This window comes from Nomascus leucogenys, chromosome 4 (assembly GCF_006542625.1).
Source record: "Nomascus leucogenys isolate Asia chromosome 4, Asia_NLE_v1, whole genome shotgun sequence".
Classification (NCBI taxonomy): domain Eukaryota; kingdom Metazoa; phylum Chordata; class Mammalia; order Primates; family Hylobatidae; genus Nomascus; species Nomascus leucogenys.
The window spans coordinates 120,521,987-120,810,344 of NC_044384.1; the positions used below are offsets into that span (position 1 = coordinate 120,521,987).

At 39.0% G+C, this 288,358-nt stretch overlaps 2 protein-coding genes across 3 annotated transcripts in view; one reads left to right on the top strand and one right to left on the bottom strand.

The window, feature by feature from the left end:
- Positions 1 to 21,522: 21,522 nt before the first annotated feature.
- On the top strand, positions 21,523 to 191,284 carry GADL1 (glutamate decarboxylase like 1). Its single transcript, XM_003256803.2, has 15 exons — positions 21,523 to 21,600; positions 54,541 to 54,713; positions 59,124 to 59,250; positions 61,486 to 61,576; positions 65,523 to 65,629; positions 66,355 to 66,470; positions 71,907 to 71,986; positions 72,109 to 72,163; positions 77,269 to 77,385; positions 82,095 to 82,159; positions 82,443 to 82,524; positions 114,994 to 115,193; positions 129,316 to 129,367; positions 137,541 to 137,630; positions 189,095 to 191,284. The coding sequence occupies exons 1-15, from the start codon at positions 21,564 to 21,566 to the stop codon at positions 189,266 to 189,268; spliced, it is 1,566 nt and encodes a 521-aa protein (XP_003256851.1). The 5' UTR covers positions 21,523 to 21,563; the 3' UTR covers positions 189,269 to 191,284.
- Positions 191,285 to 206,776: 15,492 nt separating this feature from the next.
- Positions 206,777 to 288,358, bottom strand: part of TGFBR2 (transforming growth factor beta receptor 2) — an 87,310-nt gene continuing 5,728 nt past the window's right edge. Inside the window, exons 2-8 of one of the 2 annotated variants that reach the window (XM_003256802.4) lie at positions 277,395 to 277,469; positions 255,782 to 255,950; positions 250,256 to 250,446; positions 228,323 to 229,122; positions 226,504 to 226,645; positions 212,357 to 212,484; positions 206,777 to 209,455 (exon numbers count right to left, since the gene is read on the bottom strand). In XM_003256802.4, coding sequence (XP_003256850.1) covers positions 209,276 to 209,455; positions 212,357 to 212,484; positions 226,504 to 226,645; positions 228,323 to 229,122; positions 250,256 to 250,446; positions 255,782 to 255,950; positions 277,395 to 277,469 — 1,685 coding nt within the window. In that variant the 3' untranslated portion in view covers positions 206,777 to 209,275. The remainder of the gene's footprint in view (positions 209,456 to 212,356; positions 212,485 to 226,503; positions 226,646 to 228,322; positions 229,123 to 250,255; positions 250,447 to 255,781; positions 255,951 to 277,394; positions 277,470 to 288,358) is intronic. The other variant, XM_003256801.4, reaches the window with a different exon arrangement.

Consider the following 288,358-nt stretch of genomic DNA (forward strand, 5'->3'; position numbering starts at 1 on the left):
TTAGTTCACTTAGCAGTTCTCAATGTCTTTCTGTGTATAGAATTCAATTAATAGGATGGAAAAGTAATTTGACTGCAAGATATAACAATTCAACAGCCAATTAAGAAGGCAGCCTTACACAGTGGGGTCAGTGGCACTCTAGTTTATCTGCTCTTGTGGAAGCTGGTCTCCAAAGATAGTCCCTGAAATGAAGCAGGCCTCTCATATCCTCGCCTTGGTGTCATCACTTCCCAGTGAATCTGGGCTGACCCTCTGATTCACTTTTGGCTGCAGATGTGGGGCAAGGTCAAAATTCTTGCAGCTTCCACCAGGATCTCTTGAAATGCTCACTGTGAGGGAAGCCAGACAACATCTAAGACCTGTCTCAAGTGCTCCTTGTAGATGCACATGACTGTAAGATAGTATGTTTACAAAATGTTAGATGAAAAGAACTGTTTTTGTTATACTGTGGTTATCTATTGATGGATAATGAGCCACTTCAAAACTCTGTAGTTTAAAACAATGTATTTTTCTTTGATGGGTCCATTTGTTGACTAGCCTTAGCTGGGCAGATCTTGGAGACGCTTATGTGGTCACGGTCAAATGAAAGCTAAGGCTAGAGTCATCTGAAAGTTCCGCTGCATAAGATGTCCAAGAAGGCTTCCTTGCTCGCATGCCTGGCACCTCAGCCAGGATGACTGAAAGAACTAGAGGCTGGCCAGGCATCTCTCTCTCTCCATGCTGCCTTCAGGTAGCTAGTTTGGGCTTCTTCACAGTATGGCCCTTTCAGGGGAGTGGAAGCAAGACTGAGTGTTTCAAGGATCCCCATGGAAGCTGCAGGACTCCTTTTGACCTAGTCTCAGAAGTTATGTAGTGTTAATTTTGCCCCATTCAAAAAAATTATTTTGAATGATGGGTACATACTAGGTATATATATTTATGGGGTACATGTGATAATTTGATACAAACATTGTCTAATGGATCACATCAGGGTAATTGATGTATCCATCATGTAAGCATTTATCATTTCTTTGTGTTAGCAACATTCTAATTCTACCCTTTTCGTTATTTTAAAACATACAATAGATTATTGTTAATTATAGTCACCCTATTGTGCTACCAAATACTAGATCTTATTCATTCTGACTATTTTTGTACCCATTAATGAACTCCACTTTATCCTCCTATTCCTCCTACTCTCCCCAGCCTCCGGTAACCATCATTCTATTCTACCTGCATGAGTTCAATTTGCTTAATTTTCAGCCCCCACATATGAGAATATGCAAAATTTGTCTTTCTATTTCTGCCTTAGTTCGCTTAACATTTCTCTGCCACATTCTACAGTCAAAAGTGAATTACAGGGCCAGCCCAGAGTCACCGGGAGGTGATGACAGGAAGACATGGATATGGGAGGCCTGCTTCACTGGGGGCTGTGTTTGGAGACAAGCTGCGTAAATTAGAGTGTCATTGTTCTGTATTATCTTATTCTTTTGTTTCCAGCAGTCCCCCCAGGTTCCCTTTAAGTAGCAAGTTCAGATCATAACAAGATGAAGCTTTCCTCAGGACTTGCAGTGTGCCAGGCACTGCTCTAAGGATTTTCTTTCTCACAAGTATTTTATACATCACAGTAACCAATAAATATGAGTTTCTACATATTTATTCCCATTTTTCAGATGAGGAATCAGCCTCAGAAAATATCTTGCCTAAGGGCATGTGGTTAGTCTGTGGCAGGCCTATGTGTAGTACACAGCATAATCACCTTCCAGCTGCTTAAATTCAGAGCACCTAGATAAACATGTTCAAATCTAGCCTGCTATAATGCTTTTGTATAAAACATATGAGAAGCCAAGGCAGCCTGGAGGCAAATGCCATAAAGCAAATCACCATTGGAGCAAGAAAGGAGGTTGTTGGAAGTCACCACTAAAAACAAAAGAATCAAGACAAAACAAATGATTCTCTTTGAGCATCCCTTAGGAAGGCACACAACTCTCTGTGATGAGCCATGCTTATACCCCTCCCTTGGCTTGTCTCTTGTCTCCGCATTTGCCCTTCATTCTGCTTTAGGCCAGCAATTCTCAAAACTGGCTGCACATTCAAATCACCTGGGGCTGGGCATGGTGGTTTATGCCTCTAATCTCAGCACTTTGGGAAGCCGAGGTGGGAGGATCACTTGAGGCCAGTAGTTTGATACCAGCCTGGGCAACAAAATGGGACCTCGTCTTTATGAAAAAATAAAAAAGTTAGCTGGGCGAGGTAGCATGTGCCTGTGGTCCCAGCTACTCAGGATGCTGAGGCAGGAGGATTGCTTGAGAGCCTGGGAGGTCAAGGCTGCAGCAAGCCATGTTCACATCACTGTGCTCCAGCCTCAGCAACAAAGTGAGACCCTATCTCAAAAAACAAACAAAAAAAAGAATCACCTGCAAGTTTTTAAAAAAAAATCCCAATTTTTGGCCGGGCACGGTGGCTCACGCCTGTAATCCCAGCATTTTTGGAGGCCAAGGCGGGCAGATCATGAGGTCAGGAGATCAAGACCATTCTGGCTAACACAGTGAAACCCCGTCTCTACTAAAAATAGAAAAAATTAGCCGGGCGTGGTAGCGGGCGCCTGTGGTCCCAGCTACTCAGGAGGCTGAGGCAGGAGAATGGCGTGAACCTGGGAGGCGGAGCTTGCAGTGAGCCGAGATCACGCCACTGCACTCCAGCCTGGGCAAGCGAGACTCCCTCTCAAAAATAAATAAATAAATAAATAAATAAAATAAATAAAATAAAAATCCCAATTTTTAAAAACTCACCCCAGACCAATTAAACCAGAATATCTGAGGTAGAACTGAGTCATCTGTATTTAGTCATTCTCTCTAGTCCCAGGGGAATCAAATGTGTCGCTAAATGGAATAACCAGTGCTCTAGTCATCAAGAAAAATTCGTATTTCACCAAAAACACCAAGATATCTAATATTACCGTCTTTTGCATTTCCTTAGCAAATTTAACTTTATATCGCCCTTCTTCAAGGACACACAGCACTCCCAATGCTTGTCATACCTCCGTTGTAGCAGCGTTCAAAACAGTATTTCTCTAGCTTACTTAACTGGTCATTTCCTGCCATCGCCCGTCATCACCATGAATTGTAATCCCCTTGAGAGCAGGGAATGTATTTTACTTAATTCCTACCACAGTGCCTGGGACCTAGTACAGTCTCTACAACTGTTTGTTGCCTGATAAATGAATGAATAAATAAATGAATAGATGGATGGAAGAATGAATACATGAATGGATTTTAAAAGCTGCCACTTGCAGTGGTATTTCTAGAGCTGGGAATAGGGGCATACTCTTGCTCTGTGAGCCTGTATGAAGAATGTTAGAACTGCTCATATGCGTATATTAGTACTTCTTCCTATCCTTAAAGAAAAAAACAATCCTGGTCAATTTCTTCACTCCTATTTATGTAAATTGTTGGGTAAATTGTCTGAATAATAACCCCCACAGATGTTCATGTCAGAATCCCTGGAACTTGTGAATATTTCCTTATTTGGCAAAAGGGACTTTGCAGATGTGATCATCCTAAAATCTTAAAATGGGAAAATTATGCTAGATCATCTGGATGTACCCTCAATGTAATCACAGTGACCTTATAAGGAGGCAGCAGTGGGAGATGTGACTGCAGAGACAGATGAAGGCAATCTGAGGACTGAAGCAAGGTGCTAAACTGCTAGCTTTGAAGATAGAGGGAGGGGCTATCAGACAAAGAATTCAGGGATGCAGCTTTAGAAGTTGGAAATAGATTCTCCTCTAGCTCCTCTGGAGGGAGCACAGCCCTGCTGATACTTGATTTTGGCCCAGTGAAACTCATTTTAAATTTCTGACCTCCAGAAGCTGTGAGACAATAAATGTGTATTAAGTTGCCAAGTTTGTAGCAATTTTTACAGCAGTCATAGGAAACTACTACAGAGGTTGCCATGGAAAGTTTGTGCCATAAGAAGTCTAGCATATGGCCACTGGAAACCTCCTCAAAACTTTGGTGGGTGCATTTTTCTAATGTCTCTAATCCAAGCCATTATACTAGAGCAGGGGAAAGAGAGGTATCTTTGGGCAGCTAGTCACCTGCCCCAGGATATCCTGAAGTGAAGCATTACCTTAAAATGAAAGTTGCTCGTGTAATGGGGTGGAAGTTCCTTCTGTTTTAAGAACAAACATCACTGTCAGTTAGCACTTACTAAAGGCTTACTATATGTGAGACCATGTTCTATGCTCTTCATGGGTATTGTCTTAAGATTCACAGTAAGCCCAGTGGGTGCTTTTTTAAGCTTTTAAGCATGAGGATATTGAGATATAAAGAGGTCACATTAGTTTTAAGTTCTAGCGGAGCATTTCACAAAGAAATGTCTGTGTTTAAGACAGATGCTTCATAGAATCGTTTAAGTGTAGAAGATGAGACTCCAAGATATAGGGCATGGAAGATTGTAGCAGGACCAACAGATGGTTACAGTACTCTGTTTAAGAAGTAGAAGGAATTTGGGAGTAAAGAGGTGATTCCAGGAGGTAGCTTATCAACAAAGGTGGCCAGTCAGAAATCCCCCATGCCTTGGTGTGAAAGAAATTTCTTTCATCTTTTACTTTCAGTAAAAGCTGCAACTTTTAAATACTTTGCATAAGAGACTGGCAGGAAAATCAAGAGTTAGGAGACATTGACCACCCCTGGGTCAGTGTGAAACCCAACGTGGAGAAGAGTTACAGAAGGTGAGAAGAGAGAGAGAAAGAAGTGACCAGAGGAAGAGAGGCATACGACTTCTTTCTTAGTGGGGATCTAAGGTTGGAGAGAATTTTATATACATCTCAAAGGACCAGTGGCCTCGGCTGACATCTATGGTACACAGAATCCCTTTTCTACCTGGGAAAAGGGTTACAAATCATGTTCACATGTGGAACATGCCATGGGGTATAGCTCAAAGAAGGTGGCTACAAGGTATGTGCCAAGCATAAGCTCTAACCCTCCATTTCACTCTTATTCAATAAAGCCCATGGGTTGCAAGAGAGGGAGAGACAGAACAGTTCTAATTTACTATTTCAAAAAGATGTTAATAACATATTATATTTAACCCAGTATATTCAACAGCATAAATATATATGTAATTCAATATGTAATCAATATTTAGATTATCAATGATATATTTTGCATATTTTTCATAGATACCCTGAAATCCAGTGTGCATTCTATACTTCCAGCACATCTCAATTGGGACCAGCCACAATTTAACTGCTCAATAGCAACACATGGCCCACGGCCACCATAGTGGGCTACAACTCTACTCCTTCACTAACGAATTCATTGTCTCCTCCTATATACACCTTCCCTTCACTTTCAATTATGTAGAATTTTTGCTTATATTTGAAAACCTGAATATGTGAGCTCCATGGTTGGGGGCATAGGGCAGGACCGGAGCATGCTCTTAGCCCAAGGCATTATGGGAAGCACATATTTGGAGGCATTTTTCTTATTCCTTCATGGTAAGACAGACAAAAGTTCATGTGGAGTAACATTATTCCTTTTCAAAATTTCACCTTCGATAACATTAAATATTTTGATTAACACATTACTCAATCTACTAATACAACTGAGTAAGCATTGCTTAGCATATAATAGGATCAAACTCAAGAATTTACTAATAAGGACATGGCACAGAAGATTTTGAAGGCCCTGTTCTTAAACACAAGCAGGGTATAAGTGGTAAACTTATCTACCATATAATATCCTTTATCAATCAGAGTTCTGGCAGGAAACCCGTGCCTGGGTTGAAACCATTGAGAGTTTAATAAAAGGATTGCTCTCAAAGGTGCCAGTGGGCTTTAGGAAAGTCACTGAAGATGGTGTGGTCTCCTTGGTCTGGCAACAGTGGGCATCCTTTGCCATTCCTGGAGCTGCCTGAAGGAGAAGAGGGTGGAGAGCAATGACTGGAACTGAGAGAACACAGCTGATTCGAGAGAGCTGCCTGACAGGAACCCTGGGTCATCGGTAGGGAGACACATCCAGGCTGCCGCAGGCCAGCACTGCAATAAACACACAACCTGACCTTTTCTCCTGTCTCTCATCTCCCACCAAGCCTCTCATGGGCTGAATCTAGCTGAACACCCAAGGGCTGGGAAGCCAGGCAGAGCCCACACAAGCTAGCCTCTGGGGACCCCAGGCAGGTGGAAGGACGGAGAGTGGATCTGGGAATACTGGTGGAAAATACCCAGTGTAGTAAGATGCGGCAATCCTGGTGACAAATAGAGTGCCACTCCACTGGGGTCTCACACAACTGCCGCCACATGATGGTTCCTACTCAGTATTTTTCAGGAGCACAATCTTGTCTTGAACTTTTTATGTATTAATACTTCCTCTTAAACACATGCCAGATTATCTGGGGGTTTCTAAGCATTCTTACTACTCAAAACCACAGGACAAGAGATAGAGAATAAAAGAAAGGAAAAATCCCAAAGCTGCAAACTTAACCTACAAAGCTTAACAAAGACAGTGTTTTGAGTCTATAAAGCATTACAGCCTTGTCCCCTCACTTTTTTGCCCCTCAGCAAATTAGTCCTGGTTCTCTTCAGATTTTAAATTCCTTGGGGCCAGCTCTTTTTAGCAGGAAGGTGCTAAAGGCCCTCAAACTCCTCTGCTTTTTAGAAACGTTGGTATCTACTCTTTTTGGTATTTACTTTTAAAATTTGTGAGATTTAGCAAGGGTCACAAATGCAAATGCATGTAAACTATGTGCCTGCCAGGAATTTAAATCAATTGGGCTGGGTGGAGACTGTGGCACTTATTAAATGCTGGGCATTAAGTGTTTTACCTACATCAACTTCCTTGCTTACCACAATAACTATGAAAGAGGCATAACTACTATCCCCATTTTTCAGATGAAGAAACTGAGGCACAGAGAGGATAACACAGAAAATACATTTCCTATATAAAGGGAGCAGCTGCTACTGGGCTCCAGCTCATTTCAATCATGCAAGAATATAGGTCACGGCATGATATTTTCTAAGAGCTCGAAACCTGAATTTAATGTGAATTCTCCCAATTAGGAGAAAAATCCTGGCAACTATTTTGATATTTTTAAAACACTGTGCAGGCCAAAAAGAAAACCTATGTAAGGCTTCAGACAGGCCATTTGCAATCTCGAGTCAATGGGTCTAAAAGCCTTGTAAGCAGCAAAGCTCTAATTTTTTTAAATAAAAAATACAGAAAACCCCGATAAATTACTATGAATCTGCTTTGGGTTAGAGAACAGAAGTTAACCCTGTTGGCCACTGCTTTTCATCAGCAAGAGGACCCAGGACATCTTCACATCACCTGCAAACAACAGCCTTACCCAACTTAAAGCCAGTACTCACAGTACTTTAACTAAATGTTGGGGGGAAAAAAAGCCAGTGAGGCTCATTCTCATTGCACACAGGAGGCCAGACACCTGTCTTCTCCTTTACAATTATCATTCTTTACATACAGTTGCCAGGAGGAATCTAATTTCACCTCCACTCACTCTTTCCATTATTTTTATTTATGTAAATAATGATCCCTTGTGCTGAATACTCAAGTTAAAATTTTAGAACTATTACCCAATTGGAAGAAAACGTTTGGTTTGCTGAGCTCGTTTACATTTTAAGTTTTATTGTTCTTGTGTTTTGTAATGTTAAATTTGAAACCAGCGCACATAGTAATGGCTGTGCTATAAATACACCAGAAAAATTGCCTCATGTCTCTGAAAGTTCCTACATGTACACATGTATCTCTTTTCAAATTGCTTTCCCCCCAAAGAAAACACCAGTAGCAATAAAGGCTGACAAATGACTAATTTGGGTAAAAATACTTTCAGAGTCATTAGGTTTTTAAAACCAAAAGTTGTTTTAAAAATCTTCATAATTAGGCTGGGCGCGGTGGCTCACGCCTGTAATCCCAGCACTTTGGGAGGGCGAGGCGGGTGGATCACGAGGTCAGGAGATCCAGACCATCTTGGCTAACACGGTGAAACTCCATCTCTACTAAAAATACAAAAAATTAGCTGGGCGGGGTGGCGGGCGCCTGTAGTCCCAACTACTAGGGAGACTGAGGCAGGAGAATGGCGTGAACCTGGGAGGCGGAGCTTGCAGTGAGCCGAGATTGTGCCACTGCACTCCAGCCTGGGCGACAGAGCAAGACTCTGTCTCAAAAAAAAAAAAAAGTCTTCATAATTAGTTCTAATTGACAGTCCTTTCTCTTCTCACTGTCCAGTGAGGGCCTTGAGAGGCGTCAGGGCTATCTTGACCTTCCTGCAAGTAGGCAAAGCTGAGAGCAGGGGCACAACTAGCCCAGTGGGCACAATCCTGCAGAACAATGATTCTGGAAGTGTGGTCCTGTGCCCACTTACACTGAAATTATGGGGGCTGGGGAGAGGTTGGAGAAAATGGACTTGTTTAAAACACAGATTTTAGAGCCCCATCTCAGACCAATTTCATTAGGTTCTCTGGAATTTCAACAGCAAAATTTGGAGTTTTCATGCATTTCCCCAAGTGATCCGTGCTCATACTGTAAACTGAGAATCATTATGACAGAAAATGTGAAATAAAAGCCATGTGTCCACATTTCTTGTGTATTTACTATGTGCCAAACACTGTTGTGAGTACTTTCCATACACTCATTCATCTACTCCTCACCAATACCCATTTGAGGTAGTTCCCATCATGCCCATTTTTCAAGAGGAAACTGGGGCACAGAAAGATTTAGTAAATTTCCCAATATCATATATTTGGTTATTGGCAGAGATGAAAGTTGAACCCAGGCAACTTGGCTTCAGAGGGGGCATAATTACTCTATCATTTCTCACATGGTGGCTTTCTGGGGTGCTGGTTTAAAATGCAGGTCCTGGGGCCCTCCTCCCAGTGATTCTGATTTGGCGGCTCCTGGGAGGGGCCCCATGAGTCAGCTGGGGGTTCTCAAGTTCCTGGGGGAGGGCTTTCCTGCTCCCCACGGCCAAACCTTAAGAAATGCTAGGATTTTCATGAGACATTCCCTCAAGTCAATTTCCCTCCCATTACTCCTAAAAGCAGGGCTTGTGATCCTCCCCTCATTCCCAGACATTCCCAAAGTCCTCACTTGGAACATGCCCTGGAGCCCTCTGTCTCTAGGAATTTTCAGTCTTTCTCTTTTCACTGGGCCTTTCCCTCTCATTACAAAATAAGCTCAAGACATCCCCAGCAATTAAGGCTGACAAATGGGGATGAAATACCACAAATGTAGCCTGCTTCCAGCCTCTAGCCTGTTGGGTTAGCTTTAATATCAAATTTACGAATTAGTAGTCCGCCTTACTGTCAGAGGCATTTGAACCAGAGCGACTCCATCTTGACTAGGGGCTGGGTAAAATGAGGCTGAGACCTCCTGGGCTGCATTCCCAGGAGATTAGGCATTTGTTACAGGATAAGACAGGAGATAGGCCCAAGATACATGTCACAAAGACCTTGCTGATAAAATAGGATGTGATAAGGAAGCCAGCATCCTAAAAACCATCAAAACCAAGATGGCAATGAAAGTGACCTCTGGTCGTCCTCAGTGCTCATTATACACTAATTATAATGGATTAGCATGCTAAAAGACTCTCCCACCAGTGCCATGACAGCTTACAGATGTCATGGCAAATCAGGAAGTTACCCTATATAGTCTAAAAAGGGGACGAACCCTCAGTTCTGGGAATTGTTCACCCCTTTCCCAGAAAACTCATGAATAATCCATTCCTAGTTTAGCATACAATCAAGAAATAACCATAAAAATAGCCAAGCAGCAGCCTTCAGGGCTGCTCTGCCTATGGAGTAGGCAGAATAAATTCGTTTTCATTTTACTCTATGGACTCACCCTGAATTATTTCTTGTGCGAGGTCCAAGAACCCTCTCTTGGTGTATCAGGGCCGCTTTCCGGTAGCATTACCATCTCCACTTCCACAAACCCTGAGTTCATGCCTCAGTCCACTACATTCTAGCTTCTGGCCATTCCCCTTCCTTTGATGTGGCTCCAGCTAAGGTCTCTAGTGGCCCCCTAATCGCAAAATCCTATGTATATTTTTCTGCATGTCCCCTGCCGGACACTAGGGTTGACTGCTTCTTGAAACCTCCCTTCACTGGTTTCTATCACTGTAGTCTTCATGTTCCCAGTTCTCTGTCTTTTCTTTCCCTTATTGTAGTACTCTCTCTCGTGTTTGTCCCTTAAATTGAAGGTTCCCTAAGATTCTGTTCTGGATCTTCTTTTTCTCTTTCTGGCACTTTCAGCCACTCATGTGGCTTCATCAATCGTTTATGATATCTCTAGTATCTTTCTTACTCTTTGAAACTCTAGTACCCTATTTTTCAGCACGTTTGGATAAGTCTATTTGAAGATCCCACAGTTGTTTCAAACTTGTCCTAAACAACTCACTCTCTACCATATCTCCTCAAACATGCTCTTTATTTTTTTCATTTCTGTTAAGAGTTTCATCAACCATCTAGTCCCCCCAAGTCAGAAAGCACCTTCGTCTCTTCCACCTCCTCATTTAATGCAAGTCTTGAAATTTCTAGAGAATGTCTCACTACTGTCACTCCCTTAGTTCAGGTTTGCAAACAGCTTCAGAGCTGGACTGTCTGCCTCCAGTTTTTCTTGCCCAGTCTATCTTTAATATGCCATCAGATTTCATCTCTAAAGAAACAAAGTTGATAAGATCACATAATTGTTGAATTTTCATGCAACCAACAAGCTCAAGTAACCTTGATGTGAGGACATGACCTGACCTGATCTCAGCCCTTTCTCGGGTGCCTACCACTCTGTTTACTCACACTCTCTTCTTGCCATACTAAATTGCTGCTCATTTCAGTCAGCCTCCAACCTTCTTTATTTACACAGGCTGATTCCTTTGGCTACGATGCTTTATTTTTTTTTCTTTATCTAATAAACCCACCTAATCTTCAAAGCCCAGCTGAGATGGCATCTCCTCCAGGAAGCCCCAAGTTGTCCGAGCAGAGATTATGTTACTCATGCTTTGGCTGCTTCAGGGTTTGGATCATCCTCTGAAATAGCATTCACTCAGTGTGTCCTGATTCTCTTTTTACACAGCTGAATTCATCCCTGGGTGACAGCATCATAGGGTGAGGAGCACTGATTTGTCTCATCTGTCTTTGGAACCTCAAAGCCCGCACATAGTAAATACCCACCACTAAGTGTTTTCCTAACAGATGACAGTTTCTCCTCGGCACTCAGAGGGCAATCAAGTTCACTGTTACTTATTTTCCTAAGATCCATTAAGTTTAGTTTGAGTGCTCACTTGACAGATTGGTTAAACATTCTCTAGCAATCAAATTTGGGATACCCCTTAAATCTTACAAGAGCAAATAATTAGTGATGGGAGAAGATCCTGCACACCAGCTAGTGAGGGACATTGCTGCCAAGACCAAGACAGACAAGTCTCACGGCTCAATTAATACAGTCAGTAAGATCAGGCTCAGGCAATCTTTCCTATCTGTAGAGGTGCCCATATTGCTAGTCCCATCTGAAGCAGACCTACCTCCAAGACCCAGGACCTAAATTACCTAGCAACTGCAAGCACCTGAGCCTTTGACCGGCCCTTCCCAGATTTGGACAGACCCTGGTTCTACCACGTTTTATCCTCAAAGTCCAAATCCTCTGTCACCTCTATTTCTCCAGATGTCTAGATGAAATGCTCTGTTGACCTTGCCCAGGAATTGCCAACTCACATGGTTACATGGATCAGGAAGTGAGCTGTCAGGAGATAGCAGAAGAGGGCTGAGGATGGCGGCTGCTTTTCAGCTCCAATGATTGACATTGTGAGATAAGCTAGGCCCAGTGTTGCCAAAAGGCTCTGATCTTTCAAGAGAAGCTGGCAATCACGATTTTTATGAGAAGTAGTTTTGTAATTAATTTTTAAAAAGTCAATATGAGAGGCAAATAAAACCTGTCTGTAGACTAAATTTAACCTGTGGTTAGGTAGTGTGTGACCTGTTACCTAGGGCTTTCTCTCATACAAAGGTTTTGAGGGTTTACTTCTAGGTTCTTTCCCCACCTTCCCCTCCAGCAAATTTTCATCTGACCTGGGAAAGAAAAAAAGAGCTACTTACTCTCACTGGAGAATGGATAACCTAGTGCTGGCTGCTGCTTCCTTTGTAGTGATATGAGAATGTTAGAGACTTTTCCATGATGGATTACAGAAATAAAACCATTAAAAACAAAGTCTAGTTAATTTCCTCAAAGTCATCTTGTAATGTTGACTGTGGCAGGGGGATGATAGATAGTCCAAGGTTGTACCTCTTCTTCTAAGGATCACTTCTGTATTTTACAGTGACTTTCCCTCAGTGTGTTTTAAGCTATATATTGGGAAGGGTATTTAAAAAACTCTGTATGAATTAAAAGCAAAATATAATAATGAATTACTAGAAAATGAAATTAAAACACTCAAACGATCCAATTTTATTTTCATATTATTGGAGTCATAGGTACAAAATTACTCTATTAAATTGTTATAAAGCAATGGTTCTCATCTGGGATATTTTATCTTGTGGGGACATTTGCCAATGTCTAGAGACATTTTTGGTTGCCAAAACTGGGAGGAGAGTGCTACTAGCATCTAGTGAGAAGACACCAGAGATGATGCTAAACATCCTTCAATGCACAGGACAGCTTCCACCACAATCATCAGGTTCTGGAGGTCAACAGTACTGAGGATGTTTCTATTGTAGTGTCTAAATGACTCACCTCAATTTTTGCTCTTACCTTTCATGGGCCAGTTATGAGCATGTCCCAGATCAGCACTGGTCTGCAGAACACACTCTAAGAGGTGACATTCTAGAAGAGGTTTTCCTACTGCCTTTCTCATTAGCCCAAGGATGAGATCCCAATGTGGGGGAATTTTAGAAGAATTTGTATATTACCCAAGGGTAATAAAAACAGATGGAAATCGTGTAACTTATAATATAGACACTTTCTTAAAACGACATAACTAACCCTACTATAAGTGCTCTCGGATATGAATAGGAGTGCCCATAAACATCTCTAAACAGCACTGAAGAATGAATGCACAATCCCAGACTGAATCATGACACCTCATTGACATAACCAGCACCCTTGTCCTTTTTGACCACTAATATTTTAATCAGTTTAGCAGGATTTACCAAATGAATCATTAGTTTCTTACCACTAATCAATAGTTCTTTTTAAAAATAGAGATTTCGAGGTTGATCAAAAGATGGAGGAGCTAGGTTGGGGGATTGCTGGGAATCTGTATATTTAGTAACTACCCTGGGTGAGTCCAATAATTGAGAAGTCTGGAAAATACTGAGAGAAAAGATACCCCCACCAGGTATTCTCCCACCATTTCTGTATCCACTCACAACACAAGTCTTGTTGATGCATTTATTCAACAACCCCTTATGCATTGCCTCATGCCACTCTGGGTTTGGGGCTTCAGCAGCCGAAAAGGCAAGAAGTCCCGGTGCACTCACAACTCTGGCACGCCCCTTGTATGCTACCTCCTGTCGGTCCCTTCCTCTCAGTTTTTACCGTCCCTGCCTTGCTGGCAGCACTTGCCATCTCTCACCTGGATTATTACACAGAATAGTCCCCTCTCCTGGCTTCACCTCGTCCCCACCCCTGACCTCTGAGCATGTTCCATAATGATCCTATCTCTCTCCATCTGTTCCAGATTAAAACTCTTCCCTGGGTCTCCATTGCCTAAAGGAGAAAGTCTAAGCTTCTAAATATGGCCTACAAGTCCTTCAGGACCTGGCCCTGTTCCCTTCCCCACCCTCATCTCTAAACACCCTTTTCTCCCCACTTTAACACCTCCAGAAAGTACTGGCTCTATTGGTGCTGGGTCACAGGTCATTACTTGGCCTATACTTGCCCCTCTGAATGGAAAGCCAGTATTCTACCTTATTAACACCATCCACATGGAAAACTTGTACTCATTTTTCAAAATTCAGCTAAAATATTAGCTTTTTATGCTGATTGTTAACATTTAAGAATGTACTATGTATGATAGGCACTGCGCTAAATGTTTGTTTCATTTATTCTCTACAAGAACCCCATGAGGTAGTACCCTTTTTGTTCTACATTTACTATTGAGGAAATGGAAGTGGCAGTTAGCTAATTTAGGTAACTTTCCAATAGTTATACAATAGTAAGTGGTAGAAACTGGATTCAAACCCAGGATGAACCCAGATCCCACCTTCCACCAGACCACTTCACATTTCTTCTCTCTGGGAAAGCCTTTCTTGTTGCTCCTCTCTCCCAGATGGCTCATGTGGTGGACTATATTCTTGTTTATAAACACTCACTGCCCCTCCCTGGGAGAAGATCAACATTATTATTTCCTGTCCTATTGGTGTCAATTTTGGCCATGTGACTTGCTTTATCCCATGAACTATAGGCAGAAATATGGGTATTCTTCCTGGATAGACAGTGTGGGAGCCAGGGCATGGTTTGCTTACTCTTGTCTCTCTTAAGTGAGCCTGTCCAGAGAGAGGTTACTTCAGCATCCTTGGTCCTGGCAGGGCAATTAAGTACAGAAGATGCACAGTGAACATTTAGCAGGAGTGGGAAATAAATCTTAGTTGATATGGGGACTTACTTGTTACTGAGCACAACCCAAGTGTTTCTGACAAAACTTCCAGGAAAGTTACTTAAAGGGGTCCAAGTAGCTGCCTGCTCAGCACTGCTTCTGTACATTTTTCTGTGCATACTTCTATTTTTGCACTTAACACAACATATTGTGATTTAACTGTCCACATATCAATCTCTCCTGCCATTTCTCTAAGGAACCATGACTTATTCATGTGCCACGTTTAGCTCAGTGCCTTTCACATCAAAGCTCAATAAGAATTTGAATGAGTGCCTGATCATTGGAAAAATAATGATCAAGTGTCCGCATTGTCTGCTAGCTAAAAGAACAATGCTCCATGTCAAATGGCCTTGAATATTGCATTGTCATCCCCTCAAATCCCTTGACTTAGTCCCAGCGAGGCAGATTTTTAAAAATATGTCAAATCCAGATAAAATAAAACATGGAAGTAGGGTCAGACATTGCAAAACAGAAGAGCTCTTGAAATCCACGAACCTAAGTTTGAGTCCCAGATCTGTTGCTTACTAGTGATGGGTCCTTAGATAAATGCCTAATTTTTAATTTATAGAATGGTAGTTACAATTATTGCTTCCCAGGATCATGGTGAATATTACATGTCAGGTGCTCAACACAGCTTGGCTCATTAAGACACTGTGATTGGTATTTGTCTCTCTTTTTTTGTTTCTTTGGCTGTCCTGCATCTAACCCTCCTTCCTACATGTGTCAGAGTCCCTCTTTGAGGATGATAATGGTGGGGCCACTGTACTGCCCAGGGAAGCCAAAGGGAGGAGATTCAGCCTATCTCTATCCTTGGATCCAGGCATGACATGGGTAATCAGGCACATACACCTGATTGATTTGATCAAGTGATACAAAGATAAGAAACTGGATTCACCCATTGACCCATCCTCCAAGCAAGCCACCATGGCATATGTTTACCTATGTAACAAACCTGCACATTCTGCACATGTATCCCAGAACTTAAATTAGAAAAATAAAATTAAAAAATAAACTGGATTATCTCTGAGTACTAGAGATAGGATCTGATGGTAGCAACGGGGCTTTCTTGCAGGAGTGGGACGAAGTGGGTATCCTTGATCAGACTCATCCCTATAAAAAATTACTTGTTGTGCTTCCTGGTTTTTGAACTTCCAGAGCTTGTTTCTTGCTTAACTGCCAAGTCTGATTTTCCATCTTTACAACCTTTAGTCAAGTCTGTATGGCCTTGATATCCTCCCAAATGATTGCTGTAAAGCCAGTCTCAAGATAGGCAGATGTGATTTAGGTTGTTTGCAAGCAATAAATGTTAGATCCCTTTCTCATTTTTTCTCTTCCACCTTCCCACTTTTGTTTCTATGAATTGCTGAGCTCTTTCTTTCTCTTGGCCTAGAGTTCTTCTGTGAAGTAACTAAACTGTGTTCCTATTCAGGTTTTTAGCACCAAAGTATGCAAAAGATTGTAACCTAAATGATGTTTCCTGGCAGTTTTGAGCTCAGCTTGAAACATAAAATTAACGAGTGTTCTTCCTCTTTCATGAGAAGTAACTATCTGATCAAAACTCTTTCTCATACTCAGCCTCGACACACACACACACACACACACACACACACACACTTACACTAGTTCTATTATCATTTGTCAGGAATCTTTTTTATTTTCTAACATACCGATTTTTTTTTCTGAGTATTTACTTTGTGGCACTGGGTCAAATCTGTAACTATAGCGGATATTGCTGGCTGTCTACCCAATCTCCATTCTCCTTTTCCTCGATAGCAGAACCCCTAAAGTGCCCATAGTCACAGACACACACACACACACACACACACACACACACACACGCTTCCCAGCCTCTCTTGAGAGGAAGTGTCTATATTAAATAGATGTTGTTGAACAAAGCCACTGGGAAAGTTATTTAAAGGGTCTGAATCAACTGCCAGATGCCACTTTCTCCCCTTTCCTTTTCTTTCCTGTTTGGAAGACTAACAGGAGTCCTCCAGAGTTCTGGCAGCCATTACAAGACCATGAGAAAGTTCTGAGGCTGGAAGGCTGCATTAAAGATGCTACAGAAGAAAATTAAAACATGCTTGATTAAAATATAGAACTGTAGTAACAATCCTAGACTATGTCTACCTCCACACTTTGTGCTAAATGATGAAAAAAAAACAACCTAATGTACTTAAATCATTGCTAATTTAGATCTCTGCCATTAGCAACTGAATGCACTTCTTTACCAATACAGAGATATCACACAAAAGTTCCTTAAAGTTTATACTATTAATCCCACTTTACACAGATGTGAAGTCTTAGGTTGGTTTTATCACTTGCTCAAGTTATTCATTCATTGGATAGTATTGGACTGACCCCACATTGAGCACCATTGATTGGACTGGTCAGCATCTGAATGTAGTGTTTATTTGACACCAAAGACTGGATTCTTAATCACTGCGTTTTGCTGCCTCTCTGTTGAGTATGCTTCCAGATTTTCAGACCCACACAATTTGGGGGGCCTCTTGGATAGATGTGACTGGTAGAGATTTTCTCATCCAAATAGAAGCTTGGGATCTTCTTTGTTCTCTTTCACTTCCTATTCGACAAAAGGCACATTTCTCAACTTTAAATAAATTGGCCTACTGGCCAACTCTGCATGGAGTAACGCTTCTTTTTTCTTTCTTTTCATGTACATATCTAATTCCTCGGAGCATTCCTATGAAAATCTGTTGTTGGGATGAGGTCAGCTTCCATAAAAAGTATGTGCAATGCAGTAGGTGCCCAGCAAATGTTGAACAAATTTATAAATTAATGAATGCTATTTCCACAGCAGTCCTGCCTGGGATATTGATTTTCAAGTTTTGTTTAAAACAGAGTCTCACTCTGCCACCAGGCTCAGGTGGAGTGGCGTGATCTCAGCTCATTGCAACCTCCACCTCCCAGGTTCAAGCGAGTCTCCTGCCTCAGTCTCCTGAGTAGCTGTGACTACAGGTGCCGGCCACCACACCCAGCTAATTTTTGTATTTTTAGTAGAAATGGGGTTTCACCATGTTGGCCAGGATGGTCTCAATCTCTCAATCTCATGATCCACCCGCCTTGGCCTCCCAAAGTGCTGGGATTACAGGCATGAGCCACCGTGCCTGGCCTTCCAAGTTCTTTTTAGAGAGCTATTCGTGTGTTCTATCTTGTCATGACAAGTAGAGATTCCTCTGTGAGGGAAATGTGACTGCCTAGGTGCAGTCCAGTTTCCTGTAACACCAAGTGGCATATCTTTTTACTCACAAATGAAAGGTTTATGTGAAAAGTTTTACACTACAAAGATTTTAGAAAGTATCTTTGCTAATCAATGCAGTCCACTGTAGAGATAGGAAACAGGCTTTATAATAAGAGACAGCTGCCTTCCGATTATGATTCTGAAACTCTTCACCTCTGGGTTCTTAGGCAAGTTACTTAATCTGAACCTCAGGTTTGTCCATTTGCAAAATGGGACAATAATTCCTATTTTTGTAAGGGTTATAAAAGGGAATGTATAAAAAGCATTTGGCGGAGTACCTAGTTCATAGTACATGACAAAAACTATCATTAGTGAATTTTTCCAAGTATTTCAAAATTGTCACTTCTGGTTGGAGACTTTTTCTAATCCCCCTATTAAAGTTAACCATCCCCTCAGTGGTGGCTCCTCAATGCCCCTTATCTTTCACTGAAAATAAAACATCTAAGAAAGGTTAGCTGGTTTTAAGCATCCCTCTCTCAATTATACTAAACTATTCTGAATGCAGGATTTTTCTTTAAATCCTTGGTGTCTGGCACAGGGAAAAAGTCTAGTAATTGAAGAATATAATGCAATGCCTTTGTTACAGGAATAAATGTGAGTTGAAATAAATCAGTAAGGGGTGTGCTATAGGGCAGTTTCTGGTTTTCAATCTAAGAAATTTTGAAAGGCATATTCCCTTTTTGGGGGTCTTGGTCCAGGTCTGTAAAATGACTGTGGCCCCTGCAGGCCTTGGTTTGTCACACAGAGAAATATGAAATTTAGCAGCAGCTGCCGCGGGTCACTATCCTGAACTGGAGTGGAGGGGATTTTCTTATTAAAATGCTAAGAAAAAACTGAAAAACTTGCTGGAGTGTATACGGTCATGCACTGCATACTAATGTTTTAGTCAACTATGGACCACATGTATGTTGGTGGTTCCATAAGAATATAAGGTAGCTGAAAAGTTTCTGTCACATAGTGAATTTGTAGCCATTGCGGTGTTGTTAGTACAATGCATTACTCCTATGTTTGTGGTGATGCTGGTGTAAACAAACCTACTGTGCTGTCAGTCCTATAAAAGTTCAACACATACAATTATGTATAATACATAGTACTTGATAATGATAATAAACAACTATGTTACTGGGTTTATGTATTTACCTTACTATACTAATTATATAGTAAGTTATTTTATAGTGCACTCCTCATACATGTATGTATTTGAAAAGTTAACAGTAAAACAGCCTTAGGCAGGTCCTTCAGGCGGTGTTCCAGATGAAGGCATCATTATCATAGGAGATGACAGCCCTATGTGTGTTATTGCCCCTGAAGAAGTTCCAGCGAGACAAGATGTTGAGGTGGAAGACAGTGATATTGATGATCTGTATAAGCCCAGGTGAATATGTATGTTTGTGTCTTAGTTTTTAACCAAAAAGCTTATAAAAGAAAAAGAAGAAAAAAAGCTTGTAGAATAAGGACACAAAGAATAGTTTTGTACAGCTGTACAATGTGTTTTAAGCTGTGTTATGACAAAGTCAAAAAGTTTACCAAATTAAAAAACTTATAGAAGATTCGTTTGTTTTAGATGGAGTCTCGCTGTTACCCAGGCTGGAGTGCAGTGGTGTGATCTCCACTCACTGCAACCTCCGCCTCCTGGGTTCACGCCATTCTCCTGCCTCAGCCTCCCAAGTAGCTGGGACTACAGGCGCCCACCACCATGCCTGGCTAATTTTGGTTTGTATTTTTAGTAGAGATGGGGTTTCACCGTGTTAGCCAGGATGGTCTGGATCTCCTGACTTCGTGATCCACCCGCCTCGACCTTCCAAAGTGCTGGGATTACAGGCGTAAGCCACTGTGCCTGGCCTATAGAAACGTTTTATAAGTTTTTAAATTTGTTACAATAAGCTAGGACTAATTTATTATTAAATAAAGGGAAATATTTTAATACATTTAGTATGGCCTAAAGGTACAGTGTTTATAAAGTCTACAGTAGTGTACAGTAATTTCCTAGGGCTTTCATTCTCACTTAATACTCACTGACTGCCTTACTCAGAGCAATTCCAATCCTACAAGCTCCAATCACGGTAAGTGCCCTATGCAGATGTAACATGTTATTTTATCTTTTATGCCATGTTTTTGCTGTATCTTTTCTATGTTCAGATACATAGTTATTTACCATTGTCTTACAGTTGCCTACACTATTCAGTGCAGTGACATGCTGTACAGGTTTGTAGTCTGGGAGCAATAGACTATACCATGTAGCCTAAGTGTGTTGTAGAATTTACCGTCTAGGTTTGTGTAAATACACTCTAGGATGTTTGCATGATGGATCGCCTCGATATGCATTCTCAGAACGTATCCCCATCATTAATCAACACAGGACTGCACTTCTTTCGGTATATTTTAATAGTTACAGAAGATTAACTCCTAAAGTTATTTATGTTTTCATCACTAGATCTCAGTGATATTTCTGCTGAGACTGGATACAAAAGAGTATGTGGGGTTCTCAGAAATTTACACAGTCTTTATGAAATTTATCTGCAGGGTCTTGACTTTAGTAACTCTGGTTGTTGGTATATTAGAAATAATCTATTCTTAGTTGGAAGAAAGGTCTGCACTGTCTTCACTGATGTGAACTACAATTATGCTTGCCAGATGAAAAAAAAATCATCTGCTAAGAAGTGACACTAGGCGTTTGCAAATGTAAAGCGAGATTTTTTTTTTTTAGTCCACTGAGAGATCTGGATTACAAATGCAGCTCCGTAAATGTAGTTGTCATAAATGTGCTTTGAAATGGCAGTAACTGATTGTTTCTATCACATCGACAGCCTCAGTTAAAAGCTCCTAAGGGAATTTAACTTTAAACAAAGCCTGTTGGAGGAATGACAAAAATGCTGCACTCACTAATTAAATTTAAATTTACAATAGGAACACGACTGAAACTAAAATTCCAAGGGCTTGCTGGAGCAAATACAGTGAGAAAATTTTACTCTAAAGACTAGACAAATATTGAGCCTTTTACAATATTTCACCTATTACCACCTCCTTTTGCTCATTGCTATAAGGTAACAACATGCCCACTACCCCCTACCATTTCCCTTTTCCAAACTTAAAATTTTGCAGAGGCACACACACACACAAAGCTGAAAGTGGACTGGGAAAAGGGATTCACTTACAGAACTCTTAAATGTCAGGGCAGAGCTGAATGAATGAGTAGTGGATCCTGTTCTCCACAGCTGCCCTAAAATAGGTTCCTTCAGCTGATGACCTGGCGCAGGCATCATATTTAGCCTGGGGCTCCTCCGGTGGATGAGGCTCTGCGAAGTGGTTACTCCAAAGAACTGGACACTGGAAAGGTCACCAGGCCAAGAGCCACTTATCTGCCTTGCCCAGCCTGTATCCTAGGAGGGCTGGTAGGGTGTCCCCTGCCTTTTCCGACCCAAATTACCCACGCCCCTACACACTTCCCCACCCCTTCCGCGCAAAGGCGGAGAGACCCTGGCCCTGGGTCAAGCCTGCGGCAAAGCAGCCAGCAGCGCTCCAAATATTAACAGAGAGCCGCGGGCTGCAAAAGTCTGGCACTGGAGCCTTGGATAGCAAAGTGAAAGGACCACGGAGCGCGTGCGTCCTCGTGCCTGGTGCACCTGCTGGTCCCCCGGGGGGCGCTGCCTCAGCAACCACCGTCGCCGCCCAGACTGCGGGAGCCGCGCCCGGGGCAGCCTGGAGTGGGGGAGCAGAGATGAGCAGCAACTCGGACCGCCAGTGTCCTGTGGACGGTAACGACTCAGCGCGGCTGCGGTTTTTGTCCTTAACCTCCCTCGTCTGGGTTTTAATCTCCTTACTTTTTGACCTGGGGACTAGAAGTTTGCTTATTTCCTTGTAAAGCGGCTGGGGTGGGTAGAAAGTCCCAATCTTCATGGATTTTTTGCTCCATTTTCTGTGCCTGAAAGGTTATTATTATTATTATTTAGAATCAAATGAGTTAACTTTTATAAAGCGCAAAGAACCGCGCCTAAGACATAATGGGGGTTTGTTAAATAAATGCGTATTGAGATTTTACTGCTTGGCGAACTGCCGCACGTTTCCCTGGTTAGACTGGAAGTACCTGCCCTGTAAAAAAGATGATTTTGCTTCTTTTTCGGGGACAAGGACAGCATCATCTCAGTCCTTTCACCTGCAGCCAGCTATTCTATAAACAGGGGTTAAAAGCGGCTATCTTCATCTCAGAGTAGGTGATGCCCTTAATGTTCTTTGGATCAGAGCTGCGGATTGAGAACGGGGACCTTAGTTGTTTAAAGATCGTGTACAGCAGAATTCCTCCAAGCTGTCTTTATAACTCAGGTGCCACTTAGTTCTATTTCTGTAAAATAATAGTTACTCCTTCTTTGAAAGGTTATCATTATTGTTATTCAGGTATTCTCACTAACTAGTTGTTGTACCTGGAGTGATCCTCCAGGAATAACTCCTCTTTGTATCAATAACTTTTTTGAATTGTGCTGAACACAGCTTAATGAAGTCTCAAAGTTGAAGCTCTCTGGGGGCATCTGCTCAACAGGTAGGTCAGGTAACTCAGCTAGGGTTCCCTGCGGATCAGTCATTTTCAGGGCTGGGAATTTTGCACAGTAGTTGGTGAAGCAGAAACCATTTGGCTGAAAGAAACATTTCACCTTTTATTGTCCCAGGGAGAGTTTCCAGCATAACTGTCCTGAAGCTCTTTTAAAAAAAACTTTAAAAGTTGTGTTATCGTTATTATTTTTATATATGGCATAAAACCTGGCACTTAGAATAGTGGTTACCAGAGGCTGGGGAGCAGAGAGGGCTGTAGAAAGGTAGGTCAATGGATATAAAGCTGCAGTTAGGAAGAATAAATTCCAGTGTTGTATTGCACAGTAGGGTGAATATAGTTAATGATAATGTATATTCCAAAAAAGCTAGAAGAGGATTTCAATGTTCTCATCACAAAGTAATGACAGGTGTATGGTAATTATCCTGATTTAGTTATTAAACAATGTATATATGTGTTGAAGCATCACATTGTATCCCATAAATAGGTACAATTATGATGTCTCAATTAAAAACAAAATAAAACTTAAAAAGAAGAAAAACAACTCACACTGAAAACTTCTAAGGCCTTTTGTCAGACTCTTATGTTTCTAGGGTCAGCACATACTTATTTAAATATTTGGCTAGGCTGGGCATGATGGCTCACGCCTATAATCCCAGCATTTTGGGAGGCCGGGGTGGGCAGATCATTTGAGGTCAGGAGTTTGAGACCAGCCTGGCCAACATGGTGAAACCCCACCTCTACTAAAAATACAAAAAATTAGCCGGGTGTGGTGGTGGGTGCCTGTAATCCAGTACTCCAGAGGCTGAGGCAGGAGAATCGCTTGAACCTCGGAGGCGGAGCCTGCAGTGAGCCAAGATTCGTGCCACTGTACTCCAGCCTAGGTGACAGAGCAAGACTCTGTCTCAAAAAATAAATAAAATAAAATAAATATATGGCTATTTGAGAATGGATTGAAAAGTATAGATTATTTAGGAATCCTAATAATACAGGAGACTTCTTTATGTGAAGGAAGGATGGTTAGAATAATTTTATCTGGCCTTAACCCTACTCTTGTTTTGTTTTTAACCTTAATTCTTGTTTTAAAGCCATATAGCATAGCCTTCAGAAATATGATAGAAACTTTTTTTAAAAAACAACAAAAAAAACCAAGGTATCTACTTTTCTTAGATTAAGCATGTACCTTGTAACAAAGCATGTCTGTAGCTTGTGGTGACTTTGGTAGCTGAATATATGATTTATAAATGATAAAGTTTGAAGTTTGCCTTAAATCTGAATTTCTGAAAACACCACAATTCTTGGGTTGCTCTCTGGTTATTCTTGAGCAGGTGATAAGGCAGCAACACACCTAATTATGCCAAATGCTTGCTATGGCATCTTAAAAGAGTACAAGAGAACTATCTGTCAGACTTAGTAATCCTCCAAGTATGTATGATGAGATCCTGAAGGTAACATTGGATTAGTATGTTAAATGATATCTTGTCTTAAATTCTCTTGTTGAATATCTGTTACAGACCTATACATTATGGAAGAATACCATAGGGAATCCTGTTGCAGATAAAGAATTCTTATTCTGCTCTTTATGCTTTGATATCATTTATGATCTTGCTGTAGTACATGCAAGAGAGGTTTAAGCAATTAGTTACATCATATTCAAATGTTCGTTATATTAAAAATGAATGATTCTTCAGACTCAAATAATGTTTTTTTCCTCTATCACTTGAAATAATAGCACAACTTTCCATTCTTCCTGAATAGCTTTGATTCTTGTTAAAACATGTTTAAAAGAGAAGCAAAATTCTAGTTTTCATGGTGGGTCAAAAATTTGTTGTTGAAATGCTGGCTTTTATACCATTATAAGACTGGCATGTTGTAATAACATTGAAATCATGACATTTGGGACCAAAATTTCTGTATTTTTTTTTTTTTTGCCCCTCTCTTGATTTTCTCTTTTTCTCTGCGAAGTTTTCATTTTTTATTTACTTCTTATCATTTCAATGAAACCCCCAACAGGCAAAATTCATCACTGGGTGCATGGTCCCTACTATTGCTGTGCTGAACTACAAATACTATCTTATCTAACCTTCATTAACAAGTCAATAGGGATACTATTATGGTCTGCTTTTTATTTTATTTTATTTTTTATTTTAAGGAAACCAAGGCTTGGAGAGGGTAAAGATCAGCTCTGGGCATTAAACCCAGGGCTCTAACTCCAGAGTCCCACACCCCTACACTCCTAACACCCAATCCCTGGCCCTGGCCTATGTTACAGAATATGGGCCAGTGACCTGGAACAGCCTCCTTTGCCTGCCTCTGCTGGGACCACAGGAAGAATGCTGGAAAAGACCCTGAGATGTGTGTGGCTTTAAGTTCCTTGAAATGACAGTAGCATTCTTTCCTCTTTGAGTGGGAAGGATGGGGAGAAAATCTGTCAGTTTTGGAAGGTTTGCACTCATGGTAGGGCTGGATGTGGCAGTCCTGAGGAGGCAGCTCACTGCCCCTCTCAGGGGCATGTATATATGCTCTGCTGTTTGGTTGCTAAGGATCAAAGCAGCTTGGCTCTGAGGGAAAAGGGCAGCACCCCATGGGATGAACTCTCTATAACAGCCCTTCTCTTGGGGTAGGTTTACTGATTCTGTTCCTCTCAGATCATGACAGATGAATCCATTTTATAAGGCAGTACCCTGGGAGCAGGCAGACTCACCACAGCTGTTCTCTTGTTGGTAACCGCAGGAAGGAATGAAGGAGAAGAATGCAAAGTAAATACTCTAGCCGACAGCCTGTTCAGATTGGGTCTCTGGATAAGCGATTTAACCTCTGTGAGCCTCAGTTTCTTAATTTGTAAGGTAGGGATAAAAATATCTACTGTTTAGGATTATCATGAAGATTAGGGATAATATGCACAATGCATGGCAGGTAGTAGGTTATAAATAGACTTATTATGTTCAGAAAATTGTATGTGAAAGTTAATGAGGTTATTGAAATGTGTTAGCACCATGTGATTTTATAGGAAGAGCCCATGGTGATGTTCACTGAACTCCACAATGCTACCAAGAACAATCTCATATTCACCTATTGATGAAGAATGTCCACCAGCTGCATGATTACCCCATACTCTATACATTTGGTCTGCTGCTGAGTCTTTGTAATTTGGGCTTTCAGTTTTAGGAAAGAATGAGTAGTTAATTTGCATATAAAAACAGGAGAATGAATTAAGAGTCCAGGTGATTCACAGGGAGGTGATTTTCAGAAAGCATTTTGGTTACTGGCGTAATGGAGTTTCTACCACAGATGCTTCAAGATTTTTATCTCTGTTCACTGGTTTTTCTAATGTATTTGACAAAGGCTGTATCGCCCATATCATCATTCTTTTTTACATGCTTGTAATTCTATATATCTATTTCTTGCCTGATGTCTATGAGGGTGTGGAACACATCTGTCTATTTACTGCATCCCCAGCATCTAGCAAAGTGCCTGGCACATAGTAGGTACATATATTTAACATGTGTTTGTTCAGTAAACTTATAATGAATGATTTAGAGAGTGACAAGAATAATGACAATGCATAATTCCTGAAATCTTAAGTTCTTTTCACCTTTGCATTTAAATCTGAAGTTCATATTCACTTTTGCCTCCTTGAAGCTGTTAGTAATAGTAAAAATTAGTAACCATTTACATATCAAACAAAGAGGCATTGTTTGGAACATCTAAATATCTAATAGCTGGATGGCTAAAATAAATTATGGTAGAGTATAGAATACTATGTGAATGCATTTCATGTGTGGACAATGACTACACATTGCAAGAGGTTCTCGGTGGCTAGACAGCAAAGAATAGGGTTTGTCTCTAGGTAGATGGGATTGTGAATATTCCTTAAATTCTTTTGATTATATTTCTGATTCTTATGTAAGGAATTTGCATTGCTTTTACAAGGAGGGAACACAGTATAAGAAGTATAAACTATGTATATTATAGATCACTTATACTGTACCACCTGTCACTAGGCACTTAAGGTTGTCTTCTCAGCTAATTTTCTAAATTTGCCCTCCTCTAACTCTTTTTGAACGTTTCAGTAGTTTCCAACCTCTCAGCATTCCAAAATTGCATAATTGAGTTAAAAGAGATGCGTCATTTAAAAAGAAACTCAAAGTAGGAAAAAAAAAAAGTTAACTCGAATCCAGTGAGTAAGAATATTAATTTTTCAGCATGTTGCCACGTTAAATACATTGCTTTGCTGTAAATCATAGTTAACTTTTGGTTTCATTTCTGCTTTTGGCTTTTCCTTTGTTATGTAAACATTTTCTGACAGTTCATGAATACCTCCTTTGTAAGTGTTCCCTAATTGTTTCACATGTGTGCTTGAGGTGTTTGCAAGGTGGCCACCATTGAATATCATTTCTTTATCTGCAAAGGCAGCTCCAGGAATGAGAAACTTTGTAAAGTAAGATGGCTTCTGATATGGTTTGGCTGTGTTGCCACCCAAATCTCATCTTGAATTGTAGTTCTGATAATCAAGACATGTCATGGGAGTGACCCAGTGTTTTTATAAAGGGCAGTTCCACTGCACACGCTCTCTTGCCCACCACCATGTAAAACATGCCTTTGCTCTTCCTTTGCCTCCCACCATGATTGTGAGACTTTCCCCAGCCATATGGAACTGTGAGTACATTAATCCTCTTTTTCTTTATAGATTACCCAGTCTTGGGTATTTCTTCATAGCAGTAAGAAAATGGACTAGTACAGCTTTTCACTCTTTTTTTAAATTAACATTTGGGAATAGAGGTATGAATGAGTAAACTTTTAATATTATACATTTATATATATTGCAAAAATTTTACTGTTGGTTCTACACTGTTTCTGGGAGCATATGATATTGTTTTCTAACATCTGGTTGCTTCTTTGGTTTTCTGACAGAAGTGGAATTCAGGGTCCCTTTTTCCAGGATCCACCAGCCACATTACTTTTCCTTTCATGTAGGGAACTCTTTTTCACTCTTAAAGGAAAGCCCTACTTCATTTTTAATATTTTCCCTCATAGGCACTCTGATAAACTTGTTGAGTGCTCTTGAGACTGTCTCCTTGTTGTTATGCAGCCCTAATATATACTCCTCCTCTTGAAGAAAGAATAAGAAGTCCTAATGAGAAGTCCTAATCTCTTGATTTGAAGGCAATACCCCTATTGGATCCCACTTGGGGATAATAGGTATGGAATGGGAAAAATCCTGAAAAAAAAAAAATCTCAAAAATAGAATCTGTCCCCACTAAATCTGCTGCTGACACTCAGGGGTTTTAGAACACCCCTCTTCTCTCTCCTCCCCACTTGGCTTTCACCATGAGCTTCTGAGAATTCCTGAGGGTCTCTGCAACTCCATAATGGTGATTCTGTTTTCTGTTTATTAAACTTTTTTGAATTATGAGGGATGCATACATACAACACCTAAATATTATTTTGTACGCTTGTAACCACCACCCAGATGAGGAAATATAATTTTGCCATTGTCTAAGAAGACTCTTCTATGTGCCCCATTCCCAGAGCTCTTTTCTCCCCTATAAGTAACCAGCATCCCGATTTTGATAGTACAGTTGGCCCTTCCTAGCTGCAGTTTCTGCATCTGCATATTTAACAAACTGCAGAAGGAAAATATTTTAAAAAAAAATAGAAATAAAAAACACAATAAAAATAACAAAAATAAAAACAATACAGTATAACGACTTACATAACATTTATGTAGTATTAGCTATTATAAATAATCGAGATGATTTACAATATACAGGAGGATGTGCGTAGGTTATATGCAAATATTATACCCTTTCACATAAGGGACTTGAGCAGCCTCGGGTTTTGGTACCCATAGGGGACCTGAAACCAATCCCCTGTGAACACCAAGCATTGACTGACATTACTTTCTTGCATTTTTAAAATAGTTTTACCATTCATATATGCATTGCTAGTTATAACAATTTAGTTTTACCATTTAAAAACTATGAGATGTCTTTTTAATGTATAGATTCTCTCTCGTTCTTTTCTATTCTTAAAACTTACCCATTGAAGAACCTGCGCCATTCAGCTTATAAAACTGACAATCTGGATTTCACTACTTTTGTGCTCACGGTTCAACATTTTTCCTAAAGACTGCCTCTTAGTCTCTTTTCTGTTGCTTATAACAAAATTCCCTAAACTGGATAATTCATAAAAAATAGGAACTTATTTCTTACAGTTCTAGAGGCTGGGAAGTCCAAGGTCCAGTAGGTGCATCTAGTGAGAACTTTCTTGCTTGTGGGGATTCTTTTCACTATCCCAAGGTGGTGCAGGGCATTACAAGGCAAAGGGGCTGAGAGTGCTAATGCACAATCTTAGGTCTCTTTTCCTCTTCTTATAAAGCTACCAGTTCCCTTCCTATGATCACCCATTAATTCATTAACTCAATACTCTATAAATGCTTTCTCAAAGATCCAGAGACTTCACAATCCAATCACCTTTTAAAGGCCCCACCTCTTAGTACTGCCACATTGGGAATTCAGTCTCAACATGAGTTTTGGAGGGGACATTCAAACCACAGCACCTTCTTTTTAACTCCAGTTTGTACCACCCTAGCGTGTCCTCCTTCTCAGTCCTTGACTGCATATGCTAAGTACTCTATTAAGTAACAGCTATAATGAGGTGAGGTGACACACCATATTGGAGTCCAGGCTCTACCAGTTACTGAAGTGTAGGCACTGTGGGCACTGAACTATGTCCTTGGGCATGCTGCCCAAATTCTGAGGTCCAGCTTCCTTATCTGTAACTAGTAACAGAGCCTGCCTTACAGAGTAGTGGTGAGGATGACACGAGATGATACCTGTAAACACTTAGCACTGCCTCATGCTGTATGTGCTCTCTCTATATTAGCTGCTGTTATTATGATTATCATTGTTAAGTAGAAAGAAGTGGCAGACTACATTTGTGACTGAAGCTCCAATGTATTCTATCAACTCCATTGTCCCTGGTTTTGTCCACTGTCTATCTTATGCTTCCTGCCAGGAGCTCTAGGCTGTGAGCTTGCACACAATAATATTGATTGGGACCCAGAAGCTCCATTCAGGCTGGATGCAGCAAAGCAATCAGAATTGTCTAGTCTTCTCTGTATAACACAGTTGTGGTGAGCAAACAGTTACAACATGAATTATTAGCATAAAGCTAACCCCATGCTGAGAAGTTTGCATTCTACCTCAACAGGCTCCAACAGCACTGTTTAGGTCAGAGTCCCCTCCTTCAATGAAGCCCCTTTGTCAGACATTGCTATCCCACCCCACTCCCCCATCCCTTGGCCTTGCCCTGTCCTCTTCTCACCAGCCCAAGTTTGCTCTTGTTGTGTCCATAGTTTGTTTTTTATAATGCAAAACTGCATAGTTACTCCTGGGGGAGGGTCTTGCTTACTTCTGCAGAAACTATGGATACTGTAAAAATTAGCGGTGAGAAATCAACACCTTGTCTTTTGGTGTGCAGAAATGGCTCCGTATTGCTTCTTCTTTTGGATATATCTAGTCCTCTTGACTACAGTACATTCCTTAATCTAATCCTTAAATTCCAGAAAAAAGTATGAAGTCATTTTATGTATTGGGCTTCTTATTAGGTGATCAAGTATTTTATTGAGCTCTTCACATTCAACTCTTCAGTTCTTGTATTGGTTTCATGAACCATTATAATGATTGGTAAAAAAATGATGTTCTCATTTACCAACTAGTTCAAATATTAGTAATTTTCATTGTGATGCATTATGGGGCAGTTTTACACACTTTTATATTTTAAGCCTTTTGTTGATGTGTATTTAGAATTTTTCAAATTTATTGCTAGTCTGTTTTTGATCTCTTTATTAATTTTCTGGCAATTATTTCTTTTCTCTGCCAATAGTAAAATATTCACATTCATTAAATTGCTTAGAAATAAATACTAGTTTAAAAACATAGGCTGGGCAGGGTGGCTCATGCCTATAGTTCTAGTACTTTGGGAGGACAAAGTAGGAGGATCACTTGAGGTCAGTAGTTAGAAACCAGCCTGGGCAGCATGGTGAGATCTCACCCCTATTAAAAGTAGATATATAAAATTTAATTTTATAAAAAATGTATGAAATGAAATTTAAAATAAAAATGTAAATGCTGTCTTATTTATAGTAGATTGAAAGATAGTTTATATAGAAGTCTATTTTGTTGAAAAATAATCATCTGTTTATACATATGAAACTGGAATTGAAAATATTTACACCTAGGAATTAAAAGTAGTTGTGGATGATTGGGTGGATAATGGAATTTTTCTTAGATCCATTCACTTGTCTGTATTTTCTGTAATTAGTTTGTATTGTTTCTGTCAAAAAGAAAAAAAAAACTTGGTGTGGATGGAGCTTTTGTTTTGCTTAAATGCTTTTCTCACTTACTTTAGGCCAGGCTTTTTAGCTTTATCCATCTGGTTTGGTTTTCATCATCTTATACAGGCATGAATGTCATTCTATTGTTTAAAAAATTCTTACATTGGAATCTAAAATGTTTTCTAATTAATCCCCTATTGCTGGATACTTAAGTTATTTTAACATCTTTACATCATAGATAAGACAGAAGAAAAAAATAATTGGCTGGAAATAAAAATATAGAAGCAAAAAATGGAAGAACACTGCAATTCTGGAAAAAGATTAATAATGTTTTAAGGCAAAATGAGGAGTTAGAAATTTGCTAAGGAACACGCCAGAATTACTAATCCCTGGAAATCAGTGACTGGAAATACTTATTTTTACAAATGATCATCTTGACCAATTTATATTTGGTTAAGTTAGTATTGAACAAATACTAGGTGCTTGTCAGGAGAGCAAAGGGGAAAAACAAAGTTTGAGCATTATTCTGATATAGACTGAGGCTTGGATTCTGACTCTAATAGCAATGAGCCATCAGTTCACTCCCCCCATATGATAAAGGTGATAAGAAACAACACTGCTTACCTCCTAGGGTTTTGTGAGGGTTGATAGAGAATATATGTTAAGTACCTGGCATAATAAGTATTTTCTACCTTCCTCCCTCAATAAATATTTATCACATTGAATTATATGTATACATATGCATGAAAATCTCTGGGGAGTATGATTTTTAATAAGGATTAGTTTAAATATATCCTCCAAACCAAATAACAAATGCAGTGTATAATGAGGAAGGGACACCTTTGACTTTTATCACTCATAATATAATGTAACTGAAAAAGGGCAGTATCAAAGATTCTTTCTGCTCAGAATGGAAACAGCACAGATAGAAAATATGATAGAAAGATAAGTGTAGGAGATAAATAGATTAGGTTTTTTTGGCTACTGATGAAGTTATAGTGGTTGAGGTTGGTATCTTCCTGAAGCTGTGCTCAGATTCTCTCTCTCGTGGATTTAGGGAACTGAACTTGGTTCTGCTGCTGTTGCCACCACCTCTTTAAGGACTGTCCCTTCAACAGGTGCTGCAGACTTGCACAGGAAGGCAATCACAGAGATCACCAATATGAATTTTTGCCTGATGCTAATTTTTGAAGAGTATATCACAAAGTTCTCATGAAATGGGATTGTCCCAGGGAAGGCATTTTCCTTCTCCAGCTGGGCTTCATCTCAGGTCCCCATATGCGGTTCAGATACTCTACTTAATGTTGTCTGATCTGTGACTACTGTGGTTGTGGCTCTTCAAGTTGGAGACAGACCGTAGAAAGTGTTGTCCTCACACCCACCAAGATCATATGGAATGCATCCCTACTGTTCCCTTCCTGTTCCTTATTGGCAGTGGAATAGCAGAATTTTGTAGACTAAGACATGGAAGCATTTGGAGTTGGATGAACACATAGGATATTTAGAGTTGAAGGACTTAGACAAGTGGGATACCAGTTGTCTTTCCACAGCTCTCTCACTGCTAATCTCTTAAAAACCAAGTAATTAAAATTTTTATTTAAAAACTTAAAATATTTACAATAGCATAAAAAATAGTAACAAACCCAATGAAGGAGATTAAAGACTTATACACTAAAAACTATAAAATATTGCTAAAAGAAATTAAAGACACAAATAAATGAAGAGACATACTGTGTTCATGGATTAGAAAATTGTATTAAGATGTCCATGCTACCCAGAGCAATGTACAGATTTAACACAATGTTTATCAAAACCCAAATGGCATTATTTTTGCAGAAATATAAAAATTTATCCTTAAATTCACATGGCATTTCAAAGAATCTGAAAAGCCAAAATGATTTTTAAAAGAAAAAGAAATTTAGAGGACTCACACATTCTGATTTGAAAACACTACAAAGCTACAGGAATCAAGAATGTGGTACTAGCATACAGAGAGACGTATGGATAAATGGAATAGGATAGAGAAACCAGAAATAACCCCTCACATATACAGTCAAATGATCTATGATAAAGGCCAGAAGACCACTCTATGGAGAAAGAACAGTCTTTTCAATAAATGGTGCTGGGAAAACTGAATATCCACATGCAAAAGAATAAGGTTGGATCTTTTTATTATACTGTATATAGAAATAAACTCAAAATGGATTAAAGATGTAGTGCAAGACCCAAAAATATAAAATTTCTATCAGGAAACAAAAAGGGAAAGCCTTATGACATTGGATTTGGCAATGATTTCTTGGATATGACACCAAAGCACAGGCAACAAAAGCAAAAATAGACATCAAACATAAAACCTTTTGTGCACCAAAAGACACAATCAACAGTGAAAAGGCAATCTATGGGATGAGAGAAAATATTCTCAAATTATACATCTGATAATATTGTGAATAAAGAACTCCTACAACTCAAAAAAATTGTATCACTCAACTTAAAAATGGGCAAAGTACTTGAAAAGACTTTTCTTCAAAGATGATACACCAATAACCAACGAATGTACGCAAAGATGCTCACTGTCACTAACATTAGAGAAATACAAACTGAAACCACACTATCACCTTACATCCATTAAGATGGCTACTATAAAAAAAAACCCACCACCTGAAAATAACAAGTGCTGGAGAGTATGAGGGCAAACTGGAGCACTTGTACACTGTTAGTGACATTGTACAATGGTGTAACTGCTATGTAAAATAGCATTAAAAATGAAAAATCGAAAAAATAGAAATAGAACTACCATATCCAGCAATTCTACTTCTGAGTATCTACCTTAAAAATTGAGAACAGGGTGAAGAGAGATTTGCACACCAATGTTCATAGAAGCACTATTCACGATAGTAGAGAGGTGGAAGCTACCCAAGTGTCCATCAATGGATGAATGGATATACAAAATGTAGTGTATACATAAATGGAATATTATTAAAAAGGGAAGAAATTCTGTCAGTGCTATGATGTGGATAAACCTTCATGACATTATGCAGAGTGAAGTCAATCACAAAAAGACCAATACTATGTAATTCCATTTATGTGAGGTATTTAAAGTAGTAAAATTCACAGAAACAGAAAACAGGATGGTGATTTCCAGTAAGTTGCGAGGGGGAAGGTGGAATTATTCAGTGAGTATACAGTTTCAGTTTTAGAAGATGAAAATGTTTTGAACATCTGTTTCACAATGTGAAACATTGTTATATATGTCCAAAAAAACAGTGAATATACTTAGCACTACTGAGCTGTACACTTAAAAATGGTTAAGATGGTAAATTTTATTATTCATGTTTTACCACAATAAAAAATACCTAATTAAAAAATAAGTATTTTAAGGATAGAAAAGTGTGTAAAACTATTTAGAAACTTCCTTGTCAAACTGTCTTAGTCTATTTTGTGCTGCTGTAACAGAATACCACAGAATGGGTAATTTATAACAAACAATTTTATTGGCTTACTGTTCTGGAGCTAAGAAGTCCAAGATTGAGCAGTCAGCATCTGGCGAGCCTTCTTGCTGCATCATTCCGTGATGGAAGGTAGAGAGGCAAGACAGCAACAGGAGGCCACACTCTTGCCTTTGTAACAACTACAACCCCCACCCATGAGGCTGGAGCCCTCATGACCTAATTACTTTTTATAGTATTTGAAGGTCCCACCTTTTAATGCTGCTACGATAGCAATTAAATTTCAACATGAGTTTTTGGAGGAGACAAGCATTCAAACCATAGCAGTCCCTGAACAAATTTATCATTTTTTTGTTGTATTTTGACATTGCTAGACAGCACTGATCATAATGTAATATTTTCTAAAGAGTAGAGATGTGTCCAGTTGTTTATTTGTCCCTTCACTGAACAATCTCAGATTGCTGTTCTTGAGTTCTTATATATTTTTTTTTATACTGTTGCCATCTCCCTCATCAGGGTCTCCCAAGAAGGTCAGTGATATTTTCTTCCTTCTCTTGAATTACAGTAGCATCCTTAATCACCACTTGATGCTTTTGTGTATTGCATTTAACAAGCTTGGTCATTGTTTTATCTTCTAGTTTTTTAGCCCAAAAAGGTTGGAATTACATATAGTGTAATTTAGGTTGTCTCTGAAAATGTTAAGATCTACTATAAGAGTTTAAGTATCTGTTACTTTCACATTGTTCTAATTTTTGGCATTCTTCTGTATTCTTGCATATGTTCTAGTTATATGATTTTGTCAGATAAGAAGCTTGCATACAAAGTGTATGTAAATGAAAATATTTTTATGTAAATGTATACAAGTATAATTACAATTTATGCCCATGATTTGGAAAAGCTGATAATATTTTATTTCTCAAGAGATACACATATAAACAGAATTGTGAGGTAAGTCCCAGTTAAAAGGAATATTATAGCTTTCTATTCGCTTAACTGCACTGGGAATGTGATTGATCTCTAACCCTTAGGGAAAAGGATAATGCCTACGCTTTCTTTCCTTACTTTCTCCATTTTCACTGCTCTCATAAGCAACACCACTAAGAGTCCATAGTACAGCTCAAAAGGGGGTGGCCAATTATGTTTCACTCTTTTTTATACTGCATGTAATTTTTTAAGAGCTTTCTTGAGGTCTAATTTATATTCCACAAAATTCTTCAATTTGAGAGTACAATTCCATTTTTAACAAATTTACAGTCATTTAATCCTCACCTCCATAAAATTTTAGAGTACAGTCATCCCTCAGAATCTGCAGGGAGTTGGTTCTGGGACCTCCTGTGGATACCAAAATCCTCCACAAGATGCTCAATTCCTTTATATAAAATGGCATAGTATTTGCATATGTATTAGTCCATTCTCAAACTGCTATAAGGATATACCTGAGACTGGGTTACTTATAAAAGAAAGAGGTTTAATGGACTCACAGTTCCACATGGCTGGGGAGTCCTCACAATCATGGCAGAGGCAAAGAAGGAGCAAAGGCACATCTTACATGGCAGCAGGCAAGAGAGTGTAGGCAGGGGAACCGTCCTTTATAAAACCATCAGATCTCCTGAGACTTATTCACTATCATGAGAACAGCATGGGAAAAACCCACCCCCATGATTCAATTAATTCCCACCAGTTCCCTCCCATGACACATGGGGATTATGGGAACAACAGTTCAAGATAGGATTTGGGTGGGGACATAGCCAAACCATATCAGCATATAACCTGTGCACATCCTCCTGTATATGTAAATCATCTCTAGATTACTTATAATACTTAATGCAATGTAAATGATATGTAAAGTTATACTATATTTTAAAAATTGTATTTTTTATTGCACTGTCGTTGTTGGTTTTTAAAAATATTTAATATCTTAAAATATTTATTGAATCCATAGATGTAGAACTCAGAGGCAGAGGACTGTGATTTCATGAATGTATTTAAAAAATTACTGTGCTTTTCTTCTGCTGCCTTTGTGAATATCTCTTCCTTTATGCCAGCAGTGTCTGGCTGTGAAATATTCTGATCTTTGTAAGTAGAATGCAAAGAGACAGGCAGTTACTGTTTAGATTCAGGCAGTCAAAATAGGAGTTTCACAGCAAAACAATAATTTTATCACTCCGGCTATTGCCTTGGGCTTTCTACATTCTTTTATTTTCCCTTTAACTTAACCAATTTGCCTAGAGAATCAAATTACAGAGTTTTTTTCCTGGTGCAGAAAAGATATTTTTGTGCACCTTCAACGGCTATCCATGAGGTTAGCGTCAAGAAAAAGTAATATTTAATGCAGGCAAAGTCACTGAAAAAATCTCCATTTCTGGCATGAAGTGAAAATGAGAAGAGAAAGAAGGATTAAGCAAGAGGGGAGAGTGCAGAAATGCACCTTCTTGACTTCTTATTACTTGGGATGGAAGCAGGGGTGGAGAGACAGTGCATGGTTATATGGTAGTTTTATGGAAATACGGTAAGCAACAACATAGGCCTTTATCAGCTTCTCTTGGAGGAGATCACCTTGCAGACTTATCAAAGCCAAAGTGATGGCTCACTAAAGTAGGATGGAGAGGGAGAGCCTGCATTGATCTTTTCAAGGGGTGGAGATGATTCAGAAAAGCCTTTCTGTCCTTCAGAGGAAGATAGATTAATTGAGTACCCTTGGTCCTCCCAATGGGCTTTCTCTGATGAGGATGAAGGCAAAAGCTATGGGATGCATTTGCTCTACTGGGGAGCCAAGGAAGGATGGGGCATAAGCCCAGAAATGTCTATACCATCACCAAAAGCTAAAGTGAGACCACCTCATTCAAGAGAACCACAGTCTCTGACTAACATGAGAGATAAGAGGCCATGAGTATGCATCCCACATGACTGCCAGGTGTGAATGCACTAAAGATGTAGACAAGTGAGATTGCCCAGGGACAAAGGTACCAGTCAGTGCACACTGCAGTGATCCAAGGACTCCACCACTCTTCCTCCACTCTGAGGTTGAGTGAGACATTCTTTTCTCCCCACATACCTACAAGTCATCAAGAAAAGTATTAGGAGAAGTGGAAATCTGAGATATCAAACATGTTTACACAGTTAAACAGAACATTGCCTAAACGAACTGTTCAACTTATTATATATCATGTTTTAACCAAATTGGACTAAATAAAATCAGTGTTGTTACCTTTTTTTCAGCAATGTGGGCTCATGTGGAAGATTAATTAAAGAACATAATAAGGATACTATATTTTTTTCTATATACCCTAGTGTCATAAAAATAATAGCACCACAACAGGCTTAAAACAAATGGAATTGACTGCTTCAGCTAGTGCCATTGCCACTGGCACTGTCTTTGGAGAAGTGCAGTTGCCAAAGGTAAATATGTGCAAAGCTGGGCCTCAGGCCTCTGAGTGGAGAGTCCTGTGATAAGTAAGTCTCAGTATATAAGTTATGCATTTTGTAAAGAGGGAAAAGAGATGGGTATCAAATGTCTATCAGTCATATTATAATTTAAGCCAAAGTATTCATGCATTCATTCCAGCCTACAAACTCTTTGTTTAAGGAAAATAATTTACAGAGATATTTGAGATAAAATTGCATTTATATACCTAAAGTTGGCCTCATGGGCCTAAAGACTACCTGCTCATGTACTCCATCACTTCCTTCCCTGAGCTATTTCCATGAAGGTCCTGGACGATTTTAGAAATTTATGGTTCTGAAGAGCACTAATAAGGACCACTTTTAGAAATGGTAGAATGTGATCTTTGTTAGTTACGTAAATAAGAACTTAATTTTAAAATTAGGCTTTAGCCATAGAATCATCGTTAGAGTGACAAGGTGTTTTGTAGAGCATTATTTAACTGAGAGTATCATTTAACCAGAAAGGTTAAAGTACTTGGAGCCACAGAGCTACTTGGGGGCCAGAGTCAGGGCTAAAACTCTCACCCCAAACTCCAGAGAGTTCCCTTTTGTGCATATCACCAGGGAAGGTAATTAAAAGTAGGAAACAAAACCTGTAAGATACTGATCAAATCATACTTGGAATTTATGTGTGTTTCTGCCAGCATCTGAGATTTTTTGGTGTAGTGCTAATAATTTCAGCATTCAGGACCTTCTTCATGTTAAATATTGTAGAGCAACTATCTAAATTACTTGATGACAAGCAAGCCACTGTTAAATATTAAAATCTATTATGGTTAAATATTAAAATCTATATGGTTAATACTACACCATTAACCATCTTAAATTTCCACACTTCAGTTTTTGCCCCTTTAACAGACAAAAGTCAAATCAAAGTCCTTCCTTTGCTGATGTTGTTAGCTGATAAGACTATTCCCATTTCAGCACTCTGTCTGTATGCTGTGTTGTTTGATCTTCTAATACTTTGTATTGACTTACAAAATCAATAGAGACTTAGTTGGTATTTTATGACATATCTGATTTTTCAGATGCTATGTGGGCTGAAAAATATACCCAAGCAACATATTTCATTCATATGCATTTTCATCATGGTATATTCTGTCGTGACACTCAGTTTTATTTCAGTACCTAATTTGTATGATGCAGTGATAGAGGATAAAGAAAATTTATGAAAAATTGGATTTCCTATTAGTCAGTAGCCTTATTTTTCAAGTTGACGGCACAAAAAAAGAGAATTCTAGAAAGTAATTGCGGAACATAAGTTTGATGACAGTTTTGCCCAAAATTGTTCAATACAATATGTCAGCTTAGCATTTAATTGTTCTTTTATTGTTTCATGTGTGTTAGTTCAATCTTTCTGGTGAGAGAGGCTGCATGGTTTAGTGGAAAGAGAAGAGATGTTACAATTGATCATAATTTGAATATCAGCTCTGCTATTTACTATATCAGCTATGTGACCTCCATAGAGTTAACTAACCTCTCTGATCCTCATTTCCGTATTTGTAGAACTGGGTATACTTGCCTTATAGGGCGCTATGAATATTTGTCCAAAAACTTGTAATATAAGTGCCTAGTACAGTGTCTTTCTGGTCCATTAGGATTCAAAAAATAGTAGGTATTTGTTAGATTTTTCAGAATCAGACTCTGAATCAAGAATTAGAGTGTGGGTAGTTACTTTGTAAGGTGATTTCAGGGAGACAGCCAATAGAGGATGCATAATAAAGTAAGGTATTTATCACTGTGGGTAACTAAAGCTTAATCCTGCTGGGTAACTCTGGGAGTTAATGAAGACAGACATTAGTGTTACCGCATGTGAAGAACAAGAAAGTTGGCTATTAATACATCAGTTTCTATCACTTATTGGTTGAAGGATGCTCAGCTATGGGTATTTATTTTCCGGAGCTTCACACTTGGCATGTAAGTGGGCAGAGCAGGTTCTGACCAAAATAGGCTGCAGGCAAAAATATGAGATGCTAACATTTGGAAATTAGAGAGCCTGTGCATGGAAGAGACACCTGAAGAAACACTCTACTCCGTTTCTGTTATTTTTTCAACTGATGAACTTTTGTTTTCTTGGCTCCCCATGCAGGGGCATGCTGAAACCACCTCATACTTGTTCATTACAAGTGTTAAATATTCAGAAATGTTGTGAGCTAGTTTTAAAATTGGCCCTGAAATTAGCCATGATCGGGGTCTTTACACCATAGAAATAGGCGAATGCTACCAATCAGAGCCTTTTCTTCAGAAACCAATTTATCAGTACATATTATTGTCCTTATCCCATCTCTTTCCATAAATGGAAAATAGGGGCTACAATCATAGGCTTGAGAATCATATAGACCTATTCGAATTTGATATCTGATACCTTCTAGCTGTGTAGCCTTGGGCAAGTTACTTAATTTCTCTCAGTTTTAATATCCTCATTTATAAAACGGGGATGTTAGTATGTAACTTGCATGGCTATTGTGAAGATTAAATACAGTAACATATGTGCAGAACATTATAGAATATGGAATATATTATAGGAATTAGACCTTACACAATTGTAATAGGAACTGAAGAAGAAAACATTCACAAGGAAGAATTGGAAATCAGAGAAAAGTCACGGATCAGCTTCCTCAGGAACTGTCAAGAATGGCCAAGTTGGAGCTTGTAGGAAAATCTGGAAATCCAGGCATGTCCAATTGCCAAAGTGTAGTAGTGAAATGGCCTGGAGAAACTTTTTCTTGTGTTTGAATGATATCCCTGGGATCAATAACGAAGTATCTAGATGAGAAGAGAAGAGAGTGAGGAGAAACTGCAGTATGCTGGCATGTCTGTATCTATCCATTACAGCATATGACCTCAGAGAGGCTGGGCCACTGCTTCACTTCTGCCAGAGTGTGGAGCCAAGGGCCACAGAGAATACTGGATTAGGAAACCACCCCAGAGGGCAAATCAGATCCTATTTAATATGTGAAGTTTGTGCCAGCGGGATTTCAGAACTGCTATGAGACAGTGATTACCCTCTGCCTCCTATTCTTTCCTGGGAGTGTCTGCAGAAATTATCCTGGCCTGCATCACTATTGTATGTTTTGTGTGACATCTGATAACTTGTGTTTTTAGTTTAGGGGGTCTCTGGACCAAGAACATAACTGAGCAGTCTTGTCTGTCTATAGACAAGACACAGACCATGATATTCTGGACTTCAAGCCTAATTCTATAAAGAGGTAAGATTTTGGAAGGTCCTTGTATGGGAATGAGGATATTTTGTGGATGAGAGGAATATGAATAATTTTGATCAGAGACTGGACTATGATAGATTGCAAAATTGGTTTCAGAATCCTTTTTTCCTAGTATGCTTACCACTTTGAAATGTGACACTGCTCTCTGTCATCAAGAGGTGAGCTTTTTTTTTCTTCTCTATATCCTTGAGTCTGGCTGCTTTTGTGACTTGCTTTGACCACTAGACAGCTGAAGTGTTATTTATGACAAATCATCTGAGATCTCAAGAGGTGCTGTAGCTTTTGCCTTCACTCTCTTCAAAGCTGGTATTACTTTGTGAGGAAGACAAGTCTTATCTCTTTGATAATAAAAGCCTACATAGAAAGACCTAGCCATCTCAATCTTCCTGGCTGAGCTGAGCTCTGAGCCAATGCACAGGTTGGATGCAGTTGTGTGAGTGAGCCCAGGCAAGACCAGCAGAATTACCCTGAAGCCATTATGTATGTTGGTGCTGCTTTAAGCTATTAAATTTTGGGTTCATTTTTCGGTACAACTATAGACAGCTGATACACCCTTCAAGTAGGTTTTTTTTATGCTTTACTTGACCAGAGTGAGTTTGGTTGTTTGTATTTTCAAAGAGTTGTTGTTTTGTATAAATGTGCTGCTGTTTACAAAGGACCTATAAAAATATGGCATAGAGTAAGCACTAAATAAATGCTAGTTATGATTATATGAAATAGGTTCTAGATGCTTACAAGAGGTGGAATGTAGATAACACTTAGTGGATCTGGTGAATCTTTAGAAGGGGTTACACAGGCTTCAAGCAATCTCTGTGTCATCAAGCCTTGGTTTTCTCTCAAATTCAACATGAGGACATTTGCTAACTGATCTGTAAGTGCTTGTAAAGCTCTAAGATCCCAAAATCTTACACATAATTGGCCAAAAACATCCTTAGCCCATATCCTATATCTCAGTGAGTTTCAGCTAAGTAATAACCCAGGCCAGTGTCACTATGATCTGTTAGGCAGTGTTCTGCAAGTACTTCACTTCTCAACATGACAGTAGCAGTGAGATGTGCGGGTATTCCCCAGGGTACCTGCATTTGCCACTCCAGTGGTACAATCTATAATGTAGTTTATGTTACTGTGGTGACTCCCAGGAAGCTACAATTTTTAGGACGTTTGCTCCAATTTTATGTAGAGGTGAAGCTGAATCTCTGTGGCATAAAGGGATGAGTTTCAGCCTCACCCTCTTCACTACTTCATTGAGCAATTCAGCTCTGGCCCCAGATTTGCAAACCCTACTCAGCAATGCATTTTTCTTGCAGGTAACAGTGTCCTCCCTCCATAGAAGGCAGTTTGGACCATCTGTTTTAACTTAAATGTACCCCTTGGAAAGGCTTTACTGCCATTCCAATGAGCTTCTCAATATGTACTTGCCAATCACATTTAGTAACTCTAAAGCAATTTGGTAAATACAGTTTTCTGTATCTGAAGGTGGCCACATGTGAATGTCACAACATGTGTATTGAGAAGCAAGAGAGCTGAGAGTAACTGACCCCTGTTCACCTGGAAAATGATTCACCAAAGCCCTAAGCAGGAGGCAGAACTCTGGGCAAAGATAATCCCCATATCAGAGTTAATCAACAGATGATGCAAATGAGGCACCCATTTATAGCATTTATTTAAATTTTCATTTAAATTGCTGGTTAAATGGAATTCATTTAAAATCCTGTAGTCAACACTTGAGCAAATTGGTTTTAAAACTATATATTAATTGTAGCACATTGCGATTTAATACATACTTCTAAGATAATTGCTTATTGCTTTAGGAGTACAAAAATGCATCCAAATAGTTTAGTGTGGTTGATAAGACACAGAAAGCAATATCTTCTTGCTTGCCTTTTTTTGGAAAAAAGTAGAATATGGTAATTATTAACATGGCATCTGGAATCAGGCTGCCTGGCTTTGAATTCTGGCTCCACCACTTACTAGCTATGACTTGGACAATTCTCTTTCTCTAACTTCAGTTTTCTTATCTATAAAATAGAGTTAATAAAGATATCTTCATCATAAGGCTGTTATGAGGATTAAATGAAATAACCTATATAAAGTGTATAGCCCAATACCTGGTCCATTGTAAGTATCCATTACATGTTAACCATTATTATTTTATAAGTGCAGTTATATTTGTTTCATTTATGCCACACTACAACTAGAAAAGCTACTAGAGAAGATAGAATTACTTAGGTGGCTTGTGTCAGTGGCCTGCATTATATTTCTTTTTGGTAGCACTGCCCTGGACTCTTTTTGCTATGACTACACTATACACACTGACCTCAAGCATCCAGAATTATATATGGGAAGAATGTTAGAGAAAAAACAGCATATTTATTGTCTGACAGTAACTGGTTGACCTCCAAGTTTTGGAAAACAGTATAAATAGATGAGAGACTCTGAAGCTCAAGAGAGTATACTTAGTAAGGTGTGTCTAGTTGGTTTTAATTTTCATCAGTTGGAAATGGCTAAAGAATCCAAGCTACTCAGAGTATTCATGATGGCTCTCTAGTTTCACGGAGTGCAGAATGACTCTTGCTCACCAAAAGGGGGAGTTTATTGAGAATATCTTAGAAAGCTTACAGAATTAGAGAAAGATAAATAATTAGGTCTTAAATAAGACAGGAACCAAGGTGACTCTGGAGATCTGGAAAACTTAGAACTTGGAGATACCCACAAAAGGGTATTTAACTGACAGTATTACCAAGACCATGTCCTAGGGGAAGGGTGGTTCTAGTTGAGATGCTAGTTAGGCCAAAAATGCCCTCAAGTGAACAAGCAAACTAAAAACAGGCCTTCTCTTTACTCAGCCCTGAATCTCAGAAAACACAGAAGTTACCATTAAAGCAATGAGTGAAACCTGGTGTTTTATTAATGTATATAGACAAGAAAAGGATGAAGAATAAGAAAGGACAAACAGCCAAGATGTCAGAGGAGGAAAATGCCAACAGAAACTGTGACTATGGGGGTGACAGTGGTCAATGAAGAGAAGAAGGAAGATACAGCTCCCGAGGAAAATACTGCTCTGTGGTGCAGTAGCTACTGCTGAGCCACATTAAGGATATGATCGAGTAAAGTGCTCCAACCTGGGACTGAAGGACAGGGATAAAATTTACTAAATGGGTATGCTAAGTCAAATTTTTTTCATGGAGCCCAATTGCATAAGTTTTTTCAAGCTGAATTTGTACCCATTATAGAAGTTCAAAAGATTTAGAAATGGGTTGGTGGGTGGAGGTGGTTTGGAGAGCTGCCTTATTAATATGACAATCTAAGATATACAATTGCAGCACATCATGCCCCTTACCAAGTAATGTTTACTCAAGCAACAGGAGTAAATGTCTCTGAAAAATCTACTCTCCTGAAAAGATTAGGTTATCTAATTCCTGGCCTTGTGCCCAATGAAAGAAAAATGTTACTGAAATTAAAATAAGCAGAGTTCATGATGTACTATGTATTTATCGGCTATTGGTAGGACACTGCCAGCTATTTTTCTGGCTGTTTCAGAGACTCCCTTCTGAGGAGCACGTTCTCTCAGAAGCTGGATGGTGTTTATGAATCTGGCTCTTTGGTTCGTGGGGGTGCCTTGGTGTTTCAGTAGAATCAGAATTATCGGACTGGTATCTGGGATTCTAACACAAGATAATCTCATAATGTAAAACTCTGGGTAATGGGAACATGTTCCCTCCCAGAAATATTACATGTTCATCTGTGCTTTGCAAGAAAGGTGCTGATGCACAAAGTGATTTTCTCCCATCTTATTCTGTCACTTTTTATCTAATGATCATTTTTAGAACATAGACTTACTAGAGGAGAGAAAAGCTGTTTATCCATTGACAGTTGTAGAACTCTTTGCAAAGATATGGGATACCTGGCTCAAATTCAGTAACAGTATTGTAGGAGACAGTATAAAACAAAATGTAAACCTACCATCCTGTCTACTATTTAGTTCATTTCCTCCCTCTCCCTGGCCTGGATTATTGCCATCATTTCTCTCTTCCTTCAATTCTTGGTTTCCCACCTAAACTTTATACCAGTCCCACTTCATCTTTCTAAGGCAGTCTTCTTATCCCATCAACAGCTTTCAGTGGCCTCCTATTGCCCACTCAGTAAATAACAACTGAACTCCTCAGTTTCTACTGAAGTCCCTGCAAGGTTGGTCTCCTTGCCTCCTTCTCAAAAGCTCCTTCCCTCATTTACAGACCCTGCCCCTTGGACAAACAGAAGTACTTGAGGTTCTTAGACACACACAAACACACACACACACACTTTTCTGCCTTAGTCCATGTTGCTTTTTCTGTCATGAATGTCCATGGCATGAATCTTGTTTCTGTGTCATCATGACCAATTCCTATGAATTTGTCAAAACGTTGATCTTCCTATGCCCCAGCCACACATTTGTCTAACTTGCTTTTCCCCAGCATTCCCCAGATCAGTATAGGGGGTTCACTAGTCACCATCTAGTGAAGGGTCTCAAACCTAAGAATTACTTTAAATTCTTTTGCTTTCTTGACCCCTACACATCCAATCTATCAGCAAGTTCTTTAAGCTTTATCACCTAAATATCTCCCAAGTTGCAGCACTTTGCTCCATCTCCTCTGCTACCGTCCAGACCAAAGTTCCCACTATCTACTGCCTGGACTTCTACAGCTGCGACCTAAGCAGTCTCCCTATTTCCACATCTGTCTTTTGACAGTTCGTTCTCTACACGGCATCCAGAGTAATCTTCCATAAATGTAAGCCAGTTCATGTTACTCCTCTGTTTAAAACCTTTAAGTGGCTTCCTGTTGATTTTACAGTAAAATAGGACCTTACCTGATCTGCTCCCGGTCCCTATTTCCAAATCTAATTTCACCCTTCCTTTCCCCTTGCCCCCACACTTGGGCCACACTTATCTCTTTCCGCTTCTTAAAGAAGCCAACTTGTTGATTGCTTGCATTTTCTGTTCCTTCTTCATGGATCATTCTGTTTCCATATCTTTCGTGTCTGGCTCCTTCTCTTTTACAACTCAATTCAGATATCTTCTGTCCAGAAACATTTTTTCCTAATTATATCTACAATAGCTCCTTGTCCTTGTTCTATGAAGTCATTCAGGTATTTCCTTTAGAACATTTATTAGAGCCTACATGATTTTAATGATTTATCTGTTTGTCTTAAGTGCATATATTATCCACCCCAACTAAATGTAAATTTTTCTTGTTCATTGCTCAACCTCGAATGCCTTACACAGAGTTCTATACATAATAGGCACTAAATATAGTATTTGCTGAATGGATGAATGGAGGTCTGTCTCAAATGCCACCTCATCCAGAAGGACTTTCTGTTTCTCACATTCAGAAGCAATACCCTTCTCTGAAATTTCAGTATGTTTTGTCTGGCTCACATATCATACTTTATGCCCTTTGGATAGGATTTCAAGTATTCATAAACATGTCTAATTTCCCTTATTGGATTTTGGGTTCACCATCTGTGTGTCTATTTGGTCTTGAAGTTTTCTATAGTGCCTGCCCTAAGGTCTTGCACATAGTAGCAATTCAAAATTTTATGAATATTTCATGAAAGTATGAATAAGAGAAGTATCTGCTCACTGTGGATTTCAGCTAAGGAGAATTTGACTCCAAGATGAGACTAAAAAAATGATTAAAATTCTCTCGTCTTGCTCTTCCTTTTCAAAAAAAATTTAGATACCCATCTCTAGATGACAAAGTTGCAAGCATAGTTTTCTGTTTACTCCTTTGAATTCATGTTTGTGGGTTGGATGTGGAAATGATCCAGTCCCTAAGCCTTCTTTATGATTCTGTCAAATCACAGGGCTAGATCCAGAGACTAAGTTGCCACATTTGTCACCATTACCCAAAGCTTCAGAGCTTCTGTTCTCACTGCTTTGTATTATTATTTCTTAATATTTATTTCCCATAGTCATCTTCTTTGTAGGTTGTTCACAGTTACCCTCTCTCATTGGCATGCCATTTTTAAGACAACTAAAATGGCTTTAAAACCAGTGTGAAATTCAAAAGTGTGGCAAACAATCTATGAGGCTGATGTACCAGGTACATCAAGTAAATTAGGCATCCATTCTTTTGAGCTTAGAAGAAATACCTGACTTAGAAAACTCCAGAACAGAAAATATATCTTCAGTTTTTTAAATCTCAATTTTCCTTTGCCCTAGTTTCCTAAATATTCTCTTTCTAGACTTTTAACAACTTGAGAACAGAGACTGTGTTGTTTACTTCTGTATCCACAGGTACTAGGCTGGGTGCTTGATACGTAGTAGGCTCTTATTAATTTATTAGTTAATACTACCCCAGCTCTTTTCTCAAACTTTGCTTCTCAGACTCTCTTGGACTGGCCTACTGAATTCTGTAAGTCCTGACCCTCCTGCCTCCCTTGGTCCCCAGTGTCTTTGCACTAACTTTCTGAAGAGCTCCTTGGCCTCCCCAACCAGATGTCTGGATTCACTTTTGATAATCATTGTTTCTCATTTATGTCCTTTGAAAGCAAACATTATTTTTCTATTGCTAATTTGCTCTGAACAATTAAAGAGACTTGGATGGGAAACTTGGCTTTTACTGGCAGACTTTCTGACAAAACCCTAAGACTGCTAATTATGACTTCTACCTGAGCCAACAGTGTAACGTGTGTGCCAAAAGGGAGTTCATATAGACTGAGCGTCATTAATAGTTATCATTTATTGAGTTCTTTACACTGTCCCTGCCACTTTGTTTAGTACCTTGCACACATTACCACATTTGACCCTTTCAGTGACTCATAGCTGTTTTCCCCATTTGCCAGATAAGAAATATGGATCACACAGAGGTTAAACAACATAGGTAAGATCACAGCAGCAGAGTTAGAATTTGGGCCAGGATTTAAAGCTCAGGCTTTGGAATCCACTATGGTGTCAATAAAAGCTTTATTAATGAAATCATGGTGACCAGAGGATGGGAAATATGAGTTCACTATGTTGAGAGTTGGTGAGATCACACCTGGAATTTTGTGAGATGCCTCACTTTATAAGATAAAAGCAAATTGGTCCAGACTACGGACCACGGACTATCAGAAACCACTGAAAAAACTGAGCAGTTTTAACTGACCAAATAAAAGCATTGATAAAAAGTCTTCACATATTTGGATTATAGTCCTGTGGAAGAAAAATTCCATGTACTTTACTCATTTAGTATAAAAGCCTATAGACATGACAGAAATGCATATTTGGAGTCACTCTCAGGAAAAGTTTTGTGACCACTGTGGAAGTGACAAGGCGGGAGGTCTGGGCACCTGTCAATGAAGTTGTTACTTCAGAAGTGATGAGGTTTTGAAAGTATGATTATTTATTAGTGCATATGTTCAAAGGGAAGGCAGGTCTTCTAATTTCAGAAATCTTCCCTGACACTTCAACTTCTCCTATAACCGCAACCCTTAATTTCAAATGTCTACATTGTTTACATTCAGAATATTTTATTGGTGTCTTCCATGTGGCACTACTTGACACTTATTATCTTCTATTGCTGTTATTCAGCACTTTGAGGCCCCCAGTTACCCAAGTACAGTAATTCGTCTTGCTGTCATTATTAACTCCCTAATGATGCCTTGCTAATGGTAGATACCCATAAAGCAGAATCTCATTGATCCTTCATAGAACTTCAGTAAATATTTAGTACTCAGTAAAAATTTACCTCAGTTTCACTACTCACTAGTTCTGTGAACTTGGGCAAGGCAATTCAACCCAATTAAACCCTCTCTGTGCCTCAGTTTTCTCATTTGAAAAACTGAGTAACTGCAGTTTCTTACAATTACATTTGTTAAATCTGTAAAACTTTTAGAACAGGGCCTGGCACATAGTAAGTACTCTTTCTCATATATATGTGTGTATAGATATGTGTATATATATATGTGTATATATGTATATATATATGTGTATATATATGTGTATATATGTATATATATATGTGTATATATATGTGTATATATGTATATATATATGTAGTACTGTAATTTTTCAGTTCTTCTCAGAGATTGATGCATATTTGTTAAGATAAATACATAATTATTAAAGGATTAGAGAGAGGAGCTAGACAACTGAATATTTGAAGTTTTGGAAGGACTTTAGAGGTCACCCACAATAGCCATTCCCACACCCACTGCATATTAGTGTATTTCAGTATTATTAATATAAATGGGAATACTTCCTGAAATTTTAGATCCTAGGCTCCACGTAGAATCGTTTTGGGTAGGAATCCAGGATTCTGAATCTTCATTAATTTTCCCAGGAGTTTTTTGGAAGCTAGCAGATCACTTTCCTCAGATGGGCTCCAATTTTTATAGATGAGAATACTGACTCACAGAGAGGTTGTATTATTTCAGGATCAGAGAACTTGGGAGTGATCAAGTGGGACTAGAAGTCAGCTCTCCTCATGTCTGGGCCACAGGTTGTGGAGGGAATTATTGGATTGTATGAAAAGGTTAGATAAGATGACTTCCAAAGTAAATATGCAGTCAGCCAGTCAGTCCTCAGAGAGCTATTGAAAGCCAGCTGCTGAACTCTGTTTCTGGAATGGTCAGTAAAATGAGACATGGCTCTTTTTTTCTGTAGGTTTATAATCTGGCATAAGAAATAAAACCTCTACACAGGTAGCCACAGTGCAAGGTAGAAAGCAACAAGGCAGAAGGTCTAGGAAGCTGCCTACCCAGTGTGGGCTGAACTACTCGGCTACCGTCTTGTGTTCTGAACATGGTGGAGGAAGCTCTGCTCTTCTCACAGAGGAACCCCCGACCACTGTGGTCCTCTCTTCCTGCCCTTCCAGAGGTGATAACTCACCAGCCACTTGGTCTAGAGTTTATTACCCTGGTCATCTGATCAATCTGAGAAGACCTCCCTTTCTATTGTCACAGCTTACCATCACATGCAAGTTTCCTTTATGCATTTATGTACCATTATTACTATTATTTTTGAGACACAGTCTCACTCTTTTGCCCAGGCTGAAGTGCAGTGGTATGATCTTGGCTCACTGCAACCTCCTCCTCCCAGGTTCAAGTGATTCTTGTGCCTTAGCCTCCCGAGTAGCTGGGACTACAGGTATGCGCCACTATGCCTGGCTAATTTTTGTATTTTTTGGTAAAGACAGGATTTCATCATGTTTACCAGGCTGGTCTGAAACTCCCGGCCACAAGTGATCTGCCTGCCTCGGCCTCCCAAAGTGCTGAGATTGCAGGTGTGAACCACCGTGCCTGGTGTCATTTATGTATTGAATAAATATTGTTGTTACTTAGTACTGTTAGCTAACTTTTACTTAGTTCCCACTATGTACCAGACACTGTTTTAAGGCATTATCTGTATTAATTCATTTAATTCTATGCCAAAGGAAGAGGCTCTCAAAATCTGAAACAATATTTGAAGCTGAATTGTTTGTTAATCAAGGGAGAACAATATATCTCTCTGAATAAAGCAAAAGTTGAGCCTATACAGAATTTTGGAAGCTATGGAGGGGAGGAAGTGGTAAAAATGCAGAAGCTGGAGTCTTCAGGAATTGACTGGCTTTCAAATTTGGAATTGTGGTTTCTGGAGTGAGCCTGTGGTCCGTGGGCTGACTTTTAGAAGTCAAATGACTACCATAAAGAAAATAAGAGCACAGAAAGAGTGGCTGCAGTAACAAGAATGGAGAGGAGAGGAAAGGGAGGGTCTTGCAGCCACAGTTTCCTTTAATAATGAAGAGAACAGAAACCCAGGTTTGCCTTGCTGACTGTTCCCGGGGTTCTTTCAGCCTGCACTGTCTCTTCTCTAGCCCATTAACTGTGTTCTATGTCTATTGTATCCCCAGCCAAAGGTTTTCCCTGCTTAATCAGGTCCAGTCTCCTTGCTGTGCTATCAGTTCAGAAAGGCATACAGACAACCTGCAATGGCATCTCAGAGGAGGAAGACATTATCACTGGTTGGTTGAAGTAACCAGGAAGAACTTCTTTCATTTAATGGTCAAAAAATGTTCATCAAACTCCTATAAACTGCCAGGCACTTTCTGGGTGCTATGGAAAAATCAGTGAAACCAACAGACAGAAACTCATGCTCTCACAGAGCTTAACCTTTATTGGAGAGACAGATGTTTAAAAAAATTATATATATATATATATATATATAAATTTACGTGGGTATTATATGTCCCATGGTAGTCACTGCTCTGGAATCAAAGCAGAGAAAGTAGTGCAGAGAGGTGGTTGCAGCTTCATATAATGTGGTCAAGGAAGGCCTCCCTGAGAAACTGATGTTTAAGGAAAGAATCAGAATGGTGAAAAGACCACAGATGATAGAGCTGTGTGAGCTTGGAGGACAGTAACAAGATGAGGTTTGAGGTCCATGAGATGATAGGGAAATGGGCATTTGAGGTTATTAGAAGGATGTTAGCTTTTAGTTTGATGAGGAGTCATTGAATGCTTTAAGCAGAGGAGTCATCATGTGATCAGATTTATCTTTTCAAGGGAACGTAGGAGGTACTGTGTCGAGAATAGTCCACAGAGAATGAGGGGAAAGGGTGGAGAAAGGTGGTTAGTTGGGAGGCTACTGCAGTAACCCTAGCATATGAAGGTGGTTTGAACTAAGGTAGTAAAAGTAGGGGTGATGAAAAGCAGTCATATCCTAGGTATAGTCTTCATGGAAGATTCCTCAAATTGAAAGACTTCATTAAGAGCCACTATAAACTCTAGCGGTTAGAATGAAAATTCTGAATATCCTTCCTCAGGAGACCACAGAGCTTGACCTATTCTAGAATCTCCAGAGGGCCTTTTCTGACCTGGGCAAATGCTGGGGGAGAAAGAGGCACATTATCACATCTGGCTATAAAAATAAAATGTGTCTATCAAAGACAAGACATAATCTAGACCCAATTCTGTAGATTTTTATAGTATTTTCTCCTAGATAATTGTGTGAATTATGTGGATTTTTTTAATTCATTGGTGTGAAGACAGTGATAATTTAAATTTCACTGCTATTCTGGTTACGAGTGGGTGTTGACATTTTTTATTTTATCATGTGTGTGTGTGTGACACACACACACACACATGGAACGGGGTGAGAGAAAGAGAAAGAGAAACATACTGAGCAGGCTATAGAGCTGCTGTTATTCCCTGGGTAATAAAAGCTTGAAATCCTACTAATGAGGTGAAAAAAAAAAAAAAACCTTAACTTTTTCTGTGTGCTTAATAATAGCACTGCCTACTCACGTAACCAGAGTTCCTGGAATAATTGCTCTCCTTCTTACTCTATTTTTAGGGCCTAAAAAATTTGGGAGGAGAGGAAAGTACCTTCAGGTGCAGAGCATTTCCATCTAAAAGCTCAATTCTAGGGCTTCAACATTTGGCCCTAAACCATGTTAAATGTTTCCTTTCATGTGAAATTGAAGGCTGGAACTGACATTCATCATTGGAGCTCTGAATGGCTTCTCTTTCAGTGAGAGGACAAAAGATTGATCCTTTGCTGCAGATTCCATCTTTCCCCAACTGGGGGATCTTCCTGTAACGTTTTTATCTGGTGCTTTCATAGACACCATTTGTGTTTGCCAATAACAGAATTAAAGTGTTTGTGAAGCCATAGAATTTTATCAGAACGTTTAACTTTGAGGAGAAGGTGGAATCTAAGGTATGATAAATGTTAATATTGTTAGAGCCCTCACTAAGAGTAGAAGTGTTTGAAATACATATATTTAGAAGGGTTTTTTGTAGACCATTGGAATATTTAAGATGGATTTAAAATAGAAGACACTGTGTGAGGTACAGTGCTGAAAAGTACTTTAAAAATTGTTTCTGTAAATTTCAACAATTAAATGAACATATACATTATAAGGTGGAGAAACATACTGATTAGAAAAAGAGAATGTGATTGAATCAAAGCTTGTGCTAGAAATTGGTTGAATATCTGGATTGAGTTGCCAGAATTATTTTTGTGGAGGGCTATTTTGGGTAGGTAGTAACCTTTCTTCTCAGATATAGATTTTCATGTTGACTTTTAACATTTAGTCAATGATTGGCATATACAGTCTTGAACATGTTCCGTCTCATCCTTTTGCCTGTGCTTAAACTGCAAGGTTGGAAAGTTTAAAGGCATTTAATACAGGCTTAACAAACCATTGTGCTGCTTTCTTTCCTCTATCACTCTCTATGTAGAAAATGGCTGAAAAATTAGGGGCTCTCAAGGACAAAGCAATATCTAATATAGAGGAACACTTAAACATAGAATTAAAACATACAATTAAGATTAGTGACATGTTTATATCGCTGCTGCTTTTTAAGGAACAATTTGTTAAAAGGGAAAATATGGTATCCCTAACAAATTATGAGAGAGAGAGAGAGAGACAGAGAGAGAGAGAGAGAGTGAGTGTGTGTGTGTGTGTGTGTGTGTGTGTGTGTGTGCATGAAACAGACGTGGGCTTATGTTTACGAAGATCTTTTGGTACATGTGTTTGAAAGGTGACTGCAAGAATGAGTAAAATGGGTTGCATTTACATTTCTTGGGCTCCTCCACACTCCCTGATGCTAAACAAGATGCTGCAAGAATGGAAAATAGAACTTTCTGTGTAAACTTTGTAATCTAGTTCATGGGAAATTGGCCAACAGCTACATACACCTAAAGGAAGAGGGGACATACATTTGGAGAAACATATTCATGTGTGCTAGTTCAAGAAGAAAGCAGCTAGCTCTTTGCCTTTGAAGATTTCAATATTCACTTTGTTGAAGGTGACCAGGTGATCCCTCTTAGATACCTCCATAATTCAGATACATCCAATACATGATGGATCTTTATAAAATTCAATTTGTTATTTCAATCTGGAAATGCATTATTTCTTCCTTGAGGAAAACAAATTGTGTAAGGACAGGTGTTATTTTCTTTATTTCTGCCCAAAGCTTCATCCTAGGGCTCAGAAATGCTAAAGGACTCAGTACAAGGAAATTAAGCTAAAAGCTTGCTACCTTAATTATAGGATTTGTCCACTCAATGCACCAGATTCTGAAAGTTAAAACAACTATTGTATTATATTGTGTTATTTATATTTTAAGGGGATACTGACAGCATAGAGGAGGTGTTAATTCTAGATAAAATCTGAAGGGCTTTTTTCTCATCCTTTTCTCCAAATGCCTAACTCCTGTTCCTCCATCTCAAACTCTCTTGTGGTAGAGTGATGGCTGTCTCTGAGGAAAGGATTAGGGAAATCACTTAATCATTCGTGCATGTGTAGAAATGCCAATGAATATTTACTCTCTCCTAGGGGTAGGTGCTTTGTGAACCAACTCTCTAATTATGGAGAACATTTTTTCCAACTTCAAACACCATCTAGCATGGGAATTGTTGTATGTGAATGGTACCTTTCCTCATCAGACCTGAAATTATACTGAATGAGAGGGTCATATACTCCATGACTAACTCAGCCCAGTACAGAGTAACATATATAATAAGGCAGATTGACTTAATCCATAAATTGTGAGCTTTGTAAAATTTTCCTTAACTCTATCATACCATTGTGTGTCATAAGAAATTGTCAGCTCAACACCTCAAATGATGCCTTCATGTATTAAAAGATGTGCCATTTGAAGCTGGGATAGTGATGCATTTTGTCGCCTGTGCTTTGTTATGTGATGTAATTAGACTATATCTCAAACACAATTTGTTTGCGTAATTCCAGGAGATACTGATCAACAAGAGATGATTCCAAGTAAGAAGAATGCTGTTCTTGTGGATGGGGTTGTGCTGAATGGTCCTACAACAGATGCAAAAGCTGGAGAAAAATTTGTTGAAGAGGCCTGTAGGCTAATAATGGAAGAGGTGGTTTTGAAAGCTACAGATGTCAATGAGAAGGTAAAAATTAAAACCTGTAAAAAATTGCAGAAATGGGAAAGATAGATGTTCCCCAAATCAGTATGGCTGAATATAAGGGAAATGGGAAGGCCAAATTGTTATTTCTTCTATGCTTTTTTCTCAAAAGGATGTCTAGATATAAAAGTATAGGCTGTCCTTCAGGCAATTCCTGCTGTCCTTGAAGGGTTGACTCCTTACTCCTTACTCTGCCAGTCATTCGTGGGAAGATTGGCTGAGACCCCAGAGTTTAATCACATAAGGACTTGAAGCACAGGGATGAAACTCCCTGCACCCTAGATAATAACGTAGATAAGTAACCTGCTAATCTGACTTATGCAACTCTCTAATGCTCTTTGCTCCCCATTTTCTAGTGCATACTCTTCATGTTGCTCGTGAAAATCAAGCAAAAGAAAAGGATGTGAAAACATTTTAAATTTATCTTAAGGTCCTTCTCAAGAGCTTGTCTAAATTTAGCCTAGAAATCTTAGGTGGTTAAGTCTGACTCCTTTCTGGTAGCAATTTCAAAATCAGGCTCAAATTCAATTCACATTGATATTAGAACCGCTGCTAATGGCATCTACTCTTAAGAGTACTTATTATGTTCTAAGGACTACTCCTTATGCATTTAATCCTTTCAAAAGCGCTAAAAGGCAGATACTATTTATTACCCCCATTTTAGAGCTGGGAAAGAAAGTCAGGCACAAAGAGGTCAAATATCTTGCCCAAGATTATACACAAGTATCAGAGCTGGGACTAAAATCCAGGCAGTCTCACTTCACAATCTGCACTCTTAACTACTCCATATGCCTCTTAAAATCACTGAATTAACCTTTATCACATTGGTTTTCGTGTTGGAGGTGGATTATCGACAAATGGATGTAAGGAAGAGATTTATATTAGTTAGAAATAAATATCATTTTTAAAAGATTTTGAAAGTGAGGTGATATTTATTCTGAATTTTTGATCACATGCCTTTGGGAAAACTAATAGGAAAATAGATTGATGCATGAATTTGGAAGGCAAAATCCTGATGGTGTTTGGTATTTGCCCAGAGAGCATATTTATAATTACATAATTTCTGGTCTTCTCTGTACTTGTGAAATACTTTGGACCTGCTTTACTTTGGAGTACACTGCTCCTTTGGCAGTCTTTTTTAATTGGCCATTTAGTCATTAAATATTAACTGAGTATTAGCTATGACTAAAGCTTTATATTCAGCCCTAGAGAATATAAAGAAAGACAATATAAAGGTCCAGCTCTGAACAGAATTTATAATCTAATTGGAAGGTTATGTTTTCATTAGAAAAGGCAGCGGGGCTCCCAGTGAGGATGTGATAAATGCTTTGAGACTGGAGCAGATTTTTGGGATTTCACTCAGGAGCGGGTACTTTGAGCTTAGATGCGGAATGTAAAGGGCAAGTGAGAGTTTTGGGGGACAGTGGCAGGGGAAGAGAATGGTTGGCGTTAGGGTACTCATTTCTGGAGGAAGAAAGCAGGAAGGTCAATAATGGAGAGAGCATTGCAAAAGGACAAGATGTATTTAACACAGCAAGGGGATAATTTTTTGCCCGGAAAAGAGGGCTTACACAGGGAACTAATAAGATGAGAAATGGAAGATCTTAAGATCCTAAGTTGTCAATTAAGGAACCACAAGTCAATTACAATGTAATAGATGTGCAGGCTACCTACGGGAAGTTGGATTGAAAGCTATGCTAGAGTTGGGGGAAGGAGGTGAAGTTTTGATACCACTAACTTAGCCTACCTTGTTTGAGATCCAACAGAGCACCATTAAAAGGCAGCCTGCAGATATATACCCAAGCTTGGTGCAATGATCACTGCTAGTTTCATTAGTAGAAAATTCTTCATCAGCCAGTTTTTAAAACTGAATTATAATTTACATTCAGTAAAATTTACCCCTTTGGAGTGTGGTTCTATGAGTTTCAGAAGTCATAACTATTACTACCATATGATGGAACTGTTCTATATCTTAATTAGAATAGTTATATGATTGTAACTATTCTGTGCACCTCTTTAATCAATTCTCACCTTTCCTCTAGCCCCTGAAACCACCGATTTTTCTTTCCCTATGATACTTGCCTTTTCTAGAATGTCATGTTGATGGAATAGTATTGTAGTAGCCTTTGAGTCTTGCTGTTTACCCTCAACAAAATGCATTTGAGATTCATCCATGTTGTTGAATGCACCAGTAGTCATTCCTTTTGTCTCAGGCATTTCCAATTTACCTCTGCCTGTCATGGTTATAGCATCAGAGTTTAATTTCATACTACTTGCACAACTTGGTATTTCCTCCTGCTTCCCCCAACCTCCCAGTCTTTTCACTCCCTGGCTATTTCCCTATCTCTTTCCTCCCCTCCACAGCCAAAATTTTTAGAGATTATCTACATTCCCTCCCTCCTTCTATTTCTTCACCTCCTACATCCTCACTTCAAAGCAATCTGGCCTCCGCCCCCACCTCTCTAAGTCAAGCTGCTCTTGCCAAGAACACCTCCTTGTTGATAAATTCCATGAGCACTTCGGTCTTTATCTAATTCAGCTTCTTAGCAGTATTTGACAGTGGTGAACATCTCCTTCCTAAAGTATTCTTTCTTCTTGGTTATGGTAGCACTAAACTCTTAGGATTCTCCCTACCTCTCTGGCATGCCCTCCACAGTACAGGCAGGCTCCTCTTCTTGTGCCCATTTGTAAGTGTTGGTGATGCCCAGAAAGATTCTGCTCCTCTCTTTTCTGCTGTAGGTTCTCTCTGAGCCACATCAACTACTGTTATATTATCATAGTGTATCCCTGGAACTCTGTCCTCAATGTTTTGTAGGAGCCTCAAATCAACTGCTATACAACTTTTGGATATTCTGAAGGTGGCTTGTCCTAAACATGCTTATACCTCATCATCCCTACCACCCCAACCAGATCCTTCTCTTGCTATCCCCATTGCTGCCATCCAATCTTGTGTCCAAGCTGGAAACCTCTGGATGATCCTTGGCTCATTCATCTCACCCTCAAAATCTAACTGATTTCCAAGTTCTAGGGATTCTGCATTTTAAATATCTCTAAAAACTACATACTTAATACGGCATTGACAGTCATCCAGATCATCACCTTCTCTTGCCTGGCTTATTACAGCAACCTCTTATTTCAAATTTTATTTGGAATCTCCACATAACTAAAGTTATTGCCCCAAACACAAATATAATCCTTTCATTCCCCTGTCCTAAACATTTAAATGGCTTCCTTAGAGCAAAGTCCAAACTCTAATATGTCACATAAAGCCCATTATGATCTGAGCCTTGTTTATCTCTGTTCATTCATTTATTCAACACATCTTTATTGAGCACTATTATGTGCAGACTCTGTGTTAGTCACTTGGGATCAGTGAGCAAAAAGACAGATCTGCTTGTACGGAGATTATGTAGGATACAATAAATAACAGTATATCAGAGGGTGATAAGTGCTTTGTAAAAAGGAATAGTAGGAAAAGTTAAAGGGGATTGATAGAGGTAGTGGGTAGATTTTAATTTTAGGTAAGGGAGTCGGGATTGCTGTTGTTGAGAAAGTGACTTCTGAGCAAAGCTTTGAAGTAAGTGAGGGATTCAGTTATGAGGATATTTTGAAAAACATTCTAGGCAGAGGGCACAGACAGTACAGACCCCAGTATGGGAACATCCGTCGTGTAGTTAAGAACAGTAAGGAGGCCAGGGTGGCAGGAGCAGAGTTAGCCAGAAGGAAAGTAGTCCCAGATGAGACTAGGGGAAAAATGAAGCCAGGAGAAACAGATCGTAAAGGATCATTTTATGTCTTTGAAATGACCTCAGGTTTTACTTTGAAAGAAATAGGGAGCCATCAGATGTATTTGAATAGAGGAATGGCCATGGCTTAAGTTTCGGAGGATCATTCTGGCTGCTGGTTTGATAGCAGACTGCATAGGGCAGGGTACTCGCAGAGAGAAAAACTGCTTCAGCATTCCTGTTTTATTTATTTCCTCTCCATTTCTCAAAAATCCATGTTCAAGCCATACAAACGTACTTGATTTTACAGATGTGCCATAGGATCCGAATTTTTTATCTTTTTTAATTTTACTTTTGATCTTTGCTACTTCTGTCACTTCCATCTAGAACCTCCCTAAACTTTGATTCACTCTACTCTTATTCTATGTTAACAACTTAGATAGCAGTATCACTAGGAAATCTCGCTTGACCTTGCAAATCTAAGATGGCACCCCTCATTGGTCCCATCAACATCTACATTACTGTCATAGTTCTTTTCGTCTGAACTATAGTTACATGTTCAAATCACGTGCTGCCTGGAAGCTTTGTAATGGTAGAGTCCACGTTTGTAACACCCTCTCAATACCTGGCTATAGTGGATACTCAATTTGTGTTGTGGTTGAATCTCCAGGTGTGTGAATGGAGGCCTCCTGAACAACTGAAACAGCTTCTTGATTTGGAGATGAGAGACTCAGGCGAGCCACTCCATAAACTATTGGAACTCTGTCGGGATGTCATTCGCTACAGCGTCAAAACTAGTAAGAACTTGAATTTACTTCCCTGATCTGTACCTCTGACAAGTTCTTATGTTTGTAAAGCATTTATTTACCTCTCAAAGCTGAGTATAGCAATGTTTATGGAACAAGAAATCTGGATCAAAAAATTAGTAGTTCTGATGTTTTTGCAATGGTCTCTTTAATCCCTAATCCAGATTCATTGCCAAGGCCAAAGATAAGTTGATAGGAAAACTGTTGGTGTTAGTGTTTGTATGTAAATATCCTCCTCTCCTTGCCAACCCCCTCCCACATACTGTTTGTAATCAAGATCATATATTATCACTGCTACTTATCATTTCTTGTGTTAGACCAAACTGGCAAATAGTATTTTGATTATATAAATTTGTTAAGGGATTTTAAATCTTGATGGCCCAGAGTATGCAAAAAAAGTGTTCAAAAGGTATCTTTAATAGAAACAGGAATAGATTTAATCTGGAAGGCACTGATTAACTCTTGGCAATTGGTAATTGCCAAACTATTTGATCAAATCTGGCTGTATCAAAAATGAATAAATAAAAGCCCTTAGATGGATATAAGACAAATGAATACATTCCAAGTTTTTGATGAGATTATTTCACAGTGATGTCATAACTACCGTGAACTTTGTACGTGCAGTGATGGGATGTCAATCTTACACTATGGCACCATTCCAGCTTACCTGTTAATATCCTGTTCATCCCGTGAACAAGTTTCAAAAATGGGAGAATAATCTTCCAAAATATTTCTCAGTGTAATGTAAAGGTAATCTAGTGCTTAAGACCATACAGACATTACTTTGTAAATTCTGGCGCTGGACTAAGTTTAGTGGAAAGAACATAGTGAAATTCTGGCTAAAAATAATTGGATTATATTCCTTTGGGAAAGTCTGGTGTAGGTATCAAAAACTCAGTTAGCATTTCAAAAGCAGAGATACGTATCTTATTATTACAGTGCATGTCAAAAGTGTAGAATGACATTTAATGCAGTAGATTTTTCAGTTTACTGGATATTTTCCATGTTACCATGGAAATCAATCATAAATTAACACAGAACTAAAAAAAACTTATTAAAATTACTTGTAGCAATGCCTTTTTTTTTTTTTTTTGCCAGATCAGAGGAAGTTTTCCATGTTTAAGCTGAAAAGACATTTTCTTTTGAGACTTGTTTTTTTATTGAACCCCTAAAGAGAAAAAAAAAAACAAACTAAAACCAGATGCTGTAAGCTGTAATGAGAGGTCACCAAATAAAATGATTCCCAAATACTCAAATGTAGAAATAGAACTCCTGCCTCTTTGTTCTGTCATGCTGAGCTTCCTGCAATTGAGAATGTCAAGCCAGTTAGCCGGGTGTATGGTGTGATTATTCACATGGTGTAAAGCCAAGAACCTTTATGAGACCTTTTACAGGAGGGGAAAAAATTTAAAATTGGAACAAGACGTTGTTTGTCTCTTAAAGGCGATTGCATTTGAAGCAAATTGAATCAGAAGTGTACGTAAGCCACATAGTGAGTCACATCTTACTCCAACTATATACTGCCAGTCGCATGGGTCCAATCTGAAAAATGAAAAGGCTGCTCAGTGCCATAGCCCGGGGTGAACTCTGTTGTGAGTGAAATGTATATGAAGTGAGAAGTTAATATTGATATTTTCAGAAAAAAGGCAGTACCCTGTGATCCTTGGACAAATAGTGTTCAAATAATTATTTAAAGGTCCTGGTTTGGGTCTGGGTTGTAAAAAAGAGGAGCAAGTAAATCAAAGCTCTTAAAAGACAATTCAGATTTTACTTAGAAGCGTTGATCAGTAGAAAGGGCTCTAAGATGGGTCTTCAACATGTTTTTCCTTGTACATGATCCTGTTTTGGATTTTTTTTTAGAATGAGGTATAATTTATATTCAGTAAGGTGCAGAAATCTTAATTGCTTGGCATGATGAATTTGTACATAGCTGTGCATATGGAACCATCACCTGGATCTAGATATAGACCAATTCTAGCACTCCAGAGGCTCTCTGAAGTCCCTTCCCAATCCATAATTCTTTCCACAAAGTACCTAGAATTCTAACCGCCATCTCTCCTTAGATAGCTTTGTTGGTTTTGAATGTCATATAAATGGAATTATGTTATATATAACTCTTTTGTGTGTGTCTGCTTTCATTTTCTGAAAGATTCATTTATGTTAATGCTGTATCAGTAGTTTTTTTTTTATTGCTGCATAGATGAATACTCCGTTTTAAATTTACAGACCACCCAAGATTTTTCAACCAATTGTATGCTGGACTTGATTATTACTCCTTGGTGGCCCGATTTATGACTGAAGCATTGAATCCAAGTGTGTAAGTGCCATGCTACAGAAATTTCACACCAAACATGGATTAGAGACTTTAAGTAGATGAAATTTTATTTCAAAAATTTCTACTTAATGGTTTCTTTTGCATAATGCCATCATAAATAATGGAATAGTTTTATGATACTTATCAGTATTCAAATAGCTATTTGATTTAAATAGTGGTACCGTGAGATGGAAGAGGCAGTCATTATTATCTCCGTTTAACAGATGAGAAAATTGATTAGGCAATTTTTTTTTATTATTATTATACTTTAGGTTTTAGGGTACATGTGCACAATGTGCAAGTTTGTTACATATGTATCCATGTGCCATGTTGTTTTGCTGCACCCTTTAACTCGTCATTTAGCATTAGGTATATCTCCTAATGCTGTCCCTCCCCCCTCCCCCCATCCCACAACAGTCCCAGGAGTGGATTAGGCAATTTTTTATTTGTTCCTGCATGAAAAGTCATTTTCTGTGCTAAGTGACGGAGAGACATATTGAACATAAATAAACCTTGACTCTGCCCTCATGGAGCATACTATCTGGTATAAAAATGCTAATCGAAGTGGTCCACAAAAATTAATGTAAAATCCAAACTCTCATCTGAAGGAAAAGTACAAAGTGTTCTAAGTATTAATATGAATGGGGCAATTTTTCCTAGTTGGAAGTTAAGGAGAGTGTGCTCTGCAAAGGTGACAGTTGACACTGAAGAATAAGTGTTATTAGGTGATAAGGTGAGGGATGAGTTCTAAATAGACAGAATGACGTGTATAAAGGCCCTGTGGCAGGACACAGCATGCCATTCTCTATGAACTGAAAGGTCAGTGTGGGTATAGCTGAGAAAGTTATAAGGACTATAGTGGAGAATAAGACTAAAGAGAGATAGAGATAGAAGCCAGACATACAGGGCCCAGGTGACCATGTTTATGAATCTTTCTAAATGTAACAAAAAGCCATTGAAGGTTTCTAAATCACTAGGTGCCATTTGCTTACTGAAAAAATCTCTAAAAATATAAATAGGTTGGAGGGGACCCATTCGGAGGGCATTGCTTTAGTCAGGTGAGAGAGGAAAGTAGCTTGGACTTGGAGAGAAGAGATAGGAATAGAGCAGGAAAGAATGAGTTCAAAAAATAAAACAGAAAGGACAGGATACACATCTTGGAAATAATGGTAAAAGGGAGAACATTTCTGGGACAATGCCTGGGTTTCTGGCTTTCATAGCTAGGTTCATGGTCATATCATTCATAGAAATAAGAAGCACTGGGAGAGGGAACTGGTTTTCAAGTATATGGTGAAGGAGGCAAGAGCAAGCATTCCATTTTCAGTTGTGGGCATTTGAGTTTGCAGTGACTTTAAAATATCCAAGAATGCATAGGAACTAAGCTGAGAAATATATGGGCCTGGAATTCTGTTGTCTATATGAAAGGTATAAACCTAAGAATTATCAGTGAAATTATGGTAATTGAAATGGTGGATGTGGATGAGATTTCCTATGTCAGTGATTCACCACCCTGACTATTCATGAGAATCACTTGAGAATTTTATAAAAATGTATTGATACCTGGGTGCCAACCCAGGCCAATTAAATCTGAATTTCTGTGGCTGTGCCCCATGCATTGATATATTTACAAAGTTCAACAAGTGATTTCAATGGGAAGCCAAGATAAAGAACCACTGCCTAGGGGACAGAGTATAGAGTGGGGAGAGAAGAAGGCTCAATACTGGGCCTTGAGGACATCTAACATTTAATGGTTAGGAGGAACAGGGTCAGCTTACAATGGCGAGAATAGAAGGTAAAAACCAAAATGCTAGCTGTGGCAGTCACGAGGAGAGCGTGCCTAGTGTCACATGTTGTTGAATATTCAACTAAGAGCCTAAACAGCATCCACTGGATTAGCTACATGGACGTCACTGGCAACTTTAGGGAGGCTTTGATGGAGTGATGACAGCAGATACCAGGTTACAATCAGTTACAGTGAGGGTAAGTCAGGAGAGACAGTAAAATTACACACCTTTTTCAATCTTTTCTTGTATATCCCAGGTTTTGTAACTCTTCATCTAAGTTCAAAAATCTCTAAATATTTCAGATTAAAGAAGTGTTAAATTGCTGCTAAGCTAAACCATCCACTCAAAATATGCCAACCCATGAGTGTGTTCTGTCTTGTCTTCTCCACCTCCAGGCTGATTCCTAGGTTTATAATTGAGCCAGTTTTCAAAGACAGGCTTAATACATTTTTTATTATGAAAGAGTATTTTATATATATTTGTAGGTTCACATAAATATATATGCTTTTTTCGTACTTTTGGTGTATGTACACTGGCTTCATAACATGGTTAAGAAACAGAATCTATCTTTTTAAATTTTTTTTTTTTTGAGACGGAATCTTGCTCTGTTGCCCAGACTGGAGTGCAGTGGCATGATCTCCACTTACTGCAACCTCTGCCTCCTAGGTTCAAGTAATTCTCTGCCTCAGTCTCCCAAGTAGCTGGAATTACAGGCCCCTACCACCATGCGTGGCTAATTTTTGTGTTTTTAATAGAGATGGGGTTTCACCATCTTGGCCAGGCTGGTTTTGAACTCCTGACCTATGATCCACCCACCTTGAACACCCAAAGTGCTGGGATTACAGGCATGAGCGAGTGCACCCAGCTGAATCTATCTTATTTTTAAGATGGCATAACATCTGTAGAGTTGACACATGTAGGTGATAAATAGTAGGTGATACATAGTAGGTGACCAACTTTTATGCCTCAATCCAAAGTTTTCCTTTCCAGATGTTAAAATAATTGCATTAAATTCTGTGACTATAAATCTAAATGTGTGTGTTTAACTTACATATTTAGAGTACACATTTATTCAGATACAATTTAATGTAATCCCTTAATTGAGAAGGAGATCATAGATATGTAGTCACCCTCAAGTTGTCTGGAGAGAGAAGATACTCAAACATTATCAAACAAGGCATGATGACTATTGCAATGTGGGTTCCCATGAATGCTGCTCTAGATGGTGTTTAGTGAGTGGGATGTTTATTAAGGAGTACCCTTGGGATCAACATGAGTGACCTGGGGAAGGAGGAGGAAGATGCAAGAAAGGGCAGGGATAGGAGTCAAATTGCCTTGGAGGCTCCATGACAAATCTTGGCTGATGATCGGAGATCTCTGGAACTACAGTGGCCCTTCATGAGGGGTCTGGAGTTGGGCCCAGACAGCTAGGCCTTTACATCTCCAGCAGCCATCAGGTGTAGACCACCACAAGAAGAGGTGTGACCCTGGAGGAGGTAGCTCCCTGCAGCCGAGGCAATCTCTAAAGGGGCTAAAACAGCAATGCTCAGACAACAGCGTTCCAGCCCGGAGCAACACATCCTTCATTGACAAGGGATTTGGGTAGTGCTTTGCAGTGAAATTATCACATAAGAGATGTCTCACAGAACACTCGTCATTCATACAGACACAGAGTATAGTAGAGGAAACCCTGGTTCAGGTGGAGTAGTGTCCACTTAGAATATCTAGAGGGGACTGTTAGCATACTCATGGCAGTAATCTGATAAAACCTGGTTACCATGACAATGGATTTTCTTTGACCATCAACAGCATCCAAGTCAGTGTTCCAAGCATCCACAGAGTGAAATGGCCACTGCTCATGGCTAATACATAGAATGCAAATGCATTGCCTTTATCTCTCCTCATGGAATTGAGGTTTTTCTCGAAAGTAAGACTGCTGCAGCAGCTTGCAGATCCCTAAGGCCACAAGCTATTGGCATTTATCTAACCATGACTAGTGCTGTCACTAATGGAGTAATTCTCTATTTTCAATGGATAAATTTCCAAAGACTGCCTGCACTTCAGCAGCCACTTGGTTTAATAGAACTCTTTGTGCATTTCTTGGGACACCAAAGGAATGTTTTGACTCTAGTCATAGAAGTGAAGTGTTTTTTATATCTATCTAGTTATACGTATGAGGTGTCCCCAGTGTTTCTGTTAGTGGAAGAAGCGGTTCTGAAGAAAATGATTGAATTTATTGGCTGGAAAGAAGGGGATGGAATATTTAACCCAGGTGAGTACAATTAGTTATTGATATCAACCTTCCAATACAACCACGTAAAAATTTATTCATGAGGAACAACTCCTTGCAGATTTATACATGACAAAAAGTTGGATATTAATAATTCTACTTGCTGAAAATCTAGCTTATGCCTTTCTCCAGAGTGATAATATTTTGTATTAATGCTAAATAAATGACATACATACTTAATGAATGAGATGCCTATAGTTTAGGATTTATATCTAACCCAAATGAATCGATTTGATGCTGGAAGTTTGGAAGGGCTATAAGTCCTCTAAATTTTAAATCAAATTTTACTTGAGAATATTTCTGAATTACATTTGTTTATCCTGTAGTCCTTTTTTGTAGCCAGAGACCAACAAATATTATTTCAATTTTATTGATTAGGTGACAAAGAATATTAACTATGGAGACCTAGGTACTGGCCCTAAGTCCAGAGCTCACAGATTGAGACTTTTGGTTTGAAAAAAAGCCTGTCATGGAAAAAACCAAAATTTATCTTCTTTCTAAGAATAAAAGTTCTAGAATTAGAGATTAGGGTATGTAATAAAATATTCAGAATAATGGGAGCAGGGAGGTCGGTGTTCATGTGCTTTTCACAGTGATTTTTCATTAGGCTAGAGCAGTCATGGCCATTCATGCTTTCCACTGTATTCAGCATTTTGCGAGCTATAACTTCATGCTATAAATATGCCATTTTAATTTTGTTTTTGCAGGTGGCTCAGTGTCCAATATGTATGCAATGAATTTAGCTAGATACAAATATTGTCCTGATATTAAGGAAAAGGGGCTGTCTGGTTCACCAAGATTAATCCTTTTCACATCTGCAGAGGTAAAAATTATTTTTGGTATTGAATATAGATTTTCTGAGAATGTATATTTAAGAGGGCTTTGTTTGAGGACTCCTAATGTGATTTTGTCCTATACCCATGTGACTAATATGCTGAAGTATAACATAGTATTTCATTCCAAAGTAAATTCTAATGAGTTTGATGTTGTAACGCCTGGTCCAATTTTGTATAATTACCTTTATTTACAATTTATAGTCTGTAACAACATTTTAAGAAAAGAATATTTAATTTGAAAGTGCTATCTCTGTGACTCTTTTTTCTGAGTGTCTAATTTGTTAGTACTTAGATGAACACTGTGGATCTCAGCTATGTCTTCTACTCACATTTCCTTGTAAAATGGTTGCTTTGATTGGCTAATATAAGGGATGTGTATCTTAGTTTTCCAGGGAAAAGATATACAGTAGCAATGAACACACACACACACACACACAGATGTTGCTGCAGTTCTCCATCTCTTGTTTTACTCTCCACTAAAGTAGGAGGTCAGACAGTGGATAAGCGCATTGGCTTTGAGTTAGGCTGCCTGGATTCAGTCCCTGCCTCTGTCACTTACTATCTGAGTAACCTTGAGTGAGTTAATTTCTTTGTGCCTCAGTTTCCTAAATTTGTAACAATAAGTTTATCACTTAGCTCTTATAACCAACAAATCACCCCAAATATACAGTTATCGTTCTATAACTGTATATTATCACTTATAAGTCTCAAGATAGCTGGGCAGATTTGCTGCTCTTGGCTGGGCCCCCTTCCACGTCTAGGGGTTGGCTGGCGGATGGCCCATCTATGAGTGGCTCAGCCGGGATGATTCCAGTGATGCCTCTCTGCTCCTTATGTCTCTCATTCTCCAGCAAGTCAGTCTAGGTGTGTCCTTATGGCAATGGTGCAGGTATAAAAGGGCATGGCAACACATCAGGCCTCTTGAGTCTTAGCCTCAGAACTGGCCATTTTTACTTCTGCCTCATTTTCTTGGCAAAATCCCATCTGTGAGCCCAGATCCAAGATGTGGGAAGAAAGACCCCACCTCATAGGGGGACTTGCTGTAAAGTCACCAGGCAAAGGATTTGAATACATGGAACAGAGAACAACTGGAACCATTAGAATAATCCAGCAACCATGCAGTAGTTGCTGACTAGTGAGTTTTGGCAAATGTTAAATGAGTAATTGCCTGTAAAGTATCATCTGGGACATAATAGATTTTTTAAAATATTAAATATAATTGTTACTAGGAGAATGATCCAGCTGCAACAAGGTGGGCAGACGTAGATGGCACAGCTTAAGTGCAGCCTTTATTGGAAAAGATTTTTTCCCTTTCCTATTCTTGTGTGATTCCAGTGGATGCCTCTGTCTATTCCACCACTGCTTCATCACCCAGGTTCTTGGCAGAATGAGTTTAGCTTCTTACCTTCTGAGATAATATCAGGTATCCTGTCACTAACACGAAGTGGACAAAATAAAAAACTGAGAGTTTGTTATTTCCAGCTAGGCTTTTCTGTATCTATCATTTTCTTCTAAATACAAAAGTTAGTTTCTTATTGCAAAAGGACAAATTGTGCACTAATTTCTCCTCAGTAGGAGAAAATATGACCACTCTCATGTTTTCCTCTCATGCTGTCTGACCTTTGCTCTGGTTCTTTCAGCACTAAGTGCAAAGTGGGAGTTGAGTGATGGGAGGCAACTGGGAGGAATCATCTAGCCTGAGATTCTTAACTCAGCCATTCGAGGCTCTTGTTCATAAGACATTCTTTCTGTACCAAGAGAAGAATATTTGGTAATGTGGACAGCTGGGAGAAAGTACTTGATTATTTGGGATTATTATGGAATAGAGTTTCCTTCTTCATGCTTCAGTCCTGGATGTTTTAATGTGAGGGACCCTAGCGGATCATAAATGCAGAGTCTCTTCTGCATTCAAACTGCTATTTCCAAGCTTGGGAAAGCTGATTAAATAGCACTCTGGTTATCAGCTCAGGTTTTTTACTTTTGCCTTTTTCATTTGTCATTTGGTTTAAAGCTTGCTGGAGTTCTTTTCTGGAATAATTACCATGGAAAGGGAAAAGATATTACATGGAAGCCTAGAATAAAGATTATGCCTGGGAAAGATCAGTAACAGGTGGGGCTTATGAATTGGGAGTGAAAAGAAATTGAAACCTTATGTAGTTGTGAAACCAGAACTAAGTGGTTTTTAAAAACTTTCCAAATAGAGGCAAAATATATGCCTTGGCTAACATGCCAGCAGAAGCTGGAGCCAGAAAAACCAAGAACTAGGTGTGAATTCCACAGAAAAATTACATCACTTCGAGCACACTGTAGCCTTGAATTTATATTTTCACTCCATTGGTTGAGACACTACTTTGCAGCTCATTTCTTTCCCTACGCTCTCAAAGAGTCAGGTTATAGCATTTGCACTATTTTAATTCATATTTTATTGACTGCCTTTACTACTTATTACAACAAATCCATCTATTTCATTAAAGAATTAAAAAAGAAGGTTGTATTTACTAAACAGTCTTAAACTCTGCATTAGTCTTTTTGCTATACCTCCCTTATTTTCTTTTGGGGGTTTGGTCCATGGCCCAGTACTGTTCTATTAGGTGGTCTTTTCCAGTTTTTGTGCTACCCCAAATTACTCCATTTCTATCTTGCACCATCAAGTGCAGAATATACGTACCCACCACTGAAGATGTTTTTGCATGTGTTAGGCTTTTATTGTAATTCTACTATTGATAAAGACCTGCAAGGTCATGACAAAGACCTTTGCACTGTCAGTATATCCAAGGTTGCCTCTCTAGTGCTAAATGGGAATCTAAGAGAAGGGGACTTTTGAAGAAATAAAAGTAATAAGTCTATGGCTTGGTTTGCACTTTGATATAAATTTCTTGGGTGTATAGAAATCCCATGTTTGTAAAGTTCCTGTATATTTCAGATCACTTCTGGAATTAGCATAAAGTAGTGATCATGATTTGCCACTAAAAAGTGAGGGTAAATGCAGAAACCCTTACCTCCCAGGCCAGTAATCAATGGGCTAACTCCTCTCTAGCATGGCTTAGGCTAGGAGAGGCAAGTGAGGTATGTAGGGTGTGTCTCATGGTCATGCCTCTAAATTTTGCACCCTAGGTGCCTCCTCCACTTCCTCCTGATCACTGGGTGAGGGTTGAGGTTGAGTTGCAATGGGATGTGATTGCAGGTCTTCTCCATGGGCAAGCAGGTGCTTCGTAGGACATCCTGCAAAACATGAGGCTGGGTTCAGTCTATCTGGCTTCTGGTTCTAGCCTCTTTGGGAATTAAACCAGCTGTGTGTTGTTAGAGACATCCCTTGGACACTCTTTTTCTTCATTCTCTAAAATGTAACATTTATATACCCCGTTCTCTCTACCAGCTAACTTGAGAATCAAATTAGTCAGCACTGGAGTCCAGGTGTCCAGGGCACAGTGTACACTGAGGAGAAAGCAGCAGTTCATTGAGAAGCTCAAGGTCATAGAAAAAAATCCTTGTGGGAGCCAGAAAGTAAAACTCCAGCTCAATGCTGTCTTTCATGTAGGCACTTGCTATTTTATCTTTATAGAAATGAACACCCGCTGAGAGTTTTTTCGTCTTCTGTAGATTTATGAAACCTATGGGGAGGTTGAGTCTTACAACTGACTTATCTTTTGCCAGTGATAGAAACAGCCACTGTTTGTTTCTAAATGCGGTTGTTACTTCTGAATTCCAGCCTTCTAGGTTTTTCCTTTCCTTGAAACTACTCAGCATGTCTGAAGCATCACCTTCTTTTGTTCCCCTTCCAGGACTCTTCCTTCTCTGAAGCTTTCAGATGTTTAAACTTCAGTTTTGCAGTTTTTTTTTTTTTTTGATCTATCTCCGATTGACATTGGGTTGTATTTTGCCCTGAGGTACTTAAAGATAGCTCCACTATTCTTATTCTGATTACAAGATTTTTATTCAGCAAATTCATTGGTTGGAGATATTTTGCTATTTCTCAGGGGCAGAGCATTGTGCTTTTCCTTATAGTTAGATGTCAGTGGGGTAGGCTAGCATTTATCATTAAGAAATCAATAGCTGTTTGGTTGCCAGAGCTCAACTCTCTGGTGAGAAATAATTCACCTGAGCTATGTCACCTTAGCTATGGTAGGCAGGTTACCGCCAACCAGCATAGGCGGTAGAGCAAGTAGAGAATTAATTACACTTTCATGTACATTATTACTCTTCAATATGCATATGGTCTTTTAACAACCCGAAATAAAAGCATCCTATAGGCATTTTGGACATGTCCTATTTGATATTTGGAAATTAATTATTTAGAACGGTTTCATTTTTCCTGATGTTACTTCTGCATTTATTTTTACAGAGTTAAAAAAAGAACTCCCAATAAAACTCTCTTGACAAAAGAAGGAAAAAAATTACCACATTTGAGGGAATATATCAAGTGAAGTGTGAAGGCATGACTACTCTTTTAATGTATTCATACCTACAAATTACTAAGATTTTTTTTGGTACAATAATGTCCTTTAGCACCTTCATTTTTCTGGCAAGAAAAAGAATTAATTGACCACCTGTCCTCACTAATGTATGAAGAGCGACATATCAAATGTTTGCATGCTAATTATTTTATGGGCTTTGTGTAGTATAGAGAAGGCCCAATAATGTAAAGCACACACTACTGTTTATCAATAAGAAATAGACCAGACTTAATTCCATATTCATCTATTAGCCTCACTCATGCCATAGCTGAGTAAAGTAGTTTGTCTATTATTACTTTTGTTCTTATGATTTTAGCCACATTCTTGTGTGTTCAGTATTAAACAAGATTGTTCAAGTGTCTGATCAGCACTTATAACTCATTGTTTGCTCTAGGAAATAATTAAATTCCTCTCTAGCCTGTGATTGCAATCTTTGAGATAGAGTCTTGCCCCTCTCCTTAGAGGGTTTTAAGTCGGCAGTGGACTAGATTCTAAGTTTCCATTAATACTAGGTCTTATGAGTAGCATCAGGAGAAACTTTACTTTTCTCAATGGGATGGAAAACAACAGCCTCCGGTGTCCTAGTTTCTTCCATGTGCCAGGCTCTGTGCTAAGCCCTCTACACATATTATTAACCCATTTTTGTCTAGCACAAGCAGATGGAGTAGGCATTATTGGCATGATCCCTTTAAAGATTAGGAAATTGAGGCTTGGAGAGTGTATATTATTTGTTCAAGATTCCATAGCTGTAACTGGAATACTTGACATTAAATCCTGGTTCCTGTGACCCCAAAGTGAATGTTCTCAACCACTATGCTAAGGAGCTCAATTAAATTACTTTTTTATGCAATAATGTCCCAAAGATTGTGCTCAGCCATACTGACTTTCATCTACCTTTGATAATAAGCAATACTTTTTTTGTTTTATGTATTCATGTCTCTCCCTTCCCCACTGTCCCTTTGAATTCAGTGTCATTACTCCATGAAGAAGGCAGCCTCTTTTCTTGGGATTGGCACTGAGAATGTTTGCTTTGTGGAAACAGATGGAAGGTAATGGGAACAGGATCCGGAAGCCTGGTGGGTGGAGGGAAAAATTTATATGGTTTATAAAGCAGTATCATTGTCTGTTAACTACTAAAGATAACTGAAAGTCTCAAATCTTTGTCCCTTAGAGGTAAAATGATACCTGAGGAACTGGAGAAGCAAGTCTGGCAAGCCAGAAAAGAGGTGAGAGGGGAGAAAGCAAGAGGGAGAGAGAACGTGTGTGTGCGCGCGCGCATGCGCGCGCCCGCGCGCTTATGAAAGAGAATAGCAAGGAGAGAACGGAAACAACCAAAACCATTTCTATGTGTGGGAGAGAGAAGAGAGCATGTTGGAATTAAAATAGGAAAACTCATTTACAGATGTTCTATTTCCGAGTGCTTGGCTTTCCATGTTCTGTGGAGTTTCCCGGATATTCTTGTTCCCAGGTGGCTGGAGCCTATGAAAACACTGAAATCACCCGTATTCAGGATTCTTGGCTAGAAGAAGCTCTAAGGATGAATCCAGCCTCTCCAGCAGATCCCCAGCCTCTCCTCTCCTTGTAATTCTTCCCTCTGAGAAATCTGCAGAACAAACCAATTTTCTCTGGGCTGTATTCCGGGTGATTTCTGATTTCTTGACCAACCTATTCTCTCAGGTTGCTTCCAACCCAAAACCCATCTATTACTATCACCCCCTGTTGGGTCTGTATCTAGTAGTTCAGTGGCAGAACGTCCTTTCTTCCTTAGCTGCTAGAATATATTAAAACTGAAATATTGGACAAGGCAAGGCATGGCTCTGGGCACCTGCTGTGCTCCAGCCAAGGCTGGCCTTAACACCTGCATTTTAAAAAGGGGTGTCATTAGGCCGGGCTTGGAGGCTCACGCCTGTAATCCCAGCACTTTGGGAGGCTGAGGCGGGCAGATTATGAGGTCGGGAGATCTAGCCCATCCTGGGTAATACAGTGAAACCCCGTCGCTACTAACAATACCAAAAAATTCACCGGGCGTTGTGGCTCATGTCTGTAATCCCAGCTACTCCGGAGACTGAGGCAGGAGAATCGCTTGAATCCAGGAGGCAGAAGTTGCAGTGAGCTGAAATCTCACCACTGCACTCCAGCCTGGGCGACAGAGTAAGACTCCATCTCAAAAAAAAAAAAAAAAAAAAAAAAAGTGTGTCATCAGCCGTTTTGCTTTTTGGACCAAAAGCCTGCTAGATTTGCTGCTTCTCTCCCATCCCACTGCTGCCTGCCGATGGAGCTTCAGACCGTTCTCCAATAACTTTCCAATAGGTAGCAACAAAGGCAGGCATGACTACTGAAAAATAAAAAGCCTGGCTCCTGAGCTGGGATACAAGTGTATCTATCCTCATAGGAGTTCATACTCTAACAAGGATGGGTTTTTAAATGTTTTTAAGTTTGAATATTATAGTTCTGTTGTATTTTTTTTTTCAACTTTTCATAAAAACCACCTAGTCCTGGGGAATGCTAGATCACAATATTTGGCTTGAACTTCTGTATTTAAAATTTCTGCCATTATTGCAAATGTATTGACTTCAGGTGTGTGTCCATCTACGTTTTTTTTTTTTTAACATTCCAATGACAAGTGAACTTGATTGTTATCTGGTGGTTTACACGATCAGATTTGACTCTGGTATTATTCTGAGTAACAACTTGTAAGTTCGTTCTCTGCTGAGAACCACAGATATTGTTTTCTAGTTTTAGTTTCATTTCTTTCTACACAAATTTCTATCAAAAGTAATTTGCATTTTGTTATTAATGCTTGTTGGTGGGGAATATTAATTGTGTCATGATTGTCTTTCTTCCCTCCCTCATTTCTCCTTTCCTTCCTCCCTTTCTCCGTTCCCTATTCCTCACTTCTTAAATTTTAAACTTCTCATTACAAAAAATTGTATGTTTCCTAAAAAACCAAAACACACAAAAACCAAGAGACTAATATCATGAGCCTTCATATACCCATTCTGTAATCAACAGTCATTAGGCTCATGCTCCTTTCTATTTAATCTGTACCACATACCCTCATACCACCACTAGATTCGTTTGAAGCAAACCCCAGACATAATACCATTTGAGCTATAAATAGTTGAGTATATTTATGAAGGATATGTACTTGCTTAAAAAACATACCATAGTTTTAAAATCTAATTTTTAATGTCAAATCTTCAGTGTATATTAAAATTTCCCCCATTGCCCTTTTAAAAAAAAATAGTTGACTTGTCTGAATTAAGGATTCAAATAAAGTTCACAAATTGCATTTGGTTGATATATCAAATGTAAATGTTTTCTGACCTATAGCTTCCTCCTCCTCCCCTTTCCCCCACTACCACTGATTTGTTGAAAAGATCAGGTCTTTTGTCCTGTATAGCTTTCCACATTATAGATTTTTGTGGATTACATCAAGAATTTGAGACCCTAAGTGCTCACCTCCTCTGCACCATCCGGTTTGTTGTTTATATTTTCTGTAATTTGGCAGTTAGATCTTGAGACTCAATGAGATTTAAGTTGTATTTTTCTTTTTTTAAAACCAGGGAGGCTTCACATGGGTCTTGCCATCAGGAGACATCCTGTGTTTCTTTTGTAATAACGTTGATCGGTGGGGTCTGGTATCGTCAGTCCATCCATCACAATACCCTCCATCAGCTTCTCACTTAATGGTTTTTGCTGCCATTGATGATCATTGTCTAGACCCATTATTTCATTAAGTGATGTCCTAATTCCTTCTCTCCTTCCTTCTTTATTGTCAGGCATTCTACTATAAAGAAAAATATTCCTCCTCATTTTGTTTCCCTAAGGAAACACTGCACAGGCAAGACAGGATGAACGTCTTATTCTTTCCCCTTATTTATCAATTTTTAAAACAGTGAGTTTGTTGCCTAGCATCCCCTAAAGATAATCCCCATTTTTTTTTTAGTGTCATTAAGAATTCATGTTTCTAGCATAGAGGGTTTTATTCCACCACAGTCATTATCATTTTCGTTGCTCAAATTTTTGTTTGTTTTGACAGTGAAAGTACATGAAACGGACATAATACTAAAGTTGAGAACTCAAAAAAGTAAGTTTTTGAAAAGTAAAAATTGCTTTAGGCACATTTAAAAGTAGGGAAATGGGGTTAGAGTTAGTATGTCTCCTCAGTTTTCTTTCAAGTCAGCTAATGCTTGAGCCTGGATTCACCAAGGACAAACCTCGCATCCATTCTGAGATAATAATACATGATGACTGGTTCATTTTTCTCAGTAGCTTCAGACCTAGTTGTTTTGTTTCAAGCTTTTAACTTACGTTGTTTCAGATATAAGGAATAGTACATCAACTATTTTTTCTGCTGGGATTCAACTCCCTGGCCTATGACAATCCATTGAAAAACTGTTGCACAGTGACCTTGTCTTGATGTCATTACATAGATGGTGAAAACCACAAAGCATCAGAGGTTCTAAAGGGCTTACTGACAAGCTCGAACTAGGATGAACATTGAATATTTAGAGACATTTTGTTAGAGTTATGAGTGTTAGAAATGACAAATTTTCTTAGGCAATACAGCTCACTGGCAGCATGCAATCAATACTGTTTCTACTGAATTTTCTCATTAACAGCATGAGATATGGGGAAGAAAATCTAGAAGGTTAAATCCAGATTGCAAAAGTTTAATTTCTGGACCTGTATTTATAGTGGGATCTTTTTTTAAAGGTGAGGAAAACTCATTAACAGACTATAATAGCTTGCAAAGGTATTTTCTCATGACTGTCAGGATGTCATATAGTTTATGAGGAAAAGCGCAACCATTAAAGACACCTTAAATGGTTTTAGTAAATAACTTTTTCTATTGCTTTTAATGATTTTAATGATTGATGTAAAGCTGGTCTTATTTCCTTTAGGTCACCGGTATGATAAAGCCATAGTTGTCAGTAGTTTGAATACAGGGAAGAATTTTCAAAAGCCTTTGGTTTCTCCAGGGCTCTGTCACCTACTGACTTGGCTCTAAAAGTTTTGGGTAGATGGAATTGATTATATTTGCCACAGCTATCTCCCAAGATGGCAAATGGATTTATTATATACCGTAACTTTGATCCGTATGCATCTCAATTTAGACATGCGAACCACATATTCTTGCTCTGCCCCACTTTCCATTGAGAAATAATATCTTTCTGTCAAAAGTCAGTTAAATTGCAAAGAGTCGGTTCAAACACAATAATCCCTGGCATTAAAGGACATAAAAATGTATTGCAATGAGCATGCATTTTATAAAACTGAGGGGAAAAAATGGCTCCATGCTAAATGGAGAAAAAAATAACTTTTAGAGGCACTAAACAACTTTTAGAGGCAGTAAACATTCTTGTCACTATTTCTCCGGTGCTCTAGAATCTTAATATTCTAGTTGCTCCCCTCACCCCTCATTTGTCTGCAAACTTCACCTATACAGCGAGCAACACATCTCTACCACCATCCTGGAGCAATCCATTTGGAAACAATCTCATGTACTCTTCATCTATCTGATTGGCATAGAGTCCTTTAATGGGGACGAAGCATGTGACTAGCTTGACCGAGATAACCATTCATCTGTTCATGTGCACCCACATTCTCCCTTTTCTTCTCTATTTCCCACCAGCACCTGTTCACGCCACAAGATGCAGTCATCAGCTCTGTGAGGAGGAATAACTATGATAGAAGTGACACAGATTTTCTTTTCCAGCACATGCCAATGGATTTCTCTGTTGCACCTATTTTGAAGAATGTATCCCAGTGAGGTTGCCTTATCTCCTCTGATGCTGAATTTGTACCTGCGAATATTCTACATTCTTTGTTTTATAACTGTACTTAACTTTACAAGGAAATGAGCAAACAGGCCTGCATGGTTTACTCCAGGAGCTGTTTGTCTTCCAATCTTTTTTTCTTTTTTGAGAAGGTGACAATGATGGCCCAATGGAGGCTAAATGTATTTTTTCAGGAAGAAATTAGGAGTCATACAAAATGTCAGTTTGCTGTTGCAGCTGAAGTTATTAAATTTCTATCTGGACAATTGATAGAACAAAACATTATAAAAAGAACACGAGAATACTGAAGATGTACTGAGTTGGGACACAAAATGCTAATGCCATAGCATTTTCTGTTTCCTTAATCTGTTTATAATGATAAGAGGCCACATATTCACAACATTTGAAAACACCCATTGAATTAATGACTACCTCCAAAAAAACCAAATAACTCTCTGGATGCATAACCCTTTATATTTTCCAGCTACTACAGGACAAATTTAGTGATGACGGTGACAATTCTCTTTGTGTGTGGATCCTTGTTACAGGGGGCAGCACCGTTTCTTGTCTGTGCCACTTCTGGTACAACTGTGTTGGGAGCTTTTGACCCTTTGGATGAAATAGCAGACATCTGTGAGAGGCACAGCCTCTGGCTTCATGTAGATGTAAGTTCATTTATGTGTACATACCTGTTTAACCTTTGGTCTTTTTGTAGCCTTGGTAGAAATTTCTCTTATTCTCAGAAACTAGATGTGGAGTCCCCAACGCTTTTATTTGTGTGTGTTTCAAATTGGGGGAAATAAGTATGCCACTTTCTGTAAAGTATAAATGAGAAGATTCCACGACTTTGTGTAAATTTTGTTTTAGTTTTCTGGATTCCATTTTGCTTCTTTTACTCCCACATGAGCCATCGTTGGTCCTCAAATCTACTGTCATTGAAGTAGCCTGGTGTAAGGGACACATTTTAGATTAGGGAGCTGAGAGACTTTGGTTTGAGATTCTCATCTGCCTCTTCTTCATTGTGATCTTAGCCTTTTGGATTTCAATTTCTTCATTTGTAAAGAGGGGGGATGGTGGATGTGGGCTGTATCTTCTAGCTCTAAAATTATGATTCCAAACAGCTGGGAAATGCAAAAAGCTACAATGCATAATTGCATGCTATAACTAAAGCAAGTTTTCTCTGGATCTATCAGATAATTATTTGAGGGGGGTTGGGATAATATACTCTTCATTGTTTTCTAACAAAGAATTGGCCTTTTAAAAAATAATTTTTGTAAGTCCTATGGTTATTCAAAATACATCTTTCCTTAAATCAAAGGTAACTTTAAAAATTCTACTTATCCTGGGTTAGAATGCTGAATTCAGCCAACTATGAACACTTGTTGAGCTTTTTAATTTTTTAAAATTAATTTTTGTGTGAAACCAGCAGTTAATCAGTTTGATTCTAACCAAAGAGACAATTTGCACATGGTGTTTTGGGAGCTTTCCTCTGGTAAGTGATAGTTTCAGATCCTCCTTGTCAGAAGAAATATTTTTTGACTTGCTGAACAAAAGGAAACAGCATTTGGGGGATATACCCACACATAATTTTGTAGTTTAGATGCTTTTATGCTTTCAAAGTGTTTATTTCAATCAAATCATATCACACAGTAGAGTGTCTGTGATATGATTCAAAGTTTAACTGAATACTAACATTTGGTAAAAGCAACAGTAGTATAAAGTTTACTGGAGTTATTGCTTCTATTAGTATGCCAATGGCAATACTTCAGGTAGATTACCTGTGACTTCTTAATGGGATTTTAGCATTGGTATCTGTTCATATTTCAACTTATTGATTTTTATAGACTTAGAAGTGTAACAATACATTATATCCTAAAAGATAATATGAAGTGAGCATTTTTGTAACTGTGGAAATAAGGGGGAAAATCAAATACATCAGCAGTTCTACCTAAATATTGTACTCTCATAAAAGAAACATCACATATGGATTTATATAGTTTATGTAGTTTGTATAAAACGGAGAAAAGTAAGTAGTTTATGTAAAACAGTAACCACAGCAGCTTTTAAATTGGGAGCGACATTAAGAGATTTATGGGGCTTAGAGAAAATTGTGATTTATGAATGAAAAGCTCTTCAGGTTTTCTAAAAATTAAAGGTTGAGTCTTTGAAGAAAACATCTTTATAAGGGAATGTAAACCACACCAAATTATCCTATTTGTGCATAGCATGCATCTGGCAAATGCCTATAGTATTAGATTAAATTTGACACAAGCCTATCTGGCCTATTAAAGACATGTTTACCCATCCTTTAGTATTGTGGGTGTCAAATCAATCAAATGTTACTACAGGAACATGTAGCTTGTCTAGAAGAAACTTCATATGCCATAGGTACTTTATTAAAGAGAACATATTAACAAATTGCAATAATTGCTTTGACCTGTTTGAAATCTTCTAAAGGGCATTTTAAAGCTTCTTTAAAATATTAAAAACTGATATTTATCTCTTTTTAAAAATGATAAGACATTTACTTGTTCTTCTGGGTTTTCAGTAAAGCCATGCTGCTCTGCATACATACCACATTTTATTAATTCTAAGATGCACTTATTTAAAAAAAATTAAGAACTCTGAAACTGATATTTTGATGTCAATTTGTATTAGTAGTACACAAAAAATGCAGATGCTTACATTTGATACCGTCTTCAATTTGGTAATATAATGCATTTTTAAACAACCAAATAAGAAAAACTAGTTTTATTAGACTCTCACTTCCAGTACTGTTCTTCCTTCATGAGGGCAATTGTTATGCTAGCTTCTGAGAACAAAACATCAAGCTGGTCTAGCTCTTCTTTAAATCAGAGGTTGTAGCTGCTGGAAAGCCTCTCATTCCCAACAAAGCTTCCTATTCTCTCACGCATTCTTCATTCCAAGTCCCATAGAAGGCAGCAAACATTTAAAATCATGGGCTTTAGAGGCTGCCAAATCTCAATTCCATTCTTGCCTTCACTTCCCTTTCAGGATTGGTTCTACTATTAATTTATTAACTAATTAAAGACAAATATATATAAAATGATATACTGTGTTGCCTCACATATAGTAATAGCTTAATAAATGACAGTCTTTATTGAGATGGAAAGCCAAACTCCATCATTTAGGTGATTGGTTTGATAATTTCACAGGTTCTGGAGTTAGGAATTAGAGTGCAGCAAATTAAAGTAGGGCATTTACATCAGGGGTGTTTTTTTTTTTTTTTTGGAATAAATTTATGGATGAGCTGTTCCTAACCCTGCCAAAGTACTTTGTAAAGTGGTGAACTAATGCCTTGAAAGAGTTCCTGTGATTTCAAAACTTAAATCCAATTCACTAGAATTGGGAGATTATTTACCTTTTTGGAGAAGGAGTGGAGGCAGAGGCTAGCTCAGGGAGCATGAATGAGTAGAAGTGTAGGGTATGAGGCAGGTGGAAAGGGTGAGCGAGCAAACAGGTGTGGCTGACTGGACTAATTAATCCTTCCTGTAGTTGTCACTGATAGGTTCTCAGAGAGGCTGGGGGATAAGAGAAGTGAGAAAAGTAGGTAATTTAGGATTTAGGATATGTAATGAAAGTCAAGAAAAATGTGATATGTAACTCATCTTAATATTTGCAAGGACTAAGTTCTCAAAATCCAGATCTGGAGATCCTCAGTTGTAGGCTGGGATAAAATTTTCCTAGATGCTGAGGGCATTTGCCTTTGTGGCTCAGCCTTAGTCACACATGGTCCATTGTGAATCCAAGTAAGGGAGGAAATGCAGCAGGAAGGGAACTTGACTGATAATGCCAAGTTACTAACTCTTTACCTGGGAATCTTTGGTATTTGAACACACAACACCCTTGAAACACATAAGAGCTCACAGGCCTCTGGGGACCCCATGGAGTTGATGGAGACTCTAGTCCATGGGACAAGGCTGGTGCTAATATGAGGCCAGTGGGGTTGGCAGGGCTCAAATTTTAAGAAGCATTCACTCTTAGGGCAAGAGTCCAGCTCTGAGACTGAGTTCCTCCTTGAATTATGCACCCTGACTCATTCACTTCACCCTAGTCTCAGCTGTCAATGAAAGTTGTTTTTAAGTGGGATTTAAGGCCACAACGTTGCTTGTGCTGTACTTTGTTATTGGCTACCAACGGGCCCAGCTTTTGTAATACTCTGAGGATTGTGGAGATACTTCGTTTTCTTTATCTTCCATATCTGTGGTGCATACAACCATGCCACTTCTTTCTACATGATATTAAGGTCTACCTATGCCTTTAAATTCCATAGCCAAAAATAGAAGTTGCTACATCCTAAGCAACTCCTGAACTTACCTATTGCCTAAAGCATCTCTGTCACCCTCATTCTACATGCTATACTCCCCAGTTTGGCCAAATTGTCACCTTCCTTAAGTAATGATGTTAACATGACAAGAGAATGGGCTTTGAATCTCAGATCTGATTTTTGACATTGGCAATACCTTGGACAATTTACCCGAACACCTCTGAACTTTATAAAAAGTGGAAGTGATCATAACTCCATTCCTAATGGAATGCTGTAAGGTTTAAATAAACTTGGAAAGCATTCAATACAGCGCAAGCTAGTCCCCTCAAATTCTCTCAATACAGTTATCCTTTAATGTCCTACAAATTAAAATTTGTGTCTGCTCCGTTTTCAAGAAGCATACTGACTTTTGTATTTCTTACATCAATTTCTCCCCCTTTGCTCCAGACCTGTTGACTATGGGATTTTATGTGAGCTCCCCTCTCCTTTACTCACCAAATTTACTTCTCCCCAGTGGATAACTTCCTTATGTCCCAAGCTTGCCCTCTCTCTCATTTGTCCTTGTTTCATTTGCAGATATTTCTGAAAGCCATTTAGCTAAAATGATCTAATTTTTCATTAACAGATATTTCCACCTAGCTCATCCTAGTTGGCCTTCTATCTACCTTGTCAATAATATGCCTTGTTCATTATGTAGAATGCTAGTCCCTAGCCCATGTCTCATCATACACCGAATGGCAAAATGTTAGCATTGTGAAGATGTTGTCTGTGTTGGAGTCTAAGCTTCAAGAGGGCATGGACTTTGAACCTCTTCATCCACACATAGCTCACTTGGTTAATATACCGATTTATGATGTGTGAATTTATAATTCTAATGGTCAGTGAGGGCCCATCTATTGTGATGAGGTTCTGGTTGCCTGAGTAGAGTCAGTGATCAGAATTTCCTGGGGGTAAAAATTGGTTAACATGACATAAAATATCAAATAATGCAGATTGAAGTCATCACTGAGGGTTTTCTGTGACAACCCACTGGTAAACAAATAACATTGAAATAACATCGTTTTGGTACTGTAAATATCTCAACAGGCTTCTTGGGGTGGCTCAGCTTTGATGTCGAGGAAGCACCGCAAGCTTCTGCGTGGCATCCACAGGTAAATGTAGTTTCCTGGTGTACAGCCAACTTTTGTCAGGCAAAGGGATCTCTTTGGACTAAGTGATATTTTGAAAATAGGAAAAAACAAAGTAATTGTTTTCCTTAAATAAACAACAACAAAAAAGACCCTCCAAATTCCTTAAACCACTCAGATAAGGAGTTCTAAAGAACAGTAAACTGTGTATGAGTACTGAATGCAGATATTGATAATGATAGTATTCCATTGCCTGTAGAAACTAATTGAGTCTTCTCCCTACTCTGTCCTTTTGTTTAAACAATAGGGCTGACTCTGTAGCCTGGAACCCACACAAGATGCTGATGGCTGGGATCCAGTGCTGTGCTCTCCTTGTGAAAGACAAATCTGTAAGTTTTCCTCTTGTGGTCTTTGGGCTTCAAGGGGGTTAAGTCACTGTGCTTGCTAAGGGCTTCATTTTTGCTCATCTCTTGGCTACTTGGGCGAGGTGTAAATTGAAGGTCTTTGGAAAATGTTGGTGGTCTCTAAATGAAAGACAAGCCTAGATAAAATATTTAGTGATTCTGCTCAGGTAATTTTGTGGATTTGATTTAGGTATTATATAATCTCATTAGTTACAGCAAAATGGTCTCTCACCCTCATTTGGATTATATTTTAAAACTCAGTTTTAAACATTGCCAATATTTTTTTCTCCTTGATTAAGTCTGGGATTTAAGTTATCTTGAAACTTCTGCTCACTGAGAAAGTGGAACAGATGTGTGTCATACATTAAATTGAATACTTAATACGCTTAGCTAGGGCTTAACAGCCCGTTTATATGGGAAGACATTTGTTCAGGGCTGATCTTCGAACACTAATTTATTAGGGGATTGTTCATCCCAAGTAGTTGGTACTTAGCTTCTTTTGGAATGCTAGGGAGAGTTGGAAACTTGTCTGGATCACTGTGAGGCAAGTGGGAAAAAAGTTGAGGCTCCTTTGGGCTGGAGGTATAAACTCTGTGTTTTCCATGGGTTAAATAAGGATCCTTGTGGGAAGTGGCTCAGGCTGGGAAGTGCTACTTCATTCTTAGAAATGCCTCCTCAAGATCTGTGTTCAGCATGTGGGTGATCTTTCTCAGCCATCTGTTTACATTTTTTTCTTAGGGGACTCCCTTTGCCAATGTTAAAGTCATTTTCTGTTTTTAAGGAATTTTATTTGAAATGAAAACTATTTTTAAAACTTGAAACCTAGTCTTGCATGTGTAGCTATTTACAACTTTTTAAAGAGATTTTGATATTTATGTTAGTGTCCTGTGCGTTTTGACATGATCAAACAGACCGTCCATCAGAAACTACGAACAGGTTTTGCTTCTATAGAAATAGACACTACCAGAAATATGAATCAGTTCCTTAATGTTTTATTAGGTTGGATATAGTTGAATGTATTCAATACCATTTAATTTTTAAATTTAAGTTTTAAAATTGTGGTGCGACTGTATTTGTAACTAAAAGGTAGTTTAAGATTACTATATTGATTGTGAACCAAAGAATGTAATCAACTTGCCCATAGGTACACATTTAGGATGGGACAGATAGGAATAAACCCAAGTTTTCTTTTTGTCTAGGTATAAGAACAAAAATTTATCAAGCATCCTTTATGAGTGAGGTATTTTACATTTGCTTTCTACCTAAATTGGCCAATCTGAATGATAAACTTATCTGTTGGTGTGATACGCTAAGGAGTGGAGAACTTAGACTAAAAATTTTATGACTTCTCTTAAATAACTTTCCAGCTTTCATATACTTTTCTTATTAACTGATATTTCAGTAATTTAGCCAACAACTGAATTACATTTCTGTACTTGAGGCAATTTAAATTTTTATGGATCATATAACTCCTTAACAGGGTTTTTTTTTTTTAAAAGAATTCATTCCTGAATCTTAGTGACAATAATACCCATGTCTATTTTCATGGCATGAATTAAGAGGTTAGGGGAATTCTATTCACTGTGCAAAGAACTGAGCACTTTCAAAAAGTTGCCTGATCTTTTAATGAAAAGATTGTTTTCAATTTAAATGGAATAGAAAGCTAAACCATGAGATATGAGATATGGAAATCAGAAAACTACCAACACAAAACTTAAGCTATCTCTTTTTTACCTGGTTTCTGCCTCTGTTATTCTCTTCCATATTATTAATTCATTCCATCAATCAGCATAAATGATCTGTGTAGGCTAGACACTGTGCGATTCTAGGCTCTTACAGCATTGAATCAGACAGACATATTACCCAGAGTCAAAGAGCTTATAATCTCACAGGGAAGACAATGAACAAAATGCAGATATTTAATTTTTTAACTATTTTGATAAGTGCACTAACGAATGTCAGACTCTGTTGATTGTAAAAATCAACAGGCATTCCAGCCTCCTTCTCTTCTTGCCCATCTCCCAATATTCACCTAACTAGCCTCCCCTGCAGTTTCTATGACATAGTTATGTCTAATGTGATGTAGAGAAATGTGATGAGGACCTTGAGAATAATTTTATACGAGAGCATTCTTCTCGCATTTTTCTACCTTGAATGCAGTTGCATCAGACATGATATATGGGTGTTACCGTAAGGCAATTACCCTAAATTTAAAAAATTAATATGCACAGAATGACAGAAACAAAGGGAAAGTCTTGGTTTGGGGTAATTTTGAAATTTTGCACCCCCAAAACATGACTCCTTTCAGACTTTGCGATATCAAGTGGTTAAAATTAAATGTTCTTACTACTGAAACCATCTCCATTGGGTAATCTGTTAGTTGCAGCCAAATGCACCCTTGTCTGATACAGAGAATAGTACTTCAGTAGTACACAGCAGGTGATGTTTCAGGTGGAAGGAACATCATGTGAAAATTCTTTAAGAAAGGAACGCCTTTTTTAAAAAAATTATTTTAGAAACTGAAAAAAGCCTATTTTGGCTGAGGCATAGAGAATAATGTGAAGATTGACATAATATGAGACTAAAGGATTAAGCAGTGGGTAGATCATGAACGGTCTTAGAGACCATTGTGATGATTTTAGATTTGATCTTTAGAACAATAGAAGAACTAAAAGAGTTATTGGAAAAGATTTTCATTTAGGACAATGAATTGGAGGGGAACAGGAATAGATGGACGACTGAGAAAAAGGCTTGTAGTATCTGTGCCAGAGTTGATGGCAAGAGAGACAGGAACATGTGAAATTCAGTACACATTTTAGCTATCAAGTAGATAGGGCTGAATTATCAATTATTATCAATTGTCAATTATGGGAGATGAGAAACAGGTGTCATGTCATCTCCCTAAATAGAATCATTCATTCACTTGCTGTATCAGTAATCAGGATACAGCAACTGAATGAATGATTCTTTTCAGGAAGATGAAGATCACTGGAGGAAAAGAGTTGAGAGTGAACTAACTTTTAGTGCTGCTCATACTAAATTTGAGGTTCTTATGAGGTATATTCAAGTGAGGAAGTCACATAGGAAGTTGGCATATGGACCCAAATCTAAGAAGTCTGGACTGGTAAAGTCTATTACAGAATTGTTAACACATAGATGATATCTGAGGTCATAGGAATGGGTTTGATGCCTTGGGAGGATCTTTGGAATTAGAAGAAAATAAGGCCTAGAACTTAGCCCTGAAAAACTTTAGCATTTAGAGATTAGATAGAGGAGGAAGGATTCCCCATGAAGGCTGAGTCAGAATGGCCAGAGAGATAGTGGGAAGACCAGAAAGAGTGATGCTAACGAAACAGGGAAGAACATGTAGGAGAGAAAAAGTCATCTCTTTTCCTTACCCATTGCAAGGTTCATGGCTGACTTCCCTATAACAAAAGACATTGACAAAAGAAAAGCATAACAAACTTATTTAACCAAAATTTTATGTGAAACAAGAACCTTCAGAGATGAAGATCCAAAGGCCCAGGGAAAACTGTATTTTTCTGGACAATCATGCAGAAGTATGGTCATAAGCTGGCAGGGGGGACTTTGCAGGGCCTGTTTGTCCAGTCTTTTTGGCTTCCAGGCATAGGGTAGGAACCCTCTGGAATGAGGGTCTTAACAGCCTCCTTTTAGGGGAGGTAGGTCAAATAATTATTTATGACCGTGTTTCAGGGAGGAAAGGTGAGAGGAGATCAGAGAGTGACCTCCAAGGTGCCATATTTTGGATAACTGTGTTCTGAGCCATACAAAATGTGAGGCATGTGAATGACTTTCATCCTTCATGTGACAGCTTATTGTCACCCTCTTCAAGAGTCCCCAGACTTACCAAGATAAACTGGCACCTCCCCAGTGTTGTTTCTCAGACTCTGTTCCCCTCCTTCAAAGTGCTTATAGTTACTATTTGCATAATAGTGTGTATAATTACTATTTGTAATTATGATTTTTCATGTAATATTCTCTCCCACTAGAATGTAAGCTACATAAGGAGAAAGAATGTCATTATATTCACCACTGTGTTGTCAGTGCCTAGCAAGTATTCACTGAAAAGGGAAAAAAAAAAACTAATATCTATTTAAAAACTGAATGGTTGATTAAATACATTAATCATCCTCAGAAGTATCTGCCTTCATGTCAGCAGTAATTAAGAATTTGAATTTTTCCCTCACCCCAAATTATTCCCTTTTGAAAACTCCAAGATACAATGATTAGAATTGTAGTTGATGGGCGCTATTGCCTAGGTCCTAACACAAGGCTTGTGTTAGGATAATAGCTGATGAATAGTGATTTTAATTGGTACTTCTGATGATGATGTAAGAGGATAACTCTAGTTTAAAAGAAAGTAAATTACTTAGTAAATATACTGCTGTTCATGGAAAAACTAATTCCCCAATTTGTACCTACAAAGCCCTGACATCCACAATGCTGTTTTCCTAATTGACTGGTAGTTTTTGCATTTTTGATTTCCTGTGTTAGTAAATAGGACTGCTTCAGGAACAAAGCACAGATGTTGCTCTCAAAGTTGTACTATCACTAACCCTCTTTGAATCACAGGAATAAAAAGAAAATCAGGGATTAAAAAAAAACTGTGATTATAAATAGGTTGACTTCAGAGGTAAATGCGGGATTTGCGTGGCTGTTTTGGATCAAAGACAGTTTTGATGCTTTGATCTAAAATAAAAGGCAATATATTCTAAGAATCAGTTGCATAGATGGAGAAAAATCTATCAGATTTTTGATTTTTAGTGTTTATGAGACATTTTTTAGTTTAAAAAAACAGGTATGAGAACATGAAACATGCTAATCAGATGGCCTTTTAAGTATAAATGATTCCTCTCTTTTTCTACCTACCGTTATCATTCAATTTGAACTCACAATGCCTTTTTGTTGAATGTAGCTGCTACAGAAAAGTGAATTTTTTTTACTTTTTGTTTTTAGAAAGACTGTGTTGACAGTATGGATTTTTAAATATCATGTTCATTTTTAATATTTTTATTTTAGAAGTAATTCATGTTCATCATCCAATGAGTCTGAAAATTCAGACAAAAAAAGTTGAAGTAAAAGGAACATAGAATACTGATATCTGAAGATGACCTTTATGTATTTCCCAATGTATACCTACATTTAAATGTGTATGTGCACACCATGACTCTTCTGTAAAATTTTCAGTATATCTTGCTTTTAGCATGCATTTTCTATTTAACAAAATTATGAAAACTGTTTCATGTCAATATGGATGCTATTACAATTTTAATAGCTGCATAAAGTCCTATCATTTTGATATAATTAACTTGGCCAACCTCTTATTGCTGACCAATCAGATTTTAATTTTTGCCTATTACAAATTTGGTTATCATCTTTGAGAGTAAATCTTTTTGCACATCCTTCAGTATTCCTTTAGCATAAATCCCTAGAAGTGGAAGGCAATAGTTAGCTTTCATAATGCTTTTTTAAATTCAGGTTTCCTAATCTTTCTTCAAAAGCATTTACATTCTCATTAGCAGAGTATGAGTATATATGTGCATATGTGTGTGCATGCATATGTTTGTGTTCTAACCTTTGACATCACAGGCATAGTTTTGTCAATTTGATAGGCAAGACATTTGTATGCTTACTGACATAGATGCAAACATTTTCCTTCTAATTTTATCTATTGACATTTTATAACTCCTTCTCAGGGATCTTCTTTGGCTCAGTGTATTGACACGCAATTGCAAATTACCTAGGTTTTAAATGTGAGGACTTGGAGATAAGCTTGTAATGCTTTTCCTTTCTTTTCATCTTCATTCTAGAAGAGGCTGGGCATATAGACCCTCCCCGCCCCCCTACTTTTATTTTTGGAGAAGGAGTAGCAGAAAAAAAGAAGAGTGGGATAGTCATTCAACACATAGTTATTGAGGATGTGCTGAGCCACACACTGCAATGTAAAGAAAAAAAAGACTAATGTCATTTCCCAGTGTGGTCACCAGGAAAAGACAGAATTTTTGCTGAAAAATATACCTGAGAAGCAGGTTACTTAGCCCCATTTTCATTTCTGTTCTGAATGATTGATATTTACAAATGACAATTATTACATGCCAGTTTAAAAGTGTGCAAGTAAAGAGAAAAAGGAAAGAAAATATGTTTTTCTTTTAAATCAGAGAAACTAGAACAAATCGAATCTGCTTTTGTGGGGATTTCTTTCCTAGCTCTTGCTTTTCTTCATAGAGCTCCTATGGAAATGCCATTAGATGGTCTGAAAATACTGAACAATCTGATCAAAGAAATTTTTTTCTCTCCTGCCAGAGAACACTCACACTTTTTCTGTACAGGTACATTATAAATTTCTTTAGAATGACAGCCTACCAGGTAATATAGCAGAAAAAGGGGAAGGTAGGTGTTTAAAACTGGTTAGAAAAGAAGCATTTGACTTGTAGGAGAGAGATCAATCTCTTGTGCTTCGTGCTGCCAGAATCATTCTCTGTGTCTGGGCTGTTCTTGCTTGAGCTCAGAAAATTCTTCCCAGACCTTTCGGCAAGGTTGAGAATCAAACAGAGAGAACTCATTAAATTCCCGATTGGTAAATACTCTTTTTAATTCCTGTATTTTTAAAATTATAATAAGCAACAGATAATTTTCTTTCCATGAAGCTTTGTAGGTGCATCACATTAAAAAACATGATTTCATCAGTAATCACAAACACCTCTGTCATTTCTGCTTTCTTTCTCTATAAGGTAAAGGGATAATAATGTTAGAGCCTCATGTGTTCAGAATCCATTATCTATTTCTCCACCAACCAAACCAATAACATTTTTAGGATTTATTTGTTGGTATTACCATTGCCATTCACTTTAACAAGGGAATTTGGATTTCGCTTTAGATCTATGCCCTATACAGCTCAGTACATTGCTTCTATTGCTAACTATGACCCCAAGAGATGTGTTATTATGTAATTGTGATTGTACTATCTGATCTCAATCATCAGTTACCACCTAGTCATAAATGTGTACTGGTCCTAATGCAAGGCTTGAACTGGGCACCAAAGTTCTTAGAATCATCTGTAGTACACTGGGAGCTACTTGAGGACAGAATGGGTCTCACTCACCACTATTGCTCCACTACTGAGTATAAACCCAAGCCTCAGTTAATTCTCAATTAAAAAATGTTTCCCGAAGTGACTAAATCTGTATCTGTTTCCAATACCACCAAATGGCAATGTGTTTTAAGTTTTTTACCCACAATGTGAAGTAATATGTCCTTTATCATGCATCTTGATCTTTCAAGTCTCAAAGCATGTCCCTTCTTGCTAATATGTAGGAATTTTTTTGAAGGGGTATGGAAATTGTTTGTCTTATCCATATGGCTTGATGTAGCCATTACCTCCTCTCATCCCAGTCCATGTTGGCACTTTAAAGATCTTGACTCTGGGTTGTGCCAACATTTGGCCTTTTATCTACGTGCCTCAGAGACCAATAATAAATCAGTGACTCATGGTTTCCTTTTTCAGAAACCATATTGTCTTTCCCCTAGGAAGTTATTTTTGTTTTAGTATCTAATGATGCTGTCTTATTGGAGACTGGACAAGTAGAAGAGATACTTGCTTTTCTAAGGCTCCCTGGGTCCTCTCTTGACCCCTTCTAATGAACAGAATGACATTCACAATCTGCCAGTTTGCTGGAAATGGCTGTTTATAATGTTGGATCCAGCATCTTGGCCAACGGTCTCCCAATTTCATCCTTGATTTCCTTCAAAACTCTTGGGTGACTGCCACCTGGTCTTACTGATTAAGCTACATTTATTTTGTCAGTTTGGCTTAGATGAGTTGGGGTTTTGCCCATTATTGGATTTTATATTTTCTGCCTATTTGTGCAGAACCCTGAGGGTGTAGAAATCTCTCTAATGCCCTTCCAGGTAACAAATTCACTCATCTTGGCAGTCAGCCTGTTTCAGTATGGAACTCCAACCTTTGCTTCTCTGCCAGTCATCACAGAGGACTTCAGATTTGCTAAAAATTGACAAGAAAAATATGAAATTCTGCCTTTGTGTCCTTTTGTCATCTTTAATTTGATAAAGACCAGCAGTTGAAAAATATCCCAGAGAGAGGATTCTATTTACACACTAAATTTTTTTCCATCTCAGCTTGAAACAAAACTGATTAGGGTCCCACAACACAAAGATTATATAAATTAAAATCTAAGAAAGGAAGAAACATAAGATTAAGGGAATAAAAGCAAGCCTGGAATGAACGTAGTAGAAAAATTTATGCCATAATAAGCACGCTACACCTGCCTCAGGTAGGCTAGAATTTGGTTTTACTGTTTTTAAAGGATTCCAAGTATCTGCCTTTTTTGCCTTTTATTTTACTATTAACTCATGGCAACAAGGCCTTCTATTTTTAAGTTCTGGGATACATGTGGCTAAGCGTGCAGGTTTGTTACATAGGTATACATGTGCCATGGTGCCTTGCTGCACCTATCAACCCATCATCTAGGTTTGAAGCCTTGCATGCGTTAGGTATTTGTTGTAACGCTCTCCCCTCCCCTTGTCCCCCACCTGAGGACAGGCCCTGGTGTGTGATGTTCCCCTCCCTGTATCCATGTGTTCTGTTTATCTCCCACTTACTAGTGAGAACTCACGGTGTTTAGTTTTCTGTTCATGTGCTAGTTAAGGCCTTCTATCACTACTCTAATATGATAGTTGAGGCCCTTTTGAGTTCTTGGAATAAATCATCCTATCTGTTTTTCTTTGCAGAATTTTCATTGTCATATTGGTTGTTTCCAAGGAAGATATCTTAAAACATACCTGATAATTCTAATTAGGCTTTCTAGCTTTGTTGCTTCATGGCCCAAAGATTTCAGGGAGTCAATTTTTTGCTGAATGTGTTGTTCCATAGTGGTTCAAAGTGTTAATCCAAGTCCATGTGAATAAGAAAAGTGTTCTATTTTCAACTTCTGAGCTACTTACAAAATTAGATTTTATATAGACTTTTAGTAATCACATTTAAACCCTAATTTGTACAGAAATTGTTGGTGGCATATAATAAACAATGATTTGGGCAGAAAAACAAAAACTCTAAAATAGCAAACTTATTTTTTAAGTAGGGATCCCAATGCCCACAGAATAAATATCAGAAAATAAAAGTGGTACCCTGGTGTTAAATCTCCTGCTTCCAAGATGTGAAACTGCATATAATTCACAAGTACACACTCATGTGCTTGTGCCCTCACACAGCAAACATACCTTTAGGTCATTATGATGCTGATTGAAAATCATAATTTAGAGAGTTTTGTTAATTGCAAAAGGAACTCAGTATCTACTCTGGTAGTTCATTCTCTGGTAGGCTAGTTGGGAGTTTGAAAGTTGTTTGCTTTACTTCAAAATTAAAATTATGAAATATAAGATATAAGAACATGCATAAAACAAATGAATAGCTTAATTTGTTATAAATGTGAACAGGTCATTCTCACACAGATTAAAATAAAGAACATAACCAGAAACCCAGAAATCTCCACGTGTTTCTTTCTGATACTGACTTTCTTGCTTGCTTTTATTAGTTTTGCTCCGTAGTTATACCAAATAATAATTTACTTTAGTTTTTGAATTTTATACAAATAGAATCATATAGTATATATTTTCTTGTGCTTGGATTTTTGTTGTTGCTCACACTTATGTCTAAGATTTAGCCATTTTGTGGCACAATCTGATGATTATTTTCATTCTTTTATACTATTCTGTGTGAATATATCATAATTTGTTTATTCATTCTATTGTTGATGGGCATTTATTTCAAGGCTTTTATAAAAATTTTGTGCACATCTCTTTACTTCTTATCTCTAAGGTTCCATCTGGAATAATTTTCCTTCCTCTTGAAGACCACATTTAGGAATTTTCTTGTGGGTCAAATGGTAGCATATTCTGTTATATTTTGCTTCTTTAAAAATGTTTTTCATTTTTGCTGGTGTTAAGATTCTGTCAGTAATTTTTTTTCAATACTTTGGTGATATTTTTCTTTTTCTAATTAAATTTTTCTCTTTTTGCCTTTTGTTGTTGTGTTAAAATATTTGCTATTTAACTGTCATTCCTTTGATGATAAAATGACTTTTTCCTCTGGCTTCTTTTAAAATTTTCAAAAGCTTTAAAAAAATTTCTATTTAACAAGGATGCTCTAAATATGAATTTTATTTAGTTTTTCTTGCATTAGCTTTACTGGGTTTCTTGAATCTGTAGATTGATATGTTTTGTAATTATTATCCCTGCTTCCATTTCTCTCTCCTTTTCTGGCACATCAATTAAATATATATTAAGCCTTCTTCCTTTCTTTTCTTCTTACTCTGTTTTATATGTTCCATAATTTTCTTTCCATGTTTCATTGTGTAGTTTCTTCTGACCTATCTTGAAATTCTCTAATTTTTCTCTTCAGCTGTATCTAATCTGCTGCTAAAGCCATCTCGAGTTATTTTGTCTTCCCAGCTTTATAATTTCTAATGGATTCTTTTTAACCTACATACTGTCTTCTCTACGTTCTTGATGTTTTTAAGATTAGCTTTTATCTGCTTGAACACTGTAAGCACAGATTTACCATCTCTTAACTTCAGTATCTAGTTTCCCTTTGGTGTTATTACTATTAGTTCTTGTGTCTGTGGATTCCTGGCTCTCATATTGTCTAGAGAGGTACCTTATAATCCTTGGTGGTTTACTTAATATTTTATTTGAAAATTTACCCTTAGGAATAATTTGAGATCTGAAGTGATCTTTTTCTTATAAAAATGAAATCTCTATTTTCATTTTTATGGATATCTGAGGGAATTAGCAGTTCAGGACCAATGCTTGACATTTTTCTGGATCTTCGGGGTATAGCCTGTACCTCCATTTCATGGTGGAGACCTTTGGGTCCCAAACAAGAAAAGGAATTTCTTTCTTGGTCTTAAAGACAATGAATACTTCTGAATTTTGTTTCCTGAAGCCTTTAGGATATCTGCTAGTGAGAAGTGATAATACTCCAGGTCTCCACACTTGGGGAACACAGGACCTCAATCTTTGTTCCCTCCCTTCTCACCATTCTGGTTCTTGTCTTGGCTGTCCTCCCCGAGTCTGAAAGTGTCCTGGAGTAGGAACATCTCTAGCTTACCTCCTTGAGTTCCCTTTCCCTCTTTGTACCTCCCAGTAGTTTATCCCTGTCTTGTGGAGGACTGCTAGGCTTTTCATTAGATGCAGTTTTTATATTTTGTTCCAGGATTCTTGGCTGTCTTCAGTGGGAAGGTCTTCATCTATTCCTTTATTAGAATTGATATGTGCTACGTTCTAGATTTTTAATAATTAGCAGATGTTCAGTACTGCCACTGGAAATAAGCATTTGTTTATTCAGCCTTTCATTCAACCTGAAAATACGTAGAGACTACTATGTGTTCAGTGAATAAGACATGCTCCCTAAGTTAACTCAAAGGTTAATAACATTTTAAGCAAACATATACTATTCTTTAGTTATGTAATGATTAAAAAGCAGGAGTTGGAGAATGTAGATAAAATGAGAACACTGCTGAAAAGGCTGGTCAAGAAACTGTTGCAGCAGAGGTGACTTAAAATATGTTACTGGTATTTTCTTTCCATATTTTAAAAGTAATATATGATCACACTGTCAGAGTCAAGCATAATTTAGAACAAAAATTACTTGTAAAACACCAGCCAATATTAAATCATTTAAAATTTTCTTGAGATGCATATTAATATCTATCTAGGCTGATAAGTGTAGATTAGTATATTTTGCTTATATAACCAGCATCTTGCTTTCTTTATCCACTTTTACCCCTTCTTATGATCTAAAAAACAGAGGCTCATTTGGTTTAAAGAGGATTGAGAATATTTCTTTAATCACGGCCATCATTACCACGAAAGCAGCTAATTCAGCACCTTCAGCCCAGCTCAGCAGTTTGCATTACATGAAAGTCCATATACGTTTTTAGAAGCTTTGCTCCTATTACAAAATATGCAACACCTCCTCGCTCATCTCAATCCCCATCCAGACACCTCTTACAACTGTAGTTACTGAGGTAATCAGTGACTGTCAGAAACATGGGAAGCTAAACCTATCTTCTTCAATTAGGAGATATTGGTATTTGGAAATATCATCCAGCCATCTATTCTTGTGGAATTTTGTCATCTTTTTGTGACACATGTTAACTATTCATCTGTAGAGAAAGTTTCCAAGTGATACTAGACTTTCGTATGAGCAAATTATCCCATTAGATGTACCAAATGAAACCCAATATTGTACAAAACCTGCATATCAACTACAGGAAATGTGGAATAGTCTAAAGTGAAAGTAATTTGTAAAAAACATAGCATTAGTCCATAAACTGGAGGAGAAAAGTAGAGGAATTTTAATTAAGGATCAGAAGACTAGATAAGGCATGAATATAAACTTGATATTCCATTTCTGAAATAATCCCATTGAATCAAATGGCTGTTGATTGTTTTGCCAAGTCCACCTTGCTACAATCATTATAGCTTCAGAATATATTTCAACTAGTAGGGTAAGTCTATATTCACTCTTTTACAAAATGACTTATCTATTTATTCTTCCAAACAGTTTTCAAAAACAAGTTTAAAAGACTTCCACTGGGGATTTTTTCTAAGGTTTATATTAAACTTACAAATTAATTTGAGAAGACTTAACATCTTTGTATGATTTTAGCCTTCCAACATAGTAATATTTATTCAGATCTCATTTATTTCACACAAAGGTTCTTAACTTTTTGTTATGATAAATTTCAAATATGTACAAAAGTAGAGACGAACTTCCATGAACCCATCACATGGTTTTAGTAGGGATCAATTCGTGACCAGTTTCATATCTTCTTCCTCCTCTTCCTTGTGTATAAAAAAAAGAAGAGGAAAAAAAAGACACTGACACATTATATCAGTTTACCTGTAAGTATTTCAGTTTCAATGACTTTTCTAATAGAGGATCCTGCATATGTTTTGCTACGGTTAAACATTTTATATTATATTTTGTTTTTTAAACCTTCTAACTGCTAAGGCTGATGTAAGAAAAACTTTTGAAATATTTACTTATATTTAACTACTTCACCAGATTGCTAATTGGTTCTGAGAGATTTTAAGTTACTCTCTTGCATTTCTAAGAATTTGATTATATCAGTATAAATTGTCATTTTTTCATTCTAATATCTAAGCTTCATATTGGTTATAATACACTGATAGGATTTTCAAAAATATGTTCAATAAACAGAAGACATTCTTGTCTTTGTGATTTTATTGAAGTTGCCGTAAGTTATATATTCTTTATAAATCTTGAGAGATTATCTAGTATGGAGTTTTACCACTTATCTTTCTATTATCAAATAAGGTAATTCTATCAATTTACTCCTTAAACAAAATTAAATTTATGTTAACAGATTTTCTGTATTACTGATTAACCTCATTTTATTGCAGTAAACTATTTTAATATATTAGTGGATGATTTTTGTCTCCATGTACATAATATAGATCAATCTATTCTTTGTGTTTTATCTTGGTTGGATAGTATTTTGAGTAGTTTTAAAATGTCTTTTTTTAAAAAAAATAATTTCAATAACAGGCATCAGTTTTTAGAAATGTTCAGGAAATTTAATTATAAAACTTGCTCAGAAATTTTGGGGCAGATAATTCTTTGTGTGTTCAGTTTTTACATTTTCATTGAACTATTAATAATTTTCTGCTCTAGTTGAGTCTATTACAATATTTTCTCAAATATATTTTGCAAAGATTTTCAAAGATCTTAGCATAATATATGCCATATCCTTATTTTTATCTCATTTTTGTCTTGTATTCCTGCCTGAAATCTTAATTTTTAATTAAAATTTTTTCCCTGATTACTTATCTTATTTTCTCTCCATGAGGAATCACTTTTTGCATTTATTTTTCATGTCCTTATTAAATTTACGTAATTAATATTCATTTTCTCCTGATTTATGTTTTTGTTCTGTAAGAATGCTGTTTTACATTTGAGGGCAGTTTTGGCTCAGCTCCTTAAGTTCCATTTTGGAGTGTGCTCATCTAAATTAATTTCCAATTAATCTATAATAACCATGTTAGTTTACTCTGAGCAAAGACTGATTTATAAAAGTGATTTTAATCTCCCAAGTGCTTAAGATGTGTTATGAAATTCTGGTTCTTTTTATTGTACTCAGATAATGATCAGAATGAAACCAGAGATAAAGAGTGACAAATTTTTACCTTTTACACTCCATAGTTATTCTTGGAAGGATATCTTATACAAAAAACCATTTTTAGTTCACACCCTCTTTTCCCAAGTAGATAAACAGGCCTCAGAGTTGGGGAGGGAAGAGGACTCTCTGAAGAGAAAGCAATTCTTAAGTCTAAGTGTAAACCCACGGCTCCAAGAAAGAATAGAACCTCCCTGTAAATGAAAGGATAATAGGTTCTTTCCTCTCAGCTCAAATTCCAGGTGAAAATGTGGGAAGCCTCCCCCTCCATCTCCCATGTCAATATGGTCAAGCAGAAACTAAAGATGGCCTTTTATCTAGGCAAAAGAGTGCCTGGGATAGCCCCCTGTGTTCCTGCAGGCTTCAGAATGGCTGGTATGGAGGATCATCCAAAAGTGACTGAACATGAACAAGACACAAAGAAGCCTGGAATAGGGGCATGAAGCAAGAAGCAGGCCTCAAGTGATCTGACATTCAGAGGCCATGGCAGATATTCAGGTATAAGCAGGAAGGTGGGAAGACTATCTTGGGATGAGCTAAGGGTAGAGCTCAACACACGACTGCAGTGACCAAACTGGACAAGCAAATTTCACACCTCAGTGTAGGGTTGCCAGATTCAGTAAATAAAAAAACAGGAGGCTCAGTTAAATTTTATTTTCATTAAACAATTTTAGTTAAGTATATCCCAAATGTTACATAGGACATACTTATATTAATGGTTTTTATAAATTTATAATGTGTTTGAAATTCAAATTTAATGAGGTATTTTGTATTTTAACTGGCAACTTTTCTCAGCAGCATTTGAGAAATTCATAACATGAAATAGAGAACAAGGGGAGGAAGAAATTATCCTCAGAAAAAAAAATCTTGATCAACCATGTTTTATTTCTGAATGATCTGACTAGTCAATTTGAGTTTTTCTGGAAGCGACCAGACTAATTATGCATTAGAAGTAATGGTGGCTCCAAATCAGAAATGTTTTAAAGAAAAATAAAGTTCCCTTTTTATACATCCAAAGTGATATAATTTTTAAACTTCTAACAATTATATTTGCTTTTAAGTTCTCATGACAGGTAAAATATGGCACCTCCACAGTATAATGTTTACATCTCTGCCCAAGAGACCAGCAAAGGTAAATTAGAATCTCTCAGTGTTAATTCCACATTTCTAGGCTTCTTAGCCTCTGGTCCAATTGGCAGGGTAGCGGGATGGAGCAAGGGCTCATTATGCCCATCTCTATGGATGAGAGAGGAGGTAAGGGGTCATTGTGAACTGGGCAAGGAGGCTAAATTGTGTCTAAAAATGAACATCTTCCATGTCTTGCTGTGACAATTTACTAGCGGATTGCCAGTTTTTAAATGGAGTCCAGAAACTAAAAAGCAAGTGAAAAGAATTGTATCTTTCCCATCTCCAGTTCCATAGCAGTTATCAGAAAGACGTTCACCACTTCTTTTATAAGGCTACTCTCTTCCCAGTACATTTCATTATGCCCTTGTCATGGAGTAGCACATGTGGCTATTATATGTCCTTTTGATCTTACCTTGAAATAGTATTCCTGTTTTATTATCAGTCTTAGCACCATAGTGCAGATTAAACCCTCAACATCCAGTTATAGAAATACTGATGCATTCATTTAGAGCACTGTCAGAATCTTTGTGCCATTTCAATATTCAACTTGCCAGAGAGGTAGTGAAATGCAATGAAATACATAGCTGTTTTCAGAGTTAGTGTGAACCAGAAATTTATATGTAATAAGGAAAAGATTGTTTTCTGCCTGCGAGGTAGCAACATCAAACGTTAGAGGATTAGCCACTCTAATAGATTTCATTTCCCAATTTTGAAAGATATAGGGCCCCTGCACTTAAAAGGTTCAATTGAAATCTAAAAGGAAAATATCTAGGGAAGTAGAGTTCTTCAAATGTCTTCTTTGTTTAAAAAGCTTGTGATTGAGGAAATGACTTACCCATGATTGGTGGCAAGGTTAATTTCACGGAGCTGGAATCTTAAGTATATTCTAGAATCTGATATTGGATTTACAATATAACAATAAACTAGTATGAACTCATGGAGTTTAACACTCCCTGTTTGGGGATTTGTTTTTCTGAATGCCTCTATAGCTTTAGACAATTTTGAGAAAGGTTGTCACTTACATTCAGGACATTTGTCATAATTATTTAGAACCAAAAACAGACATGCATGCCAGGCTACACGGGACTATAGAGAAGACATTGTCTCTCATCGTTGTAACGGGTTCATGGATTTTGTAAGGCAGGGGAGAAGGAAAATGTCTATGGTTCATTTTAGGTCACTGGGGTATGGGCACTGTATGTCAGCCCATGGTGACTTTTTAGACGGTATGCTGAGCAGTGATAGGCTCGGGGACTATATAAGTGATTGGATATGGGACAGGAATAGGGTGTGGTACTCTTCACCCTAAGATGCTGTAAAATACAGTTATCCCCTGATTTCTGACAAGCACTGAACTGTCAGAAATTAAGAATATGTGGGCCAGGTGTAGTAGCTCATGCCTATAATCCCAGCACCTTGGGAGGCTGAGGCAGGTGGATTATCTGAGGTCAGGAGTTCAAGACCAGTCTGGCCAACATGGTGAAATCCTGTCTCTACCAAAAATACAAAAAGTAGCCAGGGATGGTGGCATGCGCCTGTAGTCCCAGCTACTTGGGAGGCTGAGGCAGGAGAATTGCTTGAACCTGGGAGGTGGAGGTTGCAGTGAGCCAAGATAGCACCACTGCACTCCAGCCTGGGTGACAGAGTAAGACTCTGTCTCAAAAAGAAAAACACAACAGAAATTAAGAATATATGGTCTTGGGGAGAGCAAAGTCAGATCTGGACAATGACAAGTGCCAGGTATCTGGGACTGGGGAACGATGTGCTGGGAGATGAGGCTTGGAAGCAATTTCAGATCACATATGGAGGGATTTAAACATCAGGTTAAGAATGCATTCATTTTCCTACAGGCAAGTTGTTCCCTCTGTGTGGAAAACCAGATACTCTCTCTTCTTTGCCTACTTGAGTCCTCCTGTTTCTCTCATGAAACACAGCTGAAGCCTCAACTCTTCCAGGGGGCCTTTCTGCTTTTCCAGGATGCATTAGGGGCCTCCTCTCTAGCCAAGCATTTGTTCAGTACATATCGCAAATTCCTCTAACGGTGGAGCCATTAGCCTCTCATCTATACTGAAATATAGGCTCCCTACCTGTTCTCATGTCCAGTGCAGGCCTGGCAAATTCAATAAACAGATAAAACAAATGGATAAATATAGTAACCCATTAAATCCACATATCAATCCCATGAGGTAGGGACTATTCCCCTTCCCACTGTACAGATGAGGAACCTGAATACAGAAAGCATAAATAACATGCTCACAGCCATGAAGTTCATAAAGGATGGAACTGGGATTCAGTCAGTCATGCTCAGTCCACAATCCATGCTTTTAACCACACAGCTTATGTGTGCCTAAAACAAGATGGCAGGTAATGGATCCACCCCGTTTCCTGCCTAAAACTGAATTTTAAAGTCGTAACAATGTACAGAAATAGAAAACGTTGATTTAGAAAGATAAAACCTGATTGTTTAATCCCCTTTGGAACCTATACAAAATGAAGTAGTAATGCTGATGATTTTGCTAATTCTAACTCATTTCCACAGCCAGTCTGGTTAAACTGACCTACAAATCTCCACCTAACTCAATTCGGTCCCCAGACTCTTGCCTGTAGGTTTTTCTCATTACACTTTCCCTCATTCAGCCAAGGTTGTACAGAAATTCTGTAGATATAGTCACTCTCCCCCAAGATTTGCAGTCATGGTTGTTCTAAATACATCTGGTTCTCTTGTTCCCTTTGGGACACTTGCAATCTGTCAGGCAACGGTTTCTTGTTTGGTTTGGAAACTATAATTTTCATACCTGGAGACCTAGGATTGCGCCAGAGAATCGTAAATGTCATCACATAGCCCTCCTTCTAACCGACCAGAGAGAACTGTCTACTTTCCCTCCCTGCCTTCCTTTTTGTTCCTTTACCAGTAGCTTCTACTTGATGTTTGCAGTAAAACAGAAAATGAACCCAAATTTAACCAGTTCTATCACAGAGTAATTTTTTTTCTTCTTGGGGTATCGGGGGAACAATGAAAATTAGAAATTATAAGCCAGTATGGGTCTTGATTTTCAAATGCCATTCTCTATGGGCATTGTGTAAAATGTTTCTTAAATCCAGAAAGGAAAATAAACCATGGCCATTTTATTTCCCAGTTTAAGTAGCTCTTTTAGTGGCTAAATATTTACTGTGTAAAAGGGATTAAAAATTTGCCTTAATGAAAATGAAAGACAATTCTTTTTTTTTTTTTTTGAGACAGAGTCTGGCTCTGTCACCCAGGCTGGAGTTCAGTGGCACAATCTCGGCTCATTGCAACCTCCGCCTCCCAGGTTCAAGAGATTCTCCTGCCTCAGCATTCCAAGTAGCTGGGATTACAGGTGCCCGCCACCATGCCCAGCTAATTTTTATATTTTTAGTAGAGACAGGATCTCACTATGTTGGCCAGGCTGGTCTCAAACTCTTATTATTATTTTTTGTTAATCAAGAGTAATGTCTCTGGTTTTGCAGCCTTCATGTAAATGTTTAACTTTTTCTGCCTCTACAGATTTGGAAATGACTATCTTATGGAATGTCTCTTCACTGGAATGTCTTAAAGCATGGGGTCTAAAAATTATGGCCCTTAGGTTAAACCTGGCCTGTCACCTGTTCTTATAAAGTTTTATTAGAACACAGGCATGCTCATTTAAATATTCTCTATGGCAGCTTTCATGCTACAACCATAGAGTTTGGTGGTTGTGATAGAGATCATATGGCTTGCAAACCTGAAAGTATTTACTACCTGGCCCTATACAGATAAGATTCTATCTATCCTATATAGGATATATAAGGTGGACTCACTTGCTCATCCTTGTTTTAGAACATCCAGAGATGTGGGTTTGCTTTACCCAGTCTTTAAGGCTATAGTTTGAACTGGGAAATTCTCGGATTAAATATGATTTCTCAGTGGGTAAATTAACCTATGGACCTTGAAACCCAGCAAGATTTGTATTCAAATTATTCCTCTGCTTGAGACTGCCTTGTGTGACTTTGAGAAGTCATTTAACCTTTCTGAACCTTGATGCTTTTATCTGTATAATGAAGACACCTTCTGTTTTGAAAAACTAATATAACGTTAAATGAGATAATGTTCAAACGCGTGCAGTGCATTGTTAATCAGGTAGTAAGCACACGATAAATGTAATTTCCTTTTTCCTTGTTATGTCTATGTTGAGGAGTAACCCACATGCTAATGCACAGGCTCTTTCTGCCTGAACAAATATCCATTAGTATAGTGGAAACTTTTTTTGTCATTTCAGCATATTTCTGTATTTTATCATAAGTCCTTGAAAAAATGCTATTGTCCACTACATCTTTTGTTCTATCCAAAGATTCTGCCAAGGACTTCCTAAATGTTTAACTGCTATTTAAGGATAGTTTTAACTAGGACTGCTCATGGTGATGGTAATGTCAGTAATGTCCCACAAATCTTCAATGGGATTTATGCAAAGACGACCAGGGAACTTGTGTTTCAGAACTTGCCTTCCTGCATAGCATGTTCCTGTCTGTGAAATCAATCTCCTACCTATACTCCAGGCCTCAGAGGCCAGACCTCTCAAGAATGCTCAAACTCCAAGAAATGTAGGCCACAGGCCTTATTGCTAAACGTAAAATTCAAATGTAAAATTCCATTTGAGAAGGAACCATGCCTTTGTTGACAGCATCACAAAAAGCTGGGGACATAGATTGATTTTGTTAAGTATTGTGCCCTTGGTGAAGAATTGCTCTTCCAGCCTCAGTCCAAAGCAGAACACTCTGTGTCTGTTTTGTCCAGTTTGAAAGAACATTTCTATGTATCTGTCTGCCTATTTTGGAGAGATGCAATTAATCCATCTAGACTGAAGAAATATGCCCTGTGTTAATAAATATATTTTTTCCAGGCATTTACTTAAACATCATGCCACAAATAATCCAAATATCTCCAGGAGGTGGGCTGCAGTGCAATATTATTATCCTCAATTTGCAGATGAATGAAAATGTTATATGATGAAGCAAGGTGATGTAGTTGACAGTTACACAGCAAATACCCAAAGTTCAGAAGCAGCAAATGACTACTGAATGCCTTTGCTATACTATGCATCAGTTACTAGGTATGCCAAAAATTTGTCAAATTCTGTACCCTCTTCTCTTTTGTCTCCCTTCTCATGTGCCTTGTGTGTGCAGACACTCCAGTCTTCCTCATTGTATTTTCTCTTGGCTTTGAATCTCATTTCTTCTGTTCCACATTCTCCCCCTTTTATTTCCCCTTCCTTCTCTTCTTCTCCCGTCTACCCCACCTCCCTCATTTCTCCTCTTTTCTCTCCTTCCTCCTGTCCTCTCCCAATCCTACCATATTGTAGGCTACCTTAAATCCCTTTCACAACAAAGTAGGTTCTCAAATGGATGCCAGAAACTCAGAGTTAGCAATAATATGAGAAGAGGAAGGATCACAGTTCTTCCTATCAGAGCCGAGTGAGCAAAGTTCCCCTATCTGTTGATACTAGCTTCTGAACACAAATTGTTTTTCTTCCATATCACGATAACAGTGATATGGTTTGCCTGTGTCCCCACCCAAGTCTCATTTTAAATTGTAGCTCCCACAATTCCTTTGTGTTGTGGGAGGACCCAGTGGGAAGTAGTTGAATCATGGGGGCAAGGTCTTTCCCATGCTATTCTTATAATAGTGAGTAAGTCTTACAAGATCTGATGGTTTTAGAAAGGGGCGTTTCCCTGCACAAGTTCTCTTGTCTCTTGCCATGTGCGATATGCCTTTCACCTTCCACCATGATTGTGAGGCCTTCCCAGCCACGTGGAACTGTGAGTCCATTAAACTTCTTTTGCAAATTGCCCAGTCTCTGGTGTATCTATCAGCAGCATGAAAACAGAGTAATATACATAGCAAAGCAAAAGGTTGAATAGGTTAGGGTTCTTGGTTTTGTTTGTACACTTCATCCATGCCATAACCCATGGACTTAGGTTTTATAGTTTGGAGCTTCTTTTTTTTCTCCCACTGATTAAGACTTCAGCATGGACCACATGTAACCCACATTCTCTTTGGGTTACATGGAATAAAGGCTTTCTTCACTTGTATTCACACAAATAAAACTCTTATAATGGGCACTAGTAGCAAAAAATAAGTCAGATAATCACCCTGGTTTATATGTTATCAGAAAAATTCAACACTTCAGACTTCTCTAGTCCCAACATGAATGTAATGTTGACTGAAACTTCTAGATCAGGATTTTTCAATGTGAGATCAAGACCCATCAGAGCAGTGGTTTCCAATCCTGGCTGCACCTTAGCATCACCTGGGAAACGTTTTAAACAATAACATTGCCCTTACTTCACACTGAAAATTCTGGTTCTTTGGCCTCGAGTAGGAACCCTGCAATGTTATTTTGGGGGGACAACAAAACATATGATTCTAATGTTATCCAGGGTTAACAATCACTGTACTAATTGTTCTTGAGTTACACAGTCAATTGTAAGTCATGCCAGCTTTTTATTTTTTCCTTTAAATTAACAGAACAGAATAGACTGAAATCAAAAAAATTAGTATGCACTCCATGTGGTAATAATGTGTACTATTCCATGAAATTTTTCTTTCAGTTTCATGTGTAGTAGGGTGGATACTGTGTCACTATTTAAAAATAATTTCTTACTGTGAATTGTAGTCAGAGTTTGAAAAACACTGTTTTAGATTATCTTTAATAGAGAAGTTGTGTGGATTGTTGCCTAAGGAAAATCGAAAAATCTCCATCTGTCCTAAGAGAGAAGCCCGATTGTACTATTTTTAAATGCTTGTCGGGCATGCAGAGGTGTTGCCAAGTGATCTCTGCACTATCAAATGTTTCTTAACTATTTATAGAGGCACTTACACATTCTCTAAGAAACTGAGTCCAACTTTCCTCTTGTAGGCAGCATTATGGTTTAAAATTATTAAGTTGCATTTCTAAAAATATCTTTTAGTTCAGTCTCCTCATTTTCTAAGCAGCTCATTCTAACCCTTAGTTAGGGGTATTTAAGGAAGATTTACACTTTGGGAGAAAATATCTCAGATCTTGTACTAAAGTACGCTAGCAGTTCTCTGAAAATCCCTAACAGGTCTGCAGCCCTGAAACTTAAAGCTTTCTGGAATCTTCCAAGAGGCTTTCTGGAAGGGGAAGGGGAGTCTTGATCTCAACACTAAGTGTTCAGAATATTCCAGAAGTCAGTGGTTTTTACAGATGTCAAACTGATCCAGTGCCTGTGAGCTCTTAGCAGTTCATAGCTGGTAATGTGTAAACCACTATCAAGAAGGCTGGTATGTTTCCAGCCTCGCCCTTGTAGCATGAGGGGGAGGGACTTCCCTCCCCCTCCCCCCCACCTCCACTTTCATTTTGCGTGGAAGGCTGCTATTTCCTTTGCTCATTTTGCTGTGAGACTACTGTGGGTGACTGGGAGAGAGAGTAGCTAGGATGACAAATGAGAAGAAAGGAGAGCCAGAGGAGGGTGTGGCCAAGAGAGGACTGGGGGCTCATGGGAAGGACCTGGGGAGAATTGCCCACTGCATAAACATGCCCTTTCCTGCCCTTCTGCCTTGAGCTGGACACAGGGCTGTAGGATCTCTTTGATAACTTATTACGTAAAGCAATATACACAGTGGGAAAGTGAGGATTTTGAACAACCACAAAAACGTTAAATATGTTAAGGAAAGAAGCAACTGACCTCAGCTTTGTAAAGCAACTTAAGAATTTTCAAGAGCATATCAACCAAAGGGCCAAAGGTGGAAGACACACAGATCTCTCTCTCTCTATATATATATATCTACCTATGTATCTCTCTATATATATCATGTAACTTTTCTTTCATAGTATCGTGAATTGAAATGCTGATGTTTTCTCAAAGAACACATTTTCACAGATAGCTGTGAAGTTAAAAGTATTATGTCAATTAACTGAAACGAGAGAGGAAATCACATTTTGTTGGAAACCTAGCACGCAGCATCCAGAAACTTTCTGGAAACAGCTTGAACCAGGCAGACCATCGAGCCAGTTGGTGAAAGGGCTGATAGCACAGGTTTTGAGAAACTGGAGATCAAAATAAACTCGAGGAAAGGAGATGTCAAAATGGCAAGACAACAAGCTCAAATATGTCACTATATGGCAGAAGAGAATAGGGCAGACTGTTCACCAGAACAGAATTCAATCACAAGCACCTTATGTATCAGCAAACTTCATTACATAGCTTATAAACTTCAGAATATTTGAGAAAATACTAGAGCAAGGTTGTTGTCTCCTTATAGCCTCATGCTCCTTAAATTGGAATAAGACAAAAAATATGTTTATATCCCCACAGAATATGCATAGAGACCCTTCCTGCAGTATGAATTTTATGCAATGATTTTTTGTAGGAAAAGGTGTGTTTAAAAAATCTCACTTTTTGTTAATATATACTCGTAATAAATCCAAGTAATATAAAAATATGAACTTAAATGAAAGTTCTCTACAATCCCACCTCTAAAAATAAACTATTAAAACAAAAAGTATCAGCAAACTTCTGTACAAAACATCTTCCAGAAAGTACAAGAGATCATGGGAAGGAAGTGAGAATTGGAGAACTAATTAAGGATTTGAGTGGAGATTGATCTATAGGCAATACCAGTGATTGGAAAATGCTTGACTGGAATGGGAAAGATAGCTGAGTCAATATCAAAAGGTGATTCAGAACTGGTAATAGAAGCAAGCCTTTATATCATGATTTGAACCTCCTACATTGAAACATCCAATGGAGCACAGTGTGTCTGCCTCTCAAATTAGCCTCTCAAATTGCAGATGAAAAGACAAATAGGAATTCAGATTTCATGGTAAATTCAAAAAATAATTGTGACCATTTATAAAAAATAAGTTCTCTCTCCAAGCTGTATGCAAACCAGATGATTTTAAATATTTTCTACTCTGACAGAGAATGAAAAAGCTACAGCAGAAAGAGAATGAACTAAATAAATCCAAGTAAAGAAATGAATTAAAGACATGCCATAGGAAAAAATGCAAGATGTTTATTTGAAGATGTCAGAAATGAAAGAATACATGCTTTGGATTATAGGTGAACATAAATAGAGCAAAATGCAGAAATAGTGTGAGTAGACACTCAGGAAATGAGTCCTGGCTGGTTAAAGTTGAAGGCAAATTCCCAATTATAAGTGAATAGCTCTTACAGTAGAGTATATGAAGCACACTCTCCACCATCATTCAGTCACTGTGCATGAGACTGGGAAAACAGTTTACACAGAAGAACAGACACAGGAGAGTGAGGTGAACATAAGTGCAAAGATTGTGAGGTTTCAAATGATTTTGATGACTTGCTCTCATTCTTATCATAGGACTTGTAACATGTTGTATACATTTGAAAGCCAGAAAGAGGGAACATTTATAACACTGAGGGAAAAAAAACCAGAAAGATAAAAGTAGTGGGTGGACTTGCATTTAAAGAAATGGAGAGGGTTATTTTCCCCACTTTCTAACTTCATACATCAGCATTTTAGACAAAAAAGGCAAAAGATTCATAAAAGTGGTGGTCTAATGTAAGAATCTGTATGTTAGATGACATCCAAATAGTCCGCTGGTTTCCACAAGCTCAAAATGCACCCATTTACACAGATGCTTTGTATTGACCTGTACTTTAGCACTTGAAATCTCACATGTGAATTATAATCCTCATATTGTTCGTTTCTTTGTTTTGTTTTGTTTTTTGAGATAGAGTCCTGCTCTGTCGCCCAGGCCAGCGTGCAGTAACGCTATCTCAGCTCACTGCAACCTCTGCCTCCCAGGTTCAAGCGATTCTCCTGCCTCAGCCTCCCAAGTAGCCAGGATTACAGGCATGCAACCACCATGCCCAGTTAATTTTTGTATTTTTAGTAGAGATGGGGTTTCACCATGTTGGTCAGGCTGGTCTCCAACTCCTGACCTCAGGTGATCTGCCCACCTCGGCCTCCCAAAGTGCTGGGATTACAGGCATGGGCCACTGGGCCTGGCCTGTTCATCCTTTGTTTCTCTCTTCCTTTTCCCACCTTTCTGCCCTGCCCTTCCCTCACTCTTTCCCTCCCTCCTCCTTTCTTTTCTTCCTTCTCGGACTATTCATGGCCCAACCTAATACACTGACCTTTTACATGGTTCAGTCTGATTTGCTTCCTTTTGGGAAAAACAATTTTATTTTCCCCACTGATGGGGTCTCTCTCTGTTGCCCAGGCTGGAGTGCAGTGGCACAATCTCGGCTCACTGCAGTCTCCACCTCCCGGGTTCAAACGATTCTCCTGCCTCAGCCTCCTGAGTAGCTGGGACTACAGTCATGTGCCACCATACCTGACTGATTTTTGTATTTTTAGTAGAGATGGGGTTTCGCCATGTTGGCCAGGCTGCTCTCGAACTCCTGACCTCAAGTGATCTACCTGACTCAGCCTCCCAAAGTGCTGGGATTACAGGCATGAGCCACTGCTCCCGGCCGCACATCCGCTATTGTCCTCTGCTTACTCTCTTCCTTTCACCCCACACCAACTACACAGGAGTTAACCGTTTTTCCCTCTTTGCTTAAGGAAACTGGAGAAAACTCAAGTTACACCTGGCCATTTGATGGCTCCTTAGCTCTCAGTCCACCTAGCATCCCTGCCCTAGGTCATTCTTATTTTATGTGATGCCTTTAGAGTGTTCCATTTAAACTACACTGAGACTTGTAAAGACCCACAGCATCTACAAAGGACATCAAGTATGGGAGCTTAATCAAGTCAGGATCTGCTCCATTTGAAGGATGTAGAGTATTGATAACTCTTCCTATTAAGATTTGTTGTAATATGTTCTGTCAACTCAGCCTACTTCTATAACTGTATAACTGGCAAATACATTCCATTAAAAAGGAAGGTGGGTGAGGGTTGTAATATGTTCATTTCATAAACAGTGGGGAAGTCTAGAGCTGATGTTCAGTTCTGTAGCTTGCCTGGGGAAATAAAGTAAACCAAAGGAAGAACAGGCAGTGACAGCTGGGAGGCGGCTAGGGGATACTGGAATGTACAAGAAGAGAAAGACTGGTGGGTAAGATTTTTGGCTTAAGACTAGAGTATTCCCAGTTAACATTAGTTCCTTATATTTTCATAATACTTATGTATGATGGGTAGAACAAGTAACAGCATTTTCATTAGGCCAATGAGAAAAATGAAGCCCAAGATGTTAAGTGACAGGCTTTGAGCTCTGACACCAAGTAACTAAATCAAAAGCAGAATTCACATCTGCTAATTCTCACTTTATTCTGCCAGATTAGTAATGAAGTTTTAAGTTGTAATATCTGTAGGAGCCTGGGAAGATTCCATCACTAATCATTCTTATGGTGGCATTTAAGATGCTTGGTGACTTGGCTACTCTAGATTTTTAGCCTGAACTCTCCAGCTATGGCCCACCTCCTTAATTAGCTCCAGTTGTACTCAATTAGTTCTGTTTTCTCATCTGTCCAGCTGTCCCTCACTTTTCAGCTCTCAGCTTCTTCTGTGAAAAGCCATCTCTCACACCTCTAAGGTGGTGAATATGACCCTCCTTTGTGCTCTGTCGTGCCTTGTTATTTCTCCTATTCTAGCACTGGACAGTAGTGGCCTGTTTTTTCTGCTCCTATTCCCATCTGAAATGTCTTAAGGATGGTGACTTATTTACCATTACATCTCCAGTGCTTAGCACAGCTTTCAGCCTATGTTAAGGTACCCAAATATTTGATCAATAAAGAAAGCCAATATCAGATGGCATAATCATTTTAAAAGTTCGCTTTTATATTTTAGATTACAGCCAAGTCTTCTATTTGCAACCTAAATTTGATTTTGCACATTATGCCAACAAATATTAACCCAGATACTTAGCACCTTCATGGGCTTGTATACCCAGGCTCCTGGCATGATAGTCCTTGTTATATAATAGGTCCTCAATTTTTAGATGAATTACTAAAAGATGATTAATATTCCTATTTTCTAAGTCATTTAGACTTTTTTTTGCATGTAAATATGGTGACATAGGACAGAATATAGGAAGGGCCATATGGGAAGAGCTTTTGGTGGCTTTTCTTTGATGAGCTGAAAAACATGATTGCAAGGAGGAAATACAAAGGTTTTTGTTGTGGACAGCAAGGATCCCCCCACCCAGGCCACAGACCTGTACCGGTTCATGGCCTGTTAGGAACCAGGCCACACAGCAGGAGGTGAGTGGTAGGTGAGCAAGCATTACCACCTGAGCTCCGCCTCCCATAAGATCAGTCTTGGCATTAGATTCTTATAGGAGTGCAAACTATTGTGAACCGTGCGTAAGAGGGATCTAGGTCACGTGATCCTTTTATGAGCCTCTAATGCCTGATTTGAGGTAGAACTCTTTCTTCCTGAAACCATCTCTCCGATACCCCACCCCACGTCTGTGGAAAAACTGTCTCCCATGAGCACTGGTCCCTGGTGCCAAAAAAAAGGCTGGTGACTGCTGGTGCACAGAATCCTGACTTAGTAGACCCATGGGATCACTGACCAAAAAGAGACCGCAGAATCTGATCTGGCCTATGGAAATCAAAGATGGCTTGGCCAGGAGAATATGTGAATGAATGAATCTGTAGGTTGCATAATGAGTGAATATTTTGGATAATATTACCAGATTCACAAGTATTCATAAAGATCTCAAAATGCTTTATAAACAGGATATTACTGGTGGTAAGACCAGAGGTCATATTTATAGGAAAAAATAAGAGTTTGAAACAGGATCTTAGTTATTTTGACCTCTAGCTCAGTGTTCTCTTCTGCCATTTTCCTTTTCACCAACCTCTCCAAATGGAGTACCCTCTTTCACACGTATTTAAGTGCCCACTGTCGCTGCAATACAGTATAATAGGTTGGAGTTCAGGCCCTGAATCTAGGCAGTTTTGGTTTGAAACCTAGCCCTATCACCTAGTAGCTACATGAACTTAGGTAATTAACTTGCTGTGTTGCAAAATGTACAAAGGAGTTGACAAAAAATAGAATTTATCTCACTTGTTGGTTGTGAGAGTTAAATGAGTTATTACATATGAAGTGTCTGGAAAATAGTAAGAGCTCAATAAAATGTTAGCTCTGGTCATTAATATTATTATGTGCTAGTTTAGGTGTTGTGAATGCAAAGAGGGAGATTAAAAGTTGTGGTTTCTGTGCTTGTCATTGTCATTCTGTGCTTCTCTTTACTGTATAATCCAATCCATTCTTTACACTTTCCTCTGCTTTGCTCTGCAAAAGGGCCAGACTCCTAAAAGCCATATTTTCCAGGCTCTTTTGCCAATTGGCTTCCTGCTAGGTTTGGTCACACAAAAGGTTCATATAAGATAGTGAGGTTAGGAGGCCAAGAGTCTCTCTCTACATGGGTAATGTTAAAACCAGAACCAGACAGTAAAGTAGTAAAAACAGACTTTGTTCAGGAACTACTGCAATGAGGGATAGACCTCAGTATAACCGGACTCACTTCTGAATACAGCATGGACAAGTAGGGATTCATAGCCAAGGGGCAGGTTGGGAAGTCAGTGGGTGGAAAATGACTAAGAAAACATTAGGAATAAAAGGATACAGGTTAGACATCTAACAAGATTCTTGCTGAAGGCAGGCTAGATTAGTCAGATAACAAGTATGAAGGATGAAGAATTTGGTCAGATAAAGGGAGATATTGGGGTGGGAGATTCTTTCCAAACTGACTGGGAAGATTCTTGCCACAATAGGGTGATGCATTTACAGAAAGATAAATGTCAAGGTGGAGACCTAGAGGACTCAGACTAAGTAACTAAATGTTAGTCAGAAAGAGAATCTTTGTTAGTAGCATCACCAGAGAAGTTCTCTCTTCGTTATTTCCTGTCTCCAAACAGAGCCGCTCTCCATGCTCACAGATTCCACTTGGAAGCTTCAGTTTTCAGGCTTCCTACCAACTTTCCGTGTAGGGAGTGAGGCCAATACAGGCTACAATACAACAAGATGAAAGGACATATTCCTGATAATGGATGTTACTTAGTACCAGATTCAACTGTGCCTGAAGATTATACACGACTAGATTTTTAAATATACAAGCCTATAAAAGTACTCCCCTTTGCTTAAGTCTCTTTCACTTGCCACTGTACAAGTCCTAATACAATGTCTACTAATCCCTGAGAGGAGTTTGAATTAATATCACAATATAAGGCAATTTGTATTTTCATTGGATACTTGTCTCTGAAAGCCATATTACTAATATTTATTGTCTTGCTAGGATTAAGAGTATGAATATGAGCAAGATAAATATGGTGCTTCTCTTTGATAGCACAATAATAACTATTTTCAACAGTGTTAAGCTTTACTATACTTATTCTAAAATGTTTTCTCTGGAGATCTGAGCATCTTCTCTTAGTTGGTGTCTTAAAACTAAAGGACATCTCATCCATTTTAATACAAGGACATAAACTAAAATGCAAAGCGAAATCTTTGGGAGGAAAGTTTATTTTTGATAAAGTAAATCCCAAGCCTCCAAGTTGTTCTTTAGGAAACCTTCCCAAGGCAGAATTTTTTAGTGCCATAAAATTAAAATTGTTTATTCTGCTATTTGCTTTCTTGGCTCTCTTGTTCTCCACTTGCTTATGATGATACAATTTGTCTTCTGATAATGGATGAGCCTCGTCTCCCTTTCAATCACTACCATAGGCCCCTAAAACTTGCTCAAGAAATGACCAAAGTTTGTTTGCTTTGGGGATTTTTAATCTTTCATGGTTGGTGACAGTAAATTTATAATCATAATGCAAGTGTGTGTGTGCCTGTGTTGTGAACCTGTGTGCATGATTTGTCCTTAAAGTAGATGCAGTGGCCTTTTAGTGTTATAATATATGGTCAGAGTGTAGTTGCTATGGAAATAATAACCAAATTTCCCGACTTTTGAGGGCAGGGAGATGCAGCAGTGGCAACTATGATCAGAGGAGAGATATTGATGATAAAATCTAAGACTTAAAAGTAAGGGATTTTTCTACTTTAGTGTTCAGGTCAGAGCAATCTGCTGTTTCCCTGTATCTCTCAAGAATACCCATTGGAACCCGGCTGAAGGCATACTAATATTTTTTATTCTTATTCTAGAGACAGGGTCCCGCTGTGTTGCTTAGGCTGGTGAGCCGTGGTGTGCTCACAGCTCACTGCAGCCTCAACCTCATGGGCTCAAGTGATCTTCCCACTTCAGTCATACGCCACAACCACAGACACATGCCACCATGCCTAACTAATTTTTATGTTTGTAGAGATGGGGTCTATGTTGCCCAGGCTTGTATCAAACTGCTCACCTCAGGTGATCCTCTTGCCTCAGCCCTCCAAAGCATTGGGATTACAGGTGTAAGCCACAGTGCCCAGCCTCATCAGTTTTATACTCAGTTTATCGTGGATACTGGGTGAGGGGCATATTGTAATTCTTGGTTATATTTGGTATATAATTTCTCTGCAGTATAAAATCATACTTTTTTGTAATGGAGTATGTTTAGATCCAGACTAGTATCTATACAAGAAAATGTTGCTTAAGTCAGCAAACTTATGCTTTCATTTGAAATGAGATACCTTGAGATTTCCTTTTCATTCAACTAATTAGCACAAGTTGATTAGTCAGATGAAGCACATTTAATACATTGTGATCAGAAGGAAACATTTTCTAGGACCCCCATGTCTACTGAGAAGGTTTTTTTGTAGCTTCCTTTATAGCACTAGTAGTTTTGCATTGTTAAAGTTTGGAAAATGCACCAAATGAGAAGCTCATCTAACTGTGTTTATAATATTCATACCACATGTCAGGGCATTGGGAGTGGAGTCATTGTCTTGATAGCTTAATGAGTGCTCTGTGCCCAGCAATGTTAAGCTACATGGATATAACAATGGATAGGAAATGATTCCTGCTCCCAAGAACCGCTTGACCACACAAGGAGAGAATATAGGTAGTGACTGCTCATTGCATGGGGAAAGCACAGGACCAAGGCCAACAAATGCAGCCAAATACCAGTTATTCCTTTGAGCCCAATGAGATGGGGCAGATGAAGCTGAAGGGGAAGAAAAAGTTGAGATGGGACCTGATGGAAGGGCAGACCTGGGAAAGAAGGCAGGCGATGCTTAGTGTCAGTAAACTTCACAGCTTATAAATAGACTGCATATATTCTTTTGAAAGTGTCAAGTGTCAAAATAGAGAGTGAGATTCAAGCAAATGGTATAAGAAAAGACATAGATGAGACATGATGTAGTGGTTCGGGGACATTGAGCACATTGGCTCCACTGAGGAGCATAAGGATCTAAAATATTTTGGGGGAGTTGTCAGCGCTGTAAATGATCGATTAGGAAATCTTGGCTTTTGTAGACACTAGATGACACTGAAGACAGCATGGCTTCAACTTTAATGATTTGAGGTCGAGGCAAAGGTCCTATAATCGTGATGAATAGTAAATTATCACCCACTTCTTAATGATAACAAGTCAGTAAATGAAAAAGCAATTTGGTTGCAAATAAAACCAGCATGAGACAAACACGAAAGGCCCTGTGGGATTATAGCTGATGTTTTGTGGTAGTGAAAACTTGTTGGCTGTTGTTTACCTCTTCCATAGCTCTTTCACTGGATTTTTATCCCTAAGTTATGTCGGGTCTAGCCTTTTCAAATAAATATGAAAGAGAAGATCTTAAAACCTAGTTTTTTGGCTTATGAAATTGTATAACATATGTAAATATGTTAGGGTTTTTTTTTTTCTGGCTAATGGAGAGCGCTTTGAGTTACAGTTTTATTCACACTGAAAAACTGGCCCACCTTGATGTCACAGTGATAATGACATGGTCTTCTCAGCTTCTCAATACTCAGTAAAATTGTGAAGATGGATTTTAGCATTGTCAACTCTGAGGTTTTGTTTGGTAACACCGTGGGTAATGTGTATCTGAAAGTCAATGTACAGTGATTGTATCTGATGTAAGGCAGTCAAAGTGAGATGTACATTTGGCACAGATAGTAGAATATACACATTGTGTGTGCACTTGTGTGTTTGCTTTCAAAAATCAAGTTGTATTTTAAAGTTTAACAGTCTTGTAATCTTTTTTTCTTTTACAAAGGATCTTCTTAAAAAATGCTACTCTGCCAAGGCATCTTACCTCTTCCAGCAGGATAAATTCTATGATGTGAGCTATGACACAGGAGACAAGTCTATCCAATGTAGCAGAAGACCAGATGCATTCAAGTTCTGGATGACCTGGAAGGCCCTGGGTACATTAGGCCTTGAAGAAAGAGTTAATCGTGCTCTTGCTTTATCTAGGTACTAAGCCTCTCTCTCTCTCTCTCTCTCTCTCTGTGTGTGTGTATGTATCTGTGACTGTCTATAATAGAAGACCTAAGTAATACTTGAAATGTGTTGCAAGTACATGTTTTCATTTGTGCATTCTTTATTTCATCCAATACACATTTTCTCAGTACCTACTATGTGTTAGGAATTATGAACAGAGCAGTCCTGCCACCTCCCTCCAAGATCCTAGTCTACTGAGATACACAAATGACCCTCCTTTTCGGCAAGGTCAGGTATAGAGTCTCCAAGACCAATCAGGAGGGCTCTCTAAGTGTGTTCTTGAGGAGCACTGGCAGAGGCTCCTTGGAGGAAGTAACTTTCAACTGAGATCTAATGAAGAGAAGGTGATACCGTTTGGCTCTGTGTCCCCACCCAAATCTCATCTTGAATTGTATTCCTATAATTCCCAGGTGTTGTGGGAGGGACCTGGTGGGAAATAATTTGAATTATGGGGGCTATTTTCCTCATACTGCACTGTGATAGTGAATAAGTCTCACAACATCTGATGGTTTTATCAGGGGTTTCTACTTTTGCATTCTTCCTCGTTTTCTGTTGCTGCCACCATGCAAGAAGTGTCTTTTGGCTTCCGCCATGAATTGAGGCCTCCCCAGCCATATGGAACTGTAAGTCATTCAAGAGGTGACTTGGGTGCTATTAAAAGCATTCCATTTTAGAAGGGAAACAGCATAAAAGTTTGGAAAATTCTCAGCCTGACGATACAGTAGAAAAGAAAAACCCATTTTTTGAGGAGAAATCCAAGCTAGCTGCAGAAATTTGCATAAGTAGAAAGGAGCTGAATGATAATCCTCAAAACAATGAGGAAAATGTCTCCAGGGCATGTCATAGGTCTTCATGGCAGCCCCTCCCATCAGACCCAGAAGCCTAGGAGGAATAAATGGTTTCGTGGGCTTGAGGACACACAGGGTCCCCAAGCTGTGTGCAGCCTACAGACTTGGTGCCCTGCATCCCAGCTGCTCCAGACATTGCTAAAAGGGGGCCAAGGTGCAGCTCAGCCCATGGTTTCAGAGGGTGCAAGCCCCAAACCTTAGCAGCTTCCACGTGGTGTTGAGCCTGTGGGCACACAAGTCAAGAATTGAGGTTTGGGAACCTCCACCTAGATTTCAGAAGAGGTATGGAAACGCCTGGATGCCCAGGCAAAAGTTTGCTGCAGGGGAGGGGGCCCTCATGGAGACCCTCTGCTAGGGCAGTGCAGAAGGGAAATGTGGGGTCGGAGCCCCCACACAGAGTCCCTACTGGGGCACTGCCTAGTGGAGCTGTGAGAAGAGGGCCACCATCCTCCAGACCCCAGAATGGTAGATCCACTGACAGCTTACACCGTGTGCCCGGAAAAGCCGCAGACACTCAACGCCAGCATGTGAAAGCAGCCACGATGGAGGCTATACCCTGCAAAGCCACAGGGGTGGAACTGCCAAAGGCTATGGGAACCCACCTCTTGCATCAGCGTGACCCAGATATGAGACATGGAGTCAAAGGAGATCATTTTGGAACTTTACAATTTGACTGCCCTGCTGAAATTCAGACTTGCATGAGTCCTGTAACCCCTTTGTTTTGACCAATTTCTCCCATTTGGAATGGCTGTATTTACCCAATACCTGTATCCCCATTGTATCTAGGAAGTTACTAGCTTGCTTTTGACTTTACAGGTTCATAGGCAGAAGGGACTTGCCTTGTCTCAGATGAGACTTTGGACTGTGGACTTTTGGATTAATGCTGGAATGAGTTAAGACTGGGGGACTGTTGAGAGGTTGTGATTGGTTTTGAAATGTGAGCACATGAGATTTGGAGGGGCCAGGGGCAGAATGACATGGTTTGACTCTGTGTCCTCACGCAAATCTCATTTTGAATTCTACTCCCATAATTCCCAGGTGTTGTGGGAGGGACCCAGTGGGAGATAATTTGAGTCGTGGGGGCAGTTTCCCCCATACTGCTGTCATGGTAGTGCATAAGTCTCACAAGCTCTGATGGTTTTATCAGGGGTTTCTGCTTTTGCATTTCTTTTTCTCTTGCCACTTCCATGTAAGAAGTGCCTTTTGCCTCCCACCATGATTCTGAGGCCTCCCCAGCCTCAGGGAACTGTGGAACTATAAGTTCAATTAAACCTTTTTCTTCCCAGTCTCGGGTATGTCTTTATCAGCAGCATGAAAACGGACTAAAACAGAAGGGGAGAAGAATGACCCAGGTGGAAGGAGCAACAGGCCCAAGTTTCTGGATGTGAGGTGACGCAAAAGTCTGGATGCGACATTAAGGACCTGAAAAGCAGATAATCTGTGAGTTGTGGTGGCAGCTTAAGTCTTGAAGGGAAAGGCAGTGTGGAAGTACCATGTTTACTTGCCTTGTAGTAACATTAGAAATAAAACTTGTCACACTTTCAAGAACATTAGAAAAGCTCGAGATGTAGGTGCCAGATATTGCTACTTGAATAGGACTGAACTGCTAAACTTAGATCAGTGGTGGACAAGCCATAGCCAAATTTAGTTGTAAATGTGTTTTGTTGGGCTTATACTGCTCAGGGTTAACTTTCATGGTGTTAAACATTCAAACATTTAAATATTTGAAGTGCTTTTTTTAAAAAATAAATTTCTCAAAAACCTGGATTTGCTTTTCTCAAAGCTTAGAATGCTCTCAGTCTCACATGGTAACAATTAGCTGAACATGATGATGCCTGACTCTGGAGAAACACAGTCCCTAATCATTTCTTACAGTTAAAAAAAAAAAAAAACAAAAAAAACAAAAAAAAACCCAAGCAACTAATCTAGCCTAATAGCATAGAGGTACAGACAACCTGGATTCAAGACCTAAATCCTATGTGACTGGGGCAAGTTTCTTAGCCTCTCTGCACCTTGGTTTTGTCCCAGTAAAATGATAATAGCACGTATCTCAAACAGTTACTATAAAGATTAAAGGAATTGATACATGTAGAACACTTAGATTAATGCCTGGGATGTCCTACATGCTATTTAAGTTTTAGTTATTATTTACTTAACTGCTTGGCCAGTATATAGGCATCAGGCTTTGAACTCTGGTTTAGATAGTCTTTCCTTTACTCCCTGTTAACAGTTCACTTGGAAAATCATGTAGGACCTTCTTAGAGATTTATAGCAATTTCTTCTTTCTATACTGGGAGTGGTATGGGTATTCTGAGCAACAAGCTCTCCGAATGTGTTAAAAAAAACAACTGTTTTCCCCCTAGAGGTCTAAATGTTGGCTAGCATGACTTTATATCATATCATAGTGGCTGGGGTGTTTGAGTCTACTCCCCACATGTCTTTCATATTCCTTGATCAGCATACTAGCCAGCACATATTCTTGAGATGGCCATGACAGAAGGCCAAGAAGGCAAACCAATTATGTAAGCCCACTTTAAACTCCTGATTGTATTGCATCTGTAGCTGATTGCATTGTACTCCTTTGGTCAAAGAAAATCATATTGCTAAACTCAATGTGAGGAGGTGGGAGGTGGGAAGTGCCCTCTGCCTTTTAGCAGGAAGAATTGCAAAGTTACATGGCAAAGGGCTTGGATATAAGGACAGGTAAAGAGATGGCTTTGGCATTTTCAGAAGACTTTTAGAAGTCAGTAATTCTGGTGATTATGGGTATGAAGCAGTTTGAAAAACCTGTGAATATGAGGATTCTTGGTAGTAAGCGGTGGAAACATTAACTCAAGGTATTATAAACAAAGGTAATTTAAGGCTTTTAAGACTAGTATAGTGATGACTTTCGGAAGGCTTGGTCTAGGTGCTTAAACAATATCAACAGTCCTCAGTCTCTCTGCATCTTGCAGTTCTGCTTTCCTTCAAGTTGGGTTTATTCCTATGGAGGAAGATGGATGCAAAGAGTGTCAGATCTATATTCTTCCAGGTTCAAGTTTAAGATCAAAAGGATAAAGTACTCCTCTCTCAACAATCCCGAGGAAAGTTTATTTGAGAGTGAGGTAAATATCCATCTCTGAATCAGTCATGGTTTCTAGGGCAATGTGATGCTCTCAGTAGTAATGATGATTCACCTGCTCTCTCTTGGCACTGGGGAGTGTGTCAATTCCTTTTTATAGAATGTGTACTGAGCCTAGATGAAGGTACCTTTGTTAGAGATAGGGTTAAAGTGCTTCTATTAGAAGTGGGGAGATAACCCAGTGGTGAAAAAACAAGACGGTCTACGGTCTACCATAAATTATTTATAGCTGCTCACTAAATTAGAAGTCCAGGAAGCTCTGTTCCCTTTTTGCGGATTTTCTTGCACTATTTAAATGGGGGTAGAATCTCTGCATTATTTTGTCTAAGCTTGAAATAAGGTTAGTTATATTTTATGATTGTATTTATTATAAAGTTAACATTCATCTCAGGGTGGAATTTAGTTTACAGTCTAAGAATACTTTCTAATTTCTGCAGAGAAATATCACAGGAGGATAAATGTTAACATTTCAATTCAATTCAACACTTATTGTTTGTAAATGTTTGTCAAGTTGAATTGAATTAACATTTTAGTGAGCATTGCTGCAGACTGTGACCTATGTTTAAATATTTGAAAAATAATCCCTCTTCTTTCCTGCTGTAACCCATAATAGTTTTTTTGCCTTAACTTTCCACACTCTTGATATCCAACAGTCTATTCCTGGGGTTGGCAAAAGTCTGCCTCCAATGCCAAGGAAAAGGGCAGAGTACTTTGAGGCATGTAATTTGGTATGAATGTGAAATTATACAACTTGGAAAGAGTTTCTCTAGAATTAAGATTTATAGTAAATTAGCAACAGAAGGGCTTTATTTTCGTGATTTATTTCTTTTCAAATTACTGATTCATTTGTAGTTCTGCTTTTTAGGAAAGATAGAATATTTTCTCAATTCTAGGGTCTATTCTGTTTGCTTAAGCCTATATGCAGTAGTATAGCAGGTAAATTGGCTCTCAGAAGGAAAAGAAAGCCCCAGTTTGTAGTGTCTGCCAATTTTCATGGTGTAAATATTTGTCATAGTAAATTGCAAGCTACCAATCGTAGTTGATGAAATTCCTGAATATTTAACAGTGGACTCTCAACCACTACAAACTAGCCCTAGACCACCACTGGTTCTGTGAGCCATAATCTTAACTCTTCCAGCTATAACCTTAACTCTTCCAGTCTTCTAACCATGTGCATAATGTGAAGTAGCATAATCAGTTCAAACCACTGACAGGGTCAAGATATTTCCCATGAAGCCCACTGATGCCCGGCAACTTGCTTCAGCGTTTACCAAATCAAAAGCATTTCACCCATGGTTGGAAGGCTCCACCTGGAATAATTCTAAGTCACAGTAACATTGTTTTGTTTCCAAGGAGTGTAACTTCTTTCAGTAGATAACTCCAGCAAAGTAAAGCTGCACATGATGATTGTATTAGTATTTGAGGAGCACGTTATTGGCAGGCTCTTATAGCTAAAATATCCACTTCCCTAGGCCCTAGGGTCAGGTATCAAATACTGGAAAAGCTGTGCAACTCTTTTCCTTTGATAATGATACAGGAAGAATTATACCGATTCCATAGAAATAATGTTTCCATATTCCTGAATCTAAATGGAGCTTAACTTTGAAGTTTTTTATTGACTAAGATTTAAGGACGAGATTTTGATAGACGAATGATCACTGCACCGATCAGATAGCCCTCTTTGTCTTCCCCTGGGAAAGTAAGAGCAGACACTTTCAAGAGGACAATGATTCCAATTTTATGGGTTGTCAGAAATTTAGCAAGGAAAAATTTAGTGCCTAGGAGACCTCTAAGGCTTTTCCTAATTTCCATTTGACCCTGTCAACCCAATTGAAGAGAGAACATTTCTCCCAGAAAATATTAATTACTAAAATGCTTTTTTTCTTTGGTTTGAAAATCAGTGACACTGAGAGCCTAAGGCAACATGTGATTACTGGGCATAATTGAAACCCAGGGGGATCAGGTTTAAAACTACCACTATGGCACAAAGCCAGTGACTGTACATTTCTGATATCTGCCTAGGAAAGTAAAAAATGTTTTACTATACTAGGTTACCTGTTGCTGAGGGCACCTTCTAGGCCTTTGTTATGGCATTCAGGTTAAATGGATATCTACTAAGGGATAATTTTTCAAGCACGCTTAGACATGACTCATGTCTAAGTCTTTTCAACAACAACTAACAGCTCAGGAACTCCCACTCTGCTACTTTGTTTGGTCTCCAGAGTATCATTTATCTATTCCCTTGACACACAATCTCTGCAATCATCTCTCAGATGGAAATCATTTCATAGACTTGTGTGGACACCGAGGGGTTTATTGTTATCAGTATGGAAAAGGTGAGCAGTTACACAATGGTGCTTTTGTGCCAGTGTATTTCTCTAGGTGATGGGAGGTACAGAGTCTGGAAGACTAGGGAACAGTCTTCATTTTTATTTTTCTTTATATTGGTGATCTTTTTAAAAGTTACAATTACAGTAGAATAGAGCACGTGGGTGTTTGTGATGAATTCCACAAGTCATGTGACATGTGCTGATATATGCAAAGCATATGGAAAGCAGATGGAAAAATCTCAGGAGTTCTGGGAGGCTCAATGCATCAGAAGAGATTTCAGATGAGACTACGAGAGAAACTTGGTCCAAAATGGTTCAGGGAGGCGCTAAGCGGCTGCTGAAGTAAGACAGGGACTGGAAAGGCTATTTTCAGAGAGGAAAGAATGTCTTGCAAAAGGACAAGAGAAATAAAAACAAAGGGCGTGATTTATATAACCAATCTGAGAACTGAGATTGTCTAATGTTAGAAGCATATTTGTAAGAAAGAAAAATTGTTTTGCAGCAAGTTTATCATTAATGCATTTGCCAAGATCAAGCCAGAATATTAATATGTTATTACCCCACAGTAGGATTGGTGAAAACTCTAAATATGTATTTTTTCTCTCTTTTATGCCAAGGTTAGTGGAAGGGACAAAGAGTTCTCTGAAGTTATTACTGCTTTTCGAGTCCACTTACTTGAATACCTTTTGATAGTAGTTTATGGTTTCTGCATTATGTCCCCAAACTGAACATACTTTTTTTCTGGCTTCCACCATGTAAGATTAGTTTATTAAATGTATTTTGTCTTTAGGCTGTTTTCATATATTGAAGAAAAAGTTATGAGGAATAAATTATCCCTGGAAACATAGGCAGAGGTGACTTAAAACGTTTTGGCTTTCCTCCCAACAACTCATTTCATTTAAGCATTTATTTAGGAAGAGGATAGGGTACTTTATAGTAGAAACACTTCTAAACCAGCATTTATGAAAGTGTGCTGTGGCCAGTAGACTTCCAAGAGATCTTAATAGATGATCCCTCAAAAAATAGTTCCATTGTTAAATATGTCTGGGAGATGCTAACTACTATATTATTCCTCTCCTGGAAATTCGAAGTACTCATTAGGACATTTAAAACTTTGAGAGGGCCTGTAATATAGAAGCATTTTTTAACTTTAATCAATATGCAGACACTGTTGATTTGCTCACCAAGGACCATTTTCTCTTGCCTGTAGAACGTTGATTTTGTTCACATAGCAATGTTCAAAAGCTGGGAACATTGGTTTAGTTAACCATCTTCCCCAATTATTAGTTTAGGAGATGGTATGTGGCTCAGTCAACAAGATACTGTGAAGACTTCTGGGGAAAATATTCTTCTCTAAATAGAACTTAAAAGTGCTTTTGCTATAGCCCCCTCTGCACTTTGGACACTGCTGTATAAGGATGGGACGTATGGAGCTGTAGCAGCTGCTTGTGAACATGAGAGGAAACCTCCTTAACACAGAGCATGGCTAGCTGAAATTATAGTAAATAACTGGTTCCTAATATTATTGAACAATCCAACCAGCTTGACAAATGGCCTTATGAATTAAGCCAAGTATAGTTTTTTGTTGGAGATCTTGCTCTCTCACCTAGGCTGGAGTGCAGTGGTACAATTATGGCTCACTGCAACCTCCACCTCCCAGGCTCAAGTGATCCTCCTTCCTACCTCAGCCTCCTGAGTAGCTGGGACCATGGATGTACACTTCCACACCCGGCTAATTTTTGTATTCTTGGGAGAGATGGAGTTTCACCATGTTGCCCAGGCTGGTCTTGAACTCCTGGACTCAAACAATCTGCCCATCTCAGCCTCCCAAAGTGCTAGGATTATAGGCATAAGCCACCATGCCTGGCCAAGTGTACCTCTAAGCATAGACAAAAATCAATCTAATTGATATGCCTAGCAGTGTTCAAACTTATTTGATAGTGGGACTTTTTATGTGGAAAACCTCTATTAAGATGGTATACCATGGAGCACAGTTTGAGAACTCTGGTGTAAGACCTTTGTTATCATAGTAATAGCTGCATCCCCTGTTGCCTCAAATCACCTCTACCTTCAACTCAGCTGGAGTGTTACACTGGGTGTATCAGTCCGTTCTCATGCTGCTAATAAAGACATACCTGAGACTGGGCAATTTATAAAGAAAAAGGTTCAATGGGCTCACAGTTCCATGTGGCTGGGGAGGCCTCACAGTCATGGCAGAAGGTGAAGGGGGAACAAAGGCACGTCTTACATGGCAGCAGGTAAGAGCATCTGCAGGGGAACTGCCCTTTATTAAACCATCAGATCCTGTGAGACTTATTCACTGTCATGAAAACCGCATGAGAAAACCCACCCCCATGATTCAATTACCTCCTACCAGGTCCCTCCCATGACCCATGGGGATTATGGGAGCTACAATTCAAGATGACATTTGGGTGAGGACACAGCCAAACCATATCACTGGGCTTTAACAGGCTCTGAGAGTGACTGCGATAGGAACATTACCCCAACACAAAGCCCAGATCTACGTGGTTAGCGAAAAGAGTTTTAACAGAAATAATTCTGTTTTAGGATGCCTTCCCCCCAGGAGCAACTTTAGCCAGTTTGACAAGCATTTTAAAATGATACTATGGTTAATACATACAAGTTTTGTGTAGTCATAACTTGTAAGGGAAGGATTTTACCAATTTTTTTGTACATCTTTACATGCATGAGGAAATGGAGGCAGGCTCAGGAAGACTTAGGAATTTGCCTAGATTCACAAAGTTATTTAGCTGCACAATTAGAATCTTCTAAAGTTATTCCCAAGATTTCTGGAGAAAGCTTTCTTCATAGCCTCAGTTCAGGATGAAATCATAACAAGCTTTTGAGTTAACAGATTGCCAGTACATTTGTGCCTGAAAAGGTGAGAAAAAGGATGGTTCACAAAGCTTTTCTCCTATAGGTAGGAAGTATATTCATCTATTTGTTTTATATTTTTAAGTTCTTTTTCAAAAACTGTACAAGTAACCACATATATGAAACTTTGAAAGGAGATATAAAAAGGGAATGGAAAACTCCCCCACCCCCACTGCATCTTCTTTCCCCCTCCCTCAGGTAAACGAACAATTTGTGACGTATCCTTCCATACTATTTTTGTATATACATGTGGATAGAGATTTAAAAAAAAAAAGTGTAAAAATTGAATCAAATCATCCCCATTTCTCAGAACCTCACTTTTATCTTTTACTAATTTATCATGATCATCCTGTGCTTTAAGTGGATATAATTCATTCATTTTAATAGCTGCATATTACATTATGTTGCTATAGTCAGCATTTTAATTCCCTATTTATGAATATTAATCTTGTTTCTAGTTATTTTGTATGGAATATACCTATACACCCACAGTACAGAGATTTAGATATAACAGCATATATGTGCACATATATTTATATGTACTATCTATCCTTGATATAACTTTTTTCTTGGTAGACCAGCATTTCAAAACTGGTTTGCTTGATAAGATGAGTATTATTAATTTAAAAGGTTTGTAGCAGCTTTCTATCATATTCTCACCACCACTGGATGTTGTCACTCTAAAATTTGTTTCTGGTATCATTGGGAAACATGGTTAATACAGGAATACTTCATTTTATGTGCTTACCCTTATTTTCCAGATATTGCGTTTTGGGGGTTTTGTTGTTTTTACAAATTGAGGGTTTGTGGTAATCCTGCATGGAGCAAGTCTATCAGTGCCATTTTCCCAACAGCATGTGCTAACTTCATGTCTGTGTTATGTTTTCGTAATTCTCATAAATAAAAATGTTTGAGTCATCAGTTCTGTTTGATGTTACTGTTGTAATTGCTCTGGGGCTCCATAGAATGCACCCATAGAAGCTGGAAAACTTAAATATTGAGTGTGTTCTGACTGCTGTCCAACTGGCCATTCCCCCCATCTCTCTCTTCTTCAGGCTTTCCAATTTTCTGAGACACAGCAATATCAAGATTAGGCCAACTAATAACTCTACAATGGCCTCTGAGTGTTCAAATAAAAGGAAGAGTCACATGTCTGTCACTTCAAATAATCTAGAAATGGTTAAGCTTAGTGAGGATGGCATGCCAAAAGCCAAGACAGACAAAGTTAGGCCTCTTGTGCCAAATAGCCAAGTTATGAATGTAAAGGAAAAGTTCTTGAAGGAAATTAGAGGTTCTAACTTTAGTGAATACATGAATAATAAAGCAAAACCACCTTATTGCTGATATGAAGGTTTTAGAGTTCTGGATAGATCAAACCAGGCATGACATTGCCTTGAGCCAAAGCCCAATTCAGAGCAAGACTAACTTTCTCCAATTCTATGAAGGCTGAGAGAGGTGCAGAAGATGAATAAGGAAAGTTGGAAGCTAGCAGAGGTTGGTTCATGAGGTTCGAGTACAGAAGCTGTCTCACAACATAAAAGTGCAAGATGAAGCAGCAAATGCTGATGGAGAAACTGAGCAAGTTATGCTGAAGATCTAGCTAAGATCATTGAAGAATGTGGCTACATTAAACAGGTTTTCAATGTAGGCAAATCAGTCATATTGGAAGAAGCTGCCATGTATGAATTTCATGACCAGAGGGAAGTCATTGCCTGTCTTCAAAGCTTCAAAGACAGGCTGAATCTATTGTTAGGAGCTAATGTAGCTGGTGACTTTAGGTTGAAGTCAATGCTCATTTACCATTCTGAAAATTCTAAGACTCTTCAGATTTATGCTAAACTTACTCTGCGTGTAACTCTAAGTGGAACAACGAAGCCTGTGACAGCACATCTCTTTATAGCATGGTTTACTGGATATTTGAAGCCCACTGTTGAGACTTGAGACTGCTCAGAAAAAAGATTTTTTTCAAAATATTACTGCTCATTGACAATGCATCTAGTAACTCAAGAGCTCTGATGGAGCTGTACAAGGAGATTAATATTGTTTCCATGCTTGCTAACAACATTCATTTTACAGCTCATGGATCAAGGAGTAATACAGACTTTCAAGTCTTATTTAAGAAATATTTTGTAAGGCTATAGCTGTGATATCAGTGATTCCTCTGATGGATCTGGGCAAAGTGAATTGAAAATTTTACGGGTTTACCCTTTTATACACCACTGAAAACACTGATGACTCATAGGAGGTGGTCAAAATACTAATAATGGGGATTTAGAAGAAGTTAATTCCAACTCTCATGGTTGACTTTTAGGGGTATAAGACTTCAGGGAAGGAAGTCACCGAAGATGTGGTGAAAACAGCAAGAGAAATAGAATTAGAAATGAAGCCCAAAGATGTGACTGAATTGCTGCAGTCTCATGATAAAACTTGAATAGAGGAGGAGCCTCTTCCTATGGATGAGCAAAGAAAGTGGTTTCGTGAGAAGAAATCTACTCAGTGAGCATATTGTGAATATTGTTGAAAGGAGAACAAAGGATATAGAATATTACATAAACTTAGTTGGCAAAGCAGCAGCAAGGTTTGAAAGGATTGACTTTAATTTTGAAACAAGTTCTGTTGTGGGTAAGATGCTTTCAAACAGCATTGCCTACTACAGAGAAATCTTTTGTGAAAGAAGAGTCAGGCAATGTGGCAACCTTCATCGTTGCCTTATTATAAGAAATTGTCCCAACCACCCCGACCTTCAGCCCTTTGATCAGTCAGCAACCATCAACATCAAGGCAAGACCCTCCAGCAGCAAAAAGATTACAACTCACTGAAGTCTCAGATAATCCTTAGCACTTTTTAGCAACAAGGTATTTTTAATCATGGCATGTGCATTGTGTTTTAGACATAATGCCATTGTATACTCAGACTACAGTATACTCAGACTACAGTATACTGTAAATGTAACCTTTATATACACTGAGGAACCCCCAAAATTGTAACCCCCTTTCCTGCAGCATTCACTTTATTGTAGTGTTCTGGAACCAAACCTACAAAACCCCCGAGGGATGCCTGTATTATTGTTTTAATTTGCACTTCTTTGATTATTACTGATCTTGAATAACTTTTCTGGTATCTATTGAGCAATGGAATTGCTTTTTATGAAAGCTAGCCAGTGTGATAGGTTTAGCTACATATGTCTTCTGAAAAAGTGTTCAGAGAATGGCATATGTAGAACATCCGGTACTTTGTGAGCATGTGTGCCCACGTGTATGCTCACATTATTGCTCAAGGATTCCCATATTACTAGTTAATAGACAATTTTTAATAAGATAATATCTTTGAAATATATATCTATATGAAAACATCAATATTTAACCTAAAAGCTGTATAAATTTGGAAAAAGGAACTTCATCTTAAAAACTAGTGTATTCCATATTCACATTATAGAATGACCTTCCTAAAATGATGTAATAATCCCTTTCCAGGTTTTATAGTTGCATCTTTTCATGTTTATGATTTTAATTTTTAAAAAAACCATTTCAAATTGGAAAAGATTGCATTAGTCCAGTTTTATAGGTAAGAGACTTGAGGCCCAAGAGGAGCATGGTTATGTCTTTAAATATTAGTTGAATATTTATGATTTAGTGACATGATCATAGGATCATAACTATTACTGGAATCTAGTTTTCAAAGGCATTCCTGATGTTTGGTGTGATTTTTTGCTATTATATATAAAAATCACAATAAATGCTCTGACAAACACATTTCTGTCAGCGTCTCTATTATTTCCTTAGGTTTGATTCCTAGATTTGAAGTACTGGGTCAAGTGTTGTGAATATTTCAAAGGCTCGTGAATCAGTAGTTTTCAAGGCCAACCATTTCAGACTTCTCTTTTGGTATAGACAAAAGCCAAGCCTAGAAGGGAGGAGTCAATGTTATTATATAGAGCACCATGTTCTCAATGTTGTTTTAGTCTTTTCTCAACTCATATTCCATATTTCATCTATGCCCTTTACTTAGGTGTGATAATTCTCTTTCCCCCAATATTCAAAATGACTTTATAGATACTCTATCAATGGCCTACAGCCCACTTTTTCCCCTTCATATTCAGGTAATTTATTTTTTCTTGTAGTTTTTAAGTTTTGGGGTACACGTGCAGGATGTGCAGGTTACCTAGGTAAACATGTACCACGGTTTGCTGCACTTAACCCACCACCTAGCTATTAAGCCCCACATGCATTAGCTCTTTTCCCTAATACTCTCCTCTCACCCTCCCCTGACAAGCCCTAGGTGTGTGTTGCTCCCCTCCCTGTGTCCATGTGTTCTCACTGTTCAGCTCCCACTTATAAGTGAGAACATGCAGTGTTTGCTTTTCTGTTCCTGTGTTAGTTTGCTGAGGATAATCAGCCCACTTTTAACATGATACTGATTATCAGCCCTCATTCTCTCTGCGCTGGACTTAGAAAAGATTACGTTGATCTTCCTTGATTTTAAATGAACTTACAAGCAGGATTACACACCAAAAAAAAAAAAAAAAAAAAAACTCTTTCCTCCAAGCCAGCTATTTAATGTAAGTACCTATGTTAAATCCCCCATTTAGGATATAAGTGTAAGACCCACATGTTCAGAGATATGTATCCAGCTTGCTTTATCTGGCTTTTCACACCAGGGTTAAAGCCTAATGCTAACATGAGATAGATATCATCAAAAAGATGCATCTTTTTACTCAGGCCAAGGATATTACAGTAGGTCTGGAGTATTTATCTATCCATAGCTCTGCCTGTACCTTGACCTTTATCTGTATCTTTCTTATCTCCGAGCCCTGTCTCTGAATCTGTTTTGTCGTACATCAGTCATGTTCATGACACTTTTACATTGCAGATTATAAATATTATTGTGACTTTTAATTTTAGGTACCTAGTAGATGAAATCAAGAAAAGAGAAGGATTCAAGTTACTGATGGAAGTAAGTGATTACATAATTGTGCTTGTGATTTTGTCAGTTAACAGTGATGAAGATGGTAATTTTCTAATCTGTTATATATTTCACTGGTTTTGTGTTGCAGACTTAAAAACAAGTCATTAGCTTAATCCACAGTCTATTATGTTAATTTATTCTATTAGTGAATACTTTTCCTTTGTTGGATTCACAGAATATACATGCCTTTAAGCATTAAAAATTAAAATGCTCAATAATAATTACCAAGGATAATATTGAATAAATTATGACCTCTATCTTGATATATAAATTGCATACTGATTGTACTGCAAATATTCATCTGTGATGTAGTGGTGCCTGCATGTGAAAAATCAATTAAGTGAATGTACAATACTGCATACAGTTTTCTCTTTTTATAAAATAATGAGAGCATATTAGCTTTGGAGCAATAGGAAAATAAGTCATTTTGTTGATGTTGGATTGTTTGCTATGTGTAAGAAATGAGGTGGTTACAAAGGTAGAGAATATTTTTTTCTAAAACATGTTTGGAAAATATAGTGCGTAATTCTGGTTTTTAAGAAATATAAATTGCAAGGTTATCTTAGATTTTGTTATAGTATATGTATTATATCAGTTTTTAACCTAATGTAAAAATAACCTAGAGATTCCAGTCTTGGAGCCTGTGCTATACATAAGAAATGTAGCTGGCTAGGCACGGTGGCTCACACCTGTAATCAGCACTTTGAGAGGCCAAGGCAGGCATCACGAGGTCAGGAGTTCGAGACCAGCCTAACATGGTGAAACCCTGTCTCTACTAAAAATACAAAAATTAGTCGAGTGTGGTGGCTCATGCTTGTAATCCCAGCTACTCGGGAGGCTGAGGCAGGAGAATTGCTTAAACCTGGGAGGCGGTGGTTGCAGTGAGCTGAGATCACGCCATTGCACTCCAGCCTGTACAACAAGAGTGAAACTGTCTCAGAAGAAAAAAAAAAGGAAAAAGAAATCTAGCTTTTTTTTGGTATTTATTCAATAAGATGCATTGAACAATTACTATGTCAGGCATGGTTCTAGGCACAGGAGATAGAAAACAGAAAAGGTCCCCGATTTCATGATGCTTACATTCAAGTCGAAAGTGAAAGGCACTAAATAAGCAAATTAATAGGGAAATCAGGTAGTCAGAGTCTTAAAACAATAAAACATGTTCATGAGATAATCTAGTATACAAATAATTAGACAGGTTATAGATATAGTACTGTATTTGGGGGAAAAGTGTAGAATGCTGAAATGGGGATGGCTTTTTTGGTTTGGGTAATCTGGGTAGGGGATTTTAAGGTTATCTTTGAGCTGAGACCTGAATAAAGATAAACAGCAAGCCACGCGGATGTTTGAGGGAAAGACATTCTGGCAGAATTGGTAAACAAGTGCAAGGCTTAAAGCTGAAAAGAGTTCTGTCTTTGAGCAGCCAAAAAAAGTTTTATTGAATGAAGGGGAGTGTGCAGCAGGTGATGGAATTGCAGAGGTGGGCAGAGACCAGATCAGGTGGTGGTCAGGTAGGTCAAGGTAAGGCCCTTAGCCTGTATTCCAAATGTAGTCAACTGGAGATGTTTTAAGAAGACAGGAGTCTGACTTGGATTTTAAAAGATTCTTGATGTCGTGAGAAGACAGGAATGTTGAAAAAGCAATAGTGAAGAGAGGACAAGAGAAAAATAAGCAAGACAAACTCAAACTGTTTTTAGTAGCCAAAGTGAAATATGACAATAGTCCTCAGGGAAGTTTGGGAAATACTTTCCAGAGAATCTAGAGCATGGATTCCACTACTATCTACAAAGGAAGCATCAGATTAGAAAGTTCTAAGCTTCCAAAGTTCCAGAAAGCTAGAGATATGGAAGATCTTGCATGCATACCAAAATGATTAATAAACAACTTTCTGGTAGTACTATAAAGACAACAAATTTAGAGTGCGAGAAGTTCTATAGAACAGACAACCTGGTTTCTTCAACAGGCCAGTGACATGAGGAAAAAATAGAGGGAGTAGTGATTATCTCTCTTTAGGTTCAAAGAGACTGAAGAGGGATAACAACCAAATAAGGCATATAGACCTTGTTGAAATCCCAGTTTGAACAAGCCAACTGTAAAAAGTAATTCTTGTAACAGTTGGGGAGTTTTGAATATGAACTGGCTATTAGATGGTGTCAAGGAATTGTCAATTTTGTGAGGCATAATGGCATTATAACATGTAAGAAAATGTCTCTAGTTTTTATATTTTCTCGGGTTTGAGTTTCTTCTTTATTTTCTCCGATTTGAGTTGTGTTATTTTCTCTGATGATGGGAGCTATAGTGCTTATGAAAAGTCCTGTACACCTTGAAACTGTACAGTCTTTTGATAGAGCTGAAAGTGATGAGAAAAAAGATGGGCCGATTAAAAAGTTGTTTATATATTCTTCCTAAAGTCTTAGAAAAGAGAAACCACTTACCATCATCATTAGGAAATTGCAAACACTCATGTCCTTGCCATGAAAGCTAAGGTGGGATTTAATTATTAGTCAGCCTTCTGCCCCTGGATTTTTCATCTGTGGGAGCCAGCTGGGCTACAAGCAGTGAAGGTGGTTTTCTAAATGGTTTTCCAGAATTCCTGGTGTAAGGATTTTTGTATGTGATCTGCATTTGCCGCTTTTCTTTTTATTACACTGAGAAAGCAAGAGTTAGACCTTGGATGTCAAATATAAATATTAAGTTGATAGTCTTTTTGCTAGTATATATGCATTTGTATGTCTATATATGTGCATTTGAGAGAGAGAGAGAGAGAGTATATGTGTCACTGTTGTCTAACAGCAAGGAGAAAGTTAAGTGGAACATTGGAAATTGTAGATGAACATGACAAGACAATACCCAGTACTTGAATATTTTTTCCTGAAAATAACTTTCAATCATCAAGAAAATGTATTATTTTAAGTCAATTCTGAATTATTCATAGGCCCCTGAAAATCATCTTTCTGTGTTGGATCATAAGATCTAATAGATGTTTTTCCTAGATGTATATTCATTCTTATACTATCATTCACATATTTTATTTTTATCTCTTGGGAGAGTCCTAATTATTCAACCTTTTTTGTTTTTCTTTTCTCAAGGTCTACACTAGGAGGAGTTATTAATGTTTCATCAACTTTGAGTTATAGAAGATCTTCGAGGACATATAGTCAACTTCCTGCACAATGCAGGAAACCTATCTTAACAGTATCTGTTAACAGGTGGTCAACCTCTGATTGAATACTTCCTATTTGCAGATAATTCGCTAGTTCATTCCTCTTCCAGATAGCTCTGAATTATTCATGTTCTAATAGTGAACCTACTAATATGTATCAAGCACATTGTGATTTCTTACATTATCTTCTTATATAGTTTAGATTACAACTACCTAATTGCTAAATCTGATGCACATTATTTTAGTCTTCATCTTGCTGAAATTCTGTAGCATTATATGTTATCCATTCACTCCCTCTCGATAGTCTCCCGTCTTAGTTTGATTTCCTTTCCCAATTTCTCTTTCCATGTGACTTGTTCTTTTCAGTCTCCATGTAAGGGTCTTTTCATCAGGGCACTCCCCTTAAATATTCATCTACAACACTCTTTGTCTTTGGCCACATAGTCTCCCTGAAATGTCTTCACATCCAGAACTTCACATCAATAGCCTCTTTGTCTTCACCCTCAACTTAGCTCCTAAACTCCAGGCCTTTGGATATGAATATATCCTGAAATTTTCACCTAGACATCACAGACACCTCAAATTCAACATTTCTAAAACTTAAGTGTAGTATTTTCCTTACCAAAATTCCACTTTCTTCTTTTGGTCATTAGAGCTATGATCCACCCAAGCAAAAGTCTTGATGTTCTTACTATTTCCTTTTCCTCCCTGCTATCTTGAATACTTAGTCTTCTCCACTTCCAAAGCCACTGCCTTACTTAGTTCAAGATCTCATCACTCTTCAGGTTGGTACTATCTAGGTACTGTCTCCTAACTTGTGTCCCACTTCCAGTCTTAGATCCCTCCAGCCTAACTGCCACACTGCTGCTAGAAGATGAGATCATTTCCTAGAGTAGTGAAACTCTCCAGTAACTCCATGTTCCTCTAGAATCAAGCCCAAGCTTCCAAGCATGTCATATGAGAAGTCCTTCATGACATGACTCCCATCTTCGTTTCTAGCTTCACCTCTCTTCACTACACCCCGTCCTCTATTCATTCCAAGTTCAGAAACTGTTAGTCATTTTCTTGTCCTGATGCCTGTCAATATCTATAACATAGAAAGCTTTGCTTATTAAGTTGAATAGCTTGGTTACCCCTTGCTGGACATTATTGCTTAATGTTTGCCTTCAAATATACTACATCAAGAAATTAACAGTGATGTACCTCACTAGTACACATTTTAATGGAGCTACTCATCCACTTTAAGAGACATCTCTTTTTACCATTATGGCCCCAAATAATAGTCACTGAGTTCAGTGCTTGCTGTGTGCCAGACACGGTACTAAATTTTGAAAACACATTTTCTCTTTAATGATCAAACCAACGCTGTGGGGCAGACAACATCATCAATATTTTATAGTTTAGGAAGCAGAAACTGAGAAAGTTTGATACTCATCCCAAAGATCTGATCAAGTTGAAATTCAAAGCCACATCCTTGCAACTCCAAAACTTAGGCTTTTTGTGCTATCCAGTGCTGCCTTTGAGATTTTTCAATAGTCTAATCTTAACACCTATAAGCTTGAAGTCAATTAAAATTCACCATTCCAGCTTTTTCTTCAGTCTATATTTGCATGATTGTTTGAATCTGTGTGCTGGATTCTGCATTTATATTTATTAAAACAAAATAATGCTAGCTTTTTGTTATTCTTCTGATCTAATGATATTGTAAGCAAAGGAGATGAATTTCTTTTGATATGACTCAGTTTTAGAGAATGTGAGCTGCTACCTCTTAGTGACCACTAATTTCTTCCCCAAATGGTCTCAAAATTTGCTAAATTCTTCCTGAAATTGATAAAGAATTTTAGAATATATTTTTTTGTTTGAAAACCAGTATAGAATGTATTCAAACTCTTCCTTAATGGCACATTACTCCTTTATCATGAATTTTTAAAGATTATGACAATGCACTTGCTGCTCCAGAGTTTTTGTACCCTTCACTAGAGCACTTGGAGTCCTGTAATACCTTCCTAATTTTGTGGATTTTAGAACATAGACTAAATGTGTTCTCAGGACACCCAAGAAGTCAGACTTTCATATATGTAGGCAATTAAAATTAAGGGGTATATAAATGATTTTACTCTGAAAATACTCATTAGTGCTTTGAAGTCTCTTTAAAAATTATGTAAAATACAAGCTACAGAGGCAGAGACCAGAAAAAGTCAAGTATATTTTCACAAAAATTCAAAGAGTTTTTCAACTCTTAATTTTGGAAATGACCAAAGCGAAGATATTCCAAATGAAACATCAAATTTCTTCCAATGAAATGAAGTGTCAAGAAGGGCTTTATAAGCTTTCAAATGTTGTAGCACTGAAGCCATTCCATTCTAAAAGTGCTTAGTGATAGATCCAATTCCTTTTGCCCAAACTTACTAAAAAATGTAAAATGTCTAAATCCTAACTTGTAAAATATAGAACCCATAACAGCAGATAAAACATCGTAAACTGTTTTGTAATGTTCCTATGCAAATGAAAGGGAATAACAAATTTGGTGATGTATTAGAGTCCATTCAGAAGACAAGAACTGCATGGTAAAGTGGGAAAGTAATATCAAGAATTATTAACAAGGGATTGGAGTAATGGAGGATCGCCTCATAGGAGAGAATGAAAAACCTAAAAATGAACAGGAGCAGCAGATACAGACAGCAGCCACCACTCCTGGAACTGAGCCTGGAACTGAGATAGAGCACCCAAGGGAGAGGCCATCCCTTCCCAGGACTGAGGTCTAGACCTCTTCAGAGAGAGAGTATGACCTTGGCTCATAGGATAGCAGAAAAGTTTACTGAGGCGTTACATTGGTGGTACTCACTAGAAATCTAGTCTTGAGTGCTGAGCTGAGGGAAGCCATACACAGGGGCCATGCCACAACTTGGAAATCACTGCAAGCTACCTAGAAGGAGTGCCAGAGAAGTCATTCAAGGCAAGGTGCCTAGGCTGGCATCTCTCTCCTATGAAACCACCTGAGAGGAGTATGCCAGGAAAAGCCATTTATGGGCCCTCCATTTGCTGCCTTTCTGCTGTGATGCCACCTGAAAGGGGTGTACCGGGGGGAAGCTATTGGGGTAGACAGGTGGGGGTGTGCTCAAGTTTCTGGTCACCAGTGCTGCTGAAAAGAACCACAGATTCTGTAGGAGACCCATGAAGTGAGCACACCACACCAGGAAGGCATTCCTTCCTTCTCCAGTGTCTCTCCAGCACCCTCTGCTGACAAAGTCTAAGACTGGACAAGATGTCAAGGGAGAAATATCTGCAGAGTCCACCTACATTATTTTAGGACACTCAAAAAAGGGTAGATTTCTGGCTGAGAGGCAATAAATCAATAACTGACATAACACAATCTAGTGACAGATAATTACAATATTTTTCTTATACTTTCTAGTCAGGTATAGTTACTTCATTTGAAAAAAAGTGTTCACATTAAATGCTCAAAGAATTTGGGAGTTCAGTACAGTCTATCCTAGATAAATCAATTATTATATTAGGTTGCTGCAAAAGTAATTGCAGTTTTTGCCATTACTTTCAATACATCAGAAATCCAGGTATAAATTGTGTAGATTTGTAAGAATGATTGTAGTCTCATAAATATGAAAATTGAGTTGAATTAGTGTTTTATTTTTAACTACTCTTTATTTTGAAGATTTATAGCTTTTTTCTTGTCAAGTCCAGTAAGAATATTAACAATTTCCGAGATGAAAGGATAAGATGAAGAACTTATCTCGTTGAACTGAGAATGTTTCTGGGCATTCACTTATGATTTAAAATCCACTAAAATCAAAACATACATATACATATATAAATATGTATGTCTCACCAGTCTTGATTTTAAGATATGAGATGATGGGTCTTTCCTCTTGATGAAATGCTTTGAAACTTTATATACTGGAACATAATTGATGGATAACATTGGTTATTACAAACTGTTTATGGCAGAAAATGAAAATCAGTTCAAATATTGTCAGTGTGAAGCATCAAATGAGGAAGATGCATATGACACAGTCTTTCCTGAATACAATTCTATATGTCTAATTTGTGAACCCCCAACATAATGTCCCAAATCTCCTAGTCATTGAGTGCAAGTCTTTTGGTCATCGCATTTCCTATGTTTTTGTCCAGTGAGGACAAAGCCTCGTCTGTGTGACAAAGGCTGGGCTAAAGCCTGTTAGAATACAAGTCCCATGTTTAAGCAAGTCATGTCTGATAGAAAAACAGACTGGCAGGGAAGATAACTGGGTTATGATTACTTAGTGTAGAACATAAACTGCCCACTTCAGAATCAATTGACATGCTTCATAAAATGCCAATTCTTTAGCCTTTTCTAGGATGGACTTAGACATTGGGCATTTTGAACATAGGAACTCAGAATCTACATTTTGAATATGTCTCCTAGCTAATTCGCACTTTTACTGATATTTGAGAGCTGGGAGTCAAGGTGATGCTCTTTTTTCAAAAGCAGTATTGGCTAGGGTCATAGTAGTGCTGGTTAGCGAAGCCCAAGCATGTCATGCTGCTATCAACTCACAGGTAATCAAAGCTTTTGCATTTGCCAGGTGTAGGGGCCAACTTTGGCTGCCTTAAGAAAAATAATTATTGGAAACCTATGATGGTATAGCAAATAACTTAAGGATCAGTGTTGGAGAGAGAGGATCCAAGGCATCTCTGAGCATGTATGTAAGCAGGCACTAACTGACGATCAGAGCTGGGTTGAGTCAGCTTCAAACTTTACTGTTTTTTCCTGATCTTTGCACATTTTTTAAGATGAAAGAGAACCTGCTAGGTGCATACCATGGAGAAGAAAATTTTTAAATCGGATGTTAGCAGAAGGCAGAAGGGATTGTTACTCTGTAAGATTCTGATATGTTAAAATTTTATACACATAACTCTTGAAGAAACTAGCTAAAAGTAATTGCATTCCAAGATAAATCTTAGGATAACAAACAACTTTATATTTTTTCTAATTCTCAGCCTGAATATGCCAATATTTGCTTTTGGTACATTCCACCGAGCCTCAGAGAGATGGAAGAAGGACCCGAGTTCTGGGCAAAACTTAATTTGGTAAGTAATAAGCAAATGGTATTTTTCTTTTTGATGAAGTAGATTCAGTGCACATTATCTGTTGATCCTATAAATAATTCTGTGCTTGCTAGGCCCTCTTATCTAGAGAAGTGTCTTCTAGTTCATTAAAAAGTAATGACAGGCCAAGCAGTTGTAGACATTTTTTACATTTAACAAATTAACGTGGTTGACACACACACCCAAAACAATTAGGTTGTTCCTAAGATAGTTTGTTAGAAGTTCTGGCTCACAGTGTACTTCAGGAAGTGCCATCTGGTCATGGGACACAAGGTTAAAGTTGTGTGACGAATGACTACTTATTTCAACTCTGCTACTGCATCTGTCTGTTGCATCACCTTACTTGGAAATAATGTTAGAAGTCTAAATCTGATACTTTCTGTAAGCGTGAGACCTTCTGTCTTCAACAAAGGCCCTATGTCTTACACCCAAGGGGATTACATAAAAGAGAAAAGAGATGCTAGCAGTGGGTTTCAGCTGATCATCGAAAATGTGCTTGGAAGTGTCTTCAAACACAGCTGTCAGGGCTGATGATACAGTGTGAGGAGAGGCCCCAGACTCCAGGGACTGCTTGTGCCTCATCTACTCCTAGCACGGCCCTGCCAGTTATAATCCTGCCTCTAATCCAGATTTCCAAGAACTATGGAGTCTCGTGAGTAACACTACTTGATCCCACTTTCCAGATATATGAACATAATGCATGTTGAAAGTGAACCCATGGGAGCTCCACTGGGGATTACGTGGCCATGACATGTAGAGTGCAAGTTCTTATGGGCTAGCACCATCAAAATCAGGCAATTTCCTACCTCTTGAGTGGGATTCAAGTCAGCACAGCTGACTTTATGACGCTGGTTAGTAAAGCTCTGACTTGCAAACCTCTCCTTACCCTCAGGGGAAAAGTGATTTTTGTTTTTGGCAATTTTCGTGGTCCATAGCCTATTTGCCCTTTAGAAGACAAACAAAAAACTCCCTACTCAGGTAAGTGACAAACATTTGTTGAGCGTCCACTATACTATGCACTGGAAATACAAACATCAAAAGGACGTGTCTCTGCCCTTGAGAAACTCAATATTCCCAGAGACAATGAGTAAAGAGACAATCGCGAGGTAACCAACAAGTACCTGAATGGAAATTAACTGTTTGCAGTGAAAGTAGAGAGAAAGGGTATCTACCCCAATGTGTGATACTAGAGCTGAGTTTTGAACAATAAGCAGATGCCAGTCAGGGGACAATTGTAAAGAAGTGGATCCCAGGAAGAATCACAGCATGAGAACTCAGGCTCGAGAGAGGAGAATGTGATTCAAAGATCACAGGGGTGCAAAGAAGCAGTGATGGGAGGTGAGAAGAGTAACAGGCAGAGGGAGGGGGTCATGGAGCATTGTCTTCCATGGCAGAAAGCTTGGGATTTTTGCCCCAGTCTAACTAGAAGGAAGACGGCAGAGCATAGCCTTTAAGTCATGGTCACTGATTGCCTCACTTGGCAGCATGTCTTTTTAGCTTCAGGTCATTTTCTGTTTGTTCATGGCTCAGACCTCCTAACCTGTAACATAAGAGGTGTATTCTGTATTGTCATCTATTATCAAACCCTATATCAGGTAGCAAAGATGGGGAGAGATGGATGGTGTTATATCTGTGCCCATATCCATTTCAGGCAGTTAGCATAGACTTTGGGATGTGTCTTGTATTTCTGTCACACACAAAATAGCAAAGTGCTTAAGAATACATTTCAGATGTTAAGTTACCCTTGAAGAGAAACAGGAACTGGACAATGTGAAAATTTAGTGGTGAAGTTTAGAGGAACATTTTTTCGCTTTGATGGGATGTGGCTGACATTTTTTAGTAGGGTAGAGAAAGAAATTACAAGTTGAGAAAGATATGGTCACCATTTTTCTCACTAAGCTAGAAATTGTTTAAGAAAAACAATGAAGAATGTGATATTTGTGTCTTACTCAGTACTGTTGGACTGACAGGGATTAGAATAACTAGATAGACTCATTATGTTTGTTTTTAGAAAAATTGAAATTGAGTATGGATATATATAAGCTAATCTCAGATAATACAGAATATAATGCATTTTTTTTCCAAGACGGAGTCTTGCTCTGTCACCCGGGCTGGGGTGCAATGGCATGATCTCTGCTCACTGCAGCCTCCGCCTCCCAGGTTCAAGCCATTCCCACACCCTCAGTCTCCTGAGTAGCTGTGATCACAGGCACCCACCATCATACCTAGCTAAATTTTTGTATTTTTTTCGAGATAGGGTTTCACCATGTTGGCCAGGCTTTGATCTCAGGTGATCCACCTGCCTCGGCCTCCCAAATTGCTGAGATTACAGGCATGAGCCACCGCACCTGGCCTGTAATGCACTTTTTATCTTAAAATTCTCATTCTCTTTTATCCCCAATATTTGCCAAAATGGATGATCATACTGTAAATATCCAGTTTATTTTCTTTACTGTCAGCCATCTTGGACTCTCCGTCCCTTAATTTTGGAAATGCTTTTCTGCCATTTGCAACCATGGTTTCCCCTTGCCTGATCTAGTAACAACTTCATTTGTTATAGTTGCTACTGAATAGAAAAAAGGCATGCTGCAGACAAATTATTACTGGTCCTGAGTTTCTTAATTTCCTATCATTCTCTCCCTGCAAGTCGGGGTGTGTGCATGAATTTGGCAAGGGGGAAGGGAGATTTATGTATATACATAGTTTACGTGGTTTTATGCTTACTGTAGAATGAGAATGCAAGTATATGATTTATAACCTGTAGTGTACTTAAAGCACACTTGAAATTTATTTCAGGGTTTATCTTGGATAGAGAATCACAAATAAATAAGGCTTTGCCCCTCTGATTCAGACTAATGTCAGGTTGAGCTGTCAGATTTCAGAATCGCTGGTGTGATAAATCTTCCATTTGGCAGCAGAAGGGGAGAGGGATTATTTGGTAATGAATCTGGAGAGTTGGAGGATATAAGCGCATATGTATGCTTGCAAGTATGTGCACATACGTGAGACTATTTGAGAAGACAATCACTCTGTGGCCTAACAATACAATGACATTCTGTGATACCGGATCACCGAGTTCCAGTGACTTCTCTTTTTGAGATGCCCTCCATAAAAATCCTCCTCTAACTCTTACTCATTATGATATCTTAGGTCTTCATTACTTCTCTACCTAGATTGTATTTGTCTCTTTTCTGGTCTCTGCCCTCCTGCCATCTCTCCTTTTCCAGTTTATTTTCTTTACTGTCAGCCCCTCTTTACCTCCATCTCTGCTTCATCATGTCACTCTTCTGCTGGAAGTCTCTGACTTACTTCCTGTCCCCTAGTCCCATATAGCAACAGTTCTCAACCCTGTCAGAGTCAATGACCACTATTTATAGTAAACATAATATTTAGGAGAATAATATACCCTTTACTCTCCTAAAATGAAACCAATGAAATACATGACCTCCCTATACAGTTTTGTAAAAGGCAACATAAGACTTTATACACAGTATGAAAGTTTAAGTTTTATTATATAAATACTTGAGCATGACAGTATTGGAATACATAAGGAAGTGATAAGATTCTTGCATATACTCTTAGAAACACACTGAATGTAGGCTCTTTATGAATGCAGACTATTATAAGTAGGTGATGTTAGTGATGAAAATAACAGCAACAGTGTGGTATTAATGATGTTCATAATTTTTGAAAAGCACAACTTTTGCGAATACTCTGAAGAAATCATTTTCCCTTGCTTTACACGGTAGTAGAAAACTATTAAAAACGGCCACAAAATATTTGGCATTGGTATGTAAAACAGTTAGGTTTTGTGCTTGAATAATTATAACCAGGCTTCTTACCTCATGCATTTCTACTAGGACATTTGAAAGTTGTGTAAAACATAGGACAGTTCAATGTCACTCAAGATTGCTCTGCACAGTGCAGGGCAGCCGATACCTCTGGTCTCCACCTACTAAATGCCAGTAGCAACCCCCTCAAAATCATGAAAATCCAAAGCATTTACCCAAATTTCCTAGGTATTCCCTAGGAATGTTGTACCATTTCCTTGAGAACCACTGTCTCACAGGACAAAATCTTACCATATCTTACCAATCGAATCTTGTCTCTTTGGCATCCAAAGCCCTCCATGTCAGTCCTAAGGCACTTTTCTAACTCAACACATGTGACTTTCTGTACTGAGTAAATTGGGCCGGAGGAGTTAGGAAACACACTGGAAACTGGGTAATGGATATTTTTCACTAGTCAAATTGACAAATCACTGTAGCTTTTAAATGTTGATGTTGTCTACTGTTGGTGAGCATCAGGAGACTCCTGTAAGCTGTTCATGGGTAAATTTTGTACCATTTTTCTGAAAAGCAACTTTATAAAACCTATCAAATATCTTAGTTTCATTTTTCTTTCAGCAATTCCTTTTCTAAAAGTGTATTAAAAAGTTATAGAAATATGGGGAAGAAGCTAAGACATTCAGAGGCATTTTAAAATAGCAAATACTTCAGAAGAAACTATTCAACTATAGAGAACTGGCTAAATTTTAGTACATAAATAAATTTCTAGTGTCCAGACAAGATTGTGTTTCAAAATAATTCATATTTTAAGAAGGGGTTTAAAACAGCCACTGTAGTATGACACTAATATCGAAATTTTATGCTTAAATATACATACTTAAGTACATATAAAATACTGTGTATGCTTTAAGGGTGCATAAGAGGTGCCAAAATATTCTTAGAGATAAAGTTGTAGGTGATTTTTTATATTTCTCTGCAATTTGAAAATTTTCTATAATTAATGTATGTTTGTGAAAATAACAAGATAATATTAAAATGAGATACCTTAGTGAAGTAATTGATCCAATGAAGCCACAGATTTCCTTGAGTGCTTTACCTAGACAAAAAGTTATCCAGGTTTTAACCATGTATTCCCCCAAGGGCCACAAAAAAATTAGCATTAATCCCAAGATGGTACGTTTTTACCATTTTAAAATTATCTACATGTATTAAATCTACATGCTATATTTCTAAAGTAACAAAGTTTTTACAAGGAGGAATTTTAAAGTTTTAAATATGAAAATGTTTTAATATTTTCTTCTTGTACCACTCTTTAAGGATCATGGTTATAACAATGTTCAATCAATTAGTTTGCAAACTATTTTCTCTCATGACATGTTCCCAGGTATTGTGTCCAATATGTCATTCCTTCCCATCTCTCCCTCCTTGCTACAATACACACAGTATCTGCATTGGTTTTAAGTTTAGACACATTGCTAGTGGTGGTGGTTCATAGTGATTTTCAATAGGCTTCCTCAGTTTCCCTGAAAGCTTCTGGTATTGTGGTAGAGTTACACTTTGCTTTTGTTTTGTTAAGACGGAGTCTCACTCTGTCGCCAGGGCTGGAGTGCAGTGGCACAATCTTGGCTTACTGCAACCTCTGCCTCCTAGGTTCAACCGATGCTCCTGCCTCAGCCTCCTGAGTTGCTGGGATTACAGCTGCCCACCACTACGCCCCGCTAATTTTTTGTATTTTTAGTAGAGATGGGGTTTCACCATGTTGACCAGGCTGGTCTCAAACCCCTGACCTCATGATTCACCCACCTCGGCCTCCCAAAGTGCTTGGATTATAGGCATGAGCCACCGCACCCAGTCCTATACTTTGCTTTCTAAAGTAACTTCCTGAAATAAGTTTGTATCTTTGCTTCTTCTGAAGCTGCCTCATAGTGATCAGATATTGAGGATGAGGAAGTTGAGGATAGAATGCAAAGATAAGATGGGAAATATTAGACCCAGAGAACGTAATTGAAAATTCTACTAGTTTGTTTTGCCCCATCATTACTCGGTATTCTGATGTAGAAGATTTCCTCTTTTGTCAATATTTCATAAATAAGTACAATATGCCAACAAAATTTACATTTTTAAAAAGTAACAAGCTGTCTTTTCGTATTCATTTATGGTTATTTCAACTTTTCTTTCATTTGCTGACCTGCATATTTGTGACTAATATTAGTCATTTATAACAGGCTCCTTTCTCCTTAATTAGTAGAGGGGAAATAAATCTTAAAATCTACTTGACGGGTTTTATTGTTTGGTGATACAACTTGATATTCCAGATATCTTTAGCAAGAATTTAGTATTCTCCCTGGCAGGTTTCTGATTAACGGCACTTGAAGATGAGACTGCATAATCTGAGTAGGGTGATGTGCTTCCGTAGAAACCTCACAGTGAAGACATCCACACAGGCTGCTGCTTTGGATTTTTGGGAGGGTTTTAGTGTCTCTTTCCTTGCCCCATTTATTTCCTGAATGTCTTTTTGCATGTCTAGTATCTGGACTTATTTCTAGCCGCTCTAACAGCAATTCTGTATATGACTCCTGATCTCTTAGGGACTCATAGGATATGCATACACACATGCGCACATGTTCACGAGTTCACAACAATTGAAAGCTTCGGTGTATTTTTCAGAACTCTGATTTTGTCATTGTCTTTGACATTAGTATATTCACTCATTTTTGGATTGTGAACTAAAAGCACCTGTGTCTTTAAAAGTGCAGCACTTTAAAAAATGTTCAAAAACCTTATGCTACAGAATTTATAGTATATCCTTCAAAAATCCTGTTTCCTAGTAGTTATCAACTCACTTTCAAGCTGTACTTTGAAATTTGTTTAGAGAGTCTAATATCAAAGTGCCTTTTAAAGAAAATAGTTCTAAATATGACTTAAGAGGCTCCCCTTATTTGGATAGTGGCTGGCATGTAGATTTCAAGAATGCTTAACTAATGAATGTCCTGCGTTTTGCAGATATCGTGTGCTCTTTCCCCAAACTATTAAAACCTAAGGATAAAATGTTGTCTTAAGTATTCTGTCAGGTAGAGATATGTATGACTTGTCATGCATTCTAATGGTAATCAGTTTTGTTCTTATGCCATTCTGCAACTAAGGGTCAAGAAGCCACTTAGGTACTTCTGATATAATTATGGCCAGCTTCAGCAATCTGCTGAAGAAGCTGGAGTGTTCCTTCAGCTGAAGGGCAGGGCATACTCAACTCAGTACTTTTCTCACTTTTATGTTCATCTCTTTTCCAATTGTTAATTGTTGTCTAAATGTACTCCACTGGATTTATACAATTTCAACCAACAAAAGCTCCAATAAAATTCTTGTTGCATGCACATGTTTAAGGGGAAGTTCGTGATGAGTTTTCCTTTGTATTTAATAGCATCTTTCAATGCATAAAATTTGTTATTACTTTGCTTATTTGCTGATTAATATATTATTTTGTGGTCTTTAAACATTTTCATAGATATAAGTGTTTTATGCATAGTAACTTGAACTCTCCAGAAAAGCCAGATAAGTACAGATGCCCTCCATTATAAGTTTTTTTTTCTTTCCTTAACAGCCTCCCCCCTCTCTTGTTTCTGTTGGACTGTTCTAATTTATTAGGGCATAGGTTCTGAGTTTAGCCTATCTCTTGAAAATTGAAATAGAGAAGAATGAAGCTGGCATTTCTACAGGCTGAGGCTGAGCTCACGGGCCTGAGGTCAGGGATGAGACCATCTCTGAGCTCACGGGCCTGAGGTTAGGATGAGACGTTCTCTCAGAGGAATTTTCATGGGAGTGGCCACCCACAGCTCACAACAGTAAACACTTGTTCACTTGTGACCGACTGATCCACTGGGCACCCTCGATGACAGTCATGGGAAATGAGGCCAAGGAACACAGCTAAATCTGCATTTCACGAACATCTATTGTTCTGCACACATACGTGAGGCATGAGTATACTATTCTCTGTACTGGAGTGCCACTGGCTTTCTGTGTAACATTTGCACATGAGCCAAGTATATCACTTAAGTCTGTTTTAGTGTCTGTTCATGTAAGGTCTACGTGAAATAATTCTGAATTCCCAAATATATCAGGGTGAACATCGAGGAAAGGCAGAAGCTTAATTAATGCTTATGGGCCACTTACCACTCTGTCTGATTTGGTTTACTCAGTCGAGTTGCAAACCCAAATACGTATAGAAGCTAGACAAATAGCATAAATGAGAGGAACCTGAACATAACATAGTAGGGAGTGATGGGGACTGTGATACACTGAGGTGTATTGGTCCCAGCTAAAGGGAACAAACTCTACTCAGCTCCTAATCATGACTGCCATGCAGGAATGCAGGCCAGGGTTGCCAGGTCCTTTTTTAAGAGAAGCTAGATAATATACAGATGCTTACATGAACCCTTTGTTTTTAATGTTTTCAATATTGGCAAATGATTTAGAAATGTGTAATATACATTTGTCAGTGGGATCTGGCCTTCAGACTTTTAGCTTCCAATTCTTACCTAAATTAATCAGTCCTTGATTGCCTGTGTGTCACTGGAAGCTCCTCAAGATGAGAGTTTGTCCCTTCATCTTTGCTCCTCCATGACAGCAGTTCTGGGATTGGCCCAGTATCGACTGAGGGATGCTTGAGCTCTGTCATCTACCAGAAGATAACTGTCTCATACTGTCACACCTGTCAAGTGGGTGTTTTAAGGACAGTAACCTTGTGGCAAATGTGGCAACACAGTTTAGACATATGGGTATGGGTACATTTTGATCTTGTGTTTTCTCCTTTCCTGATTCCAAGAACTAGACGGGGCCTCTGGGCTTCAGTGCCTTCTCCTGAGGTTTGTGTGTTCTGAAGATGTCTATCTTCCTAGATATTCTGGTAGCCTAAGCTGGCCCATGATTAGACCATAGAGGAGACAAAGAGGCAGGCACAGGGAGAAGCAGGAGAAATTTCCCTCAAGCCAGAGGAGGGTGCAGGAGACAGAATTTCTACAGATAGGAATCATCCTCAGCTTCCCTGCTTTGGGTAACCTAAGGAGGTATCGGTGTGTGTGTGTGCGCGTGTGTTACAGACATTGGAACTTCTGCCCGTATCCTAACAGATAAGGATACAGCACTGTCACCATGTACCAAGACATCATGTTGGTTCAGGTCATAGGTATTTCACTAGTTGCTGGATGAACCAATGACCTAAATATGAGCACTGAATAAGATCCTCATTATCTCTACAGAATCCTTTGGCGCTGTGGGAGCTGTAATAACGACTGAGTGACTTTCAGCCTTGCCTAGGATGGTGGCTTGCCGTTGGATTTAATTTTATTTAGAGAAAATAAAGTACAGTACTGTGACATTTCTTGCACACTTGAGTTTATGGAGCAAAATCCATACATACAACCATTAAGGAAATTGCTCTAGACTTGATGCAGTATTTGTTGTTGCAAAAACAAAGAATGGACCCCTGGGCTGAAAGGAAAAGACTTTTCATGGTCTCTTTGAAGTCCTTTTGCCAGTGCCCAGCCTGCCCCCTGGTGGCACTTTTGCTCACATTTTCATTCACAGCTGGAAAATGACACTAAATGCGGAGTGAACAAATGCTGTGAAAATGTTATAGAATTACAGCATCACAGGTGTCAGGGGTATCTGATTCTGCCAGACCAAGAAAGACTCACGTAAGTCAGAAATTCTCAGAGGATCAAATAGTTCCTTCTCTTCACTTCAAATGTTTCTTTCTTCATCTTTATCTCAGAGGAAGTCACATCCCTTGTCTCCAAAGCAAACTTTTCCACCTTTGCCTTTGAGGCTTCTTTGTGCCTCAGAGGTCTTTGCACCTCCAGTCTCGCCACTCTCTTCCTTCTCCCCCTCTCCCTCCCTCTCTCCTTTCTCAAGATTTCATTCTTATTTCCTCTAATATCCTGTTCCCCCCAATTGATAAATATGTCCAAGGCTTCAGTGAAAGAAATGACAGTTTTTCCTTAATGTTGTTTTCCCCTCAAGCTACTTCCTCTTTCCTCATCCCTTTGGACCAAACTCCTGGAAATAATCTTCAAATGGCTTGCCCTCTATAAACAAGTAGTCCCTCTCATAATTTATAAAACCATTCTCATAATTTGGGGCATTTAGGTTTCCAGGATTTTGCTATTGTAAACAATAACAGATGACCATCTTTTGCTCACATCTGCTTTTGCTATTATTTCCAGAAGATAAAGTGCTCAAAATTTAATTGCTGACTGAAAAAACTCATGCAGCTTTCAGCCTGATTAGCTTTGTATTACTAATTTTTAAGTCTGTATACATTTACAATGCCAGCAGTAAGGAAAGAGTGCACAAGGTTCAATCTAACTCTGACAACGTTGGGTGTTATAAGGATAAGGGGGGTATGGGGAGTTATTTAGAAGGTAAAATCCTATCTCAAGTTTATTTTGCACATATTTATTAATTGTTGGTAGGCTGAGCAATTTCTCTTTTCTGATTGTCAGTGTATTCATTTTCTCATATTTTAAGTACTTATATTTTGAGATCTGATGTTTTTCCTTATAAATTTGAATTAAGGGTAACATGGTTTGGGTTTTAAACCTGTCTTTGTAGCATGGAATGCAAATATGGCCTTCAGGATAATGTCCTTTGTATTTAGTCTTGCTGTTTTTTCATTGCACAGAGGTTTTAAATTTTTTATGTATTCAAATTGTCAATCTTTTCCTTCATAATTTATTCCACTGCTTCAAAGCTGAAGTTACTGTTTTCTCATAAACCTGATATTCTATTCCATCTCCTGCTGGCTTTACTGTCATTCAATTTTTTGTATTTAAATCCTTAATCCACGTAGAGCTTATTTTAGTGTACCATGCAAAGTATGAATCTAACCTGATCATTTCCTCAAAGTATTATCAAGTTTTTCTAATTAATTCCTTCTAACACTTTATTATAAGGGTCTTATGTGTTACAATTTTAAAAACTATTTCAGTTTTCCAATCTGTTCTGTTGATCTGCGTTTGTTTTTGTGCCAAGAACCAAAGGACTTAAATGGCTTTCCTTTACGATAGGTTCTTAAATCTGCCAAAACTATCCTCCTGGATCCTTTGTAAAATAGCATTCTTTAATAGTATTTTTAGTTTTTATATGTGTTTTAGAACCCTTTAAGTTAATGACTTCTTTTAAACATTCTTATTGAAGATTAAATCACTGATTCTAGAGTTAATAATGCCTCTGCCGCTCACTGGCTGCATGACCATGAACAAGTTACTGAAACTTGCTTTCCTTTCATTTTTCCATCAATAACACGAGGATGTTTAAAAACTACCTACCTCACAGAACTTTGATGGGAATTGACTGGTATAATGCTTAAATACTGTAAAGTGCTTAGAATAGTGCCTGGCACAGAGTAAACGCTTAGATAAACATTAGCTTTCATTATTCATCCTGTTACCTCATATTTGAAGGACTATGAGCTCCAGATATCTTCTCCATGGCCTTTTTGTTTGCTTAACAAAATACCTTAACACTATTCACAATAGACTTCCTAAAGTCCAACTCTCAATATGTCACTCATGTTTCCCCTTGTCCCATAGGAAAGAGTCTATAATCATTCAGGGACTACAGTGATCTGATTTACTCAACCTTCTTACCTTGTCCTCTGCTAATCCTATTTATGTCCCCTGCCGTCTAGCTGACTGAGCCACCTGCTCCTGTCTTTACTTGGAAAGCCAGCCTATCACTGTCATTAAAAACACACTGGCTTGGCAGTCAGAAAAAACCCAGATGAAAGTTCTGGCTTCATCTTTGTGGCGTGCCTTTTGGTAAAGTACATTACCACTCCATACCTGTTTCCTCATGAATAGAAAAATCACAGTAATGATATGTCATGGATTTTCAGGGACTAAATAGGACAGTACATGTAAAACCACTTTACACAGTGCTAAGTAGGACAAGCTACATAATTTGCAGAGCCTGATGTAAAGTAAAAATGTGGGGTTCCTTTTCCAGAAACTACTAAAAATTTCAAGATGGCAACAGTAGGAGCATTACCAAGCACGGGGCCCTTGTCAGCTCAGGAGCTTGTGTGACTGTGCTGGTTGCACATCTTGAAGACATCCCTGGTGCTCAAGGTTAATGAGAGTGAATTTAACATTCCTACCTCCTAGTATTTTCTCTGCTTTTATCCCTGGTGTCTTGTACCTATATTCTACCACCTCCTTCATTCTTGGTGCCCCATGTTCAATTTCCTCCTGGAGGCCCCAGATATGTACTTGTTTCCTCCTCTGAATGGAGAATGATGCAATCTTTTGTAAGCCATTTATAGCTTTTAACTTATATCATTTAACCAATACAGTCAATTTTTATGTCTGACTCCAATGTAAAATTAGAAGGTCAGCCTCTCAGCTTTCCCAGGACTTATTTCCTGGCACCTGAGTGTAAGTACCCTTTTCATATATTCTTATGACACATTTTCTTCCCCCATCTTGGCAGTTACAATAGTAAAGCAATATTGGGGGGGGGGGTGGAAAAGATTATGTCAAGCTAGAGGTGAGAGACACAGTGAGAAATTATGCAATGCATTGGAGAAAGTGGCTGATGAATTTTAGCATAGGGATGATGCATTACAGTTCCCCGATGATACAGTAGATTGCAGGGGAAATGAAGGTGGGGACAGTGTGTCACATTAGGGTCATATTTGAGTTTCAACCCTTCCAAATCTGGTTAGTACAAAAACTCATGCAAAATAAAAATGTGGGGCTCCTTGTTTCAAAATTACCCGGAGTTTTAAGATCCTGACAGCTGAGCATTAAACCAAGCATGCCCTTCTCAGGGCAGGGCCTTGTTCAGCTGCACAGGTTGCACACCCATGAAGCAAGCCCTGGTACTGGATGTTTAATGGGGTTGATTGTGAAAACATACAACAATGTTGCTATCACGTAGTAGATGCATAAAAATATTTTGCTGAATCAATAAATTAAGGCATGAACTTAATTTGGGCAATTTATATGCTTATTGTGGCTTCCTGAAGACATCGTGGTTCTTTGTCCATTATCCCACCTGTAGTTTTACAGAATATGACTACTCATCCTGAAAGTGTGATTGAGTTGGTCTGCAGTAAAAACCTAGAATCATCTTTTTATCTGGCTTTTGACATGCAGGAAGAGCTGAGAGCCACCACTTCTTATGAGTGGTGATCTGTGTGGGGAATTCTCAGGATAAGGACAGCTTAATAAGGAAGACATGTTAGGGGAGATGAACATTTTGATGGCTCTCCTAATGTTGCCTTTGAGGGAACTACCTCCTCTGTCTTGCGTAAATCTAGCAGAGTTCGTGTTGTAAGTTGCTATCTAGTTTTGGTTCTGCTGGCCAAATCATTAGTTCAGAATGGAAAAAAAAAAACAAACTCAATTTGCAGTTGTGACTACAGATGGCTAAACCTCCATTGTCAGAGTTTTCCTGCAATCTGTCCTTGGATTATGCTGTTTCTTATGAAAGTGTCCCCCTTTGCAGGATGTTCTAGAAATGGTAGTGCCTCACTCTTTTAGGGGTAGGGATAATTCAAATGTTGGCAAGTACCACAGCAGAGCTTGCTTTAGTCAACTGTAATATCGCCTGCCTAATTCCGAATGGAGATTGTCAGTACAACCTGGGGTGAGCTGACACTTAAGTGTACTGAGGTGGACTAGAATACTGTGGCAGTTTAGTTTGGTACTAATCATGTCTATCATGTGAGTTAACAATTCTTAAGTGTAAGAAGATGATCAGAGATAGGCAAGTTCCCATGTGAAGTCTATTCATTAAACAATATATTTATTGAGCATCTATTGTGTTCCACTGTTCTTGATGCTTGGGACATAACCTTCTTGAGTGATTTCTCTAATAAAATGCTCAGCAACGGACTTAGAAAAATTATAACGAGGGACTGATTAGTACGAAAGATAGTTGGAAAGAAAATGTAACTACACTTGGCTCTACCTTCCATTTTTACAGGAAAAAAAGCTCAGTTTGATTTTCAGTTTATAGTGCGCTGGTCCTGTAGTTTTACTTGAGTTATGTAACTCAAGAAATATTTCTTTTGTGTTTAAGTGTAATCTAACAAGTTTTGCGGGTTTCTCAGAGTCTACACGCCAGAATCTATCAGATCATGTCTTAGAAATTAGTTTCCACTGTGTATCTTCTTACAATGTGAGTAGGGAAAATGTCTCAGATCTAAAAATCTTATAATTAAGAGAATTTTTTTCTTCATGTCCTCAGTTTTGAAAAAACTTAAAAATCTTAGGCAATTTTTCATTTTGTATGAAGTTGAAATATAAAAATCACTTCAGTAAAGTGTTAATATGTATCATTAAATATAAGTATATATAATATGCATTTGCATTTTTATGAATATGTTAAAACTTTCTATGCTGTTCTGGCTAAATTACGGAATATTTTAAAATCCTGTATCCTCATTTAGAGATTTGAGGTTAGTTTAATAGGAATATTCTATAAGTATTTTATTCTTTCTGTTAAGTCAACGGGAAGATTTTTTCCTTTGTATTATCAAGAGGATTTATAAAGTCATTTTTCAAATATAGATAACCAAATCATATTTTAAGGTGATAGTTTCTGATATCTTCACATTTAGAATTTTCTGGTCAAATGCTGACTAAAGATTATGTGCATCTATAATATCTATAGATGGAGATATAGATATATAAAGATATGGTCTTTAAGACTTACAATGCTTAGACCTAAGGATTTTTCAACTTCACAATGTGAGAAACTGTTGCAATTTTGATGTAATGTATGGTATTCAATAAATTCTGATATGCAACACTTTATTATAAAATAGGCTTCCTGTTAGATGATTTTGCCCAACTATAGTCTAAGTCTCTGAGCATATTTAAGGTAGATTGGGCTAAGCTGTGATATTTGGTAGGTTAGGTGTAATAAATGCCGTTTGGGCTTACAATTTTTTTCTCTCCCTGAGGTGGAGTCTTGCTCTGTCGCCCAGGCTGGAGTGCAGTGGCATGATCACGGTTCACTGTAAGCTCCACCTCAGGTTCACACCATTCTCCTGCCTCATCCTCCCGAGTAGCTGGGACTGCAGGCGCCGGCCACTAAGCTTTTTTTTTTTTTTGTATTTTTAGTAGCAACAGAGGTTACATGTTAGCCAGGATGGTCTCCATCACCTGACCTTGTGATCCACCTGCCTCAGACTCCCAAAGGGCTGGCATTATAGGCGTGAGCCACCATGCCTGGCCAATACTTTCAATTTATGATGGGATCACAGGTATGTAACCCCACTGTAAGTTGAGGAGTAGGTATGTGTATAAATATACACACATGTAATTTGTATGTGTACCTTTATATAGCGTTTTACTTTTAATTGACACATGATTTTACCTATTTATGGTGCTATATAGATTTGTCAGTCAACCTAAAAGGAAATCAGTATATGGAAGAGATAACTGCACTCCTATGTTTGTTGTAGCACTGTTTACAATAGCTAAGATTTAGGAGCAACCTAAGTGTCCATCTGCAGATGAATAAAGTATGGTACCTATACACAGTGGAGTACTACTCAGCCATAAAAAGGAATGAGATCCAGTCATTTGAAACATGGATGGAACTGGAGATTGTAATGTTAAGTGAAATAAGCAAGGCACTGAAAGACAAACATCACATGTTTTCAGTTATTTGTGGGATCTAAAAATTAAAACAATTGAAGAGACTAGAAACATTGTTACCAGAGTGTGGGAAGGGTAGTGGGGGTCTGGGAGGTGGGGAGGTGGGCATGGTTGGTGGGTCCAAAATAAAAAGAATGAAGGAGACCTATTTGTACAATAGAGTGACTGTTCAATAAATATGTTTTTAAATAACTTAAAAAGTGTGGTTGGGACATTTGCAACTCAATGGATAAATGCTTGAGGGAATGGATACCTCATTTTTCATGTGCTTATTTCACATTGCATGCCTGTATCAAAACATCTCACGTACCCCCAGAATCATATACACCTACTATGTTGCCCACTATGTGCCCACAAAAGTTAAGTTTTTTGTAAAAATGTTAAGTTTCTAATCTGACTTTGAAGGTCAGTTTGTTGAAGTACATGAGTTCAGATATGCTTTGCATATTTTTTCCATGCTGTGACAATTCAGAAAAATCGCATGAAAACTTTAGTCTTCCAAAGGACCTTATATTGAATTACCAGGTAGAAAAGGAAGCCTTTTAAAGCATATGTCCTCACTTCTCTTTTCTCACTTAGATTACTGTCATGAACCTTTCTCAACATAATTCACTTACTCCTAGCATTGTCACTACCCCAAGCCCCTCTCTCTCCACAGTTAGGAGGCCTTATATAAACAGCCATTGACTCCTTCGATTCCACTATCTAAAGACTTTCCTGCTGCCTTCTCTATAAGACATGAGTTCCTAAGCAGAGTAGTCAAGGCATTTGGAGATGGAGACTTTGTCTCCTGCATCCAGACCTCTCACCTGCCCAGATCACATTGCAAGACCTGTACTCACTGTCTCGGCTCTTTTGTGCCTTAGTTCCAGATACTCTTAGTTCCTCACTCCTCCTATGGCCCCAGATATTATATACATATAATACATATGCACATGCATATAAACTTCATATTTTACATATCCTGTGAAATGCAGCATTTTTATGTGTTGTGCTGTTTCAAAGATTGCCATTCAAAATATTGACCATAGGTTTGAATCTAATTGGTAGAGCTACTGGGTGGAGAGGATGCTCTATAGTGATTACAAGGTAGAAAAAGTGTTCCAGATTTTTTACTTACTGGTCTAATGTTACTTTCTCTGTCTACTTCCCTCACACATAAACAGGTATGGCTAAAAAATCTCATTCCTTTTTAAAAAATTACAGACTGCTGAGGATTGATAGTTTCAATTGGATAAAGTTTGGTTTAGACTCAGACTTTCTGGACAGAGAACAAAGGTCAGCTTCAGAGTCAGGGAAGGAAGCTTACCCAATAATCCTTTGCACTAAAAATTTGGCTAGTATAGGAGCTAAAATATACTATGCAGTAAAAAATAAACATGTCTATCCCCCCAGGTTATGTAGTTAATTGACTGCAAAAATGTGTGTGTGCCACCGACAGACGCTGGGTGCCTGGAAGAAGACTTGGCTACTTGTTTTGTCAATAAGTCCCACATGTATTTGGTTAACTTAGTTGTTTATGCCTAGAATTCACTAAATAAAAGTCAATTTTAGCTTAGCTTGTTGAGCTCTGAAAGGTTCTAGCTGTCTTCTCCCTGGAGACTCTGAATTCTCATTGCTATCTATGATAGAACATCTCTCACAATGTATAATGTGATAGAAATATAGCCTGATTTAGAGGAAAGCTGGAATTTTATTAAATAAAGCATACAATATAAGATTTACATCCAGGGTCTCTTCAGAGATCCTTCATTAAATGTCTATATGAAACCCAATAGCTTTTTTTTCCATTCAAAAGATATAACACTAGTTGCATAATGTTTTGTGGGTTGTGTTCTGCATGGTAAATTTTAGTCCTTGGTTTGCCAGTCTAGATAAATATTGCTTATTTTTTATTGGCCATTGTTTTTTTTTTTTTTTTTTTTTTTTTTTTTTTTTTTAAGAACAGCATAGGACATCAGCCTTTAATTTTGCTAGTTGAAGCAGGAATGGCCAGTTTCCCTATGTCCTTTCCTTTCTACCAAATGACTACTTGACATCTTTTTATCAGTATATTTGAGGCTCTACATGCTGCCCATCACCCTGCCCCCAGCTGAAGAAAAACATGTGGAGAAGTCCCGAAATTAGAGAACCAATTCAGGGCCAAGTCACATAACCAAAATCACTCATTGCTTTACAAAAATGATTTCAAATAGAAGCTTCAAATTAGAAGCTTCACTAACCTAAGTAAGTCCTTTGGAATGTTTGTCAGAGCACTTAAGATATGTGGTAATTATTAAATTTGGAGTCTGGTATGGTGGGAGAAAGATAACTATAACTGAGATTTTGTGTATAGATGGCCTGGAAGATGGTAAGAGGAAAAAGAGTAAGTTAAGGAAATATTGCTGGATGTGGTTTGGACAGTTTTATTGTAAGATGTTAGGAGGAATGCCAGCTAGACAGTCTGTTGGTAGCTAGAAGTTGGTGGCTATGACTTAAGAAAAAGTTCAGGGTTGGACAGAATTTAGGTGTTTCAGAGTGATACAAGTCCCTGAAAATGATATTTAAAAAGACTAAAGCTTAATGAAGAGAAGCAAAAATTGAGGAACATCTATCGATAAGGCACAAAGAGATGTAAGGTCAAGTCAGCAAGTAACTGGGGGATGAGTAATATGTATTGCTACGGAAATGAAGGAGATGAACCTCGAAGAAGATGATTGTGCAGGAAGGAAGTGTCCTAGAGGGAAGTATTAAACTTAATACCAGGGTGTGCCTTCTGTTTCTGGTACATCGTTTTCTTTGAAAGAATTCTTTGTTTCTCTAGAAACATGACTTATTGGCTGGGCACGGTGGCTCACGCTTGTAATCCCAGCACTTTGGGAGGCCAAGGCGGGCGGATCACGAGGTCAGGAGATCGAGACCACGGTGAAACCGTCTCTACTAAAAATACAAAAAATTAGCCGGGCGTGGTGGCAGGCGCCTGTAGCCCCAGCTACTCGGGGAGGCTGAGGCAGGAGAATGGCGTGAACCCGGGAGGCGGAGCTTGCAGTGAGCCGAGATTGCGCCACTGCACTCCAGCCTGGGCGACAGAGTGGGACTCCATCTCAAAAAAAAAAAAAAGAAACATGACTTACTGACAACACTGGGAAACAATCACAAAACTTTAGTGATGAGACTTATCACTCATGCATCTGCAGGTAAAAGGGAGATATTAGGTAGCTAATTTAGGCTGGACTTGGCTGGCAGTGGCTGTGGCTCCGTGAATCTCTTTCTTCAACTGAACTGTCTGAGGCATGTTCTTATGAGAGTGACAGAGGCATACAGCAAAAGCCCAGCTGCATAAGAGCATTTTGAGAGTCTGTTACATCAATATCTGCCGACATTAGCTTGGCCATAGTGAATCGCATAACTAAGCCCAACCTTAAAAGATTGGAGACTATACTGCAGTTAGCCAAATCCAGCCATATGCACAAATCCAATGTCAGTCGAGCATGGAAATATGTTACTTCCAAGGAAGTGAAGTAGTGAGGATACATATACGTATTTCTGAAGAACCTAATCTACCACAAAAAGGTGGTCACTTTTAAAACAAGTTTAGGCATAATTTAGCAATGTACAGAATGTGGAATAACATCTAATGACAATTCAAAATTAGGCTTTAGCTTACCACAGTGTTACTGTGGGAACATGTCTCAAGTTCAATTCAGCAAATGCTTTGTGCCAAGCACTATGGGAGATATCAAAGGTGAAAATGACATAGCATCTTCCATCAAGCTTTCAACTTGAAGAAAAGAAATGTTTCTAAGAGTTACTGTAATAAAATGTCCAGTGTAACAAGAATTATGAGCAGGAACAAGTACTGGAGGTACAGAAAGAAGGGCAAGAGCTCCTCTTAGCTATTGTTTAGAAGTCAAGTGCAGAGAGTAGAATATACTCTAATTTTGAAATAAAAAGATTTATAGAGAATTAAAGATTTACATAATCACTGGGAGAGCTAGAGACAGATGTCTAAGTCCTACCCCAGAACTGGGCTGCCCAGGGAGCTGCTGCTTCTGCTCCAATCTGCAGAGGCCTGTCGAATTGTGAATTTGCCTTGAGATTCCAGCACTAAATCCAGCCAGCTCCATCGTGATCTGCACTAGAAAACGGATTTTTATTCATTATGACTCTTCTCCCACCTAACTCAAGTTTGAAATTATGGCTTATGTGCAGGTATATCTGGCTGGCTGGCTAACAGACTAACTGCAAGGGAGTTTTGGAAATGTGTAAGCCTCTGCAATACAGGAAGGGACTTTAGGAGGAGATTGAATAAATATGGAATCAATCCCCTGTATCTTTCCACTGGAAGCTCAGGGAAGACTATCAAAAGGGCGACACCTGTACCAACTTTTACAAAGTGCTGCCTAATGGCAAGGATGGCATAGGACTCTGTTTATGAAAGTACATTATGAGGCAATAAATACTTGCTTTATGGAAATACAATGGAGTCCTCTTGAAAACCTTTTTCTCAGTGATAAGAGTTCAGGAATAGTTTTTACTCTTCTTCCACCAAGTCGATATATTCGTAGAAGGTCCACATTTATATTTGAGCATTTACCATGTTATCTTACTGTGCTAAGCCCATTACATATATAATCTCATTTAGTCCTCTCAGCCACCCTCTATGAAGTAGATGGTTACCATCTCATGTTTTTTTTGTCAGTTACTAGCAGAGCCAATCTGATCCTAAAGTTCAAGCGCAATCATTGTGGTTCTTCCTGAGAGGGGAAGACAGGAAAAAAGGTAAAAGGCAATACGGAGCAAAGTGTAGGAAATGGAGATCTGACGGAAGGAAGAACTGGAGGGAGGCTGCAAAGAATAGCCCAGAGAAAACTCATCAGCTAAGGAGGGGCTCCTTCAGAGAGTGGAGTGCTCCGCCAAGCTGTCAAAGGTGTTCACTAAGAATACATACTTGGTTCATGCAACTGTGTATGTGATAGTACTTGGCAGATAGGAACGTGTATTACAAAGGCAAAAAGAATGTTGAGTAAAGCCAAGGCATGATGTTCAGATGGTTGGAGAGAGTAGTTTGGTATCATCCAGATTTGGTTTTGCTCTTGGCTGTGCAGGAAACTATGAAAGCTATGACACTTGGGGCAAGCTACTGCATCTTGAGAAGTTTCATCTATAAAATTGGTTTAATACCTAACTCATGGAATTGAGAAAACATTTGAGTTAATGAATAAACACCATGGTACTCAGCACATGGTAACATGCTCAGTAAGTGTTATCTGCATTTATTGCTACTGGGTAACTGACTCTTCCATCTTAAGCTCAGGTATTCCTTTTGATTTTGCTGAACTGCTGATAATCTGAGCAGCTTTGCTATTAGTGTATTCTGGTAAGAGAGAAGAGGGAAGTCTTGGAATCCAGAAGATACAGACTAAAAAGAACCGTTTAAACAGGGGAGGGACTACATTTGTAGGAGTTGTAGAACTCCTTCAAATTCTTGTAATTTTGTGAATCTGATCTACTAATTACAAGATTTGGATGGTTGGAATTCTAGGTCCTTCTGTGTTTATTCTGTGGGAGGGGTTATGCCCTAGGAAATAAACGGCAACCTTAAAGCAGAAATCCACTAATCCATGGGTCTGTAATTATCCTCAGTATTTACTGATAGCATTACATTAGCTTTAGGCTGTACACAGCCAGAGTTCTGTGAGCAAGGATATACTTGCTCATAAAAGGAGACTAACTGGTTTCCCTTTCATGTTTTTTTTTTAAATTCCCTTTTCACTTTCCATGTGAATTGTCCTGAGCATTTATGCTTTTTATAGGCTTCTGATGATCTAGCCTCTGATCTACTCACTTTCCCACTTTTGCTAACTAATCCCTTCCTGCCTTTCTGTATCAGCTGATTTTTAAATGTCAGCCTAGGTAGGTTGATTTCAGAGGCTATATTTAAAAAGGAGATCTGTCCGAGTATTTGACTCTTGATTGAGACAGCATACTTAGATATTTGATAAGGTCCAGGAGGCCATTTCTTATTTTCTTTTAAAATCACATTTTGGAAGCAGAGGTATAGCGGTTCACATGGCACTGAATTAAGAGCAGTCTTTCTGCTGAGATCATAAGTTCTCAGCCTTAGCCTCGAGGTGAGCTAGAAGTTGTGACTACCACCACCCTGGAAATGGAGGAAGCAGAGGGGCAAACGGACGAAGCAGAGGGGCAAACGGACGAAGCAGAGGGGCAAACGGACGAAGCAGAGGGGCAAACGGACGAAGCAGAGGGGCAAACGGACGAAGCAGAGGGGCAAACGGACGAAGCAGAGGGGCTAACGGACGAAGCAGGGGCTAACGGACGAAGCAGAGGGCTAAGACGAAGCAGGGGCTAACGGACGAAGCTCAGGGGCTAACGGACGAAGCTCAGGGGCTAACGGACGAAGCTCAGGGGCTAACGGACGAAGCTCAGGGGCTAACGGACGAAGCTCAGGGGCTAACGGACGAAGCTCAGGGGCTAACGGACGAAGCTCAGGGGCTAACGGACGAAGCTCAGGGGCTAACGGACGAAGCTCAGGGGCTAACGGACGAAGCTCAGGGGCTAACGGACGAAGCTCAGGGGCTAACGGACGAAGCTCAGGGGCTAACGGACGAAGCTCAGGGGCTAACGGACGAAGCTGAGGGGTAACGCTGAAACAGTTGTCATTGATTCTCAAGACCCACACATTTTCTACCCATTATCCCCCTCCTTTGACATGTCCCCATGGACTCTGTATGTAGCAATAAACTCAGCACCGTAGCCTCCAAACTACCCCCGCCCCCCCACTCAGTGGTTTAAAACACAATCAGCCTTTACCTTTCCCAATGAATCTGGATGGATCTACTGGTCTTGGCAAGTGTAAGAGTGAGACAAGCCATCAGCTATGGGTCAGGTAGGGAGCTCTGCTGGATCTTGGCTGTGTTTGCTGCTGAAGTGTGGACAAGGATGGCCTCATCTGGGACAACTAAACTCTCCTCCACATGATCTCTACTTCGCAATCAGGCTAATCCAGGCTTGTTCTTCTGCCAGTGATAGGGTTCTGAGAGCAAATATATTTGCAAAAGAAATTACCTTGAGGCCTTGGGTCAGAATTAGCACACAATTACTTCTGTTGTTTTCTATGAAGCAAAGCAAATTCCAAGACCAGCCTGGATTAGAGAGATGAGGAGGAATAGACTTCACCTGTTGATAGGAGGAACTTCAAAGGCACAGTGCAAAAAGTGGTAGGATAATTGGTACCATATTTGCAATCATTCTACCACAAAGACGCCTTTATAACTTTATACATTATAGTGTTTTATGGCTTGACAAATGTTTACACATCCACAATCTCACTTGACTTGGCAACGAATCCTAGATGGTCAATTTCCTTATTATTCTCATTCTCATCTTATGAGGAAACTGAGGCCAGATCAGTTGAGTAGCTCAGAGTCTCAGGACTTACGTTTCTCTTGTTACCAAACTCCATGTTCATGTCATGGTCCATAAAAACATTTTATCAAAATAAAGTGAAAATAGATGTTCGACAGCTAGATCCTGTGCCCCAAAGAGTGGCGAGTCATTTCATCTCTGCTGCTGCTGGTTCCCTGCTGCCAAAACATTTGTGAAACTCCTCCTGCACAGTCTTGGGTCTCCTGTACGGTCCCAGGTTTCTCCTGCGAGGCCTAGGTGAGGTGACTGTATGGACTAACACAAAAAGCTGAGGTCTTAATCTGCATATAGAAGGAGGCTTGTGGGAGCCTACCACCAGGGACCATAGCAGTGGCTCACACAGAGGAGCCAGCCATTTAAAGCTGACTTGGAACTGTGTATGAATGTTACGTATTGCAAACAACGACCTCTTTTAGTAGGAAAAAGTACCTTTGGCATTTGTTTAAATCTTTTTCTATCACAACATAGGTATCTAGACATTTACCTTTTATTTCATTCAACAATTTATTGAACATTTCCAATGTGTCAGACATTATTCTAGGAGGACTCCCAGACCTGCATGAGTTTATAGTTTAACAGGGGATTCAGATATTTAACACTAACACTATTAGGCTAGCATATATTTTCTACAACTGTCACACTCAAAAAGGACGATTTCCTGTCGTAACATATTGCAAAGGAGATAGCCCTCCTAGGACAGGCCCAAGAAATTCCTTAGGGGGAGAAGTCTTCACTTATCCTTCAGGTTACTGTAGCATTTTTAAATATGTGAATAATCATCTTTGTATTTATTCCAGTGCTGGCTTAGAGAAATTTTTAGCTTATTAGAATATCTGCATAGGAAAACTTAAGTTTTTTAGTAATAGTATCTTCTTCCAAGAGCTGGCTTGGAACTCCTCCATTTATTGTTGCTGTTTAGTAACAGCATCCAGGTTCTTTAATAAATCAAGCTGATGGTTTCACCATTAAAATATATACAAAGATGTTTAAAAGTCAGTAATTATCTATTGCATGCAAGGAAAATATAATTGTGATAATTTTCAGTAAGGTACAGGTTAGTTCTTGTGGTGGGAGGTCATCATCTGTATATATGACATTCCTATAGAGTCCCAAGTCAGCTTTAACTGGCTAATTTCTCTATGTGAAGCTCTGCTTTGTCCCTGGTAGGCTAAATCCTCTGGATATCTTGGCTAGATCAAACAGTAGTCTTCAACCAGAAACCTTTTCAGAGATGCTGAAATGAAGTGCTCTCCCCTTTTGGTCTGCTTTCTCAGTGAAAGGTCTCTTGATTTTTCAATATTTGACCATTTATTATCAGTTACTGAATTTAAAAAATTCTTCCCAAGCACATGAGACTTTAAGGAAAATAAGTCAGTGCCCTGCAGTTGCCGCCCCCTCATAGAACAGTTAAAATTCATTTTTAGAAAAACATGCTGGGTAATTACATCTTCTACATTTGCCAGTTTATCTCTGTTAAACATAGTAAACATTCTCACTGCTTAATTTGCTGTCAGCCACGGCTTTTAAAAGAACCAGAGCTCCTAGGCAGTTGAGATTTTATGTCTGCAGTATAATTTCACAGGCAGTTTTTTTTTTAAATTTTGTATTCTTGGCTCATTTACAGTCAACTATCTTCCACTCCATGAAGCTTAAATATTTAGCTATTGAGGTAATACACTCTGTCATCTGTCAGCTTAGCGGTAGAATTTGGACTCCATATTCTTGATGCTCCCAGAACTCCTGAAGATTCGAGAGTCTGTCATTGGCATTCCTGAGGCTTTTTTCTATATCCCTTTAGGATTCATGCTTTTAAGGCTTATTGTGGTTGAATATCCTATCAGAATGTAGTCCCAACGTTTTCTTTCCTGAAGGAAGCTAAAAGATATTACTTGATAACTTATTTCAGTTTGACAGAATTATAGTTTGTTCCCCACCCAAAAGGCTTGCATATGGTTCTCCTTTACACATCTTGAAAAAATAAAATGGCAGGCTTTCTGCCCCTCACATTGCATTGAACTTGTAAATCCATGGGGAAAGCAAAAAAGGATGAAGCCATACTTCAAAAGTAAGCCAATACACAACCTTGTCTATTTTTCCTCCTTAAGAGTTTTTACTTATTTGGAGGCACATTAGTAATCAGATGCTTTTTCAGGAAAACCTGTGTTACTAATTTAGTTTACTATTTAAAGGTGGAAAATATAGAATACAATTGGTAATGCAAATAGCCCTTCACCTCAGTCCTCCTTGGGAAAATCCGTAGGTGGCCATGGCTTTTACTGTGCTAACAGTAGTGATGTTATTTTAGGCAATTGCTTCCCTCTTCTGGATTCATCAATGGTCTAGTTACCTCATTTGTAGGGTCCACTAAAAGTTACTGAGTGAGGAGCCTCAAAGATTTAAGTGTACAAGGAAGCTAGCCTGTTTTCTTGCAATTTATGAATTAGATACATCTTGCATAGGAACACATGTATTTGTAGGTTTAATGCTAAATGACGAGTTAACGGGTGCAGCACACCAACATGGTACATGTATACATATGTAACAAACCTGTATGTTGTGCACATGTACCCTAAAACTTAAAGAATAAAAGGCACACAATTTGGAGAGGAAAAAGAGCAAATGAAGTTTTCATTTTTTTATGATTATAACTTGTCACTGATTCACGTTGGTTTCATTATCTAAATATTAACTGGGATTCTCTAAGCCACATCCCACAAGTAAACAATTAAAAGTGAATTTAAGTACTGCTCAAGACAACAAGTTACCCTTTTGAGTCTGCTGGTCTTTGGATGCTTATTTGAAAGAACTCAATGATAGTGAATGGCAAAGCAGGGATTTTTCATTAATCACCTTTCAACAAGAAACTATCCTTCCCTTAATTTGTTTTTTTAAGATTAAAAAAATACCTGAATATTTTTCCTATGAATTAAAGGAAAATTTAAAAATAAACTAAGGAAAAACTTCAATTAACCAAAGTAAATAAGCAAAATGCAAATTATGCACAAACCTGCCATGGATATTTTCAAAGACGTATTTGAAACTAGGATTCAAAATACATGGTTTTGAGGAAGGATTTCTGAATCAAAGGAATAAATGTCAGAAAACATACTGTTGTGTATAGATCATGTAATGCAGATTGAACTGTCTCCATTCACACAACCTGAAGGGAATTTCTGCTTGCCTGCAGTCAGGGGTGGGGCCTGTGGAGTGTGGTTAATATTTCACAAGGTTACTTAGAAGATTGAAATCACAGTGAGACTAAATAACTGACTTACTGATAAGAACATGGCATTTGTTTATTGGCAGTGACAGCATTTTGATTTTAAAGAGAAGCTGGTTTAAGAAGATGCCCATTATGATTCTCCTTTAGGAATCTGAATATTTTAAAAATTTAATATTTAAGTATTGCTGATGAGGTGTTCAAAACCAATTTAAGTTGAAAATGAAGATTGTGTTGTCAACTGAATTCAGAAGCCCTACCAGCTTGCCATCATCTTATACTGGTTTGACTTCTATCCACTTTTAGTTACTTGAGAACTCGAGAAATAATTATCCTATTAAATAGAAACACTCTTGTCTTCCAGCAGCCTAGATTGTTTTAACCTGCCGTTAGCATCTCAAAAATGCTAACAAATCACATCTTTGGACTCCAACACTTTCTAAGTACTCACAAAGGAACTAAGAGCTGGGGGAAGTTCCTCTAGAACAGTCACTTTCTCCCTTCTGCTACTGTCACGGTGTTATGAAGTATGCTCCAATAGACATTTTCTTGTAACGATATGTAAGGGGAACAGGTTAAGAGAAAGGACAGAGAAAGACACTCACTCGTATAACTCCTCGAGACTGGGTTTATGAGTGGTTATGGTGATTTAAAGAAGCAAACAGTGTCCCACAGCATCCTCATCGCCAGGGCTACCACAAATTTATAGTAATTAGATACAGGGCATTATTTAAAAGCGGAGACTGGCTGCGGCACAGACTCCATTGTTACTCCTATCCTTTTAGCGTACATTTCTGCATCTCCATGCAAAGTGCACCGCTTAAATAGATTGTGCTTAAACTGCACCCGTAACTGTCAGCAAGACAGACGTAGGCCCTACAGTGCCTGAAATGAAAGTTAAGCTTTGTTTCGTGCCAGCCTGTGCTAGTGCTCGGTTTGTGGGTCTGGCCTTAAGTTTAAAAGAAAATTTTAGGGTTATCAACAGCCTTATCTGAGAAAAACCTGATGAGCAGCACATCAGAGCCGCAACTTCTGCTCAAGCTTCTCAGTGAAGAACTCAGTCAGGTGCCACTTTGTGTGTGGAATGAGAAACCACAACAGTGCTTTAATGAAATAGGTTTCAGCACATGGGCCTGGGCGGCCTTTAGAAGCATTCTACCTGCTGGGTTTAAGAATCTCGTCCTGTCTTATCCAGACAGCCATCAGCAAGTCTTCTTTGTTGTTGTTTTCATTTATCGGCCTCATTACCCTTTGCCATTCAATGGAATATTGGAAAGAGAGAGGAACAAGGTTGGTTGGGGATGAAAAGGAAAGTTAAATTTAGCCCTACCATTTAATCCTACTTCTGTTTAGCCAGAGAGAGAAAAACTTTCCAAGAGACTTTCCTCTAAAAACTATGAGCCATGAAATGGCGAGACCATCGGGGGGCACCAGCGCAGCAGAAATCTAATTCAGTTTCTCAGTGCATAGATCTTCGTGTCCGAGACACAATTGTAGTTACAACTAGATAGAGGGGTGGGTTTATGGAGAGATAATTCCTCAAACTGCTTCTCTTTCAGTTTTCATGTTAGCCTATTCTTCTACAGATACCTCCACTCAAACTCTAGAGAGCCTTTTCTTTTCTATTCTACTAGATATTTCCAGTTTTTCTATTTTCATAGGCAAATAGTATTACAAGATCTAGTTGCCCAGGTTCTCGGAATGTTGAACAAAAGGCACAAAGTTACGAAAGAAGCAATAGAAAGACAAAGCAACCGAAGAACGGAGTACGGAAAGAAAAAGCACAAATTGAGCAAAGACAATTCACAGCGTAAACACAAACACCAGCAAGCGGCTCAAGAGCCTCCGCACCGCAACGATCCTGGGGCTTTATAAAGCCGAAAGAACTTGGCAACACCCTCTAGGTGCCCTTTAGAGGCCTCCAATTGGTTACGCCCTTTGAAGGATTGGCCTGCGACCAATCAGACGCTGAAGTGAAGGCTTGGCCCGCAATCTGAGGCTGAACTGGAAACTCCTGTCTTGTTATCGCAGGAGCGAGGATATGGCCCGTAGGCTGCCCAGTCTTGCCTAGAACTGGCTGCACCTGCTGTTCTTTTGCTTATGCGAATTGGCTGCACCTGTTGTTCTTTTGTTTATGCTTTAACCCCGGTTACCCTAATTCCTATTCTCCTGTCTTCAATAGTTCTTTACTTCTTTCTCTCAAAGCACACTTCTTTTATATTTATTACAAAGGTTGACCTTGTGTTTCAGATAATGTCCTGTGTCTTTCAAAAATATTAAAAGTGTATAATGCTTTATTTATTATAGGATCCACCAGAGCCTAATGTTCATTGGAAATAAAAAATGACCTAAGGTGAATGAATTAGCAACTTTTTAGTCAAGCTGAAAATAAGTTAGTTTGAAGAAGATATGAATTGAAATCCATATGAAGCCACAGGAAAAATTACATATACGTATATATTTTATATTGTGTGTGTGTGTGTTGCTAATATTGACAATTAGCTGTAGCAATTGTGTTAAAAAAAAAAGTGGCTGCAAAAGGAGAGAAGGGATAGACGGAAATTTTTATACAGTGGGTGTTTGCATCATTTCATTCCATTGGAAACATCAATTGGTACTCTTTCCACAGCTAGTGTGGCATTGCACATAACCTTGCCTTTGCAATGTTGTTTGGGCCTCTCAGTAGACCTGGTGCTTTGGAAGCCTAAGCAGAGGGAGGCCGACAGTGTCAGTGATGTCAGTGGATGTGGACGATGCATCATACCCACTTGTGCCACTCCGTGTGCTGTTACAGCTTTCATGAGATAGACTGTTGGTGTGTGTCTGGTGACCAGAGGATGAATTGCCCAACTCAGGACATTTTTGGAAGTGAAAAGAATACTATCAATAATTACACCAGAACAACAACATACAGAAATAAGTGCTTTTCTAAGAAACCAGCATCTCCAGTTATGTGCTCTTCTGATTGTAATTTTAACGCCTTCTGTCCCATTCATTAAAACATTTCAGAGCAAGAGTGAGAGGAATATTATATGGGGATAATCTGCAGTATTTTCTAATTTACTTTGATGAAGAAGGAGAAGGAGGAGGAGGAGTCACTTACAAATTCTTGTACTGTAACCTAAATGATAATAAGTTGCCTACACAACACACAGCTGATTGAATGACAGCAAAATCTCCTGACCTTTGTCTAAAATACAAAACCTCTTGCCCAAAGCGCTCTTTTCCATTGGCCCTCATCATTGGCTGTGGAATACCCTGATTTAAATCTCCATCACAGTTTATTCTTCAGTTATGACAGATAACCCATTTCATTTTATATCATAGTTGTTTTCAAGTTTTATTGCCACTCCCTGAGTAGTGACATGCTACGTCTAATTATCCTCCCTAGAGTGCCTCGGGAGCTTGTGGCAGGTGTTCAGCTGGGGCGAATGAAACCACTCAGTAGAGGACTTCTGGCTGCCTTCAGGTGCTTCTCAGGTGTTGCCTAGCAGATTGAAAATGTGTTGCTAGGTAAAAACCTTCCTTCTCTATTATTTCAAGGACCACAAACACACACACACACAAAATCAGGGAAGCACAGTTGGAATGTTTGAAAACTGTTCTATTCTCTAAGATCAAAGTAGGTCACATTAGTCTAAAGTGTTGGCTTCTTGAAGAAATGTCCCAATATTCACCTGTTGCTAAAAATAGGCAGGAGTTAGTCAGTACATTGCTGGATTAAAGATAGTGACAGATAATTAGTCATTGTTCAAACAATAGAAGAGTTGAAAGGAGAAAGTGAGAGACACTCCAGCATTCTGGCCAGTCTTCTTTTCTTCTGATTATAAAGAGAAGACCAAGAGTGTAATGGGAGGCCACTATCTTCCTAGTGACCTGTAACTGAGGCTTTCAGACCTTATGTAACCTTTTCGGCTTCACCTAAAAGGAAAATTTAACATGCTGAGCAACACAAACACAGCATTTATTTCCATTTAAGACTGGATAGAATCAATTACTCATAGAAACTATGACACCCCAAATGGCAGGCTGACCATGTGACTTCAGAGCAACCGCTAGAAAACACAAAGCAAGATTCCAATCAGGAACGGTGCAGTGAGGTTTCCTGAAAGTCGGAATAGGGTAAATGAAGGCAAGATTGATTAGGGAATTGATAATTATAGTAAAAGAACCACAATATTTAATGTGGGGAGTTGTGTTGTTGTTTTGCTTTGTCTTTTTCCCTCTGTGGGAAGTTTAGAGGCAGTCATATAATATTTATTCAGTGCCAACAGCACATGGATCAACGTCCCAAGGGGTAAGACATTGAAATGTGGAGTTGAGAAGTTCAATAAATAAATAAATAAATTGAGGACACAGTTTTATATAGAGGAATTCAAAATGTAATGGTTGAATTATATTCAGCTTTCTTCCCAGGTTAAAAATTCTAGCTGCCACCTCTAGTTGTTGAACAATATTATATTTATTGAATGCTTTTTGTGTGCAGCACACTGTGAAATAGGTGCTGTTGTTACCGATTTTCTGGCGATAAAAGCTATTGAGTTCCAGAAATTTTTTTAATTTTTTGATAGCTAAAGCCTCTTACACATATATTTTTAACTGAAAAATACCATGGCTGATAGATGCTTGTTTGAAAATCTGGTGTCCTGGCATCATTCTTCTCAAATCCTTTGGTGCCATTCCAGATGCTGACATTCCAGCAGAAAGAAACTATTGATTGTATCAACTCTATGGGGGTGTTTCTTACATCCTTACTGTAGTCAGTGGGAAAATGCTAAGAGAGAAAGAGGCAGGTGGACTCATTAGTTGAATCTGGTCGGTACTAGAGTACACACTGGTCATTCTGTTTTGCTTTTTTCATAACTTAAAAAAATTACATCCTTATTCATTTCAGAACCATTTAAAATAGTCTAAAGGAAATGCTAAATGAATTGAACCAGGAGTTGATGTGGGATTTTTCTATGTCCATGCGCTTCCTCATATCCTTCACTAGATGGTGTTCCAAATCAATCCACAGTGTCTATGCCATTGATTTGGTCCAGGAGGAGGGTGAGAAAACACCAAGCTATCCCTTTCTAACTCACCTAACTTCCCTTCTCTAGCTTCAAGAATAAGTGGACTTTTCATCACTATCTGTTGAGTAATTAGGTTTGCATGCTGTTTAATTTTTTTGTAGGCTGTACTTGTAAATATTTGGGGGATTAATTCGGACAGGAACCTTTTTTCAGCCATTGAATGGTTTTATGTTATTGGCAGGGAGGTTTGCTAAACTCATCATTGGTGGCCCTAGTGATCTAGCTGGTGCTATGAATCAGGAACAGACTCATTTTAACTCTCTGGCAAAGGCAGTCAGTTAAACCACAGGCCACAATCCTGATAAGAGCTGGAATCAGGTTAGGAGAATGGAGTGACAGATGGGTAGTAGACTGAAAATATTTACAGAATAGGATAAACCAAGGAAGTGGATTGACCATGAATGCCCCTATTTAAATCTTTCGTTCATATTCTCTTAGATATGGCCATGTCTAGAGTCTTCATTTCAAAGGAAATTATAAATTAACTTTAAAAGCAAACAAACTAAAAATCCATTTGATTCAGAAAATATATTGGAGACTGTCTTTTCCAAAGAAATTGGATTTGAGGATTCTGCACAGATGTCCAAAGAAATGTATGGATAGATGTGAATTTATCCTTTACCAGAATTGCTAAGTTTGTGAGGTGTCAGACTCTACTCAATTCCACCTTTCTTTCACTCTCTCCTACCCTTCCTTCTCTAGTATTCAGATAGACAAATGCACCATTGTTTTGACAAATATATTCATTATTGTCAGTAGCCAAGGAGACATTTTTTTTTCTGGTGTGTTTAAGGTCTGGAAGCAGCTCCCTGGAAAGAACTTTCAGACAACCCAAGGTGCTGGATGCTCAGTCCCTGGGAGGGAGCAATGGCCTGGGTATTCTCATGATCATTTGGCTGTCGACATAAACAGAAAAAGGCTGATTCTAATTGATTGGTCTGCTAATACACTTCATGTGCAAATCACTTTCTCCAGGCCGGTGATAGTAAAAATCATCTGAGAGGCAAAAAGAAAAACGCAGGAACCTGACAGGCACCATGTTGCAGAGACATCCCTATATGTCTGCTATAATTATACAAGGTACCAAAAAGGCCTGTGAGGATAAAGAGTGGAAAATTCCTGGCCTAAATTGTGTTGTTTCACTGAGGGATTTCTCAGTATCCTTTTGCCCTTTAATGCTTAAACTCTCATATCTCATTTTCACTCCCCTGCATAAGCTGGCCATCAGGAACACCAAAATACAACATTGAATTTATAGACAATAATTTTGTAGCTATGATAGATCTGGTTCACTTTTTTCAATTATTTTAATGGAAATTTTTATTGTCAATTATCTTACTGTCCATTTTTTTCTTGCATCTCCAACTTATATGTCACTTTTATGTGTTGACATTTCTGTGTGTAAGAAATCCGATGGCCCAGGATTAGATACTGTTCTCAGCTACAGGAAGGTGCAAAGTAAAAAGAGAAGAAAACTCCTCCTAACAATTGTTGGCCCACCTGTCACCTTATCACCCCATCACCTGTCCCACCTGGTGCACCTGTCACCCTATTACCCTTATCACAGCCCTGGTGCTGTTTTTTTATGCCCTTGTGAAAATATTGATGGTGATGACTGTTGGCATCTCTCATGTTCTTCATGTTCCATTAATAAGGAGGGTCTCATACTTGGCTTCACATTAGAATCATGGGAAAATTTGGTAAAAATTGTATTTCTAGAAACAACTTCTTAGAGACTGGAGGCTCAGTAGGTCTGCAGTGAGTGGTACCTTAAAGTGTGTAATTTTAACAAACCTGTCCAGGTGATGCCAAGGCAAATTTTCCATATTCTGGAAACACTATGCAAGATGAATGGAGGCCTGGCATAGATGCAGTTATCTCCCCCACCACTATGTGTCAATTACGTTAGCATCTGGATTCAATGCATGTTAAGTCATTTCCCAGTTCTGTACGCCTTTCCCCACATGTTTATTCAAGCACACAACAATGCTGTCGCCTCAGAGAAATTTCACTCTCCTTAAACATCTCTTCTACTCTGTGAATAAGAGGGAACTCTACTTAAGCATATGCCTGGGTTTTACAGAAAAATATATATTTTTTTACACCAGTTAAGGAGGGGAGGTATTCACACCCAGCCTGATGTCTTGAGAGGTAATTGTGTATCTTGATGTATGTCATATTATCCATCTTGTGGACAGACAAGATATCCTGAGGTTGTTAAAAGTATTAGTCATTATATAGCCAGTAGAAGAAATGGAGGCCGGGTGCAGTGGCTCATGCCTGTAATTTCAGCACTTTGGGAGGCTGTGGCCTGCAGATCTCTTGAGGCCACTTGAGGTCTCGAACCAGCCTGGTGAACATGGTGAAACCCTGTCTCTACCAAAACTACAAAAATTAGTCAGGCATGGTGGCACACGCCTGCAATCCCAGCTACTTGGGAGGCTGAGACAGGAGAATTGCTTGAACCCAGGAAGCGAAGGCTGCAGTGAGCCAAGACCCCACCACTGCACTCCAGCTTGGGCAACAGAGCTGGAGTGAAAAAAAAAAAAAAAAAAAAAAAAAAAGGAAAAAAAAAAAGAAGAAGAAATGGAAAGAATAAGGGAAGAGAATTTTAATATTTTGGAACAGGGCGAACTCCAATTAGAGGCCTAGGAAGATAAATTTTAAATGTTAAATCAAGCAGAGGATGTATTGGAGAAAACAAATATACTTTCCTTTGGTGGCATTTAGATGTACAAAAAGAAAAAGTTCAGGTATCTCAATAATTGTCACTATGGCCCATGCACCAAAGATGATGAATATTGACCATGAGCTTCTGAGCATATTTGACACTAATTATTCATGGTAGAAGGTATTTAACAGAACATAGAGCAGCATATTGAGATCCATTGCTTTTTGAAAGAAAATTTGATGTCTCAATCTGAGTTTAATGAATAACAAAATTGACTTCTGTTTAATTGAGCAGCTTCTTATTCTTAATATACCAGATAGCAATAGGGTTTTATTTTCTATCCCTTGTCCATGCAGGAAAGAATTTCATTATTTGGGTGTGGAACACAGATAATTATTTTCTATCATTCCAAATACCCCTGCAATAAAAATAAAGCATTTCCATGTCAAATCAATATAATTATTGATCTAATTAATAGACATGTAAATCATGACATATATTAATATTTATTCTTCATTACCGTAAGTTTGAATTGCTCAGCAAATGTTGACTTAAAGGATTCTGTGCTTCACCTTATTACTGTTTGACCTCATTCATTAACTTGGCATGAATTAATAGGCCTTCACTAGTAATCTACTTTGAGTCCTGAATAGTAGCACATGGAAAGATTAAAGAAGCTGAAATTCATTGAGCACTTGCTCACTCATGCACACTTTATATTTCATCTTAATTAATTCCTACAAAAATCTTATGAAATAGCTTTTACTGTCTCTATTTTACATATAGGAAAACCAAGAACTTAACCATGTTCTTCAATGGCTCCTGGATAGCTTTTAATTTTAAAACCATATAAACATAGTTGTAGAACATTCTACATTAGGCTTGTTATTTAGATTTCGTTCGCCGCTGTTCATGTTTCTTATTCTACAGCAAGCGTCAGCCTATAGGCAAAACACATCCCATTGTCATTGTTTTTGTAAATAAAGTTGTATTGGAACATGGCCACTCTCATTTGTTTTCTATTATTTATGGCTGCTTTCACTTACAACCTGAGTGGTTGCCACGGAAACTGTATGGCCCGCAAAGTCTAAAATACTTACTATCTAGCTTTTTCTTTTCTTTTTGGAGACAGTGTGCCACTCTATTGCCCAGGCTGGAGTGCAGTAGTGTGATCATGGCTCACAGCAGCCTCAAACTCCTGGGCTCAAGCAGTCCTCCCACCTCAGTCTCCTGAGTAGCCGGGACTACAGGCATGAGCCACCACACCCAGCTAATTTTTTTAAAGTTTTTGGTAGAGACGGAGTTTTTTAACATTGCCCAGGCTGGTCTTGAACTCCTAGTCTTAAACGGCCCTCTCCCCTCGGCCTCCCAAAGTGCTGAGATTAGGGGCCACCATACTCAGCTACTATCTGGCTCTTCACAAAAATTTTTGCCATCTCGGCCGGGCGCGGTGGCTCACGCTTGTAATCTCAGCACTTTGGGAGGCCGAGGCGGGCGAATCACGTCAGGAGATCGAGACCATGGTGAAACCCCGTCTCTACTAAAAATACAAAAAAATTAGCCGGGTGTGGTGGCGGGCGCCTGGCGTGAACCCGGGAGGCGGAGCTTGCAGTGAGCCGAGATGGCGCCACTGCATTCCAGCCTGGGTGACAGAGCGAGACTCCGTCTCAAAAAAAAAAAAAAAAAAAATATTTTTGCCATCTCCTGTATTATTGATTGATATTATCTATATGACTAAACAACCTTTATGATGGCAGATACTCCTTGAATAATAGCTTAGAATCATCAGCTTGTTGCCTTGACTTTGCCTAAGGAAGTCTAAATGCATAGTATCTAAATGCAGGGTTTGGGGTCTTTGAATACAGGGAAAATTAATTACAGCTCTAACTTAAAAACAAACAACAGTTATCAGGATTTCCTCTAAAGTAGAACTCACCTAGATCTAACCAAATATACCTTAGTTTGAGTCATATGAATTAGGTTTCACTTAGTTACACTGCAGCAACGAATAAGCCTCCCTATCCCCACCCACATTTCCCAGCCAAATCTCAATGGTTTATAATACAAAGGTGTATTTCTTGATCATGCTTCATGCCCTGGGGGTCAGTCACAGCCCTGCTCTGCTCCATGGTGTTTCCCCCAGCATCCAGACTGATGGAGGAGCCCCTGTCTGGGAAATGCTATTCTTGTGCCAAAGGGAAAGGAGAAAGCCTGGCAGAAACACACAATGACTCTTAGAGTTTCAGCTCAGAAGTGGTCACTTAGCAATGGAACAGAGATATGTACTCCTCCTACAGCAGGCCCTGTGTGTGGGTTATGAGGCAAAGGCAAGAAGGACACTTACATAATGAAGAACAATAATACAATTTATTTTTAACAGGCAATAACCATAACAATCAGTCTCTCATTTACCAACTAGAAAACACCCATGCTCCTAACCAACCACTCAGGGAATCAGAGTGTGTTATGAATTCTCAGAGTGGTTGTGTTCTGTAAGTACCTCACTAGCCCACTCCTCTGGATGGGCTATTGTTCTCTGTTTTGTTCTAGCAACCCACTTTCTTCGTCTTCCATACATGTGTTTCTGTTTTTCTTTCTGTGATGAGTGCCTCTGACCTGATGAATAATCAATGGTGAGGTAAAAGCAGGCCCTGTGACAGCTTGTGTTTGCTTCCATCAATTGTTATTGCGCTATTCTGAGGCACCTCGGTCACTCCACATCTCTCCTTCAGTCACTCCACATCTCTGCTTCCTATTTGCTGGAGTTATAAAATAGAAAGTAAAATCATCTAAAAAGCTGCCTGGTGATATAAGTTTCAATTTCCTTTTTAAAGAAAGCCAACCCTTCTGTGAGCTTGAAGATGAAAGTTGCCTGTTAAATGCATATATTTCTGGCTATTCTGCCTTGAGGTCAGTGAAGTAGAACAAGATATTAAAGATACTCTCTCAAACTGGGTCAGAACTGTGTTAAAAGATGAGAGGATTATTTCAGGAAGCCACACAATAATCCACTCACACAGGTTGAAAAAAATTTACATAGCATTTTTGGACTCTGAAAAACCGTCTGAGGAGATGGATTAGTCAGCCGGTGTTAGCATACAAGATCACGCGCAGGTTCCGTTTTTATTACTCCATTCAGCAGAACGTCATTATTTCTAAAGCTAAGCAGAAGCAGGCTTTAAGAAGCAATTTCATTATTTTCTTCCTATCTCTGAACAAATAAATCAAAAAAGTAATCCAAAATTACTTCTCCCACTTACATGGAGCAAAAAAAAATTACTTGAAATATGCTAAAATATATGACCTTCAAAACTAATACTAAGGCTTAGAGGTTATCTCATGATTATATTATTTTGTTTTCTTGTATGATGTTTAGACCTATATATATTAAACATGAAATGCCTCCCCCTTAAACTCAGTAACAAATTAGGAATGTCTGGCTTGACCACCATGAGTTAATGATGTTCTGGGAGTACTAGCCAATATAATGACCAGAGAAGACCTGAATTTTATAATATTTAAATGGAGAAGACCCAAATATGTTCATTTTAAATTGTGTGATTGTGTATCTATAAAACCTAAGAATATCAAATAAAATACTTTTAGAAATTTACTATAGTAGATGTACAAAGTTGAATAACTACACAAAAGGTAAGAAACTGGGAGTTAGAAAATGAAAAATTACATCAGAAGGTAGCTTTTTAGTCAGAATAATTTTATCACCATAATAACAAAAGTATATGAAATAACTAAGAGTTAAATAAAGTATAATATCTATGCAAGAAAACTGTAAAAGTTTAAGGCCAAAAAAAAACCCACTTAATGTTCCAATAACAATTTCTGTTTTACTAATCACTCAAAATGTAGGAGCATTAAGCTGTATTTTATTATGCTCATGGATTTCGCAGGTCAGGAGTTCTGACAGAGCACAGAGGGAATATGATGTCTAGAGTCTCATCTGGGAAGACTAAAATAGCTGAAGGTGATTTACTGTCCGGGCCGAAATATTCTGGAAGTGTCTTTACTCACAGGTTTGGCGGTTAATGCTGGCCCTTAGCTGGGACCTCATTTGGAGCTGTCAATCAGAGCACCTACAGGAAAGCCTCTCCATGTGGCCTGGGATTCCTCATGGTGGGCTTAGAAGAGTTGAACTTGGAAAAGTCAATGTACCTAAGAACAAGTTGGACAATAGTCCACCTTTCCTGACCTTGCCTTGGAGGCCACACAGGATCTCTTCCACTGCATCCCACTGGTGATAAGTGTGCCACAAGCCCTCTCTCATTCAAGAAATCTCTTCGAGAGAAGTGTCAAAAAAATCGCAGTCATATTTTTTAAATTTACCTCATTTTGAAACTGAAAAACACCATAATTTTAGGTGAGAAGATTAATTTTTCCCTAATTTATACATGGGCTTAATATAATTCTAATCATAATAATTAAATGATTTTTTAAACTCATCAAATACACTTTTAGATGTCCTCTAGGAGACTAAGTTGGTAGTAACAGGCAAGAACATTTTGAGAGGCGAGTTCTCTAGGAACTGAACATATTATAGAATTATATAAATAAAACAACTTGGATTATTCTGAGAATAGACAGATCAGTCTTACAGAATAGAAGCCTTAGGCCCAAGTATTTATAGGAATCGAACATGTTTCCAATACATACTGGGGAAAGGCAGGCTTGTTCCATCAGCAGTGTTGAGACTACTGGCTAAATGTGGGGATATAGGAGTGTATCTCTATGCAAGGTAAAAAATTGAATGTTTAAATGGATTAAAAGTTTAAGTGTCATAATCAAATCAGAAAATAACACACATTTTTGTAATCTTGGCATGGGCAGAGAGAGCTTAAGTATAACACCACAGTGTTGGAATACACACACACACACACACACACACACACACACATAATTATATAATATATATAATATTTATACAAACAAACCACCTATCTCACATATATATATATATATATATATATATATATATATATACTAGGAATATATATATATGTAATACAAACACCTATATATATTTATACAAACATTTATATATTTGAGAGATATATATGTTTGTATAAATATAAAAATTGTTCAGGAAATAACTAAAAACAAAGTTAAAAGCAGATAACTTGCAACACGTAAAGTCAGAATTAATGTTCTTAATAATAAAGGGTTTTTCTAAATTTGTAAGAAAAAGATGATGACCCAAAACAAAAATATGCAAAGAACATGAATAGGCATTTTACAAAAAGAAGACATTCAAACGGCTAGTAGGTAACTTGAAACCCTAAGAGCATATTTGGGAGAGTAAGAAAGTAAGAGTTGAATAGTGATTACCCGGGAGAAGCAAAAGAGACCTTTGGTGGGAAGGTGAGAGTGCTTTGTTATGTAACAGATTTAGGATGTATTTAGAGGTTCAATTATGTGAAATAGTAATTTATTATTATCATTACTCAACTTGAACATAACTTGACAGTGTATCACTTACTCTAAACTCTTAAGCAAAAGAAGCTTGGTTTTAGCAGAGCAACATGTTTCCCTAGGACCTTTCTCACAACTTCCCCAACTTGGGAAAGACTGCCAGACTCCAAGAGCAACTTTCTCCCCTTAGACACGGCATGTAGGAATTCCCTTAGCTGGCATCTTGAGGGTTATTTTGCAGTTATTCCCAAATAAAGATCCTGAATAATAACAAAAATACAGTATCAATCAAATTCAAACTGTCTTTTTAAATACCAGAGCCCTTTTTGCCAAGCAAACTCTTACGTAGAACTCTGACATATGAAGAGGTAAAGCAGAGCTTAGTTTAGGCAGAGGTGGGTCCTGCCTGCTTTGCTTTCTTCTTGCCCCTTGTGGGAGCCCCTCTATCCCTCTGTAGTCTGTAGCCCCCTGGACACAATAGAAACATCATGACTTAGAGGAAAGAGTAATTTCCAACCTTAAACACTAGGAGTGTTGAGCAAGCTCCATAAAAAATAATGTGTAACTTGCTTTCATTAATTTTCTGAAAATGTGCAAATCAAAAGCATTTCATTACTTAAGTAAATGGCCTGGATTGCTTTTAAGAACTGTTGGTTAATATTTACAGCATTAATCGTAAGGACTTTTTATTAGTATTTATAAAGATTTCCAGGAGGAACAAACACCTCATATTTAATATTTTCTCAATATTTTTATGAATAATCCAGAAATAATAATTATTTTAAAATATTGTCATGGTAGCTTTCTTTGATTCAGCGACAGAAGTAAAGTAAGGTACATAACACGTGGGACTTTAAAAGTTCAGGTTTTGCCTCTGAGATTGAAATACCAAGGTATTTTAGGATGCACTATAGCTGAATAAAGAAGTGCAGTAAAATATGAAAATGACATAAATAGAGATGCAAAGAGAAGGTATAGGGAGAGCTGAGAACACATCCTGTGTGTGTGCAACTAACTTTGTATGGATAATGAACACCTGTATTCAAACAAACAAACAAAAAGGTCAAAAAGACAATTTAGACTTCGGTTTACTCCTGAAGCAAATAATCAGTGGAAAAAACATATAAACAAGATAAGATACAGGTGCATGGGTGCAGGCAGGTGGGCACAGGCAGGTGGGGGCAGGTAGATAGTCACACAGGAGGATGGGCACAGGAAGGAGGGTGCAGGCTGGTGGATACAGGAATCTCAACAAGGCATAATTGGAATGTCTCAGAAGCCTGTGTACAACAAGATGTCTCTTAGGTCAAAGCAGCATAACACCATGGGCTCCCTTCTTTTTTCATCCCCTGCCTTGTCAGGCCCATGCATCTGCTATAAAATCAGTAATTCTGTAATTCAGGAAGCTAAGCCTCCCAAGTCTAATATGCAGGTTCTACAATGTAAAATTATTGCTGTACCAACACTGGGGCCGCTTCCCACATCTGTGCCTGTGCCACTAGGTAGGAGTTTTGCCTTTATGCTCAGAAGAGCCTCGTTGGCTGTCAGTGGCTTGTTAGAGTGGAATAAATCAAGAGAGAAAATTTTAGCTGCTAATTTCCCAATGCCAAATATTGAAAAGTAATAGGATTCTCAGAGAAAGTTGCCCTGAGAAAACCCGTGAGAAAATGAATCATAATTTTCATCTTCTATAGAGTGTATTTCAGGTGCTCCTCATCTCACTAAGTGTGTGGGTAAGGTGTGAATGTGACATCTGTGTGGCTAAAAACTCATGAATGTGACCCACTTATTGTAATAGGCAGTAGTGCTGAAACTAAAGCATTGTATCCCTGCTAAAATGGCCAGACACAATATTCAGAAATATTGGACCACTGCCCATAGAACCTAAACAGGAACCTGGGATTGTACTCGTTCTCTCCTCTCAGATGGAGTGATACTCACTGAATATGTTAATAATCCTTGGAAAACAACATGAACATACCTTTAAGCACTTAAAATCCCATTTACTTTGCTCTGGGCCAAAGCAAAGTTAATGACTCCTGAGAGAAACTTAAAGGTCTCAGGGGGTGTCAAGAAAAAGTGTAGAGATGTCGATGGGAATTATGGGGCTCCTGAAAAGTGTTTCTCAACAGAGGCACTACTGGCATTTCGGATAACATGATTCTTCCTTGGGCAGATTTATTTTCAGCATTGTGAGGTGTTTGGCACCCTTAACCATGGGACTCTAACTGCACGTAGCACTCCACAGTCATTACAACCATCCAAAACGCTTTGCCATGATTCCAAATGCCCCAAGGGAGTTGGTAGCACCTCTGGTAGAGAGCTACTGAATAACTGCATTCAGGGAGCAGTACAGGGATCTCCCAACATAGGCAGAAATTTGGGAGTTGGCCCACAACAGTTACTCAGGAGCTATTAGCTCAAGTGGCTGCTGAGACACAATTGGGTATTAAGCTTTTGCTTTATAGAGTGTATAAAATGTTTATTGTGTCCATTCTTCAGCTAAAGCTTTCAGTTCAGTTTTGTTTGTTTTTATGACTGTTCATTTCAGCTGCCTTGAATATATGACTGACATTAGGTTTATTGGAAGTGCTGTCATCATCATCACTATGTTGTAAACATCAAATGTGAAGCTCACTGTGTTCTTCTGGCTTTTTGGGTTTCTAAACTCTTTGCTTCTGTGGCTTTGCTCATCTGTATTGGACAGAATATGAATGAGGCAGTTCTTTTATTTTGTGCATGTCTGATTTTCAGATATACTCAGGAGGAAAATAAGGGTAAAAGTTCATATTTGAAAAAGGTATGTCCAATCAAAGTATGGCTTTTTTCTTCATATTCTGCCAAGCTAAAATGATCTCTTAGATGCATATGATTTCATGGGCTATAGACCACCAATTTTACATAATTTAAACTTGAGAGACCTATACTAATGCATTTTACCTCTAAATTATGGATTGGGGAGGTATCAGGGGAAATGAGTAAGGTTGTATAAATGAATAAGAGAAGAATTAGGTGGTTTTTAAAATGGCAGAAAATGTATTAAAAGAGAAAAATTGATTCTTTGAGCAATCAAAACTAAGAGGCTCATTGTTTCCTGGGCCATGGTTAAGTGTTTTAAACACTTTGTTAGGTTTTATGATTAACAAAAAAGTTGGCTAACAACTTCTTTGAAGGTCACTGGTTTGTTTTATTACAAAATCGACATAAGCAATGCAACAAGAGGAAATTCTCAATTTCCTCACCCCTCTTCTGTCAAAATTGCTTTTCCTTTCCTAAACTCCTCTTACCTCCAACCTCACCTTTGCCTCTCCCAAAGTCCTAAGTAAGAGATCATCATTCACCAAACTTACATCATGAAAAAAAGCATCTGGGTGGCCTGGTAAATATACAGACCACTAGGCTTATTCGACTGAAATTCAAATTCAGCTGCTCTGATTGGGGCCTGAATCTAGGTGATTTGTATTTTCGTGTATGTTTGGGACATACCAAATAGCATTCTTCAACCTTTCTTTGATAAAGACATAAATGACAAGAAAGCACAAGGAGACTGCACAATGCTGGAAACAAGCTCATGAATTTTAAGCACATGGCCTTTTCATGGGTCCAAGAAAAAGTAACTTTTTTTACTTTTAAAATGTTTTTGTATTCTAACAACTTATGCAACAGATAGAAATTTCTAGAATATAACAAAAACTCATCCCTGCCCACAGTAAATTTTAGTGGAAAACTTCCCTCCAAAAAATCTGCTAAGATTATCAATGACTGTGTTACTTTGTAAAGGAAAAATGTAAGTTGACTTTATCAACGTTTGAAAAAATCCTGGAATTTAAATGGAAGATTAATGGCATACATGAGTTGCGATATTTAATTTCTGAAACTTCAAACTTGCAGCCTCTCTCATAAATATTTAAATACAGTTTAGACACTTTGGGGAGAAATAAATTATTTCATGTTTTTCATAGCACTTGCGAATGCTCATGTCTCAAGAGATAATAATGAAATAATGTAATAAAAGTCCAAATGTGAGTGTAAATTGATTAAATACAAATTTATTTTAAGAAATAAATAATATTAGTTCCTATTACTGAGTGCCTAGCATGCCAAGCACTATGCTGATTGTGTTCTCATTATTTCACTTAGTCCACATAAGGACCCTGCAAAGGATTATCGGCTCTGAATGGAAGAGAAATATGATTCCCAGAGGAGTTAAATATTGGCCCAAAGTCACAGAGAATTTCAGGACTTGGGTCGCAAGTCAGTCTAAGTTAGTCTGTTGGTCTGTGTATGATCGGTCTAATCCATAAAGTTTATCATCTGAACTGGGACACTTATGGCCATGAAAAGGGGTGTTATTGATAATTACAGGAAAACATGTATAAAATGGGTCTCTCCTGAGCAAACTAGATATTTGATCACACTAGTGTGAACAGAGCTTGTTTATTTAATCATCACGCAAAATAAACATGGAGAGCATAGAATTCAATAGGGCCACATTAAAATATTTGCTAGTTTTAAAAATGGATCCAAAATGTAAACGGAAAACTAAAAAACAAACATAACAAATATTATGTTAACTTAGTCAATCACAATTCAACTGAAATCTTCTATAATTACATATGAATTATATTTAATAAGTATGTTGGGTACATTTAAATATGTTCAATCTGATGTGTGGTAGAGCCCCCCAAAATCCTTGAGCCACGCAGTTCCCATTATTCCACTCAGCCCACCAGGAAGAAAAGCTTCAAGTTCCACCATGTTCAAAATGCTTTCTTCGTTTGCACCCAAGAGCGCAAAGGCCCAGCTTCGAACAGAATTTATTGTCTGTTGGTGTTTATATACCCACCACCATGACAGTACTGCACAGTGTTCATCACTCACCAAAATTCCCTAGGACTGACCCTTTGTAGTCAACCCTTCCCCTCAGCCCAAGTCCTGGCAACCACTCATCTCTTCTCTAGCCATTTGATTTTGCCATTTCCAGAATGCCACATAAATGGAAACATATAGAAGGTAGCCTTTGAGTCTGGCTTCTTTCTGTTAGCATAATCTATTGGAGATTCATCTATGTTGTGTTGGTAGTTTATTCCCTTTAATTGCTGCATGGTATTCCATTGTATAGGTTTACCACAGTTTGTTTATCCATTCTGTACTTGAAGTACATTTGTGTTGCTTTGAATAAAGTTGCTGTAAACATTAACATTTCTTTTTTCATTAAGACTATACAGCCAAAACACCAATGTAAAGAAGAAGAAAAAAATATAGTGAATAATTTCATTTGATTTGGCATTTTTAAGGAAAATGTTCTAAATTTTTCATTAACAAACAATTGCCCTAGAAGGTTAAATTGTATAGTGTGACCCCTTCTACACAATGCAATGGGAGATTTAGTTTTCTTTACTGCATGGATCAAGCAACCTTCAAAAAGGGCAGCACTCTTGCTATTTTTCTATTCCAAAAGGAAAATGTGTAACTTGATGAAACAACACAGAAATAAGATCATTTTACCTAAATCAGGAAGAAAAAACAACAACAACAAAGTAGAGAGATTTAGATGGTACCTGAACACAAACTAAGACGGCTATTATTTTCCCCTCTTTAAATTGTCAGGTGCTCTAAGAAACAGGAAGGTGCTAAAGTACTTGTGCGGCAAGTACTGGTTTCTTCCTTAATGGGGATTGAAATTGACTATATGATGAAGGATAATCATCTGCAGTTTATGGCTATGGACAAAAGCAAGCTGTGTTGAGAGGGCAAATGTCTGCTATGTAGGATGTCTCATTTGGGACAAGAGACAGATTACTCAGACATATTTGGAAATACAGAGAAAAGCTTCTATATTGTGGGTTAGCATTTTTTTTTATTTGGTGAGACATTCCATTTAATACATTTTAAAGATGTAAAGCTAACCATTACCACAAAAATCTTTTTATATAAAACTAAAACAACCACTTTCTTTTTTGCACTGTCACATGTTTAGACCGTAAGGAAATGCTTTCTGTCAACAGCTGTTCATTTAGTAACAACCTGCCTGGCTAACATGGAGGTTACACACTAGAGGATATATATTTAGCTGAATCCAAACCCCGTTTCAACTCTACATGTTGTGAGCTGCATGTGTAAAGGAAAATCTAGTTCATATTTACAGGCAGAATAATTCAGTTCATATTTATGGTCAGATATGTAGTTCAGGGATAAGAATGTTCATTAGGTTTTAAGAAGTATTTGTATGAGACGTATTGTTGAGCTCTTTCATCATCAGAAACAGATGAAATCCACTTTTCCACTGAAGAATATACTTAAACAAAAATTGAAACTAAAAGGCAAACAGAGATGTAAATCTACATGAGACTTTGTGATCTAACATGGTTCTGATGACCTTAAATTCACTGCCAACCATAATGCTTTAGTTATGGAGATAAATACCAGAAAAACTAATAAGCAAATAAAAGAATTTCATGCTTTCTCACATGTCTAACTTTTCACATCTGCAGAAGCTGGCATTCAAGACTCTCTATGTTGGCTTTTCTCAGATGGTTAATCAGCCTTCAGCTTTTGAGGACTGTGGCTACTTTCTCCTGAGTACAATGAGACAGGAAAAACTCTGCCTTCTAGATTGCCACTGCATTGGTGCACCCCCTCAGAAGGGGGAGGCACGGGGAAAGCCCATCAAAGTCTGAATTGTCTTGACATGTTAATACTTCTCTTGGACTGAAATCCTTCCACTTAAGTTCTTCCCTTGATGCTGTTCATGCCCTGAATTCTGGCCCCTGCCTGGATCCTGGCGTATCTCCACCTGGCTTCAGAAAATCTAAGATGACCCCAAACTACCAAAAAAGAAAGAAAGAAGAGAAAGAAGAGAAAGCAGAGAAAGTGGCAAGCAAGCAAGAGAGGGACAGAGGGAAAGAGGGAGGGAAGAAAGGAAAGGAAAGGAAAGGAAAGGAAAGGAAAGGAAAGGAAAGGAAAGGAAAGGAAAGGAAAAGAAGATGACTTTACAAGGGAAGGAGGTATATAAGTCTCAGTGATAGTTTTGGGTGCCAGATACAAAGTATGAACATTTCATGCCAATTTTTTCCACAAACTAGATTTCATTATCCCACTCAGCAGAACTCTCCTCAAGCTGACATAGAAAGTGGGACACATTGAGAACCCAGATTACGTGGGAGGAAAGTATAAAGCAAATTATTTTTTGTGATAGTTCCAGAAAAACTATACTGGAAGAAAGCCACAGCAGCAATCCCAACCCATCTGTGTTACCAGTCTGCAATAAGAAACTTATGGAAATCCACAGTTTCCATTTAGAAATTTTTATAGCAACTTTAACAGATTAACTTTACTATCAAACTTAAAAATAAACAAAATTGGGCATGTATTTTTATTTCATTTTGCTAGTAATTGATTTTTATTGTATTTTACAAAAGTATTAGTTTATAATGCTTTGAAAAAAATAAAACTGATCCTTCCCCACAGATAGTTTGAAAAACACTTTGTATTTTATTACATTTTTTTAAGACAGAGTCTCACTCCGTCACCCAGGCTGGAATGCAATGGAGTGATCTTGGCTCACTGCAACCCCTGAGTCCCGTGCCACAGCCTCCCGAGTAGTTGGGATTACAAACAAGCAGCACCTCACCCAGCTAATTTTTGTATTTTTAGTAGAGACAAGGTTTCACCATGTTGCTCAGGCTGGTCTCAAACTCCTGGCCTCAAGTGATCCGCCCGCCTCGGCCTCCCAAAGTACTGAGATTACAGGCGTGAGCAACCGTGCCTGACCCTGAAAAACACTGTATTTTAAAAAAACTGTTCTTGTTAACACTGAGTATATAACAAATTCTTAAAAAGAAATGTCATTTTATGGAAATTATCATTTTATTTTAATCAAAGGCAATAATGATGCCTGGTCAGAAGCTTTTTATCAAATTGCCCTACTTGGTCAGAAAGAAAGTCATTTTATTTTATTTTTCCTTGGGTTTAAGCAACTTTTAAATATCAAATCCTATTTGGTGCTACAGCGATGTGCAACGAAACTCTATTTCAATGACTTAAATCACTGATGGAACATAACTCAAGGGTGGGGAGAGACAAATTCCACAAAAATGTGTAGATTAAGTCACTGTGTATCCAAACAGAAATGTCAGGATCTTCCTCCACTTAAGATGCAGGGACCAGTGCACTGAGGCACAAGAAAAAAATTTGATTTACAATTTGAAGGAAAAACAGCAGTAAAATAATTGAGAGCTGGAAAGCAATCTCACTCCTGCCAAATTGCTTTCCTCTATGCGCACCCCATTTAGGGGTGGTATCTGGATACCTACATTTAGTTCATGCATATTTTCCTTCCCCTGTGACCATGCCATCCTGTCAGATTAGGACTGTTTCTCTGCTGTGATCAGCAAAAAGGAATATCCAAATTACGTAGCATTGGATTATGCCTGGAGCTTCATAAATAAAAAATGGTTGATTTTTTTTTAAGTGCAAAGGTGATAAACTATTAGTGAGAACGTGCTTGGTCCCTAAATTGCCAAAACATGAATTCCTTTCAAATAAGCTTTAATGTGAATTTATGGGAATAAGACAAGTGAAAGGACATTGCAAATTGTAAAGAACTGGTAAAATATTTGTTAAAAACAACAACTACTACTACCAGCAGAATAGTTTGTGATAGAGATTTGATGAGTATCAGCTTTGATGTTGTTTATTACTTTCTTTCCCTTGAAGTATTCATAGACAAGGGAGACCTTCCTTTTTTATCTGGTAGTAACTGCCTCTAGGAATTAATCTTATAGTTCATAGACTCATAAATAAAAGTGTGTTGTACTGTCAAACCCTTGGTTAGCTAGTTCTCTGAGTCATATATTTAGTTATGTCTTGATAATCTCAGAAAGTCAGTAACAAAATTTGTCCTAGAAGTTTGGTTTTTATTCCCTGTGTTTTGCCCATGGAAGTACATTCATGTGCTTTACACAAGAGCAAGAATTTAAATATCCAAAGTATCTTTATATTAAAATAGCAGAGGTGCCCTCTTCCTTTACCTTTCTTGTTCACATTAGAAAGTATTTCTGGCTTCCTCACAAGAAATACAAACGTGACAGATTCATTTTGATAATTGCCTCATGTGAGCCTCAGATATATTATGTGCTGGAATCAAAATTCTAATGCTCTCCAAAGATAAGGCATAAAATACCATTTTGGGAGAAAAAATAGAAGTATTGAAAAGTAAACAGGAATAGACTATGCAAATTAGGCCTGAGCCAAGAGCATGCCAGTTTTAAATTTAAAATTGGCTACAAGCCAGAGCCAGTTATACCCTGGGTACCTGGAGGATGAAGGAGAGGAACATGAAGAGAATTTTGATTTCAAAAACAAGAACCACAGAACCGCAAGCTGTAAGCTCTAAAAGTGATAGCCTGTGGCCCTTCTAGCTAGATATTTGGTCCATGTAAACCAAGTCTTCCTAATCTTGATTTAGCACTGGCACTACTGTTGTCTTTTTCTTACAGTTTACATTCAGAAGGCCACTTGTTCTTTGAATTAAAAACAAATGTACTTTTATGATGAACCTAAGTCAAAGCGTGGTTCTCCATTGCCCTGTGGCCAGAGAGATTTTAAGAGCAGTACAATATGGTGGGTCAGAGGTTTAAATTATATGTGAGTGTGTACATTAACGTGTGCATATGCACAGGCACACACACACACGTGCTTATGAATGCAGACCCATTTATATCCACATACGCATGAGAAGCCCTCCTACCTAAGGTGAGGAGGATGAGCCAGGTAAAGCAAATAATCCTAGAAAATAATGTGATACATAATGTGAGCATTTTCCTATTTAATATTTGTATCTTTATATTTAAATTTTTAATATTATATTTGTACATCACTGTACATTTCTGTTACCATCTTTTGATGGAAAGGTTTTTTCCACCTACTGAAGATTTCCAAATGATTTTTAAAAACAAGTGAAGCTTTTCTTAAGTAGAGGTCTGAGGATAAGAGGGCCCTCCACTGTTCTTGCATAAACTACATTCTTCAAGAATCATCTGTCTTATGCAGCTCGGGTTTCTTCAAGTGAAGTAAGTACTCGGACACCTGTGTAGCAATCTCAGTGCAGAATCAGTCTGGATTCTCAAAAGCTTTTACAGTTCTCTGACCTAGTGTGATCACAATGATGTTTAGCCAACCCCCTTTATCTAGTCTTTCCAAAGGACTAACTTAGTTTTTATAAAAATCACTTTTTTTGGCACTCATCTATCTTTGTTTTACATATTTTTTACTAGGTTTTATAATTACTACTTGCATAAATGGATTTGGAAGAAAACTCAACCAATGCATACAAATTCATGGGTTTCAAGCAGATATGTATAAGCATAGTAGAGACTTACTTCCTAGCTTCCGGCTTCCAGCATCAACTGGACATTTGCCACTCTTTTCATGTGAATGGAGGCTGTTGTTTAATTACATTTTTTCTTATCTCTAGAAAGCTCAGAATAAAATGTGTCACATATATTTAGAAATTTGTAGAACCTGATGGCCCATGCTTTTTTCACTAACTTGACCTCTAACATCACGTTTTCTATATTTTTTCTTTTACACACATATATTTTCTTTTCTTATCTTGCTATAACGTAAGAAACTTCCAATTTTTTGCCAGAATGGCAAGTTGATTTTGCTGAATAGGTGTTTGTTTTGTTACTGTAAGCACTGTATAGTCCATGTTTTGCAAGACTTATGTTCTAAAATTAGTACAGGTGGAAAAAAATGTGTTGAGTTAAAATTACCCTTGAACATCCTTTGAGAAGGCTATGTGGTTAAGTTCAACACATAGTATCTTCAGAAGTCTAAAACACCCAATTTTTTCATCAGCTTTGGAACAGATCAAGATTGTGTTGAGTGTCAGATGAAGTCATTGGACTTGCTGACAAAATGCGGGTATGTTCAAAAAATGGAGTGGTGTAGGATTTTCACACTATGAGAGAGAGAGAGACTCATGGGATCCAAGATTCATGCCCCTCATCTAAGGAGTTTAAAAGCACTCTCTGCCTAGTGTTCTTTCTATATGTATTCCTCCCTTCTGGAGGAGTAAGTCTCATCTTCCTGAGAAGGCAAGGATAGAAACTCATTATATTCCCTTTTCACATATTCACATAGGACACACTCAAAAAGTTTTCAGAGTTAAAATAAAATTCAAATGGAAAAACTTTGCTTGTATTTCCAAGATAGTAAAAATGCGTTCTTAATATTTTAACTCAGTGTATTAAAAAATGAACTTCACTATTTTAAAAGTTTACAACCTAGCTCTTTGGTGGCCATACTACTGATTAGAAAATGGACTGATTTTCCCATGTGGTTCTTAAATTACATTAGTTTCTTCAAACATTAAACTTTTAGAAAAATCTGTGTATCTGGATTATCAGGGCCTGTACTTCTCATGTCAGCTATAGATCTTTAAAATATGTGCTTCCTAATTTTATTACCACATTTACATCTCTTAATAAGAGACAGAGTGTTTATATTTCATATATGAGAATAATGTCTAACTTTCATTTTTTTTCTAGGAATGTCAGCCATAAATTTTCAAAGCACAATAATTGATGAAAAATACAGTTTCTATTAATAAATTAATGAACTGTTAGGCTTCAAAATAGAACTGCACATAATATCCATGTTTGTTTTTTCTTGGTAGACAACTGGAAGGGTTTCTTTCTTTTCCATCTATGACTAATTTTCTTTGTTCAAGATACCTGAACTGGGGTGATTTTTAGTTAAGACAAATTTGAGAATGAGACTGTAATCCCTGTGGACACCTGATTTTTTTTTAATGAGGCAGCATTGCATAATGATTTACACTTAAGAATATGGGCTTAGGGAGAAAATGCCTGGGACCTTGAGATATTGATTTAATCTCCATGTGCCTGTTTTCTTGACCATAAATGGGCATATTAGTAGCATCTTCCTCACGGTTATTGTGAAGATTAATTAATATGTCTAAAGCATTTGAATCAGTACTTATGAGTCCTCCATAAATTATTATTATAATTAATGTCAACCTGGTGTGAATGAGAATGGGATCAAAACCAGTGGATGCCCAGTAAATGTCAAATGGCTGGTGAAAATGCTATTCAAATGCCTTGGTGTTCTGGTCTTTCACCTCCCTCCCCTTTTCTCCCCACACAGGTCGCTCCAGCCATTAAGGAGAGGATGATGAAGAAGGGAAGCTTGATGCTGGGCTACCAGCCGCACCGGGGAAAGGTCAACTTCTTCCGCCAGGTGGTGATCAGCCCTCAAGTGAGCCGGGAGGACATGGACTTCCTCCTGGATGAGATAGACTTACTGGGTAAAGACATGTAGCTGTGGCTTTGGTCCCCCAGAGGCATAGATCCTGTCCTGGAAGAGTTTAGATCCAGAACATCTTGGAGATACACAGTAGATTGCAGCCCTTCTGAAGAGAAATAGGAAATACTCCCAGTTCAGGCCCAGCAAAACCAAAATGATAAGCAATGAATATTAAGGACTCTCTAGCTGCCTGGGCATTACTGTTGCTAAAAGAAGAAAGTTAAAAAAAAAAAATGATTTTCTCAAGGCATGCCCCTGGAACACAGCTCTGAAGAGAGTTTAGTAAGTACCATGTAGGTTCTGGATTCTAAGCTTACATTGCTCTTTAAAGAACTTATAAACTAACAGTTTAAAGCAGTGGTTCTCAAAGTGTGGTCCCTGGACTATCAGCATAAACTATCACCTGGGAACTTGTTAAAAATGCAGATTCTCAGGCTTTCCCCAGACCAACTGGATCAGAAGCTCTGGGGGTGAGGCCCAGTATTCTGTGTTTTAACAAGCCCTTCAGGGAATTCTGATGCACAGTAAAATCTGAGAAACACTGGTTTAAGAAAAACCTTGTAATGATCGAATACTCACTCTGATGTTTTGCCAGCAAACGGATATCTAATATTTCAGAAGCCTCTGAGCCAGTCTTTGAAAAAATACAACTATGGCGTCTGTAGCACAAATATTTAATGACATCAGAAGCATGTCAAAGCTATTTTTAAAGAGAGAAACTGTATAGGATGTTTACTTCATAGAGATGTATGTTTTTTGCAGGCTGAATGTTTATCTTAAAAGTTAAAATTATCCATTCTCAAAATTATCCATTCTCAAAAGTTAAAATTATATATATATACATATATATATTTCAAAGCACAATAATTGAAAGCACAATAATTGACAGAAAAATACAGGTTCTATTAATAAATTAATAAACTTAGTCTTCAAAATAGAAATGCACGTAATATCCATATTAGTTTTTTCTTGGTAGACAACTAGAAGGTTTTCTTTTTCTTCGTCTATGACTAATTTTCTTTATTCAAGATACCTGAACTGGGGTGCTTTTTAAGAAAAATTTGGGAACAAATTTTGGAAATATATATGTTTCTGTGATATATATATATACACACGTATGTATATATATACACACACATACATATATATATACACACATATGTGTTTCTGTGTTCCTCTTTTACCTTGAGGGGCTTGTTTCTTATCTTGCTCTGTGCCTCATAGGGAATAAACACAATGAAGTCCAGGGTTGAGACATTCCCTTTCCTAAGCTTTGAAATGTCAGTATAGATTATTAAGTGGTTTATATTAGAGAATCTGGGAATCAGCAGCCTTTCAGTGGATATACTTCCTCCATTTCTCCTGAGAGTGGATGATTTTAATTCTATCTCTGACCCTGGTCCTAGATTTCTAGGAGAGTTTTATTTAACTAAGAAATTGACAGAATTCATAGGTGTGGGTGTAGAGTTCAACAAGATAAGATTATGAATATAATTAAAGCTCTGCATTAAAAGGTGAATGATTGAAGAGTGTTAAAGCATTAGACTTGACATATTCAATAACCTTTTCGTACTCCATTGTTAACCAATGTCATTTAAATTTGGAGTACTATTTGCTTTTATTACTTATTTTCATTTTAGTGTGCACAGTTTCTCGGTATCTCTATTGGTCAAAGAATATTAAATCTTTCTCTGAATTACTTCAAATTCTCAGGTGAAACCTATTTGTATGTGTGTGTGTGTATGTGTGTGTGTGTTTATTTTGCATTTCTTGTTGCCTTTTTGTTTTAATGTCTACATAAAATATTTCTAAAACTGATGTTTGTAACACTTTGGGTTTCATGAAACAATACTATACTTAGTGTTGTTGACTTTTCTTTTCCTGTCATCTCCTCTTTACTGGATTGTACCAATACATTTTAGAAGTGAACTGGACTTAGTTGGCATTTTAGCTTAATGACTGAAAAAGTAGGTTGAAAGCTCTCTGTATTTTAGTTAACATCTTGAATAAAGTGGAAAAAGCAGTTACAGCAAAGAGTGGACTCTCTTGTTTAGTCTTTCTCAATTACTAGGTAAGCCATGGGTATCTCAGCCACAATTCAACTCCTGCTGTGCCTTTTTACGAGAGAGGGCAGCTCCTTGATCAATGTAAAAAAAAAACTGCTGCCAGAAATTTTGAAAATTTTGTTATTTTTTCTTGAAATATTCAGACATACCACACTCAATTAGGTATTTGACTAAGTGGTCAAAAATAATTTTTTGATAAAAGTATGATTATAATGCATTTATTCTTTCATTAAAACATTTATAGTGTGCCTGCTATGTTCTAGGCAATTATCTAGGTACTAGAAATATTCAGGGGATAAAATAGACAAAGTCCTTTCTCTTCTAACATTTTCATCCTAATGGAGACAGACGACACATAAATACATAACAAGTCATGTGGCTATAAATATTCTGAAGAAAAACAGAGTAAAGGCACCCATGGAAGGGAGAGTGTGGTGGGCCATGCTATGGTAGAAAAGTTGGTTAGTCATGGCCTCTGTTGAGGTGATATTTGAGTGGAGACTTCCAGGAAGTGAGGGAGAGAGGCATGAGGGTAGCTGGTGAGAAGATCTTCTAGTTAGAGGGTATGATAAATCAGACTCCTGAGGAGTTCGATTCATGGTGTGTGTCCAAGGATCAACATGGAGGTGAGTCTGGCTGAAGCCAAGTGAATGACAGAGTGAGTGGGGAATGATGAAGTAAAAAAGTGTCTGGGAGTCAGCTACACTGGGTTCTGTAGGTGAAGACTTAGAGTTAGATGGATATACACTGGAAAATTTGAACAGGGTATTGATGTAATTCAATTTATATTTGAATCAAGATCACACTGATTACTGCTTAGAGAATTGGGTGTGCGTGGGGCAAGAGTACACTCAGAGAACTAAAATAGGAAGCAATTGAAAGAGTTCAAGCAAGAAATTATGGTAGTTTATACTAGCATTTTAGTGGAGGTATGGTGAAAAGGGGTCAGATTCTGGAAGCATTTAAAGGTAGAGTTGATAGGGTTGGCTACTGGAGTGGAGCGTTGAAAGAGAAATGAGGAATTCTGGCTAGTTTCATATGCTTTTGGCCTGGGCAACCATTATGAAGGAGTTGCCATTTACTGAGTTGAAGATTGCAGGAAGAGTGGTTTTGCCTGGTTTCAGCCACGTAAAAACTGAGCTGTCTAAATGCCAGTCAACCACAGATGGTATATAAGTAATTAGTTATGAGTCTCAGCTTCAGGGAAGAAACTGGGGTTGAAGATGTAAATTTAAGATCCATCAACCTAGGGATACTCTTTCACATTATGGGATCAAATGATATCATGTAGAGCATGCTTGTTGATAAAAAGGAGAGACAGGCCAAGGATTGAGTCTGAGAATACCAGCTTGAGATGAGGGGAAACCAGCAAAGGAGACTGGAAAGAAGCAGCCAATGAGGCAGAAGGAAAGCCAAGAGAGGGTGGTTGCCTACAGACCAATTAGAGAAACATTTTTCAGAAAGGAGGAAAGGACCAACTCTATCAAAAGCTATGGATGAGTCAAGTAAGAACTGAAATTTACTAGTTGGCAATGCAAGCCATTTACTTGTTGAAATTGTAAACATTTAGAACATAATTTTCAGTATTTATTTCAGTAGGCATCAGACTTTATTAAATCAAAAGGCTTTTAAATTCTTCTGGTTTTTGGTTTTTAATAGTTTTCTTCATTGGAAAAAGGTCTAGTAATAATAAAGAGATTAAAGCTTAAGAAATTATTACATTGCTAACTGGATCAGATAAGATGAGATTTAGCGGCATATTAGAGAATACTCAAATAATTGTGATTTAATTAAAGAGGCTTATGTTTCTTTATTCAAAAGAAGTTCCAAGATAGACATCCAGAGGTGGTCTTACATTTGGTTACCTCATAGGCAGACATGAGACAAGGATTTGAGAGCAAGTATCCTATTCATTTGGTGATGCCAGGAAACACTGTTTAGGGAGTGGTACAGTGAGACAGGAAAGGGAAGAGAATCAGTAGTGATTATGAGTGAGCAAACTAGTGCTCTGAGCAACTGAGGCTTAATCTTACCCATGACATCTCCGAAAGGGTATAGAATATACCTTGGAAATGTCCCATCTGAGGGCTGGGGAAGAACAGGTGTTAATCCATTGGTTGATAAATTGGTTGAAACCAATCCCAAGGGCATTAGCTCCCTGACAGTCCCCCACCGTGCTCCCATGGCCCTAGTAATCCTTTGGACAGACAGTACAGATGCTTGAAGGTAAAGTCTTCAGCAGGACTGGTGAGTGCCTAGGAGATTTGGAAGGAGCACTGACCACTTTGGAAACAGGGGATAGTACCTTTACCATGTTGTCAGGGACCCAGGATCCTTATATATTTTTATTCTGCCATCCTTAGAGATGAATTAAGTCACCACGTTTTACCCATGGTTGCAACTCTGTAGTTCCAGCCATTTTTTTCCACAATTCAGGCACAAGAAATAGAAAAGAACTCATTTTTCAATGCCCATTCCATTTGCCGTATTTCTCTTCAGGAGAGACTAGAAAATGTAGGTTTTTGTTTGTTTTTTGCCTTGTTTTAGCTAGATACATTGATGACCACAACCATATAAGTAGTTCCACTAGTAATGAAGAAAACTATGAGAATGGACACTGGCAAGCAACTCATTGTTTTTGCCACCATGACACAAGCATGGAGTGACACCAGTTCTTAAAGCAATGTTTTGTTTTCCCAGACAGCACAGAGATTAACCTAAACTGATAAAGCTTGATTCCAATTAAACTGTTTAGAATTCAATTTGTCTCATTCTAGCTGATCAGAGCCAGCTTGCCTGATTCATGCTTATCTAATCCAACTGGAAATGGATTGATACAACTTGAAATGCCTTAATCCCCTTGACCCAATTAGAGCCAATTTTGAACTGGAAAAAAATTTGACTCAATTTAAGCTCTTCAGGACCAGTTTGATTCCTTTTAATGTAAACTGGTCTGAAGTAGCCTAACATAATTTGAACTGGCCTGATTGCAGCTTGAAGTAATGGACCCTTTGAGTACATATACTAAGAAATTTAAATGGCAACCACAGTGGAGATGAAACAATTATTTTCTGAGTATTTGGCCATTGCTTTGTTTCTCAGACATTTTCTTAATTCCATGACCACATGTCCAAATACTTACATGACAGTGCCACTTGAGTATCTCAAAGACACCTCAAACTCAGCATGTCCAAAACTGACTCATGATTTCCTACCCCCAACCTCACATTCCTCTCCAAACCTGTTTCTTTTCTATGTTTTCCATCTCAATAAATGGCACCATTTTCTATTTAGTTCAGCAAACCAAAAATTCATAAATTAATGCTTAACACCTCTAACTCCCCCTCTCCTCCACTGTTAGCAGGCCTTGTTGGATGTACCTTCAAAACACATCTCTAATCCATCCATTTATCCTATCTCAATTGGCATGTTCAAATTCCAAGCTTCTGTCACCTTTCTCCTGGACTATAGCAATAGCCTCCTTACCACCACATCTATACATTGATTCTGTGCTTTGTCCAATCTGCTCACCAAACTGCAACCAAATTAAAACGCTGGTCGTATCTTCCACTTTCTTAAAAATCTTCAATCACTTTTCGTTTGCCCCTAGGATTGACAACTACCAACTCTTCCAAAGACTACCAGAAAACCTGTTAGTGAAGAAAAGCTAAGTCTATTTATCCTATGGCCTTGAATGAGTTTTAGTGGTGTCCCAGAAAGGGGGAAGAGGAGGATATTTATAGGCTTTGGTCTTGAACACAAGTGGCTTAGAAGACAAACTGACTGGAATATAATTTATCATGTAATCGTTTAGGACTGGTGAGCATAACAAAGTGAAAGTCCTGATGTGAGTCTTGACAAATAAACTGCTGTTTGATAAGCAAGCTGTTCCTGCAGGTGAGCATTCTTTTGTCCTGATGGGAGAGATGAGTCAAGTGTTTGTTTGGATAAATCGGTTAGCAGGAATTTCCTAAAGTAAACAATAAAGTTATTCATTGATTTACAACCTTAACTTTCTGAGCAAGAATCTCCAGTTAAGAATAAACAGTTAAATCTTGTTGGTGTAAGTGATCTTCATTCTCAGTCCTGATAGTTAAGCTATATGGAAGGAAGGGATTTGAATTCTCATAAGGATCTAATTCTGCAAGTGGCTGCCAAAGCTCTGCATGCCTCCAGGTTCCATGAAGTTTCAGCTTTATGTTTTGGTGCCTTTCTCATGCTGGGGTCCAGAAAATTCAGTCTTCTTTCAGCCACCCCTCTCCTTTCCCCTGAATGTCAAAACCTTTGGATGTTGCATGTACTCCCTTTTCCTCAAGTAGGATTTCCTTCTTCTCTCTCTACACCTCACTAAATTTGTGCTTACAGTTCAGATCTCAGCTTGATTCTCAGTTCTTTAAGGATGGCTTCTCTGCCTACCCTCTACCCACGCAAATGGCGTCTGCACCAATATAAGCTGCTGTACTTTCCCTAAAATATAGGGGCAACTATCTGTAATTACATATCTCTGTGCATTTTAAAAAATTAAACTATAATATTTATAGAGGGCTTGACACATAGTAATTAACTCTCAATATATAATTAGGGAAGTAAGGAAGATTGGCAGATGAGTGCTTTTGTATTTGGAGATGACTTTTTAATTTGAGGGGCATATCATAAATGTAAAACAACTAACCAATTGCCTTAGAGAAAGCACTAATGTCACCTCTAATTTTAAAACACATGCTACAAATTGAGATATAATGTGTTCTGGTTAGTGAATGTGCCCCTACAGGAAAAGAGAAAAGTTTCTTCCTAAAAATAAATTTAGACTTGACTTATATGTCGCCCAGGCTGGGGTGCAGTGGTGCGATCTTGGCTCACTGCAAGCTCCGCCTCCTGGGTTCACACCATTCTCCTGCCTCAGCCTCCCATGTAGCTGGGACTACAGGCATGCGCCACCATGCCCAGCTAATTTTTTTGTATTTTTAGTAGAGATGGGGTTTCACCGTGTTAGCCAGGATGGTCTCGGTCACCTGACCTCATGATCCGCCCGCCTCGGCCTCCCAAAGTGCTGGGATTACAGGCGTGAGCCACTGCGCCCGGCCAGAAAATTTTTCTTCTTAAGCATGATTTTGAGTTGTAAATATTTCCTCACAATAGAGTATGACAAGAGATCCATGTTAAGACTTCGCAAGTCATGAATGGGTCGGTTAACACCTCGCTGACACCATATAGGCTCACATTTGAAATATTCTGGAATTTGAAATTCTAACTGATAACAATGTAGTAAACAAATAGTTCAAACTATGGTTCATGTGGATGGTGAGTCGTAAACAAATTTTATTCTGTTATTTGAAAGCTTTGAAGTTTCTCTGGGTAAGTCATGCTCTGCTGGAAATGAAGGGATGAGAAGATTGTTAAACTGTAATGGAAACAGAGCTGTTCTCTCTGCAGATGTGGTTCCTTTCTGCTGATGGGCTGGGTACAGAGAGGATGAGCAATGATGCTTGAGCAAATATCATTACCTCCTCAACTCCCTTCTCTTGGGACACATTTAAGAACCCATGAAAAAGAAACTTACTAATTCATATATATATATATATATCTCCCAAGCCTTATCTCAAATCCCTAGAATAAGATAGGTTTGGAAAGCTAGAATTTTGGAGAACTTTCCAAAAGATAATATGGTACATATTATATGTGCATGGAAGCTTAAACTTCTCTTCTGAAGGTTTGATAATTGAGTCTGCTGAAATAAACTGATAATAGACAGATTAACCGGAGAAAAGGCATACAGATGTATTAACATGAAAGTGCAGAGGAGTCACAAAAAGTATGAAAACTCAAAGACAGTTCAGATGATTGAAGCTTAAATTCCCTCTTATAAACCAAAAATAAAATCCTAAGCCCCCTCAGCTAACTAAACATGAAATCGCCTGGTGGGTTCTTCCTGCCCATTACATGGACAAAATTAATTCACTGAGATTGTGGTATTGCAGTAAAGAAATAGTTTAACTGACATGAGGCAGACCACACAGGAGAACTGCAGTTGTCACTCATATCAGCCTCCCTAAAGGCTCAGAGGTTAGTTTTTCAAAGATAGTTTGGTGGACAGGGGACTAATGAATCGGTGCTGCTGATTAGCTGGGGATGCAATCACAGGGGCATGGAAAATAGTCCTCGTGTGCTGGAGGGGCACTCTGGGTGAAGGGCCACAGGACCAGTTGAGTCCTGAGTCTGGGTGGGGTCAGTGGTTGCCAGAATACAAAAGTCTAAAAAACATCTCAAAAGGCCAATTTAGTTTCTACAATAGTGATGCTATCTAAAGGAGCAATAAGTCACAAATCTTGTGACCTCCAGCCACGTGACTCCTGAGCAGTAGTGGACTACAGAAAGTAGATCTTAGCAGAATTCAATCCCCTTTCATGGTTAGCTTGGCCTGTAGCCAAGAATGGGTAAAAACAGCCAGCATGTGAGGCTAGAGGCAAGTTGGAATCAGCCATGCTAGATTTGTCTCACTGTCATAATCTTTGCAAATGCAGCTTTAATCAGACCCTCTCTAGTTCAGGGAGAACCCAGAGAAACCTGAAAAACTGAATTACCAGCTATGATGGGAATGGAGGTCTGATATGCCTCATCATACTCCCACCCTTTGCAGTTTAGGCACAACTGACCAGCATTAACGTTAAAATAGAGATCATAAGACTGAGTAAACAGACTATGGCAATAAGACACCAATTCCAGCCTGACTGGTATAGCATGTCATGGCACATGACAGATAGCAGATCATGAAGGAAATAGACAGATTTTACTGTAAGTTATTTTTCTTTAACATATTTTGAAATGGCCCTGCAAAGCCATCTTCTGTGGGGGAAATTTGCATCTGTAGAGAATCTCCATCAATGGAGTCAGGCCTTCTCTTTCTAGGCTTTTCTTGGATCTAGGGGAGATTAACTGAGAGTTTGATACCTTTAAAGTCTGAAAAGAGACATTTACCTTCTATTCTCTCTGAAGACTGCAGTCTATGAAGCTTCACCTACATACCAAAAACCTTGGCCCTCACAACCCCCCTTATCTTTACTCAAGCATTTTTGTTTCTACTGACTTCAAGTCTTTAGACAAAACTTAACTCTTTCAACCAACTGCCAATCAGAAAATCTTTGAATTTACCTATGATCTGTAAGCATCCCCTCAACCCTGCCTTCAAGATATCTCACCCCTTTAGGCTGAACCAATGTATACCTTCTATATATAGATTTATGATTTTACCTACAATTCCTGTCTCCCTAGAATGTATAAAACCAAATTGCAACCTGACAGGCTCAGTCACACTGTTGAAGGAGCTCTTGAGACGGTTCTGAGGCCATGGTCACTCATATTCACTCAGAATAAGCCTCAACACTTTCCATGGGGGAAAGGGAAGTGGAAGATAATGGACAATTTTCGAGGAAAAATACATGATTTTTAGGGGAGGTGAATGGGCTTGAAGAACAGACAATAGCCTGGGAAAAAGTTTGTATGGGCTTCAAGTGTAGAGTCAGCTTCAATCTTCTTTCCTATGAGTTAGTCTCATCTGTTTGATGAAATTATGGGGGTGAAGGGTGGGGTGGGGCAAGAAAATGCCTTCTGAAGGAAATTCTCTTAGTCAAATAAGGAACTCAGCATTTGCTGCTCCTCAGGTCCTCTCAGTTGGAAGTTCAAAGCAGTATATTTCAGGATATCATTTTCCGAGCCCCAACGTGTGATACCCTGCAGCAGAAAGTAACACTCCCATAATCAATCATACTAATATTTCTGGTATATAACATAAAAATATGCATCCTAAGTGTGGTAAATAAAGACTTAAAAGTAGCCTCACATTAGTTTAGGTCAGGTTTAGAAGCCAAATGAGCTAGAAGTTATTTCGATTTTTCTGAGCTTTTGAATGTGAAACAGCACATAGGGATTATGAATCTGTATTATCTTATCCCAACAATAAACACTAAGTCTGCCATTTTGCTGTTTCTTTGGCATTTCTTCAGTGTCATCAGCCATGAAAGAGGCTGTTCTCCTGTTAGACCCAGAAGATTTAGGAAGCAGTTAAACATAGACTCAAAAAATTATCTGATGGAAGTGTGATTCCCTTTATATATTGGAGAATATGCAATGCATATAAATTAGCCTGATGTATTCTTTTGTAGCAGGATGTGAACATTCACTCTTATTGTGGAAAAATAGTCATTTGGTTTTCCTTTTCTCTGAAGCAGTGGAAAGATGGAATGCAAATATTTCCTTCTCCAGGGAAAGTTTCAGGATGAAGTCAAACAGCTATTTGGTTGCTAATGATTTTGGTAGGCTATCAAAAACTATTGAGAAAGGAGCAGGAATAGAGCCTGGGTAAGGCAAAAGGCAGAGGATATGGAATCTGTAGGATCTGAGGGAGAAAGAGTTGTGGGGATCTCCGGAGCAGAGGATGCCTGCCTACTGTTCCAAGGCAGGACCCTGAGGACATGGAGGATATAAGGGAATTGCTTGTGGTGCACCAGAAAGCAAGTCTAGACCTGAGATACTCTGTTTCCTGGAGAATAATAACAAACTCCCTGCAAGGCAAGGAACCGTAAGAAAGACAGACCTGAACAAGCCCAGCAAATAAGGATAATGGGCATTTCAGGGTGAATTCGGTTTCATCCATAATTGAGAACCAAAACCCTTCAGACCCCTCCCCTTTGTTCCAACTGTGTGAGACCTGGATGAATGATATAACCTCAGGAGTTAGTGGGGAAGGTTGTCTCAAAAATGAAGGGCTATATTTCCCACCAGCTCAGCAGGACAGGGGCTCAGAATCAAAATTAAAACAGATTTATAGTAAAATAAGACATTTCTGGCCCACCCGAGTTTGTAATCTGAGGTCAACAACCACTACAATTTAATTGGGATATTAAATGTTACTGTTTTATAATATGTTTAGTTATAATGGCAACTGATGGTCTTTAAAAACAAACTTTCAGAATGTCTTCCTGGATTGTTTAATTCTGAGAAAAGATGCCAAAATGATGTACTGGTAGGTTCACCACACTCACACACACAGACTCACAAGCACCAAAAACAAACACACACTCAGAAAACAACTCTAAATATGTAAATACATAAAGATCTAGGCATTGAAACTGAGCCTGTTTTTCTATTTTTAAAAATTCTATGTACTACGGTTATTTTATGATAGAAAAGAATTGGAATACAAATACTAATGTAAGTATCTATAAGATTATTAAAGGAAAGGGCTCCATAGACTTTAAGCCCTAGAGGAGTCTTAAAGACAATGTAGTCCCATTTTATAGAGGAGAGCAAGACTCACATAGTATAAAGTACCTGTGGTGGTTTTAAAATATTGCTCCCAAATTCTTTGTCACATCTCCTATTGAGAGGTGGGAGCTACGTCTCATTGCTTTGAATTTGGGTGACTTGCAACTGCTTGGCTCAATCGAGTATGGGAGAAGTGATCTTATATGATTTCCAAGGCTATGTCATAAATATCCATGTAGTTTCCACAGGTTCTACACTCACCCTAGAGGAAGTCAGAATGTCATATTAAAACTATTGTCATAACACTGCCACTTGAAAAAGCCATGTGCCGGTGTCCTAGATGACAGCCCCAACTGAGCTCCCAGTCAACTACTAGTACTAACCACCAGAGTGAGGCATCTTGGATATCTAGCCTAGCTGAGCTATGAGATGATTTCAGTCCCAGTTGACATATGACTGCAATGGTAGAAGAAACTCCGGGTGAAAACTCTCCAGCCTAAGCCTTTCCCAAATTTCTGACCCATAAAATTTAAGCAAAATAAAAAGATTACTTTAAGCCACTAAGTTTTGTAGTAATAATAACTAGAATATCCAAGGGTCATGGAGCTAAGAGACTTAGTAACAGGACTTGTGCTAGAACCCAACTTTCCCTTCTCACCTAGGGTATTCCTGTGGCCCAAGGTAATCAGATGAGACACTGGATCAAGACAAATATATATACTTGTTGTTAAATTCCATAATATTCTTTGAGTACCATGGATTGCTCCTACATTTTGTCAGGGGCTGTTAAATACAGGGTGGCATTAAAAGAGGATACAATGGGTGGGGGAAAAGTTGTCAATCTCACCTCATTCCCATATTCCTGGGAAGAAAAAATCATAACTGCTGGAAAAATGACAGATGTTCAAAAAGTATGTGCAAACGTTTAGATAAAGAGTAATCTTTACGTGATGTTTTAATTATCATACAGTACAAACATTATCATTTTTTTCATTAAGATAGGAAATTATCATTGTTTTCATTAAAATAGGAAGTGAAACCAAATAAAATTTGCGAAGCTGTCAGTCATCTTTGGGAAGGCCTCAGATGAACGAGGGAGAGTCTTGAGCTTGGTATCCTTTCATCTTGGAAGAATTCATAGCTGGGTATTGGCTAAAACTTTGCAGTGGGTTGAATGATGGCTTCCAATGAGATCTGTCCATGCCTTAGTCTTCAGAACTTGTAAATGTGACCTTATTTGGAAAAATGGATTTTACAGGTGTCATTAAGTTAGGAATCTTGAGATGATATCATCCTGGATTACCTGGGTGGGCTCTAAATCAGATGAAAAATGTTCTCATAAAAAACTTCAGAGAGAGTGAAGCCTGCAGACACCTTGATTTCAGGCTTCTAGCCTCCAGAACTATGAGATAATAAATTTCTATTGGTTTAAGTCACCAAGATTGGGGCAATGTGTTACAGCAGCTCTAGGGATCTAATATAAGCTCCTTAAAAGAGAGTTGTAAGAGACCTGGAGGAACAAGGCTGTCCTCTTAGGGTAACAGCAGTGACTACAGCACTACGACCACATAGGTAGATATGGGACAGCAGTGAAACTCATATTAGGAGTTTCTCTGCAAAAGTCAGACATTTTTTGCTGCCAGCTGTTTTATTCCGGAGACATTACCAATTAGAACATGCTGATCATATGCTGTTGGTTAGTATGTCTGTCTCCTCAGCTGATTTGTGAATTTCTAAAGACCAAGAGCCTTCATTTCTTTCTTCAACAAAACTTAATTGAAAGACTGTTATATTCTCCACTCTTTGCTAGGTGCTAAGATGCTGAGTCACACATAGTTATTGTTTTCAAGATGCCAGCCGACCTTGGGTGATACACCACATTGCATTCAACTAATGTTTGATGGAGGAAATAAATATGGATAGATAAAATGGTTTAGAAGAGTAGACAGTTTTTTTACTGACAGAGACCTGGGTTCAAATTGTGTAAACTTGGATAATTTCCTTAACGGTAAAATGGAAAAAAGTAACACCTATCTTGTAGGGCTTCTAGGATGATTAGCATAATTTAAAATATAGGTCCCACATAAAGTACATATTTTCAAATGCCTGTAATGTTACTAATAAATGAGGAACTAATGTTCCAGCAAAGATTATAACTTGCATCCTTGCATTAATATTTTAGTACGTTTTCCATGCGTTTTTACTTATTTCATTTTTCTCCAGCTTTCTAATGTAGGCAGGGCGGGGATGATTCTCACATGGAACAAAAGAACAAGACACTGAATCCATAAAAGAAAAGAATGGTAATGGAGCCAGACAACCCCCTAGATTTCCTGTCTCACAGGGCCCTGTATTTCCCACCACAGCCATGCCATTCACCTAGTTGAGAAAGCCCTTCAAGGAAAAAGGGTGATCTGCTCACAATTACAGTTTAAACATGACTCATCTTCCTTAACAGTCAATTTAACCCAAAGATTTGGGGAACAACATATCCTTAAAATACTGCAACAACACAGCTTCATTTTAAAGAATGCAAAAACTGAATTATAATAATGAATACTTATGTGCATCGGTCTCTGTTCTAACCATTTAAAAAACCAGTATTTCATTTAACTCTTACAACTTTCCCAAGTAGATCTTATCATTATCCTCATTCTACACATTAAGAAACCAGGAAATAAAAACAGTTAAAAGACTTACACAAAGTTACAGTTAGTGGCAGAGCTGGGATTTGAACCAAGGAGATTTGGCTCTAGAGGTTCCAATTTTAACCAATTTGTTATGAGTGTTTAGATAATTAATTATGAATATTTTAATGGACCTAGGGTACCAGGGCCACAGTTATTTTATTCTATTGTCTATCATTGTGGGCATAGGTCAGGGGAAGACAGAGGAGAATTTCAGAAGCAATGTGCTACACAGGCTGTTTACAGAAATGGTTTTTAAGGATAAATTGTGTGCGTGTGTGTGTGTATGTGTGTGTGTTTGTGTATGTGTGTGTGTGTATGTGTGTGTGTTTGTGTGTGTGTGTGTGTAGAGAGAGAGAGAGCACGAGAGAGCAAGAGAGCAAGCATTTCACAGTGTGTGCAATTTTAGCTTAATTAGAATAGGAAGACTATTAACAAGTTATTTTTAAATGCACCAAAGATCAGGAGGTATATTAGAATTAAATTACACCGTGTGAGGCTGATTGGCAGCCCATGTAATGTGGGCAAGTTCACAGTCTTGTCTTTATCAGCACAGTTTGCAAAGTAGGCCTGAAAGGCATGGCCCCAAACCCACAGAGTGTGGAGCTGTAATTATTCAAGTAAAAAAAAGAAACTAATTGGAAATGTGATATGCAATGATTAGCTAGCCCATTTCAGGAGGAAAATGAACAAAATGAGCAGATGCCAACTGTAGTGGCTTTAGTGAAAAAGGATAGATACACTTGTTTAAATGAAAAGTTCTCTGTCACCTGAAGACAGAATTTCCCTTAGGACCAGACCATTAGCATATCATTTGCATAGACAACTTAAAACAAAAACAGCCACCACAAATAGAAACTCCTGGGCACAAATATAGACCTCATTCAATGGATGCTGACTGGTGCAAGGGACTGAGTCCATGCTGAGGACACTGGGAGACCAATTGCCAGTTGGGAATGTTCCTGACCTTGCAGTAGCAAGAACTAAAATAACCCCAGCAAAACAGAGCATGGAAGAAGGGAGAGGGGTTAGAAGACCTTGGCTCCTGTTTTGGCTGAAGCTCTTGGGCTGGAGCCCAGAGCCCATGTGCATTTGAGGAATAACTTTTCCTCCCTGGGTTCCCTCATGGGTAACTCCCTCCTCTCCAGTGCTAACTGCATCTGCCTCCTCCTTATTTTGGACTGTTGAATCAAACCCTTGAGCTCTCCAGAGTCTCCACGTTGTTACCCGCTAACTCCAGCTTTATCTTGTGTTCAAGGTGGGGGTTTGATCTCTGGAGTCCAACTGCTTCAGTTCAAATTCTCATGCTAATGATTGCGACCCTTAGCTAGACCTTGAGCTCTGCCTCAGTTTCCTCCTCTGTAGGATGGAGGTAAGATACTTCACAGGGTTGTTGAGAGGATTCAAGCAGATAAAGAAGGTAAAATAGAGAATAGCGCTTGGCGCTTACCAAGTACTCAATAAATGTTAAGAATTAATATGAATTTGCCTCCTTGGGTAGAGCTCCTTAACTTCAATTATTCGTATTAACACCTCCTGTAGTTGTCATGGGTAAATTTCATCTACTTAATGTATTTTAAAAATCAATTCAAGTTTTTAAACTCAGCCATATGTCAAGCAATATTATTTGTGAAAGCCCAGGCTGTGTTAATGATTTTTTCTAATACATGTTAATGATCCACTAAAATAAAGGTGGATCTATTTTTATAAAGGTGGCACAATCTTAAATCATCTCAGATAACAGTACACATTTCACACATTAGGAAACACAGTCTACACACATTCACTCATCTTCCAGTTTTTCTCTCAGCAAGCATCTAGACAACACTTACCATGTGAATGGAGAGGAAGTCAGGCAATAGAAGTGGAAAAGCATCTTTTCTGCCTCCACTGAGCAGAGACCCAGAGAGAGATGAGAACAATGATCCAGTAGTAGAGCTTTTCTTCATGGGGTAGCCTTTTGGTCCTGCTTGGGCAGGTCGGTTCCCTCAGGAAACAGCAGGAAGTAAAGAACGAAGCATGTAAGGTGTTCCAAATTCCAGTTCCAAGATAACTTGGCCTTGCATCCAGATTCTACATGGTGAGACCCTAGGCTTCTTATCTGAGCTCTCTGACCATCTGTTTCCTCATCTGTTAAATGGGCATAGTATGTACCTCACTGAGCTACTGGAGGATTCAATTCGATGACATAGCGAGTACTCAGTGAATGAGCATTCTCCTCAGATTATTAGTGCTCACACAGGACCCACATTTCCTATCTTGCAGACCTGGGGAATGTGCCCATTCTCCTCTGTTGTAAATGCTCTCTAGGTCTTTACCTAAAAGTCTGCCTCTTTGCCTAAGCAGCCCTTGGCATACTAAACCAACTTAACATTGGCCAGCATGTAGTGAAGGCTTTCCAAAAAGTTCAAGACCCATCTTCAAAAGCCTAATGTGTCTTCTTACCAAAATTTTATGTTGTATAGGATGAGGCTTGTAAAATCTCATTTTACACATGATGAAACTGAGGCATGGAGAGGTTAAGTAATTTGCCCAGATCATAAAGCTGGCAAATGGAGGAGCAGGTAGCCTCTACAATTTGTAACCACTAAAATTGCTACTAGTAAAGACAAGACTATAAGGCCCACAGTAGGACCACATCATCTAGCTCAGTGATTCTCCACTGAGAGGGACTTTGTCTTTCAGGGGACATTTGGCAATGTCTGGAGAAATTTTTGGTTGTCACAGCTGTGGGGTGGGTGCTACTGGCATCTAGTGGGTGGAGGCCAGGGATGCTGCTAAACATCCCACAGTGCACATGACGGCTTCCCTCCCTCCCAACACACAATTATCCAATGCAAAAATAAGTCAGCAGTGCTAAGGTTGAAATACCCTGGTGCAGGCACTATGACATTAACTATTTAGAACCCAGTTGATAACTAAGAAGAAGCTACAGAATCTCTCAGATTCCAAAACAGGTAGCATGAAGTTCAGGCAGAAAATCTCATGCACTTTGTCATAAGAAATGACCAGGAGCCAATTTCCTAAGGCATATTCATCTCACCATTCATGTAAGTCGATTAATAGCACCAAATGGATGTGGTATCTGGGTAGAAAAGGGAAGCATGGAATATGACAAGAGTCAAGAAGAGAGCCAACAGCTTGCTAGTATGAAGAATGGAGAAAGTAGAAGAAGCAGTAGAAACTTTGGCTGTGAAAATCCCTGCAAGAAACAGCCATGTGGATAGAGGCAGCTTCTGAGACCGTAGGAAGAGGTCTTCTGTGCATTCAGATGGACATCATGCCAGGACACCAGCATGGCGGGCAGGCCATGAGCAGCATCTGCTTCCTCTCATATTACTGAGCTTCTGTGACTTTTTTTTTTTTTAAGGAGTGTGAGACTGTCAGTTGAGGAAGACAGTATGAAAAAGCTGGAGATTATTTACTTGGTGACGTTTTCTGCATAAATTTCAAAATAAACAAATGAGGCAAATGGATTTAGCCACTAGGAATGGGAACAGGAGGCAGGATGCTCACCTGAGTATTTTGCTTTATTCAATCTAATAAACATTTTATTTATATAAAAGACAATGCATAGAATGAAAATAAGTGCTTGAGACTTTTGATATAAAAAGAGTTTATAGCATTCACATTCCTATTTTAATACATGAGTACAGCTGAAGTGTTCCATAAAAGAATAAAACTTTCCCTTTATGTATAGTAGTGAAAAAAGTCAGTATTTTTAGGAACTACAGAATGTTATTCCTTGGTCTTTTTTCTTGAATAAGAAAAAGAAAACATAAACAAAACAAGCCACAGTATTGTCTGACACTACATTCCAGTTTATGCTGATAACCCAGAAGTGAGAATACTCGAATCTTGAATATCTCATGAATGGACCAGTATTCTAGAAACTCACCACTAGAGGTCAATGAGCAACAGCTATTGGGATGGTATCAGCATGCCCTACAGTGCAAGTGGAATTTCTAGGCACCTCTATTCTACTGCAGCCACACTGTCTTTAACTCTCAGCCCACCCACACTGAGCAGGGTGCCCAGAGGTTCTGCCTAATTCCAAACTTTTGCATGTATCCTAAAAATCTCAGTAAAATAAGACCTTCCAACAACCAAACAGAGCTGATATTCTCACTGCCAGTCCCTTTCTAATATTTCTATTTGGCTGAAAATAAGTAGCTTCAAAAACAGTTTTAAAAAAGAGATTACTTGCAGCATTAACACTTCTTTGTTGATTAACAAGTTTCCTATGGAGTTTTAAAGCTCATACTTTGTTCTTGTCCTTGTGGACACAAATTTCCTAACTGCAAATGAGACTTTTATGTCCCACATTCAAGTCCTCTCTAGTAATTTCTGCAAAGGTTGAGAAGGCTGGCATGATGGAGAGAACGGTAACCATGAGGAAAGCTTCTTGGAGTAAAGCGCTCCTCTCTCCAATGCAGAGGGTAAAACTATTAACATATAAGCAAAAGAAACTTGGGCTAAGACCCTTAAAGGAGTTCCCCTTTAGTCCAATAAAAGGCCAACTTCAAATCTTAACACCAGATAAGGTAGTCAAAATCATATTATATACCCAGAGAATGACTGCTTGAATGGACATTTCTTACAAGGGACCTTGGTTAGGTGCAGATTTAATTCCTAGACTGGGGTCCAGGTAGGCAGTGGAAAGAGCTAATGTTTATAGTGAGAAGTGAGGCAGCTTTGTGTCTCCACACCTTCACATTTTGTGAACGTGGACTGGAGATAACTGAAAACCATCTGCTATCCTTACCTGGGGATCCAGATTTTCCTGCAAAATCTCCAAATATTTATAAAGTGGCTTCACTTTTTGAAACGTTGTGCTGACCAAACAAAACATATGTTTAGAGTGCCTGAGGTCATAGTCCTGACAATGATAGTATTGTGTAGTTGAAATCCTTTTCATTAGGCTAAACTGTGCTTGAGCAATCAGGAGCCCAGAAAGATGGAACCCATAGGTGTTTGTATAGAAAACTAGAGAATCAAGTCAAGTGTAATGAAAAAGTAAACACGATAAAGCCTAGAGTGAGAATTTGCTCCTTTTTAGAAAAGGATGAAGGCTGGGAGCAGAGAATAGTAACGTAAGTGCAGGGGAAAGATGAAAAAAAGAACAATTTTTCATTAGTAGATGGTGGGGCAATAGCATAGATGGGGACATCACTTCTGATTTTTCTGCAACCCATGAAGGTAAAAAGTGGGGTTCAGAACAGTCAAGGTATTAAAGATAGGGTAGAGTTTCTAAACTAGGTTGAGGGAGAGTTTCTAAACTAGCCCCCCAGATGTGGGGCTTGGAGCTTAAATGAAAAGTCCAGGAGAAATAAGGGCACACAGGAACCCCAGGAACACTGGTCCCCAAACAGTGCCACTGTACTTAGTTCCATGGCCAGAAGAGAAGTGCTAGGCAGGGAATGATTATTTTGCAAAAGCAAGTGCAATGTGGTCATAGCTGGCTGTGAGACATGGAGCCTCTTTCCTCATGCAAAGTTCCCTGTTTTACAGTCAGAGAACCACTGCATGTGTGATTGTCAAATGCTAATGCTGTCATGGGTCCCTTCCTTCTCTGCTTGGTTCTAGAGTTCTCCAATAAAACCAATTTCCTGGGAATATTTGATCTTTTTCCTTCTCTCTTTTCAAGGTATGGCTATATATATAGAGATATAGACATATATAGATATATATATATATAAAACATAGCTATTCATATTTATATACAGGCATTAATAAAGTGCAAATGTTATTGGCTATTGTAAAAATCAATCTCATTTCCTGAGGAAGTGCTAACACAGCTTATCCTATGACAACGTCAAAGGCATAGAATGCTCTATGTCACCCACTCCCTGCTGCTGTTGTTTCTGCTTATCCCCACAGCTTACAGGGAGGGGAGTGACCCCCTTGGTTTTCCAGGAAGCATCAGTTCAGGGGCAGCTTCCTGCTGCCTCTGTTCTTTGGTGAGAGGGGCAGCCTCTTTGGACATGGCCCAGCCTGCCCCAGAAGAGCTATTTGGTAGTGTTTAGGGAGCCGTCTTCAGGAATCTTCTCCTCCGAGCAGCTCCTCCCCGAGAGCCTGTCCAGGTGCTCCAGCTCACTGAAGCGTTCTGCCACACACTGGGCTGTGAGACGGGCCTCTGGGTCGTGGTCCCAGCACTCAGTCAATGTCTCACACACCATCTGGATGCCCTGTAGCGGGAAAGAGATCCAAAGGGCACCATGAGTTGGTGGGCTCCACGGAAGGCAAGGTGGCCTGCTGACCTTGTTGCTATAGTGAGTGCAAGCAGGGTGCAAAAGTGCCTGTGCATTTAACATGTGCTGACTGAGTGCCTGCTGCTGGAGGCCAGCCAGTTCCATGTGGAAAGGGTGGGGGGTGGTTTGTGCTGGTGGCAGCTGTGCTCGAAACCTACCATACTTTTTGGCTCTGGTGATATCTGATCACAATAGGTCCTGACAGCACAATGATCCTCTGCTGGGCTTCTGGGGTACACTAACACTCCCAACACCTGAAAATTTCCCATGTAGTGGCCCTTAATATCATTTTAACACCTTTCTATTTAGAGAAGTTCTTGGTTCACAGCAAAATTGAGTGGAAAGTACAGAGAGTTTTCACAAAACCCCTTCCCCATATAGGCACAGCCTTCTCCACCTTGATATCATGCGTCTATGTGGTACATTTGTTATAACTGATGAACTAACACTGACATATCATTATCAATCAAATTCATAGTTTACATTAGGGTTCACTCTTGGTGTTGTATATTCTAGGGGTTTTGACAAATGTATAATGACATGTATCTACCATTATAGTATCATGCAGAATAGTTTCTCTGCCCCTCAAGCTCCCTGCATTCCACTTATCCATCCCTCCCTCCATCCCCCTAAATTTCTGGCAGCCACTGATTTTTTACTGTCTCTGTAGTTTTTGCCTTTTCCAGAGTGTCATATAGCTGGGTCACATACACGGTTCTATTTTAACAGGGCTGATTACCCCAGTCAGAATTGTATGCAGGCATTAGCATGGTTTCATTTTCTATAGGCCACACATTTTGTAGAGTGATTCAGTAGCAGCTTCTATGAGCTGCCAAGGATGACCTCTGGGATGCTCCATTCCTCTCCAACAACATTAGGTTAAGCCCTGTAAAACAGCTGCCTTTGTGGGTCAGGCATGCTTAACTCTATGCCATTTCCTAGGGTTCACTCTAACCAAATCAAGCTCCCATCCAAGGAGACGATCCAGGAGATCCTGCCCAGGAAGGTGGCAAGAGTTTTCTCTCACTGGCTTAATTTTTATTTTGCATTGCAAATATTTTTGTTATTTCAAATCCTTATTGGAAATAAAGCAGGCAGGAGTTAAGTAAATGGTCTGATAGATGGAAATAGAGTGTGCTCCTCCCAGTTATAAGATCAACATTGCTAATGGGGATCCCTCACACAGGTGGCTGGGAGTGGGATGGATAAATCTCAAAACTACCTGGGAGAGCTGGCACTTTCTCTACTTGCTTTCTAATACCAACAACTTTCCAAACACACCTAGGAACCTATCTCTCCCTCCCCAGCCAATGAGTTCATGATGTTAAATTAATTGCATAATTCACCTAATTGACAGTATTGACAGATGGCCCTGTTAAGAGTAGAGTGCTATTGTTGGTACACAAGTAACATTTATTTTATTCTGGCACCGTAATTACAGGCAGTAAATTAAATTAAATATTAAGCATTAACTTGAAATCAATAGGGCAACAAATCTCATTATGAGAAAAAATGTATTATGCAAATTCTTTTCAGAATTTTATCATCATGAATAATGGCTTCATTACGAGAACTATACAGCAGAGGAGGCAACAGAGTCTGAAAGAAATATAACGCTCCAGCACATTCTGATTTCAGAATTTATGCAAAACATTCTTACAGTCTTAGTGTCAAAGAGGATTTGCCCAAAACTCCAGAGAAGCCTGTGACCCACCACAGCCTGGTTCACCCCCGCCCCCTCCTTGGACTTTATTAAGGTCTGTCTGCTGAAGTGGCTCTGGGCCAGGACTGGCACAGACCAGGCTTCCTGCTCCATTTGTCTTCCCGATTGTGCCTGATTTGTTGTTTCTGTTTCTTATCTGAATTTGCCTTGCCCTTAGGGAAAACTACAACTTAGCCTCGGCCTTCATGGTTGAGGGAATTCATCCAAAAGAGGCAATAAAAGGTTTTAGTCAGTAGAAAGAACAGTTTTCTCAGTGAGATAGGGCCACACTGTTCTCTCTCATTCTTCACTAAGGGCTCCTTCCTGGGTGTGTCAGACATATGGCTGCTTCTGACTCACTCACAACCTATCGTTTTCTTTTTTCTCTGACCATTGCCCTCATCAAAGTGCCCCCAAACGAACAATTTGGATCAGCCTCTTTATAAGTCCAGAATGACTGCCCGGCTATGGACAGCCTTAGCTACCATTTCTTAACAAGAAAAAATAAGAGGCGATTAAGATGTTCCCAACAGACAGATTTCTCATTCCTTCCTGGGCATTCTCCTCTTCTTTGCTTTCCTTAATTCCAGAGTGAGGAGTCAGTCTCCTCTTTCCCACGCGTGCTCACTCAGGCCTCTCCGAAGTCTGTGCGCACAGCCTGCAAACACCTGTACACAGCCTTCTGCATGCCACAGTCACTTCTCACCACAGCTTCCTGACAAACCCTGCTTGTTTTGCATCTGCTAAGTATTTCCTTATGGAGCTGAAGATTCCCAGAAGAAAACATTTGGAATCCAGAGGGAATGAAATGTAAACTCCTGACGTGAAGGCCCAGGAGTAAGTAGCAGAGGCTGCAAACAAAATGTTGTAACCCAGGACCAAGGGGGCTTCGAAAATGTGACAAATGCCCTCCAAATGGCTATTTGTGAGCTCTCAGAGTATACATCAGCTGGTTGGAACCTATAATAATTGGGTCACTCACTGTATTGAAATTTTTTTGTAAACAAAATTTAACAGGGCCATAGAACACAATGGGACCTTCCCTCAGATTTAAGCTCAATATTCCAGAATTCTCTGCCACCTAAGAGGCAACTTTGGTTGAATCTTACTGACCTTTGTAAACACTCACTCCTTACCTGGTGGTTGAGCCAGAAGCTGGGAATTTCTGGTCGCCCTCGATCTCTCAACACGTTGTCCTTCATGCTTTCGACACAGGGGTGCTCCCGCACCTTGGAACCAAATGGAGGCTCATAATCTTTTACTTCTGTGAAGAAAGCCAGCAAACACAGGGTCACTGAGAATGGCGTGTGCAGCCAAAGGAAATGAGCATGGTGAGATGCCTGGCTTGGGAGCATGAAGCGCTAAGTAACAAATACATATGTGATTACTCTAACAGCAAATTTTAATAATAATGGTTAAGATAAGAAGGAAGGAGTGCTTGGGGAAGGGCTAGAGAAGTTTTCAATAAATGATTGTTGAGCACTTAAAATGTGCTAGGTGTTATGCTGGGGGACAGAGTGGACAACAAGATAGAGAGGGTCACGGAGCTTACATTTTAACACAGGCATTCTCTACAGGGTGATATTGCACCAAAAGGGTGAAATTGGTTCTTGGGAAGTGGAAAAATCTTATGTATTACAATGGCTTGTGAGCCTCCAAAGGCCCAGAGTATACAAAGAGATTTAAAATGTGGTATTAAATTTCATGTAGGTATTGAGGCATAAAAAGGAATGAAACTCTGGCACATGCTACAACATGGATGAACCTTGAAGACATTATGCTAAGTGAAATAAGCCAGACACAAAAGGACAAATATTGTATCATTCCACTTATATGAAGTACCTTGAACAGGTATATTCAGAGACAGTATAATGGTGGTTGTCCACGGGGCAACCTGGGAGATAGGGGTATGAGAAGTTATCCTTTAAGGGGTAAAGAATTTCAGTTGAGCAAATTTCAGTACAGAAAAATGAATAATGGTGATGGTTGTAGAGCTCTGTGAATGTACTTAATGCCAGTAAAATTTACACTTAAAAATGGTTAAGATGGTACATTTTATATTATGTCTATTTTGCTACAGAAAAACATCATGGAGAGTAGTGTTTAGAAAAAAGCGGTCTATAGGCCAGGTGCTGTGGCTCATGTGTGTAATCCCAGCACTTTAGGAGGCTGAAAGAGGATTTCTTGAGTCCAGGAGTGTGAGACCAACCTGGACAACATAGTGAGATCCTTTGTCCATACAAAATAAGAAACAACAAAAGCAAACAAAAAAGGTTGTTTAAAAAGTCTCCTTATGATATCACTGATCTTAAAAAAGGTTGAGAAATGCTGTTTTAGTGGGAAGACAGAGGGGACAGATTAATGACATCAACAAAATTTTAAAAAGATAATTTTCCTCTGATGGTATATTCAATAAATAAAATGACAAAGGAGCAGGTAACCCTTCACCAGGGCTTCAGGCTTCAACTAAGGTCAAATTCTTTATAAAAACTTCCTTGAACATCCTTAGGGTCAATCTTGGTTAGATATCCTGGGCAGGGCTCTATTCTTGCACGTACCATATTTTATTTAATATATCCACCTGCTTATTTTTCTCACCTAACTGGACTGTGAGCATTTGGGTGCAAGTTGAGTCCCTTTCTCATCCTTGTATTCTTGGTGCCAATTGCAAGGGTCTCCCATGCCAACAGGCTGTCAACAAATGCTTTGTTGAGTGAGTGAATGAATGAATGAATCTTAGATTCTCTCCAAAGTGGCAGTGCATAAACTCTGGCTGAACATTAAAACAAAACACCAATTTAAATGAGCAGATTAATATAGTGTAAACAGAGCAAGGACAGTTAAAAAGATAGAAAACATCCCAGTACTAAAACATGCTTGGGCTGAAAGGAGAGATTGGGTTGGATTCAACACTTTTCTCCAAAGTAAGTAGGATCTTTGGCCTTTAGCTTCAAAATAATCTTATTTAATGAGTAAAACTTTCAATAAATTTGCACTTCTAGGTAACGAATTGAAGAAGCTTTCATGGCAAGATGACATTTTGAAAAGGGATGTCTTGTTTTTGTTCTTTGTTCATTTGCTTTTTTCCCCTTTTCCAGAACTCTACTTGAATATTTATCTTTTTCAGCTTCACCCAAATAGTAGAGCTGCCAGGATATTTTCTTGTTAATAGTTTTAAATACAGGGGAATTTGGGATGAAGGCCTCCCATCACATTAAGACAAACCACAAACTATCCTCCTGTGTGTCATGCTTTTGCCTTCAAGTGCCCAAGCATTTAATCCACACTGCTCTTGGGTGAGATCTGAATTGTGATTTGTATAGTATTTATACTCTTATTTTTTCTTTCATTCCCTATCTTCAACCAGACTGTAAATGCCTAAGGCACAAGGTAGTGGCTGAATGTGGTGTCTTTCACTTATCTGCTCAGTGCCTAAAACTGTGCCTTATATGTAGTAAGAATTTAATGAGTTGGGTTGAATTCAAGCAAAAGAGAAAACAGAATCAGATCTGGTTCCCAGTGTTTACTCTCACGTACTTCTCTTCTATAAAATGAATATATTGAACTGAGCTACCTCCATGTTCCTCTTCAGATTTATCTTGCAATCCAATCTAATCAAATATGATGCCCCCTTGGTACCATACCTTGAGATATATGTACTACCATATAATAGTAAAGGATAGGATTTGTATATGATATAAATTGTTCCTTAGATAAGGTACAGTCCACAAACCTTCCATCTTCAATTGTTCTGGCTTATGTAGCAATTGTAGTGGGTGCCTGCCAAGGTCCCCTTGGCTAAGCTAGGGCCAGCAGCCTACAGCTGCCACAGGTTTTGGCTCATAAGGGCTCACACCTTCACCCTTTTCTGGGGGATTGTCCTTGGTCAATGGGAGTTGCCTATCCTAGATGTTTCTGGACATGACCGCCTTACTCTCAGAGGCAGTGTATAGCCAATGACAAATTAATGTTGAGGTTTAACAGTCCAATTCTCTTGGCTCTTGGTGGGTAACTGTGGTGCAATTCACACTCTCCAGAGCTTCCTGTGAGATCAAGCTGAGGTTAGACTTCTCCTGAAATACAAGTTCACTTAACTCCTTCCATGCCTCTTCCTGCTTCTCTTACTTCCTTCTCATGAGAGCTTATCCTCAACAAATCATTGCACAAAAGTGTGTCAGACTCTACTTCTAGTAAAGTTGGCCCAATACAGCTGCCAAGGAAGTGCTTTCTCCTCTCTCCCTAGGCCTTTGTCTCAGTGAATCTGCACAATCTGACTGTAGCTGCAAAGCTACCCTGGGGAAGCCTTGATGTAGCCCCTTCTTGTGAAGGTGAAATTACTAAACCAGGAAGAACATTCTGAATCTCACATTGTATTACTGTTACTCTGATGAAACTCCTTTGCCTTTCTAGAAAGCTTTCATGCTTTTTCCTTTCTACCAAGCATTTCAGAGAGTTCTTTCTCCTCTATCAACAACAATCCCTATACTCATGGTCAGAAGTGACAGAGACATGACCAACATCAGAGGAGGAAAATGTTGGGATCAGAATAAACCCCAGTCAATCTCATGGCTGATAGTCCTTGAGAACAAAGAAAAAGTCTTTGTCCTTGAGACTATAAACCCAGAGCCAATTCATTTCAAGTCCTAATCTTCCTAGTTACAAACACTACAGAATTTATTCTAATTTTTTTATAGGTACTCTGTGGACCAAGGCAAGTTTCCATGGGGAATGAGAGAAGATGGCACTGGGCATATTTTTACTTAAAGAAAAATTAATGAATGCTGTTTTAGAAAGGAAGACAAAGGCAATAATCCCTTCCCAGAACAAACAGACTTATAAATAGGTTACCTCCTACTTTTCCTAAAATCTTGGAAAGTTGTGAGATTCCCTAATATTCCCAAGGGATACAAGGCCTGCTTCCCATCTTTGACTTACGGGTAATTTCAAAAGGAAGGGAGGTCACGGGTAGTCTGAAAGGTGCTGGCAAAAGGACTGGCTCCTTGTGCCCTACTGGGAGAATTTATGGCTCTTCTGCCTCCTCCTAAGCTTAAAATAGACAAGTCTGGGGAGGGAGGATCATCATTTGACCCAAACTGTCATACTCTAACCCTTTAATATTAGTTTTTCAGATTAGGAGTATGGATGGGGATCTGCAGTGTGTGCATGATTTATGCTGACGTTTCTTTAACTTCTGAAAAATGTCCTATTTATGTAACATAGATTTTCCAAAACAGCTAAATGCATGTTTGCTTTTTTCTTTCTAATTACGGATTTTTGCAATTCTTCTTTCTTTACCCTTCTCTCTCATTTTGGACCATTTTTTTTTTCTCATGCCCTGCAATGTGTAGGAAGATGGTTTAATGTTTGGCAGTGTGTATACATGTGCCTCTCAGTTAACATCTTTGATATTCAATGCAGTGATCAGGCAACGTTGCTCGTTTTTCCTACTATGGCCATTAAGGCAATGCCATTCTCAGGGCCTCCATTAGGACTTGTGGGATGACCATGTAACATGGAGGCCATTCCCTCCTGGAGGGCATTTCTTAATTGCTCCTCAGTTCTAAGTGTCCCTCAGAATGCCTCAGATATTTGCTTTGACTCAGCAGAAGAAGGGAAGAGCATTGCCAGAGACAGCCTGAACCCTGTGAGAGGAGGTTAGAAAGCAGAAAGCCCTCTGCCAGCCAGGTGGGTACCAATGGTCCTTCCTAGGATGAGACCCCATGTAACAGAACCCAGGCAGTCCTGGGGAACTGGACAGAGCTGGTGATTGGCAACAAGTTGATGGCCTGAGACCTTTGACACTCCAACTTTTTCCCCAGGGTTTCAGGCAGCTGGAGACTGGGATGTTTAATCCACTTTGGCAAAATCACTGGGTCCAAACTGTGTATCTTATTTATTTTCCATGATGGTGCTTAAAATGCTTAAAATATTTTTATTTTGGAAAATGCATGTGATTAAAACTATGAAATGACTAAACAAATATGTATAAAGAGATGCAAATCTCTCCCCAACTCCTAACCACTGTTTCTTTCACAAAAGTGGCTTAGGTGGAATAGCGAGATTAAAAGTGATTAAAATTTTTCCCTTATTACTTATAAATGAGCACTTCTCAATTGATTTTTTATAAAAGCCCAGATGTTTTGCCCTCAATTCATTGGGAAGAAAGGCTTTGGTAAAATACAGTAGAAATGAATTACAAGAAAAATGAATCCCACTTGAGTGTTGTGGCAACATCAAACTGCTATTAAAGGTACTAAACACATCTTGGTTTCTGTCCTTACGTTGCAAATCTGAAACAGAGAGTTTGAGGATCAGCACCTTCCAAAGACCACACTTGGGGCAACACTGCCCTAAATGCTTCCTAAGGAATGTGAGATGCATTTTGACACAGGAAAAAAGAACACAAGTTATTAAACGTATTTTAAGGGTTTCAAATGAGTCAGACAAAGAATACTGAAAAAGTCTTCAGAGACGGGATCCAACATCCTCATTTTACAGTTGAGAAAACTGAGGCCCAAAGAGTACACTGGATTCCAGGAAGAGCATTTAGAATTGCGCACTGTATTACTGTTACTCTAAAGAAATTTGCCTTTGCCTTTTTAGGAAGCTTTCATGCTTGCTCATCTCTGCCAAGCATTTCAGAGATTTCTCCCCTAACCAGAGCAAGTACAGCTGGGGCAGTCCCCGGTATGAACATGCCCTTCCCAAACGTGACAAGTGTGTCCCTCCCTGCCTTGATGGGGCCCTCCTCGGCATACAACCTTGAGAAGGGGAACCTTATGGGATCTACTGGATGGTTGTTATTTGTAATTTCTAAACCAGCTATGCAAAAAAAAAACAATTACAAAGAGCAGCCCTCTCCTCAGCTGGTATTATTTACCCACATTAAACCCAAACACTTGTCCTTTCTGGGTTTAGGGAAGTAGACGTGACTGGTGGTGGAGGTGAGGTAAGGATGAGAATCTCATTTGAACTACAGGCATCAGATCAGGGCATAGTTGGCAACAGAATTAATGCAGTTCCTCTTTGAACATTTGATCAAATGATGCTTGACCTTGGGCCTCTCTTTTGTGAAGAACTGTATAGAAAGCAAGTTCAGGATGGTGTGGGCTGAGTCCAGAGAAAATGTTACACCTGGCTAACCTATAATAAGAATCACCTTTTCAAAAAATATTGGAATTGCCTCTAAGAAAAAAAGTGCAGGGCTTAGAGAGTATGACTGAGTTTAGCACTACAAAAGTGGAAGAGCTAACAATATGCATAGTAAGTATTATTTGTTGTCTTTGCCCTGACTCCTTTAAAAAGTAGACATGAGGACTTAGAAAAGAGATGCCAAGAGTTTGTGCCTCACTTCTTATATCCACAAAATAAGAATAGTCACATATGCCCCCCACAATTATTCACTGTGATGCTGCAGGGCCAGCTGCACCACCACCTCCCAACCCCATTGCACCGGCTCTTCCGGTTAGGCTGGCCCAACTCCAGGAGGAACAGGCAGGAGGGCTGGGGAATGAACCCTCCCAGGTCGGCCTGGAGCAGCCCTCCAGCAAAGACTGATGGGAGTTGGAAAGATAAACACCCAGCCTCCTTTGAGTCAGGTGGTATGACATGAGGTGTGTGTTTTCCCCGTAGTTATACTCCAGTTGCCCATGGTGGTAACTCACTTGATAAGATATCCTTTACTGGTTTCCTTCCCTTTCCTGACTCATTTCCTCATTCTTTTACTGGCATTTCCTGCAATCTCTTCCCAAATAAACCACTTGCACTCAAATTCTTGTTCCAGGGTCGGAGGCACTCCACCCAAGACTTATGCCTACACAGCAGAATTAGTTCATCAAACCAAGTCTTTGTCTCACCCTCAGACTGTTTCTGAAGCCACACGGACGGGGCTGAACACCTCAGAATTTCCCTGAGTGCCTCAAACAGCATCTTTTCTAAAAAAACCTCTTTATTTCACTGCTTGAGAACGACTTTCTCTTCTTTCCATCTCCCTCCCGCCACCTCTCTCTGCAGTCTTTTCACTGATGGAAGCCACCCACAACTGCCCGGCCCTCACAGCTTCTTTCAATTTGTTTCAAAAGGCTCTTAAGAGAAAACTACGCTTGCCTGTCTCTTCCCAGTTCCGCAACACTCAAAGGGCAGGTCTCTGGGACAGCAATGGTATTCCTCGGAAAGTCAGCATCTGGTGCACAGCTGCTGTTTCGACTGTAGTCCCAACGTAACAGGGCAGCAAAGTTGTTGATGGTTTTCCCCAAAGCAGTACCCCCGAGTTTTCATATCTGCTTTCCAAACTGTGTTCCCTTGAAATCCAGGAAAATGAAGTGTTTCAATCCTGGTCTCTCCTCAGCCCTCTCTCCAACACCTCCTGTTTTTCTCTCTCTTTCTTCCCCCACCCCCTTCCCTTTCTTTTTGGTTCATTTGCACTTTTTTTTTCTTTTCCATCTCACAAGGCTGCAGCAACTTGACAATACGCTAAGGAGCCCTTCTTGGAGTTGTGTTGCTCCTCGTTAAATACTTGTTCAGCTGGCTGCTACGTGTCAGCTTCTGTTCAAAGGCCTAAATGCTAGGGATGTGGAAGTCAGTGTGCTTGTAGGCCAGTTTGGCTGGGGATGATGAGAGTATTTTGCCTGCTGTGTTCACCAAAGGGGGCCCTGAACAGGACCGCCTTCACCCGCCTTCCACACAACACACAAACACTTGCATGAACACCAAACAGACTGAAAGCCTGGGACAGAGATTTCTTTGTAAAAGAGAACCAGTCTCCAGTGCTGTCCTTGCTGAATGGCGATTTCATGAAGAAGCTTTTTCTCCTTTTTCATAAAACAGTAACACACCAATCACCTCCTCCTGTCTTGTTCTTACTTCAAACAATTCTGAAATATTTGTTTTCTTTTTTTTTCTTTTGTATTCTTTCAGAGGATTAAAATGTCTGAAATGACAGCCTCTTTCATTATCTATCCCTCAAGTCTATTTTTCTTTCTAAAATCATCCCACCCACCCCACCCAACTCCAACATTATATTACATATCTCTTTGTTCATTACCTGTCCCTAAAATACTGGCTCTTCACTAGACTTCCTGTCTCTCAAAGAAAGACACTGCTTTTTAAACTGCTGTATCCCTGGCATTTTAAATAATGCCTGTGACACAATAGGTACTCAATAAATACTTTTTGAGTGAATGAATGAATAAATATATCTTTAGGGAAATAAAGATAAAACAGTTATCTCAAATTTTAAGGCATCAATACTGTGACATGCTACACAAATTAACAGCCTTGGATTCTGTTAACAAGGATTCACCCAGAGAAGTGAGGCCATCACTGAATGTTCCTCAAACATGTGATTGTCTCCTCAGCTTCTGCTGGAAGGCTTCATATCAACTGCCAGGATGCACAGAGTAGCTCTGACTATCCTATCCATACTGATCATAGGAATCATAGCTACTATTTTTTTTGGGGGGTGGGGACGGAGTCTCGCTCTGTCGCCCAGGCTAGAGTGCAGTGGTGTGATCTCAGCTCACTGCAACCTCCGCCTCCCGGGTTCAAGCAATTCTCTACCTCAGCCTCTTGAGTAGCTGCAATTACAGGCGCCCGCCACCATGCCTGGCTAATATTTGTATTTTCAGTAGAGATGGCATTTCACCATCTTGGCCAGGCTGGTCTTAAACTCCTGACCTTATGATCTGCCTGCCTCGGCATCCCAAAGTGCTGGGATTACAGACGTGAGCCACCACACCTGGCCATAGCTACTATTTTTTAAATACGTTCTCCACTGGCCAGGCTAGCAGTACACCAGGAATACTAAGGCCCGTGAGCTACAGAGTCAGACAACAGGGCTTTGATTCCTGGCTCCACAACTTTTGCACTTCCTGAGCCCTCAGTTTTCTTGTTGTAAAATGGGATTAATAACAGTACACACCTCAAAGAGTTTTGGTAGATTAAATGAGTTGATGTCTGGAGCAAGTGCTTAAGAAGTGGTAATTATTCCTTTATGGCTTTCTTTATCTGGACCAAATGTACTTTTGACAAGAAGACTTTCTCTCTGACCACTCTTTTCACCTAACGGCAACACATCTCCTGAGGCCCCTGGTAGAATTTTGTGCTAAATGAAGCTGTACCACCTGGCTTTTGAAGAGCTCTATTATCATCTGTTTATGTTTTCTCACCTGATAAAAGTGAGGCTTCTCCAGTGTAGTGCTGTTCTTTCTCTGTTTTCCCTGTGCTCCCTTGCATTGAGGGGAGACTGGCTGATAAAGAAGTAACTCAGAAGGACATCCCAGAGTCTTCCTCTTCCTTTAAGAGCTGACCTAAGTCTCATTCCCTGATCCTAACACTGCACTCCCTGTAGCCAACCTGGGCATTCAGTCCTTTGAGCTCACTGCCTTCCCTTCCTAAGCATTTATCACAATTGAACCACACTTGCCTGTTAAAAACAGACTAGTTAAGTGTTCCAGTGCCAGTAAATAGTGTGAGACAAAGCCTGGAGGTAAGACCTAAAAGACATTCATCATGATGAACTGATGAACACAGAATGAGAATGTGGCGTGGAGGTGAGCTTGGAGCCTTAATATCCATGTTTATGAGTCACTTAAAGGCAGGCTAGGTGAGACTTCACAGTTTTCTGTGAAATCTTCTGTCCCTAATCCTTGTATCCTACTTCATTCAGTTAGATCTTCTGCTGCTTAGAACATTTTTCTTCAAGTAGTGAGTAGTGTAATGTTAACATCCAAGAAAGTAAAACAAATAGTCACCTCTGCAACAGCTCATTAACAATTGGTAACAGAGAGGTTAATGTTCCATAGCTTTAAAAAGTATCAATACAACTGGGGACTCTCTCAGTACAGGATGGGGTGCTATATCCACATTACCAATGGCAGTCATCCTAAGAAATCCAAGCAGCCACACTTACTCTCCTTCAGTGGGTAGATCCACTACACTTGTCATGTAGATTAGCTGTTTTCACTGGAGACTTGGATCCCACCATCCTGCACACAGTCGAGGTGGACCATACCTTTTTTTTTTTTTTTTTTTTTAATTGAGACGGAGTCTCACTCTGTTGCCCAGGCTGGAGTACAGTGGCATGATCTCGGCTCACTGCAAGCTCCGCCTCCCGGGTTCACGCCATTCTGTGGCCTCAGCCTCCTGAGTAGCTGGGACCACAGGCGCCCGCCACCATGCCCGGCTAATTTGTTGTATTTTTAGTAGAGACGGGGTTTCACCATGTTAGCCAGGATGGTCTCGATCTCCTGACCTCATGATCCACCTGCCTCAGCTTCCCAAAGTGTTGGGATTACAGGTGTTAGCCACCGTGCCCCGCAGGACCATACCTCTTGAGTAGGCTTCCTTGCAGGTGCTTGGTAGCTGGCTCGATGGGTCAGATCATAAGCCTTTCATGTCACAGAAGTGGCCCTGATCCATGATCCCACAAGCACACAGACTCAGAGCCTACAGAGAAGATGATCCTGGAGATCTGGTTCCATTTACTGTCCATCTATGATTCATCATACAAAGGTAAGCATATTCCACATTTCCTTTTTTGAAATAAGACTGCTGATTTTTAAAAAATGGTAATTACATACGTTGTACTGCAAACTGCAGAAGTTCAAGCTCAAGGAAAGACCTTTTACATCCTTCCCTCTTCCTTATACCTTAAAATTAAAGTCTAACATCAAACAGGGGGATTCATTATTTATTTAATTTGTAAAGTAAGAAACATATCTGCATGTGTACGTTTTTTAAAAAGAAGGGAGAAGAAAGAAACAACTGTTTCCTGTAGACTACAAGCTTCTTGAGGTCAAAACCTGTCCTTTCCATCTGTGTTTCTGCAAAAGCTACAGCAGGGACAACATCAAGATGAATGCAGTTGGAGGGAATCCATCTGTCTTCAGGCTTCGTGTACTTTCCAAAGGACTTTTTGAATGTAAAAGAAAAGCCTCTGAAACTAAGACTAGGCTGAAAATCTGTCTTTAAGGTTTTTGAGACATGCCAAAAAGAAACAAACAAACAAACAAACAAAAGCCACTAATGCTTTTAAAAGAAGAAGTCAAGGTGGGAGAAGGAGCTTACTACGTGAGTTCACACACTTAATCAAGCGAAGGGCTTTGTGTCAGGACAAACGTGAGGATGGATAAATAATCTTGGTGTCTGCAGCCTGAGCAAAGATGGGAGAAACAGGACTGTGGGCTTAAGATCAAACGAAATGAGAACTGGGATGGCCTCTTTCCGGTTCCCCAGGACTGTCTGTTCTTATCCTAAGGATATAAAAGGTTTTATGAGACTAGCTGAATAAACCAGATCCTGTTCCTTCCTTGGGAAAACTTGTTTATACTGTAACTGTTTTTAGACCTCGTAAAATTTGGTGAACTTCTTCCTCATTAGCTTAAATTCTTCCACACTCAGCAAATATCAACAGGCAAGGGTTTTAGTCAATGATAACAACGAAAGCTGGGAGCTCACCTAGGGCCTTAATAAGCTGGCTGCACTGACAGAGGGAAAGACAGAGACACAATCTCTAGCTCATGTTTATAGAATACCAGGGTTGAAACGATAGGGAATGATACTGAAATCTAGGTAAATTTATTCTGACAGTGACAACAGCATTGTCTCTGATACAACTCATACCCGGCTCTTTAAAGATTCATTTTGGAACTGTCAAAGCTTTCAAGCAGAAAATTATTCTCAGTGGCTGAAACTTGGTTAAACAAATTTCACTGTGCAAGGAAAAACAAAGTCAACTTTTGGAAGTGTTTTGGGGGAAGAAATCTCAATCAAGAAACTAGAAAATAATAACTATGTCAGCTAGATAGGAAGTGCCATCCCCATGTGGGGTCTCAGGAAAACACGTGAGGTTCAGCAGGGTGCAGGATGGGAGGGGGTGACCCGGACCCATGCTGGAAAATTGGCTATGCATATTCTGAACAGGATGAAGAATCAGAGCCAGCAGTGGTGCCAACTGAATCTGCCTTGGGCAAAATGTTGGGTAGTTTAGACCAGTGACCCAAGCTGTGGCAACCTGAGCAACAAAATAAATAATAACAATACTGGATACTCATATAATAAAACAAATATCCAAAATCCCCTGCTGATATAAATACATAATTAGTAAACAAAGAAAAGGGGATGGTGACAGAAGAGACAGATCTTTTTTAAAGTAGAATGCATATTAATAAATACAGAAGGAACAAGAAAAACAGAAAATCTTCCTTAAGTAAACATTATAGTAATAATTCTTTTAGGCAGGAATTAGTCATAGATTGTCAAATTAGTGGGTAAATGATGAATAAGAAAGTTCTAGTACCTTTGCTAAACAGGTATTTGGTATCCTTAGAAACAAGTCAAAGGCATGTATTACTTACAAATGGACAAACAGCAGCAGGTCCCACTTTAACCAAAGGACCAAATTTAACATTAATAACCAGACACATGGACATCTTATTCCCCCTGATATGATGCACTGAAGACAGGAACACTATCATTTCTGTGGTAATTTTGCCCAAAATATGTAATCTCAATCTAATCATGAGAAAACATTAGTGAAACCCAAAGTGAGAGAGAGTCTAAATAACTGTTTTAAACTTTTTACAAGTGTCAAGGTCACAAAAGACAAAAATCGACTGAGGAACTGTCACAAGGTCAAGGAGACTAACGAGGCATGCACATTAGATCAATGCGAGACCCTAGACTAGATACTGTTTCAGAAAAGAACATTACTGGGGACTTGGAAGTACAAACAGGTATATGGACTAATTAAGATCACTGAATCCAGGTTAGTTTGTTGTTTTTGACAGCCATACTATGGTTTAAGTTAGATATTAGCAACAGGCAAAGTTGAGTTAAGAGTATATAGAAACTCTACTATTTTTGCAACTATTTTGTAAGTCTAAAATTATCACAAAACAAAAAGTTAAAAATGGAATGGAGACTGAGCGCAGTGGTTCACGCCTGTAATCCCAGCACTTTAGGAGGCTGAGGTGGGCAGATCATGAGGTCAAAAGTTCGATACCAGCCTGATCAACAGAGTGAACTGCTTGAACCCAGGAGGCAGAGGTTGCAGTCAGCCGATATTGCACCATTGCACACCAGCCTGGGTGACAGAGCGAGACTCTGTCACACACACACACACACAAAAAGGGAGTTAGTTTGGCTTCATTTGGCAGCCAATCAGGATGAACTTGGGTGCACAGATTTCTCAGGTGAGACCTAAGACCCTGTCTCACCTAAGAAATAAAGAAGGACATGAATAGAAACACACAGTGGACAGGAGACAGCAAAAGGCAGTTCTAGTTCAGTGAGAGCTTGTGCTGGGCTGCTTTCAGTGGACAAGCATGCCAGAATTCTATTGCTTTATGTGTCATGCATCTGCCCTCCAAGGTACTGAGAAGAGAGTCAGGAAAGGGTATAGTAATGTAGACCTCAACTGTTCTTGCCTCCTGGACAACAAGGGACAATACTTCCTAGAACAATAGCCTCACCCTGGCACCCCAGATGTTTGTTGCCCATCCTATCTACACTCTCACGGTCAATAGTAGTAACAGCCTCTAACAGTGAAAAGGACTCAGCACACAACCTGCTGAGAAGACATAGCAGAGGGCATCTGGGAGGCTATGACAGTGGGTTCAGGGAAAAATGATCCTAAAAGAAAAAAAAAACAGTAGGTGGCTGAACTTGGGGAGAAAAAGAGCAAGCCAGCTGGACACCTTTGGCTTTTCAGGAGAAAAGTTAGTCTCCTAATCAGTCTTGCAGGCTTAAGCAGTAAGAGGATGGCCTTCCTCAATAACCTCTTCCTAGAATTTTCAAAACCTAAACAAATATCTCAGACAATGATTTTTTTTCCCAATAAAATAATGTCATGTCCATAAAAGTAAATTTTGAATCAAATCTTTTTCCCAGACATAATTCTGAAAAACTTTAAAACACGAAGTAAAAGAAATCAGATGCTTATCTGAATATTATCCACATGATCAAGAGATAATTCTCATACATTTATTAGTATTCGTCTCTTGCCAGATATTTAAATAACTGTGAAGAGATGTGTCAAGAGAAGAGTAATTACACAAAGCTTTATAAAAGGAGATACAAAGCTTTATGCTCCAAATGTCGCTTTCAGTTTAAAAACCTAGGCTGTTTAGCATAACCCCAAATAGATCTGGGATGGTTGTGTAATATCAGATCTCAACTAGTTCTAACAACTGCTTTGTAACCCCTGGAATAATGCTCGAAGCAACACATGATCTTATTTTGAAGTCAAGTTTACCACTACACAATGATGCTGGTCCATACATACCTCCCACTGCATTACAGCGAGATGTCATTTCCCAGAGCACTAGAGCCATGGAGTAGACATCGGTCTGCTTGAAGGACTCAACATTCTCCAAATTCATCCTGGATTCTAGGACTTCTGGAGCCATGTATCTTGCAGTTCCCACCTATAGCAAAAACAGACAGTGAGGCACATCGTTTAATTCCAGCTGCATTTTTATTTTCACAATATAGCTGATGGTGGCCCCTGACATGTGCAGAGGATTTTTTTAAAAAACCAAAGTGCTGTTTTAAAGAGTGAGAAATGCACAGAAAGGTACAGATAGATGATTATTTTTTAAAATAGATGTTCTCTCCCTGAAAACCCTCTAAAGACTATAAACAAAGCATGCCAAAATAAGGAAGTGCCAAACCCCAGAGCTGCCTTATCTAACCCCATGACTTATGCCATCACATTTTTCAATAACATCCTTACAGATAACCTGAGACAATATTTGTGATATTTTAAATGTTTATTTTTGCTTTCCAAAATTGAATTTTTTTTTATTCCTGAAACTCCAAGACTTATGGTAAAAATAATAATTGCTATCAGTTTTGATCACTTCAGGACTGAGTCTTAATCTTTGTTTATCCCATGGCACATTCCAGTGTGCAAAGGATATAGTACAATTGCATAACATCTCTACTAAATTAAATTGTATAAAAGCATTTCCACAGTGAAAGACCAAATCTGGATCACTTTATAATTTCGACGTGTGGGCCATGTAGTTTTATTTTGACTTTTAGGCCTGTGCTAATCTCTATGACTGATAATATGCAAACATGGGATCCACACGAAAAAGGAAAAGAATATTCCAGGGAATGGGTCACTTAAATATTTAGTATTGTAGTATGTATAGACTGATTAAATAACAATAAAGTCCTACCTTCCTAAGGATCTAGGGAAGCCAAATGAGTTGACATTATCATTCCAAGGAATGTTTCTTATTGGCATGTATTAGAAAAAAGTTTTTCTTCTCAAGAGGTCATTGCATGGCTCATTACTCTGGCACATTAGTCTGTCCATGTTTCGATGTTTACCTCAACACTGTGTGTGCTGCCATGGACACAGGGTTGACTGAGCAGTAACTGAATGCTTCAAAGTGTGTCCTGCCACCTGGCTAAAGAAGACAGTGCTGCTCTCCACAGACTCCACTGTGTGAAAACACTGGGCTCGTCATTTATAAGGGATGTTGTGGTGATTTCGAATCACCTTCCAATAGTTTCTTAGACAAAAACATTTCCATTTTAATCTGTGAGACTGCTTCAAGAGTGGAAGTGCTCACTCAGTCGACAAGTACTTATTTTACTTTCAATGTTCAAGGCATTGTGCTAGATATCTTGGGTGACCATGTGGATGTAGATTTGGACTTCAGGGAGATTGCCTTCCTCGATGCTATTAATACAAAGAATAATACAAAGAAACCAACACAACTACAGCTAGTATAGAGTAGAAAGGACTGAGTACAACCATAAGAGAGGGAAAAGTAGAGGTAAAGTACTAACGGTGCTTGAAACAAAGAAAAAACATTTGCTGGAAGAGAAATGAGGATTGATCCAGGAGGAAAAAATGTGCTGAATTGGGAAGGATTTGAAGACAGGAGGAGAAATGCTGTCCATTAGCAAAAATGCTCAGGCAGGAGAGAGCAAAGCATGCTCAAGGCAGACTCCTTACTTTGGCTAGATTCCCTAGACCAGTGTCCAGAGCACAGGGCTGTTTGAGATAAGAGCCAGGAGATATGGATCAAGAGGTAGGATGAGGCCAGACTCAAGGTAAAGGGGATCTAGCATTAGCTCTAACTTACCTGCCCGCTGTTAGCCAGGTCATCCACAGACAGAGTAGGGTCCAGACGCAGGGAAAGCCCAAAGTCACAAAGGCAGCAGGTTAGGTCATTCTTCACGAGGATATTGGAGCTCTTGAGGTCCCTGTGCACGATGGGCATCTTGGGCCTCCCGCATGGAGTGTGATCACTATGGAGGTGAGCAATGCCCCGGGCGAGGGAGCTGCCCAGCTTGCGCAGGTCCTCCCAGCTGATGACATGCCGCGTCAGGTACTCCTGTAGGTTGCCCTTGGCGTGGAAGGCAGTGATCAGCCAGTACTGTTTCCCCAACTCCGTCTTCCGCTCCTCAGCCGTCAGGAACTGGAGTATGTTCTCATGCTTCAGGTTGATGTCTGAGAAGATGTCCTTCTCCGTCTTCCAAGATGCATACTCCTCATAGGGAAAGATTTTGACTGCCACTGTCTCAAACTGCTCTGAAGTGTTCTGCTTCAGCTTGGCCTTATAGACCTCAGCAAAGCGACCTTTCCCTACCAGGGTGTCCAGCTCAATGGGCAGCAGCTCTGTGTTGTGGTTGATATTGTTGGCGCACGTGGAGCTGATGTCAGAGCGGTCGTCTTCCAGGATGATGGCACAGTGATCGCTGAACTCCATGAGCTTCCGTGTCTTGCCGGTTTCCCAGGATGAACTCAGCTTCTGCTGCCGGTTAACACGGTAGCAGTAGAAGATGATGATGACAGATATGGCAACTCCCAGTGGTGGCAGAAGGCTGATGCCTGTCACTTGAAATATGACTAGCAACAAGTCAGGATTGCTGGTGTTATATTCTGATGGGGAAACAAAACAAGGAGAGAAGGAGTTGGATGAGGTAGGTAAGTACGGTCAGGAAGTGGGTTCATGCCTGAGCATCTATAGGTTTTAGCATCTGCATAGTTTTTGTAGATACAATATTGTTAATTTTTATTTCAGGGATGCAAGTGCATGCTCGTTCAGTCTTCCCTGCCTCTGGCCATCTATTCGACATCTCCTACTCTTCCTTCAAACTTTAGCTTAAATGTCACTCCTTAAGAGAGGCCTAGAAAAACTTGGAAAGTTGTCTTATTTTATACATTTTCACAGCACCTTATATTTTTCCCAGGTAACAATTCAGTACAACTTAAACTAAATGAACTATGACTCTACCTCTTGATTTCACATCTATCTTTCCCTACTTTTGCCATCCCCCACGGACAGAGAACTCCATGCTGGAAGGGACCATGTCTTCTTCACTACTGTAAACTGCACTTAGCACACAGTAGGTCCTCAATATTGCCAAATAAAAACACAAAGCATTTACTGAGTGTTATCTAAGTTCAGGACATTGGGAACATGGAAAAAAATGACACAGCTTCTGCCTTCAAAATATCTGCATGTATGATATCTGGTAAAAACACAGAGCGTGCCAGTTTCCACCAAAATCTTTGTTCTTTTTCAAACTCCAACTTGTTCTGCTCTGATCAGCATTCAGGCTACCCTGGGCCCATGGGTGACATGGAGAGGAGTCCGTGGAAAGGATCTCTTTGGACAGCTATCTTACATCCACCCAACATTCCTCTTTTCAGTGTGCATGTGAGTTATAGTTTCATGAAACTGAAATATTTAATAGCAACAATGGAAACATTGCCACAAAGGTAAAATAAGTTAAAAATGGAAATGCTGCAGTTTTATGACGTGGAATTCTGAAGCAGGCTCCTGTGGGCTGACAAGGAGAGTCCTTAGCACCAGATATCTAACTATAATATCTTGTGCATCAAACTTTGGTTCATGTGCTGGCCTTGTTGGCTCTGGTGAAACAGTTTTCCTCTTTGGAAGAAGGACATGAATAGAAACGGACAGTGGACAGGAGACAGCAAAAGGCAGCTCTAGTTCAATGGGAGCTTGTGCTGGGCTGCTTTCATTGGGCAAATATGCCAGAATTCTATTGCTTTATGTGTCATCCATCTGCCCTCCAAAGTACCCATTAATGAGCAGGCCTCATGCTCAGATCCTAGAATCATTCATTAAATATATCACTACTGAGTGTCTATGATGGGCATGGCACTGCCCTCAGAGAGTACCTCAGTAGAGGACTTAGGGCATATATACAAGTAAGCAATATATGGCATCTGGGATAGGGGCTAAATGTACAATGTAATCTACAATATTAGTGGAATGTGGAAAAGCTTAGAGAAACATGGAAGGCACAGTATCAAAAAACTGCCTTTAAATTGGTCTCTGAAGAATGGGAAAAGTCAGCGATGAGTGGAAAGAGTGCTATGTTAAGGAGAAAGAATATATGATCTATCTAAGGAAGAGCAATTATCCCATACTGACTACTCTGCACCTGGGGAATAGAAAGGAAAAAAAGGGTAGGTGGTATGGAACCAAACTCCATGTCAGAGAAGGATCTTTTGATTATTCATTTGTCAGTTTTCATCTACAGTAGGTGTTTGAAGAGAAAAAAAAAAAGTGATGAGAATATAGTCCAGGTGGAATGAGGATATAACCAAATTCTCTCAAAGGGAACCCATCACCTAAATGGTACTGATAAAGGAGTTAAGAAGAAATTACTTGGGCAGATAGTAAGGGTATGGAAGTCCTCAGTAAGGCGTTTCTTTTTAATGAAAAGCAGCCCCACATCATTTTCTAACAAAGAGCAGCCTGTAAAGTTGAGCTTCAGATATAGACAGGCAAGCTGGGAGCTTGCACGGGTGAATGTCAGCAGGAACTAAGGACATGTTCAAGATGGCAGCTCCATCTTCCCTTCTCTTTGTCAGCCATGTGTACAATAAAGAGTAGACAAGATGGCACTGATCAACTGGAAAGCCCATTTGCATAATAAGATTAGGGTGGGGTGACCAGTCTTCCCTATGCACTATGTAAACGTCATACCTGATTGAACCAATCTGTGAGCCCTATGTAAATCAGACACCACCTCCTCAAACCAGAGTATAAAAGCCAGCATATTCACCACCGGCCCGTCCTTTCCGCTTGCAGACTCCTTTCTCTATAGAGAGTTGTTTCTCTTTCTCTTCTCTTCTGCCTATTAAACCTTCACTCCTAAACTCCTCGGGCGTGTTCATGTCCTAAATTTTCCTGGCTCACAATGATGAACCCCAGGTTATATACCCCAGTCAACATAGCTGCTTCAGCATCTGATACTTCCTTTTTTTTTTTTTTTTTCTCGAGATGGAGTCTTGCTCTGTCACCCAGGCAGGAGTGCAATGGCATGATCTCTGCTCACTGCAACCTCGCCTCCTGGGTTCAAGCGATTCTCCTGCCTCAGCCTCCCAAGTAGCTGGGATTACAGGTGTGCACCGCTACGCCTGGCTAACTTTTTTTTTTTTTTTTGTATTTTTAGTAGAGACGGGGTTTCAGCATGTTGGCCAGGCTGGTCTCAAACTCCTGATCTTGTGATCTGCCTGCCTTGGCCTCCCAAAGTGCTGGGATTACAGGTGTGAGCCACTGCACCTGGCCCAGCATCTGATACTTTCATCTAATGAAACAGTGAGAAATGAAGCTAGTACATACCAATTTTTAAGGTTTATGTGTAATATAATTATTTGTTCTTAAGCTAAGTCTGAATGGAAATGCCAACTTCCACTGACTATATATTCTAGATGAAAATCTTGGGTTTAGTAACCAGAGAAGTAACCCCAAGATATCAGAATTCCAGTAACCAAGAGGAAAAAAACTACCATTTTTTGGAAAGATACATGAATGCATTTTAAAAGTATAGGGAAAGTGAGAAAATTTGGTGATTGACTCTTAAAAACAAATTCTTACACTGGGAGGCTTGGATTGGGACAAAGAACAGGCAAGAGTAGGGCAGAAATGGGGTGGGACAAAGCAATTACAGAACGATTTGAATGCAAAAGAAAAAAAAGATGCTCTTGTGGAGATGTATGGATTGTCCTGTTGTCCAGCAAAGTATAAACTTGGAGAACAAAAATAAGGGGGCAGATGAACTAATGTTCAAACACAACAGCCGATCCAGCGGTCGGCATTTCCACTTAGACTTACCACTTCCACAATGCTCCCTCCCTGAAACTCCACCTCTATTATATGTGGTATCCAATGAATGTGTTTGCTTGAAGTACCCACTTGTCTCCATTCTCTGTGTCTATAACTACACGGAATGTCTTATAATCACAAATCCACTTGATTATCTGATTGCTTCTCTCCTGACAAAGCAGGGTAGTGGCCAGATCTGTTTTGATCACCATGATATACCCAGCGCCTGGGGCAGAATGGGGCAATTTACGGTATTCAACAAATGTTTATTTTAGAAGCTGAATGATTACTTATGTGGAATGATACTTCTCAAATTTTTTGTATTTTACAGCAAGGTTTGACAAACTATGGCTCAAGAGCCCATGGCCTGCTTTTGTATAGTCCTATGACCTAAGAATGATTCCCGCCCCCATTTTTAAAGAGTTGTTTAAAAAACAATAAAACTAAGAGGTTCCTGCAACAGAGATCTGATCTGGCCCAGAAAGCCTAAAATATTTACTATCTGGCCCTTCACAGAGAAACTTTGCCGACCTCTGTTCTAGAGGTGTTATTTTAATAACCTCATTGGCAGAATCTGGAGAGACTTCACTTTGGCCAAATGTGAATACGTAGTCAATTTTTTTTCACATATGAGAAATACAATTTGAAAAAATTTAAATATTCACTGCATAATTACTTAGCTGTGTCCTTAATTCCCTAAAACGTCCAAATGAAATGTTGATCCATCATGGATAATTTTATTTTATAATTCCTAACTATCTATAAAAACAGTTGTATTTGCTAATTTCAATTCCTTTTTAGCCTAAAGGAAACACAAAAACAGAAATCCCCTTAAGTTTATGTGTGCCACTGACTGAAGAAGATTCTAGAAATCCCCAGTTCAATGTCAGAAACCAAAGTTTTACTTTCTCCTAAAATTTCCTGTTATTTCTTTAGAAAACTTACACTTACAAAATTTGAGGGGGAGGAATTCTTGAATAACATCTGTCAATCTTGAAACTTCAAAGAGGTGGTGAAAAACTCTAACAATAGCAACCAGGGCTGGAAGGAAGCTTTGGGATGTGGCTTTATCTAAACAGGAGCCACCCACACCCTCTGGCAGTATTAACCCTTGGGTTGCTACTAGAAAACCCAACAGCTGTTGGTGTAGGTACAAGCCAGCATCTCCTTTAGTCGAAGACCAACAGGAAACGTTTCTTTTCATCAGCTGGCAGTCACAGAGAAACTCATAAACTGAACACTTACTAAGTTCCTGGCTGTCTGCTAAGGATTTTATAGAATATTTAAGTTTAATTGATAGAAAAGCCCTATGAGGTAGAAACTGCTATTATTATAAACCCCATTTTACAAATAGGAAAGCTAAAGATCAGACAGTTTAAGTAATTTTCCAAGATGATAAATTTAGGCAACAGCAAAGCTGGTATTTACAATGAGCACTGCCTGATTGGTAAGACTTCTGATCTCAACTCCATACCTGATCTCTAAACTTCATATTGGTGACAGCGAACTAAGAATGACAATGACCTTGGGCTGGGTGTGGTGGCTCATGCCTGAAATCCTAGCACTTTGGCGGGAGGATCACTTGAGCCTAGGAGTTCGAGACCAGCCTGGGCAATATAGTGAGACTGTCTCTACACAAACTTAAAAAAAAAAAAAAAATTAGCCAGGCACTGTGGTGCTTCCTGCAGTCCCAGCTATTAGGGTGGCTGAGGCAGGAGGATTACTTTACTTGAGGCAGGAGTTCAAGGCTGCAGCACACTATGATCCTGCCACTGCATTCCAGCCTGGGTAACAGAGCAAGACCCTGTGTTTGTGCGGGCAGGAGTGGGGGGTGGGGGTGGCGGGGAGGGGAAGAATGACTTTATGTAAGCTCCCAATTTGATAAAGTGTTTTTCTTTAGTGTAGCCTGGACTAAGTGATTTTACAGTCATCCACCAAGTGACATTGGCAATTCTTGTATAATGTGTCTAAAGGAGTATATTTTGGGTATGGGGATTATATTCCTTTGTTCTGAACTAAGAACCACAGTTTAGTAGTGTCTCTGTAAATATGCATCTTTTTCCTGCCAGGAAATACAAAGTTCTATGTGAAGGAGAACCCCCAAATCTTTTTCTTTTCTCAGTGCCTATTCTCATGGCCTAGACCTTAGCAGAGCTCAAAACGTAATTGTCGCACTATTGGGACCTTCCATGAATAGTAATAACATTGAACTAGATATAGCTCTGAAGGGCATTAAAAATAAGGGTGGAATTTATCCAAGGCCCATAAAAAAATGAGGCTATAATAGTAAACATTTTTAGCCTGGGTTCGATAAATAGAGTTCAGTGGGTCTGTGAATTTGAATGGGCAAAAATTGCATCTTTTTTATTTTCTCTAACCTTTAATTAAAAATTAATATTTCCTAGTATTAGCTGTACCTATGAGTTTGTTGTTGCAGACGTCTCAGCATGTGATTTACACTCATCATTTAAACATTTCAATTGTTTAGATCTGCTGCTATTGTTATTTAAAGCATTATTATAGAAATATATATTACTATAACACAAATTCATTTTAAAAATATTTGATCATTGTATTTCAATGTAATTGGTTTTCTTTGAAATACTCCGTGTTCTATTTTATGCATTTAAAAAACATCACAGTGAGAAGGGGTCCACAGGCTTCCCTACTTCAAGAAGTGGCACAGACACACAAAAAGGGAAGCTCCCTTGGCAGAGTGAAGGCATTTGGGCTCTAGTCTCTTCTCCAGGACTTGCTAGAGCAGGGATTTGGAGATTGATGGGTTTCTCTAGGAAGTTGGTAACTAGTGCCAGTGGGAGATCTGCCTGGCTTGATTTGTTGTGCTGCACATGGACAACTGCGGATGCTGTCGGAGCTTCTGTGGAGTGGGAAGGGGGCTCCCCAGTGGAGAATGAGGAGAAGCCCTCCTTCGAAATCTTGTAACAATAAGAAAGATAACTCATATACGATGTGCTTTGTTGGGTTAGGCACTGGGCAATTTATTTTGTAAATATGATCTACTTTTAGATTCTCTTACCCCCATTTTACAGAGGAGGATACTGAACCTTGGTTGCCTCTACAACATTTTTGTCTACTTAGTAAATAAGTATTCTTGTTAAGTAAAAGTTGTTCCTAGTAAGTACTCAATAAATGAATGCTGTCCTTTTAATGTTATAATTAACATGACTTGAGACAGGAAGTTCTTCCTTCCCCTCAGCTATCTCTCTTTAGCACAGTTTCCTTCTCTGGATCTCAGCCAGTTGCATATATACTCTTGCTTTAGGTGAACATGCTGGCATGTGAACATCCTTGTGGTTAGAGCTACACTGCCAACTTCACAAGAATCTCTCTTGGCATCTGAGGCTCATTAGTGTACTAATACACCAAGGTGTGCGAAAAACTGTCATCTGTGTCCCTTTCTATTGCTCGGATAAATTAGTATCCCACTAAATTTTTGCCCTAAACTCCTTTATCGAGTGGAGGAATTGCCAAACTACTTCAAATATTAAAGTAGGAGCCTATCTCCCAAATTCAGCTATGTTGATTTGCTTTTTATCAAGACACATTAACTGATCCACATAGGATTTTATTTACCAAGTTGGCCTTAATTGAACGTTTTTATTTTTTTAATCAAGTGACTTTTATTTAAAATACTGAATTAGGTTCAGTTTTAAGTTCCTTTTAGGAACTAGTGTCGGCATAACAAAGGACATAAAAGAGGCTGAGAGCAACGTGTGTGCGTGCGCACGCACGTGTGCATGTGTGTGTGCACATGCATACTCAAGTTATAAGACAAATTGTTTACTTTTCAATCACTCCAAAGGAAAGTATACCACAGGATTTCCCCTTGAGGTTTTCTGCCAGTTTGCATTTTTTTATGGCATACTAACATTTATCTTTGGAAGACAGAAAAAAAAAGAATTTGACATTTGTCTTTAAAAAAAAATTTATGTAACAAGACTCTGACATTTGCAAATGGCTCCTTATTTGCAACTAAGTCTGGCCTCTATGAGTGACAGAAGTGACTGGAAATTTTCAGAATTATTAAATGGATCTCAGAGTTCATTGTTAAGGAGATAGCTTGGTGGTATGGAAAGAACAAAAGCTTTAAAGCCACTCAGATGATTAAAAAAAAATGGGGGGCAGACATGGTGGCTCACACCTGTAATCCCAGCACTTTGTGAGGCTGAGATGGGAGGATCACTTGAGCTCAGGAGTTTGAGACCAGCCTGGGCAATATACTGAGACCCTGTCTGTATAAAAAAAAGAAATTAGCTGGATGTGGTGGTGTGGGCATGTAATCTGAGCTACTTAAAAGGCTGAGGCAGGAGGATCACGAGCCCAGAAATTCAAGACTGCAGTGAACTATAATGGTGCCACTGCATTTTAGCCTGGGCAACAGAAGGAGACCGTCTCCCCCCGCCCCACCCCCGCTGCCAAAAAAAAAAAAAAGTTAGCCCTCTCTTCCTCTTTCCTTTCTCCTAAGGGTATTTAAAACAATATACTTAGCCCAAGAGCACGGCATGGCTTTCAAAATTAGAGAAATTACTCTGATTTCTCTCTTGTGAAAAAGAATTCATTCCAAAATAAAACACAGATATAGAAAAGTGCATAAAACAAGTGTCTGGCTTAGTGAATTACTATAAGATCAACACTCTTGTAACCACTGGTCAGGTCAGAAAACATAATTTTGCTGGCCACCCCAGAAGTCTGTTCATGTTCCTCAACTCAATCGGAGATCCCTCCCTTCCTCTAAAAAGGAATCACTATTCCTGGCTTTTATAGTTAGCATTTTCTTGAGCTTTTAAACTTGTTTTATCATCCAAGTATGCATCTGTAGTCGTCTTGCTACTAACATGACTGAATATAAATGGAAAACCTTGTTTTTTTGCAGAACTATTGTTTTAAAAAAATTTCCTACAATAAAAACACCAGAATCTTTATAAAAATGTTTAATCTGAATTAATCAAATCATCAGACAAATCTACAAAGTGCCTTTATAAAGTAAATGAAATGGTCTGACCTATTTAAATCAAAGTCAATGTCATGAAAACCAAAAAAACACACTGCAGAGGCAAAACAATCAATTTTAATGTGTTGTCCTTGACTGGATTCTGAATTTAAACAATAGACCCATAACCTTGAAGAAATCTGAATATGGACTGTACTGTATATATATTTAGATGTATATATGTGAATGTATCTGTGTCTGAGTATCTATATACACACACACACACAGAAAGAGAGTGAAAGCTAAGCACTCACATATATGCTTCATACTGCAGAGTTCAAAGATCTTGCCATCATTTTCCGCACCTTTAAAAATTTTGTTGGCATGTTACATAAAGAATAACTTGTCACCTCGTTATTCTAAGTGTGCCCGCAGACCAGCCGCCATCAGCATCCCCTGGCAACTTACTGGAAATGCAGAGTCTTAGCGCTGTCCTCAACTAACTGAATCAGAATCTGCATTTAAAAGTTCTCTCAGTGATTCATTTACACATTCAAGTTTCAGAGGTAAATGTTATTCTTGCTAAAGAGTTTAGCAAAAATAAAGTTCTTTGGTACTCTGCCACAGAGATGCTTTCCTCCTACAAAAAATTTCTTAGTGGAATTGTTTGCAAAGCTCTGGTACAGTTGTATTCAGCACTAGCCAATGAGAAAATGGTCCATGATAATTTTCTAGTCAATTAACTGGTGGAGGAGTGTAGAATGAGATATGCTTCCCCATTCATCATCCTAGTAAAAAGCACACCAATTTAGGCAAACAATAAAAAGTCATTTCAATTAAACAACAAAAGGACAGTAAGCTCACTAGCAATGAAGGATTTAATTTAACTTCTAGCTATTGACAGCACTGTTTGACATTCTGGATATATTTTGAGAGTATTTTTTCCCCAAATGATGAAAGAAGTCTTCTCTCCAATCAATATGGTTGTTTTATTCCAACTGCACATATTTCAGAACAAAGCTATTCTCCACCTCTCCTATCCCATGGCACAGTCTCCTTTGTATTATTTCCTTCTTATCTCTCTCCCAGATGGAAAAGCCTTGCATATATTCTAATCCAGTATGATAACTTCTTTCTAGAATACCCATGAGAGGTAGAGGTAAAACCTCTGCTTGAAAATGTTATGGTAGAAGGACACCATTCCTTTGTTATCATTCCATAATCAAATCACAATATTTCTAACTGCAGATATATTGGGATAAAGTCTAAATATTGGGATATGTTTAAAATTATTCTTTACATTAAGTCAAATGTAGCCTCTGTGTACTTCTATTATAGGTCCTTCTGCTGTTCTCTAAAGTGAAAAGCAACAAAATGAATCCATTTTCTATGGGATGAGAACTATCAAACTCCTGCTGGATATTAAACTCATATCCCCTAAATCATTTCATTTTCAGGTTGAACAGCCATGTTTTCTTCGGTTACTTTTCAAGAGATATATTTATGAGACTCTAAAGTCTGACATATTTATCAGACCCTAAAATCAGCCTGCCCAGCATATAGCACCCAATAAATGCCAGGACCTTTTTTCTAAGGATAAAGTGATCTATCCACACTTGCTATTTAAGATTCTTCATCATGTGTTTTGATAGACACAGATATAATACTTGGAATATAATCTATGTAGCAAAGATTACAGCAGGACTCTCACCTCCTCTTCCACCGAGTGGAGTTTAAGGCTCTTGATGGCTTGTTCTTTCTGTTTTGTTTTGATTCTTTCAGCCAGATCATCCTGATTTCAGAATGACCTTAACTCACCTCTAAACCCTGGGGTCTTCATCACATGAGCAGATTCCCAGCCAGTGCTTTGACAAGTGCTCCTTTGCAACTGATTGTTTGAATCTATATGTCTGATTTTACATCTACCTGTCAAGTTTTAGAAAATTGGTCATTTCAGGTCATTAAAACCCTGATTCAGCCTTTGCTTTTTTAGGCATCCCTTCCACTGTGCTTTTCACCCTTTATCTTCCTCCTTAGGATATAGATTCCTGCTACTTCTCTTGCTCTGACTTTAAAAGGAGGGCAACCAACATTAGGAGGGTGCCTACAAGGTACCAGGCTTTGTCCAGGAAATGATGACACATCTGTCCCTCCACAAAGAGAGTTTCACACTTGATATATGTTCTTTGGAGCAAGATTTTTTTTTCATTTTCTTTTCTGTGTTATTACAGTCTTCTGACTACTAAAAGCTTAGGTTTTGTTAGGATCCCCGCACCTGCCTTGATTCTTTAATTCTTTTTCTGGCTGGCTGGCTGAATTACACCTTGTACTCTGTCTAGGGGCCCTCATATTCTCAGGAAACCTGAAAGCAAGGTACATTTCTTAAGTTATTTCAGGATGCTCTCCAACAGGGAGACCAGATCGCTTTGGAAGAGCATATTCATTATTCACAATACCTATTAGGTCACCAAAATACATCCTCTCTCTGGCTTTCCAGGTGAACCACAGGCTTCTGCAATTTCTTCCCACCTGAGTTTCTCACCTCCTAAAATCATTTAAACAGCCTCCCTGGTCCCTGCCTTGTCTCTGCCAAGGCACTGGCACCCAAACCTTGCCATCCAACCTTTTGGACACATTAATGTTTAAAATGTGCTTTCCTTTAATGTATAATTTAATCAGTTTTAAAAGCTAAGATGCCTATTGCCAGTGAGACCCTTGACCTTGTTCTAAAGCAATTGCTTGTAAATTGTTGTAGAAAACAAAATAATATTCCCTCTTAAAGAGTCTTGTTATTCCTCCATGGATGGGGTAAAACAGTTTGGTTTTTCTCCTCTTCTAACCTTCGAAGGCAGAATTTTGGCTCCTTCCTGTGGTAGTTGCCATTCGTTAATTTTTACCGTCCCTTTCCAGGTTATGGGGGGAACGTGATGAAAAATATAAAAAGATTTGGCAGAACAAACTGTCTTGAGTCCAGTGGTTCCCAATGTTGGCTGCATATTAAAATATCTTGAAGAATTAAAAAATAATTCCTGATACCAGGTCCCAGACCAATTAAGTCAGAAACTGCAGGAGTAAGACCCAGTTAATGAGTAGTTTTTAAAGCTCCTCAGGTGTTTCCAATGTGCAGCCAAGGCTAAGCATGACTACATCAGCCTGGTGGAAGAAATAGGTATTTTGAATAGGATGGGGCCTGGAAAATGAAAGACATGGAAATAATTTTAATGACTAAATTTCAGATAAATTGTTCTTGACATTGGAACCAACTGTACCCTCTAATTAGGTAACAAAAGGCATATATAATGTATATTTTTAAAAGTAGACAAGCAAATATAAATTATTTCTCTAAAAGTTAACTTTTTTTAAAAAAAGTATAATTTGTAATGGCAAAATTGATATTTTCCACAACAGGTAATATGCAGGAGCAATTTAGAATAAAAAAAGACTTTCCAAAGGCAAGTCATCCAGATGTCCAAATGGTGGTGAATACAGACTCTGGAGTATACGTGGGTGGAAATAAAAGTCAATTTCACAGTGGTTAGCTACCTCCCTGAGCCTTTTTTTCCCCTGGTGGGACACTGAGACACTTGCAAAGCAACAAAAGGTCTCAGTGGACCCTTCTTGCCATTACTCATGGGTATGGAGTTTATGGAACACATGGAGGCCGCAGTGGGAGAGACCTGAGGCTGCAGAGGAACCACCAGAATCTTGCTACAGCACCAGCAGTATGGGTCCGATTGCTTTCTTGGCCACTCATATCCAGTGGATGGAATTTGAGACAGCCTGTGTCCATACTGGATTCCACTCTGCTGATTCATACCAGAATGAGGTTCTAGAGTACAAATATTCACAACCAGAAACCACATCTGGCCTCAGTGCAGCTTTGTTTACTTTGCTACTTAGGAGAAAAAAAAACCTTGAAAAGCAAGTTGCTTTTGCCTTAATTCAGTTCAAATACATTCTAAGCTTCCTTCAACTGAGTTATAGTGTCCTCTGGCATGCAAAATGTTTATTATTTCCTTGGCCAGACATAGGGCCATATTGATGAATTCCAAGTGTGCTTTCTAACCAAGGCTGGTTCACAACCAAGGCTGGTTCACAACCAAAGGCTGCTTCAGCTCTGAGTCATCACCTCAAATAACTGATTTCTCTTCTCAGGAATGAGACTAGCAACTTTAATCCATAATTTTCTTCCTCTTCTAACAACTTTTCTCAACCATATTTCCACACTTATTTTTTCTTCTGCATTTAGACCAGAAAGTAAATCTGGTTTGTTTCTTTTGAAACAAAAATGCACAGCCAGAAAGCCAGCTATTTTGAGGCGTGAGTGCACAGTTCCAAGGCAGCATACCTAAAATCCCCCAGAGCTACCAAAACACCATTTACTCTTTTCATTTCTTACATGCAAGAACTAATCATTTCCCCAAGAAGCCAGCTCCCTGGTGTTGGAGCTGAACAAACACAAAATTAGATTTGGGAGAAAGAGGGCAGCATTTCTAAGACTTCCCTTACTCAGAAAGCAACGGAAGTCAACAAAATGCTCAAGGCATGTGATCAGTACACAGAGTGGGTTTGGTGGATGGCGTAAAGCGACGACATTAAGGACACAATGGGTACAGAGGGAACCAGCTGGCTGAGATGTTCTGCTAGCAAGTTAAACATAGACAGGAAACCGCGTGTCTGATACTGTAAAAAAATAATTTGTCTTCCTGCCAGAGTTAGGCTTGCAAACCAAAAAGGCTGTTTTCACTTAAAAGAAATGCTACAACAATGAGAGAGGAAGGAATGAAACTTTGTGGCTACAAGAAATCCTCTTCTCTGCCCCTCTCTCAACATCTCAGGTTAGAGGGCACACATCACCACACTAACTGCTAAAGCCTGTACATAGCTTGCGAGTCAGCAACGTGCACCACTGGGCGTACATCTTATGGTCTGCTTCCCTATTTAACCACATAGATTGAACTTTGAGTCAGAAGTGGTTTCTCAAGTCCTGGTTTCTAAGCTAGCAAGATATAATTGACTTGTTTACTTACAGTCCTATCCCATTCCCAAAAACAACAACAACAACAACAACAAAAACACAGTGAAAGAAGATAAAGTCAAGATAGGAGCTATAATTATGACAAATGGAATATAAATGTGAGAAAACAGGGTAAAAACTGGTAAGCAAGAGTGATATTAGTATACTTAATGTGTACGTACATATTTGCTAGAAGCATGATTCAGATTTGACTCTAAGCTTTTCTGGTAGCTAGCATTTGAGAGAGAAACACAAAAACCATGAATCTCTCTATCAGGGGTTGGCCTGGGCCCTGTTTTTGTAAGTGAAGTTGTCCTGGAACACAGCCACGTCCAATCACTTACACACTGTCTGTGGCTGCTACCATAGAAGAGTTGAGTAGCTGCGACAGAGACTCTGCCCTGCAAAGCTGAAAATATTTACTCTCTTGCCCTTTATCAAAGAAGTTTGCAGACCCCTGCTCGGTATGCTTCAAAGTGTCCATAAGATCAGAGGCAAACAGGTCCTCATGAGGAGAACACCTTTCTAAAACAGAGAGCCAAAATAAATGTCTCCTGGCTTCCTCATGAAGATAACAATACCATGCAGTGAACCGCATCCTCCACATTCTTTACAGTAAACATACCACTTTGATTCACAGGACTCCTTATAATGGAGAGCACCTCAATAGGACTCAGGTGGAGGAATTTTCAGGGAAGAGGAGAATATATGACGTTGGTACAAATCTCCTCACTCATCCGGCTAAAGCCAAAGATAAGAAATTTGAATCTAGTGGAACAGTAATAACTATTTACAGTCAAAATTCATTAAGTGCTCACTCTGTGCCAGGTGCTGTGCCAAGTTCTCTACATAAATAAATACATTTATCCTCAAAATAATCCTATTAAAAGTATTCATTATTTCTACTCCCATTTTTCAGAGAGGAAAACAAATAGTTTTCCCAAGAACCAAGAGCTTATACACGGCTGAGCTGGGATCTGAACACAGGTAATCAGCAGGGAAGCCATGCTGTCAGCCCTGCCCTCTGTTGTCTTCCCAACAGATGAGCATCTTACTGGCCATTGTTTATACACATCATTTCTCATGGACATGGAAACAGTGTCAGCCTGAGGTTGTGCTTCTTGCCAAGGACATGCTGAGTGATGGGTTTGGGCTGCTGTTTGGCAAACAGAACAGGTAGCCTCTTATGTAAGGTGTGCAGCCTCCCGTGGGTTAAGACTGATAAAAAAGCAAACACACCACCACCACGGGAATGTGGAAGGGTAAGGGTATTCTTTCTATAAGAGACAAGATTATCTGGTTCTTCTATGATTCTCCTATGGATAAAAAGTGAGGAACAAATTATGAGATCTTGGAAAATCCCAGCTCCTCTTTGGAGACCCATTTTTTTGTCATTAAAATGAAAAGTCTGGAGGAGCCAATTCACGGGTTTCACTTCATCATAAAAATGTAATGAGTCTATGAAACAAGACAACACACCTGAAAGTAGTTAGCACAGGTGCGCACATTCAGAGTAGGCTGCAATCCAAGGCAGTGATCATCACTGTGGTTGTTCTATGAGTTCCCACAGCCTAGGCCATGGGCTTGCCGCCACCTTGCCTACATTTCAATTGGAAAAGGGGTGGGACCCTGGTCCTGCAAACAAACTACTGAAAGTCTAGTACTTGGGTCCAATGCTATCCCTTTCCTACATGGCCCCAGTGCCTCTCATTTTCTAGAATAAGCAGTTCAGTTCTAAGTTAGCAGGAAAAGCAGGATGGCCAAGATCCAGTCATTTGGGAGCTGGAAGTGGTCCAGAGGCATGCCTCCCTTCATCCTCCTTGGCTTACCATCTTGTTTTCCATGTACCCACCTTCAGCAGATAATCTTAGCAAACAACCCAGGAATGAACTGATTCAGGCCAACTCTTCTTAGCACCACACTATTACTCTCCAAGGATTTCCAAGGCCACCAAACATCTCCTCCACAGATCAAATTCAAAACAGTATCTTGTACAATGCATCTTGAAAACATTCACAAATATCTTCTTGCTTTGGGAAATATTAAGGGACAGTCCCACAGATAAACTAATACAAATACAATACACTAACATGAACATGATCATAGAAACAAAAGAAATGCTTACTGAAAAGGTGTCTGATTTTCTCCACATTAAGATCCACACCAGAACAACGTTTGTGGAGTATATTTAAAAAATAAACTTTATTGTCACTGCTGAAAAAGACCCACATGCCACTGGAGAGTTCTGTTACACAAGCTGACTGAGTAAAGTATATTTAGCTCATTTCCAAATGACCAGGCTTTAGACCAGATTTATTCCTCATGGGCCCATTAGCTCAGGGAGTTACTAGCATGAAGTTAATAAGACCTCCATCTCTGGTTCCATCCCTACCTGGTGAGTTCACACCAGTGCTTCTCACACTTCAGTGTGCAAACAAATCACTGAGGGCCTTGTTAAAGGCAGATGCTGATGCAATAGGCCCCGGAGGACCCAAGGTTGTGCAGTTCTAATAAGCTCCCTGGTGATCCTGCTGCTGCTGGTCTAGATACTTTCAGTAGCAATGTTTTATACTATTCAGAAGAGGTATGTGTCTTGGTGTAGCGTGTTCTCCTTAATTAGAGGAAGAAGGAGCAAGAAAGGATACACCTACTGTGTGCCACCTACTGTGCTGGGCGCTCCCAAGCATCATCTCCTTAAATCCCACAACAACCCACAGGTACCATTTATCAGCACTACTTGGTCAATAATGGCGCAGTCATTCAAAGAGAAGGCCTTGTGGCCCAAAGCAAGCTTTCCATGGAAAAAATGAAGAGGGAATGAATCCCTTTGGCAAGTACAGAACTGCGATTACCCTAATCACTTATGTGAAAGGCACTTGTGAGTTGTTTCAGTTTTATTTAGCTGCTTCCTGCTGTGATTCTGAGTCAAAACAGGAACAACATGCCTAATTTGTAATATTATCCAACAATGCCAGGGATGTGGTTAGCTTTGATTAGAAATTCTAGACTCAGCATGCTCCCCTTGCCTCTGTGAAGGCATGTGGAGAAAAAGAGAAACTGGATGAAACAGGGATTAAAGCAGAGTGAGCCCCTCCAAAACCTTGTGGTGTGATATGTAGGTATCCGAATGCTCAGTTTATGCACCACAGTCAGCACTCAACTACAAAATCTCAGTGTTAGAACAGACCTAAGGCTACACAGGCCCGGTTTCCTGCATTCAGACAAGCACAAGTCACCAGCCCTCTATAAAAAGCCCAACTACTGCTAACAGCTAACAGACAGTGACATGTCAGGCAATGTTGCCAGCACTTTCTATGCACTAATCTACTCAATCCTCACAACACCTCCCACCCGCTTTGTATTTCCATTTTACAGATGAAGAGACTGAAGCATGGAGATGTCAAGTCACTGGCCCGACATAGCAGAGCTAATAAGCTGTAGAATAAGCCTTAAATCCAGGAGATCTGGCTCATTCTTGAGTATTACACTAGACTGTTTCACTCTTACCTAAACCAGCAGAAATCACCTCTTCGCTCAGTGTTCCACAAATTAAATGTCTCACTGCACTTGGAAACCATTTATGAAATGAATAAAACTGAGTTGTTGTGTTTGATTCTTACAGGTTCAGTGAGAGATCAATAACCATATCATGTCTTTGCAAAGTGGGGATGTCATTGGCAAGTAAACAACGTGGCTATTAGCTCAGGATTCCTTCCTCTCCTACCTCCTGTGCTGCTGCCTTCAGTACTGGTGCCCATCAGGTCTCATCTGACTGACAGCTGTCACCAGGCCATCCATCATGACCAATCCAAACAACTTCTCTTCTAATTGGAATTTTATATGTTGGTTAGTACAGGGATAGACTCTGATTTCCTTAGAATTCTACACAAAATGTTTTGGCAGGAGGGAATCTTCAGAGACTGGGAGGGAAGCATGAATGTGACAGAACAGTTGTGCAGTGCAGACCCCAGCCCCATTCTAGTTGTTTCTCGACTCCTGCCTGCCCTCGGTCACTGTACGGAGGCAGGGGAACTGGCGCTAGGCCCCACTGAGGGATTCCAGGGTTAAGGGTAGGTACCCAGTTCAGAGAAAAAAACAGCAAGGTTTCTTTAATTCTTTCATTCTAAAAACCATGATCTCAGTCCTCTGAGGAACGGGCATCTATGACACCAGTCTCTGATGTCAAGATGTTACTGTGTTCCTCTGCCTCTACAGACAACCAAGCCTCATTTACAACGACAACAAAAGGAACAAATGTTAAATCCCTGCACCATTTAGTCTAGATGTTTGAATTTGTCTAGCATTTGAATTTTTTATCATGTGCATATATTATGTTTGGAAACATATAGAGATATAAAGAGAAAGAAGGAAATAAAAAGAGGAAAAAAGGAAAGAATTAAAAAAGGAAAAAAAGGAAAACCTTCACAGGTTTTAGTGCCTTACATATCCCATTATAAATCCTAGCTTTGATACTTACTAATTGTTTGATCGTAGACAAAGTGTTAAATTTCTCTAAGCCTGGTTTTCTCATGCATAAATAGGGATACTAACAGTGCCCACTTGCATGGGGTGGCTATGAGATTAAATGAGGTCATATTTGGAAAGGGCTGAGCTCCCTGCACAGCGACAGTATGTTTTCTCTGAATATTAACTATCATTAATAGTAGCACTAGAAATAAAGATCCATACTTAAGATCTTGTGGCTCAACTTTTTTTTCTTACATATTAAAAAAGGTAGATGTACATAATTATCATCCATTGTGTAGCCGCAGATCAGGAACTTGCCAGCAAGAGTACGGTACTACTAATAATACAGCCACAATGCACTTCATAGCTTTTGCGTTCACCACCTTGTTGGACTTAGAGAAATCGACATTAAGAGTTTTCATTCTGGCCGGGTGCGGTGGCTCATGCCTGTAATCCCAGCACTTTGGGAGGCTGAGGCAGGTGGATCATTTGAGGTCAAGAGTTTGAGACCAGCCTGACCAACATGGTGAAACCCCGTCTCTACTAAAAACACAAAAATTAGTCGGGCATAGTGGCAGATGCCTGTAATCCCAGCTACTCGAGAGGCTGAGGCAGGAGAATTGCTTGAATCCAGGAGGCAGAGGTTGCAGTGAGCCGAGAGTGTGCTGCTGCACTCCAGCCTGGGTGACAGAGTGAGATTCTGTCTCAAAAAAAAAAAAAAAGTTTTCATTCCTCAATATAAAGAAGAGATGGTGGCAATAAGGGGAGAAACAGAATATAAAATGTTGCTCCTAATGTCTGCTGTTTTAGGTGGAAGAAATATCCCACCACACAGAAGAGAGATGGTTAAAAAGCAGACACCCCCTACCTCATGGAGCATTTTAGAAGACTCTGAAATCACTCAGACATTTGAGTCATCAGCTGTGAAAGGCTTCCTGTACTGTACAGTGAGAAATTGTCTTTATGCTTATTATCTCACTTCATAAGAAAGTCTGAGAATAAGTAAGAGGAAAAATATGAGGGATGCCCATGATGATCACTTGAGTTGAAATACTCTGAAAATGGAAGTCATTAATATCTGAAAGGCTCATAGCAAAATATAAAATGCATGATGTATTTTGACAAAGATATTCAATGATAAAATGTAGATCCAACTTGCAGGCCATTTATCAACTTTTGTCCTTTTGGAGGAAATAAACTTGTCTAATGTAGACAAGCCAGTATACAGAAGGAGAGAAAAGTTTCTTCAATGCTAGTAAACATGCCTGGGTATTCTACTATCAGAGATTAATTCCTTTGGCTTAGCCTAGGCCTTCTTTTAAAACTACTTGAAGAAAGCTGACCTGGTAAGTCAGAATATCAGGTGTTACCATGTTTCATGTGATTAAACTATTTAGATTTCCCCCCTAACTCAAATCACATAAAGAACATGAGGCCGAGCACAGTGGTTCATGCCTGTAATTCTAGCACTTTGGGAGGCCAAGGCAGGTCGTTCACCTGAGGTCAGGAGTTCGAGACCAGCCTGACCAACATGGTGAAACCCGTCTCTACTAAAAATACAAAGATTAGCTGGGTATGGTGGCACACTCCTGCAGTCCCACCTACTCAGGAGGCTGAGGCAGGAGGATCACTTGAACCTGGGAGGCAGAGGTTGCAGTGAGCCAAGATCGCGCCATTTTACTCCAGCATGGGCGACAGAGTGAGACTCCATCAAAAAAAACAAAAAACAAAAAAACAGAAAAGAAAAGGCAAGAAATGCATCATTTATAGGATGAGAACATAGGAAGGAAGAGTAATCTGGCAAGCGTTGCCCTGACAAGATGTGCATGCCTGCCTTCAGTTCACGGAGAAGTTGGCCTGGGGGATGTTGGACAGGAAGATAGGGAGAATGGCAGTAGGTGAAGGACACAGGAAGAGAACAAGCTGGATCTGCAGTGCTACTGAGCACCAAACACAAAACATGAGGACACATCCCTTCTCGCAGGTGGAATGCACATGGCCGCAGAGATAGGGTGTAGAGTCAGCACTTGTATTTCAAAAAGATTTTTTAATTAAATCAGACCTGTTGTTGACTAAACTAACTTTTACACTATCACATTGGTAAAATTAAAAGACTTATCCAACCCCGGTGTTGGAGAAGGTACACAGAAATCCATATGCTTACATCCTTTTCAGGAGGAGAATAGTTTAGTAGTGCTTATTCAAATTTAAAATACACATAATTCTAATCTAGAAATTTCACTTCTGGCAGTCTGCCTTGCAGAAATATTAGCACAAATGCATGAGATATTTTTACAAAGATATTCAATGTAGCATTAAGTGGAAAAACTGAAGACAATCCATCAACAGGGACATGATAAGATCCATCATGGGAGATAATATGAAATTCGAGACTAAATTAAAAGATGTACAGTATATCTACGTGTTCTATCTTGTTTAGAAGGAATTGTAAAAGTGGTTGGGTATAAAAAAGTGTTGCCAAATAATATTTATAGTATGATCAAATAGTTGCACTGAAAGATGGATGGGTGGATGGAAGGATGGACAGATGGATGAAAGGAGGGAAAGAGAAAGGAAGAGAGGGAGAGATTGGGAGAGAGGACAGAGTGGGAGATAATATGAATGAATGATAGAGACGTGTGCATCTAATACATTGTCAATACAGATGATCTGTTGCATTGGGTGTGAGGGGAGGAGGGACATGTACTTCCATTTTTAATTTTCACACACTGTTGGATTGTTTGAAATTTTAATGATGAGCATATACTACTTTTGTAATTAAAAACCACTGAATACTCTTCTTATTAAAAATTGAGGGAATAGTGTATGCTTTCCTTTCAAGCTGAGTAAACGCTGAACTTCAAAGATGGAGGCTAGTATCTAATCTACTCTTCTCCTGGCTCTAGGAGTAAACTTTGGCTTATTATTTCCTCTCTGTATTTCAATGTTTCTCTCAAATGGATCGATGACAAGTACCCTAAAGACAAATCCTGGGACTATGCACAAGAAACGACATCAGTTATAAAGAAAGTCCTCCTCTAAGATTAAACAACCCCATCCAAATCTTTAGAACAATGGTTACCAAATTTTAGCTGCACAGAATTACTGGGAGGGCTTGTTAAAATACAGATAGCTGGGATTTGCCACCTATGTTTCTGATTTAGTGGGGCCTGAGAATCTGCATTTATAACAGGTTCCCAGGTGATACTGATGCTGGCTGCTCAAGGGGCTGCACTTTTCTCACCACTGCTCTAGGTGAAAGAAACTATTTGTCAAACACAAATAATAATGTTTGCCCCAGTCAACCATATTTGATGAGAACCAGAACAAATTCTGCTACTCCCTAAGCCCCTCTTTCCACCAGCTGAATGGGCTCCTAATCTACTGTATGGAATCCACCACAGGAGGAATGTGCTCTATGACACTGCAGACCAAGGATGCAAAAAATTGGCACAGATCTCAGGTCCCACACCCTTAAGAGAAGAAAACTCACCTTCTGAGAAGATGATGTTGTCATTGCACTCATCAGAGCTACAGGAACACATGAAGAAAGTCTCACCAGGCTTTTTTTTTTCCTTCATAATGCACTTTGGAGAAGCAGCATCTTCCAGAATAAAGTCGTGGTAGGGGAGCTTGGGGTCATGGCAAACTGTCTCTAGTGTTATGTTCTCGTCATTCTTTCTCCTAGAGTGCAGAGATTCATTGGAAGTGAGGGGAGAGGGAGAGAGAGAAAGAGAATAAATGAATAATATGGCCTCCAGACAGAAAGGCAATCTGGAATACTTTTCCTTCATGAAGTTGTTCCTAACAACGGCAGCTGGTTCCTGTTCTCCAGCATTCACAGGCTGTCCTACAGTCTCCTATGCTTTTCTACTTTTTTCTGTTTTTCCTTTGTTTATTCTTGGAACCCATTTGTGATTATAAACATCACCTGGAGCAGACAGCGTTCCATGGAGGCAGTCCTGGTGGAGAATTTTACATATTGAAGTCTTAATTAAATCATTAAAGGGGAAGACACAGAAAAAAAGAACATTCCTAGGTACTCAGGATAATTTTAAATCTTCTATCCTAATGCAAACCTCACATCACACCCCTAGTTTAACTGGCAAAATCTGTCCTGTCTAGCTATACTGTTTTCAAAGAGCATGCCTGGGGAAATAGTCACAGTTTCTCTTTTTTTGTTTGCTGGGCCCCAGAGCATTGCGTGTAAAGGGTATACTCCTTGTCAACAGCTGGTTCTGCCGAGAAAAACGGGAAGAAACATCCCAGATAAAGAACTACAGTCTTTCCCAAATTACAGAAAGGAGCAATTCAGAAAAAACAAACAAACAAACAAAACAAATAAAAGAAATGGAAAAGGATGTCAGGGTGTTCTTCATTTACAGTTCGATGAAATATTTTATGCTGTCATAAACTAACTACTTTTACACTTAGTATCCCTTCATAGCACATATTTGAAGACTAATTTAGCCCAGGGCTCAGAGAATTTCTCACATAGCATTTTCCTTTGGCCCTAGGAAATGCTCAGTTGGCTGTCAGTGTACATTAGATTTTTAAACAACATGATTAATGCCCACTATTATAATTGAACAAAAGAACACTTTGGCTGTCTTGGAAAAGGGCATCACCTCTCTATCTACCTCCCTCTGCTCCCTCATGAACATACTATCTTGGATGACTGTCCAACAAGGTTAGTCTGACATCCTCCCTTTCACCTCTGTCCTTTTTAGATGCAAAATACCTGTTGTCTTGAATCCCGTTCTCTCTGTCTAGAGAGGGAGCAGAAGGAAGGGCTAATTTGGTCCAGTCAGTTTTACTAGAGTAATCTTCTATGAAGATTCTGAGTGCACACATGAGCCAATGCATGCATGTACTCACTCACCAATTTTCCCCTAATCCTCCCTGCCCCATGCACAAAGGCTCACTGCTCACAGCAAGGAAAATGGAAGGCAGGCTAGAAGCAAGAAGCTGCTAAGACACAGCTTGCACCTGTAAAAGATGTGAGGCCATCCCCATGAGAGAAAGAGCAACTTTGACCAATACCTTTTTAGTGCTTAAATCAAGGACACTAAAGGACAATATGTTGACAAAGGGATAAGGGCAAGGATATGGGTTAGGACAGCCCAGGCAGGAATGGTGCCAGTGTTGACATCCATGCAGCCCAGAGTTGACTCCAGTGGAGGTCCATGTGTCTGCTTGTGAAGGGGCTCAAGGGTTCTTAAACTAGAATTCTGAAAGACACAAGAGGAGCAAGGCTTTGCTAAGTTGGTCCCTGCTGTGATAGAAAGAGTGACAAGCAGAATAATTGGCTGAGGGTAGCTATCAGGACACCAAATGAAACTAAATGAAAGTTGGCATGATCATACAACAAATGATGTATATTTGGAAATCTACCCATCTTTAACCCCAAAGCTACTGGGCAGTCTTCAAGTCAGCTGTAGTCATGGAACAAGAACACCTTCCTCCCTGCCCCCACAGTTTTGTGTGTGTGTGTGTGTGTGTGTGTGTGTGTGTGTGTGTGTAGGTTGTTTTTGGTTTTGGTAATAAAATGAAGGTATGCTGTACCCACGGAAAGGCACGGTCTCTCTTCCTTGTGACGCTTATAGAGGCCAAAGAAGGAACTGTGAGCCATGAAAGAAAGCTGCTCTATAATTATTGGACAGCTCTTCCAGAGCCTCTGGTTTTCTACCTCTTAGCTACTTAGAGAACTAAAATCACAGAGAGAAAACAACTCTAATACTTGAGACCTGGTGAAGCCCTTAACTGCTTTCTCCACTCACTCCTGTAATAGCCAGGCACAGCTAACTTTTCAAACCCTTTTTGGATACAGCTGTGCATAGGAAAGGTAAATACAAAGAAGTAAATATGGACTTCTTTTTTTGTCCTGCAACATTTGCTCTGAGCCACTGAAGAGGTTGTCAATTTCCACTGAAAGAAGAACCAACATGATAAAATTAATTTTGGAGGCTGGGCGCAGTGGCTCATGCCTGTAATCCAAGCACTTTCGGAGGCCGAGGCAGGCGGATCACAAGGTCAGGAGTTCGAGACCAGCCTGGCCAACATAGTGAAACCCCATCTCTACTAAAAATACAAAAAATTAGCCAGGTGATGGTGGGGTGCACCTATAATCCCAGCTACTCGGGAAGCTGAAGCAGGAGAATCGCATGAACCTGGGAGGCGGAGGTTTCAATGAGCCAAGATCATGCCATTGCACTCCAGCCTGGGCAACAGTGGGAGACTCTCCCTCAATTTAAAAATAATAATAATAATAATTTTGGTTATAAAATATTTCTATCCTTGGAGATAGCTTAAGCATTTTACATGGAATGGGCACACAACTGACATTAGTTAAATGAATGAATGAATGAATGAAAAAACACTAAAATTGATAAAAAAACAACAACACTGAAATCTACAATCATAGTAGAGCCTTTCAGTTTCCACATTGGCCATTTTTACAATAGACTCCTGTCTTAGTTTAGGTTTCCTGGAAACAGACCTTGAGGCTGTGAGAATTCTGTGCAGGAGGTTTTTGGAGATGCATCTGTAAGGGACTAACGGCAGCAGTATTGCACAGAAGGAAAAAGCTAAACCATAATGCAGGTTGCAGCAAAGGCCTCGGTGAATGTCTTGGAAACTCAGAAAATGGGATGGTCCTTCAAAGATGTCCCACATTATGGCAAAATAACCAGGAATTTCTTTCTCTGCATCAATTAGCCATGGGATGATGGCTACCCATGAAAAGTGTCCAACGTGAATGAGGCAGCTCCCATCACTGGAGGGAAGGCTCAGCAGTGATCCTTCAACAGCCAACACTCCCAGGGAATGAGTGCCTTGGTCATGAAGGAGGATCAAGGAGGGCACCACAGCATACCCTATACTTCCCCTTCTCATTATCAACACCCCCGGCTTCACAGGAGAATTTTCTTTGGCCAACACAGGTCAAAATAATGTTCATTGTATTTACCCTTTATAGCTGGGACACAGAAAAGACAGCCTACTCTCTTCGACATGCTCACATTTTTTTGAGGCTAGCAAAGCCTCTGTTCTAGAGAGACTTGATTCACATTCAATGATTTAGGCTTGTATTACTGGTCAGGAAAACAAAAATCTTAATTAAAAGAGCCTTTCTCGGTAGCAAAAGCAAGCGTTCACACCACCATAGATATTTAAGAAACCACGGAAGGAAGCTTTGAGGCCATCTAGACTGGTGTCTCAATCTTTCCTGCATTCTATTTGACATATGGTCATCCAGCCTCTCCTGAACTTCACTTGGTGCTTACAGAAAAGGAAGCCTGTTCTGCTGTTGGGAAACCATGATTGTGAAAATGTCCAAACTTACGCTGAGCACAAGTCTGCCTGCTTGCAAATGTTACAGATCCTCCCTCTACCCTTCAGAGTTATGAGGAATATGTTTATTATATTTTCTACCTGAGAGCCTTTCAACTTCTTCAGCAGAACCCACGATCTCTCTTCACTGTACTAACCATGTCTAATTGCCCAGGCCATTCCTCAGACAGCATGATTTCTAGGCCTCTAACCACACTGGTCCCTCTCCTCTGAACACATTCTTTGTCCAAATCCTTTCTTTGAAAGCGTTACCTAGAAGTGGACATGGACAGGTATCACATCACGTTGGCAAGTAAGTCATGACAAGTCTTTGCTGTTAACATTCCTTCAGTTCTTAAGAAACCAGTTCATCCTCTGGTATGTACAGAAGTTTCTAAGGTTTCCAGATCTATCATCAAGGCTAGCTTTACATGGTCTAGGGGTCTCAAATGACTCATTCCCAAAAAAGGGGGAGAGATATTTGGGTTTATATTCTTGTTTGTCAACTAGCCAGGAGCCACATAAGTTACTTTTTTAAAAATGGCCAACAAATTAAAAACATCAGAATAAGTCTGCAAAATGTCCTATCTCATTAATGAATTTATGTACTTTTGTAAAATTACAACTCTTCTAAAGATCAAGGTTGTTTATTTCTTGTTCATGCTCACAATCTATAACCATGAATTAATCAAATGATTCATGAGTTTCCACTGTGTATGTATAATTATTATTTGAGATGTGTGTATGAGTTGGAGGGAGTGAGACAGAGAGAGAGAGAGAGAGGAGAAAATGTGATCTGATAAAACTATATAGTTCTAGTTGGACACAGTGGCTCATGCCTGTAATCCCAGCACTTTGGGAAGCAGAGGCGAGTGGATCACCTGAGGTCGGGAGTTGGAGACCAGCCTGGCCAACATGGTGAAACCCCGTCTCTACTAAAAATACAAAACTTAGCCAGGTGTGGTAGCAGGCACCTGTAATCCCAGCTACTCGAAAGGCTGAGGCAAGAGCATCGCTTGAACCTGGGAGGTGGAGGTTGCGGTGAGCCAAGATTGTGCCATTGCACTCCAGCCTGAATGACAAAGCAAGACTCCATCTCAAAAAAAAAAAAAGAAATATGTAGTTCTGAGCCAAGAGAAAGAAGTCATATCTAGCCCAATGGTTATATGAATGATATAACCAGGATTTCTGACTAAAAAAATAGGTTGTTTTTGTGGTTCTCCAAGTAGATTCCCCATTTTTGGCTGGTAGTTTTCTTTTCCAACAGCCAACCTTTCATCACCTCTTCTTCCGGACCTGAGACTGCCTCAGGAGAACAAAGCTCCTGGTCTCACTATGGGGTGCTGAGGAGGTGTCGGTTAAATGACTACTAAGTGGCAAATCCCTCTTCTTGATACAAGAAAGAGTTTGCAGATTTATTATATATTAAAGATCATTTTATGATCTTTATGTTTATCATGATCATTTTATGATCATGATACGTTTATACACCCACATAAACGTACACATACTTGCAGAGAACACCCCTAGAAACTACATTTAATAATCGAAAGAGCGATGGTCTAAGGGAAAGGGAAATGGAACAGATGTTTACATTTAGGGGACAGAGATACACTGACTGTGTGTACTATGAGAATACATGATGTAAAAGGGGGAAAAGAAAGAATAACTTCTTAAAAGTCTTGCTTACCATACAGCCACACAGACTTCCTGTGGCTTCTCACAGATGGAGGTGATGCTGCAGTTGCTCATGCAGGATTTCTGGTTGTCACAGGTGGAAAATCTCACATCACAAAATTTACACAGTTGTGGAAACTTGACTGCACCATTGTTGTCAGTGACCATCATGTCATTATTAACTGAGGAGAGAGAAAGACATATTAAATGATTATCCAACTGCCAGGTAGCCTGCCAATGAATTTCTGAAGATGTTATGCAATTTCAAATGAACTTGATGTCATGAGAATGAATCTGAAGAAAGTCAAAATAATTCCTTCACATCAGATTAGAATTCCCTCATGTATGCAATTTGCAATAAAATCCATTGCACAGTGGTGAGGGGTGGTGAGGGGTTGGGGTGGTTGAGTAGCCACTTGCTTTTGTCAATGGTTGTCATAAGGCCCACTTTCTACAAAAATCTTATCATTCAATAAAGAAACCTAGATGGGCCCACTGTATAGTACGGAGTGCTAGGCCCACAAATAAAAGTACCCTTAAGGAAATTGTAGTTTAGCTGGGTGAATAAGACAGGAAACAGACCAAGTCAGGGTGACCCAAAATAGAGGGCAGCACAGAGGATGTGGGAGCCAGGCGAGCATCACCGCCCAGCTGGGCAGGGAGGCTATAACCTTACAGAAGTGCCACACAAAAGGAGGAACTGTTGGTGGAGGCACAACACTTTGCAGCCATTTTCCTGACCTACTCCTGAAAGAGCTATAAGGGTCTTCTTTTCAAGGAACTAGTTCTACTGACCTCTCTCTGTGTATGAGGCAAATCGATTGATTAACCAGCACTTACTGAGTGCCTCCGAGACACAATCCCAAGCATTGGTGAGGCACTGGAGTTATGACTGCAGCAAATAAAAGCTGAATCCACCTCAGGATCTGCCTTCTGTACCTCTCCCTTACCACCGCCATCACCAACCTCCTGCCCCTTTCTGGGAAGAAGCCAAGTTCATTCCCTCCTCAGGCCTTTCACTTGCTATTATCTTTGTTTAGCTTCCTGTCACTTTTCTGGTCTCTGATCAAATGCCACCTCTTCATCCTACAGCAACTCTGTTTTATTGTCTGCACGAACTATCTGCATTGCATACTTGCTAATAATCTATTCACAAAAATGTAAGCTCCATGAGACCTTCTCCACCTCATTTACCTACTATATCTCCAGTGCCAAGAAGAGAACCTGTCACATAGCAGGTATACAAAAATGTTTATTGGATAAATGAGTGAACACAGGATGAATACAAGGAGTCCATGTTTGGCCCTTGATGCCATGTAGGATAGGATACAGAACTTCTTCACTCAGATTAGAGAGGAATGTGATTATAAATGTGATATTCATTCACATTTATTCAATAAAACATGGAAGACAGACTATTCTTTGCAAAATACATGCTGCAAATTAGGGGCAGTTTAAATAAAGGTGTAACACCCCATTCCCCATTTTCTTCCTCAATGAGATGGTGATGATGTTTAAGACATGAGTTTGGACAGTCAGCGAAGTATGACAAGGCTACTAGGCACTCAACCAGCAAACATGAATTAATACGTACATGCTAGACTAAGAAACATTAAACACTTAGACCACATGGGGTGCTGGAGGAGTTGCTGGGCCATAGAAAGTTGTGAGGTACTTTTCCAAGGCATAACCCTTAGAAAGGCCTAAGCAAAGCCTCGTGTTCCCTCTGTTCTTGCCTAGAGAGGAACACTTTCAATGCCTTTCCACAGTCACTCTCTGCCCTGTGAATTTTAGGTTTCTGTCATAGATACTTTGCCCTGCAACTGTCTTTATAGCTTGGGCATAGCACCTGTTTCCTGGGTCTCTAAAAATACAAACATATATAAATTTAAGATTTGCTTTCTTGTGGTAACAGTAAATATAGAAGAAAAAAATAAAGCTATTCATCCCTGTCAGGCCTCAAGTTCATTTCAGGAAGTTTATTTTTAGGTAACAAGCTATTTTGAAATTCTCAGTGTCTCCCAGACCAAGAGCTCTATACTTAGCTAAAAATATAGGCAGAAATACTCTCTGAACTGTGTGTGAAATTTGGGAGAAACACAACAATGAATATGTATTTTTTTCTAACATGTTTATACTTGGATCAATTTTTGAAACAACTAATAACGCTTTAGGTTTCTTTAACATTGTTAAAGCAAAAAAAAAGTGAAACCACATTTTGTTTATTTCATACATACGTATTTTTTGTATAGAGTATGTTTTGGACAAACATCTATTTGCTGATTAGGAAGGTTTGTTGTTTGTAAATATAAAATCAAATTTCCATGACTTGAAATTCAGCCTTCCAACATTTTAGAATTTTAGCTTAGACTGGTGGCTATCAACTTGGAGAGCATGTTGAAATCCATCACCTAAGGAAATTTAAAAAATACTGAAGGGGTCCCACTCCCAGATAGTCTGATTTAATTTTTCTGGAAGATAACTGAGGCATCAGGATTTTTAGAAGCTGGCCAGATGATTCTAATGTGGAACCAAGGTTGAGAACCCTGGCCTATAATTAGTTGGAAAAAAACACAATAAGCAGAAAACAAAACAGCAACCCCCCCAACCCCACCCCACCACCACAAACACGTATACAACTTATGCTGCTGAGGGGACAGCACCTGGATAAAGCTGGAATTAGTTCCCTTGCGAAAAACATGCACCTAAGGAGAGGTGATTAGCTCTTTCACACCTCAGATAGAAATTCTTCTCTGTGCTGGCCAGTCCTTTTCTAGCAAAACCTTGGAAACATGAGAATAGTGACAGGAGTGAGCAGTGATAGATAAGACAGAAATGAAAACAGATGAGATGGGTGCTGGGAGCAGTGGTGGCCACAGATGTGTTGACAAATACAAGTGGTTTAAGTCTGATGCTTGCAGAACACAATCAACAGGGAAGAGAAAAAAGGACCATTAAAAGAAAGGGAGAGAAAGGGAAGAAGGATGGAGGGAGAGAGAGAGGAAGGAAGGAAGGGAGGAAGGGAAAGAAAGAGGGAGGGGGGAGAGAGAAAGAGAGAGAGAGAAGGTCCACCAATTTGCACAGCTCCAGGCACACCACTGTAATGGGGCCCCTGGAGAGATACAATACATGTTACTTTATGGGTAGACCCAACGAGAGAAAGCCTTTCCATTGAATTTTGAAGAAAAGCCAAACAAGCAACCATACTGCATACAGACACAGGCATATGGTGGGAAGAGCAGTGTACAATAAGAATTTGCACATGCTGAGCACCCACTGTATATGAGGAAAGTTGCCTAAGATACAGCATATTACTTCACAAGAATCCAGCCAGGGATGCCACATTTTTCTCCTTGTTACAGCAGAAGTTACCAAAAGCTACCACTGCTACAGCTTAACCAGAATTTTTTTTCAAAAGTCTGTATGCAGGACATGTTCACCACCAGCCAGCGACTCCCTATTAGTTGACCCTAGGAGGCTCCCCAGCTTAACAATTCCAGGTAGCCCTTGAGGTCATATACATTCCAACCTTTGTTTTAAACCAGTATTCTTTTCCTCTATATGATATAGGTCCTCAGGTCCTTTTATGCATACCATATGTACTGGTGGACTAGGTAGTTAAGTTCAGAGGGCAAAGCTACCCTAAACCTTTGCTGGGGTCACCTAAGCTTGATAAAAGCCTTACGAACACACTTTGGAGTGGGGGAAAGGGGAAAAGAAACAAATACAAAATTTGTAGGTCATCTGAGAAGGTTCGCAGATTCTCTGAGGCCCATAAGATCCAGTTAAGGCATCCCATGCCAACCCCAGAATCCTCAAGAGTCACTAATAACATGCTCAGTGGTATACTGCTGGTCAGAGTGGGATGAGGGCCAGTGGGAGGGAAGGGTAACAGTCATTTGCTGTATGGGACATTGCATCTGTGCACTCCAAACCACAGGAAAAGATGTTACCAGTCACGACCTCAGATATCAAACAACATCTCCTTATGTTTAATACATGATGTTTAAAAAGCCAAAGGAATGGGAAGGAAAGTAAGTGCATACATGTGCATAGCTAGGAATAAAGATACTCCTCTAAACAATGATACAAAACCCACCTAATTAACCCTATAGCAAACCCTAATCCAACTTCAACATTACTTTTAATCCAGGTTGTTAAATTAGTCCAAGTCTCTCTAGTTAAGATATTCTCATATTAAGGCAGTATATAGTCAGCCTTCTGTATCTGTGGGTTCCACATCTGCAGTTTCAATCAACCGTGGATGGAAAATATTTTTTTAAAAAAATAGATGGCTGTGGCTGTACTGAATATGTACAGACTTTTTTTCTTATCATTATTCCCTAAGCAACACAATATAACAACTATTTACATAGAATTTACATTGTATTATGTATAAGTAATCTAGAGATGATTTAAAGGATATTGGAGGATGTGTGTAGGTTATATGTAAATATTACACAATTTTATATAAGGGAGTTAAACATCTGTAGATTTTGGTCTCCTCAAGGAGTCCTGGAACCAACCCCCCATGGGTACCGAGAGATGACTGTACTTCGATTCCTATGGACTCTCTGTGAGCAGCTAACCATCTTTAGAGAATTTTCTACCCCTAACAGGCAAATTCGTTATTCATAAAGTTCTCCAGAAAGAAGTTCCAATAAGAATCTCTGTCACCTAGAAAGCCATCCACTAAAGGAAGTGAACATGGGTAGCATCTCTCAGCATATGATAGTATCACATGGCCCATAATATTTCACTTCTCTTCAAATAAGCCCATGAGTAATATCAAAACCTTCACTCTAGGTCATACCACCTTCCCCATTTTATCTCACATTTTCCCCACACTCACTGCCTACAGACAGAGGTTCCAGGTCTTGAGAATATGAATTGACTGCTTAGCTGTGTCTATTTCTGGAACTGCTCTATTGTCTTTGAGGGTCAGATGAGTAGCCTAATAAGATTTAGGCTTATTTCAGATAAATAGTAGAAATTCTGAATATGACCTCAGTCCAAATCTTTGAAATAGTGTCTATTATTAGCTGAACCATTAGGTAAAATCTCAAGGTTTAACAATAATCATAAACACTTGTCAGAAATGCATTCATTTATTGAATTCATGCATTCGTGTATCACTGAATTCATGTATCTACCTACTGTTGTTTTCTGGAATGTTTTTTTGTGGGGGGAAACTTAGAAATTTATTTGTTCTACAAACACCTGTCGATGTCTTGATTAGTGTTATATATTCATAGTAAGACCACTGAAATGGACACAATTAAATAACATCTCAAAGAATAATCCATGGAAACTGGTGAATAGAATTTACTGTTTTAGAGTACTGCTTCTCAAATATTAATACACAAGTACTTTGGGAATATTTTTAACCTGCAGGTGTACCATAGTGGTATTGCCAGTGGGCTGGCAAGTCTGAAATTTATAGGGCAGACTGGCAGCCTGGGAACTCAGGCAGAAATCAATGCTGCAGTTTTGAGGCAGTATTTTTTCTTTGGGAAACCTCAGCTTTTGCTCTTAAGGCTGTTCAATTGATTGGATGAGGCCCACTCACATTATAGAGAGTAATTTCTTTTACTTAAAGTCAAATGATTTTAGCTGTTAATCACATCTACAACATACCTTCACAGCAACAATGAGATTAGTGGGTACCAGAACCTAGCCAAGTACACACAAAACTGACCTTACACATAGGAAGGGAGCTGCCACCCCAGGTGATGCCGTGCTGCCAGCCCACCTTATGTTGAGTGGGAAGGCTGTGGAGAACCCAGTTTTTAATCATTGTTTCCCTTTCTCCAGTCATTTTGGAGTTAGTGAAATTAAATACCTATTCTTCACCTTTTTACAGGCATTTCTCATCTTCCAGTTCTTTCCATATGCTTTTCTCTTGAGCCTGACCTCTTAAATGATTGCAAACCCAGAGGCCCTGATCACCATATGGGCCCAGAATTGAAAGACATGTTCTCTGAAAGGAGGTTTTTAATTGCCTGCAGCATTTCCGAGTCAGATACTGAGGCAGCCATCTGGCAGAAAGCCGCTGTGGCCTGTGATGCTGGCAACAGCAGCTCCGACCCTTGAGACAAGGTGGGACAAGGCTATTGGCCAGTCACAGACTTCCTACCACCCAGAACAAAGAAGAAAGTCAAGCAATCTGAGAGGATTCCCTGTATAATTCTTCAGGAAAGACATCCCCAAGCCAATCAGATACCTTGGCCAATTACTACAACCAACCAACCAACCAAATAAACACCTTGTGATTAAACCAAAGATAGGAACATTTTAGGAATGTTTCTTTTTGCTGAAAATCTATTGCACACTCTAATTGGAACTTCTAATATAATACCTTCTTTTTAGTTTTTAAAAATGTGTTCGAACCCTAATGCTTTATCTAATTATACCTTGAGAGAAGAGAGGTGTGGGGCTTTCCTTCAACTGACAGTCCACATGGTCTCTGGGGTACCAAGGTCAATACTAGAGAAACCATCATTTAGCTAACAGGGAGACTATGGCGTGTGCAGGAAGAAAACAGAGACAAGTGACCTGAAGGCATCAATTCTCCTTCTTATGCAAATATTTTTGTAGTAATAATACTTTAAAACCTTTCAGAGATGACAAAGTGAATACTCTAAAATCTCTGTGAAATGACAATGCCTTATAATTCTTGCTTTTAAATAGTAAGTACTCAACAAGTGCCAGAAGAATTAATGCCATTTAAAATCATTATCAATGCTTATTGGAAACAAATATCATCTCATATGAGTTCTCTATATTGTGTTAAAATGCTGCTTTAAATATTACTTCCTGACCATGCCACCAGAGAATAAGCTCTAAAAGTGAAGCATATCAACCTCATTGCTAACAAGAGAAATGCAGATTAAAAATGCATACCATATTTCACCTAACTCATATTGAAAAAGATCAATGAGTCAGATAACACAGTGAGCTGGGTAAAGTATGGGGAAACAAACATTCTCATAATGCTGGGGTGTAAATTGGTATAACATCTCAGGAGTACATGTTATTGATATCAATCAACACTGCAAATGCAAATAGCTTTTTGTCTAGCACTGTCACTTCAAAAAATTTATGATATTCATTGATAAATTCACTGCAGTGTTGTTTGTAAGGACAAACAGATTTTTTTTTTAACCACTCATCAAGAGAAGACTAGTAAAATAAATTAGACAAATCCAAACAAGGAATACGACGCAATGACTAAAAAGCAGGGGGCAGCTCCATGTGGCTATCTTTATAAGTGTTGAAGCCCAGGCTATAGCATTCAAGAAAAAAAGCAAGGTAGAGACCAATGTATAGAGTTACTTGGGCTGGGTGTCTTCTATTGCCCTTAGAGATCAGTTCTCCACCCTTGGTCACCAGACTGTCTGCCCCAGGAGGCTCATCTTTATGGACTACATCAACCAGCTCTCTTGTCCTCAAGCTTCCATTAAGTTTGGCCAATGGGGAGACCCAGCGGTATCTAAGGGAAGCAATGAGGAGCACATTTAGGGTATCTGTACTCTGGCTCCCTCTGTGGAATTTTTTCCAGCTGGCTGAGTCCCTCACTTGGAGGTCACAGGTTCTCTTGAGGAGGTCATTTCCAAGATTTACTTCTTCCCTCTCCTTGCCCCTTTGGGCCTAGCAAGTCAACATAGCAATTACTAGTCCCAAGTATCTGCACTATGGTTTCTCCCCTTTTGTGGTGGTTTCCCTTGACTCTGTCCATACCTTTGTAAGTACTTCTTTTACTAAACTCTCCTTAAATCTCCCTAATTTGAGGGTGCCATCTGCTTGCAACTGGAACCCTGGTTGACACACCACCATTTCTGTTTTGTTGTTATTGCTTTTATTGTTTTTTCTTGTTTGTTTTTTTTTGAGACAGAGTCTTGCTCTATCACCCAGGCTGGAGTACAGTGAAGCCATCTCAGCTCACTATAAGCTCTGCCTCCTGGGTTCATGCCATTCTCCTGCCTCAGCCTCCCGAGTAGCTGGGACTACAGGCACCCGCCACCACGCCAGGCTAATTTTTTGTATTTTTAGTAGAGACAGGGTTTCACTCTGTTAGCCAGGATGGTCTCAATCTCCTGACCTCGTGATCCGCCCGCCTCAGCCTCCCAAAGTGCTGGGATTACAGGCTTGAGCCACCGTGCCTGGCCTGTTATTGCTTTTTAAAGGGAATACATATACATATACACACACACACACACACAAGTGCACACACACACATTCATGCTTACATATGTAGACTGTCTCTGGGAGTAGATGTAAGAACATGAGAATCAAACATTATTTGGCCCTGTAAAAGGAAAACAAATAGGTAGAAAACTGAGGTTGAGAAGCAACTTTTTATTTCATACCCTTCTGTTACTTTTGATTTTTCTATTATTTTTCTGTACTTAAAAAAATGTTTTCATTATAAATAAGCAAATGCAAGGCAGATTCTGTCATGGCAGATGCATGCAGCTTTCATTCAAGTGACAGCCCCACATGGCCTCTGGGCACCAGGATCAGACGTGGAGAAACCATACCTAATAGGGAGACCGCCATGTGGGCAGAAAATAAAGAGATAAGCTCAAAAGCATCAATTTTCCTTTTCATGCACATGTTTTTGTAATACTGATATTGTTTTTAAAACCTTTCAAGAATGACATAATCAATACTCTAAAATCTCTTGAAAGAGCAGGAAATAATTCTAGTAAAATACCTAGTAAGGGCCGGGTGTGGTGGCTCAGCACTATACACACACACACACACACACACACACACACACATATATATATATTTTCACACTGAAACTACCTACCATCTGGCCAACAATTAAGGATGTCAAATGTCTGGGATACTCTCCACACAACAAGAGATCTAAAACAAACACCAGGTTGGTTCCTACCCTCCTGTGGCTTATATTCTAGTTTGAGGGGCAAAATTAACAACTGCAACCTCATATGAATCAGTTACTTGCCTTTAAATGCAAACATGAGGTCAGAAATGGAGACAGAGCTGATACGGGAAGTGTGTGTGTGAGTGTGTATGTTTATGCATTTATGTGTGTGATTTCCCCATTTGGACTTGTTCAACTGAGGGAATTTAGCTTTGTAGGTTTGAGTTTCACTAGCATTTTGGCTCATGAATTTAGTATTATGCTATGATTGCTTTAAGAAAACTGCATAAACATAAATTTGTATTTACCAAACAATTAAATTAAGGGATTAAGGAATGATTACTGTGTCTCAAAGGAATTCATCCAATGAGGTACTTTAAATTGAAATCTTGGCTGTACCTTTAAACTCAAATTTTTTTAAATGTAATTTACAAGGAAGTTTTTTTAGTCTTCTACAGAATGAAACAAGCTGTAGCTGAACGGAAAAATAATTGGCTTTCTCCAGTGACAAACATAAAATAACTGAGCTGGAATTTCAATTGCATCCTTTCCTATTTAACACTTACCAGCCCCAATGACTCCAAATAAATCCTAAAAATGCATACTTGTTTTTCTTACTTTCTTGTATCATTGAAGAATGAAGTACAATTTGAGTCCCCCCAACACTTGCTGAATTTTCATTTATTTTTCTGTTTTTTGTTTGCTTTTGTTTTTGTTTTTAGTGGCAGGGGACCTCTCTGAGATACAGGCCACATAACAGGAGACAAAACCTAAACATTTAAAATGACTCTTGCAGGTGGAAATATCTACACATTGTTGCCAAAGGCAGTATTTCAGAATTCTAGCACTTGTGCCATATTCAAAAAGCTGAAACAATTGTAGCTTTCTCAATCATGCTCTTTCAGCTCTAATAGGACTCAGTGATTAAAATAAATTTCTGAAAGCTGGGGAGAAGCAAGAAGTTTATAGTAAATACTGTCATCAATACATGAAATTCTTAAGTTTTTCATTGATAAAGCTCACTTTAACAGTGCCTTTATCTGGCAAAGACTGACTGCAGGGACTATGAGATGAGTCAAAAACCAGAATGTAGGGTTTGGGGCTGAGAAAAAGAGGAAGCCAGTTGAAAAAGTTAAGCCATATAAATGCAAATGGTATACTAGATCAACTTAAAGAGTAGAATGGAGCACTATTTCATGAACTGTCAAAATAATAACTTTATGCCTCTGCTGAGAAGTGCTTTAAAGTTGGTACTTTACCTAACGTGATAGCAACTGAGAAAGCAATTCTCCCTCAGTTGACAGGACTTGGAGTGCTGTAGCAACAAGGAAATAATTTATTATTGAAAATAAAAGATGATTAAATAACTCTCTTGGTGATAGTCAAAACAACATTGGTAAACGGCACAGACTGATAGAGGCAAGATAATGATAAAAACTGATGGAGTTTTATAACATTCCAATTCAACTAAAGTAATTTGTTACTTACTAGCAAAATTAGTCAACATATATGAAAATGCACTGTTTTCTGAGAGCCCTCATATTTAAACCCTTGAGGAAAGAGGGGACAGGATAAGACATGGTCCTTTCCTCAAGATCTTTAAGTTCTTCTAGGGGAATTTTTAAAATGCACGAAATGATTTTCATCAAAAGAGCTTTGGAAATAAGGAAGGTCTAAATGAAGATGTGCTTTTTAATTAAGTTATTCATTTAGGATTTAAACAATTCTTTATCTCAAAGTACTGAGGCAGCTTAATGGAAAATGCAGAAACTAACACAAAATCTGGTAAGAACAGATTTTTAAAAGATAGTGACTATTTGAGAATCTGAAAAATCAGCCCCTGAAATGAGCCATTTGCCTCAACTAAGCATGGAATTAGGTCCGAATATCAATTTTCTGTGAGAGCAGAATTTTCGCTGATAAATTTCTCTGTGGAGGCTTTTGCTTCATTTTTTCAAAATATGCTGCGGGGTTCTTGTGCATGCCTGGTACCTGAAAGGTTTTTCAATTACAGTTTTATTAAACATGTGAAAATATTGGTCAAAAGAGATGATTTCCATATTTTCTCTGGAAAAGGGCCAGAGTGCTACCATATTTGGGAAAGGCATCCCTTTAAAAAGTAATATAACGAGGTCCAAGGCGCTTGGTTTCTAACAACCAAATAACTTGGGAACAGACTGAGAAGTTAAAGCAGAAATTACTATAGTGGGTACAAGAGCTGGATACAGAGCACAGATGTGTTCTGTTTGGCCTGAACTCTTTTCTTTTTAAAATATAAACCAAGTTTTAAAATTCAGAGATTTCACATGCAAAGCTGGTTTTCTAATTCCACTTAAAGAAATAAAAAAGACTTGGCAACAGTGGGCCCACACCATCCCAAGTCAACAGTCAGCTGACTGTGAGCTGTGATGCTCCTCTTGAGAAAGTCTCTGTGTCCTCAAATTTGCCTCCTCCCTGACACTCCTTCATGTCACCTACTCCCCTGCCAGGCCCCTGTGGCCACCTGAATGTTTACAATTAATGATTATTTCACCTGCCCATTCAATTATCTCTTCTAATATTAGGGTTTAACTAGAATGCAAAAAGTCATGATTTAACTGTCTAATATGAATATTTTTAACAGGTATGTAATTCTCTAATGTGGATAATCACATTTCAGTTCAAGGCCAGAGGCCATCTACTTTAGAAATCAGATCTATGTGATAATAATAATTATTATTACCATGATCATGATTTATTGAATGCAGACCAAATGCTTAGTCCAGTACTAAGTACTGTGATGATTATTTCATTTACTTATCACAACCACCATGCAATTTTGTCATCAACATTTTATAGATGGAGAAATTAAGAGTCAAAGAGATGAAATAACTTATCATATCATATCAATGAGAGAAAGCGAGTAAAAGACAAAGCCAATGGTGACACATAAGCCCTCATCCTTCCTGATACTCCACAATGAAATAGATACTCCATCAAAAAGTTTTAGAGTAGAACTTTACACACATTCCGGTACAAGGCAAAGACAAGTGTGACTACTAGGAGTTGAAAGTATACAAGGGGTGGGGAAGCAGTAAGTTTCTTAGACAAAAGCTTTGGTTCTTTGTAATTACTTCACTTATTTTAGGAGACATATATAATAAAGTCAGCTTGGTGAAGCCCAAGAGTTTTAAGATAAAAACTTGAGTGTGAATTCAGGCTCTTACATGTATTAGCTGTGGGCCACTTAACTTCTTCAAACCTCCATTTCCTGAGTTATGAAATGGCCCCATGTAGGATCATGATGAAGAGCAAACACGCTTGAAGTACATGCGAAAATCCTCTAGACAGTAAAAAATGCCACACAAGCATTCACTCGTTAGAAAGGTAACATTCCATGCAATGCTCTCTCACACCAAAGAAAACTGCAGGAAACAAATGACAAGATAAGTATGAGTTTGGTAAATCTATTCCTATTCATCAAAAGAATGTAGCAGTTTGATGACTTCTAAAAAACCTTTCAGGAAATTTGAATGAACAGACAAATTGAAATACAATAATTTTTTGTTACCACTGTGCCCTGACGCTTTCAAATATACGATGGAATCAATCATTGTTACATTAAAGTTGCCAAGAGTGTTTAGGATCTAGAACCAAATAATCTGGTTTTGAAATATTGTTCACAACCAGCATAGGTCTGGCAAATAGCAGTAACTTGAGAATCCAGTTCAATTTTCAAATCCTCCGTTGACTCCTGCACATTTATCAGGTGAGAGCTGATCTACTTTGGCTTTGAGACACTTAGTGTGTTATTTCACAACATGCTAATAAAATTAGTAAGTTTGACATGCAGAGATGGGAAGGCAATGATGTGTCTTAAGATTGTGGAATTCTAAAATATTGAAATAAAATCATGTTTGGCTTATTTTTCAAGGAAATAAAACTGGTGTACTTTCATTCACAGCTGATGAAAGAAGTACAGAAGAATATGGGCAACAACAATTGTATTAGATTTTTAAGTACCTAGTTAAAAAGTGTTCTGGTCCATCCAGACATATGGAAAGCAATATTCCTTAATCTTCTCTCCTTGAGCTCATTTGCTCACGTAAAAGTTAATTATAAAACATTGCTATATGACTTCTACTGGAGGAGAATTCACCATGCTGGGAATGGCAGCAGGTTGCAGTGGAGAAGGCTCTGAATCGACCATGAGCTGGCTTTGAGTTCAAGGGCAATTACCCAACCACTCTCTGTGCCTGTTCTCCAACCAGTCAAATGGGTTGGACATGATGAACTTAAAGGTCCCTTTCATTTTGAAAAACGGCACAAAAAGGACAGAAAGACACATTCAGATTCACTTTGGTTTCTAAGATAACACCAAACACTCTGAAACTTCCCCCTTCATGTTTTTCAAGCAGAGGAAGTAAAAAAAAAAAAAAAAAAAAAAGAAGTTTCAAGTATTGTTAAGGCTTCTAGAAAGGACAACAAAGGGCAGGAAATTTGAAACAAAATCTGAGAATCTGCCCTTAAACTGGGCAATTTTGCTTGTTTTCTCACAGTGCACTTAGATGAAAAAGTGTAAGGTTGATCTTCGCCTTTCCTGGGCATTACTCATTGCTGTCATGACCTTGATGCTATTTGCAGTAAACAGCATAAAGGTCTCTCTTGTGGTGAGTAGCTGCAACTTTTATGATGCTACCTCCTGTGATTAAAATATCTACTCCCGGCCCGGCATGGTGGCTCATGCCTGTAATCCCAGCACTTTGGGAAGCCGAGGTGAGTGAATCACGAGGTCAAGAAATCGAGACCATCCTGGCCAACATGGTGAAACCCCGTCTCTACTAAAAATACAAAAATTAGCTAGGGCATGATGGCGCGTGCCTGTAGTCCCAGCTACTCAGGAGGCTGAGGCAAGAGAATCGCTTGAACCCAGGAGACAGAGGTTGCAGAGAGCCTAGATTGTGCCACTACACTCCAGCCTCACAACAGAGCAAGACTCTGTATTTAAAAAAAAAAAAAAAAAAAAGTCTACTCCCTTCCAAGTCCTACCAATCCCACTAAGGTTGGTAACTTAGTCTGTTTGGCTGCCATAACAAAATATGTGAGACTGGGTCACAAATTTTTCACAGTTCTAGAGGCTGACAAGTCCAAAATCAAGGCACTGGCAGTTCTGATGTCTCGTGAGAGCCCCCCTTTCCTGCTTCGGAGATGGCGCCTTGTTGCTGTGTCCTCTAGAGGGGATCAGTACTGTGTCATCACATAGCAGAAAATGGAACACCAAAAGGACCCAGGCTGGTTACCTCCAGCCCTTTTATGTGGGACTAATCCACTCATGACTTACTCACTTCCCCAAAATCTCCAACTCTTGATACCACCATAATGGGGATTAAGTTTCAACATAAATTTTGGAGGGGAGACATCAGCCACAGTAGTTGGTGAGAAAAAAGGACAGTATTTACATAATGACAATTGTCAATGGGCTGTGGAAAAATCAAGATATATTCCAGCAGTGATTTTAAGATGGAAAATGAGAATCATGCACACAGTCTTCAAGGTGCAATCCTCCAACAGAGTTCTGGAACACAGCTGCCTCCTTCCATCCATGGGGAATGACCACATTTGTGTGCTGAAATAACATTTGGTACTAGAGATAAAAATGGAATAAGTGATCTAAACTTTGAAATGTTTTGAATGACCTTTGGCTAAGAAGTCAAATTATAATGCTTTCTATTTCTTAAGACAACTCTTTATGAAAGTTCTAGTATGTACCTAACTCTGGCACCTTAAATTTGCCCCACACTGAATCTTATCTATTAATCCTATCTCATTCTGGGGTGAGAACCCAGATGTGTAAAATCATATGGCCAGAGGTGACTGAGAAGTGTATTTTGACTATGTTTCATAGTCTTTTATCCATCTTAGCATAATCTTTTTACCAGCACCAGTGGAGTTGTGAACTGGCTCAATTTCTTGTGATGTCCAGTGTAAAAATGTATGCCTATAAATGTAACTCTTAGAAAGAGAAGCAAAAATGAGAAACCATGGGGGAGGAGGGGAGGAAATGACAAGCACAGTCTGTTTTTAGGACACTGTACTTGCTGTTTCCTCCAACTAGAATGCGCTTAACCCAGAGATCTGCCTTCTTCATCCCGATTTCATACCAATTACCACTCAAATATCACTTTATCAAAGATGCCATTCTTGACAACCGCTTCTAAAATTACAAGCATCTACCATTGTTCTCAGACCCTCGTGCTGTACTTATCTGCTGACATGTTGATAGAATCTTATTAGCTTGTACACATGGACTTTAATTCATTCTGTATCCCCCAAATCTCAACCATTGGCTGGCACATGGTGGTTGGTACTCTATAAACACTTGGTGATAGCTTTCCTATCCCTAAGTCCTCCGAAGCCAAGTTTCATACCTCATCCTTAAGTTCCAAAGGAAACCTTCTTATCTGCAGAAAATTAATGCATATTTGCTGTTGCTGGATAAAGAATAAGGATATAGTCACAGAGAAAAAAGGACATGTTGAAGCCAGGTATGGAGGGTATAAACAGTTGGTGAAGAGTTTTAAGCTTAAGGCTTAGCCTGTCTAAATTAGCAATAAAAGGAAGTCAGTTTTGAAGTCAAAGAGAGTTCTTCTTTCCCCCCTGGGAGGAGCTGGTTCATGAAAGTGGAGGGCCAGAGCTAAGAGAATTCTCCCAAGACACACTGTTCAAAAGTCAAGGGCATAATCTAGAGCTACACAGTAGCCATGAGGACACATGGATTTATAAATTTAAATTAACTAAAGTTAAATGAAATCATATATTCAGTTCCAAGTCAGACCAGCCATTTTCAAGTGCTTAATAGCCACATGTGCTCAGGGATAGACAGGATACTTTCATCATTGCAGAAAGTCCTATAGGACAACACTGATCTAAAGAAATTCAAAAGGACCTGCATTCCTCAGCTTCCGAGGAGATCTGAAAACGAAGGCCCAGAAGGAACTGGAAGGAGAAGCAGGGCAGAGCTGGAAAAGTAATCGCACTGGAAAGGGCCCTGACTGCTGGCTTGGATGCCTTGTGTAATTAAAGTTCTATCCCAACTTCTTAAGGAATGAGTCTAGTATTAAATGACTGGGTGTCTGTAGTGTCACTGCTGAGGTAGGGAGAGAAGACAATTAGGGACAAGGAGTAGTGTTCCATGTAAAACATGTTAGCTATGAGTGGCAGCAGCAAAAGGTCTCAGAAGTGAGAGAAATGGACCTAACTAGGTTTGCAACAAGCTGAAACCTGTAAAGGCTCAAGTCAGCTGGCACAGCCTCTCAAAATGCAAATCCCTGAGCCCAAGATAAAAGTAAGGCTCGTCTGACTCCTAAGGTATCAAGTAATTCTTATTAAGCCCAATTTCAATGACTGAAACCTAATGCAGAGCCCAGGCACACAGATTAAGTTTCCAGTCAAAGCCCACAGAAGCCTAAAGAAAGGAAATTAACATTTTAGAAAAAAAAAAAAAAACCACTGGCTTTTTCAAAGGTTTTTTGTTTGTTTGTTTGTTTTGGAGGGTTTAAGTCACAGCATGCCAAATAAAGGTGAGTTTCTAGGAGAATACAGCACAGAGGTGACCAAGGTGGGTGAAATTTATTCACAGGGGAAAATCCAAATGCCTTCAGGGAAACCACTTTTGCAGGGTTCTTCTGATAAATACTGAACCCAATTAAAAGCATCCCTTCAGGGCAAGTTTTCTCCTAGGAGACTTCTATCTGCTGCTTTAACTTCCCTTTCCCCAGAATTTCCAGGAGAAGTTTAACGGCTTATAATTCCTACCACTCCATGCTCATAGACTTTAAGCATATTTTTCTCCCACAAGGCAGTACTATTTTTATAATCCTTTTAAGATTAAAGCTAAAAACACAGATGATAAAAAAAAAAAAGGCCTGGCTGCATCCTCCTACAATAAAGTATTATAATTACAGTGCACTACTAAGGAGTATTTCCACAAACATTAGACTATCTGGTTTCCAGGACAAAGAAACAGCCTATAATTCCAAAGCACAGGAATGGAAAGGTACAAGTAATTTAATCTGTCCCACTGTGATTATAGGTGCTAAGAAATTACCTGAATGTACCTCTTTGGGACTTGAGAAGAATGGGAACTTCAATGATGCTCCATAACTGCCCTATTCATTATGATACCCAAGAACCACCTGTGGCTATTTAAATTCAAGTTAACTGAAATAAAAATATATCTATATTTGAAATTCAGTTCCTTATTTGCACCTGCCACATTTCAAGCCACATGTATCATCTAAGATGGTCTTAGACCCACTGTTCAATAGAACTTCTTACAAAGGTGAAAATATCTTCTACCTGTGCTGTCCTTAAACCTTAACACAGCCCAGGTATAAGATATTTTCATCTCTGCAGAAAGTTCTGTTGAACAGTGGCTCTAAGATCATCTTAGAGAGATAATTACGTAATTTTTCCCAATTTCATAGTAGAGATTATGAAGTAACAACCTCCAAAATACAGGGTTTTTAGGCTACTGGCTACCTTCTATACTCAGATGAACTCTTTGTAGTGGTTTACACATGTGTACCAATTGCCCTCATCTCCCCAGTTTCAAGTACATTAAAATGGCACTAGATGTAATAAAATGCATGCCACTGAGACTCAGCTCAATTGAAACTGAGTTTCTTCAGAATTCCAAAGGATGGTGCATCTCTTTGTGAAACCTGAAGTGGGGACTTGTCAGGAAAACGTCTATGAGTGAGGCCTAGGAAAAAGAAGGCATTTTCCAAAATTAATAAATTTATTTCCTTGTTTTTTTGTCACACCTTATTCCAGAGGTGTCCCTAGGTTACCGTGTGCAGAACGAGGTCTGGACAGAACCTAATGATAAATTGGGGGATGCTGAAAGTCCTGGCACTCTAAGGAGCTTCCCCATACATCTTTAGATTTTTTTTCCCATATGGGGAAAAAAGAAAGGGATTTCCTATCTTCCCATCACAAACTCCTGGCTTTGCAGTGGTGTTATTACGTCATTCCCCTACTTACAATCTGCCGGTGGCTCAGAGAATTTAGCCCAAACTGGCACTTAAGGCTCCCATAATCTGATTACCTTTCTGCTCAATAACTCCTTTTATCAGAAACCCTTTGACCTGATAACTACTGGCTTTCCTACCACCAAAATTTCTACCTCCCTACCAGATCTATCATGTGGATTTTAAGGTCAAGAAAAGCATCCCCAAGACAGCCTGCCCAGCCCCTGGAAGGAGTTCAGTGCCTTCACTGTTGGCTGTGAGGTTTACGTGATGGAGGAAAGAGACTCCAAGAATGGTGTCTGAAAGGATGCCTGGTGTCTGATGCTGCCCCTCAGGAGTGATCCAAGGTGGTTCAAATACTGCCTGCTTTGGCCATGGCTGACAGAGCTGAAGAACTGCCTCTACATGGTGGGTGGACACACACCTGAGGCAGGCACTTGCGGCTTCCCTCTGTTTCCTTGAAGGAAGTGGAGTAGCACGGCCCTGGGGCTAACAAGTGAACAATAGTGCCTGCCTTAAATCATACCCAGCCTTTCAGACCCAGGTCAAGTGTTTTCTCTTTTGGAAAATTATCCATTCCCCCCACTACCAGCCCCACCAAGAGTGCTCTGCCTCCTCCGGTTTTGGTTTTTAACCATCTTTACTGTGAGGTATCCTTTTAGACAGGCCTGTATTTGCTCTGTTTTGCAGTGAGTTTCCAAAACTTTCTAAAACCTTGCTCATATTTGTTTTGCTGGATTTAAAGTCAACAGATGGGAGTTTTGAACCCAGTAAATGGCATTTCTTTGCTGAGGGAAATCAAGTACTTTGACCTCTCTGGTGAAATTCTTCATTTGTAACCTCACTGGGTTAGGCTAGATTAGTGTTTCTCAACATGGTTCCACATCGGAATCATCTGGGGATCTTTTAAAACAATAACGATGCCAAAGTCCTACCCCAGGGCAATGAGTCAGAACTTCTAGGTGCTTGGCTCAGGCTTTGGAATTCTTTTAGAAGTTTGCAGGTGATCCTAACGTGCAGCCAGGGTTAGAAAAATAAACTGAGTTCAGGAAGGGACTCATCCTACATGGACTGGAGAACTCAATAGGAAAAAATGCAGTAGTTAGAGACGGGGCATGGCAGTACTGGACAGAGGCAGTCAGGCCCATAGGTGATGCTTCTCATCTTTGCCTTGAGCTGTAACTAGAAAAACTTCAAACTGCATTATAACCAGAACATTATTATATACGTATACATGTACAATCAAGCCCAACCCAATTAATTTTCTCATATGACTCAAACTCTAATACTATTTGGAGATGAGGCAGGAATCATAAACATAATTGGCTGCAGGGCATTTAGTTGCCATTGTATAAATTCTTCCTGAAAAATAATTTTAGATTAATTTTTAAGTGTGGATTTTACAAGTTCCTGTCTTTTTAAAGGGTGGGAATCTTTTGCCAATTCCCAAGGGGACAATAAGCTTAAAGGAAGATAATGCCTGAAAGATCTGAGGACCGAGTTTCCTGAGAAAGCTGTATTTCTAAAGTTTTGACCCTACAAGGCAACATTAAAAGTAAGTTCAAGGAAACAAATGTGAGAAAACATATCTCCCTTTAGATAACCTAGCAAAGAAGTTAAGAAGGGAAATAGTTCCTTAGATCAGAATTAACAGTTGTGGATAGCCTCCTCTTCAGAAAATTGCAATGCTAAACAGACATTACACAAACAATATATCCCTGCAACTTAATTTCTCTTCCTAGGATCTTTAATATTTTTCTTTTTTTATTCCATTAAACAAATATATATTGAGCATCACCTATCCACCAGATCTGAAGAAACACTATTTTTAATATGTTCAAAATTTGAGTCTTTTCTTGATACAATAGCATCTGCCTTAACAGGAATCAGTATGTAAAAATTATAGTTTTCAAAGAATTATATAAAAGGTATTATTCCAGAAGACTTGCTATGGAATCCCTTTTAAAAAGAGCGTTCAGAAAAAGGTAACACTGAAATTTATTACAGTTTGAAGAAAATCACTCCAATTATAAATTCATGAACCCAGTCATTGTTTAATGAAGCTCATCTTTGCTGGAAAATCCCCACTGAGAACAAAGCATCACAACGATCCACACAGTCCTAACCAAGCCCACTGGAAAAATCACCCTGAAGAACACTGGTGGAAAAGAGAAAGAAGTCCATACCACAGTGTGAGAGCTAATTTAATGTGTTCTTCAACAAAAATTAAATAAAACAACATGACTCAATTTTTCTTTTATGTTGCAAGGAAAATAACATTTATATAAAGCTAGTAGTAGAAAAGCAGAAGTATAGCTTAGATTTCTATGATGGCAAGTGAAACAGTTTCTGCTTATCAAAGTGATTCTTTTTTTTTTTTTCCTTTGAGACGGAGTCTTGCTCTGCCGCCAGGCTGGAGTGCAGTGGCACAATCTCGACTCACTGCAACCTCCGCCTCCTAGGTTCAGGTGATTCCCCTGCCTCAGCCTCCCGAATAGCCGGGACTAGAGACACGTGCCACCACGCCCAGCTAATTTTTGTATTTTTAGTAGAGACGGGGTTTCACCATGTTGGCCAGGATGGTCTCAATCTCTTAACCTCGTGATCTGCCCTCCTCGGCCTCCCAAAGAGCTGGGATTACAGGTGTGAGCCACCGTGTCTGGCCATCAAAGTGATTCTTAGCCATTTTCTTTGAAAATGTCGGCCATACAGGTAGGCTCTGTTGCTCTTCAATGTATACCTTCTTTTACATAAAAGCAATTTGACTAAATATTAGATGTCTGTGTGAGTCGTGTTCTGCTACTCAAACCAGTTCTTCTTCTGGTCTTCTCTATATTTTGTTTGTTTTTTGAGATGGAATCTTGGTCTGTTGTCCAGGCTGGAGTCTAATGGCATGATCTCGGCTCACTGTAACCTCCACCTCCTGGGTTCAAGCGATTCTCCTGCCTCAGCCTCCCGAGTAGCTGTGATTACAGGCACCCGCCACCATGCCCAGCTAATTTTTGTATTTTTTAGTAGAAATAGGATTTCACCAGGTTGGTCAGGCTGGTCTTAAACTCTTGACCTCAGGTGATCCACCCGCCTTGGCCTCACAAAGTGTTGGGATTACAGGTATGAGCCACAGCGCCTAACCTCTTCTCTGTATGTTTATTCAGACATTCATGTTTAAGAATTTCTGAGAAAGGAAGCCAAAGATAATAATACCTGACCTCTATGTCTATACGATGAAGAAGTGCACTTCCTATGTAAAGATGCCCATATTCCTGATTAGGTTAAGTAACTTGAAGTTCTAGTGAAGGGCAAAACTACAGGCCTGTAGGAACTGGCATAGCCTTTTATACATGGCAGCATTTGTCTACTGACAATGGTGACACAACCTCCAAGAGGGCAGACCACACGGTGTATAAAAGAGAATCTGTCCCCATAAGAAAAGGGGAAAAGTAAAATGACTCATTACATAGTTTGAAATCTCTTATGATAGGTGGACAAAACCCTCAAAGAAGAAATTCTCCAGTCTTAAATAGGGCTTTTAATGTTTGAGGCAAGAACAAGTCTCCTGATGACTACACTGCCATCGCCTCTTTGACAATTTAGCTATGAAAATATGAAAATACGAGGAGACTATAGATTTTTATCTTAGATTTACTTACAAATTAAGCAGTGAGGGAGCACAATGACTAAAAATAGAAAAATGATGAAAAGATTAATTAATGATACTTTACTATGTCTCAGTGGATGGGCAGTCCTATTACAGCTGGGGCAGATGATTTCATCTTTCTGGGCCTCCATTTCCACATCTGTAAAACAGGATAATTATATCCATCTCAGAGAGTTGTTTTTAAAATTACAGATGACATGAAAGTGAAACTGTTTTGAAAATAATGAAGCTTTCTATTACTGTGAGATTATTAAAAGATTATTATAACTAGGCACGGTCAATATGTTTTCTTCAAAGTTATCAGACTAGACATTTTTCCCTCTGGTGCTCTTTCACCCATGTGTCTCAATCATACTAAAATTATTCAAATCACTTCTTTTTTCTGTTTTCCTGGTACTAGTTTCTCTTTTTCTTTTTCTTTCTTTTTTTTTTTTTTTTTTTTGAGACAAAGTCTCGCTCTGTCGCCCAGGCTCAAGTGCAACAGCGCGGTATTGGATCACTGCAACCACTGTCTCCTGGGTTCAAGTGATTCTCCTGGCTCAGCCTCCTGAGTAGCTGGGATTATAGGCATGTGCCACCACTCCCAGCTAATTTTTGTATTTTTAGTAAAGACAGGGTTTCACCATGTTGGTCAGGCTGGTCTCAAACTCCTGACCCCGTGATCCGCCTGCCTTGGCCTCTCAAATTGCTGGGATTACAGACCTGAGCCATTGCACTGGCTGGTACTAGTTTTCTATCTGCCTGAAGAAGTACGCAAATGACTATTTTCATGACTATCTTTTTTTTTGCCTTTAATATTATTTAACAGCTATTTTAACAATGAAAGACATTTTACATATTCCCAAAAGGTATGCACCAAAGAAGGGTGTGGGCAGAAATGTTCACAAAATCAGGACCTTTCATTGCATCTTAGTGACCACCAATAAAGTACACAGAAACCCATAGTGAACTGAGGTCTAAGTGGCTGCTATCAACCAACACATTCTTGAACTACTGAGTCTGATCACTTCATTTTCTTAAAACTTCAGGACAGTTCAATTTAGAGAGCACAAGAGTGAAGTTAGCCTCCCTGGTCATCTTAAGCAACATGGGAAGATAATTTAAGAAAAGTGACACCATATCAATCACTTTCCCAAGCTTTTCAGGGGCTCACTCCAAAGACTTTCTTGATGATAAATTTTATTAAAGTGCTGATCATAATCAAAACAGTACATTGTATCAGAGGTCGAGCATTGTTTTTCACTTCCCTTCCCAGAACTTATTAAAGATGTACCTCTGAAGAAAGACATAAGGAAGAACAAAATTGTTTCGACTGACAGAAAATGGCTTACACAGACATCTAATACTTAGTCAAGTTGCTTATATATATGAAATAAGTTATACCTTGGGAGTAACAAAGCCAATAGGCTTGGCTCATAGGGGGCTAACTACAGCTGCAGCAGTTATTCAAGAAGTTAACATATTCCCTCCTGTCCCCTGAAGACACCACAGGCATCTCAGTAATAAACTGATAACAACCAATACTCAGAGTCTGTGAAAATGCTTTGTAAAGTGCTGAATAAATGTGATTATCTACTAACGACAAACGTCCTCACCAACAGCATCATTAAAATCTTGAAAGATAAGTGCTTTTCAGTAGTTTTGAGAATGAACCAATGACATGCTAAATTAAAAGCATTATATTTCAACCATTTCCAGTAAGTGCCACAGAATATTAAGACTTCAGAATATTAAAATTCTGGTCAGGTGCAGTGGGTCATGCCTGTAATCCCAGCACTTTGGGAGGCCGAGGAGGGTAGATCGCCTGAGGTCAGAAGCTCGAGAGCAGCATGGCCAACATGGCGAAACCCTGTCTCTACTAAAAATACAAAAATTAGCCAGGTGTGGTAGTGGGCACCTACAATCCCAGCTACTCAGGAGGCTGAGGCAGGAGAATCACTTGAACCCAGGAGGCAGAGGTTGCAGTGAGCTGAGATTGTGCCATTGTACTCCAGCCTGGGTGACAAGAGCCAAACTCTGTCTCAAAAAATAAAAAAGAATATTAAAATTCTTATTTCATCTCCTTTTCCTCTATAGATAGAGCAGGTAGGGCACTGCCAGTCCAAATCTATGTAATATTATGATGTCAGTGGTAGCTCCAGAATTCCCATAGTGGAGGGGCTACATGGGTGATGATCTGGCTGAAAGGGAGGCGGGCAACACATCTGGAAGCTGTGCTTGCACAAGAGAACACTACTTGTGGTACCTAGACTGCATGTTTATTCAGGATGGATGGGGACTATGGCGGAGGAGAAGGCTGAAGGCCAAATTCAAGACCATCCTTAGAAACCCACTCCTATTAAGCGCCCACATAAGAAAGGCCTCATATTTAAGTCTCCTTAGCATGTGTCATTTTAACAGGGCTTTCCAAAAAGTACAACCAGGGGTCACTTTTGCGATATGGGATTATTTACCCTCAGGTAGGTAGAAGAGTATCTTCAGGCACTCTTCATTTTACCAAGACTCCTTCAGCCATCCCTATTCCAGCAATCCCAATGACTGAGATTATCTATGATTCATAAAGAGGAAAGGCAGGAGTGGCAAAAAAAATTGTCATGCGTCAGGTGGTGTGATTTACTTTATGACTTTGTCTGGTCTCTATAGTCATAATGCATTGAGCCTTCTGCAAAAGATTCACACATGAGAGAATAAATGAATCAAAGGCAGAGCCAGTGATGGATGGAAAATCAACCTTAACACCCACACACCACAGCTCCCCAAAATTCACAGAAACTAAAGACTGCAGACAGAGCAAGTCTCCACTGTAAAGAATAATTTACACAAAGCAGATCATACGAGATTTTCCATAAGCCTATGGTTCTGTCAAACAATGCTACAGGTGGCTTTAAGCCATTGACATTTATACTTCGTGGTGAAAAGCCATCTAGGAGAAAAAAAAATAGCACTCTTAGCCTTGGATCTAAAAGCAAGTTTTCTCGGCCTTTAAAAGCAATGAATTCCAAACAGCAACAAACACAACACATAAACAGAATTAGAATCTGTGCTAAGAGCTATGGCAAAATCAGACAGAATTTTCTCCCTCAAGGAGTTTTCATTCTAGTAAAAGAGTTTTGTTTTGTTTTGTTTTGAGACGGAGTCTTGCTCTGTCTCCTAGGCTGGAGTGCAGTGGCGCCATCTCGGCTCACTGCAAGCTCCGCCTCCCAGGTTCAGGCCATTCTCCTGCCTCAGCCTCCCAAGTAGCTGGGACTACAGGCACCGACCACCACGCCCAGCTAATTTTTTGTAGTTTTAGTAGAGACAGGGTTTCACTGTGTTAGCCAGGATGGTCTCGATGTCCTGACTTCGTGATCCGCCTGCCTTGGCCTCCCAAAGTGCTGGGATTACAGGCATAAGCCACTGCGCCTGGCTAGTAAAAGAGTTTAAAACACACAGAGACAGCACAGGTAGCTTGGCAAACAAGGTCATCTGAATGAGGATGCAAGGCTTGTTAGAGAGGCTATGGGCAGGAAAAAGCATCGCAGTGGGATGGATAATCAAGGAAGGCCCAATAAAAAAAGTAATATTTAGACCAGGCATTATTTCAAAGGGTGGAGCTGTTGTAGGGCACAAACAGAGAATGGTAAAACTTGGGGGAGGTGGTGGAGAATGGTCACAAGCTAGGAAATTTGTAAGCAAAAAGGATGTGTGAGGCAGCTGGGTTCAAGTGGAACCAGGGCATGAGGGATGCGAAGGGTGGAATAGATGATGGGCAAGGGGTTTGGCTTCATCTGTGCACGTAGTCATCAAACTGGTCCTGTGTCCCATCAGCACAAGGCACTCTCTTAGGAGCCAAAGGACACTGAGACAGCCCCCATGCTCAAAGAGGAAGGGAAGGCCGTGTGATGATCTAGGATTCCTAAAATCCATGGAAGGCTTTCTAGCAGGGGCCAGCTATTCAAAATGCCATCCGGGGGGAGATTTAACTGATGGCAATGCCTGTGTTATTGACAGAGAAAGAACAAAGGGTGTCCATAAGCAGAGACCAATTAGGTGATTTTAACAGATGACAAAAATAAGGGTTCAGGTTTGTGTTATGGTAGCATAATTCAAGGGCAAAAATAAAACCAAATGGTTATGCGTTTTGTGTAACTTTTCTGATGAATAACTTAAGATTTGATGCAACAGGAAGCACCATGAGATATGAGTTGCAATGGAAAGTTTTTATGTTTTTTTTTCTTGCCAAGTATAGTTCAGATGTCAAAGGCAAAGAAAAAAAAGTCAGAAAATAAAATTATTTAGAAACATCAGAAACTGCTTGTAAGGACTGGTTATTGTGGCTACTGTTACTTAAGAGCATTAATAACTGACAGGGACCCATAATTCTGGAAGACAAAAGTAACTAAGTCACAAGAAGCTGCCTTATTATATTAAAATAAAGAAGCAAATCAATGAAAAAGGCTACAGTGGCACTCTCAGAACAGTCTAAAACAAATGTTGAGCAATTCAAGAAAAATTTATTGAGTCTTCACTGAGCATCAGACAAATAAGTTCCTCAAGACAGAAGAGGATTAAAAAATGTTGAAAAGTAAAACCACTTCCTGAAAACCTGTCATCGAATCATTAATTTATTGGGTACCTACTTTGTATCCTACCTATTTTAAGAAATGCTGAGGTATAATAGCTCCAGAATGAATTAAGGCCTACATATGTCAAGGCGATCTGTGAGTAAATGCCTAATGAGGTAAACATGATTAATGCAGTGAGTTCAGTATAGAAATGGGTCCTTGCAGCCGGGCACGATGGCTCACGCCTGTAATCCCAGCACTTTGGGAGGCCGAGGCAGGCAGATAATGAGGTCAGGAGTTTGAGACTAGCCTGACCAACATGGTGAAACCGCGTCTCTACTAAAAATACAAAAAAAAAAAAAAAAAAAAATTAGCCAAGTGTGGTTACACACACCTGTAATCCCAGCTACTCAGGAGGCTGAAGCAGGAGAATCACTTGAACCCAGGAGGCAGAGGTTGCAGTGAGCCGAGATTGCACCACTGTACTCCAGCCTGGGCAACAGAGTGAGACTCTATCTCAAAAAAAAAGAAAAGAAAAAGAAATGGGTCCTTGGGTTCTACAGTTCACCATGGTCAAGGGATGGACAATCAGTGGATAAAAGACTCACGAAGGATGACTGGCGAAATAGACTAGTTAAAAACTGACTCATTTAGTTGACTTGCTACCAGTGCCTTCTGTCTTCTGCTAGCTTTAGCATGTTATAATAGTTACCACACAGTTAAAACAGCTTAGGAGGAGTCAAAAGACTCTCATAAAACTAAGCGCAACTCTTCCTTGAATTCTCTTCTTTATTGACAGAAACAAGCCTGATGTGATTCACTAAAACCATTGCAGATCATTTGGCTACTCTTTGGAACATGCTTTAATGCTATTACTGCAGTGTTTTTCAAACTGCTATGTGTACAGGAATCACCTGGGGACCTTGTGTACATTCTGTTATAGTAGGTCTAGGGAGAGGACCCACAATCCTCATTTCCAATAAATTCTCAGTGATGCTAGACCTCCTGTGAGTGGCAAGGTTTAGAACATCTTCAGTTGCTGTTATCAGAAGATGATAGGAAACCATCATTTTCAGGGTCAGAATGCTGGAGCTCAAGATTTGGGCCTCAATGCATATAATAACTCATAAAATGTAATATTCAGGTAGGAATGAGGCTCCTGAAGTGAGAAAGTAGAATGAGCAAAGGCCTAAGATAATAGAAATGTATTCTAACAATATAAATTATAAAAATAAAAGTAAGAGTGCCCAGGGGGATTGAGATTGTTAGATTATTTTATAATGATATAATTTAAGGGATTCCAAAATAATGAATATAAAATGTTATTATTAGATTTTTTTCCTTTTCACATACTTGAAGGACAAATTATATCATATTGTCTTTTTTTCTTCTCCAATACTATGAGCTTTAGAGAATGAGACGCAAATCCGATATGTAGTAACAAGGTAGTCACTCAAAGCAAAAGTTAAAAGATTCCTAGTCTATGCTAACAAGTGTCTGCAAACTCTACAGAAATGCAATTATAGGTTGCGGCAGCTACTCCCCTGCCTAAAACAGCAGTCTGAAAACTGCCAATCTGTTGCAAATTCTGTCTTTTCTGAGAATATTTTAAGAAAAGTGGTAGAGAAATATTTGAAAGGCAACAGAACACTAATTATATCTAGACAAGTTTCCTTTTTTTTTTTCCCAAAAAATATGAAAGCTCCTTTAGGCTTTACTTCTCCTAGGCATAGCAAAGCATTTCATAATTTTCTACCTTAGGAAAAGTTTTCACAGACACTTTTACCAATTCAGAGGAAGGGGAGAATGAAAATACCATAATTAAGAGAAATAATATTACCACCAAAACCAAGTAAGCTTTTATTTAGCAAGAAGGAGTGAGCTCTAGCTGAAGTAAACATACTATTTAGTCAGGATGTATGCTCAGACACCTGTAGAAGGAAATTTTCAAAATAGCTATGGTTTTTTTTCTTTTCTTTTTTTAATAGTATTCATCTCCAATGAACACCAGTGGAAGTTTGTGGTATTTCTCAGTTCTGACCTGTTATGACTTTTGTTAGTTTTCTATTTTGATTAGCTAAAGATTTTCTAACTCAACTTCAATGATTTATTCTAGTAACAAAATAGTTGAGGGATAACAAAGAATGAAATGTTTCAGAAGAGAAAATAGTGGAAATCTTATTTAGTCCAATTCTTGTCACTGTATAGAAGGAAAATGAGCCCCATTGGGAAGAAAGACAGCCTGGTCACCCAGACACCTTGATTCCTCGTACAACATACCTTAGGTCTTTACCAGCTGTCTCCTAGGTAGAGTCTTTCTAATCTCAAACTAAGGGTCAGAGCTAGGTTATCTTTCATCCAAGATGAAGGTTTGTGATAATTACATCTTTGCAACTTCTTTTCTACTTGGCATGGGGCTCTAAAGTAGAAAAATGATGAAAGGTTTAGCTAAACCTGGAGGAAAAATATTTTGGTTTTGTGAAATAACAATGCAGATTTCAGGCTCTGTTTGCAATGGGGGGAAGGAGGAAGAGGCATTTTTAACATTTATTTTCTAAACCAACAAACAAATCCTACCATTAGTCAAAGACTCAGGTCTTTGGAATCTGAAGCTTGTAAATTTCAGGGGTACTCTTTAAGAAGAAGAATACAAGATTAAGAATAAAGTGAATACAAAATTAAGAATAAAGTGAATATTTATTTAGAATTAAAATGGTATACAGGCCAGGTGCAGTGGCTTACACCTGTATTCCTAACACTTTGGGAAGCAGAGGTGGACAGGTTCCTTTGAGCCCCAGAGTTCAAGACCAGACTGGGTACATAGTAAGACACCATCTCTACAAAAATTAAAAACAAAAAAAAATGGCCGATCATGGTGGTGCATGCCTTTAGTCCGAGCTACTCTAGTCCGAGCTACTCTAGAGGATTGCTTGAGCCTAGGAATCCAAGGCTGCAGTGAGTTATGATCATGCAACTGCTTTCCAGACTAAGTGACAGAATGAGATCTCTGTAAAAAAAATTTTAAATAGTATCATACAAACAACAAATTTTTTAAAGCTATAAATACTACAAATATGAAGTGTTTAAAAAACAAATATTTTTATTAATTGATTGCCATACCTCTGAAATACTTTTCCTATATTTTTTGGTTGCACAGTCTTTGATTATCTCTTCCAATAACATTTTGCAATATTCTTTATTGAGAGAATAGAAAAATAATTCAGTCTTCCCTTTAGAACTGTAGATCAGAATTTGTAATTTATTCTTGAATAATTTGGAAAAGTTCCTTTCAGCTTCATAATTCATTATAGGTAATGTCATATAAATTTTTTGGATTGACTCCAAATTTGGAAAACTTATCAGGTTTCTTTTATATGTCAGCTGTAAGATTCAGGGCACTGCAAGATTTCATAGTGTTTGACTTGATGACACTTGTTAACCACATTGCCAGGGCCTCTCCTAGAGCCAGGAGATGGACCTATACCAGAGTATAGGTAGCCTTGAAGGTTAAGTTCAAGCACTTCACAGTAAATCCACCTGAGCCTGGCATTTATATCCTCAACATATTTGATGCATCTGTGAAGTCTCTCAGTCCTTTCAAATAAAGTGCCTGTTTAACTCAGAATACCTAAACTCCCTGATGGCATAATTGTTCCATGATTCAGCCAAGACTGTATCACTTGAGGTATATACTTCATTTTCCCATTGAGGTCACAAGACAGGCATGATGTTTGACTACCTGGTGTATAAACCAAGTGTTATTTTATTACACTAAGGAAATTCAATGGGATAATATATGAAGAAAGCTAAAACATTAGAAAAATGTTGGATATTATTATTTCTCTTAACCCCTAGTCTTCCAACACCCATGCTATAATGGACAAGTAGTTTATGTCAATTAAGGCAGACTAGTCTCAGTACAGTATAACAATTAGGAGTCTAGATCCCCAAACCAGACCATCTTGGTTCCAACCCCAGCCTAATCATTTTCTAACTAGGCGGACTTAGGCAAATTTATTAACTCTGGAGGATTTATAATAAGCATAATATAACCTACGTTCTAAAGTTGTTTTGAGGGTTAATACACTTGAAGTACTCAGCATGATCCAGGCAGTAGCAAGACCTCAATAAGTGGTAGCAACTATGATTATTGGGAAATTAGTCCATGAAGTCTCTTGAGAAAAGCTACAGGGGGCATAAGCCCAATTCCATTTCCCTATGTAGAAAAGTTTGCAGGATTTGGGCATGACAGGTAGTCATCCACAAAGTAGCGGTGTTATCGCCCCACAGGAAATGAACTTGTAATGATTTATACTTTAATAAAGAGCTGCTGCAGCATATACTGAAAACAGGCACCCAACCCATATCTTCTTTCAAAGGCATTCATGTAAGTTCAACCAAATCCCTAGTTCTCTAAAATGAAGTTTTGACAATCTTATATCTTCTAAAGAACTGGGAAGCCTTTTTCCCTGTTTCTTCAAAGAGGCTTGAGAAGAACCAAGCCTCTTTTTTATTTGAACCATGGATGGTTCAAATAAAATATTTGTAATAGGAGGAAAAAACATTCAGATAAAGTTCGCCTTGCCCTGGTGGTCTCTCAATACACAGAAGAAATGCAACTAGGGCACTAGGAAATCTAAAAAAAAAAAAGAAAGAAAAAAGAAGTATAGAGCTAAAGTTCACTTCAGGACAACACAAACTAAGAAAAACTACATTTCCCAAAGGAAATAGAGCATTATGTCTACAAAGTAACTCTTATCTTTTTCTTTAATGTTCAATGCTGTCTATTCCAGGGAAAAAATGATACAATTAACCAGAACTAATTTCTACCCAACATCTCTGCAAAGGAATGTTGCTACTGCAGATTCACCCCCAACATGGGAAGGCCCAAGGCAAGTGAGCAAATAGAGGCCCATGTACCATAAGTCAAAACATTTAAAGTTACAAATCAAGTTAGCAAGCTCAATAAAGTAGGTTTTATCCTTCTACCTAGACTGACAAATATATCTTTTCAATGTCTTGGAAGACCAGGTACAACTTTAGAACTCCTACAATGTTCATAGTCCTTCCTCAGAAATGGGTAGTTTAAAGAGAGACATCATCCTGAGCCCTGGTAATCAATTTGCCTTCCTCCCCTCTGCCTGCTCCATCCTACATCAAGAGGGGCCTTGTGATATGTGGACACCCAAGCTCACTCTCTGCCTCTCTCTCTCTTTCTCTCTCTCTCTCTCTCTCTCTCACACACACACACACACACACACACACACAGCTATCCCTTAAACAACCCTCATGCAGAGATTGCACAACCAGTAGCAAAGACAGCCTTCAGGAAGATGACTTCAAGGATCCATGCAAACTGCAGATACCAGTTCAGGGCCTTCTGGGCAGTGAATGTGGGTTCCCACATAACCAAATCATGGTCTAAAAATGAAAAGAGAGTAAGACTGGAAGGCCCAAAAGTCACCTCACCCCATAGGCATGGCTCTGACCAGAGAAGAATGACAGCAGAGTACCGTCTAAGGCCCAGGACAGAGGCCAGTTGTGTTCATATACTAGGCCTATATTTTAGTTGTAGAGCTGAAAAAAATTGGAGGAAAATATTCCCTCAGAAAAGAGAGAAAAAAAAAAAGAGCTGCGTGTCTTGACCTTTCCCAGATAGAATCTCCCCAGTCATAGGTACAGGCCCTGAGGCTAAATCTCATCTAATAATGATAGCTTCAAACCTATAAACAAAACACAGATGCTAGGGAATCCTTAAGAGTCTAAGCAGGAGGCCATAAGTAGACTAAATTGACTACACCCAAGAGGATAGTTGCTACTTGTTGGGTGCTAAGACCTAAAAAGCTGACTGTGGCAAGTAAAAGGCAGAAGTAATCCTGATGTAATGGGTGAGGAAGAGAATCTTAACCTCCTGTAAGTTTTCAAATTGTCCCCTTCAAAAGTCAAACTGTCCCCTTCTTCTTTTTTATGTTGGATAAAGCCGGCTTTTCTTGCCCTCATCAGCAGTTGTACACATTGATTGTACACAAATGGTTGTCCTACATGCTTGAAATTTGGGGTTTACAATACATATCTTTGCAAATGGGGTATGTCCAACTGCTATAAGTGGCCAAACCACAGGTCACCCACCATGAGCCCTACCACCAAGGCACCATTGTCAAACTGTGGGCTGTAGAGTTTCCTTATACAAAGAAACTCTGCCTTATCTTGATTTTCTGTGGTACAAATGTAGTCAGGAAGGAGGCAGATAATGCAAGCAAAGCAAATCAATTAAATCAGGAGCACTGAACTGATGACATTAGATGGTAAGCTTCCCCTCTCTCAAATCTGATATCCATTCACCCCTCTTCAGCCTCTCTCCCAACACACGCATACACACACAGAGACCACACAAAAGAACCTAGCAGGCCACACACACATACATGCACCCAGGCAAAACTCCAGAGAGACCCTGAGCAGGATCCATCTTTCCACCCATAAAATA

Coding starts and splice junctions, on each gene's coding strand:
- GADL1 (XM_003256803.2), top strand. CDS start 21,564: ATGAGCAGCAACTCGGACCGCCAGTGTCCTGTGGACG. Junction 115,194..129,315: donor CGTGCTCTTGCTTTATCTAG/GTACTAAGCCTC, acceptor TTTTAATTTTAG/GTACCTAGTAGATGAAATCA. Junction 129,368..137,540: donor GATTCAAGTTACTGATGGAA/GTAAGTGATTAC, acceptor TCTAATTCTCAG/CCTGAATATGCCAATATTTG.